At 43.8% G+C, this 288,358-nt stretch overlaps 1 protein-coding gene across 1 annotated transcript; it reads right to left on the reverse strand.

Annotated features, from left to right (window-relative positions):
• Positions 1 to 582: 582 nt before the first annotated feature.
• imp3 (IMP U3 small nucleolar ribonucleoprotein 3) lies at positions 583 to 223,433 on the reverse strand. The gene is made up of 7 exons (XM_063064874.1): positions 223,248 to 223,433; positions 197,107 to 197,214; positions 138,823 to 138,897; positions 134,206 to 134,285; positions 73,460 to 73,511; positions 4,481 to 4,553; positions 583 to 1,507 (listed from the first exon to the last, which is right to left on the reverse strand). The coding sequence occupies exons 1-7, from the start codon at positions 223,382 to 223,384 to the stop codon at positions 1,481 to 1,483; spliced, it is 552 nt and encodes a 183-aa protein (XP_062920944.1). The 5' UTR covers positions 223,385 to 223,433; the 3' UTR covers positions 583 to 1,480.
• Positions 223,434 to 288,358: the final 64,925 nt, after the last annotated feature.

Raw genomic sequence — 288,358 nt, forward strand, 5'->3', positions numbered from 1 at the left:
CGCTCTGTCCGCCAGAGAAAGCAGGATCTCCCAGTGGCCACACATTTTAATTCCACATCCCATTCCCATTCTGACATGTCTATCCACGGCCTCCTCTACTGTAAAGATGAAGCCACACTCAGGTTGGAGGAACAACACCTTATATTCCGTCTGGGTAGCCTCCAACCTGATGGCATGAACATCGACTTCTCTAACTTCCACTGAGGTCCCACCTCCCCCTCTTACCCCATCTGTTACTTATTTTTATACACACATACTTTCTCTCACTCTCCCTTTTCTCCCTCTGTCTCTCTGAATATACCCCTTGCCCATCCTCTGGGTCCCCCTCCCTTGTCTTTCTTCCCGGACCTCCTGTCCCATGATCCTCTCGTATCCCTTTTGCCTATCACCTGTCCAGCTCTTGGCTCCATCCCTCCCCCTCCTGTCTTCTCCTATCATTTTGCATCTCCCCCTCCCCCTCCAACTTTCAAATCCCTTACTCACTCTTCCTTCAGTTAGTCCTGACGAAGGGTCTCGGCCTGAAACGTCGACTGCAGCTCTTCCTAGAGATGCTGCCTGGCCTGCTGCGTTCACCAGCAACTTTTATGTGTGTTGCTTGAATTTCCAGCATCTGCAGAATTCCAGTTGTTTGCGTGACAATAACAGTGGCACCCACTTAGCCTTGTCTCATTAGCTGGGCATATGCACTTCAAACAGAATTTCCTGCCTCGAGGCAGGCTGGCCTAGCCTGATGACAATTGTTGATGATGATGTTTTATAAGGGAGTATATGAACTGATAATGGAAACAGAGTTTTAGAGAACATCTAGCCTTCACATGCCACTTATTTCAAGCTATCAGAACCATACCAGACTAATAAACAGAAGATAAAGCCCATGGGTTCTGAAGAGAGGCCTCAGCCTGAGAAGTCAAATGTTTATTCATTTCCATAGATGCTGCCTGACCTGCCGAACTCCTCCAGCATTTTGTGCGCGCTGCTGTGGGTTTCCAGAATCCGTAGACGTTCTCGTGTGGAAGATAAAAATGTACCTACTGTCACTGTCAAAAAACACAAGTACCTGCATGGGACCAGCATGTAGATAATGGTCAAATTATATTCAGACTCCATACCATTTCAATCAGGGAATGGTTATTTTAGGAACCGCTTACTCTTCCAGGATCCATTCCATGATCAGATGAATCTGTTCTGATGCAAATAATGTCACCACTATAAACTTGTTTAATGCAATTAATTCATTAATGAGAAGATAATTGTGAAGTCAGAATAGTTTAATAAAATATATTACAATGCCCAGAATATTTTAAAGATGAAACAAACACTTATTGTGGGAGGTGTACAACAGAATTAGCCAACAGTTCATGATACAAGCTCCTATCACTAGCTCTTGTCAATGGTAGCAACTGGATCTGGTTGTGTCACAAGGGCTGGATTCACTTCTCTTAAAGTAATGCAGAGGGAAGTCAGGGCAAAGGAAGTTCAGCTAGACAACCAGGTCAAAGTCATCTCTCTGGAGAGGAGAAACAAAAAGGAAAAGTAATGAACATCTTTCCATGCTGCATTGATCAACAATTTATAAATCATATGTAAAATATCAATTCAAAATATATTTTAGCTCAACTTAACCTTTAATATTTTAGAATAAGAGGAGTGCTTCAAGTTCAAAGGATGTCAGGCTACTGTTTTGAGTGTGACCAGATGGATTGGAGGGGGATACTGGCAGGGATGACGGCAGAACAGAGGTGCCTGAAGTTCCTAATGAAGTTCACAAGGTGCAGGATATGTCCCACAGAATTTGTTCTCAAATGACAGGGGTAAGCAACCATGACTGACAAGGGAAGTTTAAGGACTGCGTAAAAGCTAAGGAAAGGGCAAATAAGGTAGCAAAATTGAGTGGGAAGTTGGATGATTGGGAAGCTTTTAAAATCTAACAAAATGCAACTAAAAAAGCTACAAGAAGGGAAAAGATGAAATATGAGGGCAAACCAGCAGAATACCAAAAGTTTTTTTTTCAGTTATATAAAGAATAAAAGGGAAGTGAAAGTTCATATTGGACCACTGGAAAATGATGCTGGTGAGGAAGTAATGGAGGACAAAGAAATGGCAGATGAACTAAATAAGTACTTTGCATCAATCTTCACTGTGGAAGACACTAGCTGTATGCCAGAGCTCCTTGGGCGTCAGTGAGCAGGAGTGAGTGACATTGCTATTACAAAAGAAAAAGTGCTAGATAAACTGAAATGTCTTAAGGTGGATAAGTCACCTGGACCAGATGGACTACATCCCGGAGTCCTGAAGGAGGTGGCTGACAAGATTAAGGATACATCTTTCATGAATCACATGATTGTGGCATGGTCAAAAATTCCAGATGTCACTCTACTCTTTAAAAAGGGACGAAGGCAAAAGAGGGGAAATTATAACCTCAGAGATCGGAAAAGTGTTGGAGTCCATTAGTAAGGAAGAGGTTTTGGGGTACTTGGAGACTAATGATAAAATAAATTAAGTCAGCATGGTTTCTGTAAAGGGAAATCTTGCCTGACAAATCTGTTAGAATTCTTCGAGGAAGTAACAAGCAGGGTGGACAAAGGAGAGGCAGTTAATGTCATTAACTTAGATTGTCAGAAGGTATTTGATAAGGTGCCTCACATGTGGCTGCTTAACAAGATAAAATCCTATGGTGTTACAGGAAATATACAGGCATGGATGGAGGAATGGCTGACAGGCAGGAAGCAGCAATTGGGAATAAAGGGGGCCTGTTCTTGTTGGCTGCCAGTGGTGTTCCTCAGAGGTCAGTATTGGGACTGCTACCTTTCACATTGTTTATCAATGATTTAGATAATGGAATTGTTGGCAAAAAAGTGGCAGATGGAATACAGATTTGGGAAATACATGATAATGCATTTTGGTAAAAGGAAAAATAGTGCAGACTATTATCTAAATGGGAGAAAATTCAAACATCAGAGGTGCAAAGGAGTCCTCATGCAAGACTCCCAGAAGATTAATTTACAGATTGAGTCTGTGGTAAAGAAGGCAAATGCAATGTTGGAGAATAGAACATAAAAGCAAGGAGGAGATAATGCTGTGCCTTTATAAGACACTAGTCAAGCCACACTTGGAATATTGTAAACAGTTTTGGACCCATTATTTCAGAACTGTCATTGGAGAGAGTTCAGAATAGGTTCACGAGGATTATTCCAGGAATGAAGGGGTTAATGTATTAGGAGCATTTGGCAGCTTTGGGTCTGTACGCTCCGGAATTTAGAAGAATGCATGGGGATCTCACTGAAACCTACCGAATGTTGAAAGGACTAGATAAGGTTGATGTGGAGAGGATGTTTCCTCTGGTGGGGCTTTCCAGAACTAGAAGGCACAGCCTCAAAACTGAGGGACAACCTTTCAGAACAGAGGTAAGGAGGAACTTTTTTAGCCAGAGAGTAGTGAATCTGTAGAACGCTCTGCCACAGTCTGCAGTGGAGGCCACATTCATGGGTGCATTCAAAGTGGAAGTTGATAGATTGCTGATTGGTCGGGGCTTCAAATGATATAGTGAGAGGGCAGGTGTATGCAGTTGAATGGATCCAGGATCAGCCATGAAAAAGCAGAGTGGACTCGATGGGCTGAATGGCCTAATTCTGCTGTCTATGGTCTTCTATTATAAGAAAGATGTGAAGGCATCATAGAGAGGCTGCAGAAGAGGTTCAGCAGAATGTTGGATTATTGTTTCCTCTAGAGCAGGGGTTCCCAATATTTTTTATGCCATGGACTCCCTAACATTAACCGATGGGTCTGTGGACCCCAGGTTGGGAACCCCTGTCCTACAGCATCAGAGAATGAAGGGTGACCTGATGAAGGTATATAAAATTCTGAGGAATATGGATAAGGCAGACAGTCTTTTTAACCTGAATGGAAACGTCAAGTACAAGAGGGTATAAGTTTAGGATGAGAGGGGAAAGCATAAAGAAGATTAAATAGGCCAATAGCGTTTTAGACACAGTGAGCAAGTGGTATGTGCCTGGAGTGCAATGCCAAGAGAGATCATGGATAACATCCAAGCCGAATTTAGGTGGGGAATAGAGGCATATAGATCACATGTAGGAAAACGGGCAGTTTAAACTGGAGCCTATCCTGTGCTGTGCCGTTCTATGTCTTTTCCAGGAGTCCTCCCCATAACCCTATTGGGTCTTGTAAGCAAAAGTCGATCTCTGTTCACAATGTTATACCCTTGATCGATACAAAGCTCTTTTGCAGCCTCCTATCCAAATCACGTTCAGCTGGCCAGTTATTTATCCCAATGCTTCTGGTAATTAATAAAATTTAAAATAGCACTTAAAAGTAGAGTACACATCAGATGATGAAGTGTGCTCACTTCAAACAGAATACCAAAATCGATTAGAAGACTATGTTGGACATAACTTGCTGACTGATCGGTTCAATTCTATCAGAAAAGCAATAGATTTGAGGGAATTGTTACTGTAATTCTTACCTCTTCATTATATTCCATTACATGTCGTTTGATCTTTGAAGAGTCCACCCAAGTTATGAAGTCTTCCATATTTCTGAAAATTAAACATGAATATAATAAGCACATTAATGGATAGTTTAAAAAGTATTTGAATTATCATCTAATGTTGGTAATTCTCAGAATTTCCACATTTACCTTGTTGTGTATCTATGCAATGCACTTTCACAATAGCAGTACTGAATATCTCCTCACAAACCAACCCTTTACATGTCCAGATCTTAAAAGCACTGGCTTTACCAACTCAATGCTTCTTGTCTGTGACAGTTATGCCAACTGTGGTGCTCTCAGGCGAAGACAAATTATGTCCATGTCTGACTTTATTCTCAAGATATGGATGATCATCCAGGTTTTCTTTAGGATCTTGGAGTAGACTTTTACTCAACTTTGGGGGAAAACAAGCTGAAATAACTTGCCACTGACATCAATAATAAACCCATGTTCACCTTCAGTAGTTCTCCCAATGTGGACTTGGATAAAACAGATTTTCCCCCAAACCCTGAACTGTTTACAGTTCAATCACTCAAGGGGAAAACAATAGAACTTATAACAAATTCTAAAACTTTGGGGGGGGGTAAAACTTAGGCTACATCCACACGAGACCGGATAAATCCGTAACCGAAGCTTTTTCTCTTCGTTTTGACCCTCCGTCCACACTGAAACGGCATTTTCCTCCTCTGAAAACGGAGCTTTTCTAAAACACTCTCCAGACTGTTTAAATCTGAAAATGCCGGTTGGCTGTTGTGTCTACAGGGTTACTGGCTAACATTAAAACCGCTGTCATGACGTGCCGGAATAAATGATGGCGGCTGTGCGGCATTTCATTGTTTTCTTGAACGCAACCTCCAACACCACAACAATATCTGACAATAGATGTGTAACATCCTAATGTAACATTGTATGGAAATACAACACTGATGCAGACATGTTTTATACATTTAGCAAGGTGCTTTATTAATGTATTGCTTGTGCAAACATTCCATATAACCATATAACAATTACAGCACGGAAACAGGCCATAGAAAATAGAAACATAGAAAATAGGTGCAGGAGTAGGCCATTCGGCCCTTCGAGCCTGCACCGCCATTTATTATGATCATGGCTGATCATCCAACTCAGAACCCAGCCTTCCCTCCATACCCCCTGACCCCTGTAGCCACAAGGGCCATATCTAACTTCCTTTTAAACATAGCTAATGAACTGGCCTCAACAGTTTGCTGTGGCAGAGAATTCCACAGATTCACCACTCTCTGTGTGAAGTTGTTTTTCCTAACCTCGGTCCTAAAAGGCTTCCCCTCTATCCTCAAACTGTGACCCCTCGTTCTAGACCTCCCCAACATCGGGAACAATCTTCCCGCATCTAGCCTGTCCAATCCCTTTAGGATCTTATACGTTTCAATCAGATCCCCCCTCAATCTTCTAAATTCCAACGAGTACAAGCCCAGTTCATCCAGTCTTTCTTCATATGAAAGACCTGCCATCCCAGGAATCAATCTGGTGAACCTTCTCTGTACTCCCTCTATGGCAAAGATGTCTTTCCTCAGATTAGGGGACCAAAACTGCACACAATACTCCAGGTGTGGTCCCACCAAGGCCTTGTACAACTGCAGTAGTACCTCCCTGCTCCTGTACTCGAATCCTCTCGCTATAAATGCCAGCATACCGTTCGCCTTTTTCACCACCTGCTGTACCTGCATGCCCACTTTCAATGACTGGTGTATAATGACACCCAGGTCTCGTTGCACCTCCCCTTTTCCTAATCGGCCACCATTCAGATAATAATCTGTTTTCCTATTTTTGCCACCAAAGTGGATAACTTCACATTTATCCACATTAAATTGCATCTGCCATGAGTTTGCCCACTCACCCAACCTATCCAAGTCACCCTGCATCCTCTTAGCATCCTCCTCACTGCTAACACTGCCACCCAGCTTTGTGTCATCCGCAAACTTGGAGATGCTGCATTTAATTCCCTCATCCAAGTCATTAATATATATTGTAAACAACTGGGGTCCCAGCACTGAGCCTTGCGGTACCCCACTAGTCACCGCCTGCCATTCTGAAAAGGTCCCGTTTATTCCCACTCTTTGCTTCCTGTCTGCTAACCAATTCTCCACCCACACCAATACCTTACCCCCAATACCGTGTGCTTTAAGTTTGCACACTAATCTCCTATGTGGGACCTTGTCAAAAGCCTTTTGAAAATCCAAATATACCACATCCACTGGTTCTCCCCTATCCACTCTACTAGTTACTTGGCCCTTCTAGTCCGTACCAAACTGTTACTCTCACCTAGTCCCACCGACCTGCACTCGGCCCATAACTCTCCATTCCTTTCCTGTTCATATAGCTGTCCAATTAAACTTTAAACAGCAACATCAAACCTGCCTCAACCACTTCTGCTGGAAGCTCGTTCCACACAGCTACCACTCTCTGAGTAAAGAAGTTCCCCCTCATGTTACCCCTAAACTTTTGCCCTTTAAAAGGTGGGACCTGTACAGATTGGATGGGTTGCACTTGAACCCGATGGGGAGCAATCCTTGCAGGTAGGTTTGCTAGCATGGTTCGGGAGGGTTTAAACTAATTTGCAAGGGGGATGGGACCCTGAGCGATAGAGCAGTGAAAGAAGTGCATGGAGTAAAGCCAGATCTAACATATAGAGAGGTTTTGAGGAAAGAGAAGCAGAATAAACGGAGTAAAGACAGTAAGGCAGAAGGGCTGAAGTGCGTGTACCTCAATGCAAGAAACATCAGGAACAAAGGTGATGAACTGACAGCTTGGATACATACATGGAATTATGATGTAGTGGCCATTATAGAGACTTGGCTGGCACCAGGGCAGGAATGGATTCTCAATATTCCTGGATTTCAGTGCTTTAAAAGGGATAGAGAGGGCGGAAAAAGGGGAGGAGGGGTGGCATTACTGGTCAGGGATACTATTACAGCTACAGAAAGGGTGGGAAATGTAGCAGGATCCTTTTTTGAGTCAGTATGGGTGGAAGTCAGGAACGGGAAGGGAGCAGTTACTCTACTGGGGTATTCTATAGGCCCCCTGGTAGCAGCAGAGATACAGAGGAGCAGATTGGGAGGCAGATTTTGGAAAGGTGCAAAAATAACAGGGTTGTTATCATGGGTGACTTTAACTTCCCTAATATTGGATTGGCACCTGATTAGTTCCAAGGGTTCAGATGGGGCAGAGTTTGTTAAGTGTGTCCAGGAGGGATTCCTGTCACAGAATGTGGACAGGTCAACTAGGGGGAATGCCAGACTAGATCTAGTACTAGGTAATGAACCGGGTCAGGTCACAGATCTCTCAGTGGGTGAGCATCTGGGGGACAGTGACCACTGCTCCCTGGTCTTTAGCATTATCATGGAAAAGAATAGAATCAGAGAGGACAGGAAAATTTTTAACTCGGGAAGGGCAAATTATGAGGCTATAAGGCTAGAACTTGCGGGTGTGAATTGGGATGATGTTTTTGCAGGGAAATGTACTATGGACATGTGGTCGATGTTTAGAGATCTCTTGCAGGATGTTAGGGATAAATTTGTCCCGGTGAGGAAGATAAAGAATGGTAGGGTGAAGGAACCATGGGTGACAAGTGAGGTGGAAAATCTAGTCAGGTAGAAGGAAGCAGCATACATGAGGTTTAGGAAGCAAGGATCAGATGGGTCTTTTGAGAAATATAGGGAAGCAAGAAAGGAGCTTAAGAAGGGGCTGAGAAGAGCAAGAAGGGGGCATGAGAAGGCCTTGGCGAGTAGAATAAAGGAAAACCCCAAAGCATTGTTCAATTATGTGAAGAACAAAAGGATGACAGGAGTGAAGGTAGGAACGATTAGAGATAAAGGTGGGAAGATGTCCCTGGAGGCTGTGGAAGTGAGCGAGCTCCTCAGTGAATACTTCTCTTCGATATTCACCAATGAGAGGAAACTTGATGGTGAGGACAATATGAGCGAGGTTGATGTTCTGGAGCATGTTGATATTAAGGGAGAGGGGGTGTTGGGAGTTGTTAAAATATATTAGGACACGTAAGTCCCCTGGGCCTGACGGAATATTCCCCAGGCTGCTCCACGAGGTGAGGGAAGAGATTGCTGAGCCTCTGGCTAGGATCTTTATATCCTCATTGTCCACGGGAATGGTACCGGAGGATTAAAGGGAGGCAAATGTTGTCCCCTTGTTCAAAAAAGGTAGTAGGGATAGTCCAGGTAATTATAGACCAGTGAGCCTTATGTCTGTGGTGGGAAAGCTGTTGGAAAAGATTCTTAGAGATAGGATCTATGGGCATTTAGAGAATCATGGTCTGATCAGGGACAGTCAGCATGTCTTTGTGATGGGCAGATCATGTCTAACAAGCCTGATAGAGTTCTTTGAGGTGGTGACCAGGCATATAGATGAGAGTAGTGCAGTGGATGTGATCTATATGGATTTTAGTAAGGCATTTGACAAGGTTCCACCCGGGAGGCTTATTCAGAAAGTCAGAAGGCATGGGATCCAGGGAAATTTGGCCAGGTGGATTCAGAATTGGCTTGCCTGCAGAAGGCAGAGGGTCGTGGTGGAGGAAGTACATTCAGATTGGAGGATTGTGACTAGTGGTGTCCCACAAGGATCTGTTCTGGGACCTCTACTTTTCGTGATTTTTATTAATGACCTGGATGTGGGAGTAGAAGGGTGGGTTGGCAAGTTTGCAGATGACACAAAGGTTGGCGGTGTTGTAGATAGTGTAGAGGATTGTTGAAGATTGCAGAGAGACATTGATAGGATGCAGAAGTGGGCTGAGAAGTGGCAGATGGAGTTCAACCCGGAGAAGGGTGAGGTGATACACTTTGGAAGGACAAACTCCAAGGAAGAGTACAAAGTAATGGCAGGATACTTGGTAGCGTGGAGGAGCAGAGGGATCTGGGGGTACATGTCCACAGATCCCTGAAAGTTGCCTCACAGGTAGATAGGATAGTTAAGAAAGTTTATGGGATGTTAGCTTTCATAAGTCGAGGGATAGAGTTTAAGAGTCGCGAGGTAATGATGCAGCTCTATAAAACTCTGGTTAGGCCACACTTGGAGTACTGTGTCCAGTTCTGGTTGCCTCACTATAGGAAGGATGTGGAAGCACTGGAAAAGGTACAGAGGAGATTTACCAGGATGCTGCCTGGTTCAGAGAATATGCATTATGATAAGAGATTACGGGAGCTAGGGCTTTACTCATTGGAGAGGAGGAGGATGAGAGGAGACATGATAGAGGTGTACAGGATAATAAGAGGAAAAGATAGAGTGGATAGCCAGCGCCTCTTCCCCAGGGCACCACTGCTCAATACGAGAGGACATGGCTTTAAGGTAAGGGGTGGGAAGTTCAAGGGGGATATTAGAGGAAGGTTTTTTACTCAGAGAGTGGTTAGTGCATGGAATGCACTGACTGGGTCGATGGTGAGGCAGATACACTCGTGAAGTTTAAGAGACTATTAGAGAGGTATATGGAGGAATTTAAGGTGGGGGGTTATATGGGAGGCAGGGTTTGAGGGTCAGCACAACATTGTGGGCCGAAGGACCTGTAATGTGGTGTACTATTCTATGTTCTATGTTAACTCTCAACTCATGTCCTCTTGTTTGAATCTCCCCCACTCTCAATGGAAAAAGCCTATCCACGTCAACTCTATCTATCCCCCTCATAATTTTAAGTACCTCTATCAAGTCCCCCCTCAACCTTCTACACTCCAAGGAATAAAGACCTAACTTGTTCAACCTTTCTCTGTAACTTAGGAGATGAAACCCAGGCAACATTTTAGTAAATCTCCTCTGTACTCTCTCAATTTTATTGACATCTTTCCTATAATTCTGTGACCAGAACTGTACACAATACTCCAAATTTGGCCTCACCAATGCCTTATACAATTTCAACATTACGTCCCAACTCCTATACTCAATGCTCTGATTTATAAAGGCCAGCATACCAAAAGCTTTCTTCACCACCCTATCCACATGAGATTCCACCTTCAGGGAACTATGCACCATTATTCCTAGATCCCTCTGTTCTATTGCATTCTTCAATGCCCTGCCATTTATCATGTATGTCCTATTTTGATTAATCCTACCAAAATGTAGCACCTCACATTTATCAGCATTAAACTCCATCTGCCATCTTTCAGCCCACTCTTCTAAATGGTCTAAATCTCTTTGCAAGCTTTGAAAACCTCCTTCATTATCCATAACTCCACCTATCTTAGTATCATCTGCATACTTACTAATCCAATTTACCACCCCATCATCCAGATCATTCATATATATGCCAAACAACACTGGAGCCAGTACAGATCCCTGAGGCACACCACTAGACACCGTCCTCCAATCTGACACACAGTTATCCTCCACTACTCTCTGGCGTCTCCCATCCAGCCACTGCTGAATCCATTTTACTACTTCGATATTAATGCCTAACGATTGTACCTTCCTAACTAACCTTCCATGTGGAACCTTGTCAAAGGCCTTACTGAAGTCCATATAAATAACATCCACTGCTTTACCCTCGTCAACTTTCCTAGTAACCTCATCAAAAAATTCAAGAAGATTTGTCAAACATGACCTTCCACGCACAAATCCATGTTGACTGTTCCTAATCAGACCCTGTCTGTCCAGATAATTATATATACACCATCTCTAATAATACTTTCCATCAATTTACCCACCACAGACATCAAACTCACAGGCCGATAATTGCTCGGTTTACTCTTAGAACCCTTTTTAAACAATGGAACAACATGAGCAATATGCCAATCCTCCAGCACCATTCCCGTTTCTAATGACATTTGAAATATTTCTGTCAGAGTCCTTGCTGTTTCCACACTAACTTTCCTCAAGGTCCGAGGGAATATCCTGTCCGGACCCGGAGACTTATCCACTTTTATATTTCTTAAAAGTGCCAGTACTTCCTCTTCTTTAATCGCCATACTTTCCATAACTATTCTTCTTGTTTCCTTTACCTTACACAATTCAATATCCTTCTCCTTAGTGAATACCGAAGAAAAGAAATTGTTCAAAATCTCCCCCATCTCTTTTGGCTCCGCACATAGCCGTCCACTCTGATTCTCTAAGGGACCAATTTTATCCCTCACTATCCTTTTGCTATTAATATAACTGTAGAAACCCTTTGGATTTATTTTCACCTGCTTGCCAAAGCAGCCTCATATCTTCTTTTAGCTTTTCTAATTTCTTTTTTAAGATTTTTTTTTACATTCTTTATATTCCCCGAGCACCTAATTAACTCCAAGCTGCCTATATTTTTTGTAGATCCCTCTCTTTTTTCGAACCAAGCTTCCAATATCCCTTAAAAACCATGGCTCTCTCAAACTTATAACCTTTCCTTTCAACCTAACAGGAACATAAAGATCCTGTACACTCAAAATTTCACCTTTAAATGACCTCCATTTCTCTATTACATCCTTCCCATAAAAACAAATTGTCCCAATCCACTCCTTCTAAATCCTTTCGCATCTCCTCAAAGTTAGCCTTTCTCCAATCAAAAATCTCAACCCTGGGTCCAGTCCTATCCTTCTCTATAATTATATTGAAACTAATGGCATTGTGATCATTGGATCCGAAGTGCTCCCCAACAAATACCTCCGTCACCTGCCCTGTCTCATTCCCTAACAGGAGATCCAACACTGCCCCTTCTCTCGTTGGTACCTCTATGTATTGCTGCAAAAAACTATCTTGCACACATTTTACAAACTCCAAACCATCTAGCCCTTTTACAGAATGGGCTTCCTAGTCAATATGTGGAAAATTAAAATCTCCCACAATCATAACCTTGTGCTTACTACAAATATCTGCTATCTCCTTACAAATTTGCTCCTCCAATTCTCGCTCCCCATTAGGTGGTCTATAAAACACCCCTATAAGCATTACTACACCTTTCCTATTCCTCAATTCCACCCAAATAGCCTCCCTGGACGAGTCCACTAATCTATCCTGCCAGAGGACCGCTGTTATATTTTCTCTGACAAGCAATGCAACACTTCCCCCTCTTGCTCCTCCAATTCTATCACACCTCAAGTAATGAAATCCAGGAATATTTAGTTGCCAATCACACCCCTCCTGCAACCATGTTTCACTAAGAGCTATAACATCATATTCAACAGATGTAATTGTCACTTTTGCTCAGTAACTCGTTTTATTGCACATGTTAAATACAGCAAAATAATACACAAAGACATGGCAAAAGTAAAGGCAAACAAATGAGGTAACAGCAAATTTCACTTTTGCCCAGTAACAAGCCTTATTGCATTTAGTTGTAGCTGTCGTCCCTTTCATCGGTAAAGAGACTATGGCCGTAGGAAATGTTTCTGGACAAACGTGCACCAAGTCTTTAGTCTGGCAATTTCCTTTTAAGTTTTTCTAGTTTATAACTGGACAAATGCGCACCAAGTACACCATTTCCTCTTCGCTTGTTTTCTGTGTGTCCTGCGCATGCCCAGTAGGAGGAGATTCGCCCAAATATCTGTTTTAATGTAGACGAAGGTATTTTCAAAAACACCTGGTGTGGACGCCTATTGTTTTTACATGAAACCGGCATTTTCAAAATTATCCGGTCCAGTGTGGACGTAGCCTTTAATATGTGAGATCATTTAAACAAGTTTGGGATGATGTTCAAAAGACTTCAAATTAATAGTCAATCAATGAGGACGACATTAATCCTACTTAACGGTCAACTAACTCAGCCCAGAGAACAATTATTCACCTAATCGGATTTTAACAAATCAATCGCTGATTACATAATTGGTAACCAATAGAAATGGCAAATATACCCACACACAAACGGACTAATCACAGGACACATAAAAGGCTAACAATGTAGATCACCAACATTTCATTTGAGGATGCATTGATGATGTTGCCAAGCTAGGTAACGAAATGTCCGCAAGCTAACAAGCCAGCTCGGCGAGCCATTCGACAATAAAAAATTAATAGTGTATCTGGAAGTAATTTAACAAGCTACTTAAGACTGAAAGCTGCTCTTCCACTAAAATCTTTTCCTGCAACACGAACGTACTCTTTGTACCTTCTTGGATCTCATGCAGAATTGTTATATTTACTTCTAAATACTGGACAATTAGAATAAGTTTTCACTCCATTGCTGAGCTCTGTTGCAGCACAGCCTGCCCAATCAGGTCAAATCCATCATCAACCACTTCAGGAAACCCACAGGCAATAAGGGAGATCCTGAAGCTGCTGCCTGTCACACTGAGAAATAATTAATATTCATTGTTCTACCATTGTTCTTTCTGCAAAATGCAGTCCACAGAAATCTCTAAGAATTCCTTTTTAGAAAGTTGATCCTATTTCCTTCTGGACAGGGCTGAAACTGTCAAATGTTTAAATCACAGAGCAAGGGAAAAGAGCAACACGTGTCTAAAAAATGGCCTGACATATTCAAACAACAGGAATTCTGCAGATGCTGGAAATTCAAGCAACACACATCAAAGTTGCTGGTGAACGCAGCAGGCCAAGCAGCAACTGTAGGAAGAGGTGCAGTCGACGTTTCAGGCCGAGACCCTTCGTCAGGACTAACTGAAGGAAGAGTGAGTAAGGGATTTGAAAGTTGGAAAGGGAGGGGGAGATCCAAAATGATAGGAGAAGACAGGAGGGGGAGGGATAGAGCCGAGAGCTGGACAGATGATAGGCAAAAGGGGATACGAGAGGATCATGGGACAGGAGGCCTAGGGAGAAAGACAAGGGGGGGCGGGGACCCAGAGGATGGGCAAGAGGTATATTCAGAGGGACAGAGGGAGAAAAAAGAGAGTGAGAGAAAGAATCTGTGCATAAAAATAAGTAACAGATGGGGTACGAGGGGGAGGTGGGGCATTAGCGGAAGTTAGAGAAGTCGATGTTCATGCCATCAGGTTGGAGGCTACCCAGACGGAATATAAGGTGTTGTTCCTCCAACCTGAGTGTGGCTTCATCTTTACAGTAGAGGTGGCCGTGGATAAACATGTCAGAATGGGAATGGGATGTGGAATTAAAATGTGTGGCCACTGGGAGATCCTGCTTTCTCTGGCGGACAGAGTGTAGATGTTCAGCAAAGTGGTCTCCCAGTCTGCGTCGGGTATCGCCAATATATAAAAGGCTACATCGGGAGCACCGGACGCAGTATATCACCCCAGTCGACTCACAGGTGAAGTATTGCCTCACCTGGAAGGACTGTTTGGGGCCCTGAATGGTGGTAAGGGAGGAAGTGTAAGGGCATGTGTAGCACTTGTTCCGCTTACACGGATAAGTGTCAGGAGGGAGATCAGTGGGGAGGGATGGGGGGGACAAATGGACAAGGGAGTTGTGTAGGGAGCGATCCCTGCGGAATGCAGAGAGAGGGGTGTAGGCCCCGACGCTAGCAGGCATGAACTTCAGATTGCGGCCCCTGCCATCGATCTCGGTGGCTCCAACACCTCAGGGCATATTCAAAATCCGGACTCCAGCAACGACCATGGACACCTTCACAGCGATTGTGCAACCACCAACTGCGACTCCAGCCTTGAACTCCAGGCCTGGTCTTCAAGTGCTGCTGTTGTGACTCCTGTCTCCCCTTCCCCCACCAATACTCTGCAATCCCGTCTCCCTCAGATCTCACCATCAGCTCCTGGGCCCTCGGAGGCTCCACCTTCCTCTCACCCCAACCCTCCCCTCTCCACTGACACCCCCAGCCTCCCCCCTCCCCCCTCTGATCCCAGCTCTCATCCGTGCCGGGTCTTTACCATCCCCTCCGACCTTCAACTGTCGGAGGCAGAACGCTCTGTTCTCAGTAAGGGCCTCACGTTTGTCCCCCTTCGCCCACACCTCAGCGAGTTCCGTGTTCGCCACGATGCGGAACTTTTCTTCCGCCGTCTCCGAGCCTACTTCTTCGGCAAGTACGCTTCCACTCCCACCGATGACCCCTTCTCCCGTCTTCAACCCTCCTCTTCTTCATGGACACCCCGCTCTGGTCTTCTACCTGCTCTGGATCTCTTTATCGCTAACTGCTGACGGGACATCAACCGTCTCGACTTCACCGCACCTTGTCCCCATTCCAACCTCACTCCTTCGGAACGCTCTGCTCTCCACTCCCTCCGCACTAATCCTAACCTTATTATTAAACCTGCCGACAAGGGGGGTGCTGTTGTAGTCTGGCGTACTGACCTCTACCTTGCCGAGGCACAGCGACAACTCGCGGATACCTCCTCTTATTTACCCCTCGATCGTGACCCCACTAAGGAGAACCAGGCCATTGTCTCCCACACCATCACCGACTTTATTCGTTCAGGGGATCTCCCATCCACTGCTACCAACCTTATAGTTCCCACACCCCGCACTTCTCGTTTCTACCTCCTACCCAAGATCCACAAACCTGCCTGTCCTGGCCGACCTATTGTCTCAGCTTGCTCCTGCCCCACCGATCTCATTTCTGCATACCTCGACACTGTTTTATCACCCCTTGTTCAATCCCTTCCGACCTATGTTCGTGACACTTCTCACGCTCTTAAACTTTTCGATGATTTTAAGTTCCCTGGCCCCCACCGCTTTATTTTCACCATGGATGTCCAGTCCTTATATACTTCCATCCCCCATCAGGAAGGTCTCAAAGCTCGACTCTTCTTTTTGGATTCCAGACCTAATCAGTTCCCCTCTACCACCACTCTGCTCCCTCTAGCGGAATTAGTCCTTACTCTTAATAATTTCTCCTTTGGCTCCTCCCACTTCCTCCAAACTAAAGGTGTAGCTATGGGGACCCGTATGGGTCCTAGCTATGCCTGCCTTTTTGTTGGGTTTGTGGAACAATCTATATTCCATGCCTATTCTGGTATCTGTCGCCCACTTTTCCTTCACTACATCGACGACTGCATTGGCGCTGCTTCCTGCACGCATGCAGAACTCGCATTAACTTTATTAACTTTGCCTCCAACTTTCACCCTGCCCTCAAGTTTACCTGGTCCATTTCCGACACCTCCCTCCCCTTTCTAGATCTTTCTGTCTCTGTCTCTGGAGACAGCTTATCCACTGATGTCTACTATAAGCCTACTGACTCTCACAGCTATCTGGACTATTCCTCTTCTCACCCTGTCTCTTGCAAAAACGCCATCCCCTTCTCGCAATTCCTCCGTCTCCGCCGCATCTGCTCTCAGGATGAGGCTTTTCATTCTAGGACGAGGGAGATGTCTTCCTTTTTTTAAAGAAAGGGGCTTCCCTTCCTCCACTATCAACGCTGCTCTTAAACACATCTCCCCCATTTCACGTACATCTGCTCTCACTCCATCCTCCCGCCACCCCACTTGGAATAGGGTTCCCCTGGTCCTCACCTACCACCCCACCAGCCTCCGGGTCCAACATAGTATTCTCCGTAACTTCCGCCACCTCCAACGGGATCCCACCACTAAGCATATCTTTCCCTCCCCCCCCCCTGCATTCCGCAGGGATCGCTCCCTACACAACTCCCTTGTCCATTCGTCCCCCCCATCCCTCCCCACTGATCTCCCTCCTGGCACTTATCCGTGTAAGCGGAACAAGTGCTACACATGCCCTTACACTTCCTCCCTTACCACCATTCAGGGCCCCAAACAGTCCTTCCAGGTGAGGCAACACTTCACCTGTGAGTCGACTGGGGTGAGATACTGCGTCCGGTGCTCCCGATGTGGCCTTTTATATATTGGCGAGACCCGACGCAGACTGGGAGACCGCTTTGCTGAACATCTACGCTCTGTCCGCAAGAGAGAGCAGGATCTCCCAGTGGCCACACATTTTAATTCCACATCCCATTCCCATTCTGACATGTCTATCCACGGCCTCCTCTACTGTAAAGATGAAGCCACACTCAGGTTGGAGGAACAACACCTTATATTCCGTCTGGGTAGCCTCCAACCTGATGGCATGAACATCGACTTCTCTAACTTACGCTAAGGCCCCACCTCCCCCTCGTACCCCATCTGTTACTTATTTTTATGCACACATTCTTTCTCTCACTCTCTTTTTTCTCCCTCTGTCCCTCTGAATATACCTCTTGCCCATCCTCTGGGTCCCCCCCCCTTGTCTTTCTTCCCGGACCTCCTGTCCCATGATCCTCTCGTATCCCCTTTTGCCTATCACCTGTCCAGCTCTTGGCTCTAACCCTCCCCCTCCTGTTTTCTCCTATCATTTTGGATCTCCCCCTCCAACTTTCAAATCCCTTACTCACTCTTCCTTCGGTTAGTCCTGACGAAGGGTCTCGGCCTGAAACGTCGACTGCACCTCTTCCTACAGATGCTGCTTGGCCTGCTGCGTTCACCAGCAACTTTGATGTGTGTTGCCTGACATATGATGATGGGTGTTAGGACAATTAACATAATTTTCTTAGTTTGTATAATATTCAGTGGCAAACTATGGATAGCTGTTTCTAACAAGCAATATTAAGGGCAAAGTTCTTTGCCTAGCATTCATCTGGCTAGGTCTACCTGCACCAAGAAAATGTTGAAACAAGCCCATTTCACATCCAAAATTACAAACCGAAGTATGCACCACCTTCTCTACACAGAATGTAGTAAATAACCATAACAGAAAACGGTCTAGCACTACTAAAACTGACGATGGACTCATTCTCTGCCACTAGGAGGAAGCACATCTCTTAGAATAAAGCCCACTGCACTGCCATGCACTGCATATTCTGACATTCAAAATCATGGGTTGACTCTTGCAGAGAAGCACTGGAGACCTCTGGGTACTGCAACCACTTCTCTAGGCAAATCTGGGATTAATTATGCAATTGGTAGCCACTCTTTGTAGATTACTTCCCCAAGCACATTTATGTTGGACGATTAGAAGTTCGTTCATGGAGCACAGAGTGGCAGCAGCTCCCCGTGCACACAGTACGAGGAGTCTGCTGCTGAACGCGTCACTTTAGACTGGAGAAGGAACAACAAATCCATTCAACGAACAGGAACAGGTGCAAAGGACAAACTATTTGATAATTAACTTTTTTGAGCTGAACTTAGCAATTGAAAGCATTGACCCAAAAAGCATTTTTGCTTTGATTTTGAATTGTTCATTTAGATTTAAATGTCTGAGCTAATTGAATTTGTTCACCATTTTTTTAACTTTTTAGTTCACTGTCCAGTTTATTTCAGCTATTCCATGTAAACGGATTGTTCATAGAGATTGAGGAAGATGTATTACTGCTCTCCCAGAATGCAGCAATGTCACAAAACAAGATGATCCCCAATTGATCTTCCAAGCGCATTAACTACTGTCAGTTTAAGATGCAAAAATAACTTCTGTGTGATCAATGGAGATTCAAGAGACTGGGATCAGATGCTGGAATCTGGAGCAACCGCTGGAGGAACTCAGTGGGTCGAGCAACATCTGTGGAGTGGTGGTGGGGGTGTGGGAAGAAGAACTGACAACATTACAGGTCAAAACCTTGCATCAGGACTGTGAGTGAAGAGAGGGACTGGTGAAATCGAGGCCATGTCAGAGAGGATGAGAAACAGAGTTGGGAAAGAGTGAGAGATGGATAATAGATGGAAGCAGATTTTAAAAAGGATGGGGGCAGGAGGGAGGATGGGAAGATGAAGGGAGAGACAGCTGCTGGAAGTAGATAAGAAGAGTAACCAGTGCAGAACTCCGATATGTAAAGGAAGAGATAATGGGAACCACCTAGGCGAGAGAGGGGAAGACAGATAGAACACGAATCAGATGAGCAAACGGGGTAGAGTTGGTGAGTGAAATAAGTGCATAGATGGAACCGCAAGTCAAGCACACTCCATGAGCCCTGGCTCCCAACTGTTATTTCAAGGCCGCAGATAACTGCAGCCAAGAGGGCAGCTGAGCAGCATCTTCCAATGTTCTCCAAACTCACCTTCAAGCGGGAAATGCAGAAATATCCCACCCTCCAACACTTGCACTCTGCTGATTTCCAGTGCCCACTTGCCCAGTGGTGGGATGAGCAGTGGTCTACATAAGAATACAGGAAAACAGGCACAGGATATGCAGATCCTCAAACTTTCCTCATGATTCAACAGACCAATGATGATCTGGTTCGGGCCTCCGCTCCTCTTCTGTGCCAGTTCCTTCTCTTCATCGCTCTGTCAAAGAAATCATCTACCTCCTCTTTAAATTCTTCCAACAATCTAGCCTCCAAAACCTTCAAGAAGAATTGCAAAGATTCAACACCTCAGAGTAGAAGTTCCCTTGGTTTTAAATGACCACCCTCACCTATCCATACAGAACAAAGCAGGTGCCAAATAAAAGCAGCAGGAGACACATGCATCCTCTCTCCTCACACAATTTCTGATTGCTGAAAACTGAAAACCATTCCTGGAAATATCTATTTCTCTCCCTCACCACGTTGAGAGTCTCTGTCTTCATCACCTGAAGAGTGGAATTCCTCACTGCCCTCTGAACAAGCCGCCTACATCTCTTTACAAGCATTAGCACAACGCTATTACAGCTCGGAATGTCGAAGTTCAGAGTTCAGTTCTGGCACCCTCTGTAAGAAGTTTGTACATGAGCACATAGATTTCCTCCAGGTGCTCCAGTTAATAGGTTCATAGGTCATTGTAAACTGTCCTGTGATCTGACACCTCTTTTCAGTCCTACTGGTACCAGATGTCTCAACACATCCATTTCGAAAGTCTGGCCACTGTTTTCCATTTGCTCCGTGGTCCACTCTACCTCTGTACTCTTCATGTGTATGTTCCACCTCAATACCAGTTTTCTTTTCTCAGCTCTCTCCCTCCACCACCGTAAATCATTTTATCAAGAACTACAGACCAACAGCGAGGAGCTTTTTAATCCAGGCTCAATTACCTTTTCTACTTTGAACAAGCCCTGGTATTCTCTCCTCTTGGAAGCTGTCTTTTAAGTCCCATTTTGATCTAATGCTCTCGTGTACAGTATAAGCTGCTCATCATATGATCTTCCTCCTGACAGTAAAATTCTCCAAGGCAATTTCCGGTATTAAAGCATATGGTATAAACAGAGTCATCTTTAACAACTAAGTACCAGAAGACTGAATTACTCATTTAAAAGAGCAGCTTGGAGATAATGACGTATAACAGTGGAACAAAGACATCGTTCACACCCCTACTAATCAAACATCACAGGTGTTGAAAGTAACAAAAATAGCATAATGAAAAACATCCAACATATAAAAAAGACATTTAGTTAGTGTTCAAGTTAAAGCATCTTAGTTGAAAGATCAAAATTTCAGCTACATACACCAAATTCTACAAAATTCAGACTTAATCAAAAGCTACCGTTTTATTTTGGGCATAAAATTATTCAGATTTTATTCTAGGTGCACATGATTAATGAGTGCTTTATGGATTACAATATTATAAATTTGGCAACAGAAGAGATTAAAGCCTTAGCTCAATATTTTTCTCTGTGACATCTGATCTCACACATGGATTCTGGCTTTAAGCAGCTTCCTTCAGCTGGAAGTGGAAATTAGTGAACCACTGATTACTTCCCAGCTTCAACACAATAAGTCCTTCTGTACTCAAGAAGCCAGAGGGAGGTTTTGCTGTGGTAAACTGCAGTATGAACCAGGCATTGAAACACAACACAGATTGGTTCAAATGTCAAGGAATGCTGAGACTCAAGCCCATGGCCTACAGGCGCGTGTGTAAACCTGAAAGCTTTTGTTTCTAATCCCTGCGCCTTCCCAGATCTACAGGGGTAGGAATGCACAAAGCACATGCATTGTGGGTACCGAGGAAGAAGAGGCCAAATAACAGGTTAAACATTAACCCCCTTTATCTTGCTGAGCAGGGTTCAAACCCAGCAAACTTTCTAGATTTCTTCTACCCATCAGCGATAAGGATGCCAATTGAAAATCTCAACCCAAACTTCAATTACAGTGGGTTCACGGCTTCAAACCAGCAGTGGATGTTGTGGGACATGGAACATCACAGTTCGATCCAATGTGGCTGCACTCAGCAGATATTGAGTCATATTCTTGTTTCACTGTTCTCAAATCATCTGACAATTCAGCTGGCTACACACCAGATACCCAAGTGAAGCTCATTTCATTTTTTCAACTCAAACAACACTCAACTTCAATCACAGCATTTAAAACTAAAAGTTCACAAAACATTCAAGGCAAGGTAACATCAGCTGTGATATCCTGGAATGTATATAACCAGCTTGCAATGTCTTATTGAAGAGACTGAGATTAACCAGGGTGATACCTCAGCAAAGCTCCATATTTGAACAGTGTTGGTCAGATAGACTATAAATCCACATGGTAATTTTTACCAAGCATTTTAACACCATAACCATATTAGTTATTGGAAGTTAGCATGTTATGAGCATTACAAGCACCAGCAATTGAAATGTCATGGTAGAGTATTGCAAGATACCACAACTAATACCCAACACGTGCACTCACTCCACCAACATCACAAGTCCATTAACACACGCTTCCCATTTCACTGAACTATTTGGGAACATTCAACAAAAATAACTTCTGCGGGTGCATGACTGCTTTCTTCAGACTCCACTCCTTCCACCTCACGTTCACTGTTCCACCTTCCAAGACGAACATTGGACAGAGGTACCTGCACTCGTTGCAGAAAGCAGAGAAGGTCAAGCAGTACCTGAGAGGTCAGCCTTTGGCCGAAGTGGAAACTCTTCATTTACATTCTCAAGCTGCAGTTACTTTCCAAAATTTCTGTTCCAAGTTTTAAAAGCTGTTTTTAACAGCTTCCTCCACTTCTACGCTCCCAGCAGTAGAGTTTTCTCATGATTTTTTTTTAAATCAGAGAACATCTGCTCAACAGAATTCAATAGCCTACTTCCACAGCTGCTAATATTATAGGCACAGCTGAAGACACGACACAAAAAGGCACAGATGACAATAGTATCGGAGTCATGACTGAAGGAACTTGCTTCTTGGAATCTTCTGATCAAATATTTTGCTCAGTCCTACCAACCATCAACTTGCTTCTTGTGAATAACAGCAAAAGATTTAACCATATAACCATATAACAATTACAGCACAGAAACAGGCCATCTCGACTCTTCTAGTCCGTGCCGAACGCTACTCTGACCTAGTCCCACCGACCTGCACTCAGCCCATAACCCTCCGTTCCTTTCCTGTCCATATATCTATCCAATTTAACTTTAACGACAACATCGAACATGCCTCAACCACTTCTGCTGGAAGCTCGTTCCACACAGCCACCACTCTCTGAGTAAAGAAGTTCCCCCTCATGTTACACCTAAACTTTTGCCCTTTAACTCTCAACTCATGTCCTCTTGTTTGAATCTCCCCTATTCTCAATGGAAAAAGCCTATCCACGTCAACTCTATCTATCCCCCTCATAATTTTAAATACTTCTATTAAGTCCCCCCTCAACCTTCTATGCTCCAAAGAATGTTGTTTGCTGTTACCCTTGGATTCTTTTTTATCTCCTTCACGCTGCACATTGTGCTCTTGGTGTAATCTTTGCAAGACACACACTCCTTAAGGAGAGTAGCAATACTACTGAATTTCCTCTATTTGTAAACAACTTCTCTTACTGTGGACAGATGAACACCAAGTGTTCAGAAAAAATGCTTTTAGGAATGCTTTTTCCAGCTTCATTCATCTCTACAACTCTTCTTCTAAGATTTCCTGAAAGTTGTTTTGATAGAGGCATGGTGTACATAAACAGATCTCATCTCATTGCTTAAACACCTGACTCCAAATAACTTTTGTAGAATGCATTACCCCAGGGGTTCACATAATTTTTTGAACCTGGACAGTGATTGTTTAAAAGGTGTACTTAGTAGTGACAAAAAGTACAATTGTTTCTGTGTTATTAGTTTGAGCAGTTGTGTTGGTCCATTCTTGTGACTTAGATGAAGATCAGACCATATTATGAGTAATTAATGCAAAAAAAAACAGGTTATTGTAAAGGTTTCACAAGCTTTTTCTTGCAACTATACTTTCACTGAGATACTACAAACTGTAGCCTGACACAAACCTCCCTGACCAAACAATCCTTTCCTGTCAGGTCTGTAAATTACTGCATGGTCCAGACATACATTATTAGTCAGTGCCTCATGAGGTAACAAATACTCGTTATAATATTTATCTCTTACCAGGTAGTGACATAACAGAGTGAAGTGTATATTGCAAACTGGCATCAAGCATTTCCATAGACCTCTTATTTAAACAAAAGTAACTACAACACAGCTAGAGCCACAGAATGTTCCTGGGTGTCAAGATCTCTGAGGACCTGACCTGGTCCCAACGTATCGATGTAGTTATAAAGGCTCATACATAAGGTTCTTTTTCATCGACTACAGCTCTGCCTTTAATTCCATCATTCCAAATAAACTGATTCCTAAGCTCCGGAACCTGGGCCTTAGCACTCAGATCTGCAGCTGGATCTTCAACTTCCTCACAGACAGGACCCAGACTGTAAAAATAGGGGACAAGCTCTCCTCTACATTCACTCTGAGCACCGGTGCCCCACAAGGCTGTGTACTCAGCTCCCTGCTGTACTCACTGTACACCCATGATTGTGTAGCCAAGTTTCCATCAAACTCAATATATAAGTTTGCTCATGACACAACAATTGTAGGCCGAATCTCCGGTAATGATGAGTTTGAGTACAGAGAGAAAATTAAGAACCTGGTGGCATGGTGCGAAGACAATAACCTATCCCTCAACATCAGCAAGACGAAGGAATTAGTTGTTGACTTCAGAAGGAGTAGCGGACCGCACGACCCAATTTACATCGGTGGTGCGCAAGTGGAACAGGTCAAAAGCTTTAAATTCCTCAGGGTCAATATCACAAATGACCTGACTTGGTCCAACCAAGCAGAGTTCACTGCCAAGAAGGCCCACCAGCATCTTTACTTTCTGAGAAAACTAAAGAAATTTGGCCTGTCCCCTCAAACCCTCACTAATATTTATAGATGCACCGTAGAAAGCATTCTTCTAGGGTGCATCACAACCTGGTATGGAAGTTGTCCTGTCCAAGACCGAAAGAAGCTGCAGAAGATCGTGAACATGGCGCAGCACATCACACAAACCAATCTTCCGTCCGTGGGCTCACTTTACACCGCACGCTGTCGGAGCAGTGCTGCCAGGATAATCAAGGACACGACCCACCCAGCTAACAGACTTTTCGTCCCTATTCCCTCCGGGAGAAGGTTCAGGAGCTTGAAGACTCGTACGGCCAGATTTGGGAACAGCTTCTTTCCAACTGTGATAATACTGCTGAACGGATCCTGACCCGGATCTGGGCCGTACCCTCCAAATATCCGGACCTGCCTCTCGGTTTTTTTGCACTACCCTACTTCCCATTTTTCTATTTTCTACTTATGATTTATAATTTAAATTTTTAATATTTACTATTTTTAACTATTTTTAATATTTATAATATTTAATATTTGTAATCCAGGTGGTGTGAAGCGCAGAATCAAATATCACAAGACAAAGGAGCAGAAGTAGGCCATTCGGCCCATCGAGTCTGCTCCGCAGCTCCCCCATGAGCTAAACTATTCACCCATCTAGTTCGAATTTCCGGCTTTTTCCCCATATCCCTTGATACCCTGACTAATTAGATACCTGTCAATCTCCTCCTTAAACACCCTCAATGATCAGGCCTCCACAGCTGTATGTGGCAACGAATTCCACAAATCCACGACCCTCTGGCTAAAAAAATTTCTCCTCATCTCTGTTTTAACTGGGTACCCTCTAATTCTAAGACTATGGCCTCTTGTCCTGGACTCACCCACCAAGGGAAACAACCTTTTCATATCTACTCTGCCCAACCCTTTCAACATTTGAAATGTTTCTATGAGATCCCCTTTCATTCTTCTATACTCTAATGAATACAATCCAAGAGCTGACAAACGCTCTTCATATGTTAGCCCCTGCTTTCCAGGAATCATCCTCATAAATCTTCTCTGAACTCCCTCCAACATCAGTACATCCTTTCTAAGATAGGGGTCCCAAAACTGCACACAGTATTCCAAATGAAGTCTCACTAATGCCCCATAGAGCCTCATCAACACCTCCTTACTCTTATACACTATTCCTCATGAAATGAATGCCAACATAGCATTCGCTTTCCTTACCGCCGATCCAACTTGGTGGTTAACCTTTAGGGTATCCTGCATGAGGACCCCCAAGTCCCTTTGCACTTACAATTTTTGAATTTTCTCCCCATCTAAATAATAATCTGCCTGATTATTTCTTCTTCCGAAATGTACAACCATACATTTGTCAACATTGTATCTCATCTGCCATTTCTTTGCCCACTCTCCTAAACTAAGTCTCTCTGCAACCTTTCCGTTTCTTCAACTTTTCCTGCTCCTCCACCTATCTTGCTGTCATCCGCAAACTTAGCCACAAAACCATTTAATCCATAATCCAAATCATCGATATTGTGACGAAAGAGGGTTACAAAAGTACACATAGACTAAGATGCTAACTGTCCTGTGCTAGCACCAGTGGGATCTGCCACCTGTCTTCAGGAGAGAGAGATAAGTAAGACAATGGAGCAGCATTTGGAAATGTTAATGAAGAGACGAGAGAGTTTAACGGAAGGAGACACCGGTCTGAATATTGTCAAGACCGGCTCCTTTTGAACCCTGAACTGTTTGAAGTGTGATAGACAGGCGATACCCCAGCAAGGAGATAAAAAAGGGGCAGGTTCGCTAAGACAACACACACGACACCACGAGGTAATGAGACCCTGGAAGCGGTGTGCCCCCACAAGTCGGTGGGAGTTTTTGGAGGACTGCTAGCGGGACCAGCCATAGACGCACAAGGTGGAAAGGTACGATCGGCAGGAACCTGGTGTGTGTGTCCACCCTTGCCTGGGTGCCGGGTTCACCGCAGAGGAACGATCATATCTGAAACGGAGGAGTCACAGTCGGTGACCTCAGAAGACATTACAAAGGGCTCGCCCGAAAGCTAACTGCGAGGAATATCAAAGGTCTGTTGAATCCGATTTGAATATCAGTATTCGCTCTCTCTCTCTCTCTCCCAACAGCACGACGGCGATAACTACGAACTGAACTAAACTGAACTCTGTCACTTGTGATTGAACATTTTACCCCTAGACTGCGACAGAGCTGATGGACCCTATTATCCTAGTTCTGTGTATATGTGTGTTTATTCATTGCTAACCTGTTGCATTTATATCCTTACTATTAGAGTACTGTGTTACTTATTTCTTTAATAAAACTTTCTTAGTTCCAGAAATCCAGACTCCAACTGAGTGGTCCATTTCTGCTGGTTTGGCAACCCAGTTAAGGGGTACGTAACAATATACATCGTAAAAAGAAGTGGCCCCAACACCAACCCCTGCGGAACACCACTAGTAACCGGCAACCAATCAGAATATGATCCCTTTATTCCCAACCTTTGCTTTCTGCCTATCAGCCAATGCTCCACCCATTTCAATATCTTTCCTATAATTCCATGGGCTCTCATCTTATTAAGCAGCCTCATATGTGGCACCTTATCGAAGGCCTTTTGAAAATCCAAATACACAACATCCACAGCCTCTCCCTTGTCAATCTTATTCGAGATTACCTCAAAAAATTCCAATAGGTTGGTGAGGCAGGATCTTCCCTTCATGAAACCATGCTGGCTTCGGCCTATCTTGTCATGCACCTCGAGGTATTTCATAACCTCGTCCTTGAGGATTGACTCCAATATCTTTCCAACTACCGATGTCAGACTAATAGGTCTGTAATTTTCTTTTTGCTGCCTCCTTCCTTTCTTAAATAGCGGAACTACATTTGCAACCTTCCAGTCCTCCGGAACCATGCCAGAGTCTATTGATTCCTGGAAGATCATTTCCAATGCTTCCACAATCTCCAAAGCCACCTCCTTCAGAACCCTTGGGTGCACCTCATCCAGACCGGGAGACTTATCTATTCTTAGTCCATTTAGCTTCCCAAGCACTTTCTCTCTAGTAATCTTGACTGTACCTAATTCTATTCCCTGATACCTCTGGCTATCAGGTATATTGCTCATGTCTTCCACTGTGAAGACTGATGCAAAATATTCATTCAATTCCTCTGCCATCTCTTTGTTATCCATTATAATTTCTCCAGCATCATTTTCAATCGGTCCCGTATCTACCCTTGTCACTCTTTTACTCTTCATATATTTAAAAAAACTCTTAGTATCCTTTTTTATGTTAATCACCAACTTCCTTTAATAATTCATCTTTTCTTTCCTAATAACTTTCTTAGTTTCCTTCTGTAAGTTTTTAAAAGTCTTCCAGTCCTCATTTTTCCACTAATTTTTGCTTCCTTGTACGCCGTTTCTTTGCTTTTATTTTTGCCTTAACCTCTCTCGTTAGCCACATTTGTGCCATTTTTCCCATTCATGATTTTCTTTTTTCTTGGAATATATTTTTCCTGCATTTTCCTGTGATGAGTGTACGTTCTAGTACTAATTGTTTGGCGACAACAAAGTATAAAGTATAAAAAAGGCAAGACAGAGCCTATACTTCATTAGGATTTTGAAGAGATTTGGCATGTGAACAAATACACTCAAAAACTTCTACAGATGTACCATGGAGAGTATTCTGACAGGCTGCATCACTGTCTGGTATGGAGGGGGCTACTCCACAGGACTAAAGGAAGCTGCGGAAGGTTTTAAATCTAGTCAGCTCCATCTTGGGTACCAGCCTACAAAGTACCCAGGACATCTTTAGGGAGTGGTGTCTCAGAAAGGCAGTGTCCATTATTAAGGACCTCTAGCATCCTTTTCTCACTGTTACCATCAGGTAGGAGGTACAGAAGCCTGAAGAGAGACACTCAGTGATTCAGGAACAACTTCTTCCCCTCTGCCATCTGATTCCTAAATGGACATTGAATCTTTGGACATTACGTCACTTTTTAAAAAAATATCGTATTTCTGCTTTTGCACTTATTTTAATCTATTCAATATACATAATTGATTTACTTCTTTATTGGAAACATAGAAAGCTACCAGCATTGTACAGGCCTTTGGGCCCACAAAGCTGTGCCAAAGATGTCCTTACCTCAGAAATTACCTAGGGTTACCCATAGCCCTCTATTTTTATAAGCTCTATGTACCTATCCAAGAGTCTCTTAAAAGACCCTATCGTATCTGCCTCCACCACTGTCGCAGGCAGTCCATTCCATGCACTCACCACTCTCTGCGTAAAAAACTTACCCCTGACATCTCCTCTGTACCTACTTCCAAGCACCTTAAAACTTATGCTAGCCATCTCAGCCCTGGGAAAAAGCCTCTGACTATCCACACGATCAATGCCTCTCATCACTTTGGACACCTCTATCAGGTCACCTCTCATCCTCCTTCACCCCAAGGAGAAAAGGCCGAGTTCACTCAACCTATATTATAAGGCATGCTCCCCAATCCAGGTAACATCCTTGTAAATCTCCTCTGCACCCTTTCTATGATTTTCACATCCTTCCTGTAGTGAGGTGACCAGAACTGAGCACAGTACTCCAAGTGGCGTCTGACCAGGGTCCTATATAGCTGCAACATTACCTCACGGCTCCTAAACTCAATCCCACGATTGACGAAGGCCAATGCACCATATGCTTTCTTAACCACAGAGTCTACCTGTTTAGAAGCTTTGAGTTTCCTATGGACTTGGATTCCAAGATCCCTCTGATCCTCCACACTGTCAAGAGTCTTACCATTAATGCTATATTCTGCCATCATATTTGACCTATCAAAATGAACCACCTCACACTTATCTGGGTTGAACTACATGTGGCATTGTCAGCCCAGTTTTGCATCCTATCAATGTCCCGCAGTAACCTCTGACAGCCCTCCGCAGTATCCACAACACCACATTGATTATTATAATTACTTTTATTTTACTTGTTATTGTTTCTCTCTGCTAGATTATGTATTGCATCGAACTGCTGAGTTAACAAATTTCACGTCACATGCCAGTGATAATAAACCCGATTCTGATTCCCAACCTAACAGTTCTTGTCCTAACACTACAGTACCTCCTGCCTGATGGTAACAATTGAAAGAGAATGTTGGAAGGAAGGGATCATTGACAATGTCAAGGGCACTGCATACACAGCACTCTTGATAAATATCTCTGCCCCCTAAGTCCCCTCCATTACTCCCTGTATATCCATGACTGTGTCAACACCCACAGCTCTAACCTAAATAAATTTGCTGACGACAGGCCTAATCTCAAATAATAATCAGGTGGCCTACAGGGAAGAAGTCATCACCCTGACACAGTGGTGTCAAGAAAACCTCTCCCTCAAAGTCGCAAAAACAAAGAAGCTGTTTGTGGATTACAGGAGAAATGGACACAGGCTAACCCCTATTGACATCAATGGATCTGGAGTTGAGAGGGTAAACAGCTTTAAGTTCGTTGGCATCCCCATCACTGAGGATCTCGCTTGGTCTGTACGTACCAGCTGTGCGGTGAAAAAGGCACAACAGCGCCTCTTTCACCTCAGATGGTTCAGGAAGTTTGGTATGGGCCCCCAAATCCTCAGAACTTTCTACAGGGGCACAAAAGAGGGCATCCTGATTGGCTGCATCACTACTTGGTATGGGAACTGTACCTCCCTTAATCACAGGACTCTGCAGAGAGTGGTGCGGACAGCCAGCGCATCTGTAGTTGTGAACTTCCCATGATTCAGGACATTTACAAAGACAGGTGTGAGAAAAAAGGGCCTATAGGATCATTGGGGACCCAGTCACGCCAACCACAATCTATTCCAGCTGCTACCATCCGGAAACTGTACCACAGCATAAAAGCCAGAACCAGCAGGCTCCCGGACAGCTTCTTCCACCAGATCATCAGGCTGATTAACTCACGCTGATGTGAGAGTATTCTGTTACACTGACTGTTCTATTTATTATAAATTATTATAAATTACTATGACGGAGACATAACAAAGATTTTTACTCCTCCTGTATGTGAAGGATGTAAGAAATAAAGTCAATTCAGTTCAATGATGGGTGGAAGAGAGACCCAATGATCCTCTCAGCGGTCCTCATAATTCTTTGTGGTCAGATACCTTGCAATTCCCATTCCAGACGGTGATGCAGCTAGTCAGGACACTCACGATGGTGCTCCTATAAATATTGGTTGAAATGGTTGGAGCGGGAGCAGCAGGGAACCCTTGCTCACCTCAAACTCCTTAGGAAGTGGAAACACAGCAGTGCTTTCTTGACCAAAGAGGTGGTGTTGAGGGACCAGATTACATCATCTGTTAAGTGTTCTTAACTCTCTCCGTGGAGGAGCTGTTTATGTGCAGTGAAAAGTGGATAACCTGCATCTTCCTCAAGTCAACAATGATCTTCGCTCAAGTTGTTGTCAAGTTATAGCTTACAGAAGTTTGTTGCTGTTGTTGAGTGCCATCAGGTCAGTGACTCATGGCAACCTTATGAATAGTGTGGTTGTCCATAGGGTTTTTGTGGCAAGATACAGAAGTAGATTGCCTGGACTTTCCTCCGTGCAGATACCGCTGCTGCCCAGGTTGGAACCCGGAGGATTCGAACTCAGGACTATCTGCCTTGAAGTCCAGTGCTGAGGCCACAACACCACCAGCCAGCCCAATAGAAGTTAGGGTAATCAAAAGTGCCTGTAGATCTAACCAAATCTGAAAACAAGAGATTCTGCAGATGCTGGAAATCTTGAGCAACACATTAGCCATTCACCACCTTATTTTCCAATTAGATTAGACTAGACTCCATCATCCTCAGCCTATCACCTTCTAGCTTCTCACCTTCCCTGCCTCCCTGTCGCCACCACCCCTCCCCCCTTACCTAGATATTCCGATCAGCTGCCAGCCCCATCTTTCACCTCTTTACCTTCTGGCTATATCCCCTCTTTTTCTGTCCAGAGAAAAAGTCCCAGCCTGAAACTTCAACTGAGCATTTCCCTATGAAGATCATTGCACAGTTTCCCCAGGAAGTTTCCAGAACATCCTCAAAACATTTTTACCATCTTGCTGCAAAGCTCTTGTCATGGCAGCTCACAATGGAAGGACTGTTTCAGGACATGCAGGACATGCCATTAATCTGCCTGCCAAATGCAGCAGACTGAATGTAATCAGAATATTGATGTTAATGATATTGGTTTGGGAGAGAACACTTGGACTTGCTTATCCTAGTTGTGAACTTTGTTGGATTATCATTAGAGTGTTACATTGCTATAGTTGTCAGTTTAATTTTTCCTGTGCTTGCTGGTATTGTTTATATAACCACGTATCTACATGCAGCTGTTCAGTAATTGTAGTATAGGTGATTATGGTGATTCTGTATTTTTAGAAACATAGAAAACATACAGCACAATACAGGCCCTTCGGCCCACAAAGCTGTGCCGAACATGTCCCTACCTTAGAACTACCTAGGCTTTACCCATAGCATTCTATTTTATTCTAAGCTCCATGTAGCCATCCAGGAGTCCCTTAAGACAGTGGTTCCCAACCACCGTCTGTGGACGAGTACCGGGCCGCAAAGCATGTGCTACCGGGCCACGAGGGAACGATATGATTTGGCAATATGAGTCAGCTACATGTTTCCTCATTCCCTGTCACGCCCACTGTTGAGCTTGAACGCATGTCAGCGCGGGAAGGAAATCAACTCCTCGAGCTTGCAAATGACAGCGGGCTGAGAAGTATGTTTGACATAACATCTCTGCCAGCATTCTCGATCAAAGTCAAGGCTAAATATACTGAGATAGTCATGAAAACACTGAAAACGTTGCTTCTATTTCCAACATATCTCTGCAATGAATGCAACGAAAACTAAATTGTGGAATAGACTGGACATAAGGAACCCCCTTCGAGTATCGCTGTCTCCCATCACCCCTTGATGGCACCGTCTTGTTGCAGGAAAACAAGCCCAGGGCTCCCACTGATTCAGCGATATTGGTGTGTTGCAATGATTTTATATGTTCATACGGGGAAAATATGTGCTGTGTGTTTAATATCCAAACATTACTTAAAATGTTATGATGTTATTGACTTATAAGTGACTTATATAACCATAAAACAATTACAGCACAGAAACAGGCCATCTTGGCCCTTCTAGTCCGTGCCGAATGCTTACTCTCACCTCGTCCCACCGACCTGTACTCAGCCCATAACCCTCCATTCCTTTCCTGTCCATATACCTATCCAATTTTCCTTTAAATGATAATATCGAACCTGCCTCTACCACTTCTACTGGAAGTTCGTTCAACACTTACTTCAAGCTCCCGTCCTCCCCTGATAATTGACTTATCACTATTTTCATGTGAGGAAAATATGTGCTGTGTGTTTAATATTAAATTCGTTAGATAAACCCTTTTAGAAACGAAATTGAGTGTATTAGCCACTTATCACCTATATTCTGGTCGTGATTAACACCCCACCCCCAAACAGAATCGCCAAAAATGATTTGTAGAAAAAAATTGGCATGTACACGCATGCGCACACAGGTGCCCACGCAAGGCTTCATGGTCATGGTAGTCTTTCTCGGGGGGAACACAACGTATTTGACTGCTACCCTTGTCCGTTGCCAACCCTACCCCCCGTGTTGGCCGGTCCGCAAGAATATTGTCAATAATAAACCAGTCGCAGTAAAAGACCTTATCATTTCCACCTCCACCACCGCCGCTGTAAGCCCATTCCATACACTCACCACTCTCTGCATAAAAAACAACTAATAAACAGACATATCCAACATGTTCTGGATTCCAAAATCATTAGATCCAGATCTTGGAGGATTTTGAAGAGAAAATATCAGCACTCACTCTCCCCAGTGCTTTTAAAGTACATACTGCATCCACAAAGCAGTGCAGTTATCACTGCTATGTTATATTTGAGAAGCAGAGAGCCTAATCTTAGACTGTTGGTTTTCAAACACATTTCTTCAGATACGAGAAGGCTGACTGAGCACACCTGAGGCAGTGATCATGTTTTTTTAAAACTTAACTTTGATTTACTATGATTTCTACCTGCCCCAATAGTCTCTTTCCCTCTATTCTTTGGCAAGAGTCTTGTCATCTTCAGAAGTTTTCTGATAACTTGGCCATAGTTGGATGCATCAGCAAGGGAGATGAGGCTGAGTACAGGGCCTATGGTAGGAAACTTTGTCACATGGTGTGAGCAGAATTATCTGCAGCTTAATGTGAAAAAGACTAAGGAGCTGGTGGTAGACCTGAGGAGAACTAAGGTACCGGTGACCCCAGTTTCCATCCAGGGGGTCAGTGTGGACATGGTGGAGGATTACAAATACCTGGGGATACAAATTGACAATAAACTGGACTGGTCAAAGAACACTGAGGCTGTCTACAAGAAGGGTCAGAGCTGTCTCTATTTCCTGAGGAGACTGAGGTCCTTTAACATCTGACGGACGATGCTGAGGATGTTCTACGCGTCTGTGGTGGCCAGTGTGATCATGTTTGCTGTTGTGTGCTGGGGCAGCAGGCTGAGGGTAGCAGACACCAACGGAATCAACGAACTCATTCGTAAAGCCAGTGATGTTGTGGGGATGGAACTGGACTCTCTCACGGTGGTGTCTGAAAAGAGGATGCTGTCCAAGTTGCATGCCATCTTGGACAATGTCTCCCATCCATTACATAATGTACTGGTTGGGCACAGGAGTACATTCAACCAGAGACTCATTCCACTGAGATGCAACACAGAACGTCATAGGAAGTCATTCCTGCCTGTGGCCATCAAACTTTACAACTCCTCCCTTGGAGGGTCAGACACCCTGAGCCAACAGGCTGGTCCTGGACTTATTTCCTGGCATAATTTACATACTACTATTTAATTATTTATGGTGCAACTGTAACAAAAACCAATTTCCCCCAGGATCAATAAAGTATGACTATGACTAAGATGTTGACCAAGACAACTCCACAGACACATCTGTCCTGAACAAATGTCTCTCCATCTCAGCCCACATGACTTTCCACTCAAATTCCTCCCTTCACAATTTGCATCCACCAGGTACCTTCAAACTAGTGTTTCTTGAGCAAATGTCCCCATTGCATCCCGAGTGCCATGTGCCTGTACAAGCAAACTCGACCTTTCTCTGCAACACCAGCTTGTTCTATCTCAGAACAGCCCGTGGACCTTGGCTCCAACTCATACTCTGCTGTATTTGGTACTATACGAACAGCTTTCTAATCCCAATGATTGCAAATGTCAACAGTTCTTGGATTCCAATATCCTTTCTCTCCGTGCCCCACCTTCTCGCCACATCTCTTCCCCCTAGTTACAATACCTGTCGAGGTTTCACCATCCTTTATGATCCCTAACAATAAGTCTTCACCAGAGATCTCCACTTTGTCCCTGTGTCTCCTCCTTAATTCAGCTGCTGTGAGGGGTTCTCATCATGAGACACAGACTAGAAACATTGACTTTCTGTATCCACAATGCCTCCAGATTTTCCAGCATTTTCTGGTTTTTACTTATGTTATTTTTCTTTGTTTTTTTAAAGTGCAATTTCAGTTCCTTCCTGCCATCTAATGAAGGAAATACCCATTCAGTTCCGAGCAATATTGATGTCATCAATTTCCTTTTTTTTTTAAAAAAAGAGCAGAAATAGATGTATTACTGAAAAAAAATTACATAGACAATTAAAAAGGATATACAGGTTAAGCTAATTACTTGGAAATGCAGATTAATCATATCACACCAATAATCAGTCTGACTCCTGCTCTCATAAAAGGAAATTTTCTTTTCTAGGGATCTAGGATGACTTACTTTACAATTTCCCTGAGAAAAGAGGTATCTGATGAGGCTTATGTGGGTGCCACAGACGGCCATGAGAGCATCCTGGTCTTTGACAGGATGGATGATTGGGGAATACAAGGGCTGCGAGGTGCTTACACCACTTTTGCTTGGGTCATGTGTTTTGAGAGCATCCTCAAGCACTTCTTTCTGTTCTCTTCATACTATCTTGGAGTAGGATGCCTATTTAAAGAATCTGGTGCCAGGCCAGGTTTCCAAGTGATGTGGCCTACTGAGGCCTTGATGATGAAAATGGTTGGAATTAAGCCAAAACACTGACATTAGTTCACTTAACATTCTCTGGTGTGTTGAGGCACCCACTGGAGGTAAGAAGTATACAGCAGGGGGATATAAGCATCATTACTGCTTGATTTATAAATACACAAGAGATTCTGCAGATGCTGGAAATTCAGAACAACACTCAGATTGCTGGAGGTCAGGGAGTATCTATGGATACAGATAAACAATAAATGTTTCAGGCTGAGACCTGTCCATTCCAGGACTGAAATGGAAGGGAGTAGATGTCAGGGGGAGGGGAAGAAGTACAAGCTGGATGGTGACAGGCGAAACCAGGGGGAAGGTAGTGGGTGGGGCGGATGAAGCGAGAAGTTGGAGGTGATAGGTGGAAAAGGTAAAAGGCTGAAGGAGGAATCTGTTGGGAGAGAAGCGTGGACCATGGGATAAAGGGAAGGAAGAGAAGAACCAGAGGGAGGAGATAGGCAGATGAGGAAAAGAGAAGGGTTAAGCAGGGAACTAGAATGGAGAATGGAAAAAGGGAGAATGGTAGGAGAGAAATATATAAATGCTTGATTTATATAGTAGAAATGGCAATTAGAAAATCACCAGGGGGCAGTAAAGCACAGACAATGCTGCAGTTAACTTTGCCACAATGTTATCAAATTGACATTGGACGTGGAAGATAATTCCACAAGGAAGATTTGATGGCAGGGCAGAGGAAGGGTGGTGTGGAATTACAGCAAGCTGAAAAATATTTTGCTCTTGCTATTCTGACACAAACTCAAAATTTCAACACTATAATCATCAGCCCACTCAACATGAAAATTTCCATTCCAATGCTCAGTTTCCACTGAAAAACATCTTGAAGAGCAACTTGTAAAATGTCAATGGCAGTGAAGCAGAACACGAGATGTACTATCTCAACTGCTGATAGCAACCCAGCAAATTCCCTTCAACATCCAGAGCTTTTACGTGGAGGGAGGCTTCTCTGACAGTGCAGCTCTCAATTGTTGCAATCAGATAGCTTTGTGGAGCAGGTTCTGTAGCCAGATAGTTAAGATTAGCACTCAGGACCTGTAGTGCACAAGCACAGTGCATTGCATGAGAACATAACTGCAGTGATCTGTTCTTCCTACCGATACAGGCTGATGTTCAAGATCACCAACACCAGCTTAAGTGTAGAGATTTTCCAATAACCTCTCTCAACCAAAACTATCAAAGAAACTAATTAATGACAATCTTTTGATGATCTCAGCAAATTACTCTTGATGGAATTTACTAATATGATAACTCTCACCACACTTCATACACCTCAGTGGCCTGAGTTTGCACTTCTCTAACCTCAAAAAAAACAGTCACAGAAAGCTGCCTTTCTTGTGGTGTGGATTTTCCCTTTGCCGATTTCAAAACACTGTTAGGTGTCATTTCTGGAGAATCTCTGGCATCCAACAAAAACAAATTGCATGAATTCTCACAGAACGTTAAGACAGGATTTTTGATGAATATATGAAATATTTTACAGAATAATGAAATAACTCACATGATTAAGGAAGGAACTGAAATAGGAAATAGCAAAGGTAATAAACTATTTTAGTGAGATGATTCGAGAGAATTACAGTCTGGGGTTAAAATACTCTATCTCCCAATGCTCAAGGGTTGCATCAAATTTCCATCTTCATTAACTGTTTAGAGAAGTTTAAAGCTGCATCATTCTGAATTTTCATGTAAGTGGCGTGAAATATCAACAAATAAGGTAACATGCTAAAGACAGACTTTGCCAGATATAGGTTAAAAATGAGACCAATTGCCTGGACTTCAGGGCATTCATTTTTGGGAAATTGTCAAATGCTTCTGTTGCCCGGTGGCAAACAATAACAACTCTCAGATGAAGTTTACAGAATGCCCTCAGCTGTGTCTCCAACAACTGAGCTCAGACTCCACTCAAAGGAGATTCCCATGCCTGCTCGTTTAGTCTTTTTCTTAATTACCACTGTTGTCATCAAAAAGTCAACTAGCACCAGTATGTCAATTCAGAACAATTTTGCCCAGTAGCTCAGTGGTACCTGGTTCAAGAGTAGCATAATTTTATTTTCATCCATAATTATCCAAAAAGGTGATGGCAAGCTACTTTCTACATTCCTACTATCCTTTCTGGTGAAACTACCGTTGGGGAGGGAATTCAAGAATTTGGGCCAAGTAATGATAAAGGAGCAGTGATACATTTTAAAGTCAAGATGATGTATTACATGTATTCCTTTACTAGTGTTCCCAGATGCTTAAAAACCTTGGCCTTGTTGGTGGAGTCACAAGCTTGGGAGATGTCTCTGGGTGAGTATCAGTAGTTTTGTAGATGGTTCACACTGCAGCCACCATATGCCATGGTGAAGGGAATAAAGGTTTCAAATTGAATAGAGCACAACTTACTCTTGGCTGGTGTTGAACAATCTGAGTGCTGCTACAATGCACTTAACCAGGCAAGTGAATAGCACTAAATCGCACACCTGCTAAGCACTTTGGAGAGGTTGGAGATTCAGGAAGCTAGGTACTCACCACAGAATACCCAAATGCTCACCTACCCTTAGAGTCACAATGACTGGCCAGAGTGAATTATCGATAATTAGTCCTAGGTAGAAGATTCAGCAACAGCATTGCCATATACCCACCCAATGGAGATGGTCATTCCCAAGTATTTATGCGGTCGGTGTTACTTGTCGGTTATCAGCCAATATCTGAATGGTATCTGGATCTTGCTGAACGCAAGAACGGACAGCTTCATTTGCAGGGAGTCACAAATGGAATTCAATATTGTGACGCAAGGAAGTAATTGATTGAGCAGCAGAACATGATTGAGCTGAGAACCCTGTGGGAGGAACTTATGCAGTGATGTCTTCGGACTGGGATGAAAAACTTTATGTAATCACAATCAACATCGCTCATGTAAAGCATGACTCCAGTCTTCCAGTCAATGAAGAGGATTTCTCACACTCAGTTCTCAATGTCAAGGGCACTCACTCATTCAGCTCCATGTTTATGCCAAGGCTGTGATGAGGTGTTTCTATATTCGCCCATTGTTCTTGCAAAGTCCCACACTCAACAGTAGTGAGCAGACAATTGGAGAACAAGAGACATTTGATTCCAACATCACGGGAGGTTCGTGGGCCACTGTAAATTGCCCCAGAAGAAGACAAGTTGCAGAATCAGGAGAAGTTGTTAGGAAAATGCATAAAAATAGGATTAGTGTATAACAGTGAGACGATCAGTACAGTGGTGCAAATTTCCATTCTGCATAATTCCATGAAACAATTTCAGAGTCAGCATGAAAACAGAACCTTCAATTCACTGTTTAGGTCAACAATCAACCAAACACTGACACTATTTCATCTGAATCCCATTTTTTTCTCCCCACAGCTGAGGACACCAACCTTTGCTTTGCTGATGCTCAAGAGTAGATTAATTAGACAGACCAGTCGATCTAACCTGTCCTGCTTTTTGTGGAGAGGACACAAACGGAACATCTTCTACATTTTTGGTCAGTACTAGTGTTATCATTGAATTGCACAGTCGTTAGTTCTTGAGAGGCAGGACTTCGATACTGTAGCCAGGATGTTGTGTGGTCCCACAAACTTCATTGTATTTAGTGTTCGCAGGAGGAGAAAGCTGGAATGGATGATATATTTAGCACAGAGGCAAAAGTTTCAGCCCTGTCTTTAGCATTCACGTTGGGCTAGCCATCACTGAGGATGTAGCTGTTCTTGGAATCATCACATCTTTTCAGAAGTTAATCACCATCAATCACACTGGATGTGGCAGGACGGCAGAGTTTTGATTGTGCCTATGGTTGCAAGATCACTTGATTCTTCCCATGCATTGTATGCTGTCTAGTATAATTATCATCCAACATTGCCAATTTCATTAACTTAGTTAGCTCATTTTTAACCACACTTAGTGGTGCTCTCTTCTGCAGTTTCTGTATTCCTCATTGAACCAAAGCTGAGATTTTGGCTTGATGGTAACAGCTATTGCAAGCCACAAGATTATAAATTGTGGAGGTGGTATACATTTCTGTGTCCTTTGATGGTCTATAGCACTCACAGAGCCTTTGTTTTGATATCTTCCACATAATCCCATTTGACACAATTAGTGTGCCACATTATACAGTGGACATCAGCCATTGAAGAAAAGACCTGTTCTCCACAGTTCTGTCAAAGGTAAAATGGGGAGGATGAAATCAGGAAGGGTTTTTTAAAGACCCAGTTCATTCTCGACCTGATACATAAACAATCTCGCAGGTACGTCCTTTAGGATGCAGCCAACTCAGTCAGCGACAATGGACATAGATGAACAAAAAGAAAATCCCCCAAATCATCCAAACCCCAACCACTTCCACTGGTCCTTCTCACTCAGGGAAGGTTGTGGATGTCAATCAGAAAAAAAAAACTTTCTTGTCCAAGTTGGACATGCTGCTAGATCTAGCGTCAATATTCCCACCTGCATGGCACCTCTGGTAGAAGTCTTTGTGTGTCTGCAATGGAGGGGTGGACGAGTTGAGTCCAACGCTTTGTCTACACATACAATTTAAAGTATTCGGGTTGGGTCATGATTGCTCTGTGGGCCAGTCCTCTCAAAAGTTTCCAAAGAGGACTTTGCAAAGTTGACACGGTTGAGTGATTTTGTCGTATCTAAATTTAATGCCACAGTTTGGATCATTTTCAAAGTAGCAGTTTGGTACATCTACTAGGTCACTTCCAAAGGTACTTAAAAGTCAACCACAAACATTGCAAGTTTGGAGTCACAGACAGGCTAGACTGGGTAAGGAGAATAAACATACAAATGATAAGAGTGAATAAAATGTTTTTTTGAAAAGAGAATCCAAAAGTTTTGGGGCCACTGCTACTAATGAAAATTTTTTGTTATTCTTTAAGTCACCAGTGAAGACTTCCATCCAATAATCTGCAATGTACTTTGGCCTGAATTCCAAGAGAGCACATCAGTCACAAGTGAAGATTGTACACCATTAAATTCGGTCCACATCTCTCAAGCTATGTTTATCCAACAAAGAATCCAGCTAAGAATTAAGCTGCAAAGGCAATTTGAAAAAGAAACAATGAAGCACTGTTCTGTGTGGCTTATAATATGTTCGGGACATGTGCAATTCAACTGCTGTGAAAAGGGGATTACTTTCTAAAACCCTTACTAGATTATTTCCTACCGCATTTTTCATCATTGTCCTCATTTTTATTTCTAACTTATAAAGCTGTGTGGCATATATAGAACAGGCATCCATTTAGTTCCTGGTATATTACTTTATCACCTTTTCTACTCTGGCCATTCCACACAATTTGCTTTTAAGCTCCTCTTTTCATGTGTCCAGCTGCTCCAAATCTACATGGATTTCTGAGTTTAAGGGAAAAACAAAAGAAAGTCAATTAAAGATAATGGCATCAATTTCACTTTGATGTGGAGGAGAACTTTATGACTTACACAACTTTTATCACCTGCTGCTAAGTACTGAAGTGCAACAAAACTTTATTGCTACCAATGATAGCAACGATTAAAAATTCCAAGATTATGGAAGTGCAATCAATGTGGGTTGTAAGGTGCAGCATGTTTACGCTCAGTGGAGTATGAAGGACTATCAATCAATGGCAATTGTACAATCTTACAGGAGGAAGGCCAATTACTTGCTAGGAACAGAGTAACTCTTCAACTGAGAAGATAAACATCAACATGGGTAGGTGGAGCAGCCAAATGTAATGAATGTGGCACTTGTCCACTCACCACTAATTATCTCCATGAATTTACTTCTTCACTTTCCTTCACGTGTTCAGTGAAAGAACACTTTTTAGCCAGAGAGCTGTGAATCTGTGGAATGCTCTGCCACAGACTGCGGTGGAGGCCAAGTCCATGGGTATATTTAAGGCGGAAGTTGATCGTTTCCTGATCGGTCAGGGCAAAAGATATGGCAAGAAGACAGGTGTATGGGGTTAAGTGGAAACCAGAATCAGCCAGGATGGAATGGTGGGGCAGACCTGATGGGCTGAATGGCCTAATTCTGCTCCTGTGTCTCATGGTCTAAAGTAGAAGTCCAAAGACATGCTGAATTGTTATCTTCACTACAGGCTAGCATGTGAGTGTTAACAGGTTGACCATGGGGAAAATGTACTCAAGCTTGAACTCTTCTCAATCATATCGACATGGTTTTCAGCAATAAACCAGGCCAGATATTTACCACCCAGTGGTTTTGTCAAGTAAATATGGTTAGTTACTGTGAGTGGTCTTTTTCCAGCAGAAGAAAAGTTTCTGTCAGAAGAAAATGTACCAGAATCATGCCTGCACTAGGGCATCCCCCATCAGACTTCGAATAAAATGTACAACTATTTCTTTAGTAGTACAAATATGGCAACTCACCAGCAATATTATTTCTACAGACACATGAAATTTAGATACATTTTTTGACAAAATCGCCAGTGTTAGTGTGTTACATGATGAACATGGAGTAAAAATGTGGTTAATAAATAGCTCCTCTTATTATTCTTTCCACCATCTCAGTTTGATCTTAAAAATCACAAATTTTTACTAATTACAAAAAGCAATTACAGTACTTTTACAAACGTAATTTTTTCTTAAAATGGAATACAAAGTTGGACAAGTTACAAAGTCCTATTGTCCCACCAACACTCTATGCTGTCATCCCAGCCACTGCCACTTCATCATTCAATAAAATCACAGCTGATTTTATGCAATTCCTGAAGCTCATAGCCTTTGCCAAATATCCATCCATTTCAACAATTAACACAAGTCAGAGCATCTGCAACACCTTCCAAACATCTTAACCTTCTGCAGAAATTGCTCGTCTCAGTGCAGTGACCACCTTCCTATCCAGAGACTGGAGTTTAATACTCACAAAAATAAAGAAACTCAGCATCCACCTCAGAAAATCCTTTCCAGAATTTCATCAGGATTCAGTGAGATCATCTTCCATTCTTTCAATAACACAGTCTTTTAACACAGGAAGCAGTCTAACTGCTTCATCCCCATTATAATTATCAGCTTCTTTGGGTATAAAGATTAAATCAGCACAATGAGTTCAAGAGCAACATTCCCTCCAATTTCTTTTTCAGCTGCACAGATGAACCATTGTTCTGAGCAGGAAATATTTTACACAGCCTGAAACTGCACGGCACTTTATATTAACGTTATACAAATGAAAATTCCAACTGCACAGCAACGAAGGCGATGTGCAAGGGAACATTTCAGTTACTGCTAGGTCACGCACCAGTGCAGCACAGGAGAGCGATAGCATCAAAAACACAACCAGAAACTGGTGAAAATCGTTAGCACATCAGATGGTGTCTGTGAAGCAGAGTTAGAAATTCAGGTCAATAGCCAGCCAGAAGATGCTATTCCTTAAGTTTATGTTGGGCTCTGTTGGAACAATACAAGAAACAGAACGCAAGTTTGAAGCTCAACATGACATCACTAAAAACATCCTGTATCCCTGCACTCCAAATACTCTAAAGGGACAACTCCCCAATTCCGTCTCACTCTTCCATCTACCCTTCACATACAGTCACGGCAGATGCAACACCTACACCTTTCCTTCCAAATTCCAGGTAATTCCCTCCAAGTGAAGCAGTGATCCTCTCAGGATGCTCCCAATTTTATAAAGTGCTTTTAGAACAACTTAGGATGCAGTAATTCTCCATGTTTAAGCAAATATATCGACTGCATGAGCACTTTGAGGACCATCACTGATGGTTGACCCCCCCCCCATGTGCCTATCATTAAATCACTTTTATCCTTACCCCTGTACGGGTGTCAACTCCATTCCAACAAAATGTAATGTAATCTCATCTTCTGACAAAGTAAATTACAACTCTCAGCACTCAAAAATAAATTACACAAGTTCAGATACACAGTTTTACTTGTCTGAATCAGGAAAATCATAAATATGCAAAATTAATTCAATTTTTGTCTCCTGATGCCATCCAATCTCCTGAGAATTTCCAGCATCCTTAGATTTCTGATTTCTGAGATCTGAGATTTCTGAGATTCAGATTTCTGAGATCTGTGCAGTTTTGAGTAGCATATCTTTTCCTTTCTTCTTGTTTTTTGTTTCTCACCTTCTTCTTACATCATTTCCAGACAAGTCAACTGCAATCACCCTTCCTCAGCAAGGACCTCAAGCAAATTCCATTTGCTCTTCCTCGTATTTTTCTTTCACTTAAAATGTGGTTGATATTTAGTCCAAGTTTTTCTTAAATGTTAAAAGTGAGCCCGCATTTACCACTTCATCTGGCAGCTCATTCCACACTCCCACCACTCTCTGTGTGAAGAAGACCCCCTAATGTTCCCTTTAAACTTTTCCCCTTCATCCTTAACCCATGTCCTGTTTTTTTTCTTCCCCTAGCCTCAGTGGAAAAAGTCTACTTGTATTCACTGTATCTATACCCATCATAATTTTATATACCTCTATCAAATCTCCCCTCATTCTTCTACGCTCCAGAGAATAAATTCCTAACCTATTCAACCTTTCTCTGTAACTCAGTTTCTCAAGTCCCGGCAACATCCTTGCAAACCTTCTCTGCACTCTTTCAACCTTATTAATATCCTTCCTGTAATTTGGTGACCAAAACTGTACACAATACTCCAAATTTGGCCTCACCAATGCCTTATACAACCTCACCATAACATTCCAACTCTTATACTCAATACTTTGATTTATAAAGGCCAATGTACCAAAAGCTCTCTTTACGACCCTGTCTACCTGTGACGCCACTTTTAGGGAATTTTGCATCTGTATTCCCAGATCCCTCTGTTCTACTGCACTCCTCAGTGCCCTACCATTTACCTTGTATGTTCTACCTTGGTTTGTCCTTCCAAAGTGCAATAGTTCACACTTATCTGTATTAAACTCCATCTGCCATTTTTCAGCCCATTTTTCTTAGAATCTTGTACAATTGGAACATTACCCTTACAAACATCTTTGCAGGGTAAACATAATGCTTTCCCAGTTGCTTGCAGTGTTAGTTTTCAGCACAAACATCCAAGTATAGCAACAAATATCAGCCTAGCTCTTGCACAGAGGTTTCGCTTGCTTTCTCAGGTAATCTAACAGACTGGCCAATAATACTCATTTCTAATAAACAGATTTATAGATTCCACTTGTGCCCATCAATTCTTCACATTTGATTTGATTAAATAGCTATTCTTTGATTACGTTTAATTCTTTTCATTTTAATGAAATGATTCCCTTATTCATTCAGAACTTAGATCAGAGTTAACTAATCAGATCTTGAATTCAGCCAAATTTGCATCTTGCCTCAAATCAAACCCAAGATTAGAGTGTAGTAAGCTGAGTGACAGAAAAAACAACTGGAGTTCACATTTCAGAGGGGTTGGTCACTGTATCCCTCATATTTGGGATACCATTCACTAACTTCACTGCTAATCCTTGATCTCAGATCCACTTTCCTGCTCCAGCCACAAATCCATCAATTCCCCAAAATATCCAAAGGCTACTAAATGGTGCAATATTATAAAAACATTCAAGATCGTTCCCAACCATTTTTACGCCAGGGAGTCTTACCATTAACCGAAGGGTCCATGGGCCCGGGGTGGAAACCCCTGGCTGATACGTGTCTTCAAAATGCTGAAAGGCTGAAAGGTACTTATATTCAGAAGGATACGACATTTAGCAAATGCTGAAAATCCAAAGTAACACACACAAAATGCTGGAAGAACTCAGCAGATCAGGCTACATCTATAGAAATGAATAAACTGTTGACACTTCATATTCAGACAGACTTGGTTGTTCCTATACTAAAATCACTGAACGTTAATGAAGGCATAACAAGCAAATATAAAGACAAACAATATGAAGATGGCCAGCCATACTTTATCCCTCCTCCCCCCCCCCACCTGACTTCACCTATCTTCTAGCTTGTACTCCCTTCCCTTCCCTTCCCTCCCCCCCTTCTTCCACCTTCCCCATCTTCCATGTCCTGACCTAGTCACTTAATTTGACTATATCCTTCTTGAAGCCTCTGAGTCCTTCAATTAATTAATTTGTGGAAATTATATTGGGGAATTAGGAAATGCCAATCGAAAGACGCATATTAATGGTTTCCAGTTTTAGATATCTATACAAGTTTTTACAGTTTGTTTCATGTTTCTTGCTAGATTATTCATACATTCCATTATCATTTCCCTTATTGATTTCTTGGGCATCACCAGCCAAAGTCTGAAATTTCCCAGACTGGCTGCTCTTTTTGGCAACGGTACAAGCTTCTTCCTTTAATCTACTGCTATCTTTAGCTTGCCTTGTTCACTTTATCAAACTGCTACTGGACACTGGGTATAGCTTAAAGGTCATAATCAGTGCAATGGGAAATGAAATCACCCATCTATACTCTATCACACGAGGTCGGCTGGAGCCAGTGCACTCTGCTACTATTTTAAATGTGAAACCTAGCACAACTTGAGTTTACAGAGTGCCTTAAATGAAATCAAAGGTCTGGAGATACTTCACAGCACAATTTATGAAATGAGGCCACAAGGAAACTCTGCAACAGTTAGGTGAAGAAGCTTCTTCAAGAGATAAGTACAGTAGTAATGGAAGCAATGGAAAACCTTTGGGTACTAGCATGTTGCAGCATTATAAACCAAGAATATGCAAAAGGACCAAAGAGAAGAAATGCACAGATACCAAAGTTGTAAGACTGCAAATTACAGAACAGGTTACAGACCAATGGCTTAAAACCAAGAAACAAAGTTAAAGCCAGTGACAATATCCTAAATAAGCTGTACTTATTAACAAGTGTAGTGAATTGACTTTAAAAAAAATAGAATCTAATTGTTCAAGGATCAATATATTCTGTTTGAATAATATATTTCAACTATTTTCCACCATGGTAGAAAATCACAATACACAATTTGGCTACCTCCCAAGTAACATGTTATAGCAAGTACTGATTTAACAGTTACGAAAATAATATCATAGAATTGTTTAGGTTAGGGGTGGCCAACCTTTTACATTCCACGCATCAATTTTTTCACGCACGAGTTCAGGTGCGCCATACAACTCTTGTACCCCCATTCGATTCTTGTAAAAATATGTTAATATAGACATATTCAGCATTTTTACATGACATATTATTTAATATAAAAACTAGATAAACATTACTTACTTCCGTTTTTTGGCCAACGCTAAAGCAATTTCGTAGGACGCTTCTGTCATCACCAAGCTTACACAACTTCTTTTAACAAATATATTTTGTCTTCATTTGATTTCCTTTTTCTTAATCACATATTCTTTCCGTAACTCAGACCCAAGCACTAGCTTCAGTTTTCCTTCTATTTCAGTCTGATGTTGTGTTTTATAGTGTCTATTAAGATTATGTCTTCTATTATGTGAGAAAGTGTTTTCACAAACGATGCACAACGGTTTTCCTGACGGATCCGCTATAAATAAGAACTAATTTTCCCACTGCTCATTGAATTCACGCTTACTATCACTTTCTGATTTTCTTTTGCACTGTGATGGGTAACTGTAAAAACAAGGCTTAATTTTTGACAAAGTACAAAACTGCAGATGTTCACAAAGGACGAACAAAGCATAACTCCGTAGCGCACAAGCGTCAATTGTAAACTGACTGGCAAAAACCTGCGACACACTGCTGGTGCAGATGCCTGGTACCTCAGGATCAAACAAGTATCTCTCACGGTGGTGTCTGAAAAGAGGATGCTGTCTAAGTTGCATGCCATCTTGGTCAATGTCTCCCATCCACTACATAATGTACTGGGTGGGCACAGGAGTACATTCAGCCAGAGACTCATTCCACCGAGATGCAGTACAGAGCGTCATAGGAAGTCATAACTGCCTGTGGCCATCAAACTTTACAACTCCTCCCTTGGAGGGTCAGACACCCTGATCCAATAGGCTGGTCCTGGACTTATTTCATAACTTACTGGCATAATTTACATATTACTATTTAACTATTTATGGTTCTATTACTATTTATTATTTATGGTGCAACTGTAACAAAAACCAATTTCCCCCGGGATCAATAAAGTATGATGACTACTACTACTACTATCAAATGTGTATTGAACAGTTATGGAACAACTGCAGAACAAAAGCCCTTCTTTCCTAGTTTGACTCATTGAACATCTTTAATTGAAAACAGACTAATGTGAAAGAAGGTAACATTCGCCAAAAGATGTGCACGAAATAATAAAATCGCTAAAAATAATTGCTAAGTTTTAGATTTATTCTCAGTAAAACCCATTTCTAGCTCTAAGCTACTTGAATTCCTGTTATAGATTTTTTTTTCTACAAATAGGTTTTCGGTTAATACTTTTCGCATGAGTAGGCTTACTTTTTTATTATTATCACTGGGGTGCAATGCGCCACTTCTAATCATCCAATGCACCACTTTTGGCACATGTGCCATAGGTTGGACATCCCCGGTTTAGATAATCTTGATACAAAACATCAATCATCCATTCCGACAACACTGCAGCTGGAAGGATTTTCCATCATTGAATGCCGCAAACATTCTCTTGAAAAGGTAACAGTAATTCTTCAGATGGCCTCCAGAAATGACTTGCGAGAACAGAATAGGGAATGGATAGAAGAATTTCAGCTTTCCTTTCAATAGCCTCTGCATAATTAGTACAACTGACCAGAACACCAGTACACAGTACATAGAACAAATGTTCTACACAGCTTATGTATGCTCTCAAGAGTTCCTACTTCCAACAGATTCCAACGTATCCATCAACAATTCCCAATTATTCAGAACATGTAATATAGCAAAAACATGCCAAGATTTTCCCACAATCACTGTATTAAAATACTTCTCGTCAGCAAATCTTTAAATAATACTAGTATCAATAATAATAACAATTTAAATAATAATAATACTACTAGTTTACAGCAAAACAACTTTGCAAGTTCTCAAATGACTGGTATCAGAGCCAGGTTTAAGATCACTGGCATATGACCCAAAATTTGTTATGTGCCAGCAGTACACTGCAATACATAATAACTATAAACAATAAATATAAATAAAAATTAAATAATTTTTAAATAAGTAGTGATGACCATTAAACACTTGACATTGCAGTGTAACAGAGAAGCAGAGAATGCAGTATGAAATTGGTCAAGGTTGCATCACAGTTGGACCAGTACTTGAGCATCCTATAGCAAACCCCAGTCTAAGTTCTGTGCTGAGGCTACTGATCACACGAGATTGCACTCTTCTCCAGGACTGCCAAAAACCTGGGATAGTGTCTACAATAACTACTTTACCAAGAGAAAGCCTGCTAAAGCCTAACATGCAAAAGTGCCAAAGAAAGCCAATAAATGGCAGCCAAAAGACAATGAGGACCATGACAATAGAAGCACTAAATGTCTACGACTACAAAGGAACTGGAGATCTAGAAGTCTGAATACTACATCAGACTAACACCAGACAGAGAAGGCAGCGATATAGACTCATCACAACCCAGACTATACAAGGTCACAATATGTCAAGAATTCCATTTCAGTGGAACAGGTACAACAGGAGATAGTAAAACGATGCGGAACATGAACATAGTTCATCAATAGTCATCTGGAGAACCACACCCAATTATGACAGCTCTTACAGATCTGGTGCTTCAAGCGAGTAACTGGAAATAGTTAGACAGTGATTTGGATATTTGATTCTTGTTTTTGCCTTTCATTAAGTCAGGGATGTAACACAAGCACTAAACGTAATATGTCTGAGGGTCATAATTGAATTAGGGTTTCTGATTCTGTGTTGTGACCAACAGTTCGATAAAATAGCCAGGAAGATCCATTCTAGTGGAAGCAAGCTATTGTTAAGGATACTGTTTGACATGCAAGCCCTTTTCTTCTATGGATCCTTTGTATTACTAACTATTTTCCAAATGCTTCGATATTCAAATGAGATCAATTCTGAATGAACTTCACATCGAAGGTAGTAAATTTTGCTTGAGACTGTAGAGCTACATAAACATGATTGGAATATATTGAGGAACCAAAAGGTTTTGCTCAAGAATAAGTACAAAAAAATTCACTCCAACATTCACTTCTTCCTCCACTCTCCAGAATGCACCCCTCCTCTCTCCCGCCAGCGCCATGCAATTGAAAATGCATATTTTCTGGACTAGAATATCAATTTCACTCCAGAAATTCAACAGAAAATTTTCCTGTATGAATTGAACTTGCAAAGCTGGTTCAATTAATTCTCTTATTAGGAACTGGTATTAACTAAATGGGCCAAATGCCCTTCATGACCCAGAACCATTACCAGGAAAGGACAGTTGGCCTTTGGAGAAACCAGCAGATAACTAAGGATTATGTCTGCTGTTGATTGGTGTTTGATTAAAATGAGACAGTTCCTGAGGAATCTTGACAGGGTTGAGATGATGTTTCTTCTTGAGGGAGGATCAAATTAGAGTGGCTTTTAAAAATAGGGGTCATGAATTTTGCATAGAAACAATTTTTTTTTTGCACTAAATATTGCAAGTCACTGGAATGCTCTTCACCAAAGGCGGCAAAAGCAGACTGAATAATTTTTTTTTAAGAAGCTTGATGCTTTCTGGGTAATAAGCCACAGGAGCGCAAGGTTGATGTTATAGACAGATTCATTACAATCTTATCAAATGACTGTCAGGGGACAGACTGACACACTTCTGTTCTTAATCTGTAACGAACCTACATTTTTGGGCACTCTGAGAACGATGAAGTTTTAACAGAAATGCACCAAACTGGGAGCATACAAGGCAAGTCTCAATATTTAGTACAAATGGAGGATCTCTATCCAAAACATTGACTGTCTATCTGTCTGACCTGCTGTCCCTCCAGCATCTGCTGTGTCATGTCCCTCTCAATACTTTCCTCACCCCACCCCTCACACAATTAAGACATGCAACTCCAACCATCCAAGCTGTCCTGCCATCCTTCAAATCTTGACTGACGTTGAATGCTCCCAACCTCCCACAAACCAGATGGTAACAGGCCTCTGAATCAAAGTCCGTGCCCTTGCACACGTCTGTGACCTTCACCCCAGGCTCTAACTACTCATTAATGCTCAACTACCCCACATACGTGCTTCAGGGACAGTACTGCCAGGCAGCTGCTGCATCCCTCAGCTCCAGTGATCCAAGTTCAACCCGGACTTGAGATGTTGTTTGTAAAGAGTCTGCACCCTCTCCCTGTGATCACATGGTGGTGGAACAGGAGCTCTGGTTTCTTGCCACAAGACAAAAACAACAGTTAATTGACAACTGCAAATTGCCGATGAAGTTAGATGGAAATGACGGGAACGGGTTTAGCCTAAGTGGATGGTTAGTGCAGACACAGTAGCCTGAAGGCTTATTTCTGCCCTGTATGACTCCATGATTTCATAGCAGCCCTCCTTCTGTCACCACAATCACTTTCCACCTACCTGCCTCCGGACTGATAGAATAGCAGCAGCTCATCGTCAAAAAAGAGAAAGAATCTGAGGCAACCCAGAATGATAAAATAGGGCACTTTTATCAGCACACACTAACTTCACAGCCAGCCATTCGAAGTGGAATAAACAAAGAAAAGACCTGGTGTCAAGCACGAGACCATGAGGAATCTGCTTTGGTTGAACCACAGAGGGGGGACAATCTGGAAGGTGATGGAGCAGAGAAATACAATCACATGTCAACTTCCAACTACAGTTAAAGAAACTCTGAGATCCTTTTAAATTGAACACTCAGTTGTTGTTGTGCATTTGAGAGTACAGCACTGCAACTTGTACAGGATACCATGGAAAAAAGACTGGAAAATGGCTACTCCCTGAACAAGAGATACAATTTGAGTTCAAGTTCATGCTATACATCCAGTTGCCCCCCAATGCTATAAGGTGTTATGTAGTTCAACCATTTTTTCCAGTATGAATAAAATGGTTCCAATTTAAGATTAACAGATGCTGTTATCTTCTCCCTTTTGTAAATATATCCATTGTAATTTCCATCCATACATTTAAAGTTGGGCTCTCCTGTGATAACCATTTCCTGGTAAGGGTCTTTTTACCAGCCACCAGCAGTACATTCATTAAATATTTATCTCTTTTCAACCATTCTTGAGGTATATACCCAAAACATATGGTCATACTCTTTGAGGGTATTTCACATTTAAAGATGTCTAGCAGGGCATTATGTATCCCACTCCAATTGTCTTTGATAATGGGGCATTCCCAGAAAATATGATAGTGGTTTGCATTTTGATTTCCACAATTTCTCCAGCAAGCAGGGGGGTTACTATTATAATGGGATTTCTGAGAGGGTGTAATAAAATATCTTATCAAGCTTTTCCACCCGAACTCCCTCCATTTCTGTGAACTGGTACACTTCCATTGATACCTCCATGTTATTGTCCAGTCTTCCTCAGATATTATTATCCCTCCTTCCTTCTCCCATTTTGTTTTAATGTATGAAGTCCAATGTGTTGTAAGATTTGACAAACCCTTATAAACACTTGAAATTATTCTCCTATGAAATTATTCTCCTACCGTTGTTTGAATTATATGCTTTTCTAAATAGCTCTATCAGACATGTACTTGCCTTGATTACATTTTTAACCATCCTATTAACATACAGTCACATCTGTAAATACCGGTAAAAGTCTTGTTTTTCTAGTAAGTGTTTTGAGCATTTCAAAACTGAACAGTGTTCCTTCTTTCATCATATTGCAATAGCTGTTATTCCTTTAGCTGTCCAGTCCTTAAATCTAGCATCCAGTTTATTTGGCGTAAAATCCGAGTCATATGCACACCATTTAAGAATTGCAATGACTCTCTCTAGCTTATATTCTTTTATAATAGTTTTCCATATTTTAAGAGTCCATTTCACCCACGGGTTGACAATATTATTTACGTAACTTTGTAGGTTGTTATCAGCCAAAATTGCCTGTATGGGGATGGAAAGCATCCTCTCCTCAATGTTTTTCCATTGAGCATCATATAATGGGTTGCACCAGCATATCACAGCTCTCAACTGTGCTGAAAAATAATCTCTAAGAAAAGGTAGGCCCCATCCCTTTTCCTCGGCTAATTGCAAAGTTTTGAGACGAACCCTAGGCCTTTTACCTTGACACATATATCTTGATAGCATCTTGTTCCATTCATTGAATTGATTTTGGTTAATCTCTATTGGTAGGGTCTGAAAGCAATATAGTCGTCTGGGCAGTATATTCATTTTAATAGATTCAATCCTTGAACTGAGACCAAGAAAAGGAATTAGGTTCCATCTTGTTATATCTTCCTTAATTTTTTTATATATAGGCTGATAATTGCATTCTGATAATTTTGCCCAATCTTTTGGCATAATGATGCCCAAATATTTGATGAACTCTGTTGCCATACCCAAGGATATCTACTTTCAATTTCTCTTGGTGGGCAATAGTTATATGAAAGTAGTTGGGTCCTGACGAAGGGTCTCAGCCTGAAACGTCGACTGCGCCTCTTCCTATAGATGCTGCTTGGCCTGCTGCGTTCACCGCAACTTTGATGTATGTTGCCTGGGTTTTATTTATGTTGATCTTGTATCCTGATAATTGGCCATATTGTTCAAAGGATTGCATCAATTTAGGTAAAGAGTACGTTGGTTGCCCTAGATAGATCAAAATGTCATCCGCGTAAAAGGCCAATTTATGCTGTCCCTTTAATAGCAATTCCCCTGATATCTTCATTTTGTCTGATGTATTGAGCTAATGGTTCCAGATATAATGCGAAGAGTAGCAGTGACCATGCACAACCCTGTCTCGTGCCCCTTTCTAGGGTAAAACTACTAGATAAGTATCCATTGATTTTAATCCTGGCAGTAGGATTGTTGTATAGTGCCTGCATAGTTTTGATAATTGTGTCATGTAGACCAAATCTATGTAAAACTCTGTGAAGAAAATTCCAGTTAACCGAATCAAATGCCTTTTCAGCATCCACACTTATCACTATTGCTTCAATTTAATTTTTTTTAATATGATCCAAAATGTGAAGTGTCCTTTGTATATTGTCTTGTGTTTGGCATTGTTGTATAAAACCTGTCTGATCATTATGATTAGTGTGGGTAGAAACTCTTCTAATCGTTTGACCATGATGAAAGTCAATATTCTATAATCCACATTAAGAACAGATATTGGTCTAAATGACCTACATTCCATTTTATCCTTGCCTTCTTTCGGTATAGCTGAGATTATCGCCTCCTTCCAGCTGGGTGGCATTTGTGCCTTTCTTAGGGCCCAGTTCAGTGTGGGGAGTAAAACAGGAATTAACTCATTTCTAAATTCTTTATACCACTCTGCCGTATATCCATCTGATCCTGGTGACTTGCTTAATTTAAGCCTACTAATTGCAGTTTTTAGTTCAGCTTCAGTTATGTCAGCAGCTATCGTTCTATTTTGTTCTTTGCTTAAATTGGGTAACTCTAAAGAATTCAGGAAGGTGTCAATTTGGGTTATGCTTCCCCTTGGAATTTTGGAATATAGAGTTTTGTAGAACATTTCAAAAGCTTCTTGAATTTCACTGAGCTTATTTTTTTAAATCACTTTTGTTCTTGGATCCCTGATTCTATGAATTGTATTTTCTATCTTTTTTCCCCCCAGTTTCCATGCCAGTATTTTCATAGATTTAGATTCACTTTCATAGTGTCTCTGTTTCTGAAGCATTAAATTTTTTCTAATTTCTTGTGTAGCCAAAATATTAATTTCATTCCTGATTTTTAAAATTTCCTCTAGTGTATCCTGTGTCAAGCTCAATTTGTGTTTTTTTTCTAGTTTCTTCAGCTTATTTTGTACATTAGGGATTTTTAAAAGAATCTAGATCAGGCCATGAATGTGAGGAAAATGGAAGGATTATGGACATTGTGTAGGCAGAAGGGATTAGTTTAGTTGGCCATTTGTTACTAATTTAATTGGTTCAGCACAATATTGTGGGCCAAAAGGTCTGTTCCTGTACTGTGCTTTTCTATATTCTAATTTACCGATATGAGATTATGTGGAAATCTGTGGTATTTCCATTCAATTTCTTACGAGAAAAACATTGATTCACAGTAAGCCAGAAACATATGACGACTTGATGCATAAATAACCAAAGGTAATATGGTTAACTCATGAATTTTTAAAGGTACAAAACAACCTGTTTGATATATGCATCTTTTCTCCAACTGCATTTCAAAGAAGAATAAAAAAAATACAAACTCTCAGGAAAATTAATTACAGAATTTCCATTTTCTGGTCTGTTCAAGTTTATTTTGAGCAATCTCATCTGACAAAAATATTTTTTAAACCATTTCCCTTCAAGCCACAAATGAACTTCAAAGCAATCAGGTGCATCTCAATGGTAGCCTTCTCACACCCCACTCAGGAGATTATTCGTTCAAGCTTTTACAAAAGCATTAAAAAAAAATCTTGAAGTGGGAAATCAAAACAGAAAATGCTGAGAATACTCAGCAAGTCAGACAGACCTGTGGAGAGTGAAACAGGATTCTTGAATAAAAAAGGGCTGCAGCCTGAAATCTGGACTGTTTGTTCATTTCCACAGACACTGCCTGACCTACTGAGTTACTCCAGCATTAAGTTTGTGTTGTTTTGGATTTCCAGTATCTGCCAAATTTCTTGTGTTAACCAAGTTAATATTTCACGTTGATGACTTTTCATTAGAAGTATGAAAGGGTAGATAGCATGTTTAAGAAGAAAAGGAGAGATGGATAGAACAAACAAAATGTCCGTGAAGAATGAGAAACTTCATTGCAGAATGTCAGCTGCTTATTAAGGGGCAGCCACACAATCCAGAAATAATATGAATAGAGATTAAAGGGAGGAAATGAAGGGAAAAACTAATGCAGAAACTGTGAGATAGAGAGCAGTGTAGTTTTCTGGAAAGGGCAGTGAGATTGTGCAAGGAGAAAGTGAATGGTGGTAGAGGAATCTTTCTGATACTGCACTTGCATCCAGCCCCTCAAGCTTTACACCGTGGATGATGGCGTACAAATGATAACCTTATTTCAGCCATCTAATTTGATTTAATCTCACATTTCTACAGATACTTCCCTCTGCTTTACGTTTGGCATCAAAATCAAACTTCACAAATGAGGACCACCATCATGGTAACAGATAGAAATGGGGTCCACCAACCCCATGGCTGAATGGTCACAGCTCTGAAACATGAACAAGAGAAAATCTGCAGATGCTGGAAATCCAAGCAACACACACAAAAGGCTGGAGAAACACAGCAGGCAGACAGAATCTATGGAAAAGAGTAAACACTTGCCATTCCGGGCCAAGACCCTTCATCAGGACTGGAGGGGAAAAAAAAAGATGAGAAGTCAGAGCAAGAAGGTGGGGGAGGGTAAAAAGTAATACAAGGCAGTAAATAGGTGATAGGTGAAACCAGGAGAGAGGGAGGGTGAAGTAAAGAACTGGGAAGTTGATTGGTGAAAGAGATAAGGGGATTGAGAAGGGGGAATCTGATAGGAAGCTATGGAAAAAAGGGAAGGGGAGAAGCACCAGAGGGAGGAGATGGGCAAGGAAAGTGTGATAATGTGAGGGGGAATGGGAATGGGGAATGGTGAAGGAAAGGGGGGGGGGAGGAGACTGCTACCGAAATTTGCGAAATCGATGTTCATGCCATCAGATTGGAAGCTACCCAGATGGAAAACAAGGTGTTACCCCTCCAATCTGAGTGTGGCCTCATCACATCATTCGAGGAGACCATGGACTGACATGTCAGAATGGGAATGAGAAGAGACAAAGGACTGAAGAGGGAGAGGAACAGACAAATTAGGAAAGCGTTTAAGTGGAGTAAGGGGAAATATGAAGCTATCACGCAGGAACTTGGAAGCATAAATTGGGGACAGATGTTCTCAGGGAAACGCAAGGCAGAAATGTGGCAAATGCTCAGGGGATACTTGTGTGGCGTTCTGCAAAGGTATGTTCCAATGAGACAGGGAAAGGAGGGTAGGGTACAGGAACCGTGGTGTACTAAGGCTGTTGAAAATCTAGTCAAGAAGAAAAGCTTACAAAAGGTTCAAAAAACTAGGTAATGATAGAGATCCAGAAGATTATAAGGCTAGCAGGAAGGAACTTAAGAATGAAATTAGGAGAGCCAGAAGGGGCCATGAGAAGACCTTGGGGAGCAGGACTAAGGAAAACCCAAAGGCATTCTGCAAGTATGTGAAGAGCAAGAGGATAAGATGTGAGCGAATAAGACCAATCAAGTGTGACAGTGGAAAAGTGTGTATGGAACCAGAGAAGATAGCAGAGGTACTTAATGAATACTTTGCTTCAGTATTCACTATGGAAAAGGATTTTGGCGATTGTAGGGATGACTTACAGCAGATTGAAAAGCTTGAACATGTCCGTAGATATTAAGAAAGAGGATATGCTGGAGCTTTTGGAAAGCATCAAGTTGGATAAGTCTCCGGGACTGGACGAGATGTATCCCAGGCTACTATGGGAGGTGAGGGAGGAGATTGCTGAGCCTCTGGCAATGATCTTTGCATCATCAATGGGGACAGGAGAGTTTCCGGAGGATTGGAGGGTTGCAGATGTTGTTCCCTTATTTAAGAAAGGAAGTAGAGATAGCCCAGGAAATTATAGACCAGTGAGTCAAACTTCAGTGGTTGGTAAGTTGACGGGAAAGACCCTGAGAGGCAGGATTTATGAACAATTGGAGAGGCATAATATGATTAAGAAAAGTCAGCATAGCTTTGTCAAAGGCAGGTCCTCAATTTTCTGAGGATGTGACTAAACACGTTGATGAAGGTAGAGCAGTAGATGTAGTGTATATGGATTTCAGCAAGGCATTTGACAAGGTACCCCATGCAAGGCTTATTGAGAAAGTAAGGAGGCATGAGATCCAAGAGGACATTGCTTTGTAGATCCAGAATTGGTTTGCCCACAGAAAGCAAAGGGCGGTTGTAGATGGGTCATATTCTGCATGGAGGTCGGTCACCAGTGATGTGCCTCAGGGATCAGTTCTGGGATCCCTTCTCTTCATGAAGTTTATAAGTGACCTGGATGAGGAAGTGGAGGGATGGGTTAGTAAATTGGCTGATGACAAATGTTAGGGGTGTTGTGGATAGCATGGAGGGCTGTCAGAGGTTACAGCTAGACATCGATAGGATGCAAAACTAGGCTGAGAAGTGGCAGATGGAGCTCAACCCAGACAAGTGTGAGGTGGTCCAGTTTGGGAGGTCAAATATGATGGCAGAATATAGTATTAATGGTAAGACACTTGGCAGTGTGGAAGACCAGAGGGATCTTGAGGTTAGAGTCCATAGGACACACAAAGTTGCTGTGCAGGTTGACTCTGTGGTTAAGAAGGCATACGGTGCATTGGCCTTCATCAATCGTGGGACTGAGTTCAAGAGCCGCGAGGTAATGTTACAGCTATATAGGACCCTGGTCAGACCCCACTTGGAGTACTGTGCTCAGTTCTGGCCACCTCACTACAGGAAGGATGTGGAAACTATGGGAAGGGTGCAGAGGAGATTTACAAGGATGTTGCCTAGATTGGGGAGCATGCCTTATGAGAATAAGTTGAGTGAACTCAGCCATTTTTTCTTGGAGTGACGGAGGATGAGAGGTGACCTGACAGGTGTATAAGATGATGAGAGGCACTGATCGTGTGGATAATCAGAAGTTTTTTCCCAGGGATGAAATGGCTAACACAAGAGGGCACAGTTTTAAGGTGCTTGGAAGTAGGTACAGAGGAGATGTCGGGCTAAGTTTTTTTTTTAAAAAAAAGAGTGGTGAGTGCGTGGAATGGGCTGCCAGCAACGGTGGTGGAGGCGGATATGATAGGGTCGTTTAAGAGACTCTTGGAGAGGTACATGGAGCTTAGAAAAATAGAAGGCTATGGGTAAGCCGAGATAATTTCTAAAGTACATGTCGGCACAGCATTGTGGGCCAAAGAGCCTGTATTGTGCTGTAGGTTTTCTATGTTTCTAGACATTTAGATAGGCACATGAATGTGAGGAAGATGAAAATTGTGCAGTTATTAGGGATTAGTTTTTGTTTTCTTTATTTTTCAGCTGGTTCGGCACAACATTGTGGGTTGAAGGGCCTACTCCTGTGCTGTACTTATCCTTGTACTATAAATTAAAGCAAGTTGAGCTTGAGGGAGTTATTTTTCACCCGGAGAGAGGGGAGTACCTGCAATGCACTGCCAGTGCGATTGCTGTAAACAGAATCACTGATGGAATTAGAAAGTGCTCAGATTAACACTTAAATTGATGGCTACAAGCTGGATCTTGAAGATGGGATCAATACTTCAGGTACCCACTCGTCAGCTTAGATCTGGTGAGCCGATTGGCCTGTTTCCAGGCTGTGGTATGTTATGACTCTACGACTGTGAGCACCCTCTAAATTTGAAAATAAACTACAAGTACTGAAAACATGGACTAAAAACTGAAAATGCTGGACACACTCAGATCAAGCAGCATCGACAGGAAGAGAAATGGCTAGTGTTTCAGATCAACACACACAAAATGCTGGAGGAACTCAGCAGGCCAAGCAGCCTCTATGGAAAAGAGCAAGCAGTCAACATCTCCAGCCAAGACCCTTCATCAGCACTGGAGAAAAAAGTTGAGAAGTTAGAGCAAGGTGGTGGAGGGGATGGGAGGAAGAAACACAAAAAACAAATGGTGATAGGTGGAACTGGGAGAGGGGAAGGGGTGACGCTAAGAGCTTGGAAGTTGAGTGGTAAGTGAGGGAGGTGGTGTAGAAGGTGGGGGGGGGCATTACAAGAAGTTTATAGAAATCGATGTTCATGCCATCAGGTTGGAGGCCCAAAATATTGACAGTACTCTTTTGCTTAGATGCTGGCTGGACTACTGAGTTCCTCTAGCATTTTGTGCATGTTGCTTGGATTTCCAGCATCCTGCAAATTTATAATTTACCCCTCAAGCTTATGATATCCAAAAGGATTTTTCTTTCAAAATGCATCTTTTGAGCAACCAGGTTACTTTAGTAGTCGCACAACTCGTTTATTGTGCCTGAATCAGAGGTTCAAGTCAAACACCTCCATTCTCAGTTTCTTGGAAATTCTCTGCATCATTTGAGAAAAGGAGGTCAATTCACAAGTGAAGCTGATGAAAAGAACCATGCAGTGAAGAAATTTTCTCATTCAAGCACAGGAATATTCATGTTGCAGTGGAATCTGAATGTCATACTTTCACTGAAAAGTTAATACATTTCATTTCACAACTCTGTATGACAGTTTAATGTCAAAAGAATGAAAAACATGCAGGAACCCCCACTCCAAATCTAACCTAAATCCTACATCTGTTGGTAAAAATCATGCATCTTTCAGCACTCTCAGTGCAAGGCAGCAGCGATACAATGCCTATCCGATGACGAAGCCAATCTCACTGGCACCAATAAACTGTACTGTTGGATCACCATAGCCATCAGACAGAAGTCTCACAAGACCATTTCTCTCATACACATGGATCTTTTGGCTTCATCTACAAGATCAAAAAAGATTCCTTATAATGGCAAAACCACAAAATCTAGAATGCAAAGACTATTTTGAGGATATTTTGATGATTCAAAGAAAGTGATGAGAAAGGTTGCACAAATTGTACAATGGTTTAATAGTCGAACAGGAACAGACCTAATGAAATCATAGGAAACTCAACAAACCTAAACAAGCACTTAACACTTTGAAAATAGCATAAAACTGTCAATCATGAGAACAGACTATGGTCAAATTTAAAAGAGACTTTGATTTGGACCTTGCACAAGTTGAATGGTATGTTCTTTAAAGCTCTGCTATACAAACAGGAGTGGGGGTGGGGGGGGGAGGCACAGAAGCCAGAAAGGAAGGCAAGGATATGAGAGCAAGAGCACACATCTGCTGGGAAAGAATGCACATTTGGCAGAGTAATCCTCCAGAGGAAATCACTGTCAGGTCTAAATCAGAATCAAATGTGAATGATAATCTTTAATTTCCTTGCAGATTTTACTACTGATTTAACAGGGTTTTTTCAGATACAATATTAAAGGTCATACATGCCTCTGAACATGGAGTGCAGAACAAGTATGCCAAATGAATAACTCAAAATATTAAACGGCACAGGCAGCTTCTTCAGTATCAGAAATAGGATGTAAAACATGGGTGAATAAACTGCAAAATTTGATATTGTTGTTACCTGTCTGAGAGGACCGATAAAAAGCATCCTGAACTTGGGTAAAAGAAGTTTTACCTCTGTATCAAGTTGAACCGCTGCTTGTTGATTAGAACTGAGGGTATGATTGTGTTGAATGCTGAGCAGTAATCAATAAACAGCAGGCTGACATACGTATTGCTATTGTCCAAGTTATCCAAGTCCGACTGGAGCGACAATGAAACTGCAGCCACTGTCCTATTGTGGAGATGAGCAAATTGCACTAGGTCCAGGTCTTGCTCAGGCAGGAGTTCGTTCTAGCCAAGACCAACCTCTGAAAGCTCTTCATCACAATAAATGTGAGTGTAACTGGGTGATGGTCATTAAAGCAGCTCACCCTGCTCTTCTTGGGCACTGGTATGATGGTCGCCCTTTTGAAGCAGTTGGGAACCTCCAACTGCAGCATGGAGAGATTGAAGACATCCTGCCCTACCAAGTACACCATCAGGACCTGATTCCTTTCAAGGGTTTACCCTCTTGAAAGATATTCTGATGTCGGCCTCCAAAACCGAGATCACAGGGTCACTGGAGGCTACATGGAGTTTTATTCTCCCTTTCAAAGTGTGTATCAAAGGCATTGAGCTCTTCTGGAAGTGAAGCATCACTACCATTCATGATGTTAGTGCTTCTCTTTATTTGTAATGGCCTGCAAACCCCTACCAGAGCTGACCTTCGGTAGGTCACAGGTGGACTGGTATAGTTTTTGATTACCAGTCTTGAGTGCCACAGGTCAAGCCCTCAACAGACTACGAATCTCCTGGTTCATTCACAGCTTTTGATTTGGGTATGCCCCGTATGTTCTCGAAGGCATAAGTTCATCCACACAGGTTCTGATGAAGTTGGTGATGATATCATCCTGGAATATAGTCCAGTCCACTGATTCAAAGCGTCCTGAAAGTGCTCCTGTAGCTCCTTGACCATACCTTCTTGGTTCTCTACACTGGTGCTTCAGTCTTTAGTGTCGGCCTATACGCTGGGGCTAGAAGTTTACCAGGTGATAGGACTTAATTGTGCCCATCCCTTGCCCACACTTTGTAGGCATTCTTGATGGTGGCATAACAGTGGTCAAGTGTGTTGGCTCCTCTGGTTCCACATGTGATATGTCGGTGGTAGCTGTTCAGAGACCTCTTCACCCAGGTGACATCTTGTCAAATGCAGCTGCTGCAGTTAATACTCATTCTGTTTTCCATTTCATTTTGATAAAGAATGAGTAAAGACAATGAGCAACAAGACAGAACAGAGAAGAATTTGGTTGCTTCACTCTAAAGTGCTGAGGCCAGCTATGTTGCTCGCCAGCAGTAATTAGACAAATGAAATTCTAATGACCAGCATGACATGTACAGCACAAAGACCAAGAGATAATCGACATGTGCAATGTCCAAACTTGACTACGAAAGCTCTCTGCAATCGCGGGCGATGTACTATGATTATGGACAACACAATGCAAGTAAATGAATACCATGGCTAAGGCAACTTGCCTCTGAAGAGAGCTGATGAGTTAGCAGTCACGTACTGTGGAAAATATGAGGTAATCTTAAGCAACTTCTGACTCAAGCTCACAACAAGGAAAAGAAAAAAGTCTGTATATAAAGGCAGTGATAAATATATAAAAGAAAAACTACTGAATGAGAAGGCAATAGATGCAAATTAAGTCACAAAACATTATTTTTGGAGTTTTAAGTACTTCATTGTTGCTCCTTTCTGGGCGTTGTGGCACACTCAGCGGCAACCTTGCCACTTCTTAACATTGTCTTTTTTTTAAATATGGCTGAGATGCTAGCTTGACACTCAACCCATCATAGATGGAAAGCTTGTGGCACAAATCAGTAAAAGGGGAAATGATTTTGTAGCTATTACAGAGATATGGTTGCAGGGTAGACAGAATTGGGAATTAAATATCCAAGGATATCAGGTAATTTGGAAGGATAGGCAGGAAGGTAAGGGAGGTTGAGTAGTGCTCTTAACTAAAGATGAGATCAGGGCGATAGTGAGAGACGATACAAGATCTAAGGAGCAGAATGTTGAATCCATCTGGGTAGAGATTAGGAACAGTAAAGGGGAAAAAAAATATCACTGGTGGGAGTTGTCTATCAGCCACCGAATAATAACATTACAGTGGCACAGGCAATAAACAGAAAAATATCTGAGACATGTAAGAATGGAACAGCAGTTATCATGGGGGACTTCAACTTGCACATAGATTGGGTGAATCAAGTTAGTCGAGGCAGTCTTGAGGAGGACTTCATAGAATGCATCCGTGCTGGCTTTCTTGATCATGTTACTGAACCTACAAGGGAACGTGCTATCTTAGATCTGGTCCTGTGCAATGAGACAGGTAAAATTAGAGATCTTGCAGTTAGGGATCATCTTGGAAAGAGTGATCACAGTATGACTGAATTTCTCATACAAGTGGAGGGTGCAATAGTTCAATCTAAAACCAGTGTATTATGCCTAAACAATACACACTACAATGGAATGAGGAAGGATTTGGCTCGTGTAGACGGGGAACACAGGCTATATGGTGGGACTGTTGAGAAACAGTGGGAGACTTTCAAGAGATTTTTCATGGTCCTCAGCAGAAGTTTATTCCAGTTAAAAGCAAGGACAGTAAGGGTGGGAGAGCCAGTCTTGAACAACTAAGGAAATAAAGGAAGGCATCAAACTAAGTGATCATAACATGATTGAGTTCACTGTGAAATTTGAAAAAGAGAAGCTGAAATCTGATGTGTCGTTATTTCAGTGGAGTAATGGAAATTACAGTGGAATGAGAGAGGAACTGGCCAAAGTTGACTGGAAAGGGACACTGGCGGGAAAGACGGCAGAGCAGCAGTGGCTGGAGTTTATGCGAGAAGTGAGGAAGGTGCAAGACAGATATATTCCAAAAAAGAAGAAATTTTCGAATGGAAAAAGGATGCAACCGTGGTTGACAAGTCAAAGTCAAAGATAAAGCAAAGGAGAGGGCATACAAGGAAGCAAAAATTAGTGGGAAGACAGAGGATTGGGAAGTTTTTAAAACCTTACAAAAGGAAACTAAGAAGGTCATTAAGAGGGAAAAGATCAACTATGAAAGGAAGCTGGCAAATAATATCAAAGAGGATACTAAAAGCTTTTTCAAGCTATAAAGAGTAAACGACAGGTGAGAGTAGATATAGGACTGATAGAAAATGATGCTAGAGAAATTGTAATGGGAGATAAGGAGATGGCAGAGGAACTGAATGAGTATTTTGCATCGGTCTTCACTGAGCAAGACATCAGCAGTATACCGGACACTCAAGGGTGGCGGGGAAGAGAAGCGTGCACAGTCACAATTATAACAGAGAAAGTACTCAGGAAGCTGAATAGTCTAAGAATAGATAAGTCTCCTGGACCAGATGGAATGCACACGCATGTTCTGAAGGAAGTAGCTGTGGAGATTGCGGAGGCATTCGTGATGATCTTTCAAAAGTCGATAGATTCTGGAATGGTTCCATAGGACTGGAAGATTGCAAATGTCACTCCGCTATTTAAGAAGGGGGCAAGGAAGCAAAAAGGAAATTATAGACCTGCTGGCTTGACATTGGTGGTTGGGAAGTTGTTGGAGTCGATTGTCAAGGATGAGGTTACAGAGTACCTGGAGGTATATGACAAGATAGGCAGAACTCAGCATGGATTTCTTAAAGGAAAATCCTATTACAAACCTATTACAATTTTTTGAGGAAATTACCAGTAGGCTAGACAAGGGAGATGCAGTGGATGTTGTATATTTGGATTTTCAGAAGGCCTTTGACAAGGTGCCACACATGAGGCTACTTAACAAGATAAGAGCCCATGGAATTACGGGAAAGTTACATACATGAATAGAGCATTGGCTGATTGGCAGGAAACAGAGAGTGGGAATAAAGGGATCCTATTCTGGTTGGCTGCCGGTTACCAGTGGTGTTCCACAGAGGTCCGTGTTGGGGCCGCTTCTTTTTACATTGTACATCAACGATTTGGATTATGGAATAGATGGCTTTGTAGCTAAGTTTGCTGATGATACGAAGATAAGTGGAGGGGCCAGCAGTGCTGAGGAAATGGACAGTCTGCAGAGAGACTTGGATAGATTGGAAGAATGGGCAAAGAAGTGGCAAATGAAATACAATGTTGGAAAGTGTATGGTTATGCACTTTGGCAGAAGAAATAAAAGGGCAGACTATTATTTAAATGGAGAAAGAATTCAAAGTTCTGAGATGCAACGGGACTTGGGAGTCCTCGTACAGGATACCCTTAAGGTTAACCTCCAGGTTGAGTTGGTAGTGAAGAAGGCAAATGCAATGTTGGCATTCATTTCTAGAGGAATAGAGTATAGGAGCAGGGATGTGATGTTGAGGCTCTATAAGGCGCTGGTGAGACCTCACTTGGAGTACTGTAGGCAGTTTTGGTCTCCTTATATAAGAAAGGATGTGCTGACGTTGGAGAAGGTACAGAGAAGATTCACTAGAATGATTCCGGGAATGAGAGGGTTAACATATGAAGAACATTTGTTTGCTCTTGGACTGTATTCCTTGGCGTTTAGAAGAATGAGGGGAGACCTCATAGAAACATTTCGAATGTTGAAAGGCATGGACAGAGTGGATGTGGCAAAGTTGTTTCCCATGATGGGGGAGTCTAGTACGAGAAGGCATGACTTAAGGATTGAAGGGTGCCCATTCAGAACAGAAATGCGAAAAAATTTTTTTAGTCAGAGGGTGGTGAATCTATGGAATTTGTTGCCACGGGCAGCAGTGGAGGCCGAGTCATTGGGTGTATTTAAAGCAGAGATTGATAGGTATCTGAGTAGCCAGGGCATCAAAAGTTATGGTGAGAAGGCGGGGAAGTGGGACTAAATGGGAGAATGGATCAGCTCATGATAAAATGGCAGAGCAGACTCGATGGGCCGAATGGCCGACTTCTGCCCCTTTGTCTTATGGTCTTATGGTCTAAAAGCTCATGCATACAAAGTCGCCAAGAGTAGTGGGAGACAAAGATTGGGAAAACTTTATAAAAGCAACAAAGACCACTAAGCATGCAATAAAGAAAGGGAAGCCAGATTATGAAAATAAACTAGCACAAAATATAAAAATGGATAGTAAAAGTTTTTATAATTTTATAAAGCGGAAAAGGGTGGCCAAAGAGAACGTAGGTCCCTTGGAGGAAGAAGGTGGAATTGATATTGGGTAATGAGGAAATGGTTGAGGCTTTGAATGATGATTTTGTGTCAGTCTTCACGGCGGAGGCCACATCTAGCATGTCAAACAGAGATTATATGGATGCAATGGGAAGTGAGGACCTCGATACAACAGCTATCACTAAAGAGGTAGTGCTGAGTAAACTTGTGGGCCTGAAGATAGTCAAGTCTCCTGGTCCTGATGGAATGCATCCCAGGGTACTGAAAGAAATGGCAAAAGTTATAGTTGAGGCTTTGGTGATCATTTACCAAAATTCTCTCAACCCTTGGCAGGTCTCAGCTGATCGGAAGACAGGAAGTGTCACGCCACTGTTCAAAAAAGAATGTAGGCAAAAGCAGGTAACTATAGGCCAATTAATTTAACATCTGTAGTTGGGAAAATGCTTGAAGCTATCATTAAAGAAATAGCGAGGCTCCTGGAAAGAAATGGATCCATCGGGCAGACACAGCATAGATTCAACAAAGGCAGGTCCTGTTTGACAAACTTACTGGAGTTCTTTGAGGATATAACGAGCGCAGTGGATAGAGGGGAACAGATGGACTTAATTTACTTGAATTTCCAGAAGGCATTCGATAAAGTGTCACATAAAAGACTTACACAGTATCTGTAAGCTAAGGATGCATAGATTTGGGGATGATATATTAGGATGGATAGAGAATTGTTTAGTTAATAGAAAGCGAAGAGTTGGGATACATGGGTGCTACTCTAATTGGCATTCAGTATGCCACAGGGGTCAGTGCTGGGCCCACAACTGTTCACGGCATACATTATTGATCTGGAAGAAGGGACCGAATGTAGTGCATCCAAGTTTGTTGATGACACTAAATAAAGTGGAAAGGTAAATTGTGCAGAAGATACAGAGAGTTTGCAGAGAGATATAGATAGGTTAAGTGAGTGGGCAAGGGTCCGGCAGATAGCGTACTGTACAATATTGGTAAATGCGAGCTCTTCCACTTTGGAAGGAAAAATGAAAGAGCAGATGATTATTTATAGCAAAAAATAGCAGCATGCTGCTGTGCAAAAGGACTTGGGAGTGTTTGTTTATGAATCACAAAAGGTTGGTTTGCAGGTGCAGCAAGCTATCATGAAGGTAAATGGAATGTTGGCCTTCATTCCTAGAGGGATTGAATTTAAGAGCAGGGAGGTTATGCTGCAACTGTACAGTGTACTGGTGAGGCCACACCTGCGTGCAGTTCTGGTCTCCTTACTTGAGGAAGGATGTACTAGCTTTGGCGACAATGCAGAGGAAGTCCTCCAGGTTGATTTCATAGATAAGGGGGTTAGACTATGAGGAGAGATCGAGTTGCCTAGGACTGTACTCGCTGGAATTCAGAAGAATGAGGAGATCTGATAGAAACATATTAAAAGGATAGATAAGATACAGGTAGGAAAGTTGTTTCCACTGGTACGTGAGACTAGAACTAGGGGACATAGCCTCAAGATTAGGACAGAGATGAGGAGGAACTGCTTTTCCCAAAGAGTGGTTATCCTGTGGAATTTTCTGCCTAATGAAGCAGTGGAGGCTACCTCAGTAAAAATTTAATAATATTTTTCTTTTTTTTTCTTTTACAAAAAAGGTTTATACAGTGCAAAACAAACATATCAAATGTACAGTTCATAACAGTTAAGGAAAAGCACCCATAGTAGAATCGTATAAAGTTAGTTACCACCCCACCCTCCCACTACCCAACTCCAAGCCAACCTTACGATATATAGAAAAGTTAATCAGAACTTTTATCACCACAGAGCTGTATTTATAAAAAGGAGGTATATTGCCGACTACAGTAAATATATTTAAGACAAGGTTGGATAGATTTTTGCATAGTAAGGGAATTGAAGGTTGTAGGGAAACGCAGGTTGGTGGAGATGAGTCCATGGCCAGATCAGCCATAAACATAGAATGGCGCAGTGGGCTTGATGGGGCAGATGGCCTACTGCTGCTCTCATTTCTTACGCAAGGAATTGGCCACATTCAAACCCGTGACCACTCACCTTGAGTCTAGTGCAGACACCACTGCACCACTGGCCGGCTAGTTTTAAGTATATAACTCAAACCTAATGTCTTTGGGAAGATGGTGGTGAACTAGCTTTTTGAACTATTGCAGTGTTTCTGGTGAAACTACTCTAATAGATATGTGAAGGCACTCCAAGATGTTTGGCTTCGTGTCAATGGAACAATTCTGCAGATGGTGAAAACCTTGTGCAGCACACATAAAATGCTAGAAGAATTCAGCAAGTTAGGTAGCAACTATGGAGGGAAATAAACAGCTGATGTTTCAGGTCAAGAGCCTTCTTCAGGACTGCTCTCTCTTTTACCTGTTCCAACGAAGAAGTGTTTCAGTTCACTCCACATATCCTTCTAGGTAATAGCAGATAATTTAGATGGATCTCCAAAAATAAAAGGACACATTAGAACGCCTCAGAAATTCACCTCACCTCCTCTTCTCAGGCAAATGTCTCAAAAGAATCTCAAGTGCAAACAGTAGACTGTTGACAGATGGGCGGATTTGTAAATACTTAATCTCAAGCTCACAGCAAGCAAAGCGGCAATCTGTTTTCAACATATGAATCAAGGGAATTGGAGGTCCCTCACCAAAAACCAGAAGCACGGCGATTAAACAGATAATGATAACACATTAAAATACAGTTTTGAATTGCACCTTTGGAAAGAATGTTATTTTATTTGACTAGCACTCCAATTCTCTTTGTATCAACTCCAGGAGAATACAAGGATTAGACCTCCACCATTCAAGTTAGCTTGCACTTTGAATATGGGTGAATGCATGTTCTTGTACTTGTTCCATTATTGTCACTCACCAACCTACTGCATCCTACTACAGCACATTATGAATAAAATTTACCTACAAAGCTGATATTTTGTCCCTTCTCAGTTCAGGGAGTGCCACCAGGCAGCAGAAAACATTACATTTTAAAAAGAAAACTGAAAGCCATGTTAGAAAGCCCTTGCGCAAATATAATGATCCAATTACTTTGGCAAGTCCCAATCCAAACAAACTAATAACAAAATTTATGAAATATTAATTGTTCATGAACTGATAATGTTTTGATCCCATTCCAGTATTCGCTTGGCAAATCCCAGAGATCTATTATGTATATTCTTCAACCTAATTATGTCAGTCATATTTTCTTGCTATTCTGTGATTGCATTTTTGACTGCTTGTGGGTGAAGAGCAAGAGGATCAGGTAGTGCCTCAGCAAAATTAGCTACAATCAAGCTGAGCAACACACATAAAATGCTGGAGGAAGTCAGCAGGGCAGGCAGCATCTATGGGAAAGAGTATAGTCGATGTTTTGGGCCGAAACCCCTCAACAAGATTGTTTGTTTACAATCAAGCTGCCAGACTTTCATTATGAGGTCTTACATTAGGTGTCTATGATGACAAAATACCCAAGGTAGTTTACCATCATCAAGACTTAGGTCAAGCACAATGGCTTTGGAAAGAGTGAGGAAGTCCAAAAGCCAATCAAGATATTGCAAGCTTGTGATTTTGTCACAAGCCTCTTCACAAATATATTCCTCACTACCACCTGTTCTGAATTTGAAGTACAAACTGTGGAAAATGGATTGACCACATGTTAATTCATTTACTCGGTCTAAAGTACAAGCAATACATAGTTACCTACTCTGAAAATGCTATATTGAAATGGTAGCTTTAGTGGAAGAGTTTATGCTGCTGTAAATGCTTGAAAGAAAATGTATCTTAAGGTAGTATATGGTGACATATACATACTGCCATAATTAATTCGCTTTGACTTTTTAAAGATCTATTCAACAGGCCAAAGAGAAGGAATTGAGTTGTAACACACCTTAATTATTTAATGCAAAAAGCTGCACAAATTTGTCTGTTTTAAGAATGGAAACCCAATCTTCACACAGAGTATTAAATAGCACATGGCACCAAAAGTGTCCATGTAATCTCCACCATCAACTAGGTAGTCCAGAATAGCAGTTCAAAGTCAGGGTTGCTTCTGAGTGCAACACTGGTATCTTCAGCATGGGTCCTATGCCTGGAAAGCTGATTGCCCACCCAATCATTGCTGCTCCAGCCTCAAAGGAGCATGACCTTGACTGACTCTCTGACATTGTTTGCTAGTAGAGAAATTCAGCAGCTGTACACTATAGACATCTGTCAATTTAAGACAGAGATGGGGTGTTTAAACTCATTCCATACTCTTCCAGCTGTTAAGACAATAGAGATTTTCATTCCAAACAAATGGAGTTTAAATCCAAATCAGAAAGAAGATAAAGTTCCAACATATTAAGCTCTCTCTCATCTCCCTTTATTCAAGACTAAGTCATTTTTTCCAATTAATAGAGTCACAAATGTCTGTACTTCTTTACAAATCAGCACTTGCAATTCAAATGTCAGGGGTTTTAGCATTGGTGATGCGGATTTCAAATGTGTTTCTTAAATTATTTCAGTGAAGAATTCCATGAACTGTTTCTTTGTTAATGGTGCCAACCATGTGGGAATTTGGAGAGGTTGAATCAACTTCACCACAAAAAAATGTAAAAGACCAGAGGGAAAACAGTTTGTCGTGCTTGAGAAAGCCACACTGACCCAAAACCCCACCCACTCTTCTCAAACATTTTTTAAAACAGTGAACTGTACTTAATACGAAACAGACCACTTGTTGTTTATTGTTCTACTCAGTGGAGGATACTGACAACTAGTTAACGATGCACAAAAATAAACTGTCAAATCTTACCTACAATCATTGCATTGAAATTACAAGAATTTGTACTTATGTTTCACAAACATGAGAAAATCTGCAAATGCTAGAAATCCAAAGGAACATACACAAAGTGCTGGATGGATTCAGCAGGCCAGGCAGCATCTATGGAAAAGAGTAAACAGTCTTTCAGGTCAAGAGCCTTCACCAAGTCTCGGCCCGAAACCCGTTGACTGTTTACTCTTTTCCACAGATGCTGCCTGGCCTGCTGAGTTCCTCCAGCACTTTGTGTGGGTTGTACTTATGTTTGTTTGCTTCTCATCCACAAGCATCTTCATCATGCTCACTGAACCTTCAATATTCATATCTACCTTCATTTGTACTACTTAGGGGTAGAAGCTGGCTTGAATATTCCCCTGATTATAAAATGAACAACATCTCCCTCAGGTAGTCTATCAGAGTCAAGGGTGACAAGATCTTTGGTCCTTATGGGGACAATGTGGACATGGAAGGGGCTCCAAGACTGCCTACAGGTGAGGCAAGAGGTAATCTACAGAGTACTACTCCTACCATTTGCAGTAGAAGTTTATAAAATCATGAGGGGCATAGACAGCGGCTAGCATCACAGGATAGGAATCTAAAGTTAGACAGCATAGGTTTAAGGTGAGAGGGGAAAAGATTTAAAAGGGGACCTAAGAGGGCATCTTTCTCACCCCCTTCCAAAGATCTGGAAGTGGTAAAGATGGGTACAGTAACAATGTTTAACAGGCATTTCAAAATATACATAGGCAGGAACAATTTAGAATATGGACCAAATGCAGGCAAATGAGTTCAAGAAGCTAATTGGTCAACATGGATGAGACAGGCCGAAAGGCCTTTTCTTCCCCCCCCCCCCCCCGTGCAGTATAACTATGACATGAGAATTTCTTGTTCTTGACTGTTATATTTAAAGCAGTCAGGGCCAAATCCAACATTCAGTCTGTTTTGACATATCATGGGCCAGTATTCCTTTACATGTGTAGAAATGTATATTTTTCCAAAGAAAGTTTAAGAATAATTTTCATGGAGCCAAGGAACACTTTCTCCTCTGTCCACCTGAAATCTTAGACACAAGCTATATAGCCTGCCAATCAAGGGCCTCTGATTGTAAATACAATTTTATGCCGAGGATGATGGTTTGGGAGAGGACACTGATATTGGTTCAGTGTCTCACCAGTGGATTTCAAAGATTTTGCAGAGATAGCACTGGTCATTTCTCTCTAGTACTTGATATGCCTGCCTTAAATTCCTGTCTCAGGAGCACACCGGATCGGTAGAGTCTGGAGGCCAGGAGCAATGTGGCAGTTTGACATCTGATTGCAAGGAAAGTAGCAAGCAAATTAGACAACTGTTGTTACTTTATCTAATGTCATTAAAAACATTTAACATTTCTGACAGATTAGTTTTTTTTGATTCTGCAGTAGATTATGAGATGGAGATGTTTGTCCTGTCCCAGGATATCAATAATACTGACACAGTACTCCTGCTCCCATTCGCAAAATGGGTCCGATTAGGATCGTACAATAAGGACATTAAGGATGAGGTATCTTCCATACCGGGTGGGCGGAGGGGGGAAAGAGAGACATCAGCCCTCACCATCCAGGTTTGCACATGAAAATACCACCTTGCCAGGTAGCAACAAAGGACAGGAAACGGGTTTGTTTCAAGCAACACACATAAAAGTTGCTGGTGAACGCAGCAGGCCAGGCAGCATCTCTAGGAAGAGGTACAGTCGACGTTTCAGGCCGAGACCCTTCGCCAGGACTAACTGAAGGAAGAGCTAGTAAGAGATTTGAAAGTGGTGGGGGGGGGGGAGATCCGAAATGATAGGAGAAGACAGGAAGGGGAGGGATGGAGCCAAGAGCTGGACAGTTGATTGGCAAAAGGGATATGAGAGGATCATAGGACAGGAGGCCGAGGGAGAAAGAAAAGGGGGAGACAGAGAAACCCCAGAGGATGGGCAGGGGTATAGTGAGAGGGACAGAGGGAGAAAAAGGAGAGAGAAAATCTCTTACTAGTTCTTTCAGTTAGTCCTGATGAAGGGTCTCGGCCCGAAACATCGACTACACCTCTTCCTACAGATGCTGCCTGGCCTGCTGCGTTCACCAGCAACTTTCATGTGTGTTGCTTGAAATTCCAGCATCTGCAGATTTCCTCGTGTTTGCATTTTTAAAAACGGGTTTTTGTGGACGATCATTGTCTTTCCATGATCACGACTGTATCTGGCAAATTTTTCTACAGAAGTGGTTTGCCATTGCCTTATGCTGGGCAGTGTCTTTTCAAGACGGGTGATGTGAGCCATTTTCAATGCTCTTCAGAGATTGTCTGCCTGGCGCCAGTCGCATAACCAGGACTTGCAATGTGCACCAGCCACTCATACGACCATCCCATGGTTTTGCATGAGCCCTACTGGAGCCCTCTTTTGGAGTAAGTGTATCTCCACCTGACCACCATAGTTTACTGAATCATTAAAGATAAACATCCAGAAAAAGTGAAGAGAGCAAAACCATATAGTGCCAAATAATATTTAGTCCAAACTGTTGAAAGGTGGCACACTGGGCAGAATTCTCTTCCGTCTTTGGTGACCAGAAGGTCCCACTTTACTATCTGTTTACAGCTTTATATAACTACAGCATACTGAAACTTACAATGATAACAATGGCTTTGACTGAAATTATCAAACAAAAGGATTATAAAGAAAACAAACTGATTTCTACAATAATTTCTACAATTGATTTGTTTTTGAGGCCTGATTGCATGGGTACCCATTAAAATTTAAGGAAATAGCAGCATGCAATAATGGGAAAGGCTTTAAGACCAAAGAAATATTGTGTCTAGAAAGTCCAAGGCCAAATGAAAGATGACCACTTACCTTGTCACTAAGAAAGCTGGATCAGTTACAACTTCTGGTCCAATTCGTATATCTGATATGGCGAGTTATGGAAGCTTCATATTTGCATTTCAAAACTGTACAATAGTTGGTGTGTATTTAATATTCCAGTAATATTACAATTATATTCTTAGATTAAGCATTGTTTATTTAAATAATTTATTACAGGTTATATGCAAAAATAAGTGAACTGCATACATCATGACCACACCACATGGTATGTGCACGCCTCACTGAGTAAAACATGAAGTTAGACTCACATTCTAGACTCTCGTTTCCCCCCACCCCCAAAGTAGTTTTTAAATTTTGTTTTAGAGTTACAAAACAGAACAACAAACTATCATGTTGTCCTGACTTAGCTTGTGCAGCTTCGCATCTGGTACAGTTTTATTTAATTATTCCTCTGGTTCACGACTTCAGTATTTGTTTACTGAAAGGAAAACAATAACAATCCCTGAAACAGATCAAAATTCTAAAACATGATACAAAAGAAACAACTTTGATTTGACTAGGTAACAAATTATTATTTCGCAACTTAACCATACTATTCCACACATCTGAGCTAAATGATAAAGCACAGGAGCATCTCAAGACTGATTTTTTTACCCCTGAAAAAGGAGATGCATTGTGTGATTGATTGGTCCCACAAGTAACTTAGCAAATTAGGATTACAATTGCATCTCCAGTTCAAAGAATCTTATCTTCTATTTTGAACTGTACCCATTACTTATTAACTTCTCAGACAGTCTCTTGGGGTTGAGGATGCCTTTCTTCCATTCCCGCTTGGAGAGTGGAAGATGCCTCTGCACAAGAGTTCATCGTATACATGTGGACCACCACACAGTTCTGATAGTGAGATATTGCTCCATGGGCAACATCCATAACCAGGCTCTGGGTACAGACTTTACATGACCCACGTACTTAGTCACACATAATTGTATGGTTACGCACAGATAGACAGTGACACCCATCCACAATGACCCAGCATTGAAAAAGTTTAATCACAATGGATAAAACAGCATGTACCCAACAGTATTTATGTCTGGTAAATGGAATCTGAATTGTACTTTTTCTACTCACTTCTGTTACAAATAGGAGCAAAGACATGACTTCGGACCACAATTTTCAGTTTGGTGATAAAATGATAGATATTGCAAGTTGTTCATTAGAAAACACACAATTTCCTTTCAGACAGTCCTTTAGCTTAACAATGAATTAGATTCACTGCTGTATTCTGAGTTCTCAGATGGTAATAAGACTAATGTCAGAACTACATCACAATGGGGTAGGTCACATTGTAGGCAGTGCACTCCTTGTGCAGGGCAGCAGTGGCCTCACAATACACAGTCTTATGGTTCTTCAAGCCATGACAAAACCCTATCTTCAGTCAAGGGAGAGAAACTCCTGGGAGCCACCAGCAATGTCACATTCTCAGGATGGCTTCACCTCCTCTGACTATTTACTGTGTCCCATACCCATTCCAGAAGAAAATCCAGACTGCATCAAGAATTCAACAGCATTTTTGATTAAAAGTAACCCTCATTTTGACAAAGTTGTAAGATCGAAGACTGTTAATACTAACCAACAGTATTTAGTTAGTAGTATGCCAATTGCTTTGTTTTTACTGATTAAAAGCAAGCAGTATAAAGTCCTGTAGCAACAAAACTAGTCTTGGTTCAGTGAGAGGACGAGGAGTCAGTTTAACACTGTAACAGTACTGAATTGCTGAGAAACATTCTGGAGAAATTGTTGGTAATTGAACCCTTCAGACTCATCGCTCATCTCTTTACTTCAGCATTCCCACAGAAGTCAAAAACATGCCTACTGCTGGATTTAAATGTAGCATCATTCAAGCTTTTGGCATCAGCCTCCTCTTTAGCCTCTGAAATTCAGAAGCAGCAATTCAGATTATCCTCGTTTTAAAGTCAAGTTATCTGCACACCAACATCTGCCTAAACACTGTGGCAGAGTTGTGAAAGAGGACATTTATATAGGCATCTGTTAGTCTCGTGAGACCATGGATTTGCGCCTTGGAAGGTTTCCAGGGCGCAGGCCTGGGCAAGGTTGTATGGAAGACCAGCAGTTACCCACGCTGCAAGTCTCCCCTCTCCACGCCACCGATGTTGTCCAAGGGAAGGGCATTAGGACCCATACAACTTGGCACCAGTGTCATTGCAGAGCAATGTGTGGTTAAGTGCCTTGCTCAAGGACCCAACACGATACCTCAGCCAAGGCTCAAACTAGCGACCTTCAGATCACTAGATGAATGCCTTAACCACTTGGCCACACGCCAACACTAAGAGGAGATTACAGTCTGGTTAGGGGTAGAATCAACCACTGAAGCTGGCAGAGCATCACATCCCACCCAATGGCAGTGACTCTTGCCTGCTATCATATACTAAAAAAAAAGCAATAATACAAGTCTTTTAGAAGTTGGAAGAATATCTGCTAAATAGCAGTTCCAAAATTCTTAATATAATAATAATCCTGTGTATGCAACAGTGAGACACATTTCACAAGAACAAAAAGAAAATTAAACTCAGGCAATTCCATGAAAGGAGAAAATAAAACATTCCAAGAAACAAATACAGGAGTGGCTTGAATTCTCCGCAATAATCTCCACAATCAAAAACACATTATGGAAAAAGACACTTCGTCAAAATGTTGAAGGACAAAATGTGTTCGAATTGATGCAAAATTACAGAGAATCAGGATCCGGTGGATTTCAGTTAACTAGGGCAACCAATTATTTGGGACAACTTAAAAGGACAAAAACTAAATAAAGAAAACAGCTGGCATTCCCTCGTTTATTTGGGATACTATGCCCCTTAATAGGGACAGGAGGCTGCAGCCTAACAGTTTCTAACTTGTGTCAATAATGTGACCTTGCGTAGCCATTAGACACTACACTGTGCTCAGAGTGAACTTTTTAAATACCATTAGTTGCATGTGTTTCTGTTCAAAAAAGTGATTTTTGCCACTGATAGTTAGCGAGAAATAAACTGGAAGACAATTTTAAACTGCTTTGCTCACTGCGGTTTCAAGCATTCTGGCTTGGAGACGTCAGAAACAGCCATAAGTGAAAGCGAATCGATTTCACGACCTCAACAAATTAGGAACCACAATGAATTTGAAGGTATGAACAATCATCATCTTCAGTGTTACAATGGAAATGAAAATTTGGAGGATGCAATCATCGAAAGCAATCTATGGAGGCAGACCATTATCTGTAGATGGTGTCTGCACTGATTTTGTTCATTTACAGTCTATCAAAAGAACACGGCAGCGTGCACTGAGTGATTCCTCCACCAGTAACTATTGAGAACTATTATGCATTTTTAGTATCGCAGCAGTATTGATAGTTTTAACTTGTTCTGTACTTCATTTAAATCCATTATTTATTACTCAGTTAAATCATAGCTTTTCTTTTTTTTAAATATATTTTTAACTATTTCCACGAAACTTTGGCTAATTGATGCAGTTGGTGAGTTAAGCCAAAATGTAGTGATCCGAATGTGTCCCAATTAACCAGAAGCTACTGTATTTGGAAAAAAGCATTATCGTTTATCCTCCATTACCAGTACTTGTTATCCTACCCTTAAATTTTGGTTTGCGTGTACCAGCCCAACCACTTATTCTGGCAGTTTACATTCTCACCATCTTCTGCATGAAAATGTTGCCCTTCTCACCCTAAATCTAAGTCCACAAGCTTAGGTTCCTCTACCTCGGGAAAAAGATTTGTTTCTGCCTCTCACAATTTTAAAGACTTCTATGAAGCCACCCCTCAGTCACCTACGTTACAAGGAATTAACACCTAGCCTGGCCAACCTCTCCCCATAATACCCTCATTCTTTCAGCACTCTTTCCAGTTTAGCCTAGTCTTTTCTCTGACAGGGTGACCAAAACTATAGATAGAACTCCAAGTACAGCCTCAACAACAACTTGTACACTACAACAAACATCTGATCCCCTATAGTCAATGCTCTGACTGATGCCGAAGGCCATTATCCTAAACACCTTTGGCATCACCTTGCCTACCTGTGGCACCATTTTCAACAAAATATGCAGTTGTATTCCAGTTCTTCTGTTCCATTACGCTGCCTGGTCCCTGATGACACACACTATGAACCCACAAAATGCTGGAGGAACTCAGCAGGCCAGGCAGCACCTGTGGAAGAGTACAGTCGATGTTGTTTCGGGCCAAGACCCCTCAGAAGGACTGAAGAAAAAAAAAAGATGAGGAGCAGATTTCAAAGGTAGGGGGAGGAAAGGGAGAAACACAAGGTGACAGGTGAAACCAGGAGGAGGAGGGGTGAAGTGAAGAGCTGGTATGTTGATTGGTGAAAGAATCAGGGCTGGAGAAGGGGAAAATCTAATAGGAGAGGATAAAAGGTCATGGAAGAATGAAAAGGGGCGAGGAGCAGCAAAGAAGGCAATGGGCAATGAGATAAGATGAGAGAGGGAAAAGGGGATGGGAAATGGTGAGGGTGGGGGGGGGTGGGGGTAGAATTGCCAGAAGTTTGAGAAATCAATATTCATGCCATCAGGTTGGAGGCTACGCAAATGGAACATAAGGAATTGTCCCTCCAACCTAAGTGTGGCCTCATATGGCCTCTTCTACTGTCATGATGAGGCCACACTCAGGTTGGAAGAGCAACATTCCCACTTTCCATTCCACTTCCAATATGTCAATATATGGCCTCCTCCACTGTCATGATATTGACATATTGGAATGGGAATGGGAAGTGGAATTAAAATGGGAGGCCACGGAGAAATCCTGCTTTTTCTGGCAGATGGAGTGTAGGTGCTTGGTGAAGTGGTCTCCCAATCTACATCGGGTCTCACTGATATACAGGAGGGAACACTGGGAACACCAGTCACAGTTTATGACCCCAAAAGACTCACAGGTGAAGTGTCACCTCACCTGGAAGGACTGTTTAGGTCCCTGAATGGTAGTGGAGGAAGTGGTGTGGGCACTTGCTCCACTTTTGCAAGGATATGTGCAAGGAGGGAGATCAGTGGGGAGGGACAAAAGGACATGGGTCAAGTAGGGAGTGATCCCTGTGTAAAGTAGAAAGTGGTGGGGGGGGATGGTGGTGGGGGGGCAGGAAAGATCTGCTTGGTGGTGGGATCCGTTGGAGATGACAGAAGTTACGGAGAATTATGTGCTAGGCGTGGCTGGTGGGGTGCTAGATGAGGACAAGAGGAACCCTATCCCCAGTAGGGTAGCGGGAGGATGGGGTGAGAGCAGACATACATAAAATGGAAGAGATGCGGTTGAGGACAGTGTTGATGGTGGAGGAAAGGAAGCCCCTTTCTTTGAAGAAGGAAGACATCTCCTTCATTCGAGAATGAAAAGCCTTATCCTGAGAGCAGATGCGGCGGAGACAGAGGAATTGAGATAAGGGGATGGCATTTTTACAGGTAACAGGGTGGGAGGAGGTATAGTCCAGGTAACCGTGAGAGTCCGTGAGTTTATAATAGACATCAGCAGATAAGCTGTCTCCAGAGACAGAGACAGGGAGACCAAGAAAGTGGTGTTGGAAATGGATCAGGTAAATTTGAGGGCAGGCTGGAAGTAGAAGCCAAGTGGATGAAGTCGACGCACTCCACATGGGTGTAGGAAGCAGCACCAATGCAGACGATGTACAATAAAATGTACACTATTTGACTTTCCAAAATACATCTGTACCAAAATCCTTTTGCCACTCTTCTGCTCATTTCCCTAAATGATCAAGATCCTCCAAGTAATATATGATAAATTTCTGTGCTAACAATTTAGTGATCAAGTCTTGTGCATTCACATCCATGATCTATATAAATCACCAATACAAGGGTCCAAACACTGACTCCTGTGACACACCACTTGTTTCCAATTCCTTTCCAAGAAACAACCTGTAACCATCACCCTTTGCTTCCTCCCTCTGAGCTGATTTTAAATCCATCTAACCAAATCTCCCAAGATTCACTGGGACCCAATCTTCCAAACAAGCCCGCCATGCAGCAATCTGAAGGCCCTGGTCAACGACACCACTATTGTTGGTCAAATCAAAGGTGGTATAAAAACAACCTCTCACTCTGTATCAGCAAGACCAAGGAGATGACAATGACTTCAGGGGGAGGAGACCAGAGGTCCATGACCTTCTACATATCAGGAGATCTGAGATGGAGAAGGTCAGCAACTTTAAATTCCTCAGTGTTATCAATTCAGAGGACCTGCCCTGGTCCCAGCACACAAGTGCAACTACAAAGACAGTGCCTCTACTTTCTTAGGCTGTGAAGATTCTGCATACAACCTAAGACTTTGACAAACTTATATAGATGTGTGGTGGAGAGTATATTGACTATTGCATGATACAGAAACATCAATGCCCTTGTACAGAAAAGCCGACAAAAAGTAGTGGATATGACCCACTACTTTACATCACACGTAAAGCCCTCCCCACCGCTGAACACATCTACATGGAGCAATGCCCCAGGAAAGCAGCATCCATCATCGAAGACCCCCACCATCCAGGCCATGTTCACTTCTCAAAGTTGCTGGTGAATGCAGCTGGCCAGGCAGCATCTCTAGGAAGAGGTATAGTCGACGATTCAGGTCGAGACCCTTCTCAGCCTGAAACGTCGACTGTACCTCTTCCTAGAGATGCTGCCTGGCCTGCTGCGTTCACCAGCAACTTTGATGTCTGTTGCTTGAATTTCCAGCATCTGCAGAATTCCTGTTGTTTGCGTTATACCCACAATCAATGGACTCACTTTCAAGGACTCTTCATCTCATGTTCTCAAAATTATTGCTTATATATTTATTATTTCTTTTTCTTTCTTTTTGTATTTGCAGTTTGTTGGTGTTTTTTTTAAGTTTTTTTTGCACACTGGTTGTTTGCCCGTCCTGTTGGTCGTGGTCTTTCACTGATTCTGTTGCATTTCTTTCATTTACTATGATGGCGCACAAGAGAAAGAATCTCAGGGTTGTACATGGTGACATACGTACTTTAATAATATATTTACTTTGAACTTTGACGATCCAGTGCCCTACCCTCATCTACCCTTTTAATTTCTTCAAAGAACTAAAAGATTCGTCAAGCACAACTTTCCATATCAAGCAATTCCAGTTAAGAAATTTACAGCCTTACTAAAGAAAATTTTATTTTGGCCTAAACACGAACACATTGCATCACAGCACATCTATGGGGGAAAAAAAAAACATGGACTAATACAGGGGTCCCCAAGCTTCTTTGCACCGCGGACTGGTTTAATATTGACAATATTCTTGCGGACCGGCTGACCAAGGGGTGGTACTTAAGTTGGGTTAAACTCACCTCAACGTGTCTTTTACAGTTAGGGTTGCCAACTTTCTCACTCCCAAATAAGGGACAAAAGTAGCAGTCAAATCCCAGGACACTTTACCCCAGGGAAGACTACCATGACCATGAAGCCTTCCGCGGGCACCTGTGTGTGCATGTGTGATGTGCAGATGTGCCGATTTTTTCCCCCCACAAATTGGTTTTGCCTTCATCTTCCCAACTACACTGTACATACATTATTTCTACTTTATATTGGATGTGTATTTATCATATCCTTCCTGCTTTTACTATATGTTAGTGTTATTTATTTTCGGTGTTATGTGTTATTTGGTATGATTTGTTAGGTTATTTTTTGGGTCTGGGAACGCTCAAAAATTTTTCCTATATAAATTAATGGTAATTGCTTCTTCGCTTGACGCCATTTCGGCACGGAAGGTTTCATAGGAACGCTCTACCTTAGTGGGGGAAATACGAGACAAGGGCTGTCCCCTATGGGATAAACCAATTTAGCCCAATATACGGGATGTCCCGGCAAATACAAGACAGTTGGCAACCCTATGTTCAAGTTCAACAGTGCGTGACAGGGAAAGAGGAAAGATGCAGCTGACTCATATCGTTTCCTCACAGCCCGGTAGCACGCTTTGCGGCCCGGTACTGGTCCGCGGACCAGTGGCTGGGGACCGCTGGACTAATAGGATCATTCTGAGACCTGGCCCCGCCATGCACAGATCAAAATGGGGAACAAAATATATTTATTCACAACTGTGGCTCATCTCAACACATGTAAAATTCTAAAGCCAAAGCAATGTGCACAATGATAGGTTACCAACATCAAGTAATTTGAATCCATCATAAGGAGCAACCTCATCCTTTACAAAAACACATTTAGCCCAAAAGTACCAAGATGGAATAAATACGACACAGCAATTACTTTGCCCCATTGGAGAATCTGCTGAGCTTACTTAATGTTTGAATGGATTCATTTAGAAATCTACAGCTTGAAAGTATCATTATATTGATTAGATTGTTAAGAATGTGCTGGATGATTAATATTTGTAATGAGGAATAAAGACAGCTGAATATAAACATGCAATTAAAAACATATTCTGATAGGTTAATAAATATTAAACTACATTAGACAATGAAATTAAAACAGAAAAGCCAGAAAAGCAAAGAAATTTTTTCTGAACATTTGTAGAAGTCGCAGTGTTATCCCCTACTTTGTAAAGCTCAAGACAGCTGCAATCAATTAACAGTGACCGTGTTCATAAAGCAGTCCGCTTGGGCAATGAGTAACAATTGCTGCATTCCACTACCATTTATTGAATACTGTAGAGCCCATCTCAACTTCCTCATACATTTCACTTCCAGCACTACTTGTGACTGCTGTCAACACCATCAGGAGGGAACACTCCAAAGAAACAACTTACAATCAGCTTTCACAACATGACCTCTCTGTGCATTCATTCAGAAGCTCTGTACACAAGTCAAGCTTTCATGAAATACAGTTACAAAAGGATTTGAATTCAGATACAAATCTGACAAATTGTTCTCGTGCTGAAGGATCTCCATGTCACAATCTGCAATCAGCCCCAATCAACCTCATTGTTGCTGGTGACTTCAATCATAACTTTAAAATAGTCCTACCAGAGTTCTACTGGCATGTCAGCTTCACAACCAGAGGAGAGAGTAGACATAGACTATACTGACAATCATGCAGCCTACAAGGTTTGACGAATCAGACCACAGATCCATTTTGTTAACCCCTGCATATAGACCACTGATTAAGTGAGTTAGGCAAGTTCACAGGGAGATCAGAACCTGGCCACAAGGTGCCACCTCAGCACTGCGGGACTGATTTGAAAGTAGGGACCGGTGAATATTCAGGGAGGGGCCACCTATGAACATCATATCAACATTGATAATTACAAGGCATCAGTGAATGAGGAAAATGCACCAAGGACATTATTGTGATCAGCCGGCCAGTGGTGTAGTGGTATCCACGCTGAACTTCAAGATGAGTAGTTCCAGGTTGACATCCGGCTGGTTCCTTACATGCTTTTCATCCACACTGAATTGAATGTCGAGCCAGCAGCCCGGCCTCATAAAAAAAAACGACAAATGCTAAAGAAATGCAAGGTTGCTGCCTGATGCGCCACAAGGCAGGAAGATGATCAACCTTACTGTGATAAAATACCAGACTGCCACAGCAACCAGAAACAGGACCTAAACACTAAGTGCTTAAGCTGTTGGTAACGGATCTTATTAAATCTCACTTTCCAGCCAAATTCTCAAACCAGCCCAATGATGATGTCATTGCCTTGGCCCTCCCCTCCAACCAGTCCCACCTAGAAAACAATACCTCATAGACCAGCATGTAGTTTATCGATTTCAGCTTGGCATCTGATAGTGATCATCCTTCACAGGATACTGGGTAAACTGTCCTCATTGGGACTCAACACCCCTTTCTGTAACTGGATCTTGGACTTCTTGATGGAAAGACCTCAGTCAGTCAGAGTTGGTAGCTACATCCCAAGCTCCATCACACTAGGCACTGGTCCCCACTCCCCCCACGAAACGGTTATGTACTCAGCCTGCTGCTGACTCACGACTGCACTGCCAGATCCAGCTCAAACCGCATCATCAAGTTTGCTGATGATACAACAAAGGTTGGCCTCAGCAACAATGATGAGTCAGGATACAAGGAGGAAGCAGAGAGGCTTATCAAATGGTGCGAAAGCAACAACCCAAGTCTCAATTCGGGCAACAGAGATGATTACAGACTTGAGAAAAGCACAGATCGACTACTGTCCATTGCACATCAACAGCTCAGCCATGGAGAGTGAAGAGCACTAAGTTCCTTGCTGTGCACGTAACAGACGATCTAATCTGGACCAACAACACCTCATCAGTCAAGGCGGCAAAGCAGCATCTACACTTTGAGAAGACTGAGACGTGCGAGGCTCCCTGTGCCATTCTAACAACTTTCTACAGGAGTAGATATTCGAATATTCTATCTGGATGCATCATAGCATGGTGTGGAAGCTGCAAGGCATCAGACCACAAGATCTTACAGGCAAACACCACCAAGAGCACAACAGGGGGTCTCCCTCCTCCCCTTATTTGTGCATTTTACTAGGACAATTGTATAGCAAGGGCACAACGCACAATCCCACAATCTCTTTAACCCACTGACATCAGGAAGGAATTTCAGGAGCATCAGGACTAGGACTGCCCACCTTCGTAACAACTTCTTCCCTCAGGCTGAGACTTACAAATGAGGTCTCATCACAAGATCAGCAAGCTGTTAACCTTTGCTGTGCACTTCACATACATTTTGAATTATATTTTCATGATGTACGTGTAGTAATTTTACATGCTGTGTGTGAATTATGCATTGTAGGTGCACTGTGGTCCACAGAAACTTTGTGTCATTTAGTTGTATATATGTACAGTCAGATAACATTAAACTTGAACTTGAGATACTGCTAGAGCACATACTCAGAATATATTAAGTGATTACAAATACTTTTCTGTTTCTGTGTTTGAAAACAGGGCAGTTAACTTGCACACAGCAGCGCCTCTCAGAAATCAGGTGAAGATATGATGCCCAGTTTTAGACTCCGTGTTCTCATTGGTTGACCAGCTCATTTGCACTTTAAGTCCAACACTTTCAAAAAATGGCCATGATCCAAGTGACAGTTACTGCAGCCACCCTCTCCTCTGTCTTTGACTGCACATTTCATAGAGCTGGCGGAGGCAAACGGTGATAGATTGTTCACTGGCATGTCCACCTCTCCCCAGCCTAAACATTACATTACCAAAGTCTCTGACGCCCACAAGGCAGACACTAGGACTGGAATGAGCTACTTCCCGTTTCCCATCTCAGTTATCAGGGATTCCAAAGGGAGCACATCAGGCCTCTACTTTCTCAGCTTCCTGTGATCACACAGTCATGAACTTTCCAAACACCATGCCAAAACAGACTAAAAAAAGTATCGTTCTCACTTTCTGGGCCCACAAGAATATGCAGAGTATTCCAAAAATAGCCCATTTTCACTTGGGAACAGGACTTGCTGCATGGGAAGTTATAATTACACAGACTATAACCACTCAAGTTATGGTCTTTGTCAAAATCACATGGTTAACATTTTTTTTATATTAATTAAGCTCAGAAATGTAACCCTTCACATGCTGAACATTCCTCCATATTTTACACTACCCTTAATTCAGAAGGGATTGGTGCACACATCCTTCTCCACAATCAGACAGATCTACATGAGGCGTTGCCTCAGGAGAGCAACATCTATCAAAGATCCCCATTATCTTGGCCAGCTACCATCAGGAAGGAAATGCAGAAGCCTGAAGTCCCCCACCACCAGGTCCAAGAACTGCCATTTCTCTTCAACCGTTCAGTTCTTGAACCACCCAGCACAACCCCAATCACTGCAGTATAGCAATACTATAACCACTGATTATGGTATTCTGCAAATCTAATGCAGTGCCTTTTCACTGGCGACACACAGAAACTGAACTCCTTTTGGACTCAGGCTGAACTGCAGAGGACAGGCAGAAGTTCTGGCCCCTACACATGTAGCACACCCTGGTGCTCATGAACCAGATCCCCCAACTGTAGGTAAATAGCCCCACTGCCTTGTGGGTAGCCTCAGGAGAGACGAAGGCAATGGGAGTAAACCCTGACAGCAAATCTGGAGTGGAACCCCTGAGGCGGCTGGACGTCATTGAACATCCTTCCTGCAGCTCCTGCAGCCAAGCTGGTGCCAAATGTATTGCTTTGTAAGCTTTCCTTTGGTGAGGCAGAGAGGGGGATCTTGATAACTGGGCATCTCAGGATCTCCATACCTTCCGCCCAGGCTTGTGTTGATCATCACCACCACCACCCACTGTCCTTCAAGACAGACGGATGGCAATCACTGATTACATCACACTACTATTAACTTTAACAACAGGAATTCTGCAGATGCTGGAAATTCAAGCAACACACATCAAAGTTGCTGGTGAACGCAGCAGGCCAGGCAGCGTCTCTAGGAAGAGGTACAGTCGACGTTTCAGGCCGAGACCCTTCATCAAGTTCTGACAAAGGGTCTCAGCCTAAAACGTTGACTGTACCTCTTCCTAGAGATGCTGCCTGGCCTGCTGCATTCACCAGCAACTTTGATGTGTGTTACTATGAACTTTATCTTTTTTTGTTCTGATGATTCTGTTTCTTGTAAATATTTGTGCATAACTTATGTTTAATTTGTTTGTTCTTGTAAATGCTGCTTATCTGATGCTATTTCCCCATGATGCTGCTGTAATTTTTTCATTGCACCTGTGCATAAATGCACTTATGCAAAAGACAACTCCACTTTGAATTTGAGTACGTGTCTGTTTTGTGAGGGGGCGGGGGGGAGCAGAAGAAAGAGAAGACCCTTACAATTAATTTATTGACAACTATTCTTTGCAAAAGATTGTGTTGCTTCACATTGGCTGACATCACTTATCTTGGGAGTATGGTTAGCCTCACACGAGCAGATCTCCAGCGTTGTCTTCCAGCATACGATTTGCAGAGCTGGGTGCAATTTTATTCCATAAGAGTGCCAGTATCTCACTCAGCCACCATGGGTCTCCTTACATCTGGGATTCACAAACTTTTTCATGCCATGGACCCCAACCATCAACCCAAGGAACCCCTGCCTTACATTGCCGGAAAATTTTGTGTTTAGCTGTTCAAGGGATTCTAGTGATATTCCCTTTGCAAGTTGCATTACTGAGTTAGACTCACAATGCTTTCAGCAGGAGTTAAAAAGATGGAAATCTGAAGTAAAAACACCAAGTGTTGGTAACACTAGACAAAGTCAGTCAGCTTCTGAACAAAGAAACAGTTAAAATTTCATGTCAGATGTCAGATAACCCTTATCAAAACAGTTTGCCAGTTCAGTATTTCAGACCACAAACCACCATGAAAGGATAACCTTGCTCCATCTGAAAGTTTATGTAATAGACCACAACACCAGAAGATATAGGAGCAGAATTGGGCCATTTGGCCCATCGAGTCTATTCTGCCATTTAATCATGGCAGATCCATTTTTCCTTTCAGCCCCAATCTTCTGCCTTCTCCCCATGTCCCTTCATGCCCTGACCAATCAAGAATCCATCAACCCCTGCCTTAAATATACATAAAAACTTAGTCTCCACAGATGCCCGTAGCAACTAATTCCACAGATTCACCATTCTCTGGATAAAGAAATTCCTCCCCATCTCCATTCTACAAGGATGCCCCTCTATGCTGAGGCTGTCCCCTCTGGTCTTCAATTCTCCCACCAGAGGAAACATCCTCTCCACATCCACTCTATCAAGGCCTTTCACCATTCGATAGGTTTCAATGAGGTGTTACGTACCCCGTAACTGGGTTGCCAAACCAGCAGAAATGGATCACTCAGTTGGAGTCTGGATTACTGGAACTAAGAAAGTTTTATTAAAGAAATAAGCAACACAGTACTCTAATCAAAAGGATAATGAATACAACAGTTCAGCAATGATAAACACACATGTACACAGAAACTAGGATAATAGGATCAATCAAGCTCTATCGTCGTCTAGGGGTAAATGACCAGTTTCAAAGTGACGCAAAGTTCAGTTCAATTGAGTTCAGTTCAGTTCACAGTAATCACTGCCGTGGGAGAGAGAGAGAGAAAGCGAATGAATATTCAAAAACGGCTTCCACACAGACCTTCGATATTCCTCGCAGTCAGCTTTCGGGCGAGCCCTTTGTAATGTCTTCTGAGGTCACCGACTGTGACCCCTCCGTTCCTCTACAGTGAACCTAGCACCCAGGCAAGGGCGGACACACACCAGGTTCCCGCTGTTCGTTCCTTTCCACCCTGTGCGTCTATGGCTTGGTCCCCCGACCAGCCCTCCAAAAACTCCCACCGACTTGTGGGAGACGCACCGCTTCCAGGGTCTCGTTACCTCGGGGTGTCGTGTGTGCTGCCTTAGCGAACCTGTCCCTTTTTATCCCCCTGCTGAGGTATCGCCTGTCCATCACTTCAAACAGTTCAGGGTTCAAAGAGGAGCCGATCTTGACAGCTCTCAGACCGTGTCTCCTTCCGTTAAACTCTCCCGTCCCTTCATTAACATCTCCAAATGCTGCTCCATTGTTTTCCTTATCTCTCTTTCTCCTGAAGACAGGTGGCAGACCAACTGCTGATCCCACTGGTGCCAGCACAGGACAGTTAACATCTTAGTCTATGTGTACTTTCGTCACAGAGGTCACCCCTCATTCTTCTGAATTCTAGTGAATACAGGCCCAGAGCCATCAAACACTCTTCATATGACAAGCCGTTCAATTTTGGAATCATTGTGAATGAATTTTCATGAATAAATTAATAGCAGATGATCATACTTGCATAGTATCTCATATAATGAAAGTAAAATGTAATATTAATAAATTGATCACAGTTTATCGAGAACACAAATGCTAAATCATTATTCAATTTCTTCACTTTCACTGTATTTTTTAATAATAAGAAACTTTTTATAACTACTCACCTTACTTTTGTTCTTTCTTCTCCAGAAGTCCATTCAGAGCCTGATTCTACCCTAATAATATGAACTTGAAGTGTAACAAGGTCATGCTGTTTGTAGAAATCTGATAGAGATATACAAGAGATAGATTTTTTTATATAAAGGTTTCCTTTGTTTCAATATAGGATGGGAGTTGAGATATGACTAGTAGTGTGATTGCATTGTAGGTGGCAGAAATTGTGGAGGATCATTTGTTCAATGCAAAAAGGTATTGGGGCAAAAGAAGAGGACCAGGGGAACTATAATGCTGGTCTACTTGGGGAAAAAGGGGGCCAGATCTGACATGCAAGAACTGGAAGGGCTATTTGTGAGCACAGAATGCAAACATTTCTTTAGTTAGGGTTGAAGGAACAGGACACCTTATCCTGAATTACACATCAAATACACACCCACACTTTCCAAAATGCATGACAAAAATACTTAATGTGAATTCCCTTCTCTCCACCATAACTGCTGAGTCACAGCGTAATCCATCCCATACAATGTTCAATCTGAATCACCATACACTCAGGAAGGAGAGTCACGGTGGTAACATCCCAACCCACAGATCTGTGGGCTTTAAACCACTGAGTGGGGAAGCATACGTCTGATACTTGGATACTCACTTAGTATCGAGCCTGTTGTTCATCCAGGCACAATTAAAACATGCATGAAGACAAACTAACTGTTCAATAACAGTACAAGAAAAACAGATCACTTTTCCCTCAACAACAGGAATTCTGCAGATGCTGGAAATTCAAGCAACGCACATCAAAGTTGCTGGTGAACGGAACTTTCACCAGCAACTTTGATGTGTGTTGCTTGAATTTCCTTAAGTTTGTTTTGACACAGTGAGATCATAGCAGATCCATGTTCCAATTTTTCTACCCTCATCTTTTCCTTAAAACCCTTAATAATACTGATTGTGATTATGAAGACACGTAGTCCTCTTTTATTGTCATTTAGTGATGTATGCATTAAGAAATGATACATTATTTCCTCCGGTGTGACATCACAAAACACGGGACAAACCAAGACTGAAAAAACTGACAAAACCACATAATTATAACGTATAGTTACAAACAGTGTAATAATACCATAACTTGAAGAAGTCCGTGAGCACAGTAAAGTTCAAAGTTTCTCAAATGTCCCACATCTCATGCAGGCGGGAGAAGGAAGAAAAACTCTCCCTGCCATGCCCGACCACAGTCCGACTCTGAGTCATCCGAAAACTTCGAGCTCTGATCAGCTCTCCGACACTGAGTACTCAGCGCCATCTCTGTCCGAACGATTCAACCTCCTTCTCGGTCGCCAAAAGCAGGCAAGGCCGGGGACTTTGAGGCCTATCCTCAGAAAGACTCCCGTCCGCGCAGTAACGACAGCTGCAAACAGGCGTTTCAGAAATTTCTCCAGACGTTCCTCTGTGCTTTCACGTCCATTCTCCATCAAATCACAGTTGTCCACTGCCCCTATTTAACAGATACAATATCATTTTTCACCGGAGGGCTGCGCACGCGCGACGTGCTGCCATCTTCTCAGATTAAATGTCAACAATTCATTAATATTAATTGTTCTGTGAATAATTCCAACTTTTTCAAATACATACAATCGTCTGACACCCAATAAGCTGAAAATTTTCAAGGGGTTCTGTCACTATCTAAGTTAATGTCTGAGTTAATGTTCTGTCACTATCTCCATTAATCAAAGTCCAAGACACCTCCTGTTCATTCGCCCTCACTTAGTTAATCACCATTATAATTGCTCAGTAGGCTTGCAAAAATAAACAAGCATTCAAACCAACATTACATGAAGAATCGAACACTCAAACAGAACCATTGTTATCACTATAAATATATGAAGCTATTGTGTGATCCAATAGGGTCATTGTGCTATATAAGCATTGCTGAATTAAATCGTCAGGAAGGGCTACCAAATTTCCTCTGGATTCCTGCCAATCTCAAATTCGATCAAAATCACACCAAGATAAGCAAGTGTACAGAAATGCAGAAAGTTTGAAGAAAATTAAAAATATTTTTCTAGAGGATTTTCCATGAAATAAAAGCCTTGCCAAGATTTCTGTGCATCTGGTCTTTAACAGATTAAATACATCTTTTCTTTCCCCAATTAAAGAACAAAGGCATTCAATGAGTCATCAAGTTGTTGTGCAACAGCATAAATGCAAAAAAAGTCAGTTCTTTGCACCATCAACACTGTGTAAACATTGACTCAACAAAGCAGCTCCCAATTGATAACAGAAGTGTAAGAGACAGCAAGAACAGGCTTCAATGGAGAAGCAGATCAGATTGCCTTCAAGCTAAATTGCTCATTCCACCTTTGCCTTGCTCTTTAGGCACTAATTTGGAGATGATTCTGCTGTTCACAATTCTTTTATTCTTTAATTTAACCAAGATATTTTTGAATAATTTATCTGGAACATTTCACATTCCCAAAACTCCACTGTTGACTAAGATCTTTGGAAGCCAGTATATTTGGTTACAAAAATGTAAATAACTCGTTCTTTAGTCTTAGCATTGCTAATCATCAGTTTAGAATTTTGAACAGCCCTTTTAAAATTACCCTCACATGACCCAACTAATACCCTGTCAAAATATATTTAATATGATTCAGTAAAAATCCAACCTACCTTTAAAACTATCCTTACACATAACAATTTGTGCAACTGTTTATTTAAGACCTGTTGCACACTTCACTGGATTGAGAAATACCTTTTTAATACGTACTTCTGGTGCTCACATAAATTAACTAATATTTGTCCACATTAACTGTACTTTTCATTTTCCCCAGTCTGTGTTCATCCTCCTTGCCAAGCAAAGGTTACCATTAGCTACAAAAAACAGCTACTCTCAAAATGTCATTACAAGTTGAAAGAGAGAAAGAAAATCGATTCTGTACAGCCATGAATTAGGAGAGTAGACTATTCAGCCTCTCAGATCAGTCCTGCCATTTAACATCATGGCTAATCTGATTTTAGCATCAATTTTGCTCTCCTCTCCATGCTTTTTAATCCTTGCTTATCAAGTGACTATCTACCTCTACCATAAATGTATTCAAAGATTCTGCTTCCAATATTGAGAATTCCAAGATTCATAAAACTACACGAACAAAAATTACATCTCATCTCTGGCTCAAATAGGCAATGCCTTATTTTTAAATAGCAACCCTAAGCTCTAGATTCCCCAAGGAGGAAACAGGCACTCCAGGATTTTAAATATTTCAGTCAAGTTCCCTCTTAAACCAAGTCCATTCAACTCTCCTCAAAAACTACTCACACATTATTGGAATACAATTAGTCTGAACTTCCTTCCATGGATTAGTAGCTTTCCTTAAATAAGACCAGTACTATACACAATTGGCCAGGTGGAGTCTCAGCGATCCCCGAGCTCAAGCAAAACCACCCAAATTATGTCTGCAATTCTCCTCATAAATAACATTCAGTTAACTTTTCTTACAACTTCCTGTACTGCCCACCAATTTCATACAAGTCACAACAATTACTTTATAATTAAGGTATAAAAATTGTTTTTATTCTAAAATGGTAAGTTACAAGTTGAAGGAAACCAAAGAGTGATGATAGATAATTGTCTCAAGAAGGGCAGCACCTGTGACTAGTGGGGTACTGCAGGGGTCAGTGTTCGGCCATGGTAAACTGGATCAGCAAATTTGCAGATGACACCAGGACTGGGGGCATAAAGGACAACGAAGCTGGCTATCAAGGTTTGCAAACAGATCGAAACCAGCTGGAAATTTTACTGAAAAGTGGCAGATGGAACTTAATGCAGATGAATGTGAAGTGCTGCACTTCGGCAGGACAAACTAGGGTAGGACTTACACAGTAAATGGTAGGCACCTAGGTACATGGTACAATGGAGGGATTTGGTCCACAGATCCATACAGATTCAGATACCTTGAAACTGATGCCACAGTTAGAAAGGGTCGCAAAAGAGGTTTTGACATATTAGCCTTCACAAGTCAGAGCACTGAGTACTGGTGTTGGGATGTTATGCTGAAGTTGTATAAGATCTTGGTAAAGCCAAATTTGGAGTATTACGTGTAGTCTGGTCACGTACTTTCAGGGAAAGATATCAATAATCTTGAAAGAGTGCAGAGAAAATTTACAAGGATGTTGCTGGGATTTGAGGTCCTGAGTTAAAGGGCAAAGTTGAATAGGTTGAATGAGGTTGAAGTGTAGGAAAATGAGCGGCGATCTTATAGAGCGTTTAGAACCTTTACAAGGGGTATAAATAGGCTAAATGTAAGCAGGCTTTCTCCCCCCACGCTTAGCTGAGACAAGAACAAGAGGTCATGGTTGAAGAAGAAAAGTGAAAGGGGAACCTGGGGGAAACCTCTTCACTTAGAAGGCGGGGCAAATATGGCACAAGCTGCCAGTGGAAGTGGTGGATATATCCATCGGAACAAGTAGTTTGGATAGGTACATAGATGAGAGGGGTATGGAGGTCTCTGATCCCGATGCAGGTAGAAAAACGGGTCAGCACAAATTAGTGGGCTGAAGAGCCTGTTTATCTGCTAAAATACTCTATGACTTTGTATCTCTACACAAACTTCAGAATGCTCAGAGCCTGCCGAAAGCAAGCCTCAATCAGCAGAAATTTGTGGCTAATAAGTTACAAGACGCTAGAAAATAAAGCATACAAGTTTTCTGTTTTTAGTACATGGAGGGTTTCACCTGTGCCCCTAGCTCAGCACAATGGAGAGGAAGTGATGGAACAATGAGTATTTATGAAACTTGATTTGAAATGTCCTGCTCTCATTTTCACATCTTTCAAACCTGTTCTCGAACTGTCAGCCTTGTTAATTTTTGAAGAAGGCGGGATGAAAGGTTAGCACATAAGGGTTCTAAATGTAAAAGTGAATAACAGCATATAGTTTTCATGCAAATATATTGACAAATTAAAATCTCTGATAACCCCTTTATTTCTTAAAATTATTTAAAACAATTGCGTTCCACAGTCCAAGGTTCAAATCAATAAGAATATTATAAATCATCACAAAGAGCTGTTCAGGCCCTGGTGCCACCAGGATTATTGACTTCAATTAATAATACAGTGATTAAAGCAATAATTCTCACCAGCCAAGGTTACAGTCTTGACAAAACTGTGTACTTTCACCACACTATGGCCCAATACTTCAAAAAAAATGTGTTAACTCAGACATCCCACCAACCTGCACTTATCTGGTTGACAATATTAATTGGAGGTCCTCAATCTACTTGTACAGTTCAAGGTAGGAAACAGAGATAAGCTGAACAGTTTCCCACCACTCTAGCAATACCCTAGCCATCTGCCATCCACCAAACTGGTCCTGCTGTTGGGGAACTTCTGGAAGGAAAGGTCTCGGTATCATTTCCAAACCTCTCCAGCCACCCCAAATACAAAGCATCACAAAATAACACTGAGCTCCAAACACTGGAAGTTATCTTGGGAAAAGTGTTGTGAGAGTTTTCTCATGGAAGTCCATTTATCATATTTTATCCTGACAAAAGTATCATAAAGCTGCTCAATTTGAGATCTAAAGAGTAACAGCCACTTGGGTTAATTTCAAAGTATCTTCCTTGAAGATGGCACACACATCTTCCTTGAAGATGCAGCTCATCCAACTCACAAAAGTGGTGTTAGCTTTAAATTCTTAGATAGTGTTTCAAAGTTTTTAGTCAGGAATTTCAGTCATCCAAAGCTCCACAAATATAGTGCCACTGAACTCTTAAGAGAAAACTACATTTAATCTGATGGCAGCAGAGTTAATAGCAGTGCTCAATGGAAGCTGGATTCTACAGGCACCTGAACCAGCGAATGCGACCTGCGACCTGCCCCAAGTGACTCAGCCGAGGAAGCAGCTAACTTGGGCGGCATAAGAGAAAGCAGAAACTCGGCAAGGGAGCTGGGGTGCTAGTCAGGCTGAGAGCTAACCCAGCCAGACTGGCAGTACCATGACTTTTCCTGGCCAATGTCCGCTCGCTGGATAATAGATTGGACCCACTGATACTGAAAATTTACACGCAGAAAGATGTAAAACTGCTGTTTTCTGGTTTTCACTGAAATATGGTTAACTAACAATATGTCCCAACTCGATGTTTCAACCTGACGGGATGACTCCCTATTGGGGGAATCGAAGGAGGTAGAATCTGTGTATACATTAACCAAGACTGGTGCACAATCTCACTGTGACAGTTAGCAGTCACTGTACTGGGGAAAGAGAGCATCTTCCAATTAAGTGCCAATAAAATTATCTGCCCAGGGAGTTTACTGTTGTGTACATCCTCACAAATTCCAGTGCCAAGGTCGCTCTGGGAGAGCTTTACAGTATCATCGCTCTCCACAAAACAAACATCAGGACAGTCTCTCCATTATTGCAGGAGACTTCAATCAGGGTAACATTTGACCCATGGTCACCAGGGGAACAAAAAGACTCGACCATGTCTGTACAAACAGATGTGATACTTACAAAGCCATCCCCTGCCCTCATCTTGGCCTCTGATCACATCTCCATGATGTTAATCCCAGCATACAGACTGATGCTGAAAATGCAGAAACTAGTCAAGAGAACCATCACTGTATGGCCGAACAAGGCAATCTCTATGTTTTAGGACTGGCAGATGTTCAAGGAGGCCATCACAAGCAGAGGAACCTTGAGAAATATGCCTCATCTGTCATCGGCTACATTAGTAAATGTGCAGATGACATTGGTACTAGAAGCCCTGGCTGAACGTAGAGATGTGCTCCCTACTAAAAGCTGCCTTCAAGTCCAGTGACAGAACAGTTCTCAGAGCACCCTGGAGAAGCCTCATCTCAGGCATCAAGCGGGCAAAGACTGCCTACGCATGAAAAATTCAGGAATGCCAATCTGCTAACGATCCACAGTATGCATGGTTGGGCATCAAGGGCATTCATGAATATGCAAGCGAAAACAGTGCTGACTAGCAGTGATGCCTCCCTCCATGATGCTCTAAACAATTTTATGCACGCTTCTAGGTGGCATGCAACTCAACACCAGCCACGAAAGCTTCTACCTCGAACAGCAATAGATGTGAGAAAGACTTAGCGATCTTGTCGTGAGAGGCCCCTTGGGTAAGAGTGACCATAATATGGTGGAATTCTTCATTAACATGGAGAGTGACGTAGTTAATTCAGAAACAAAGGTTCTGAACTTAAAGAGGGGTAACTTTGAAGGTATGAGACGTGAATTAGCTAAGATAGACTGGCAAATGACACTTCAAGGATTGACGGTGGATATGCAATGGCAGGCATTTAAAGGTTGCATGGATGAACTACAACAATTGTTCATCCCAGTTTGGCAAAAGAATAAATCAAGGAAGGTAGTGCACCCATGGCTGACAAGAGAAATTAGGGATAGTATCAATTCCAAAGAAGTAGCATACAAATTAGCCAGAGAAAGTGGCTCACCTGAGGACTGGGAGAAATTCAGAGTTCAGCAGAGGAGGACAAAGGGCTTAATTAGGAAGGGGAAAAAAGATTATGAGAGAAAACTGGCAGAGAACATAAAAACGGACTGTAAAAGCTTTTATAGATATGTAAAAAGGAAAAGACTGATAAAGACAAATGTAGGTCCCCTGCAAACAGAAACAGGTGAATTGATTATGGGGAGCAAGGACATGGCAGACCAATTGAATAATTACTTTGGTTCTGTCTTCACTAAGGAGGACATAAATAATCTTCCAGAAATAGTAAGGGACAGAGGGTCCAGTGAGATGGAGGAACTGAGCGAAATACATGTTAGTAGGGAAGTGGTGTTAGGTAAATTGAAGGGATTGAAGGCAGATAAATCCCCAGGGCCAGATGGTCTGCATCCCAGAGTGCTTAAGGAAGTGGCCCAAGAAATAGTGGACGCATTAGTGATAATTTTTCAAAACTCGTTAGATTCTGGACTAGTTCCTGAGGATTGGAGGGTGGCTAATGTAACCCCACTTTTTAAAAAAGGAGGGAGAGAGAAACCGGGGAATTATAGGCCGGTTAGCCTAACGTCGGTGGTGGGGAAACTGCTGGAGCCAGTTATCAAAGATGTGATAACAGCACATTTGGAAAGCGGTGAAATGATCGGACAAAGTCAGCATGGATTTGTGAAAGGAAAATCATGTCTGACGAATCTCATAGAATTTTTTGAGTTGTAACTAGTAGAGTGGATAGGGGAGAACCAGTGGATGTGGTATATTTGGATTTTCAAAAGGCTTTTGACAAGGTCCCACACAGGAGATTAGTGTGCAAACTTAAAGCACACGGTATTGGGGGTAAGGTATTGGTGTGGGTGGAGAATTGGTTAGCAGACAGGAAGCAAAGAGTGGGAATAAACGGGACCTTTTCAGAATGGCAGGCGGTGACTAGTGGGGTACCGCAAGGCTCAGTGCTGGGACCCCAGTTGTTTACAATATATATTAATGACTTGGATGAGGGAATTAAATGCAGCATCTCCAAGTTTGCGGATGACACAAAGCTGGGTGGCAGTGTTAGCAGTGAGGAGGATGCTAAGAGGATGCAGGGTGACTTGGATAGGTTGGGTGAGTGGGCAAACTCATGGCAGATGCAATTTAATGTGGATAAATGTGAAGTTATCCACTTTGGTGGCAAAAATAGGAAAACAGATTATTATCTGAATGGTGGCCGATTAGGAAAAGGAGAGGTGCAACGAGACCTGGGTGTCATTATACACCAGTCATTGAAAGTGGGCATGCAGGTACAGCAGGCGGTGAAAAAGGCGAACGGTATGCTGGCATTTATAGCGAGAGGATTCGAGTACAGGAGCAGGGAGGTACTACTGCAGTTGTACAAGGCCTTGGTGAGACCACACCTGGAGTATTGTGTGCAGTTTTGGTCCCCTAATCTGAGGAAAGACATCTTTGCCATAGAGGGAGTACAAAGAAGGTTCACCAGATTGATTCCTGGGATGGCAGGTCTTTCATAAGAAGAAAGACTGGATGAACTGGGCTTGTACTCGTTGGAATTTAGAAGATTAAGGGGGGATCTGATTGAAACGTATAAGATCCTAAAGGGATTGGACAGGCTAGATGCGGGAAGATTGTTCCCGATGTTGGGGAGGTCCAGAACGAGGGGTCACAGTTTGAGGATAGAGGGGAAGCCTTTTAGGACCGAGATTAGGAAAAACTTCTTCACACAGAGAGTGGTGAATCTGTGGAATTCTCTGCCACAGCAAACTGTTGAGGCCAGTTCATTAGCTATGTTTAAAAGGAAGTTAGATATGACCCTTGTGGCTACAGGGGTCAGGGGGTATGGAGGGAAGGCTGGGTTCTGAGTTGGATGATCAGCCATGATCATAATAAATGGCGGTGCAGGCTCGAAGGGCCGAATGGCCTATTCCTGCACCTATTTTCTATGTTTCTATGAGTCAACCCTGCACCCCCACCCCCCAATGCTGCCAAGCCAGGCTGAGTACTCACAGTGTGCAGACCAGCTCAATGACATCTTCAACACATCGTTCATCCAGGCTGCAGTCCCCACGTGCTTCAAATCAGCCACCATAACCATGGTACCAACAAACTCTACACCTTCAGAACTAAAAGACTACCACCCAGTGGCAATGACGCTAATTATCATGAAGTGCTTTGAATGGCTCATGATGGCAAAACATCAAAAACCCCATTCCTGCCACACTGGTCACTCACCAACATGGTTACCAACAGAACCACTCTACAACCGATGCCTTGGTAACTATTATGCACTTGGCTCTGACACACCTGGAAAACGAAGACATTTATATGTCAGAATGGGTTTCAGTTCAGCATTCAACACTATTGTCCCACAGACCCTGGTGAACAAACACCTACTCTCGGCCTAAATACATCACTGTGCAATTGGATGGTGGATTTGCAAACGAACAGGCCTCACACAGTCAGGATGCACAACTGCTCCGCCCCATCATCCTCAACACAGGTGCACCCGAGGGCCATATGCTGAGCCCATTGCTGTACACTATTCACACGCGACTGCACAGCCAAACACTCGAGGGATCACGTGTGAAGTTCAGCGATGACACAGCAGTGGTGGGGCTCATCAACAACAATACTGAGAGGAGGACAATCTCGAGGTCTGGTAGCAGACAAATAACCTCTTCCTCAATATCAACAAGACAAAGGAGATAGCTGTCGACCTGGAGAACTCACGCCCTGCTTTACATCTGCAGCACAGCATTGGAAACTCCATTCTTGGGAGTGCACAACCCACACAAACATCCATGGTCCCAGAACACATCCTACACGGTCCAGAAAGCTCACCAATGCTTCTTTCTGAGGCTGAATAACGCTGGACTATGCACATCAAAGCTCACGTCAGATGTGCAGTTGAGCACATCCAAACATGCTGCATCACTGCTTGTGATGGAAACTGCACTGTGGCAGACAGGAAAGCTCTTCAAGGGGCAGTCAAAACTGGGCAATTCGTTACTGGCACCAGCCTACCAGCCATCAAGGACACGTATACAGAAAGGTGACTGAAAAGGCCAGGAACGATATGAAGGATCCCATATAGCCTGCTCAGGGATTATTTGTCCCACTTCCATCAGGGAGACAGTAACCATACATCCACAGCAGGACCACCTGACTCAAACTGTTACTTTGCCCAAGGAATAAGGCTGATCAACATGTCCACCACTAAACTCCACACTACTTTATTAGCTCCCATCAGTCACCTTATGTAGATACAGCCTAGCATCACTTCATGGACATACAATCAATCTATATAAGCTATCTGATGTATTTATAGTTTTTTTTATTATTACTGTTGTGTTCTTTTTATTTTTTTTTAAATGCTGGAGTAGCATTATTTCACTCTCCTTACACTTGTGTAGAGGAAATTACAGTAAACAATTTTGAATATACGATTAATTAGTTGTCAGTTAGATAATCTTAGCTATTTTCCAGAAGTTGATTGTTTCCCGATTAGTCAGGGTGTCAAAGAATATGGTGAGAAGGCAGGTGTATGGGTTGAGTGGGATCCGGGATCAATGATGGAATGGCGGAGCAGACTTGATGGGCTGAATGGCCAACAGCCAGATATCATATTTGACTAACGTCCGAGTATGTTAAAAAAAATTGATTTGATTAGCGGCATCTGAGCTTTTCCTTTTGTGTATATCATGGGAAATTTATCACCAATTATTCTCACTAATGACAGCCACTGAGCAGGGACTGATGTTCTGTCCCTCCTCATCCTCTTCAACCACTCTGCAGGAGAGTTGAGTAACTCAGCTACTTTCCACACTTCTTTTCTCCATGTCCAAATGAGCAGCCCACCTCCCCTAACTCACCTTAACTGCGTTGAGAGCATCCTGACAAGTTGCATCTCCATCGCGTATGAGAGCAGTGGCGTATCAGACTCAACGTCCCTACAAAGGACTGTGAGATCAGCTGAGAGGATCATAGGGCTCTCCCTACCATCCATCGGGGACATTTATCAGGAGCGTTGCACACACAGGGCTCTTAGTATTGTTAAGGATCCCACCCATCCATCCAGCATCCTTTGACTTTCTACCATCAGGCAGGAGACCACAATGCACAAAAACAAGAGTGGTCAGGATGAGAGACAGTTTCTTCCCCCAGGATATTAGGCTTTGAACTACCAGCTGCATTGTATTCAAAATGTCACTGATTAATCATTTCCATACCTTGCACAAACAACAGGAATTCTGCAAATGCTGGAAATTCAAGCAACACACATCAAAGTTGCTGGTGAACGCAGCAGGCCAGGCAGCATCTGTAGGAAGAGGCGCAGTCGACGTTTCAGGCCGAGACCCTTCGTCAGGACTAACTGAAGGAAGAGTGAGTAAGGGATTTGAAAGTTGGAGGGGGAGGGGGAGATGCAAAATGATAGGAGAAGACAGGAGGGGGAGGGATAGAGCCGAGAGCTGGACAGGTAATAGGCAAAAGGGTTACGAGAGGATCATGGGACAGGAGGTCCGGGAAGTAAGACGGGGGGGGGGGAACCCAGAGGATGGGCAAGGGGTATATTCAGAAGGACAGAGGAAGAAAAAGGAGAGTGAGAGAAAGAATGTGTGCATAAAAAAAAGTAACAGATGGGGGAAGAGGGGGAGGTGGGGCCTCAGCGGAAGTTAGAGAAGTCGATGTTCATGCCATCAGGTTGGAGACTACCCAGACAGAATATAAGGTGTTGTTCCTCCAACCTGAGTGTGGCTTCATCTTTACAGTAGAGGAGGCCGTGGACAGACATGTCAGAACAGGAATGGGACGTGGAATTAAAATGTGTGGCCACTGGGAGATCCTGCTTTCTCTGGCGGACAGAGCGTAGATGTTCAGCAAAGCAGTCTCCCAGTCTGCGTCAGGTCTCGCCAATATATAAAAGCCACATCAGGAGCACCGGACGCAGTATATCACCCCAGCCGACTCACAGGTGAAGTGTTGCCTCACCTGGAAGGACTGTTTGGGGCCCTGAATGGTGGTAAGGGAGGAAGTGTAAGGGCATGTGTAGCACTTGTTCCGCTTACATGGATAAGTGCCAGGAGGGAGATCAGTGGGGAGGGACGGGGGGGGGACGAATGGACAAGGGAGTTGCGTAGGGAGCGATCCCTGTGGAATGCAGGGGGGGGGGAGGGAAAGATGTGCTTAGTGGTGGGATTCCATTGGAGGTGGCGGAAGTTACGGAGAATAATATGTTGGACCCGGAGGCTGGTGGGGTGGCAGGTGAGGACCAGAGGAACCCTATTCCTCGTGGGGTGGTGGGAGGATGGAGTGAGAGCAGATGTACCTTGCACTTTAGTTTGTTTTTTATGTGTGATTCATCTGTTCATTTTATCCTTACCTTCATAAGTCATCTCGTGTTACATATGTTATGGGACTTTACACCCTGGTTTGAAGAAACTTCTCATTTCTATACACATGATATACTTTATATACATGTACTGTAGTTAAATGCTAATAAACCTCACTTGTCATAACTGTCTTGACTGGGCCAACTGTGACAAAGAATATCCTAAAATCTTTCCTCTTCTCATATCATTGCCACTGAAGTCCATCATCATGGGTCATCAAAATCAATGATGGTGCACTGACAAAATCCAAACCTTGGCTTGGCTTCCTCAACTCTCCACACTATCTAAATTAACAAAATTAATTTTCTTATATTCAATAGTGGATAAACAGAATTTTCCTCCAGCTAAGCTCCAGCTAAACAAAAAACATGTGCTCTAATCCCTGCCATCCGCTCCATTCTCATGCACTTGATACAGGATCCCTTCCTGGCCACCCAGGAAATCTCTGGATATGTTCCAACTTTGAAGGGATGGTATAAATGCAAGTTATTGTTGGTGGTGCTCTTCTGGTTCCAAACCCAAATGACGAGTCATCTGTTCTTCTGCCAACATGTTGATTGCAGTTCAGTTGGTTTGGCTCACTTCTCTGGATTCTAAATTACTCGAGTTCACCTCAATCACAACACAGAAGAGTGTAACATTGCATTAAAACCTAAAGCAATTCTCTGAGGATGCAAACACTTCCTTCTGCAACTGATTTACCTTTCTGAGATTGAACACAGGCTAGAATAGTAACAATAACCAAGCCAACACTTCAAAAACACCAACAAGCTTTTCCAAGAACAGTAATCCAAAGTGGCAGGGGAAAGGAAGAAAGGAAGAGTTGAAAACATCAAACCAATTTTACAAGTCTCGCTTCTGTCAAGAGACACCTTCAAAAATAACAGTGGAATAAGCCTTCAGGAGAAATTGTGGAATAAGTTGCTTTAAACTTGGGTAAGACCTACATACCTGCACTTGAAGTTATAAAACATCTGTGTCTATTTAATGTCTGTCACATTCCCTTCAGGGCATTTTCAAAGATTCTACAATAAATTAACAACTTCTGATATTTCGTCATTGGCTTATTGCAGAAAATAAACAGTCATATGGACAAATGTATGTCTGCCTGCAATGAAAGTCAGGCCTGCAGTAGCATCACAGGCACATGAAATACTCCTCACCAGTGCACAATCATCTGAGTCATGAAACAACCTGGTTGTCCTCTGGACCTCTGCTCTACAACTGAAGAACTGCATTGCAATATTCTATCAAAAGAGCACCAAGAAGCAATTATGTACAAATAGCAGCAGAGAATTAAATCAAAATTGAATTAATTTTGATTTAATTCTCTGCTGCCAGTTGTATAGCATTGGCTTTTTGATTTATAGCAGACCTGAGTGCTGATAATGGCTGGGATCACCCATCTTGTAAAGACACTGCCCAGAAGGAGGAAATAGCAAACCACTTCTGTAGAAAATTTGCCAAGAACAATCATGATCGTGGGAGGACAGAGGATGATGGACAATGATATTAATGATAATGATTACTTATGCCAAGGTACAGTGAAAAGCTTTAAATAATTTAAATAAAGCAATAAATAATTTCCCACTCGGGATCAATAAAGTACTTATTATTATAATACAGATCAATCCATTACAGTAGTGAAATGAGATAGTATAAGGTAAAAAAAATAACAGAATAAAGTGTTACAGTTATGGTAAATGTGCAGTGCAGGCAGGCAATAAGATGCAAGATCATAATGAGGTAGGCGGAGGTCAAAAATCTATCATACGAGGGCTAAAAACCATAATATTCTGATGGGACATTTGTGCCCAGTGTGTGATTCCCAGAAGGCTCATCTGCAGATAATTCATTAGGAAAATTAACAAAATGTTATTGTTTATTACTGGAGAGGCTTGCTTCAGTTTAATAGGGCACCAGTGAGTTCATAACTGGAACTAAGTGACCAGTATTTGTCTGCAGTTAAGAAAGCATCTTAATTCAAAGCAATTCAGAAGAAGATCGACCAGACAGATTTTCCAAATAGGAAAATTGCCTTATGAATAAAAGGTGAGCAGGCAAGGTTCACATACAAGAGAGGAAGGTGAGATGACTGAAATAACAAGTCGCAGAGTTGATGTTATAGATCAATGATAGCATGGTTCTTCTTTCGATTGGAGATCACTGTACAAGTCAGAGTTGAGGCAAAAAAAAGCTCTCTCCAAGCATGCTAATGTTTACAACTCTCTTCCTCAAAAGGTATTGAATCAAAGTTATTGAAAACATTTCAAGCAAAAGATAGACAGGTACTCGATAAAAGACACAAGGTTACCCATTGTTAGTGAGAACAGAGCTCAGGTAACAGCTGGATCACCTGAAACCTTACTGAGAAGCACAGCAGGCCAGCCTGCTCCTATTCCGAACCAATAAGGTGAACCTTCCCATTGCACCTATGCATACATGCATTTGTGTATACGAAAATAAACTTGCCATGACGTAAATCTATTCCAATCCTCAAACAGACAGACACATTTATTCAACACCAGTTCCACAAAATTACTTTAAATACTCTTTGTGCATTTGAATCATTTTCTGGTTAGATGAAGGCGCACTCAATTGCAGTAGCCACTCCAGATCTAAACAAAGGTGTAATTGCAGTCCTTAGAATTAGTCTGAAATTCTTTCCATGAGTTAATATCTTTCCTTAAATAAGACCAGTACTATACACAATATGCAAGCTAGAGTCTCATCGATTCTCTAACTGAAGGATAACCACCCAAATTATGTATGCAATTCTCCTCATAAATAACATAGTTAACTTGTTAGATAGTCCTTAGCACCTTTTGTGCAATTATAAGACACTGCTGGATATTGAAAACATCAATTGCCACAGGTCTGTCCCACTGGCTAGTTGCTTGATGGCGGTGGAGCTGAACTTGTTGTGCAGCATGTTGCTGGCAGCTACAGCCACCCAAGGAAGGCATCAGCAGCGGTGCACGGAGGCAGTAAGCAATTCAATCAACAGTACAAATGATTGTAATCGATGCTTTTCTTGCAATCATAAGACATTGGCTAATGCAGAATACTATTAGTCTCGTTCACTAGTTCATTGGAAAGAGCATCGGCAAGGGAGTTGTGTGGCCTCAGTTGTTGCACAGACTCAGCCCTCATGCCAGAGTGTCGCCAGTTTCAGTCACCCAGGGAAGGAGATTCCAGAGCTGGTGTTGGATAAAGCTAGAGTCTGTGCTGGGTTGGGGGCTGGCCCCTCTTGTCAGTGCTGCTCTCCGGAGTTCTCTTGCTGGTAGTCTATTTGGATTGCGTTCGTCTGTGGCTACACCAACAATCTACAGGCCATGACACTCAGGGACTTGGGCTACATCTAATCTTTTTGCGAACTGTTCTTCTGCTGTCATAACTACGTGCTGTATGTGACTGATGGTACTGTGTTTTTCACCGTGGCCCCAATGGAAAGCAGTTTCATTTGGCTGGATTCAAGGGCAATGACAATTAAACCTGAACTTTAAAATTGGACTTTCTCAAACTGCAGCTGCCAAGTAGGGAACAGCAGGTAACCACAAGAAAAAGGCTATTTGTGCAACCTCCCAGCTGATGAAAACTTGCCTCAACATAAATAAGGCAAAAAAAGTGGCTGGAATACAGATAGCAGTTTAGGAAACAGCTCTGTTATTCTATATTTAATTGGGTGATGTGGAAGTTGAAACAAGAGATCGGTAAGAATGCTGTATCAATGTTCATTTCATCGCAAATGCTTGCTAACGTTAAATCATGTCAATATCAAACACACTGGTTGCTACAGAAACTCTAATCCCACTGTGCCTTACTTTGTAAAAGTTATCAAAAAGATGTTCCTTCAGATTTCTGGAAAGCCATACAAGAACAGCTCTCAGTGCTTTCATTAGTATTAGTTCAGCCATTCAGAAGCAATAGCCACCTTTGGTGCTGCAGACCTCTGCCACGCTCAGAGTTGCACCAATCCCTCTCAAATCTGCTTTTCCTCAATACCTTAAAATTAAGAAAAGTTTCAAAGTAGTTATTAATTAAAATAGTCTCTTCAGTTGGGTTCTTTCTTTGTGCAGAGGGAAATGGAACGGCACTTTTCTGGAAAGCTCCTATTTGCTCTTTGTCAAGTGCAAAGAGACTAATTCATCACCTTGGGAACCAGCTGCCTGAGCTCCTTGTGAAAACAGTGTGGGGAATTAAAATACTTTTGCTGGTACACAATCCTGTCTAGTGCTTAGACAGTAATACATTAGGAATTCCACCAGAACTTTGGAAAAATATTAACATGCATAGTACGTTTTCTGAACAAAAAGGTAAGTTTGAGAAAGAATGGCTGAGGAACAAAATCCAATGGACACTGGGAGTGCCATGCATACTTGTGCAGCTTCCCTGCTGAGATTAAAACAACACAGTTAAAAACAATGCAAGATAAAATCCTGGCATATTTAAAATATTTCCCAGAGTAATTCACTTCAGAGGAACCCTAAATATCAAAGGACATTGGATTTTGGCAGCCGGTTGGCTAAGATTGTGATGTAATGATAATTCAATAAAATTCTATAAATCAAAAACTAAAATATATCCTGTTACATGCAGTTGCTGCCAAAATGTGTGGTGGACTTTAAGAAGCTTTCACTAATATTTCAGCGTGACAGTGGTGTCCAATAATAATCCAGCTGCTGATTTTATATTCTTGCCATTGCTGGTATTACTTCATTGCAAATACAATTACAACACAGCACAACAGACTAACGTTCACTCAGTATGCATTCTTCAGCTAAACTGATTCATACACCTCAGCTTACCATTGGTATCTTTACAGATCTTGTTCTTTTTCCAACATTATTTAGTTTGCGTTAAAATGTATAACTACTTCCATAGTTCACATTTCACATGAAGAATTTAAAGTTTCTAATTTGATGCTTTCCAGATCACATAGATAGCAATCGTACGTTTGTGGTAGACCAGCAACTCTGAGGCCAGACCTACTGTATTAATCCAGGGACACAAGTTCAGAACCTTCCAAGGCAAAGGAATTTAAATGTAGCTAATTAGTTCATAATTTGGAAATAAAAAGTAGCCGTAGTAAAGATCACAAAATTTTCAAATCATGAACATTTTTACATCATTCATTTCTTTCTCTATCAAATTTCACATGCCTTTGCAACCAAGTGTGAATAACCTCGATTAGCACATAAAAGCTAAATAGTATTTTCCCCCCTTACTTTGTGCTTCCACTCTCCTCCAACTTGTAAATCCCTCCAGTAATCAACTCACTTCTGCATCATCTTCTGTGGTCCTTCCTTCTTACTTTGCACTTCACTCCTTATTAACAAACAGCCAAAATCCAAGCAACCAGCAGCAATTCCTTCTGCCTCAGATAGTAGTAACTATTTGAAACCTTTCTGGGCAGGAACCATCATCTTAAAGACATCAAACGCTTTGTCCACATTTATTTTTATCAGCACTGCTCCAATGTCATATTTAACCTTGCTGATGACACTATTGACAAATCAACGGTGGTAACAAATCAGCATATAGGACGGAGATTGAAAATCTGGCTGAGTGTTACCTCTTCCTCGATGTCAGCAAGACCAAGGAGCTCATTATTGATTTCAGCAGGAGGAAAATGGAGGTCCATGAGCCAGCCTCATCGGGTGGATCAGAGGTGGAGAGGATCAGCAACTTCAAATTCCTCATTGCTATCATTTCAGAGGACCTGCCCAGGCCACAACACACAAGTGCAATTATGAGGAAGCATGGTAGCACTTCTACTTTCCCTTGGAGCTTGCAAAAATTCAGCATGACATCTACAGTGTAACGGACTACAGATGTGTGGTGAAATTTTATGGCACCAGGTCAGACAGAGGCAACTCTTCCTGCTCAAACAACAATAAGAAAAATATACTTTGGAGGGCAGATAAATTTACATCCTAAGTGACCTGGCACCATCATGGCTGAGTGGTTAGAGACAAGATAACAAGATAACAGGCAAGGAGCAATTCATTACCTAGTCCTCGCCCATTCACCTTTCTTGTCATCACTGTCCATGATGTTGGGGATGGCAATTTAAAGTCAGAGAGGAAAGATTCCAAACAGGTGTGGCAGTTCAGCTGGGCACCCAAGAGGCACTGTGAACCTTTTGCAACAACAGGAATTTACATCTATACAATATGTACCTTTTTTGAACTGACTAAACAATCTGGCGCTTTTGCAATGTCCTGGGGAATTCGGCAAACTAGGTTCTTGAGGATGCGGGTACACTCGGGGCAGTGATCGATTGGCGTGGTCTCTGTGGTGAGGCCTGATAGCAGAATAGTCATCACTCGTGACGACTAAAGCATCAAGCAAGATTAAAATCAGCGATAACGACAGCTGAAAGCAAAATGGTGTTCAAAGCCATCTGCTTCTGTTTGACCGATCTCCCTTGCTTCTCACTGCTACAGTTGGGCGACGGGTGCAGGAGTCTTGGGTCCACGCCGCCAGGTTCGGGAGCAGTCGTTGTCCTGCAGCCATCGGGCTCCTAGACAGGCTTCACATGCCTCTGCACTGAACGGGATCCACAGTTCCGGACTCGCTTTCGGAGACTCCACACTTCATGTTCCATGTGCATTTGTTTGTTTTTTACTATTCACATGATGTGTGCTCTTCTGTACTTTGGATATGTGGCGGTCTTGTGTGTATTTTTTAGTGAACTCTGTTGTGTTTCTTTGTTTTGTGAGTTCCTGCAAGAAGGTGAATCTCAGGTTGTACATGATATACACTGATAATAAATTTGAACTTTGATCAGGACCCACCAAACAACCAACTCTATCTATAACTATAAACAAGCCCAGGGTGGGAAGGGTTTTATCCAGGTGAGGAATACACAGGAGAGCCCCCCCCCCAGGACAATACGTTAAAAGTGAGGTCCAAACGTGGCTAGCTACAACATAAGACAACATGCAAGAAAGAAAGCTGAATGATCGCATAACCAAAAAAAAATCAGATGAGAGCTCTGCAGTCTCGCACACCCCTTTGTAGAGGGTGTTCAGTATGTGAATCACTAATGGGTGAAGGGAGAGCAAAAGACATGCCCAATGGTGATGAGGCATGAACTTACCCAACACATCAATGCTGAAGACAAGACTGAATAAATCACATTGAGCTGAAGTAAATGGCTCATTTGGTATCCTTCTGGCATCCACATTATCACACTTAATCTGCCAACCATTGCTCACTTTGGTGTCCAACAGGACCACTGATTCAGATCTTAGCTTATGGTTGAACATTATCACTCCAGACCAAAGAGCAGAATCCCCAAAAGATAAAAGTGACTGCCCTTGAAACAAATCAACATTTGACTTAGTGTGGCATCTAAAAGCCCTGATAAAACTGAGGTCAATGTGCAAAGAGAAAGTATTCCAATGTTTGGAATTATGCCAAGAATAAAGTAAATGATTCTAGCCTCAGGACACTACAGCAGGAGCACCTCGAGATCACATCGTTGAATACTGGACCCCAATACCTTCAGATGCTTCTCTATTCTTCACTGAGAATTGTTCAATTCTATTTGCTGATACCACAATAGAGAAAGCTGACTTGGAATTGTTTTTACAAATTTAAATTGCCAGGCTGCCAAATACTAAATACAGACTATATTCAAAGCTGGGGAAAATAGAGGTCAGGTGAAATTAAAAGATTTAGTGGACACTATAAACAAAGAAAAGTACAGTACATGAACAGGTCATTCAACCCAAAATATTGTACCCAACTAATTAATTAGTACTCAAATGCCCTCCAAAACGATTCCCTTCTGCCTGCACGTTGTCCATTCCTGCACATTCATGTTCCTTAACAGCCTTTTAAATGCCTCCACCACCACCCCAGGCAGCACATTCCATGCACCTATTACTCCGTGCCAAAAAAAACTTGCCCCCACATCTCTTTTGAACTTACCCCTTCTCACATTAAGCACATGCCCTTTGGTATTAGATATTTCAACCCTGATTGTCAGCTTTATTTATGCTCTCAATCTTATTTACCTTTACTCAGCCTCTGCCTCTCTAGTGAAAGCACCTCAACTTTGTCCAAACTATCCATATCGCACATGCCCTCTAACCCAGGCATCTTCGTAAACCACTTCTGCACCATCTCCAAAACCTCAATGTCCTTCCTATAACAGGGTGACCAGACCTGATTGCAACATTGCAGATGCACCCTAACTAGTGTATTATAAAGCTGCAACAGAGAAACAGCATCTGAGCACTGCTTTCATTTGGAATCGAGGACAGTCTTTCCAGTGTTTCTCTTTTATTGCAACACATGAAAAACCAGTAATTATATTTATGTCACGTCAGCAGAAATGTAATCATAGTTGTACATTATTTCACCATCACTGTTTCCTCTAAAGCTGCTTGGATGCGCAGTAACTGAAATGCTCCTGCGCACATTGCCTTTGTTGCCAGGCAGCTGGAATTGAACACAGTTAGAAATAGTTCAAGAAACATGAAAGATTTTCTTTGTTGTACTGTCTTTCATTATACCCTTCAATTAATAAAAAGTATGCAATTTTTCAATTTTCTTTCCAAACAGTCATAGTATGCATATTACAAAACAAAACCACATTCAAAGTAGCATGCAATTTCAGGCCATGTAAAAATTTCATGCTCAGAGCAATGGTATTCTGTTGCAGAAACACACTACTTTCTCAATTTAATGTACAAATTCAACTTGAGCGTACTTGTTCATATAGTAAATTCATAATTCAGGGCAAAGTGCTTCAATTGCCGAACAAATACAAAGAAGCCAACGAATTATACCAGGGTGCTTTTAAATTCAATTTTGTATGAATGCACCCCACAAGCACTGGTATTTGCTGGCCTTGATCTATCAGAACCAAGGTTTGTGGAGGTTTATACTGGCAGAAAAATGATTGGATTTGGTCCCACCGACAACTAACGAAGAAAGGACACTATTGTTCAGCAAAGCCCTTTCACAGATGTCACCAGCTGGGTCAAAAAACAGTGCAATAAAGCAGTGAAATATAATATCAAGTATTAAGGATCATCACTGGTAACAGAAAATGTAACAAGATACAGAATCACTGAAGTAGTAACAGGGGTTGTTATGATACACTGAACAATTTTGTTATACAAACAGTGTAAAATCATTCATACACAGTGATGGTCAACAGGGTGCTCATTTAATTACAAAGACATTAAATTTTGTTGCTCAAGTCTCTCCCCGTTTATTACCTACATCTTTCCCAACTGCTATACACCTCCTTTCTCTTACTTTGTGTATGCATATTAATCCTTCACTTACAACTTCAATGTATTTGCTTCAACCATTCTGTGTGACATGTTCTACATTCTGACTCGGAGTAAAAAATAGTATTAATGTTTCATTCTGGTTTATCATACTATCCTCTATTTATGCACACTTGACAGGACTCAAAAGTGGACATCCTCCCAGAACAACCTCTTCACTTTGTACACCTTTATCTGAGTCTATCCTTCATTCAACCAACAACAATGGAAAGTCGTGCAGGAGTGCCAAACCCAATCCAGGTTAAATAACAGCATGCTCCATGAGCATAGTGAAATAGCATTTAGTCAGTCATAACCTGCAACAGCCAGGACACTGCAGCCCTAGAGTTCATTCAAAGAACATTTATTATCAAAGTATGTATGCAGTATACAACCCTGAGATTCTACTTAGCTGTGACAGTCACGAAACAAAGAAAACCCTGGAACTTTTCCAAAGAAAAACATCAAACCCCACCTCCCCACGGGCCAAGAAAAAAATCCAAATCATGTAAACAGCAAAAAAAAACAAGATGCACAACATAAAACACAAAAATGAGAGTCCACAATATTCAGTTCAATCTAGCGCAGTGTTATTTGCAGAGCGCCCCAATTCAAATCGTCCAAAATACAACAAAAAAAAGGAGCAACCAGGAAGCAGAAACACATCGTAACATGAATTACAGAGTCCAGTCCACAAATTGTGTCGATTAAACATTGCCCAAGACTCCAGCACAACCAAGTGAGAGGGAGAAAGAAAAACCATTCAAACCAGAGCCCCTCATCCAGGAGCACTGAACATGGCAGACAGAGAGACCGTCATATGCAGATACCTTCCTCTGGCAACAGCAAGCAAGAGGCTGGTAGATGGTGCTTTACACCCACTTCCCTTCTGCTCACTCCTCGATGATTTCAATCCTACTCAGTGCTTTAATCGGTAAGATATGCAGTTGATCATGGGCTTGTGCCCCATCTCCAGGCTTATGAGCCCCAAGCGCACACATGTTGCCTGAAACCTCATGGAACCCTCCAAGAGAGCAAAGCACCAGATCACTCACTCAGTCCGAAAACACACCACCAAAATGTAGATTACAGGTTCTAACAGTAGCAGAAACACATTTGAAAGAAAAAATGTAAAAAAAAGTGAAAGTAGTAGTTTCGTGAACCATCTGGAGGATGTCACGTTGTTGTCTGGGCCATGCATGTAAACAAGATACACAAGAACATTGGTTCAAACTTGAACCCCAGAAAAACTCAAGGCAGGATAAAGTGACACAACGTCTACATATGACAGTTATTCAGCGAATCGACTTTGAGCCCCTCTCATATCCATAAACTCTAGTGCAGAGAAGTTCCAAGAGTAAGTGACATGGAAGCATCAGGACATGCATGTTTTGGTCTAGGGGTTCCCAACCTGGGGTTCACAGACCCCTCAGTTAATGGTAGGGGCCCCATGGCATTGGGACCACTGTTCTAGTCCAAGGTTACACAATTATCCTGAATTGAATACATTCCATAATTGTCACTAGGTTTAAATCATATCCCTTTAGGTATTGCCTTGAACAGGACAACTATCATAGTTTAAGTCAGTGCCTTGCAAGAGCAAAATGGAATGAATGATAAGTGACAGCAATTATAACAGAAAACTAAGAATATCTCAACACGAACAGCTCATTGCTGTTCCAGTATTTGTGGACACTTTGCTACACACCAAGTTAAATGAATAGAAACCAGCTGCACGATTTTACATGATTATTCTTCAAATCTAGAACGGCACCACAAGCGAGTGATGCAAATTCTTGAAATAAGCTGTATTGCATCTCTAAGCAGAATTTTAAACATTAGATGCACGCAGACATACATATGGCACAAGTTAGCCACAAGTGTCAGGCTGGAAGGTGGGCACTGAAGCACCTTCAATTACTCCAAAAGACTGAGGTTTGATAAGATACTGAAAGGCTTTTATTCGCTGTACAATACGACCTCCACAGTGAGTGTCTGCCCCCAGACTGAGGGGGAGGGGCAAGGCGAACACCTTTATACAGGATTCTGTGGGAGGAGCCACAGGGGCAGTCAACAGAGGAGTGTGTCCAGACAGGTAACTGAGTTACAACATATATACATGGTTTACCACATGCACTCCTCCTTTTTTTAAAAAGAGTCCTGCGGGGTGAAGTGACTGACAATATTTAAAATAAGTACATTTACAGGTTAAGTCTATCAGGCGGTCGAGTCCGTCGCTGTGATCTACGTAGCACTGGTGGTGATTGCACTGGTGATGGCGGTTGTGCTGGCTCCGGCCTGACATCAGGTGCCAGCACGTTAGGCATCGATAATCCCTCGTGTGTGTGCGTCGCGCCCGGTATGGGAGTGTCGTGTGGTGTCTGTATAGGGTTTGGGGTGCACGGTGTCTCGTAGGTACATACATTGGTGGGTACGGGGTCAATAGTCACCACAGAGTGTTCAGGGTAGGGGCCTGGAGCTCCTGCGGGCGCCAGGTCGCGGATGGAGACCGTGTCCTCCCGCCCATCAGGTAAAACCACGTAGGCATACTGGGGGTTCACATGAAGTAAGTGAACCCTCTCGACTATCGGGGAGTATTTATTGCTCCTCGCATGTTTCCGGAGCAGCACTGGCCCCAGGGACATCAGCCAAGATGGTAGGGTAGAGGGTACGCGTCGAGCTGCGTGAACCTATTGATGATCTGGCTATAGTCCACGACCATCCTATTCTTCTCCCCGTTCCGAACAACCACCACCTGCGCCCTCCAAGGACTTGTGCTTGCCTCAATGACCCCCTCCCTGAGCAGCCGCTGCACCTCCGACTTAATGAAAGCTCTGTCCCCCGCGCTGTACCTCCTGCTTTTAGTTGCCACAGGTTTACAGTCGGGGGTCAGGTTGGCGAACAGCGGTGGGGGAGGGATCCTGAGGGTGGAGAGGCCGCAAGTGGTGTCGGTAGTGTAGCAGTTGGCATGATGTTGGGTGGGATGCGTGGGTCGGTGTGTGTATGTGGTCAGTAGCGGGGTACGTGACATATCTCTACAAAACAGGATTTATGACAGTAATTGGCGGGAGGGGCCCATCATACTCCATTGTCACGCTTTTCAGGTGGCTCTGGAAGTCCAACCCCAACAGCACAGGGGCACACAGTTGAGGCAAGACCAGTAACGTAAAGTCCCGATATTCTGTGCCCTGCACCACTAGTGTCGCTACACAACTCCCCCGGATGTCTGCTGTATGCGACCTGGAGGCCATGGTGACCCTCCGATTTACCGGCCGTATCATGAGTCCACAATGCTACACCGTGGCCGGGTGGATAAAACTCTCCGTGCTGCCTGTGTCAAACAGGCAGCTTGTCCTGCGCCCCTCCACCAGGATGTCCATCATTGATCTTGCGAGCTGGTGGGGAGCGCTTTGGTCGAGGGTCACGGAAGCCAGGGTGGGGTCGCTGTCTTGGTCCGGCGTGGTGGGGTGCCCCGTGAGCACCCGTTGGTCGTAGGCGGTGGGAGGTGGCGCCGACCAAGATGGCCGCCCCATGTCTCGCACGTGGTGGTGGCGTGCAGGGAAGATGGCGGCAGGTAAGATGGCGACCCCCACGTCTCGCACACGGCGCTGCTCGATCCCGCTCGCGGTTTTGACTTACAGACCTTGGCGAAGTAGCCCTTCTTTCCGCAGCTGGAACAGGTAGCTTGTCGGGCCACGCAGCGTTTCCAGGGGTGCTTCTCCAGTCCGCAGAAGTAGCACTTCACGGACTCACGACTGGCTGCAGCCGAGGCCGATTCGCCGGCGGGTTGCGGGGTCTGCGGCGCTCACGAGGCCATCGGGGGATCGTGTGCCTGGAGAGCCTCGGAGTTATGCAGAGCAGCCTCCAACGTATCAGCCAGCTCCATCGCCGAACTTAGGGTAAGATCGGCTTTTTCCAGCAGCTGCTGGCGCACGTACACTGACCCGGTCCCCGTGACGAAGGCGTCTCTCACTAGGAATTCTGCATGCTGCGCCGCCGTCAGCTCCTGGCAATTGCAGGCTCGCACGAGTGTCTGTAGGGCCCGGACAAACTCAGCACTCGATTCCCCGAGGCGTTGTTGCCGTGTCGCTAAACGGTGCTGAGCATAGACGCTGTTTATCGGCCGCAGGTATTGTCTTTTGAGTGCGTTCATTGCGCCGTCGTAGTTCGGCTGGTCTCTGATCAGTGAATAAACCCGTGGACTGACCCTGGAGAGTAGAACTCTGCGCTTCACTACGGGGTCGGTCGCTTTAATCTCCTCTGGATACGCTTCGAAGCAGGCCAGCCAGAGTTCGAAAGCGTTTCCAGCGTCAGGCATTTGCGGATCAGGTCTAATTTTTCTGATCTCAGGGCCTGTTCCATGTTTTAAAACGTACATCGAATAAAATTGAAGCACCTTCAATTACTCCAAAAGACTGAGGTTTGGTAAGATACTGAAAGGCTTTTATTCGCTGTACAATACGACCTCCACAGTGAGTGTCTGCCCCCGGACTGAGGGGGAGGGGCAAGGCGAACACCTTTATACAGGACTCTGTGGGAGGAGCCACAGGGGCAGTCAGCAGAGGGGTGTGTCCAGACAGGTAACCCAGTTACAACAGATATACATGGCTTACCACAGGCACATCACTGGAGTTCTCCACCAGTCACCCAACCACCCCATCTCAGATGAAGTCACATGCATTGGTATTGGTCTTCTCCAGCACTTCAGACTCCACCGAGATTGTTAAGCTCACCACTGATTTGTGACATTACTGAGAAAGAGAGACTGTCCCAGTGAGGGCCTCGAGCAGTATGAAAAGGGCAAGGGGGAAGGATGCCATGCAGTGACTACACTGGAGAACAGGATCCAAAATAGATTCATGTGCTATCTAAAGTTCTTGTTCCAAAGATAGGTAAATCAGGAACGTTATTTAAAAAGCCTTTTGCTTTCTGTTTGCATGGCATGTCAAAATGAATAACGTGAAAGTGAAGTCACGTAGAATAGTACAAGGAAACAAATTCAACACATAATTGAGCCTGAGATTTTCCTCCTTTAGTCAATGGTGAAACAATTGTTCTCAATGCATGGAAAAGTACATGTATGGTATTGCAACGAGAACAGCAAACTACTTGATTCAATTATGACGCTGGATGGCAAAACTAACCATTTGCTGACAGCAGTACTTTGGCATTTTGCTCCAGTAGTTTCAGCAGATGCTAGTGGGGAGCAGGAAGCAGGAAGCTGAAGTGCAAGTTGGAAGGTGAGGAGATGACAAGTAAAGTGCATAAAGTGTCATGGTCCAGTCCGTGGACTCCGGACTCCAGGTCTTCCGGCTGTCTCTTGTTTCTGAGGTGTTATTAAAACAAACAAGGCCTATGAGGTGTTATGTAGTTAAACTGTTTTTTCCAGTATGAATAAAATTGTTCGAGCTTATGATTAGCAGATGCTGTTATCTTCTCCATCTTGTGAATGTCCATTGTAATTTCCATCCATACATTTAAAGTTGGGCTCTCCTGTGATAACCATTTCCTGGTAAGGGTCTTTTTACCAGTCACCAGCAGTATATTCATTAAATATTTATCTCTTTTCAACCATTCTTGAGGTATATACCCAAAATATATGGTCTTACTCCCTAAGGGTATTTCACATTTAAAGATGTCTTGTAGGGCATTATGTATCCCACTCCAACAGTCTTTGATAACAGGGCGATCCCAGAAAATATGATAATGGTTTGCATTTTGATTTCCACAATTTCTCCAGCCAACAGGGAGGTTACTAGCATAATGGGATTTCTGAGAGAGTGTAATAAAATATCTTATCAAGTTTTTCCACCCGAACTCCCTCCTTTTTTGTGAACTGGTACACTTCCATTGATACCTCCATATTATTGTCCATTCTTCCTCAGATATTATTATCCCTCCTTCTTTCTCCCATTTTGTTTTACTGTATGAAGTCAAATGTGTTTTAAGATTTGACAAACCCTTGAAATGCTTGAAATTATTCTACGACCGTTGTCTGAATTATATCCAGATCATTAATATATATGACAAATAACACTGGACCCAGTACAGATTCCTGAGGCACACCACTAGACACCGTCCTCCAATCTGACACACAGTTATCCACCACTACTCTCTGGCGTCTCCCATCCAGCCACTGCTGAATCCATTTTGTTACTTCGTTATTAATGCCTACCGATTGAATCTTCCATGTGGAACCTTGTCAAGGGCCTCACTTGAACAACCAATGTTATAGAGTTTTTCAAGGAAGTTACTAGGAAAGTGGATGAAGGCAAGGCAGTGGATATTGTTTACATGGACTCCAGCAAGGCATTTGACAAGGTTCTGCAAGAAGGTTCAGTTCCTTGGCCCTCAAGATGAGGTGGTAGATTCTAATGGATCAACACACATCAAAGTTGCTGGTGAACGCAGCAGGCCAGGCAGCATCTCTAGGAAGAAGTGCAGTCGACATTTCAGGCCGAGACCCTTCGTCAGGACTTCGTCTGCAACTTTGATGTGTGTTGCTTGAATTTCCAGCATCTGCAGAATTCCTGTTGTTTGCGTTTTTAGATTCTATTGGATGTTGGCTTCACAGGAGAAGCCAGAGGGTGGTGTATGGTTGTCTCTCCGACTGGAGGCATGTGACTTGCACTGTTCCGCTGGGATAGGTGCAGGGTCTGTTGTTTGTTATCTATATCAACGATCTGGATGAGAATGTGCTGGATCAATGAGTTTTCGGATGACACCAGGATTGGGCGTAGAGTGGACAATCAAGAAAAAACTATCCTTGCAGCGGGTTTTGGACCAGTTGGAAAAATGGCAGATGGAATTTAATGCAGACAGGTGCAAGGTGTTGCACTTCGGTAGGACTAACCAGGGTAGGTCTTACTCCATGAATGGTAGGGCACTAAGGAGTGCGGTAGAATAGTGGGATCTGGGAATACAGATCCATTATTCTTTGAAAGTGGTGTCACCAGTAGATCGTAAAGAAAGCTTCTGGAACATTGGCCTTCATAAATCAAGGAGATAGGGTATTATGTAGAAGTTGTATAAGACATTGTTGAGACCTAATTTGGAGTATTATGTACAGTTCAGGTCACCTACCTACAGGAAAAATATAAATAAGGTTAAAAGAGTGCAGAGAAAATTTAAAGGACGTTGCTGGGATTTAAAGATCTGAGTTTTCGGGAAAGGTTAAATAGGTCTTGACTTAATTCCTTGGAACACAGAAGATTGAGTGGAGGTTTGAGAGAGGTATACAAAATCGAGGGGTATAGATAGGGAAAATGCAAGTAAGCTTTTTCCACAGAGGTTGGGTGGAACTACAACTAGAGGACACGGGTTAAGAGTGAAAGTGAGAAGTTTAAGGGGAACATGAGGAGAAACTTCACTCAGAGGGTGGTGAGGGTGTGGAACGAGCTGCTCCTGCAAGTGGTAGGTTTGGGTTTGATTTTAACATGAACGGGAAGGGTATGGAGGGCTATGATCTGGGTGCAGGTGATGGGACAAGGCAGATTCATGGTTCAGCACAGAACAGATGGCACGAAGGATCTGTTTCTGCGCTGTCGTGATCTGTGACTCTTCTGTCCGGCAAAATGTTGAAGTTGCATTTCTACAACAAGAAAAGTTTCTTAACCTCTGTCAGTCTTGAAATTTAGTGGCCTAGATTTTGTTTTCTTTTTTTTTTTGCAAAAATGATTGCTATTCAGTGATAAAGGAAATTCTTGGGTCTTTTGAAGAAAACCTTGTTGGATTTCACTTTGATTATATTTGTATCAAAGTGGGTATATTAATACACCTGTCAGTCACCTTGCATAGACATTCCTGTACTGAGCATCTATGTAGAAAAGCTAACTTGTGTATTTGAATTTGCTTTTTTTTTTAAATTATTGTGTTCTTTATCTGTTTTTTTGCGCAACATTGGATCTGGAATAACTATTATTTTGTTCTCCTTTACACTTGTGTACTGGAAATGATATTAAACAATCTTCAATCGTTTGTTGACATCTCATGGACCTCGTTGGATAATTATTTGTTTTCATTTGTAAATAGCTATTTTCTCCTTTCACCTACAACTGAATTTTTGTTTTCATTTTGCCTCTTACTCAAGTACGAAATATTTCTCTGGATGTGAAATATATTTTTGTATCCTCATCATTTTCTGTTGTTAAGCTGGTATCTTGTATGTCAATTCTCTCATTTCCTCAAATTTGAATGTTTATTTTGTAATTGCTTTTAAAATATTTCCTAATTCTCCTATTAAAATTAGAAACTTGCTTCGTAGTTTTAACTATGCTGTTTCTTTTCCAGCTCAACGCAATGATATCAATGGAGTGTCCTTGTAGAGAAGTGTTCATAGATGGTTCAGACGGGTAGAAAGGGGATTAACAGGAGTATTTGATATGATGACCAAAAGTCTGTTGAACGTAGTGTTCAGGAAGAATAGAGGGAAAAGAATTTTGGAGTTCTGGACTAAGTTTAAAGTACCGATGGAAGAGAAGGGGTTAGTGATGTGCAGGCCAAAATCAGCAATAGGCACATTTTTAAAATTGAAATGACTGGTATTGGTATGACCCGTTAAATTTCTTTCTTTACAGTTAAACCTTTTTCAAAGATCTGGAACTCAACTCACAAAAAAAAATACATTTAAATATCTGTTTTATTTTAATTTTTATCTCTAAACTTAAAAATGAAAACACATCATAATCTTGAGTTTCTAATGAGGAAATTAATTTTAGAGTACTAAGGGAATCCATTGGTTAATATATCCTGTTATTGAGCATTTTGTTCCTTGAGCAGTTGAGTTTAAAATGGAATATTCTTTCAAATTTCTCCTAAAGACTCCCTTCACCCTTTTTGCCAAAACACAAGTTCAATAAATGGTTTGATATAGGCATTGGGAAAACTTTGAAGTAAATTTGCATTTTATGTTGTTTTCTTGAAAGACCACACATTTTGCTTGTTTGCTCTGCTTCTTCACCATGTTATTAAAATAGTTTGCTGATGAAATGGATAAGACCAAAGCTACAGATTAACCAAATGAATCCTGCATGTTTCCTGCAAAAAGAATAACCCAGCCCTTCGGCAGGGCTGGAGAAAAAAACTGAGTAGATTTGAAAGGTGGGAGGGAGGGGAGGGGAGAGAGAAACACCAGGTGATCGGTGAAACCTGGAGGGGGAGGAATGAAGCAGAGCTCGGAAGTTGGTGAACGAGACAGAAGGCCATGGAAGAAAGCAAAAAAGGGGAAGGAGCACCAGAGGGAGGTGATGGGAGGGCAAGGAGGAAACATGAGAAAATGATAAGGGGATGAAAATGGTGAGAAATTGATGTTCATGCCATCAGGTTGGAGCCTACCCAAATAGAAAGGTATTGGTCCTTCAACGCAAGTGTGGCCTTATCACAACAGTGGAGGAGGCCATGGATGGACATATCAGAATGGGAATGGAAAGTGGAATTAAAATGGGTGGCTACTGGGAGATCCTGCTTGTTCTGGTCGATGGAGCATAGATGCTCAACGAATTGAATTGAATTAAATAGGCTTTATTTCTTATGCAGGTTTCCCCCGCCATCCGAAGGTAGAGCGTTCCTATGAAACGGTTCGTAAGCCAAAATGTCGTAAAGCAAAGAAGCAATTACCATTTGTATGGGAAATTTTTGTGAGCTTTTGCAGACCCAAAAATAACCTACCAAATCATGCCAAATAACACATAAAACCGAAAATAACAGAAACATATAGTAAAAGCAGGAATGATATGATAAATAGACAGCCTATATAAAGTAGAGCAACACACATCAAAGTTGCTGGTGAACGCAGCAAGCCAGGCAGCATCTCCAGGAAAAGGTACAGTCAACATTTCAGGCCGAGAAAGTGGGAGAGGAAGGGGGAGATCCAAAATGATAGGAGAAGACAGGAGGGGGAGGGATGGAGCCAAGAGCTGCAAAATGATAGGAAAAGTACCCCACTTTCAAATCTCTTACTAACTCTTCCTTCAGTTAGTCCTGACGAAGGGTCTTGGCCTGAAACGTCGACTGTACCTCTTCCTAGAGATGCTATCTGGCCTGCTGCAACTTTGATGTGTGTTGCTTGAATTGCCAGCATCTGCAGAATTCCTGTTGTTTGCCTATATAAAGTAGAAATACTTTTCCACAATCATTGCCTGAACTGTTCCCCGTAGAGAAAATCTCACGCAAGCGCTGTTGGCAAAAACACGGCGCAAGCGCTCTACAGTAACCTTTAAGCTACGAAGCTGCCAAATCAAACCAAGTAACACGTAAAAGTACACAGCCTATATAAAGTAGAAATAATGTATGTACAGTGTAGAATCACTTACCGAAATCGGGACAGCACCGAGCATACTGATGATGGTGTGTTAGACTGAGTCGTCGCAGGTTGGGTGGTGCAGTGGCCCCCACCCTCCGGGCCACCAAGCGATACCGATCCGCGAAGCATGCAGGGATGCAGGGGTGCAGCGGTAGTCGGGAGGCAGACAGCACATCTTTAAGAAAAAAGCCGAAACAAACATGTTAATTAATTAGGTGCCGCCCGGCACATAAATGTCGGCCTAGATCAGTGCCGATTTCTGATTGCGTCGTCTCTGATCTGGGCTGACAATTACGTGTCGGGTGGCACCTAATTAATTAGCATGGTTGTTTGGGCTTTTTTCTTAAAAATGTGCTGTGTGCCTCCTGGCTACCGCGGCATTCTCCATGAATCGGTATCTGTCCGTGGTCTAGGGGTTGGGGTGGTGGAACACTGGGGTGTCACCTCGTCATCATGTTTCCATTAGGGCAGGCAGGTCATCTTCTATCTCTGCCCGCCTCGATGTCGAAGGTCGAGGTTCGTCATCTGCTGTGGAAGGCTTGCTTGACTGCTGAGCCTCGCACATTTTTCTATCACACAGTTCTTTGTAAGGACTCAAAACATCCTGCAAAATCCCCTAAACCTACGTACCTTTTCAAAATTAAAGTCGTACTTTATCATTACTCATTCGGTTTCAATTGTTATCCTTTTTTCTTCCAATTGCATCTGCTCTTCATCTATCAGATCTTGGTCATGGGATGCCAAAACCTCTTCAACATCATGTTCGTCAGCTTCCACAAGCCAAACTCACTTTGTCCTTACTTCGTTCACCACAATCGAAACGCTTAACTATGTCTAGTTTTACGCTAAGTGTAACACCCTTACGAGCTCTTTTGGGCTTTTCCAATGCCATAGAACTCATCTTGCAAACGGCTGCTCACAGGCATGTGTTTAAGCAATGCCGGCAAGAATGCCATTCTGAATCCGGGGGAGAGTGGCTGCTCGAGGTGCGCGCTGCCTTTTATCGTGCACTGATTTTTTTTCGTAACAGTGAAAACACCTTCTGAAAGCGAAAACAGGGAACTAATGTATGTCTTTCGTAACAGTGAGGTTTCGTAAAGCGAACGTTCAAAAAGCGGGGGACACCTGTATCCTTCACATACATCAGGAGTAAAAATCTTTACGTCACATCTCTGTCTAAATGTGCAATGTGCAATTTATAGTAATTCATAATGCATAGTATGTGCAACAGGACAGTCAATATAGCATAGAAATACAGCGTCACCTGCGCAGCTGCTTTGAGTGTCCTATGGACTCGGACCCCAAGATCCCTCTGATCCTCCACAAGAGGAGCATTGTAAGAAAGGTAGATGAACTCAGAGCATGGATTGATACCTGGAAATATGACGTTGTAGCTATTAGTGAAACGTGGTTGCAGGAGGGGTGTGATTGGCAACTAAATATTCCAGGATCTCGTTGCTTCAGCTGTGATAGAATAGGAGGGGCAAGAGGGGGAAGTGTTGCATTGCTTGACAGAGAAAATATACCAGCAGTCCTCTGGCAGGGTAGATTAGTGAACTCATCCAGGGAGGCTATTTGAGTGGAATTGAGGAATAGGAAAGGTGTTGTGACGCTTATAGGGGTGTATTATAGACCACCTAATGGGGACCGTGAACCAGAGGAGCAAATTTGTAAGGAGATAGCAGATATTTGTAGTAAGCACAAGGTTGTGATTGTGGGAGATTTTAATTTTCCACACTTTAATAGACTGGGAAGCCCATTCTGTTAAAGGGCTGGATGGTTTGGAGTTTGTCAAATATGTGCAAGATAGTTTTTTGCAGCAATACATAGAGGTACCAACTAGAGAAGAGGCAGTGTTGGATCTCCTGTTAGGGAATGAGATAGGTCAGGTGACGGAGGTTTGCGTTGGGGAGCACTTCGGGTCCAGTGATCACAATGCTATTAGTTTCAATATAATTATGGAGAAGGAAAGGACTGGACCCAGGGTTGAGATTTTTGATTGGAGAAAGGCTAACTTTGAGGAGATGCGAAAGGATTTAGAAGGAGTGGATTGGGACAATTTGTTTTTATGGGAAGGATGTAATAGAGAAATGGAGGTCATTTAAAGGTGAAATTTTGAGGGTACAGGATCTTTATGTTCCTGTTAGGTTGAAAGGAAAAGTTAAAAGTTTGAGAGAGCCATGGTTTTCAAGGGATATAGGAAACTTAGTTGGGAAAAAGAGAGGGATTTACAATAAATATAGGCAGCTTGGAGTTAATGAGGTGCTCGAGGAATATAAAGAATGTAAAAAGAATCTTAAGAAAGAAATTAGAAAAGCTAAAAAAAGATATGAGGCAGCTTTAGCAGGTAAGGTGAAAATAAATCCAAAGGGTTTCTACAGCGATATAAATAGCAAAAGGATAGTGAGGAATAAAATTGGTCCCTTAGAGAATCAGAGTGGACTGTTATGTGCGGAGCCAAAAGAGATGGGGGAGATTTTGAACAATTTCTTTTCTTCGATATTCACTAAGGAGAAAGATATTGAATTGTGCAAGGTAAAGGAAATAAGAAGGGTAGTTATGGAAAGTATGACGATCAAAGAAGAGGAAGTACTGGCACTTTTAAGGAATATAAAAGTGGATAAGTCTCCGGGTCCGGACAATATATTCCCTCGGACCTACAGGGAAGTTAGTGTGGAAATAGCAGGGGCTCTGACAGAAAGATTTCAAATGTCATTAGAAACGGGGATGGTGCCAGAGGATTGGCATATTGCTCATGTGGTTCCACTGTTTAAAAAGGGTTCTAAGAGTAAACCTAGCAATTATCGGCCTGTGAGTTTGATGTCAGTGGTGGGTAAATTGATGGAAGGTATTCTTAGAGATGGTATATATAATTATCTGGATAGACAAGGTCTGATTAGGAACAGTCAACATGGATTTGTGCGTAGAAGGTCATGTTTGACAAATCTTATTGAATTTTTTGATGAGGTTATTAGGAAGGTTGATGAGGGTAAAGCGGTGGATGTTGTCTATATGGACTTCAGTAAAGCCTTTGACAAGGTTCCACATGGAAGGTTAGTTAGGAAGGTTCAATCGTTACACATTAATATCGAAGTAGTAAAATGGATTCAGCAGTGGCTGGATGGGAGACGCCAGAGAGTAGTGGTGGATAACAGTGTGTCAGATTGGAGGACGGTGTGTAGCGGTGTGCCTCAGGGATCTGTACTGGGTCCAATGTTGTTTGTCATATATATTAATGATCTGGATGGTGGGGTGGTAAATTGGATTAGTAAGTATGCAGATGATACTAAGATAGGTGGAGTTATGGATAATGAAGGAGGTTTTCAAAGCTTGCAGAGAGATTTAGGCCAGTTAGAAGAGTGGGCTGAAAGATGGCAGATGGAGTTTAATGCTGATAAATATGAGGTGCTACATTTTGGTAGGACTAATCAAAATAGGACATACATAGTAAATGGTAGGGCATTGAAGAATGAAATAGAACAGAGGGATCTAGGAATAATGGTGCATAGTTCCCTGAAGGTGGAATCTCATGTGGATAGGGTGGTGAAGAAAGCTTTTGGTATGCTGGCCTTGATAAATCAGAGCATTGAGTATAGGAGTTGGGATGTAATGATGAAATTGTACAAGGCATTGGTAAGGCCAAATTTGGAGTATTGTGTACAGTTGTGGTCAGGGAATTATAGGAAAGATGTCGATAAAACTGAGAGAGTACAGAGGAGGTTTACTAAAATGTTGCCTGGGGTTCATCTCCTAAGTTACAGAGAAAGATTGAACAAGTTAGGTCTTTATTCTTTGGAGCGTAGAAGGTTGAGAGGGGACTTGATACAGGTATTTAAAATTATGAGGGGGATTGATAGAGTTGACGTGGATAGGCTTTTTCCATTGAGAGTGGGGGAGATTCAAACAAGAGGACATGAGTTGAGAGTTAAAGGACAAACATTTAGGGGTAACATGAGGGGGAACTTCTTTACTCAGGGAGTGGTAGTTGTGTGGAACGAGCTTCCAGCAGAAGCGGTTGAGGCAGGTTCGATGTTGTCGTTTAAAGTTAAATTGGACAGATATATGGACAGGAAAGGAATGGAGGGTTATGGACTGAGTGCAGGTCGGTGGGACTAGGTGAAAGTAGGAGTTCGGCACGGACTGGAAGGGCCGAGATGGCCTGTTTCCGTGCTGCAATTGTTATATGGTTATATGGTTATAAGAGTCTTACCATTAATACTATATTCTGCCATCATACCTGACCTACCAAAATGAACCACTTCACACTTATCTGGGTTGAACTCCATCTGTCACTTCTCAGCCCAGTTTTGCATCCTATCAATGACCCACTCTAACCTCTGACAGCCCTCCACACTATCCACAACACCTCCAATCTTTGAGTCATCAGTAAACTTACTAACCCATCCCTCCACTTCCTCATCCAGGTCATTTATAAAAATCACAAATAGTAAGAGTCCCAGAACAGATCCCTGAGGCACCCCACTGGTGACCGACCTCCATGCAGAATACGATCCATCTACAACCACTCTTTGCCTTCTGTGGGCAAGCCAGAAGCAATGTCCCCTTGGATCCCATGCCTCCTTACTTTCTCAATAAGCCTTGCATGGGGTACCTTATCAAATGCCTTGCTAAAATCCATATACACTACATCTACTTCATCAATGTGTTCAGTCACATCCTCAAAAAGTCCAATCGGGCTCGTAAGGCACAACCTGCCCTTGACAAAGCCATGCTGACTACCCCTAATCATATTTTACCTCTCCAAATATTCATAAACCCTGCCTCTCAGGATTTTCTCCATCAACTTACCAACCACTGAGGTAAGACTCACTGGTCTGTAATTTCCTGGGCTATCTCTACTCCCTTTCTTGAATGAAGGAACAACATTCACAACCCCCCAATCCTCCAGAACCTCTGATGCAAAGATCACAGCCAGAGGCTCAGCAATCTCTTCTCTCGCCTCCCACAGTTGGCTGAGGTACATCTCATCCAGTCCTGGCAACTTATCCAACTTGATGCTTTCCAAAAGCTCCAGTACATCCTCTTTCTTAATATCTACATGCTCAAGCTTTTTAGTCAGCTGAAAGTCATCACTGCAATCACCAAGATCCTTTTCCATAGTGAATACTGAAGTAAAGTATTCATTAAGTACCTCTGCTATTTTCTCCGGTTCCATACACATTTTCCCACTGTCACACTTGTTAGGTCCTATTCTTTCACGTCTTATCCTCTTACTCTTCAAATACCTGTAGAATGCCTTGGGGTTTTCCTTAATCCTGCCCGCCAAGGCCTTCTCATGGCCCCTTCTGGCTCTCCCAATTTCCTTCTTAAGCTCCTTCCTATTAGCCTTATAATCTTCCAGATCTCTAACATTACCTAGCTCTCTGAACCTTTTGTAAGCTTTTCTTTTCTTCTTGACTAGATTTATTACAGCCTTTGTACACCACGGTTCCTGTACCCTACCATAACTTCTGTCTCATTGGAACGCACCTATGCAGAACTCCACACAAATATCCCCTAAATATTTGCCACATTTCTTTCGTACTTTGTCCTGAGAACATCTGTTTCCAATTTAAGCCTCCAATTTCTTGCCGGATAGCCTCATAATTCCCCTTACTCCAATTAAACGCTTTTCTGATTTGTCTGTTCCTATCTTTCTCCAATGCTATTGTAAAGGAGACAGAAGTATGATCACTATCTCCAAAACTTTAGATTAGATTCAACTTTATTGCCATTGTGCCGAGTACAGATACAAAGCCAATGAAATGCAGTTAGCATCTCACCAGAAATGCAAAGAGTATTATTTACAAAATAAGTGTGAATAAAAGGTAAGTGCTACAGCACACAAATATAAAAGTACTGAGACAGTACAATATGGGTGCAGTATTACTTAGCGCTGTGATGTGAGGTTCAGCAGGGTCACAGCCTCAGGGAAGCTCTTCCTGTGCCTACTGGTGCGGGAGCGGAGGCCCCTGTAGCGCCTACCCCATGGGAGAAAAGTAAAAAGTCCATGGTTCGGGTGAGATGCATCCTTGATTGGTTTTTCACTCAGGATGGACGGCCCAGTCCTTTTTTTGCCCTGTTTAGAATAGTAGTGTTTTTTTTTCTTTTTTTTTAAATATATAAAAATTTCTAATACTCCTTGCTTTCTTCATAAATCGATAAGAGAAGAATGAATTACACTCTTTTTTTTCCTCTGTATTATACATTCTATATTATATTTATGCTTTGTAGATGAACACTGTGTGATTCTGATATTGTTTATTTTACCTTCTGTATGTACTGTTACTGACATATATACCAGAGATATTCTCCTCTGGTTTGTATACACTTTTTTTAAAAATCAATAAAAAGATTGAAAAAAGAAAGAGAAATATCCTTGATAATGCTTTTCGCCCTGCCAAGGCAGCGTTTATGGTAGATGTTCTCAATGGTGGGCAATTGGGTGCCGATAATCCACTGGGCAGTTTTCACGACACACTGGAGTGCTTTGCAGTCCAATACGGGACAATTGCCATACCACACTGAGATGCAGTTGGTGAGTCGGCTCTGAATGGTACAGTAGAAGAAGTCCGTCAGTATCCTGGGACAGAGGTGAGCTTTCTTGATACTCCGCAGGAAATAAAGGCGCTGTTGTGCCTTTTTGATCAGGATGGAGGAGTTCAGGGACTAGGTGAGATCCTCGGAAATGTGGACACCAAGGAATTTGAAGCTTGATACACGCTCCACCACAGCTCCATTGATATAGATGGGGACGTGAGCGTGGCTCCTAGCATGCCAGAAGTCCACAATAATCTCCTTGGTCTTCTGGGTGTTAAGGGCCAGGTTGTTGTCGGCATACCACGCGGCCAGGTGCTGGACCTCATCCCTGTAGGCCATCTCGTCATCCCCTCTGATCAGGACAAACACCGTAGTGTCGTCTGTGAACTTGATTATGGAGTTAGAACCATGTACAGGAATGCAGTCATAGGTGAAAAGGAATTACAGAAGAGGACTCAGCACACAGCCTTGAGGCATGCTGGTGTTCAGGGTGAGAGTGGAGGAGGACAGGATGTCTAATTTAACTGATTGGGGTCTGTTAGTCAGAAAGTCCAAGGTCCAATTGCAGAGGGATGAGCTGATACCAAGCTGGCAAAGTTTGGCTATCAGCTTGAAGGGGATCACAGTATTGATTGCCGAACTAAAGTCAATGAACAGCATTCTGATGTAAGAGTTGGGACTGTCCAGGTGGGTCAGGGCAGAGTGAAGTGTCGTGGAGATGGCGTCCTCTGTTGACCTGTTGGTGCGAAAGGCAAATTGATGGGGGTCCAGGGTAGTGGGCAGACAGGGTTTCAGATGTGATAGAACCAGTCTCTCAAAGCACTTTGCAATGATGGGGGTGAGTGCAACTGAGCGGGAGTCATTCAGGCCCGTGGCAGTGGAATGCTTTGGCACTGGCATGATGGTGGCGATCTTGAAGCTCTCCCGTTGAGAGATCTGACACCTGACCAGGTTCATTTCACAATACCAAATCAAGTACAGCTTCTCCTCTTGTAGGCTTATGGACACATTGTGTCAAGAAACCTTCCTGAACACACCTAACAAACTCCACCCCATCTAAACTCCTCGCTCTTGGGAGATGCCAATTGATATTTCCGAAATTAAAATCTCCCATGATAACTCTGTTATTATTACACTTTTCCAGGATCTGTTTCCCTATCTGCTCCTCGATATCCCTGTTACTATTGGGCGGCCTGTAAAAAACACCCAGTAAAGTTATTGGCCCCTTCCTGTTCCTCACCTCCACCCACAGAGACTCCATAGACAATCCCACCATGACATCCACCTTTTCTGCAGCCTTGACACTATCTCTGATCAACAGTGCCACACCCCCACTTCTTTTGCCTCCCTCCCTGTCCTTTCTGAAACATCTAAAACCCGGCACTTGAAGTAACCATTCCTGTCCCTGAGCCATCCAAGTCTCTGTAATGGCCACTACATCCTATCTCCAAGTACTGATCCACGCTCTAAGCTCATCCGCTTTGTTCACAACACTCCTTGCATTAAAATAGACACATCTCAAACCTTCAGTCTGAGCACATCCCTTCTCTATCACCTGCCTATCCTCCCTCTTGCACTGTCTACAAGCTTTCTCTATTTGGGAGCCAACCTCCTCTTCCCCAGTCTCTTCAGTTCAGTTCCCACCTCCCAACAATTCTAGTTTAAACTCTCCCCAGTAGCCTTAGTAACCTCCCCAGCAGGATATTGGTCCCCCTGGGATTCAAGTGCAACCCGTCCTTTTTGTACAGGTCACACCTGCCCCAAAAGAGGTCCCAATGATCCAGAATCTGAATCCCTGCCCCCGCTCCAATCCCTCAGCCACGCATTTATCCTCCACCTCATTCTATTCCTATACTCACTGTCACGTGACACAGGCAGTAATCCCAAGATTACTACCTTTGCAGTCCTGCCTCTCAACTTCCTTCCGAACTCCCTGTAGTCTTTTTTCAGGACCTCTTCCCTCTTCCTACTTACGTCATTGGTACAAATATGTACCACGATCTCTGGTTGTTCTCCCTCCCACTGCAGGAGCGATCCAAAACATCCCGGACCCTGTCACCTGGGAGGCAAACTACCATCCGAGTTTCTTTCTTGCATCTACAGAATCGTCCGTCTGACCCCCTAACTATAGAGTCCCCTATCACTACTGCCTTCCTCTTCCCTTCTCTACCCTTCTGAGCTACAGGGCCAGACTCTGTGCCAGAGGCACGGCCACTGCCGCTTTCCCCAGGTAGGCTGTTTTCCCCAACGGTACTCAAACAGGAGTACTTATTGTCAAAGGGGTACAGCCACAGGGGTACTCTCTCGTACCTGACTCTTTCCCTTCCCCCTCCTGACTGTGACCCACCTGTCTGTGTCTCGTGGCCCTGGTGTGACCACCTGCCTATAACTCCTCTCTGTCACCTCCTCACTTTCCCTGACCAGGCGAAGGTCATCGAGCTGCATCTCCAGTTTCCTAACTCGGTCCCTCAGGAGCTGCAGCTCGACACACCTGGTGCAGATATGGCCGTCTGGGAGGGTGGGAGACTCCAGGACCCCCCACATCTGACACTGAGCACAGAAAACTGGCCTCACACTCATACTACCTCCTTTCGGCAATTAACACAGTTCAACCTACCTCACCTCGTCCCATTACCGCCCAAGCCTGTTGAGCCAAAGCCCTACCACTCTGCCACCTCTCACTCCGCTGCCCGCTCCGACGCTGCCTGCTGGATATGGCGGTCTTCTTTTTAAACCTTTCACACGCTACAGGCTGATGTCATGCGCCTGCGCAGTCTCGCCTCTTTTACCCCCTGTAGTAAAAAACTCCCTTCACTCCGAAGAACATCAGCTGTTCACTCACAGCCTTCTTGCTCCAAATCAAAAACTGGTAAAGATTCCTTGCCTTTTTAAACCTTTTGCACACTACTGGCTGACGTCACGCGCCTGCACAGTCTCGTCTCTGTTTTACACGAGTAGCAAAAAACTCTCTTCGCTCCAAAAAATCAGCTGTTCACTCGCAGCCTTCTTCTTCCGATTGTATGCAGAAAAAGGCCCATGATATCACAGGCTTGATTGCCAGGTTTAAAAGTTGCTTGAAGCTAGAAAGCATACTATAATCATTTTACAAGTTCTACTGTTCCAGACAATAGCAAAAAAAAAAATCAGAAATATAATGCAGTTAATTATTGAGCAACACTCCGGGTTTCCACATGGAAGCTGTAACATAGCCAAATTGCATGCAGAAAACTTCTAAAGAAACGAGTGGAAATGCCAAAATACAATTCTAAAAGCAAATATTCAAACAAAGTGACTGGCATTATTCTCAAACAAAAAATAAACAAATTTCTTAGAAGTTTGCAACATATGAGCTCTTGGCTTCCAATGTTTGCATTGTTAGCCAAAGCTTATATACAATCAAATTAATTTTCTTAATAACTCTAAAGAGTTGCCACAAAAATCTTTTTTTAAGGCACCAGTCTTAACTTTCTCGTGTGCAATAGGCCGTAACAGAGTAGCAGTGATCTGTATAATGTGATCTGTTATCATGACCAGCTGTCCAAACTTCACAATACTTCACGATTAGACAATGTTAAATTTATTCAATCAAAATACAATAAGCTTGATTAATACAAACTGAGACACTCACAAGGACTTCCTAGGAATAGTACAATAAACATTTTTTAGATGAAGCTTCAATGATCAGTAAATTTATCAACATACTCTGTTAAAACAGATTAAAATAAAAGTTGCTTCTAAAAATACTCCATATTATTAAAACTTATTTTGCTGAGTAATTTTGAACTGATATTTCAGTGCTGCTTCAAGAAATACCATTATTAAAAGTTATCTTTTTCCAGGATTCTCGTACTCAACTTCTCTTGATACATGCATGCCCTCTCCACCATTGAGTACATCTACACAAAATGTAATCACAGGAAAGCAGCATCCATCATCAGAGACCCCCAGCACCCAGGACATGCTCTCTTCTTGCTGCTACCATCAGGAAGGTGGAAGGAAGCCTCAGGACTCCCACCACCAGGTTCAAGAACAATTATTACCCCTCAACCATCAGGCTTTTCAACTGAAGGGGCTATCTTCACTCAACTTCATTTGCCCCATCATTGAAACGTGCCACAACCTGTGGACTTAATTTCAAAGACTCTTCACCTCATGTTCTTGATATTCATTGCTTGTTTATTTATTTGTTTGTTTATTATTATTTCTTTCTTTTTGTATTTGCAGTTTCTGTCCTTTGCAGACTGGTTGAACACCCAAGCTGGTATGGTCTTTCATTGATTTGTTATGGTTATTATTCTATCATGGATTTATTCAGTACACCCTCAAGAAAAGGGTTGAACATGGTGACATATACTTCAAATAAATTTACTTTGAGCTATTGTGAAAATCTCTTAGTTTTCCTGCTCAGTTTCAACATCTACGTGTATCTGGCTTTCAAAGACTGAGATTCTCAAATGTGCTGCATTCCTCAAGTTCAATTTCACAGTTATGGAATAGTGTACAGAAGACGACAGTTCATTTTTTTAGATCTGGTGAAAAAGGGCATTACTCTGGTGTGGTTGAAGGAGGAACTGATGTGTGGAAATACGAACACCAGTGAATGGACTGAGGACAGTGAAGAAGAGAGATAAAAAGGGAACAAAATGATCTTGGGAGGCTGTGAAGATGTTGGATGTGATTTAAAAGATGGCAATAGGTGGGATGAAGGAATGCTAGTACTTGAATAGCAGGAACTAGTAATCACTGTTCATTGTGAGAAGTGATAGAGTATTAACGTCAAATACAATCGCTTCTCACTTAGACTTAACTGTATGATTTAACAATAACCAATTTACCAAATGCACAGTTCCCATAATCAATTATTTTCTGAAATAACACATGGTTAGAATTAATCATAATTAAAAAGTTGTCATTTTCTTTCCAGTTTATACATAACCTGATCGATTTCATCACAATGTTGAACTTCAGTCATTGGCATAGTTGTTCTTATAGATTTCATGTCATTTCAATTCAAAATATAAACGATATTCTTACATTAAAGTGAGATTACGTTTTACATTCTATGCCCATTTGCCCTTTGATACATCTTTATTGTTAACATACAAAATGTGGCCTTACACAACTGAATATTCTAAGATAATTAAGCAGCCCAGATCTCCTTGCTCACCAGAACTTTCAAGATCTTTTCACCAAGTGTCTATGTCCATCCATACAGCCACAAACAGCAGGTCCTCTTTATAAACTAAAATACCTGAAACAGATAATACCTTCCCTTAAATTCCATTGAGTGATCCACTACAGAACATAGAAATCTACAGCACATTACAGGCCCTTCAGCCCACAATGTTGTGTCGACCATGAATTACCTACTGAGAATTATCCTACTGCATAGCCCTCTATTTTTCTAAGTTCCATGTATCTATCTAAGAGGCTCTTAAAGGACCCTTTTGTATCCCCCTCCAGCAGTGCATTCCATACACCCACCACTCCGTGAAAAATTTACCTCTGACATCCCCCCACCCATACCTACTTCCAAGTACCTTAAAATTATGCCCCCTCATATTAGCCATTTCAGCCCTGGAAAAAAGCCTCTGGCTAGCCACACAATCAATGGATCTCATCATCTTATACACCTCTATCAGGTCAACTCTCATCTTCCTTCGATCCAAGGAGAAAAGACCATGTTCACTCAACCTATTCTCATAAGGCATGCTCTCCAATCCAGGCAACATCCTTGTAAATCTCCTCTGCACTCTCTCTACAGTATTCACATCCTTTCTGTAGCGAGGTGAACAGAACTGAGCACAGTATTACAAGTGGGATCTGACCAAGGTCTTACATTACATTAACATGTAATCTTACATTACAGGCAACATTACCTCACAGCTCTGGAACACAATCCCATGGTTGATGAAGGCCAACACACTATACGCTTTCTTTACAAGACTGTCCACCTGCGCAGCAGCTTTGAGTGTCCTATGGACATGGACCCCAAGATCTACGTTGCCAAGAATTAATATTATATTCTTTCAAATTTGACCTGTCAAACTAAAATATTTCAGAACCAGTTCAGAATTACGTTAAAATATTAACCAAATTACATTTTAAAAAATGGACTCTTCCATCAACTAACTTCATTCCTCTAACATTAACCATACTTCAAACAACAAGTAAACTGAAAATGATCACCACCCCAATTTCACATTTTCAGCACAAACTGCGCAGGCATAAGACAGATCAAATTAAAAATTGTGCAGGGGAAAAAGAGAAAGGAATCTTGGCCTGAGGTTGAAAAGATCTCTTTCAATTCGCTACCATTTTCACATTCCATGACAGTCAGACGGAATGAAATCAGCGAACAACAAGAAATAGAAGACTCATTAAAAAAGAACTATGATTTTGTCCCTACTGAAATAATTCCAGTTTCGGCTTGGGAACCTTAGTGCAAACCTACCAATTTTCATTTTCTATTGCTTGCTTTTCCAGAGCAATGACAAGATACAAAACAAAACGTTAATCACTGTGATGCAAATGGAGTACTGAGAAACAGCAATTAAAGTGTGATGAAACATTGCAAGCACTCAACAAACTGAAGGAAAACTGTGAAACAGCAAGGTGGCAAAAAACAGAAGAATCGAGTCCTGACAGCAGTAAATAACTCCAATGGATAGCAGTGACATGGAGAAATTAAACAAAATATGACTAAACTTCAACAAGGAACAAAACCAGAAGGAAAACAGTGAGGAAACAGACATTGCAAAGAATACACAGTTAACCTCTGCAGTTTTGTGACGATACTCGTCATTTTTGTCAGATTTTTAAGCGTTCTCGTCCCACTTCAGGTTTAAGTGGACTTAAACTGGTACTTCATCCCATGGGAATGTTTCAAAAGGATACGTCCTTGCTCAATGAAAGTAATTGCTGTTCTCAGGTTTTGAGCCATACGCAGCTTTACCATTATTGTGGGGAGACGTCTCCTGCAGAAAAGAGCACAATTTTGTTTTTATTTAACACAGAATCAAATGCTTATTGCACCTTGAAGCAAATATCACCCTTTTTCAACAATCAGTGACCAAGCACAAGAATTCAGCCCTCTATTTGTACAGCTGTGAAGTGCCAAAAGAAAATCTAGCACAAGCTGGTTTCCTCAAATACCTTGGCACTGAAAGTACACAATTCTTACCGGTAGCCATACCAACCAAAATAGATCAGTAATTGAGAATCTCATTCGAAATGAGTACTGAAGTACACCAATCAGCACTGCAGTTTCTAAAGAGACCAGAGACTTAACCACATCAGATTTAAACAGGTTGTGATTTACAACTACCACAATCAAAAGACACTTAAAGCTTTAATATATGCCAGGCAGTCTTTCCCAGTTGTGTTGAAAAGCTAGTATCTGCAAACACTCATCCAAGTTATTTAGAGATGACATCGTCAAGCTAATGACTTATATTGGATACCAAAAGTATTTATTGAATACATTACTGCCTTTATTCAGTATTCAACAAGCAACAACATCTGAGTCCTTTTCCAAAAATCCAGATTAATTTAACATACAAAGAAAATGCCCTTAAATTGCTTTTTGGTGAGATGGCAATGTACTTGGATGCAGCAGCCACTCTTGTCCAACCAAGGGTAAAAACATTCACCCTTTATGTCTTTTTCATGATCACAAGGCACGGCTGGTTGTCAGGAACATCAAGTACGGCTGGTCCATCCCACCAGTGAGTTGCTGGATAGCAATGGAGATGGACTTCATTTATTTATTGAGATACAGCACGGATTAGGCCCTTCAAACCCTGATGTAACCTTAGCCTAATCACAGGACAATTTAAATTATCAATTAACCTACTAACCGCTACATCTTTGGACTGTGGGAGAAAACCAGGGCACCAGGAGGAAACCCACACAGTCACAGGAAGAACATACAAATTTCTTACAGGCAGCAACAGGAATTGAACCCAGGTCACCTGTACTGTAAAGCATTGTGCTAACCACTACACTACCATGCCACCCCAGTTGTTGCATATCGTGTCGCAGCCTGCTTCAGCCACCCAAGGAAAGTGGTGTCAGAGGCGAAGCACAATCCAACAGATGATTGTCTTTTGGTGCCCTGTAGGACAATGGTAGTATCGAATACTGCAAACCTCATTTACTGTTCTGTTTTGGCAAGACCAATGGCAGGGGAACTGCACGGCCTCTGATGCGGGGAGTGGACAAGGCCCTCGCGCCTCAGGATTGCCTGTTGCAGCCCCTGGGATAAAAGGCTCCAGAGCTGGCTGTGTGGCACGAGAATTCATACTGGGTTGGGGGCCTGGCCCTTCCCATTAGTGCTGCTTTACAGTGTACAGTGGTGGAAGACGAACTGGATTGCGTTCATCTGCGGCTGCAGTTACTCAGTATGAGGAACGCCGTTGGCTTGTTCTTGTGGAAACATGGCTCAAGGACAATATCTGTGCACCATCAATCTACGGGCCATGATACCCTGGGACTTGGGCTTCTTTCTTGCTATCATAATTATATATGCTCCGTGTGACGGCCGGTACTGTGTTCAGCACCTTGGTACCAAAGGAATGCTGTTTTGCTTGGCTGTATTCAGAGACATGGTTGAGTGACAATTAAACTTGAACTTCCATTAAGAAATACAAAGTTCCTCAGGGAGAAATCAGGTATTATAGCTTCAACATAGCTGGGTAAATATCAACTAGGCCTCTGGTCAACTTGTGAGAAATGTTTCACATCTGACTGCAATTCCAGACATGAACCAAAGTTCCTGCCTTTGTTCAGAAATGTGGTCCACGAAGACAGAAAATGCCATCTATCACAGCAGCACTTGATTCAGAATACATGGAAAAAGTATGAGATACCTGTATTCAGCAGAATGTTGCTTCAATTTTGCAATATATTATCCACATGCCAAAGTAAACTTATATTGCATACACCTTGAAAATTCTGAAAATACAGTTCTTATGGTTATTTACTGCAAAATTCCTTTATCTGCATACACTGTCTGCACCACTCAGCTTCCTATATTTTATTCTTTGCATCCATGATTTCAACCACCTTCTTCCTCCATCCCAATTCATCATGGGTGTTATTTATATCAATTGGTCTGGTGAATATGCAACCCTATTGCTGGATTGCACAAAATCTCAAAACCCTCACAGGTTGGTCATAAGAACAACTTCCAATCCGAAGCAGAGTGGCATGGTAGCGTAGTGGTTGCACAGCGCTTTACAGAGCAGGCGATTCACACCACTGCCAATAAGGAGCTTGTACATTCTACCTGTGACTGCCTGGGTTTCTTCCAAGTGCTCCAGTTTTCTCCCACATTGCAAAGACCTACCGCTTGATCAGTTAATTGGTCTTTGTAAATTGTCCTGTGATTAGGCTAGGGTTAAATCAGAGGAACTGCTGGGCAGTGCAGCTCCAAGGACATACTCCATGCTGCATCTCAAATTTAAAAAAAGATTAAACAATATCACCAAATGATTTGCTTTATAAAGCACTAATACATTTATATATTAAATTATCTGTGGGCACATGGCCAAGTGGTTAAGGCATTGGACTAGCAACCTGAAGGTCGTGAGTTCGAGCCTCAGCCGAGGCAACGTGTGTTGTGTCCTTGAGCAAGGCACTTAATCACACATTGCTCTGCGATGACACTGGTGCCAAGCTGTATGGGTCCTAAAGCCCTTCCCTTGGACAACACTGGTGTCGTGGAGAGGGGAGACTTGCAGCATGGGCAACTGCTGGTCTTACATACGACCTTGCCCAGGCCTGCGCCCTGGAGAGTGAAGACTTTCCAGGCGCAGATCCATGGTCTCGCAAGACTAACGGATGCCATTAAATTATCTGTTACTTTTTGGAAGTCTTTCCTAAAGTTTATTTAAACTAAAACATTACAGCCTCATCAAAAAGTGATTTGATTGGACAGTGAAACTCTGACAACGCAGGGCAAGAACCTGCTGTGTACCTCATAACCAGAATTCAGTACCAAGGCACTGTACCTTGTGTAATTTTCCTTCAATGCTGTCGTATTGTTTTACATTCTCTTCAATCTTAGCAAATGGGTGAACAAATGATTACAAAAAGTGTACATATTTAAAAGAAGGCTGCATACAATTTCAAGTATCAACTTACTGACTAGAGCTTTTGCTCTCTCTACCTGATGATTAGAAAAGCATGAAGTAGAATCGGGACAAGAGTAGGTAAAGTAGGGAAAGTGAGCAGGGAGACAGAGCACACACATTGAGGGAGAATAAGAGGAGGAGGAAGAAAGGAAGCACCAGAGACGTACATGGCCAAGTTAAACCTGGTTAAGAGGAAGCTCGGAATCAGGAGATCTCAAATGGAGAGAATACAAGCACACAGTCAATGCTACAAATTAAGAAATTTATCATGGTGATTTGTTTAAAAATTAAAAACAAACTTGGAAAATTCAGAATGAAAACTGAATAAAAAGTTTGTTTTTCCTAGTTTACCAATTATTATCTTCCAAACACATTTCCCTTGGAGAACTATAGCATATTATCAAAGAAAATGTTTTACACAGTATAGAGCTATTTGGTTCATCATGAATATGGTGGTCAAAATAATCTTTAAATCTGTTTCTGTGAGCAATATTAACAGCGCTAAGCGCTACAAGACACTGATGACATTTAAATTAGTGAAGGACAAAGGGGCAGAATGGTAAATAAACAAGCCCGATGAGAGAAACCAGAAGCAGTGATAAACCACAGTAAGAGCAGGAAACAGAACACAAAGCATCAACAATAGTGACAGTTCAACATCAATCAGGCTGCATCACTATTCACATCTACAGGAATCAGACTTCTGCTGTCTGATTTACTTAGACTACTGACAGGAAAAAAAAGATGCAATCTAATCAGAAACAATTGCTAAATTGCCACATGCACTTTCATCAAATACTAATATAGCAGCCAAAAATCCAACAAGGTACTTCCAGTGAATAGTCCACAGCTTTTGCTAAGTCAGTTTAAACTGAAAGCTACTACCAAAAGAAGAGCACTGATTATTTTTCAAATCAAATGAAAATAACCAAACTGATACTATTGCCATTCAATAGAACAGGCAACTATACTATTAAATTGTGCTACAAAATTATAAATTATCTGCAGCAGCCCTGCTCCCAATTTTGCCAAGTGGCAATTTTTAATTGACCCTCTATCGTGATAACCTTTCCCAAATGTTTCTGGACCAAGTTATTTCAGGAATGTGTTTATGGCGGCATGCTTCAGTTGTGCAATACGTAATAAATAACGTTGTTATGTGATCCCTAAGTGAAGACAGACAACACCAGGACATTATATAAAGCAACTGAACTGACAGCAGGGTTAGAAGGAAAAAAAGAGACTGTGTGATTTCTCTGTCATGCAAATTTCTTTCCATTCAACGATTAACATGTATGATTTGTCCAATATTACCGGAAGCAAGGCATTCTGAAACATTTCTACTCCACCCTGGAGTCTGTCATTTCTTAATTCATACCTGCAGAATGATGATGCTGAAACTTTCTCACAGAGGTGTAGACCCTGCTTTGTGGGGATCAAGCCTAATGAATATCTGAGGGGAGAAAAAAAACAAAGTTCAGTTAAAATAGTTCGAAAAAAAGTATGAAGAAGTTCCCACAACCTTTCGACATATAACAGTTTTCAACACTTGAACGTATCATTACCACTCAACTTTATTGACGCAAAACAATCACATTACATATTATTGTTCAGTGTGAACACATTGTCCTGCCCTCAAAATAAGCAGGGATGTTTATTCCAGTTTGCATTTGTTTATCAAAAAAATTATCAACAATAGCACTGGTACCAGGACAAGAAAAAGAACGAATGCTCACACAGATCTCACTTCGTAGAATGTGCATCATTAGGGCTTCTTTCAAAATGCAAATCTCCAAAGGTGTCACACTGTGTGATGTGAAAAGACTGTGGGTGGTGTGGTGACCTTTAACTCTGGCATGCAGGTCTCACATTCCAGCCAAGACCTCAAGAATTCAAGTTTCTCCAAGAAATACAAGCATGATATACCAAGGGCACAAAACCACTCCCAAATATTTCCAAATTTTATGCAAAAGAGGAACTGGTAAAATGGCTCAACTAAATGCAATCTGCTGAAGAAGAATCAGGGATTTGGGGAAGGACAGTACAAGAGGGACAGTAGATGAAGTTTAGTTTATCATGAGGACATTCTTTACAAATGGGGCATTTACTTTTGGTTAGAATATGGTGGTGGACCTACTCAAACCACTGCAGTCAGCATGGATTAATGTCCATTTGGATGCTACAAAGAAAGAATGAGGTCTGAGATTCTGCTCAAGTTGATATTGTAGTCCTGGAATATCTGGCTGTCGTGTTGTCCCTTGTAAGTGTTGAGGGAGTTCACTGTCGTCATCCTGCTTGCAGTGTACACTCCACCAGAGCAAACTTCAGGCTGGCACTGGAGGAGCTGAGTACCATGACCAGCAGTCATGAGGCAGTGCATCCTGATGTCTTCCAAATCATCGCAGGGGTCTTCAACCAAGCTAGCTTGAAGCCTCTCACAAACTACCACCAACATGTTTCCTGGGGCCAACACACTTGATCACTGTTACACTACCATCAGGAATGTTTTACCAGGCCATTCCATACCCACACTTTGACAAGTCTAATCACTTGACTGTACTTCTATTCCCCGCACAGAGGCAGAGACCGAGAACCACAGCACCAGTGATAAGGACCACAACCGTCAAGGGAGGCAGAGGAGCACAGGCAGGGCTATATTGAATTGTTGGACTGGACCATATTCCGGATTCGTCTTCTGATCTGAATATGCCAAAGCCATCACCAACTTCATCAGGATCTGGATGGATGAGTGCGTGCCTTTGAAAAGATACAGAGTACTCAAACCAGCTTATATGAACCAGGAGATGTGCAGTCGGCTGAGGGCAAGGCCTGTGGTTTGCACACCATTACTTTCTACAAGGCAAAACCTGACAGCCTAATTGGTAGTGATGCTTCACTCGCTGATCCACACTTTTATGCACACTTTGAAAGAGGGAATAACATTACACCTGTGCCAAACCCCACTGCTTCCGGTGACCCTGTGATCAGTATCAGAGAACAACCTCAGAACTTCCTTCAAATGGGTGAACCCTCGCAAGGTATCAGCACCTGGCAGTGACTGAGAGTCTGTGTTGCCCAACTGGCCGGAGTTCATCAACATTGCACTTCTGCAGTCTGAGGTTCCACCTGCTTCAAATTATACCACTGCCTCAGAGGGGCAGAGTAAGCCGCCTCAAAAACTCTTGCCCTGTAGCACTCACTCCACAGTGAGGAAGTTGGTCATGGATAGAATTAACTCCTGCCTCAGTGAGGAAGAAAATTAAAAAGAAAATTAAATTTTGAATTAAATTTTGTTGTCAAGCTTAACTAGCTAAATATTGCTCAAGACTTGGGTCATGAGGGCAACAGGATAAGATGCAGACACTGCCTTGATCATGCAAGCTAATAGCAAGAAATAGATCATACCACTGATAAGGTATTGCCAACCTTTGTCTGAGATCACCCAGCTGATAGACGAACTGACTGTAGACGTGCAATTCTAATTTTGTATATCGCGTGGCAACCATTAGTAGACTTCTTGAAATCGCTGACCAAGTATGTTTAGCTGTTGGCTATTGCCCAAAATTTACTGTATAAATTTAAGATGTAACCTGACATTGGCAGAGTTGGAAGACAATGGTTCCCCGTGATCACGTATTAAAAGGTTAACTTTATATCGAGGTCTGTGTCTTTATTTCTGTTCCCTAACAGAGCAAAGTCTCTCACAGTAAATTGGCAACAAAATTCTTTTGCAGTAAAGTAGGATAAATCAGAGTAAATTCTTCAACTGAGCAAGGACCTGGATCTTACTCTTCTACCACAAATAGTCAAAGTTCCAAATTCTAAGTAAAATTATTATTAAAGTACATACGTCACCATGTACAACCCTGGGATTCATTTCTTGTGGGCATTCACAGTCATTACAAAAGAAACAATAGAATTAAAGACCACACACAAGATGGACAAACAACCAAAGTACAAAAGACAAACTGCAAATTTTAAGAAATATAAATAATGATAAAGAATTGAGCAATAAATATCAAGAACCTGGGATAAAGAGTCGGTGAAAATGAATCCAAAAGTTGTGAGAACAGTTCAGTGAGTAACGTTGTCCCCTCTGGTCAAGAGCCTGATGGTTGAGGGGAAAATAACTGATCTTGAACATGGTAGTGTGGGTCCTGAGGTTCCTGCACTTCCTTCTTGATGGCAGCAGTGAGAAGAGAGCACGGTTTAGATGCAGTCTACAACAGATGCAATCTCACTGGCTCTCCACTCAGCTTTGGAGCACCTCGACAGCAAAACAAACATCAGGCTGCTGTTTATTTTTATTTTATTTAGAGGTACAGCGTGGTTACAAGCCCTTCTGGCCCAACAGGCCTGCACAGCTCAATTAGACTCAGATGACCAATCAACCGACGAACCCATACATCTTTGAAATGTGGAAGAAAACCACAGAACCTGGATATAATCAATTACAGCTCGGTATTCACCATCACCTCCTCACTACTAAACAACAAGATTCAAAACCTGGTCCCTTTTTTTTTTAAACTCCCTTTGCAGTTGGATCCTCAACTTCTGTCAGTAATAACATGTCCTTGCTGACAATCAAGACAGGCACATCTCAATGATGTGTGTTCAGTCCACTGCTCCAATCTCTACACTCATGACCATGTGACTAGGCACAACTCAAATGCCATCTACAAGTTCACCAATGGCCCAACTGTTGGTGGCAGAGTCTCAGATTAAAACGAGATTGCACACAGAATGCAGAATAAAGAACTACAGTTATATAGAAAGTGCAGGGCAGGTACACAGTAATGTACAGGGCCATAATAAGACCAGCTTTATTTGTCAAATATACATTAAAACTGTGAAATGTGTTATTTTGTGTCAAAACAAATCAGCAAGGATTGTGCTAGTGTCATCACATTTCTGGCACTCATATAGCATGCCTACAACTCACTAACCCTAAGCATACGTCCCTGGAGTGAGCGAGGAAAGTAGAGATCCCAGAGGAAACCCATGCGGTAATGGGAGAATGCATAAACTTCATAAAGACAGCAGCAGGTATTGAACCCTGATCTTACAGCTGACACTGTTAAGCATCATGTTAGCCACTATGGTACCGTGCTGCCTCAGTTGAGGTAGATTGTGAGGTCAAAAGTCCATTTTAGCATATAACTCAGTCGTCTTTTATACTGCTGTTATAAGCTTCCCTTGAACCTAGCGCACACTCTTTTGCATCTTCTGCCCAATGGAGATGAAGAGAGAACATCCAATATGGGAGGTGTCTTTGACTTTGCTGTCTGCTCTTACCCAGGCAGTGAGAAGTGTTGACAGAGTCCATGGAGGGGAGGCTGGTTTCCACAGTGTGATAAGCTGTGTCTCACTCTTTGTGTCTCGAGATGAGAAGTTGTCACACCAAGCTGTGATGCATCCTGACAGGATACCTTCTCGGGACATCAGTAAAAACCGGTGAGGGTCAAATTTCTGTCGCCTCCTGTCCTGAGGAAACAGAAGTGCTGGGGAACTTTCTACATAGTTGGACCAGGACAGGCGATTGGTGATGTTCACTCCTCGGAACTTGAAACTCTCAAGTTGCTCAGCCTCAAGCACAACTGATGTGAATGGGCATGTATGCACTGCCTCCCTCCTTTGTGTTTACCGACACTGAGGCAACAGTTGCCATGACATCATGTCACACAGCGCACTGTGACATCGTAGTCACTTGCTATGAGGTCCTCATGATTATCCTGTTTCAAAGCTGTTAATCATGTTCATTATATGCAGGCTTCACATCTGCCTGGGGGGTGGGACGTGGACTGCTGCCAGGATAGATATTCCATGGCAGGTAAACAGGAAAACAGCTGGATCGTCACTTCCAAGTGCTATGAGGAGTTGATTTGGAAGCAGACCCCTCCGACTTCTGCACTACCTGATGGCACATTACAGTCCATCCGGTGAACTGAGAAGCCCTCAGGCTGGAAAGTACTGTCAGGTGAAGCAGGTTCAAGGCACATTTCAGTGCGATAGAGCAGACACCACTCCCTTGGTTCACTTTCACAGCTCGATCTCACTTCCAGCGAGCAAATGGGATTATGTCATCATTACAGTGGACCTTCCCTGGACCCAGCAAACAAATGCAATTTAGAAAAAAAGCACAGCACCACTTTTACTTCCTTTGAAATCTGCAAAGGTTCAACATGACATCTGAATATAGATGTGTGGTGGAGACTATATTGTCTAGCTGCATCAGAGCCTGATATGGAAACACCAATGCCCTTGAACAGAAAATCTGATGAAAGGTAGCAGATCTGAGCAAGTCCATCACTGCCAAAGCCCTCCCCACCACTGGGCACATCTACACAGAGTGTTGTTGCAGAAAAACAGCACTCCATCAAGGATACCCCACTAACCATCGTCTCTTCTTGCTGCTGCCTTCAGGAAGGTACAGGAACCTCAGGACTTGCACCACCAGGTTCAGCAACGTTTATTACCCCCGTCCTCTGGTGGGTGTGGCTTAATCCTTTCGAAAGCTGCTTCCGTCATGCTGATTGGTTTATTTAAAGTTTGTGATGCTCGTTTCCGATTGGTAGGGTAAAGGATGCAATGGAGCCCACTTCCAGTTCTGGGCACCTTGGCTTTTTCTTTCCAGTCATCCACAGGGCCCGACCTCACGAATGGTCCTGAAGGACCACTGGAAAAGTATGTTGTAAACACAGACAGGCCCCCCGCAGTTTCTTTAGTTAAATATCTTTTCGTAGCATGCTTACTTCTTCGATTTTATAAATCGGGGAGGTTTAGCAGAGTATCCATTCATTTAAAGGGTAACTGAATGTACGGTGTAGTGCTTTTGGGTACTTAGATGAACACTCACCTAGCTGGACACCCAACTTAGTGTTTCACTGTTCGTTTCTTAAAAAAATACCAAACATATCCATTTTAAAATTTGCGTGTCCTGTTTCATTCACTGGATCCTTGAACATGCTCTTCCATTTTACAACCCCTCAACTATCAGGCTCTTGAACCAGATGGGATAACTTCATTCAACTTTCACTTGCACCATCACTGAAATATTCCCACGACCTATGGACTCACTTTCAAGGACTCTTCATCTCATGTTCTCGATATTTACTGTATTCATTTATTATTATTATTTCTTCTGTCTTTTTGTATTTGCGCAGATTGTTGTCTTTTGCACACTGGTTGTTACCCCGATGGTGTGGTCTTTCATTGATTCTATTATGCCCACAAGAAAATGAATCTCAGTGTCGATTACATACTTTGACAGTAAATTTACTTTGAACTTTAACGCTGATGGGTACAAGGGTCAGCACAGACGTGGGAGGCAAAAGGGCCCATTTCCAGGACATATGCTAGGACTCAATGATGTCCACCATTCCATTACCTTTCAAATTGCACGTAATGTGACTGATATAGTTCAATCCGTTCCACAATCCAAAACCCAAAGCACTCCTCTTTAATCAATACCACCCTCTGTTTATGATGCAGCCACCTCTACCCTGGCAAAACAACTCAGCTCAAGTGATTGATCACTTTCCTCAACTCAAGGGACTGAATCTGAGTGTCTCAAACCTAACCACTTCAATTCTCCTTTTATGGATCCTCCTGTCTTCTGCCTAAACACTAGTCAACAAAATCATCTTGCTGTTCAGTTAGAATTCAATATGGAGTCAATTATTGGACCATTACAACTTCTCCCTTTAACTCTGCCCTATACAGTTTCTCTGAAACTACTCTCTTTCTACTTGCTTTCACTACTCTCTTTACGCACCTCATCATTATTTTCTTATTTAATAAGTCCTGCCTAAACACTCTGATATATACCTGGTTTGTTCTTTCCTCTCTCTGTTGTTGTTTTTTGCACAATTTTTAAACTATTTGATATAGTACACTGTAATTGATTTATTATTTTCTTCTACAATATGTATTATTGAACTGCTGCTGCTAAGTGAACAAATTTCACGACACATGCTGGTGATGATAAACCTGTGATAATAAGCCTTTGGAAATCGCTATTCCTCCACTCACTGCCAAATCCATAACCAACTTACAGCAACAAATGAAACATCAAAATTCACATATTTGAGATGGAAGGAAACTGGGAAATGGAATGAAATTCTTAGAGGAAGCAAGGTCGCAAAAGTTACAATGAGATCACAAGACCAAATATTACTTCCACCAGAAAAGCAAAAGGCAATCTTTCAGATATCTTCTTCTATCCATTCAATACTCATATTGCAGCAAGCAGAATACCAAACAAATGCACACTTAATTCCAGGTTTCTCTCCACACATCCTCCTGGGAGGTTAGTTCCATATATTTAACACTTACCGGATAATCTGACATCAAACTATTTCCTTATTTGAGGGGAGACTACTAAGCAATAAGGAATGAAATTTGCGGTCATGCAATCTGAAGTAAAAGATCTGTCATGTATACAGCTGCAAATCATATCAATACAAGTGGAAGCATAACTATTTAGGGATCAAAAAATGTTGCCAAGACAGAACAACAATCTGAAAACATTACTCAAGGAATTACAAGGGCATGTGAGTGAAAGAAAAACTGCTGGAGAGAGTACAGCCCAAACTGTTGAATCTTCGATTCCACAGATGCTCCCAAACTCAAGTGCTTATAGCTCATCTTATCTTGTTTTCCAGCAACAATGTTTATGCTTTTCTAGATCAAGACTTTGCCCTCACTCTATTGAGTCTTTCATCAGGCTTTGTACCAAATGTTGTTTTGATGCAGCCACAGTTCTGAGATAATAGGCTTTCCTGTGGAAATGCTGCCATCCAGTTCAACAGAGCAGTTGGCAAGCTACAAACATTGGCTCAACTATAAAGCCAGTTCTGCCTGGCACATCGTCACAAGTGAGAGGATACTGACAGACTTCATGCAAATACTGGAAGACTGTTCCAAGCACCCTGTAACTCCTGCTTTTTGACAGAATCATGATATTGGATCAATTGCTTTTCACGTGGAAGTCCATTAGTCCTTTTTTTTTAAAAGAAAGGTAGCAGACCTGTCTAGCTCCGTCACGATTTAACTGCCGAGTACCTCTCCATTTCTCTTTCGAAAGACGATGCAGAATTTCTGTGGAAGAATATTTATGGAATTTTTATTAAAGAAATTATGATGCATTCTCCTTGGGGGAAGTGGAAACTGTCAATATTTGACAGAAGCATTATGCAGGAATATGACAACTTTGAAGTAATATAAACTGCAAACTCAAAAATCCTTTGAAGATGCAGAATACTTCAGTTTAATTTAACTGCTTAGGTCAGTGGATCAAAATTTCAAGTTCAAACCTCATCCAGTCTATTGGAAAGACATTCACCTCCAAGTCCATTGCATTTGAGTCAAGTTTGTTCAGAACAAACAGCTCCCAGAGGACAATTAATAACTGACAATACTTCACCCTACAATACATGATCAAAGTTCCATACAACAGATCCCAAGAGATGTTCCTGATGTGGTGCAAAAGCCTGGCAAGAAATCTCGAGGAGGATGCAGCTAGCACTGACACATTAGCAACCAACATTAAAAATATGAAGCAGCTGAGTTTAATATCTACCCAGACATCAATTTTATTTGAATTAGTAGGTACGTTTCCTTTTTTTAGTTTAATAATTGAGGATAGAAACATAAGACCAGGACATTTTGTGTGAGAAGCGCTTCCAAGGTGGGAAGAAAATTAATAAAAGATTTGCAATCTGCCGAATTATGTAGAATAATAATTATATAAAATTCTAAAATGTGCTGTACAAAGAAACATTAAATATCCAGATGGATTTACCAAATGAAGACCATTAAAAAGCAATAAAATTAAATAAAGAAAACATTGTGCTCTTAAGCGCACTGCAAAAAGATTTTTGTATTTACTAATGTATCAACTATTTTTTAAAATCTAATTTCTTACCTTTGAAATATGTGACAGACCTCAAAAATTACTAGTTTCCATTTGTTGTAAAAACCTCTATTTAACATGGATCATCCCAAGTCTTCCCTCCTCCCACAAAAAGATTATCTGAAAAAGAAAACTTTATGCTACGTTAACCAAATATAGAAGCTTGGCCAGACTTTTTTTTGAAAAAGGAAAGAGGGACAGAGAAATTTTGTTTTGGAAAATTTCACAACTTTACACAATGGTGGAGTAATTGAGGATGCTTGGAATTAAGTGTTTCAATCGTGGTGAACGAAGTAAGGACAAAGTGAGTCTGGCTTGTAGAAGTAGATGAAGATGATGTTGAAGAGGTTTTGGCATCCCATGACCAAGAATTGATAGATGAAGAGCAGATGCAATTGGAAGAAGAAAGGATAACAATCGAAATCAAATGCAGTAGCGAACTCGTCGAAAGTGAAGTCGTCCAGGAACTGAACGTGAAGCAACCACATGAAATTTTCGCTGCAATGATTGCAGAAAAGTACAACTTGAATTTTGAAAGGGGAGCAACACACATAAAAGTTGCTGGCGAACGCAGCAGGCCAGGCAGCATCTATAGGAAGAGGTGCAGTCGATGTTTCAGGCCGAGACCCTTCATCAGGACTAACTGAAGGAAGAGTGAGCAAGGGATTTGAAAGTTGGAGGGGGAGGGGAGATCCAAAATGATAGGAGAAGACAGGAGGGGGAGGGATGGAGCCAAGAGCTGGACAGGTGATAGGCAAAAGGGATACGAGAGGATCATGGGACAGGAGGTCCGGGAAGAAAGACAAGGTGGGGGGGGGTGGGCAAGGGGTTTATTCAGAGGGACAGAGGGAGAAAAAGGAGATTGAGAGAAAGAATGTGTGTATAAAAATAAGTAACAGATGGGGTACGAGGGGGAGGTGGGGCATTAGCTGAAGTTAGAGAAGTCGATGTTCATGCCATCAGGTTGAAGGCTACCCAGACAGAATATAAGGTGATGTTCCTGCAACCTGAGTGTGGCTTCATCTTTACAGTAGAGGAGGCCGTGGATAGACATGTCAGAATGGGAATGGGATGTGGAATTAAAATGTGTGGCCACTGGGAGATCCTGCTTTCTCTGGCGGACAGAACGTAGGTGTTCAGCAAAGCGGTCTCCCAGTCTGCGTCAGGTCTCGCCAATATATAAAAGGCCACATCGGGAGCACCGGATGCAGTATATCACCCCAGCCGACTCACAGGTGAAGTGTTGCCTCACCTGGAAGGACTGTTTGGGGCCCTGAACGGTGGTAAGGGAGGAAGTGTAAGGGCATGTGTAGCACTTGTTCCGCTTACACGGATAAGTGCCAGGAGGGAGATCAGTGGGGAGGGATGGGGGGGACGAATGGACAAGGGAGTTGCGTAGGGAGAGATCCCTGCAGAATGCAGAGAGAGGGGGGGAGGGAAAGATGTGCTTAGTGGTGAGATTCCATTGGAAGTGGCGGAAGTTACGGAGAATAATATGTTGGACCCGGAGGCTGGTGGAGTGGTAGGTGAGGACCAGGGGAACCCTATTCCTAGTGGGGTGGCGGGAGGATGGAGTGAGAATAGATGTATGTGAAATGGGGGAGATGTGTTTAAGAGCAGAGTTGATAGTGGAGGAAGGGAAGCCCCTTTCTTTAAGAAAGGAAGACATCTCCCTCGTCCTAGAATGAAAAGCCTCATCCTGAGAGCAGATGCGGCGGAGACGGAGGAATTGCGAGAAGGGGATGGCGTTTTTGCAAGAGACAGGGTGAGAAGAGGAATAGTCCAGTTAGCTGTGAGAGTCAGTAGGGTTATAGTAGACATCAGTGGATAAGCTGTCTCCAGAGACAGAGACAGAGAAAGATCTAGAAAGGGGAGGGAGGTGTCGGAAATGGACCAGGTAAACTTGAGGGCAGGGTGAAAGTTGGAGGCAAAGTTAATAAAGTCAACGAGCTCTGCATGCGTGCAGGAAGCAGCACCAATGCAGTCGCCGATGTAGTGAAGGAAAAGTGGGGGACAGATACCAGAATAGACACGGAACATAGATTGTTCCACAAAGCCAACAAAAAGGCAGCATAGCTAGGACCCATACGGGTGCCCATAGCTGCACCTTTAGTTTGGAGGAAGTGGGAGGAGCCAAAGGAGAAATTATTAAGAGTAAGGACTAATTCCGCTAGACGGAGCAGAGTGGTGGTAGAGGGGAACTGATTAGATCTAGAATCCAAAAAGAAGCGTAGAGCTTTGAGACCTTCCTGATGGGGGATGGAAGTATATAGTGTGACGAGAATACACATAAATTAAGATGTTTGCTGGCCTGGGCTTGCACCAGTGGCATCAGCAGTGGTCTGCCACCTGTCCTCAGGGGAAGGAGAGATAAGGAACAATGAAGCAGCATCTGGAGATGTGTAATGAAGGGACGGGAGAGAGAGCTGTCTGGAGCGGCTCCCCCTTTGAACCCTGAACTATTTGAAGTGATGGACAGGCGATACCCCAGCAGGGGGATAAAAAGGGACAGGTTCACTAAGGCAGGACACACACACGACACCCGAGGTGACGAGACCCTGGAAGCGGTGCGCCTCTCACGAGTCGGTGGGAAGTACCGGACCTTAAACGCACAGGGTGGAAAGGTACGATCAGCGGGAACCCGGTGTGTGTCCACCCTCACTTGGGTGCCGGGTTCACTGCAGAAAATCGACCGCATCTGGAGGAGGGGTCACAGTCAGTGACCTCAGGTGACATCACCAAGGACCCACCCGAAAGCTGCTTGTGAGCAATATCGCCGGTCTGTGAGTGGAAGCCGTTTCTGAATGCTCAGTCGTTCTCGTTCTCTCTCTCCCCCCCCCCACGTTGTCCATCGCCATGGCAACGATTACTGCGAACTGAACTATTAAATCGAACTGGACTTTTGTGTCACTTTGAAATTGGTCATTTACATACATAAAGACATAAATTGGTCATAGACAACGATAGAGCTTGACTGATGCTGTTATCTTAATTCTGTGCACATGTGTGGTTATCATTGCTGAACTGTTGCATTTATTATCCTTTCGATTACCGTGTTGCTTGTTTCTTTAATAAAACTTTCTTAGTTCTGGTAATCCAGACTCCAACTGAGTGATCCATTTCTGCTGGTTTGGCAACCCAGTTACGGGGTACGTAACATAAGTGGGGTTCTCGTCCGCAATTTTGAACGCTAAATTTGGGATGGAGTAAATTGATTGGGTTAAAATTCCCGAAAGAAAGAAAAGACAAACAGTAGAAATGGAGGCTGAGGAATTTATAAAGGCGCCGACCTTGGAGGCATCAGAGGATGCCAGGAAATCGGAATTGGTAGCTGTGGCCAAACGGTTGAATCTTGCTAAGGTGAAGTCGACAATGAGGAGAGAGGAGATACACAGAGCTATTGTAGAGCACTATGTATCTAAAGGTGTGTTTCCCCAAGGCGAGCTGGGGGTGGTGTCTATTGAAAAACCTGCTGGAGACGCAGTACAGGTGCAGTTTGAAAAACTGAGACTCGAGCACGAGTTCCGGGTACGGCAGTTGGAGCGAGAAGAGAAGGAGAGGGACAGACAGTTACAGCAAGAAGAGCAGGAGAGAGAGTTAGAAAGGCAAGAGAGAGAGAGAGAGAGAGAGAGACAGTTGGAGAGAGAAGAGAAAGAGAGAAAGAGACAGCTGGAGAGAGAAGAGAAAGAGAGAGAGAGAGAGACAGTTGGAGAGAGAAGAGAGAGAGAGAGAGAGACAGTTGGAGAGAGAGGAGAAACAGAGGGAAAGGGAATTCGAATTGGAGAAGTTAAGGTTAAGGGCAGAGCAGGGACTCGTGCCGACCCAAGGTGGAGGGTTCCAGGCGACCCAGGAGGTTAGGCTGGTTCCCCATTTGACGATACCGACATGGATCGGTACTTCCTCCATTTCTAAAAAGTGGCCATAAGTCAGGACTGGCTGAGGGATAAGTGGGCTGTGTTACTTCAGAGTGTACTGAAAGGGAAAGCCCAAGAAGCTTACTCCGCTTTGTCCGCGGAAGATGCCCAGAGGTATGAGGTGGTGAAAGAGGCCATCCTCAGGATCTATGAGTTGGTCCCGGAGGCATACCGGCAGAGGTTCTGGAATGCGAGGAAGCAGTGGGACCGCACGTATTTAGAGTTTGCTCGTGAGATGCAGACATATTGTGAGCGTTGGTGCGCCTCGAAGGGGGTAGATGGGGATTATGACAGACTGCTACAGCTGATCCTGATTGAGCAGTTTAAAGGTTGTGTCCCTGAGGGTATGAGACCCTACCTCGATGAGAAAGAGGCAGCCACATTAGCCGCAACTGCTAAGTTAGCGGATGAGTATGCGTTGACGCATAAAATGAAGTTTGCCCCGAGTAAATGCTACCAGAAGGGTAGTCAGGACGGCGGGGAGAGTCCGCCGGAAAAGTCAGAAAGTAAGCCGGGGACTAGTGAAAAGGATAAGGTAGACCGGGAGCAGTCTGGTAGGAAGTCTCCTGGGATCGTCTGTTATAATTGCGGGAAAGTCGGACACTTTGTGTCCAGGTGCTTTGTCCCAAGGAAGGAGACGGGGAAAGGAAAAACGGGGGTTCTGAATGGCTGTATCGAGCTGTTAAGCGAACCGCTAGGGAAGGACAGGTCTGCCAAAGTTCAGGAAGGGCGCGAGAGGTTTATCTCGGCCGGATTGGTGTCAGTGAAGGAGGGGTTTAAACCAGTTCCAGTGCGGATCTGGAGAGACACGGGAGCGTGTCAGTCACTAATACTGAAGAGTGTATTAGTGTTTAGCTCAGAGACCCAGACTGGGGAGGTAGAGGTCAAACGTGTTGGGGAAGGGACAGAGTCAGTCCCTTTGCACCAGATACACTTAAAGCAACCTGGTCTCTGGACTAGTCACGATCGGGCTGAGGTCCGAATTACCGATGAAAGGCGTGGAAGTCTTGCTCGGTAATGACCTCGCCGGGGGAATCGTGTTCCCAATGGTGAGACTGACAGGTCAGCCTGCCAGCAGTGAGGCCCCGTCCACGGACTCACAGGTTCATCATGGGGCTGCGGTAGTGAATTTAGCTGTGGTGGTAAATTTAGCTGAAACGTTTCTGCCAGTCTTGTACGAGAAGGGGGTAGAAAGTGAAAAGAAGGAGTGTAGTGAAACAAGAGGTAGTGAGGGAGCTGGGACGGACGTAGCAGTAGCCAGGAGAGAATTTGTGCAGGCGCAGGAGCGAGACGAGGGGCTGATGGTTTTGGCAGAGACAGCTCTCTCTGACACAGCCTTGACAAGGGAACTAGTAGGCTATTGTGTGGAGGAGGAAGTGCTAAGGAAAAAAGGGAAATCAAGTACTGTGCCCGCAGATGAGGAATGGGGGGTGGTGCAAAAGAGTTATGGGGATGAGGTTTTTAACATGGCCCACAAGGTACCCCCCGGTGGACATTTTGCGGTGCTGGAGGAAACAGTTGGTGGAATCATGAAAGAAGTTTACCGGCTGCCCAGGGGGAAGAATGTTGTTGATCATGACCGACGCGAACTGAGACGGTCACCGGCTTTTGATATGCTAACAAACCTAGTCGGTGTTAGCGTGGAAATCAATGAAGCTAGGGGTCCCCTGGTAAGAGAAAAAAACCATTTTGAAAAGATTAGTATGGGATCGATCAGATGCGAGAAGGCTATTGTTTTGGCCAGGTCTACTGATAAGGTCTCTCCCTTAATCCCCGAACAAAGCGGCTCTTTAGAAGTAATTAAACAACTCGCACCCGCGTGTTTGATTGTCCCGAGGCGATGCAAAGAACTGGGACGTTGGGTGATGTCTGTTACAATAGGTCAGCCTAGCAAACAACATCCATATATAATGAGTAATTCAGTGACTATAGGGCTGATGAACACAGAGGTGTGTATTCGCAATTTAATACGGCTGTCTGAAGCCAGCTTGATAGTGAACCTTGAAAAAAATGAATTCGAGGGTCACTTACCTGGGAATCGTGGTGACACAGGGGCAGCTGGCAGCGATGCAAGCTACAGTGCAGGCTATCGCTGAACTCCCAACCCCGACAGACAAGAGGGCCCTCAGAAGGCTCTTGGAGATGGTGGGGTACTGTAGGAAGTTTTGCAATAACTCTGCGGTCACTACCCCTCCCCCTCCTACTACGCCCTTGCGAGAGAAAACTGAGTCGGAATGGGACGACCCTTGTTATTGTGGTCCGGGACGAAACCAAATGAAAGGTTACATTGATCGCAATTCATCAGTGTTTTTGGCCACTATGAAGTTTGCTGAGTTGGAGCCTGGTCTAAGGGATTATTAATAACACCTATAAAAGGAACAGAAAATGTGATGACTGTCTGTCAAGGTGTTGACAACTTCAAACTCACTGTGTTAGCCAAATAGCTGATAAAGATGTATATTTGTGTGTGTATCAACTAATGTATTCATGTTTGTAATTTTTACCTTCCGGTAAAAATCCTTAAAGGGGGGGAAGTGTGACGAGAATACACATAAATTAAGATGTTTGCTGGCCTGGGCTTGCACCAGTGGCATCAGCAGTGGTCTGCCACCTGTCCTCAGGGGAAGGAGAGATAAGGAACAATGAAGCAGCATCTGGAGATGTGTAATGAAGGGATGGGAGAGAGAGCTGTCTGGAGCAGCTCCCCCTTTGAACCCTGAACTGTTTGAAATGATGGACAGGCGATCTGGAGATGTGTAATGAAGGGACGGGAGAGAGAGCTGTCTGGAGCGGCTCCCCCTTTGAACCCTGAACTGTTTGAAGTGATGGACAGGTGACACCCCAGCAGGGGGATAAAAAGGGACAGGTTCGCTAAGGCAGGACACACACACGACACCCGAGGTAACGAGACCCTGGAAGCGGTGCGCCTCTCACGAGTCGGTGGGAAGTACTGGACCTTAAACGCACAGGGTGGAAAGGTACGATCAGCAGGAACCCGGTGTGTATCCACCCTCGCCTGGGTGCCGGGTTCACTGCAGAGGATCGACCGCATCTGGAGGAGGGGTCACAGTCGGTGACCTCAGGTGACATCACAAAGGACCCACCCGAAAGCTGCTTGTGAGCAATATCGCAGGTCTGTGAGTGGAAGCCGTTCCAAATGATCAGTCGTTCTCGTTCTCTCTCTCCCTCCCCCCACGTTGTCCATCGCCATGGCAACGATTACTGCGAACTGAACTATTAAATCGAACTGGACTTTTGTGTCACTTTGAAATTGGTCATTTACATACATAAAGACATAAATTGGTCATAGACAACGATAGAGCTTGATTGATGCTGTTATCTTAATTCTGTGCACATGTGTGTTTATCATTGCTGAACTGTTGCATTTATTATCCTTTCGATTACCGTGTTGCTTGTTTCTTTAATAAAACTTTCTTAGTTCTAGTAATCCAGACTCCAACTGAGTGATCCATTTCTGCTGGTTTGGCAACCCAGTTACGGGGTACGTAACAATAGGGACTGGACATCCATGGTGAAAATAAAGCGGTGGGGGCCAGGGAACTTAAAATCATCGAAAAGTTTAAGAGCATGAGAAGTGTCACGAACATAGGTAGGAAGGGATTGAACAAGGGGGGATAAAACCGTGTCGAGGTATGCAGAAACAAGTTCGGTGGGGCAGGAGCAAGCTGAGACAATAGGTCGGCCAGGACAGGCAGGTTTGTGGATCTTGGGTAGGAGGTAGAAACGGGAAGTGCGAGGTATGGGAACTATAAGGTTAGTAGCAGTGGATGGGAGATCCCCTGAGCGGATAAAGTCGGTGATGGTGTGGGAGACAATGGCCTGGTGCTCCTTAGTGGGGTCACGATCGAGGGGTAAATAAGAGGAGGTATCCGCGAGTTGTCGCTGTGCCTCGGCAAGGTAGAGGTCAGTACGCTAGACTACAACAGTACCCCCCTTATCGGCGGGTTTAATAATAAGGTTAGGATTAGTGCGGAGGGAGTGGAGAGCAGAGCGTTCCGAAGGAGTGAGGTTGGAATGGGAACAAGGTGCGGTAAAGTCGAGACGGTTGATGTCCCGTCGGCAGTTAGCAATAAAGAGATCCAGAGCAGGCAGAAGACCAGAGCGGGGTGTCCATGAAGAAGAGGAGGGTTGAAGACGGGAGAAGGGGTCATCGGTGGGGGTGGAAGAGTCCTTGCCGAAGAAGTAGGCTTGGAGACGGAGACGGCGGAAGAAAAGTTCCGCATCGTGGCGAACACGGAACTCGCTGAGGTGTGGGCGAAGGAGGACAAAGGTGAGGCCCTTACTGAGAACAGAGCGTTCTGCCTCCGACAGTTGAAGGTCGGAGGGGATGGTAAAGACCCGGCACGGATGAGAGCTGGGATCAGAGGGGGGAGGGGGGAGGCTGGGTGTGTCAATGGAGAGGGGAGGGTTGGGGTGAGAGGAAGATGGAGCCTCTGAGGGCCCAGGAGCTGACGGTGGGATCTGAGGGAGACGGGATTGCAGAGTATTGGTGGGGGAAGGGGAGACGGGAGTCACAACAGCAGCACATAAAGACCCGGCCTGGAGTTCAAGGCTGGAGTCGCAGTTGGTGGTTGCGCAATTCAAGGCTGGAGTCGCAGTTGCGTTGTTATTGCGTTTTGAAAGGGTACGTAGGTTTAGGGCATATTTGCAGGATGGTTTGAGTGCTTACAAAGAACTGTATGATAGAAAAATGCACGAGGCTAAGCAGTCTAGCATACTGTTGTTTTTCAAGGCTTCCACATCAGCCAAAGCAGACGACCGATCTCGACCTTCAACATCGAGGCAGGCAGATATAGAAGAAGATGACCTACCTGCCCTAATGGAAACAGACGACGATGAGATGACACCCCAGTGTCCCACCACCCCAACCCCCGAGCTGCAGACCAATACATTGCCGCAGAGAATGCAGCGGTAGCTGGGACGCACCCAACACATCTTTAAGAAAAAAGCCGAAATAAACATGCTAATTAATTAGGTGCCGCCCGGCACGTAAATATCAGCCCAGATCAGAAGTGATTGCCGATTGCGTCACCTCTGATCTGGGCCAACATTTACATGCCAGGCAGCACCTAATTAGTTAGCTTGTTTATTTTGGATTTTTTTCTTAAAGATGTGCTGGGTGCATCCCGGCTACCACCGCATTCTCCGCGAATCGGTATCGGTGCGCTGCCTGGAGGTTGGGGACCACTGCTCCACCCCAACCTCCGACAACTCAGCCTAACACACCATCATCAGTGTGCTCAGCGCTGACTTCTTGATGCCAGTAAGTGATACTACACTGTACATACATTATTTCTACTTTATATAGGCTGTGTATTTATCATATCATTCCTGCTTTTACTATATGTTACTGTTATTTTAGGTTTTATGTGTTATATGGCATGATTTGGTAAGTTATTTTTTGGGTCTGCGAACGCTCACAAATTTTTCCCATATAAATAAATGGTAATTGCTTCTTCACTTTACAACATTCCGGCTTATGAACCATTTCATAGGAACGCTCTACCTTCGGATGGCGGGGGAAACAGAACAATTGAGAGGGGAGACAGTAAAATGACGCAGGAGGTAAAACTGGAAGTCACCAGCAAACATGAGCACTTCTCAGATGTGAATTGGGACAGCATGCAGAACAAAACCAGGAAGAGTCTTGGGCAGATTCTCAGGAGACATTGGGGTCAGCATGCATGAGCTGAAAGAGAATTGATCCTTTGCTACAACAGTCAATAAAGAGAGTTAGACAAGTGCAGCTAGAGAAGGCAGAAGAATGGAATGGTAAATTGTGTAAAGTGGTGGTACAGGCAAGTTGAGAAACATAAAATGATCTTTCTCACTATCATATATTCAATCAGAGTCATTTTAGTACCATAGCAGAGTGAAACATCTGAGTAGAGTAAGAAAACGAAAATGTAACTAATTGGTATGAATTGCAGAGGTGACACCTGATGAAAGGAAAGGAGAAGCTATAATTTACAAGGTCATAATACTCAAGGAATAACTTTGGAGGATAGGAATAACAATAGCAAATTTGAAGAAAAACAGGAGTGTCCTATAAGGCAGGACCTTTAACAATATCAGATAACTGGGGGGACACCGGAAGCTGGCTGGCCACTGATGTTAAGAGCACGGGAGACAAGGTGATGATTTCAGAAAGGCCATTGGGAGATGAGAGAAGGAAGCAGAAGCAAGAAAAATGCAAGCTTCATGACTGGGCAAGCCAACAAAGATTAACCCAGCAGAGATTATTGACAAGGGTGGAAAAATTTAGGAAGAAAGGCATTATTAGCTATTAAGATAGATAGATAGATAGATAGATAGATATACTTTATTAATCCCGAGGAAAATTTGGTTTCGTTACAGCCGCACCAACCAAGAATAGAGCGTAAGTATAGCAATACAAAAAACCCCAACAGTCAAACAACAAAATGCAAAACTATGCCAGATGGAAAATAAGTCCAGGACCAGTCTATTGGCTCAGGGTGTCTGACCCTCCACGGGAGGAGCTGCACGTTCGATGGCCACAGGCAGGAACGACCTCCCGTGCCGCCAAGTGTTGTATCACGGTGGAATGCGGCCGAAGTCCAACAGTAAAAAGGTCAATATCCAGTTTGCAAACACGTTCCTCGATCGTAATATACCCCGGATTGCACCATCCGTTGTTAGCCAGATCAGTAAGCACCCCAATCCTTCACGCTCTCGGTGCACTTCCGGTCAGCCAGAACGGTATTACCCACCGAACTCCTCTTCTCCAAAAGTCTCTGTTGTCTCGACCCGGTCCTCTTTCCTCGGCTTTGTGATCCCCCTCTACATCCTCTGTGTGTTTTCCTCCTGATTTCAGCAGGGGTGTCTGCCGCTCTGTTCGTTAAGCCGGCCTGAATTTGCTGGTCCGTGGAATACACAATGCGACCTTGCTTCTGTCCCGCGTGTCGGGATGTAACCATCTCCAGCGCTAAAGAAAACCCAAACCCATAAGCAGGTTTATGGATGCAAGTGCGCTGGAAGCACTTGTGATGACACTGGAAAATGTCATTCAGCTCAATTCAAGCCCATTCTAGCTCCAAGCAAAAGTGTCTCATTGTCTCTCTCCCCTTGTGTTGCTATAGTCCTACCATTTATTCTGCACTGCCTATTGCCTATTCCGTCATTCTTTTGTCACAAGCCCACTTGAGTGGCAATTCAAAGCAGCTAATTAACCCATCTGCACCTCTTGGAGGAAGCTGGATTCAGAGGATACCGCAGTAACAGGGCAGAAAATCCAAATGTCACACAGAGTGCAGCCAAGATTGACACTGAAACCAGGTCACTGGGGCTGAGGCAGCAACACTTTAACTGGTGCACTACCATACCAAAAGAGAGTGGTAGTAGCTGACAAAACAAGTCCACAGGATGAGGTGAAGTGGACAGGAAGGAAACATCATCTGCCGGTCCCTAACTTCATTTCCTCCCTTCATGTCACACTAACTTGCAGCAACTTCCCACAAGCATTATCTATTCACCCCAACACGAAGTAATTTTAAAAATTATTCCACCAATTAAATTTCATCAAGGATTAAAATTCTGAATCACAAAGGAGGTGGCATGTTTCTCACAGAAAACACAAAAAAAAACAGGTCAGACACCAACGCAGTTTTGCTGTTGCTGACTGACTCGTGCAACTTGCCGATCAACTTCACCTGCTTTAATAATCTTTTTGTCATGAAAATCAAAGCAAAACTAAAATGGAAAAAAATCCAAAGAATTAAATAATCACTCATTAAGTGGCACATCAGGATTTTCAGAAGGTCTTCAATGAAGTCGCAAATAAAAGCTGATTGCTTGAAATTAAATCACATGCTATTGGGGTTAATCTGGCAAAGAGAATCAAAATGGGTCAACAGACAGGAAGCAAGGAGTAGGAATAATTCCAACTTCTCTGGGGTGACTGCCAGTAACTGATGGGATAATGATCAGTGCTAGAGCAGCAGTTTACAGTCCATGTTAATGAGTTCAATGAGAAAACCGAACTTAATATTTTTACATTTGACGATGATCCAGCTTCAATGCAACTCAGGCAAATTGATGGGGAAATGTAGGACAGATACAATACAATGTGGATAAACGTGAAGGAATCCATTTTGGTCAGAAAAATGAAAAGGCAGAACAATATTCACGTGGGAACAAATTTAGGAATATTGATGTTGATAGAATATGGGTTTCCTGATACACCAGTCACTGGTGTACAAGGAACCATCCAAATAGTTAACAAGGCACATGACATGCTGGCCTTCACTGTGTGAAGTTCTGAACACAGGAACGAGGACAACTGAAGTCAGTTGTACACAGCCATGGTGAGAGCACAGCTGGGGTACCGTGTGCAGATGTGGTCTCTTTCCCGAGGAAAGGATACAATTGAACATGTGTAGTAGCAGTAATCATGTCATCATTGTTCTTTCTCTTCAACCTCAACATCAAAAATGGTTTGTTTCCACTTGTGCTCTATGTTTAGGCAGTTTATGTGAACAACAGGAGCTACCCAATTGGGCTGAAGGAGTGTCAATAGAACTTTATTGCTCAGGATGTCAGTCTGGCAGAAGACACCAGTTCAAAAGCAAGTACAACACTACACCGATTCCTGTTTAGCCATGTGAGACAACATTGGGCAAATCAGGCCTGTATTTATTTAAGTTTGGAAGACAGATTAGATTGGATTGAAAAATACAAATTACTGACAAAGCTCAGTAGGCTGAAGATCAAGGAAATATTTTCCTTGGCTTGGTCTTGAACCAGGAATCATGGTATCAGGAAATGGAGCAAGACAAGTAAAACTGCCTGAAGGAGAATGTTTTGTCCCTTGCAAAGGGTAATAAATTGAAAATTGATACCACAGAAAGCTAAGTCACTGAATAAATTTAAGATGGAAATACATTTCTGGACATAGAAGGCATCAGGTAATGGGGAGGGGGAGACTGGATTATGATTTAGAGGAGATTAACATCAATTACAGTAAAAAAAATAAGTAGAATGTAAAATGTCAGAAGAAAAGCTGGTCTTTGACTTCGGGGAGGGGGCACATGTGCATATCTACATCAGCATTGTGGAGGTAAGGAGGGATAAGACCTTCAAGTCCCTGGGAATGAACTTCATTAACAGCCTGACCTAGTCCCATGGTCAAGAATGTTCACCAATACCTATTACTTCTTCAGGAGGCCAAAGAAATTTGGAATGTCCCCGTCAACCTTTACCAGTTTTCAGTCTATGCATCAGAGAAAGCATTTTACCTGCATGCATAATGACTTGGTACAGCAAGTATTCTGCATGCAACACGGCAAGAAACAGCAGAGAGTTGAGGACACAGCTCAGCACAGCACCGAAACCAGCCTCCACTCTATGGACTCTGTCTGTACTTCTCACTGCCTCAGTAAATGATCAAGGACCACACGCATCCTGGACATAGTCTTCTCTCCTCTTCCATCGGGCAAAACATAGAAAAGCCAGAGAGCCAGCAGGTTCAAGCACAGCTTCTATCCAGCTGATCTCTATTAAATAGTTCCCTTCTACAATAAGATGAACTCTTAACCTCACAGTCTGTCTTACACTATTTTTTACCTGAATTTTTCTGTACCTGATAACACTATACAGGTTTCCCCCGCTATCCAAAGGTAGAGCGTTCCTATGAAACGGTTCGTAAGCCGGAATGTCGTAAAATGAATAAGCAATTACCATTTATTAATATGGAAAAAATATTTGAGTGTTCTCAGACCCAAAAAAACCTACAAAATCATGCCAAATAACACATAAGACCTAAAATAACAGTAACATATAGTAAAAGCAGGAATGATATGATAAATACACAGTCTAAATAAAGTAGAAAACTTTTCTGCAGCACTATCTAGTGCAGCAAAAATCTTGCAGAAGCGCTCTCAGCAGAACCACTCTCTCCAGTAACCTTTAAGCTATGAAGCTGCCAAATCGTACCAGATAACACATAAAAATACACAGCCTATATAAAGTAGAAATAATGTGTGTACAGTGTAGTTTCACTTACCGGAATCTGGAAGACGCCAATAAATTGCAGTTTCGTCACAGTTAAACACTTGCTTATATGAATACGCACCTGACGCAATCGACAATCGTCTCTGATCTGGGCCGACATTTACGTGCCAGGCGGCACCTAATTAATTAGCTTGTTTATTTCGGCTTTTTTCTTAAAAATGTGCTATGTGCCTTCCGACCACAGCTGCACCACTGCATTCTGCACGGCAATGTATTGGTCCGTGGCCGGGAGGTTGAGGACCACTACTTAAACTACGAAGCTGCCCTCGCCTCAGAAACCGATCAAACCATCCATGACTACCTTTAAATTCCACTTTCGCAACACTTTCATCACCATCATCCAGTGCTTTCTGTTTCAGCTTATTAAAAAGATTGCCTGATTTCTCCTTAAGTATAAAAAAACTTAACGGAACACCATGCTTTATACACCTACCAATCCACTCAAGCAGTAGACTTTCCATTTTATCCGTTATTGGATGCCGACTAAGACCACTTTGCTACGAGCAGAACCAAAAGTAACATTGGCAGCTTTCAAAATTCTTTCTCTCTGCGTATAAATAGTGCGAATGGTGGACGCAAGCAAGTTCAAAGCGCGGACGATGTCCTTACTTTGTTCACCAAGATCGAAACGCTTAACTATGTCTAGCTTTACGCTAAGTGTAACACCCTTACGAGCTCTTTTAGGCTTTTCCGATACCTTAGAACTCATCTTGCTAATGGATGCACAAAATAAATCGAGATAAAGCAACATACATCAAAGTTGCTGGTGAACGCAGCAGGCCAGGCAGCATCTATAGGAAGAGGCGCAGTCGACGTTTCAGGCCGAGACCCTTCGTCAGGACTAACTGAAGGAAGAGTGAGTAAGGGATTTGAAAGCTGGAGGGGGAGGGGGAGATGCAAAATGATAGGAGAAGACAGGAGGGGGAGGGATGGAGCCGAGAGCTGGACAGGTGATAGGCAGAAGGGGATACGAGAGGATCATGGGACAGGAGGTCCGGGAAGAAAGACGGGGGGGGGGTGACCGAGAGGATGGGCAAGAGGTATATTCAGAGGGACATAGGGAGAAAAAGGAGAGTGAGAGAAAGAATGTGTGCATAAAAATGAGTAACAGCTGGGGTACGAGGGGGAGGTGGGGCCTAGCGGAAGTTAGAGAAGTCAATGTTCATGCCATGCTACCCAGACGGAATATAAGGTGTTGTTCCTCCAACCTGAGTGTGGCTTCATCTTTACAGTAGAGGAGGCCGTGGATAGACATGTCAGAATGGGAATGGGATGTGGAATTAAAATGTGTGGCCACTGGGAGATCCTGCTTTCTCTGGCGGACAGAGCGTAGATGTTCAGCAAAGCGGTCTCCCAGTCTGCGTCGGGTCTCACCAATATATAAAAGGCCACATCGGGAGCACCGGACGCAGTATATCACCCCAGTCGACTCACAGGTGAAGTGATGCCTCACCTGGAAGGACTGTTTGGGGCCCTGAATGGTGGTAAGGGAGGAAGTGTAAGGGCATGTGTAGCACTTGTTCCGCTTACACGGATAAGTGCCAGCAGGGAGATCAGTGGGGAGGGATGGGGGGGACAAATGGACAAGGGAGTTGTGTAGGGAGCGATCCCTGCGGAATGCAGAGAGAGGGGGGGAGGGACAGATATGCTTAGTGGTGGGATCCCGTTGGAGGTGGCGGAAGTTACGGAGAATAATATGTTGGACCCGGAGGCTGGTGGGGTGGTAGGTGAGGACCAGGGGAACCCTATTCCTAGTGGGGTGGTGGGAGGATGGAGTGAGAGCAGATGTACGTGAAATGGGGGAGATGCGTTTAAGAGCAGAGTTGATAGTGGAGGAAGGGAAGCCCCTTTCTTTAAAAAATGAAGACATCTCCCTCGTCCTAGAATGAAAAGCCTCATCCTGAGAGCAGATGCGGCGGAGACGGAGGAATTGCGAGAAGGGGATGGCGTTTTTGCAAGAGACAGGGTGAGAAGAGGAATAGTCCAGATAGTTGTGAGAGTCAGTAGGCTTATAGTAGACATCAGTGGATAAGCTGTCTCCAGAGACAGAAAGATCTAGAAAGGGGAGGGAGGTGTCAGAAATGGACCAGGTAAACTTGAGGGCAGGGTGAAAGTTGGAGGCAAAGTTAATAAAGTCAACGAGTTCTGCATGCGTGCAGGAAGCAGCGCCAATGCAGTCGTCGATGTAGCGAAGGAAAAGTGGGGGACAGATACCAGAATAGGCACGGAACATAGATTGTTCCACAAACCCAACAAAAAGGCAGGCATAGCTAGGACCCATACGGGTGCCCATAGCTACACCTTTAGTTTGGAGGAAATGGGAGGAGCAAAAGGAGAAATTATTAAGAGTAAGGACTAATTCTGCTAGACGGAGCAGAGTGGTGGTAGAGGGGAACTGATTAGGTCTGGAATCCAAAAAGAAGCGTAGAGCTTTGAGACCTTCCTGATGGGGGATGGAAGTATATAGGGACTGGACATCCAAGGTGAAAATAAAGTGGTGGGGGCCAGGGAACTTAAAATCATCGAAAAGTTTAAGAGCGTGAGAAGTGTCACGAACATAGGTCGGAAGGGATTGAACAAAGGGGTGATAAAACAGTGTCGAGGTATGCAGAAACGAGTTCGGTGGGGCAGGAGCAAGCTGAGACAATAGGTCAGCCAGGACAGGCAGGTTTGTGGATCTTGGGTAGGAGGTAGAAATGGGAAGTGCGGGGTGTGGGAACTATAAGGTTGGTAGCAGTGGATGGGAGATCCCCTGAGCGGATAAAGTCGTTGATAGTGTGGGAGACAATGGCCTGGTGCTCCTTAGTGGGGTCACGATCGAGGGGTAAATAAGAGGAGGTATCCGCAAGTTGTCGCTGTGCCTCGGCAAGGTAGAGGTCAGTACGCCAGACTACAACAGCACCCCCCTTATCAGCGGGTTTAATAATAATGTTAGGATTAGTGCGGAGGGAGTGGAGAGCAGAGCGTTCCGAAGGAGTGAGGTTGGAATGGGGACAAGGTGCGGTGAAGTCGAGACGGTTGATGTCCCGTCGGCAGTTGGCAATAAAGAGATCCAGAGCAGGCAGAAGACCAGAGCGGGGTGTCCATGAAGAAGAGGAGGGATGAAGACGGGAGAAGGGGTCATCGGTGGGGGTGGAAGAGTCCTTGCCGAAGAAGTAGGCTCGGAGAAAGCAATGGCAGCTAGAGTGCAGTTCCGAGGGAGGAGCCTGGCTGTTCGGGTGTGCGCTGCCTTTTTTCGTAACAGTGAAAACACCTTCTGTTAGCAAAAACAGGTAACTAATGTAGGTCTTTCGTAACAGTGAGGTGTTGTAAGGCGAACGTTCGGAAAACAGGGGCCACCTATTCTAAAATATTGTTTGGCCTGGTTCTACCTCAAAGCACTGTACGAACAGTATAGTATTTCATCTGTACGAACAGTATACAAGCAAGCTTTTCATGGTATCTTGGCGCATTTGACAACAATAAATTCCAAGAGGTTCAAAAGGCTGAATGGCTTACAATTTCTGCATTTTTCGATTTTCTTCTAAATTGAAAACATGTTAATTTTGCCTTGTTCATCAGAAGCACCTTTGGGAACTTTTAATTCAAGCCTTTCCAACACTGAAAGAAAAATTAGAATTTTGCTCCCAATTTCACATCTGCCTTCCACCTTGGTAAATGTGTATAAATTCATTTAGATCACATGAGGGCAGTCTCAAACCTCGAGTAAAGTGTCCAGAAGAAAGAATTTGACAAACAAGGCATGACCACAAGGTTCTCGAGCAGCTGGAAGCCATAAACAATATGCTGCTGAGAATCAATACTTTGAGGATTTAATGGCAGGTTGGGAGCAAGATTTGATGAACAGATTTTACAACAACAATGGATAAAATAGGCTCTAAGCTCTGACTTACTTGATTTCAAGTGATTTTTCACTTGTCTGTTGTCGGAAAACACATGGAAAGAACCATAAAATCCTAAGTTTAATTTCCATTCCCACTCTACCCTCTCTCCAGAGTTAACCAAACTGATCCTGGGAAGCAGTAAAGCTATCCAATAAACTTGGGTGTCTAATGAGAGAGCTTGGGAAAAAGAGGGAATAACTCAAAGATTTGAGCTCCTGATAACTGTACAATGACTCATCATGGAAGTACAGTACACACAAATGAACTGATAAACAACCCATCCAAAAATCACCTCCCCAAAACCACCCTTTGGCAAATCACTGAATGCCAGCTAACACCAAGAAATCAAGACCAGGTTGAAACAGCACCTCTGGGAATGGACAAAGCTTAAAAATGAGTGCGCAAGAGAACCTCAGCATTTGTATGTGATTCAAGCTTCAATTTAATTTACGCAACATACTATGTACTCCAGGAGTTCCACTCCCACTCCAAAATATTTCCAAGTACAGGACTTTGTACAAAATAAAAACTTCCATCTTAATGAGAAATAGTAAAGTAGACAAGTAAATATGACAACTGATTTTCACATTATATTAAAACAATATTTTGCAATTATTGGTAATATACTGAGGTGAAGATCTAAATGTGCAGATGTCAGGAACTTAAAGAAAGAGTAGGAAACACTGGAAAACTCAGGTCAGGCTGCATCTGCAGGAACAAAAACACAACATTACATTTTGGATCAAAGATCTTTTTGCAGAACTGGAAAGATGAAGATTACATTTGGAGTACTGAGAGCAGTGTTGAGCCCTGTATCTATAAGTTTGCTGGCACTGGAGAGGGTCCAGAGGTAGTTTACAAGAATGAACATGAGAATGAAAGCATTTGGTGACTCTGGGCCTGGTCTCGATAGAGTTTAGAAGAATGAGCTAAGATCCTACTGAATACTGCAAGGCCCAGATTGAGTGGAAATGCAGAAGATTTTTGCTATAGCAAGTGAGTCGAGGACCAGAGAGGGCAAAGCCTCAGAATAGAATGATGTCCCTTCAGAACAAAGATCAGGAAGAATTCCTGTAACGAGAGAATGGAATTTATGGTCACAGATGGCTGTGGAGGCCAAGTCATTGGGTATATTTAGAGTGGAGGCTGCTCGGTTCTTGATTAGTAATGATATCAAAGGTTTCAGAGTGAAGGCGGTGAGACAGATAATAAATTAGCCAAGATCGAATGGCAAAATTGTTGGGTGAATCACCTAATTCGGACCCTATTTATGATTTCTTATCAGGCAAGTTTGCAGCTGCCATGGGGTTAAGCTCTAAATAAGTTTAGCTTGTCTGTGAATGGGAGCAGAAAGAGTGACAACATAGATACAGGAAAATAGGAGCTGCAAAGTGCAGATCAGGATGATAATACCTTGCAGACTGGGGAAGAAAACAACAAATAAACTGAGCCAATATCACACACAGGCAACTAATACCATCACATATCAGGTTAACTGAAGTTAAAGTATTCAGTATTAAATCCTGAAGGCTGCAACTTAACCAGATGAATAAGTTGTTCTACCCCCTCAGGTTTACATTGGACCTCATTGCAACAGTACAGGAAGCAAGGACCAATAGATCAGAATGGGAGTGGATGGGGAATTTAAGTGATAAGCAAAGGGAAGCTCAAGTTTACCCCAGCAGACTGAATGGAGTTGTTCTGCAAAGCAATCACCCATTCTGCATTTGGCTTCGAACACAGAACAGTTCAGCACTGGACAAGTCAATCAGCCCACAATGTTGTAGCAATATTGATGCCAATATATATTGAATGTCCTCCTCTTATGGATAATATTTCCATGTACCTCTCATATCAGTCTCTGGATAAACACCTCAAACTCCACCAGACTGCCTCCTTCCCCTACTACCCCATTAACCCATTCCAGGGACCCGTGGAAGAAAACTGCCTCCAACATAAACAAGAGAAAATCTGCAGATGCTGGAAATCCAAGCACACATACAAATGCTGGAGGAACTCAGCAAACCAGGCAGCATCTATGGAAAAAGAGGACAGTCACCATTTCGGGCTTAAACTATTCGGCAGGACTGGAGAAAAAAAGCTGAGGAGTAGATTTAAAAGGGCGGGTGTGGGGGGTGGGGGAAGAGGAGAGAGAAGCACTGGGTGATAGGTGAAACCTGAAGGGGGAGGGATAAAGAGCTGGGAGGTTTGATTGGTGAAAGAGATACAGGGCGAGAGAAAGGAGAGTCTGATAGGAGAGGACAGAAGGCCATGGAAGAAAGAAAAGGGGAGAGGAGGAGCACCAGAGGGAGGTGATGGGCCAGCAAGAAGATAGAGCGAGAGAGGGAAAGGAGTATAGGGAATGGTGTATAGGGAATGGTGAGGGACGGGGGAGGGGAGCATTCCTGGAAGTTCAAGAACTCAATGTTCATGCCATCAAGTTGGAAGCTACCCAGACAGAAAATAAGGTGTTGTTCCTCCAACCCAAGTGTGGCCTCATCACGACAGTGGAGGAGGCCATGGATGGACATAACAGAATGGGAATGGGAAGTGGAATTAAAATGGGTTGCCACTGGGAGATCCTGCTTTTTCTGGCAGACGGAGCACAGGTGCTTGGTGAAGTGGTCTCATAATCTACATCGAATCTCACTGATATACAGGAGGCACTGAACATTGTATATGACCCCAAAAGACTCACAGGTGAAGTGTCGCCTCACCTGGAAGGACTGTTTCTGGTCTTGAATGGTAGTGAGGGAGGTGGTGTACGGACAGGTGTAGCACTTGTTCCGCTTATCGTGATCAGGCCACACTCAGGTTGGAGGAACAACACCTTGTATTCTCTCTGAGTAGCCTCCAACCTGATGGCGCGAACATCGATTTCTCAAACTTCTGATAATGTCCCCCCTTCACCATTCTCCATCCCCTTTTCCCTCTCATACCTTGTATTTACCTGCCCATCACCTCCCTCTCCCCTTTTCTTTCTTCCATGTCCTTCTGTCCTCTCCTATCAGACCATCCCTTCTCCAGCCCTGTATCTCTTTCACCAATCAACTTCCCAGCTCTTTACTTCATCCTTCCCCCTCCCAGTTTCATCTATCACCTGGTGTTTCCCTCTCCCCTCCCCAACCTTTTAAATCTACTCCTCAGTTTTTTTTTCCATCCCTGTCAAATGGTCTTGGCCCGAAACATCAACAGTACTCATTTCCATGGATGCTGCCTGACCTGCTGAGTTCCTCCAGTATTTTGTGCAACTTGCCTCTAATGTGGTCTTTAAACTTCCCCTCTCTAACCTTAACAGTGTGTCCTCTGGTGTTAGACATTTTTATACTGGAGAAAAGATTCTGACCACCTATTTTCTTTGCTTCTCATACTGTAAACAACTGTACCCATTCTGACACGTCTATCCACGGCCTCCTCTACTGTAAAGATGAAGCCACACTCAGGTTGGAGGAACAACACCTTATATTCCGTCTGGGTAGCCTCCAACCTGATGGCATGAACATCGACTTCTCTAACTTCCGCTAAGGCCCCACCTCCCCCTCGTACCCCATCTGTTACTTATTTTTATACACTCATTCTTTCTCTCACTCTCCTTTTTCTCCCTCTGTCCCTCTGAATATACCCCTTTTCCATCCTCTGGGTCCACCCCCCCCCTTGTCTTTCTTTCCGGACCTCCTGTCCCATGATCCTCTCATATCCCTTTTGCCTATCATCTGTCCAGCTCTTGGCTCCATTCCTCCCCCTCCTGTCTTCTCCTATCATTTTGGATCTCCCCCTCCCCCTCCAACTTTCAAATCCTTTACTCACTCTTTCTTCAGTTAGTCCTGACGAAGGGTCTCGGCCTGAAACGTCGACTGCACCTCTTCCTAGAGATGCTGCCTGGCCTGCTGCGTTCACCAGCAACTTTTATGTGTGTTGCTCATGATATGCACCAGCTGCTCATATGACCATCCACCACCTGCTCCCATGGCTTCACATGACTGCGGCCGGGGGCTAAACTGATGCTACACCTTGCCCAAGGTTGATCTACAGGCTAGTGGAGGGAAAGAGCATCTTACAACTCCTTCAGTAAAGATGTACATCCACCCCATCACCCAAGATAACAGTTCCGAGCTGTTTAAATTTTAAATAGAATAGTAGTCAGTCCAACACTTCACAGTACCAGCGACCCAGGTTCATTTCCCATCGCTGCCTGTAAGGAGTCTGTACGTTCTTCCCATGACCATGTGGGTTTCCTCCAGTTGCTCTGGCTTCCTCCCACAGTCCAAAGACGTACCAACTGGTAGCTTAATTAGTCATTGTAAATTGTCCTGTAATTTGGCTAAGGTTAAACCAGCGTTGCTAAGCGGTGTGCCTATTCTACACTGTATCTCAATAATTTGTTTTTAAATCTTCATTTCTGGGGTCTGGACATTGCCAACTTGATCAGTGTTTATTGCCCAACCCCAAATGCCCTTGAATAATCATCTTAAACAGCCCTGCTATACTTGCCACCAGAGTATAATTGCCAAAGTTGTTCTGCAATTTAAACCCAGCAGCAATGACAGACTGGGAATTCAAATGCCACACTGACCATGCACAAAGCTTGATTGAGCTTTTAAATTAGTAACACAACTTCACAGTATCATACAGACTGTAATTGTTTCAATAAGTTTAAATAAAGAATGTGGTCAGTGAGCACTGGGGACGAACAGAAGCAGCATCTTCCTCAGACTGGGGAATTCTGTCCAATGTCATGGTCAAAAACCAATGAAATGAAGTTTGAGTGGCTGGAGATGTTGGTATGCAAATTGTCAGTATGGTCCCTTTCCCAGCATCAAGGAATCAACTGCACATCCCTTCTGATGAGCTCCATGCACTCTCTGCGCATTTTGAGTAGAAGTGAGTGGAAGGTCACCACCTGCTCCAGCAGGTTCCAATGCAGCTGAACACAGTGTTACAGGAAACAGATCAAACTCCCAGAGAGCGAGCCCACAGAAACCATCCAGCTTGGATGCTGCATGTCCTCAGATCCTGTGCAGATTAAGTGGTAAGGGTATTTGCAGACATTTATAAACTCTCCCTACTTCCATCTGAGATTCTCACCTGCTTTAAGACAACCACTATAATGATGGTACTCAAGACAAGCCTTCATGACTGCCACCGAGGGGCTCAAAAATCCATCAGAAAATGCTTTGAGAGGCTCGTCATGGCATGCATCAACTCCAGCCTCCCAGAAAATGCTTGAACCACTACAATTTACATAATGCCAAACAAGGCACACAAAAGACTCCACTTAGCTCACCCTACACTCATCTCTCGAGCATCTGGACAGTAAAGACACCCAATTTATGTGATTGCTTATTGACTACAGCTATGCCTTCAACACTACAATTTCAAGCAAATTCATCCCCAAATATGAAGAACCAAGTCTCAACACACTCATTGGAACTGCATCCTTGACTTCCTGACCAACAGACTACTAACAGTAAGGACAGGCAGCAATGCTCCCATTGTGAATAACCTCAACAGTAGCACCCCACAAGGCTGTATCCTCAGCCCCCACTACTCTACTCCCTCTACACTCATGAAGGTTTGGCCAGATTCTGATCTGACTTCATTTGCAAATGATAATGGAAAGAATCTCAAACAACGATGAGTCAGAGTGCAGGAAAGAAACAGTCTAGGGACATGGCTTCACGACAATAACCTTTGCCTCAACATCAGCAACTCAAGAGATAGTTATTAACTTCCTGTGGGGAGGGGGGTGGGGGGGGGAGGGTGTTGAGGGCATAAAGTTTGAGAGCTTCAAGTTCCTGGAAATGAACTTCACCAATAACCAGCACTGATCCAATCACATGGATACCGGGGTCAAGAGAGCTCAGCAGTGCCTCTACTTCCTCAGGAGGCTGAAGAAATTTAGCATATCCCATTTTACCTTCACCAACTGACTTGGTATGGCATCGGTTTTGTCCAAAACTAGAAGAAATCGCAAAGACGAGGAAATCTGCAGATGCTGAAATTTCAAGCAACACACATAAAAGTTGCTGGTGAACACAGCAGGCTAGGCAGCATCTATTGGAAGAGGTACAGTTGACGTTTCAGGCCGAGCCCCTTCGTCAGGACTAACTGAAAGAAGAGCTGGTAAGAGATTTGTAAGTGGGAGGGGGAGGGGGGAGATCCAAAATGATAGGAGAAGACAGGAGGGGGAGGGATGGAGCTAAGAGCTGGACAGGTGATTGGCAAAGGGAATATGAGAGGATCATGGGACAGGATGCCTAGGGAGAAAGGAGGAGGGGGGGAAGCCCAGAGGATGGGCAAGGGGTATAGTGAGAGGGACAGAGGGAGCAAAAAAAGAGAGAGAAAAAGAATGTGTGTATATAAATAAATAACGGATGGGGTACGAGGGGGAGGTGGGGCATTAGTGGAAGTTAGAGAAGTCATGTTCATGCCATCAGGTTGGAGGCTACCCAGACGGAATACAAGGTGTTGTTCCTGCAACCTGAGTGTGGCTTCATCTTTACAGTAGAGGAGGCCGTGGATAGACATATCAGAATGGGAATGGTACGTGGAATTAAAATGTGCGGCCACCGGGAGATCCTGCTTTCTCTGGCGGACCGAGTGTAGGTGTTCAGCAAAACGATCTCCCAGTCTGCGTCGGGTCTCGCCAATATATAGAAGGCCGCATCAGGAGCACCAGACGCAGTATATCACCCCAGTCGACTCACAGGTGAAGTGTCGCCTCACCTGGAAGGATTGTCTGGGGCCCTGAATGGTGGTGAGGAAACCGCAAAGAGTTGTGGGCACAGCTCAGCACATCATGCAAATCAGCCTCCCTTCCATGGACACAGCTCAATGCCTCAATAAAAGCAAGCAGCATAATCAAAGACCCTACCCACCCTGGCCATTGGGCAGAAGACTGAAAACAAGGACCAAGCTGAAGGACATCGTCATCTGATATCAGCCTATTGAGCAGTCCCCCTAGTATGACAAGATGAAATATGGAATCGTAACCTCACAATTTCATCAAATATGACCTTGCACCTTATTGTTTGCCTGCACTAAAGTTTCATTGTAACATTTAATTCTGCATTGTAATAATTTTCCCTTTCCCTATTGCTATGGATTACAGGTGGTCCCCGTTTTCCGAACGTTCGCTTTACGACACGTCGCTGTTATGAAAGACCTACATTAGTTACCTGTTTTCACTAACAGAAGGTGTTTTCACTGTTACGAAGAAAGGCAGCGCGCACCCAAACAGCCAAGCTCCTCCCCCGGAACTGCATTCTAGCCGCCATTGCTTAAACCCGTGCTTTATCTCGATTTATTTTGTGCATCCATTAGCAAGATGAGTTCTAAGGTATCGGAAAAGCCTAAAACAGCTCGTAAGGGTGTTACACTTAGCATAAAACTAGACATAATTAAGTGTTTTGATCGTGGTGAACGAAGTAAGGACATTGCCCGCGCGTTGAACCTGCCTGCATCCACCATTCGCACTATTTATACACAGACAGAAAGAATTTTGAAAGTTGCTGATGTTACTGTTGGTTCTGCTCGTAGCAAAGTGGTCTCTCTCAGTCGGCATCCAATAATGGATAAAAATGGAAAGTCTATTGCTTGAGTGGATTGATGGATGTACAAAGCGTGATGTTCCATTAAGTTTTTTTATACTTAAGGAGAAATCAGTCTTTTTAATAAGCTGAAACAGAAAGCACTGGACGATGGTGATGAAAGTGTTGCGAAAGTGGAATTTAAAGGTAGTCATGGGTGGTTTGATCGGTTTCTGAGGCGAGGGCAGCTTCATTGTTTAAGCAGTGGTCCCCAACCTCCTGGCCGTGGACCGATACATTGCTGCGAAGAATGCAGTGGTGCAGCGGTAGTCAGAAACGGCTTAAAGCACATCATTAAGAAAAAAAGCCGAAATAAACAAGCCAATTAATTAGGTGCCACCCGGCACGTAAATGTCGGCCTAGATCAGAGGCTATTGCCGATTGCGTCATGTGGTTATTCGTATAAGCAAGTGTTTAACTGTGACGAAACTGCAATTTATTGCAGTCTTCCCGATTCCGGTAAGTGAAACTACACTGTACATACATTATTTCTACTTTATATAGGCTGTGTATTTTTATGTATTATTTGGTATGATTTGGCAGCTTCATAGATTAAAGGTTACTGGAGAGAGTGTTTCTGCCGAGAGTGCTTGCATGAGATTTTCACTACAGAGAACAGAGTGAATGGTTGTAGAAAAGTATTTCTGCTTTATATAGGCTGCGTATTTATCATATCATTCCTGCTTTTACTATATGTTACTATTATTTTAGGTTTTGTGTGTTATTTGGCATGATTTTGTAGGTTGTTTTTTGGGTCTGGGAACGCTCAAAAATGATTCCCATATCAATAAATAGTAATTGCTTATTCACTTTATGACATTCCGGCTTATGAACCGTTTCATAGGTACGCTCTACCTTTGGATAGCGGGGGAAACCTTAATTGTACTGAAATGATCTGTACTGATGGCATGCCAAACAGTTTTTCACTGCTCCTCAGTAATAAACTAATTTATCCAGAGACCTCAGTTGGACACGGGTACCAAGCAGAACCAAGTTGAAATAAACTATACAAGCTCCTGCTGCCTCATCCCTCCATCACGAATCAGCAGAAACCAACATATCAACATTACTTGACCCTATAGCATACATTCTTTTTTCTACCTATTACATCCCTACACTTTCTTGCTACCAAGACCAACCTTGTTGTCTCTTTCTCAGTTCTGGAACATTAACAGTTTCTCTTTCTACAGATACAGCCTATCTACAGTATTCCTCACACATTTCTTTCTTTATTAATTTCAGATTTTCAGCATCTACAGTTTTTTTTATTCTCTAAATTTTACAAATGTTGCTTCAGAATCACTTATTTTAAATAGCTGTAACTTCTGCATTTAATCAATCCAGAATCAATATTACTAATGAAAAATTCAGTGGTCCAGTCAAAGGTTCATTTCTTGTACTAAATTATATACTAGCATTTTGGGCATGTTTACTGTAATTAGAATACTTTTCCAAAACTCTACCAGAAAAATTAAGATATCTACAGAAGAGCACGTTGTTGGAACGCAGCTCAGTCATAAAGCCAAATTCCCTCATGCTGTTCTTTGACATTGTGTTGAACTCATTTTTACATTTATGTATTTTAACAGCTGATTACCATAAACAGCATTTGTATTTCATAAACCAAGTATGCCCCACTTCCCATCAGTACCAGTCAAACAAAGAAGCACTTATTAGATTCATGTTTCACAATGACTATTCACAAAGGATGAATCCAAAATTATGTCAAATCATTTACTAGAGAATAGCCAGTTGTGATTACCTTAGAGATTGTTTTATTGCCTTGCATCAGGACAGCTCTGCAAGCTCAGTCATTGATGTTTTCCTCAGGGAACTATGAATCCATAATTTCTTGCTCAAAGAACAAAGCAAACAAAAAATAAAATACTTGGTTTTATTTAATATGGTTAGTATTGCCTATTAAGGAAAGGAAATACAGACCCAGAAACCCAGTGTATGAAAATCAGTGCTAAAATGTGGACAATTGTGAAATACAAGGGAATTGGATTGTTATAAATTGAATTAAGATTTGCCTCCACGATCACCCAACCACAAAGTCAGCATTTTCAGCATTCTCCTCCAAGTCCTTCCCACACACAATACAATCAATGCCATTCTGGTCTAGGGGTCCGGGCCATCAATGAGATCTAGCTTGCTATTCTTGTCCACCATGTATGATTATCACTCCAGTGACCATGCTTTACTGCAGAATCCCACCCGTCCAAGTGTACATACTGAAACATCTCTCCTCATGCTTGCAGTCACTGGCTTAGCTATCCCATGCAAGTGTCATGGGCAAATCTAGGTCAACAAGATTGAGATTTACATCAGATGTGTTAACCGTGTGACAGAACACAGTCGTGTGCCTCATTTACAATTTCTCCGTCAATCTAATTCAGTCTCTCACACCTGCTGCATTTTTCAATTCAAACCTTTAGCCTGAGCACTGTTTTCCTACATTGAGTCCACACCCATCGATTCTCTTCACATCCAAACATTCCCCCGCCCAGCATCTCTGTTCAGCAACTTGGGTGGAGAATTCCAAAATCAGCAATCCACTGGTTGAAGAGATCTCAAGTGAATTCAAACATGGAGTTAAAGTTAAACTGAGCCAAGACACTGAGTTGGGTTCAGAGACTTTAATCCATGCTTCTAGACACTCTAGCTGGAGGAAACCCCTTCCCTGCATCTACTGTCACATCTCACACTCTCAATGTGATCACCTCTCGTTTTTCTACACAATACAGTCAGTTTAGTCTCTCCTCAAACAGCAATCACCTCTTCCCAGGAATCAGTGGTGAACTCGTATTGTACTCCCTTCGACTGCAAGTATATACTTTCTTCGAAAAACTGGACCAAAGCACAATATTCCAGGTGCGATCTCTCGAGGTCTTACGTAATTGGTACAACACCTCGCTACCTGAGCTCAAAGCCTCTTGCAATAAGAGCCACTGTATTTTTGATTTTGCTTGCTGCATTCACAGACACCAAAATCCCTTTCAATTTACTGCCACCTCAAGATATTTTGCCTTCTTTCCACTGAAAACAATAATCTCACATTCCACATATACTACAACAACCAGGTCTTGTTGCAGCTATATAGGACCCTGGTCAGACCCCACTTGGAGTACTGTGCTCAATTCTGGTCGCCTCACTACAGGAAGGACGTAGAAACCATAGAAAGCGTTTACAAGGATGTTGCCTGGATTGGGGAGCATGCCTTATGAGAATAGGTTCAGTGAACTTGTACTTTTCTCCTTGGAGCATCGGTGGATGAGAGGCGACCTGATAGAGGTGTACAAGATAATAAGAGGCATTGATCCTGTGGATAGTCAGAGGCTTTTTCCCAGGGCTGAAATGACTAGCACAAGAGGACATAGTTTTAAGGTGCTTGGAAGTAGGTACAGAGGAGATGTCAGGGGTAAGGTTTTTCTTGTTTTTTTTTTAAAAACACAGTGAGTGCTGAGTGCATGGAATGGGCTGCCGGCGGCGGTGGTGGAGGCAGAAACGATAGGGTCTTTTAAGAGGCTCCTGGATAGGTACATGGAGCTTAGAAAAATAGAGGGCTAGGGATAAGCCTAGTTAATTCTAAGGTAAGGACATGTTCGGCACAGCTTTGTGGGGTGAAGGGCCTTTATGTCTTCTTCCCACCCCATCATCAAGCCTATCAAAATCATCTGAAATGAAACTTCTCAAAATCCTGTTCACAATGAACACTGCCCACAAATTTTGCATTACCAGCCAACTTAGATACACAACATTTGGTTATCCATAAAGATCATTATCAGTCAGAGCCTCACCATTAATCCTTTTGCTGGTTTCCTACCACAGCCTTCTAAACTGAAAGTGGTTTGTTTTTTGCTCTTTAAACAATCCAAAAAGCAATTTTTGCCCCACTATCCATGTGATCTAAAATTTGCTCATTAATATCTTCTGCAGTACTTTGTTGAAGGAATTCTGGAAGACCAAATGTGCTACATCTACTGGTTACCTCTCAGATATTCAGCTTGTTACAACATCCAAAAAAAAAACTGTCAAACAATTAATTGATATTGACTCCACTTTTATGAAAACAACAGTTGAAAATGCTGGAAATACTAAGCAGATCAGGCAGCATCCATAGAGATAGAAACAAAGCTAACATGGCAGATTAATCACGTTTCTTCAGAACTAGCAGATCCTGCCCAACCATCTTCCCAGTGTAGTTACCACTTGGTTTATAATAGATTCTGGTATTTTATTTATTTGTTGAGACACAAAGCAGAACTGGCCCTTCCGGCCCTTTGAGCTATGCTGCCCAGCAATCCCCCAATTTAACCCCAGCTTAATCACTGGACAATTTACAATGACTGATTAACCTACTAACCGTTACATCTTTAGACTGTGAGAAGAAACCAGAGCACTCAGAGAAAACTCATGCAGTCACGGGAAGAACGTACAGACCCCTTACAGGCTGCAACGAGAATTGAACCCAGGTCACCTGTAAAGCACTGTGCTAACCACTACGCTACGGTGCCACCCTGATGCCGTCATCCCCATTTTTCCCCTCTTTTCTTCAATAACAGAATTCTATTTCTGGCCTTGCATTCCATGGGAACTCCTCTGGAATTCATGGAATCTTGGAATCTCGCAATCAGAATATCTTCAGTCTTCATCATCACTGCTGTTAAAACATTGAAATGCAGGTCATCAAGTTCTGGAGATTTATCCACTTTATTTTTTCTATTTTTAGACTTCTGCAAAGCACCTCTGAATTAATGGTTGCAACAAGAACTCAATACCTGCAGAATTGCAGCAGCTTTATTCTGGACTCGCTATCTGAGAAAGGCCTCAAAAACAACCAGAAACTAAATGTATCCACCTCAATCCCATACAACATCCTTCTTGGACTCCGATGGAAAATGCATAGCAACAAGAATTAATTTATCTTTTACTCTCAATTTCGTCTGAACAATTCACTTTACTGGAATTCAGTACATCACAAATGTACTTCACGTGCCCCATGAAACAGAGCTTTAAGGTTCCTATCCATAGTTTTAAATGCCTCCAAAGCACCAAACGCTTACCAGTCATCGAAATTTTGCCACAACTGTGTGCAATGGTCTCCATTCAACACACCAATCCAGTAACTATCCATGCCTCTGCTTATTTAGCATACTTGCTGGCATTGTATCTTTTATTTAGGGATCTAACAACAAAGACATGGTGTTACAAATAAGCAATCATATTTGTATATCCTGACTGGAAAACTTGGCCCTTCTCCTCCTGACTTCACATTACTATTCTTTTACAATATCATCAGAAGCTGGTCCTTCTGTCTCTGAAAGTTACTCCCTGCTCCAGAATAATGAATTCCTTATGGAACACCATCAGTGCCACTAATTTTGTCATTTTCTGCATCTGTCAATCCTGCAGATCATCTCAGATGCATGTACAATATGGTATTTATTCCCCTTTAATATTGTGTTGGTTGCCGATTTTTGATGAACTTTCATAGATTATCATCATCATGTCCCATGTCCAGTTTGAGCTTTGACTGCCATGGCCCACTGTTTTGAGTCAAGTGGATCAATTCATTGGTAATAATTTCGAGTTCTCTGGCTGCTGTCTCCATCATTTGCCTTTGCCTTCCTCTTGCTTTCTTCCCTTCAATCTTTCCCATAATTACTGTGCATTCTAACTCCTCTTTCCTAATCACATGTCCAATGAAGTCACATTGCCCTTTCATGATCTCAGACATTATTTCTCTTTTTGTGCTTGCTCTGCTCATGATATCCTCGTTAGATATTCGTTTCGTCCATGATATTCTTTGGCATAGTTTATACTTTGGAAATATTCTAAAATCTCTCTCCAAATGCTTAAAAAATGTAGATGCATTATCAAAGTATACCCTGTACCACTGCTAGCTTTAGTGTTGGCTCAATTCTTCACCGTTTATTGCACAGGACAGCATAGTAAGATACAGGCCCATCAGTCCATGTACTGAAGTAATTACATAATTAAATGCTTATGCTTTACTAAACCAAACCCGCTGCCAACACATGATCCCTATCCTTCCATTCTCTGCACATCTAAGTGCCCAGCGAAGAACATCGTCGACACCTTTATCACATTTGCCTCCACGAACACACCTGAAGTGCATTCTCTGCACCCCATTTCCAACATCAATATCTCCACCACACTTACAGTTCTCACCTTAAATGCATGCTGTTTAGGATGAGAACACTTCAACCCTGGGGGAAAGAAGATACTAACTAACTGCTGAATCTATGCCTCTCAATCTTATAAACATCTGGCAGGTCTTATTCATAATAATGACTCCCTTGATGATCTGTTAAAATCCTGGTATTTCTACTGAAATAATACTCTCAATATCACCGCACTGATCAAGCTCTAATTTGACCAAACTGCAAGATTGCATTCATCTGCATAAGGTGGAAGAGAAACATACACAATTGTACAAGGAGGTGGCTGTACATCAGGAACTGAACAAAATGTTTTTAAGCATCTATGACTTTCTGGTAGGATAAAAAGAGCAAAGTATTAAGAGTACAAATACAAGAAATCTCCTCATATACAATAGCCTTATGGAAATTACAACAAAAAGTTTTATAAACTTCAATACACTCAGAGGACCAGAGTACATCATATTGTGAGACCCAAAGGATACAGATAAAACTGTCAAAAGACGCAAAATCAATTGATGATGCTCTGAAGTTAATTCTTTCGGAAATATCTTAGTGAAGCTCAAATTTCTCAGTTGTCCAAATTTAAAAGGATTATGTACGCCACACTAAAGTTCCTTTCTCTTCAAAAGAGAAATCAATAAACGCGTGTATTTTCTGTACAATTTAAACTAAAACTCATTAGAACCACACACCCCGACACAAATACACGCACACCTCTTCCAGTACCCCCAAAGGAAAATGAAGGCTTTGAACAATTTGCTCAGAGCTATGCACCCAAAGAGCCAGAGGAAACAAAGGGTCCTTGAGGCTGCAAAGTTTGCCAATTTGAAGATACTGCATGGAATAAGGAATCACTTCCTATTCAAAATGAAGTAATTGAGGAAAATTTAACCAAACTTTTACGAGAAAAAAATACTACATGCAACAAGTAGCTCACATGTAAACAGACATGACATAATCCTCTCATCACATGTATAATGAGTTACAAGTGATTTATTGCATTACTTTTGTGAAACACTAACGTTATTGTACTCATTTGGAGAATGAACTGTTAATTACAGAATGCGGCAAGCATTACTTCAGGCAACAAGCAGAACTGTAGTAGCCTTTGTAAGAAGTCTACTCAAAACCCTGCAGCAGGGTTCGTCCCTTTTGATCACCACCGCACAGAGCACTGGTCCTCCCTTTGCTCCCTAATTAGTGTTAACTGAAGCCAGTTAGGTAAGTAAAGCACTCCTGTCCAAAAAAAGGGAGCAATGACCTCAAAAACAAAGGTTCTCTTATTCCTGCTGTTAATTACTGGCCACCATTCGACTGACACAATATTTCCCTCCTGACTTCACTGTACACCACTCTCAAATCCAGAAAGATGAACATGCCACCACTTTGCAATTGTGGGTCACCAGCATACTCGAAAAGTTAGTTCTCCTGAAAAGACAGGAATTTGTGCCAAACTGTCATTAGTGTGTTAAATTTGTACCCCCCCAAAAAAAATTCTGTTTCCTACAACTTTATTTAAACCAGAAATACATTCAAGAGTCCCTAAAAATTGTCAGTCTATTTATTTTCATATAACACAGCTTACTCACGTCTTTTCCTCGACTTTGAAAAAACAACCCAGCCAAATTTGAAATGAGACTCTACTGCACGCAGATACAGTTGGTTGTGAATGCTAGGAACGCAAACCTGGAACTTCATATCCATGTCACACTCACGTTTGTAAATGGAGCCCACTACAGGTCTCCTGCAGAGCCATTGGGCATGGGTGTAACTGAGGACTTATGTAAACAGATATGATGCATTTTCTTCTTCAGCAGTTGCTTGGAATCTTCATTCTATTCTTCTAGGCTCCAAGACACAGAATGAGACCAGTTAACCATGGTCTCTTCAGATAGATGGGGGCAAGTAGTGCCTGGCACAGTGATAATTTGCTGGGACATGATATGGACAGCTTCCAATGCTCTAATGCATCATTCTCAATACCCCTGCAGATGCACGGTCTCCATTTTGAGCAATATTGGATGAGAACCCAGGGAAGGTCAGAGTCCCAGTAGAATGTCACATTTTTCCCCCCATTCCAGCCAGCCAAGTATAATTAGGACATCAGTGCAAGGGCTGCTAGCATGGAAAAGGACATGGATATCTATTCAAGTAAATAGGAAGGAAGAGAGTACTCATAACATATTGCCAGTGCCTCGAGGTGCCAGCTGCAAAGATGGTGCCAGTGCCTCGAGGTGCCAGTGCCTCGAGGTGCCAGCTGCAAAGATGGTGCCAGTGCCTCGAGGTGCCAGTGCCTCGAGGTGCCAGCTGCAAAGATGGTGCCAGTGCCTCGAGGTGCCAGCTGCAAAGATGGTCCCAGCAGCTTTTTGCTCCACCAAGAATTTTGAGCCAAGTCAGCAGACCACACATTGAAGACAAAGGTAAATCATAGAACAGGTGACTGCATTCACAAAAAAATGGCTCCCAAAAATGGGTAGTGGTTCACACTTCACTGAACCTCGCAGGTTGGCTGAACACCTTAACCTTGAAAGGCCTTGCAGTCAACATCACATGATTGTAAAGGCCCTCTGCCAGCCCGCCCCATGTAACAAGGTGTAATAAAAGTTTGCTTTATAGTCTGGCACAGTGAGGCCACTCTCAAGTTGGAGGAACAACATCTCATAATCCGTCGAGGTAGCCTCCAATCAGGTGTGAACATAGATTTCTCTTTGCAGTAATTTTTGCCCATCCCCCCTTCTAGTCCTCACTCTGGCCTCTTACCTCTTCTCTTCACCTGCCTACCACCTCCTCCTAGTGCCCCTCCTCCTCCCCTTTATCTCATAGTCCAATCTCCTCTCTTTATCAGATCCTTTCTTCTCCAGCCCTTTACCTTTTCCAAGCATCACCTACCAGCTTGTAACTTCACCTCCCCTCCCGTACCCACATGGCTTTACCCCTCACCAATCAGCTTGTAACTTTCTCTCCGCACTCCCCGCCCCCACACCTTCTTATTCTGGCATCTTCCTCCTTCCTGTCCAGGCCTATTGAAGGGTCTCGGCCCAAAACAACAACTATTGATTAATTCCGTAGATGCCGCTGACCTGCTTAGTTCGCCCAGCATTTTGTGTGTGTTGATCTGGGAATGGAAGTTTTAATACAAAATGTACTTGGAAATATTCTTGGTGCCATCTTTACATTAATTTGAAAACCTCAGAAATACTCAATTCAGGCTGCTTAGCCTTTTTTTAAAAAATTGGCAATAAAGGTCAAACTAGCAGCTGCTGAGACTTGTGAAGAAAAATTATTTTTGGCCGGAGCAAAAATAATCATTGTACACCAAATATTGAAGGCATTTTGAATTGGGGTTGTACATCACCTCTTCAAACAACTTTACTCTGCCAAATTAAGGGCATGGATCCAATTAACAACACAGGAAATTGTTTTTACAGGCTTGATTACTGTGTGAATTTAAGCATTTGATCTAAACAAAATTAAGAATTAAAGTGGACCTCAGGAAATGACTAAAGGTATTCGCTTGAATTTAATCAGCATATTTCATAAAATGATCCAAGCAACCATTGCTCAATTTTTTTTAAATTTATAATTGATCATCTTCATTGCTTGTTCCTCCTTGTCCATAAATTCTAATTTAAAATTGGGATTTAATACATTTTCTTTTTAAGCTGAAATTTAAGCCCGGGTGTTTTAAGAACTTTGTTTAGTTGTACAAAGAGGCCATTCTGGGTATGTGGAGTAGGGGTGAAAAGTGAGAGAAAAGTCCAACAAACTTTTCCTTCTGTAAATTTAATTTTGCACAAATGACTCATAGCCCTGCATTGATGAATGTGTAAACATATCTAAATATAATGTTAATTCCAGTCTATATATTGTATTTCATCAGGAGAAAATAATTACGCTTTACTAGTTTTATGATAAGCAACTTATATCGACACAACTCACATTAGAAGCGTAAGTGGGTAATCTTAAAGAGCCTTCAACTTGCCTTCAACACCCACCTGTAAGGTGGAACACAGATAGCTGCAAATCACAGCTGAGTTTTGATTCTAAATCTGATGAACAATACAGGAGTTAGAAACTATAACCAGCAGTTCCTAATGTTTATGAATGGCCTAACTGATTCACACTCCATGATATTTCACAACCCCACCCCCACCCCCGCTCCACAATGTCATCTTTATTCCGCTGATTCTGCTGGGCAGCCACAACCCCAGCTAATTCATAAGCCCTTTTCAAGGGCTTCTCATGTCAGACACATACTTCAAATAAGTCTTCGGTGGTAAGTCACCCTCGTCAGTCCCAAGGCAAAGGTCAATGGGCAATCTTGCCTCGCGCCCAAACATCAGATAATATGGCAAATACCCAGTAGCTTCATTTCATGTACAATAATAACTGTGAACCAGATGCCCAATAATGCTGACTCCACCTGCTCTTCTTGCTGATCTTCAGGGTCCCGAGCATGTCCAGCAAGGTCCGATTAAACCTCTCTGGCTGGGGATTACCCTGCGGGTGATAGGACGTGGTCCTCGACTTCTTGACTCCAAGCATGCCCAGTAACTCATGGATGAGTCTGCTCTCGAAATACCATCCCTGATCACTATGTATTCTCCTGGGAAGGCCATAATAAATTAAATACTTCTCCCAAAACACTTTTGCTACCATAAACACCCTCTGGCCCTTCGTAGGAAAAGCCTGAGCATATCTGGTATCATGGTCCGTGATGACTAAGACAGCTGCCACGTTGTTGGCATCGGGTTCTATTGACGGGAAATCCATACACACCAGGTCCAGAGGCTCCACGCTCTGCAAGTGGGACAAGGGAGCTGCCCGCGCAGGCGGTGTCTTCTGCCGTATGCATCAAATGCATGACTTGCAGTAGTCTTCGACCCGACTTCATTCAGGGCCAGAAAAAAAACAGTCTCTGAGCAATCCATAAACCCCCGAATGTCCAGAATCATCATGAAGTGATATCAATGCCATCCTCCAATACTTCTCGGGCAGAACCAGCTGGCAGCTCCGGGGTCTGGGGGTGATGTGACTCAATATAAGATCTGGTTCTTCAACTCCAACCAAGGCCATTCTCGTAGTAATGGAGGAACCAACACATGTTTCGTCCTCTCCACCTGAGCCATGTCTCCCTTTTCGACCGCCGCCCAAATGGTACCAATGCCCACTTCATACAGCAACAGCAACTTCCCTAGAACTCAATTCCGGCAGCTCATTTGTCTTCAGAGCAGTCACGTTAAAATAAACTTGGGGGATGGTGTCATCAGAAGGCCCCAATTGATCCACCGCTTGCTTCTGCCGCTCCTTTTCCCTCTGCCTTCACGGTGATGGCAAACTGACACAGGGCATTCACCCCTGTGGCAGGAACACCCTCCTACTCCTCATCCCTGACCAGTCCTTCATACGGCCCTCAGGACAAAGCATCAGCATCAATGTTCCTGCTTCCCAGCCAGCAGTTCAGGCTGAAATCATAGGCAGACAATGCTGCCAACCATGCATTAGTGATAATTTTTCAAAACTCGTTAGATTCTGGACTAGTTCCTGAGGATTGGAGGGTGGCTAATGTAACCCCACTTTTTAAAAAAGGAGGGAGAGAGAAACCGGGGAATTATAGACCGGTTAGCCTAACGTCGATGGTGGAGAAACTGCTGGAGTCAGTTATCAAAGATGTGATAACAGCACATTTGGAAAGCGGTGAAATCATCAGACAAAGTCAGCATGGATTTGTGAAAGGAAAATCATGTCTGACGAATCTCATAGAATTTTTTGAGGATGTAACTAGTAGAGTGGATAGGGGAGAACCAGTGGATGTGGTATATTTGGATTTTCAAAAGGCTTTTGACAAGGTCCCACACAGGAGATTAGTGTGCAAACTTAAAGCACACGGTATTGGGGGTAAGGTATTGATGTGGATAGAGAATTGGTTAGCAGACAGGAAGCAAAGAGTGGGAATAAACGGGACCTTTTCAGAATGGCAGGCAGTGACTAGTGGGGTACCGCAAGGCTCAGTGCTGGGACCCCAGTTGTTTACAATATATATTAATAACTTGGATAAGGGAATTAAACGCAGCATCTCCAAGTTTGCGGATGACACGAAGCTGGGCGGCAGTGTTAGCTGTGAGGAGGATGCAGGGTGACTTGGATAGGTTGGGTGAGTGGGCAAATTCATGGCAGATGCAATTTAATGTGGATAAATGTGAAGTTATCCACTTTGGTGGCAAAAATAGGAAAACAGATTATTATCTGAATGGTGGCCGATTAGGAAAACGGGAGGTGCAACAAGACCTGGGTGTCATTATACACCAGTCATTGAAAGTGGGCATGCAGGTACAGTAGGCGGTGAAAAAGGCGAATGGTATGCTGGTATTCATAGCAAGAGGATTCAAGTACAGGAGCAGGGAGGTACTACTGCAGTTGTACAAGGCCTTGGTGAGACCACACCTGGAGTTTTGTGTGCAGTTTTGGTCCCCTAATCTGAGGAAAGACATCCTTGCCATAGAGGGAGTACAAAGAAGGTTCACCAGATTGATTCCTGGGATGCCAGGACTTTCATATGAAGAAAGACTGGATGAACTGGGCTTGTACTCGTTGGAATTTAGAAGATTGAGGGGGGATCTGATTGAAACGTATAAAATCCTAAAGGGATTGGACAGACTAGGTGCAGGAAGATTGTCCCCGATGTTGGGGAAGTCCAGAACGAGGGGTCACAGTTTGAGGATAAAGGGGAAGCCTTTTAAGACCAAGATTAGGAAAAACTTCTTCACACAGGGAGTGGTGAATCTGTGGAATTCTCTGCCACAGGAAACAGTTGAGGCCAGTTCATTGGCTATATTTAAGAGGGAGTTAGATATGGCCCTTGTGGCTACGGGGATCAGGGGGTATGGAGGGAAGGCTGGTGCAGGGTTCTGAGTTGGATGATCAGCCATGATCATAATAAATGGCGGTGCAGGCTCGAAGGGCCGAATGGCCTACTCCTGCACCTATTTTCTGTGTTTCTATGTTAACCACCGATGGCCTGTGGCATCCAGTTTCACTGAGGTCAGGATATAAGTTAGGGGGTTGTTCTCCGTCCTCACCTCAAACTTGGCCCCATAGAGGTTGTCACTCAGCTTGTCCACCACCGCCCATTTCAACACCAGAAATTCCACCTTGTGCGTGGGATAGTTTTTCCTCAGAGGGCAACAGACTCCAGCTGACAAATGCAACGGGCCTCAACACGGAGCCCTGATCCCGATACAGGACGCCCCCTAAATCCTCTCAGCTTGCATCCGTGTGCAGTACATACGGCAATCGGGGGTCCACAAAAGCCAGCACCGGCACCAGCAGCTCCTTCAGCGACTGAAAGGCCTCCTCACATTTTGCATCCCACCTCAGTCCAAAGGGCTCCGACAGGCTAAGATACTCTCCACCTCCTGTCCTTTTTCCCCCCGTACCTTTCTTCCCCAAGGGAGGGCAATCGCACAGAAGCTGAGTCAATGGGTGACTCACTTTCGCGTTGCCTTTCACAAACCTCCAATAGTAACCACAGAACCTGAGGAACGAGCGCAGAGCACTCACAGTCTGGGGTCCTGGCCAAGTAGTAACTACCTCGATATCAGCTGGGTCTATAGCTACACCATCCCATGAGACAATGTGCCCAATATAGCTAACAGACGTTTGGCAGAACTAGCACTTGTCCAGGGAAAGTTTTAACCCTTCAGCTTTCAGGCGGCCCAGCACCTTCAGCAGCCTCGCTTCATGTTCTTCCAAGGTGGATCCAAATACTATGAGGTCATCCAGATATACCAATACTCCAAACAAGGCCATATCCCCCACTGTCTTCTCAATTTATTTTCAATAAATATTTATTTTCAATATTTTTAATGTTTATAAGCAAAAAAAATCAAAAATATTGAAGGCAGAATAATACTGGAAAATAATTTATTACAACTAAACTTTCAAAGGAAATTGGATGAACACTTAAAATATATATAATTTTTTGAAGTTTAGGAAAGTGGTGGTGCTGTTGCCAAAAGTCCTTTCAATAGTTGCACAAATGCAGCCTCCTTTTATGCTGCACGGTCTTCTCAATAGTTCAAAGTAAATTTATTATCAAAGTACTTTTACGTTACCTTATAATGTTACCTTGAGATTCATTTTTCTTGCAGGTATTTATAGGAATAAATATAGAATAGGATTTACTAAAAACGAACCATGAACGAAGATTGAATGTGCAAAAGAAGTTTTGTAAATAAGAACTAAATGATACATGAACACAAGTTGTGGAGTCCTTGAAAATGAGTCTGTAGAATTGGACAGAAAGCAACAACCAAAGGCAAATCACCAGAGCAGTGTTAAAGCACAACGCAAATCTCCAACAAGAATGCTGCCAGGTTTGTGCTTCCACAGCGAAGCACAGAGATTAATTTTGGGGCATGTATCCCATTCAGATATGTGCTGATATCAGTGAGGTATTTTACAATTACCAAAGAGCTCAGTTATTTCTGAGCTTCTCTGCACTGCAAATATTAAAAGGATATAAATATATTAAAGGGATAGACAGAACTCAAATCAATTACATTAGAACCAAATTGCATATGGCTCTTTGCAGTGACCCAGGTTTCATGAAGCTCACAGTTAACATCTCACTTCATCTCCATTTTCCTCAACTTCAAATTCCTTAAGAGAAAAATAAGGAAAGAAACAAAAAAAGGGAGAAAAATTCTTTGAATTTTTTTTTCAGCTATCTGGCATTTTGGTTTTCATCGATGTATCAAAATAAACAAGGCCGCGTCGCTCTCGAAACTATGCCTTCAAATGAGAAGAGATTCTTGCTCAGAAAACAAGTTTTGTTCCAAATGCAGTCTCTGTGAAGAAGTGATTCCAGGTGAAAGCACCTCTGCACTGAAGGATATTTCTTACGAAGCCTGCGGACTGTTCGGCCAGCAGGAGTACTCATGCCCCATTTGGTGTGTATAAACCATCGCTGCTGTACGAGTGAAACCAGCCTTGTGAGGAGGTTGTTTATAACAGCAGAGCAGCTGGGCCAGGGCTGTCTTTTCTCCAAGTATGAAATGACTACACTCCACCAGTTTCCTATTAATTCACAGTTTATATTTCCGCATTACAGAACCACATCCAGTTTTCAAATCATAACAAATTAAAATTTTCTTAAGTGCACTAAAATAAATACCCCTGCATTTAAACATTCTGCATTTGTTTTATGTTTACATTAAGACATGCTTCTGAGAAATTACCGCAACAACATACATTTTATAGCACACAAGATAAACATGCAATAAAACTCGCAGTAACTATCGTTTCAGTGACACATTAGTGTAAGATTGGACAAAAGATCCATCTGCACTATTAGTATACATATTTTTAATACAAGGGCATCCAAGACCAGAGTCCAGTATTGGGTATGTCAGGGAAAAAAAAAGCTGTGGCTGCATTGGGAAACATAAGCAGGTGATTAACTGCTAAGGATTTTTTTTGCTTGAAGTACAACTGAGGAACTATCAAGTACTTGGTTAAATTTATAGCTCGAGCAATAGAACTCAAAATATAACTGAGTTAAACTAAGTTTAAAAATTAAATAAGACCAATTAAAAGTGGGGCTGGATGGGTTAAGTGCCTGACTGCAGTTTTGCGTGGGCTTCTAAACAATCTTAACAAATAAACATTTCAGGGCATGTCATCTGCAGCTTGAATCAGTCTAGCCCAGAATCACTGAGAAAAGTGAAGGCAATCTGAAACAAGAGCTGGAGGAGGAACTTCTGCATGTTTTATCCAGAATATAATCACACTCCACAGGAAAACGCAGGTTTGGGGGGAGTGGGGGCAGATAGCTATGAATTTTGGGGATCATGCTGTGGGGACTTGCAACATACTGAGAAACACCTACAGAAGCTGACCAACAGATACAACGTGCCCAATACCAGCAAGGACAAGGAAGACAGATGTTCGACTCTGTTGCACCAATTAGAGCGAGGAGGGAGATTGGAACATCGAGGCGATAGCGAAAGGTGTGCACTGGCTGCCTGCCTTTTTAGATCACTGGAGGATCGCTCTGTTGCCAGAGAGGGAAAGGCCTGCTGCCGTGCCCAGAGAATGTTACCCAGGTTTGGATATGGACTTGTACTGCACACCTTTCTTTTCCAGTCACGGTTTTCTATATTCATCCGATCTTTCTCAGTTTTTTGTGTGCAGGGGAGGGGGATTTGTGGGTTGATGATTATGCTGCCATTCTTTCTTGGTTACGTGGCTATCTGGAGAAGAAGAATTTCAGAGTTGCATACTTAGATGATAAATGAACCTTTGGGGGGAAAAAAAAACACTGGATCACATTCAGATTTGAATAGCTGTGATCCATGGAATGCTGCAGTGATTGACTTCACAATCCGTCGCTCACAACCTATACTAATGACTTGGACACGAGCATATGTCCAAGCCTCCAAACGTTAAGCTGAGTGGGAAGAAGAGTGGATAGGGATCATTTGGTATTTTAAAATATCATTGAGGGCCGGATGGAAAATAGCAGTGAACGCCAAGGAAAACTACAGAAAACTATACAAGAACATTAATAGAGCAGAACTAGAAAATAACAGATGGCTAGCTCATAGATAATAGTCATAGTCAAACTTCACTGATCCCAGGGGAAATTGGTTTTCGTTACAGTTGCACCATAAATAATAAATAGTAATAGAACCATAAATAGTTAAATAGTAATATGTAAAATATGCCAGTAAATTATTAAATAAGTCCAGGACCAACCTATCGGCTCAGGGTGTCTGACCCTCCAAGGGAGGAGTTGTAAAGTTTGATGGCCACAGGCAGGAATGACTTCCTATGACGCTCTGTCTTGCATCTCGGAGGAATGAGTCTCTGGCTGAATGTACTCCTGTGCCCAACCAGTACATTATGTAGTGGATGCGAGACATTGACCAAGATGGCATGCAACTTAGACAGCATCCTCTTTTCAGACACCACCATGAGAGAGTCCAGTTCCATCCCTACAACATCACTGGCCTTACGAATGAGTTTGTTGATTCTGTTGGTGTCTGCTACCCTCAGCCTGCTGCTCCAGCACACAACAGCAAACATGATAGCACTGGCCACCACAGACTCGTAGAACATCCTCAGCATCGTCCGGGAGATGTTAAAGGATCTCAGTCTCCTCAGGAAATAGAAACGGCTCTGACTCTTCTTGTAGACAGCCTCAGGGTTCTTTGACCAATCCAGTTTATTGTCAATTCGTATCCCCAGGTATTTGTAATCCTCCACCACGTCCACACTGACCCCCTGGATGGAAACAGGGGTCACCGGTACCTTAGCTCTCCTCAGGTCTACCACCAGCTCCTTAGTGTTTTTCACATTAAGCTGCAGATAATTCTGCTCACACCATGTGACAAAGTTTCCTACCATAGCCCTGTACTCAATCTCATCTCCCTTGCTGATGCATCCAACTATGGCAGAGTCATCCGAAAACTTCTGAAGATGACAAGACTCTGTGCAGTAGTTGAAGTCCGAGGTGTAAATGGTGAAGAGAAAGGGAGACAAGACAGGATAAATACCAAATAATAGGGTTGTTTGGAAGAGGGAAATCACTTATTACTTATAAAATACATGTTCCTGCCTCCAGAGGCACTGTTCATTCAGTACAAACATCACTTCCTGTACATGAACTTTTTTTTAAATCATCTCCTGCACGGGCTAATTCAGATTTAGCTTGAAGCACAGATGATAGAAAGGCACTGTCCACTCTTCAATTGTCCTTGAAACAGCAAAATCTGAGAGTCTTAAGCTTTCTTGGTCTTGATAAATATTATGTAACTATAATTTGAAGGAAGTATAATATTTACCATTCACCGCTGTCATTGTGCCAGGAGTCCACTCCAGTCCACGGCATAGCTACAGGATGTTGCATGTGTGCATTATCTCGCTTAATGCTGATAGTGAGAATAAATCAGTAATATTAGTATATTCAGGTGCACAATGATCCTGGAAAATATGTAGTTCGGGTGGTTGATGATTGGGTTGAGTTATTCTCTGATCTTAGCAGTCCATTTGCAAATCTTGTCACCATATGAGATGTCATCAGTGCTCTGCTCACTGTGTTTTACAGAATCCTCTTCCAGTAAGATAGCTCTGTGTTGGATTGTAGCAGCTTCTATGGGGTCAAAGGTGCTACTGTCCTATTTAAACACATTTTTAATGATGGCAAGATTCTGCAATAGATGAAGAACTGAAAGTACTGCAGGTCTACCCCATCAGCGAGCTGCACATCATGCCGCAGCATGAGTCAAAGGAGGCATAGACCAATGACCGTCTTGGTCGCTTTTCTTATGATCACAAGACTCTTTTGGACATTATCAATGTGGCACACTGCATGTCTGATTCACTGATTTAATGGTGGGCGAGCAGCACAGACTCGGACATCGCGAGGATCAGGCCTCAAGCCACAGTGTTGCCTGCTTTGGGTCTGGGTGATTTCTGAGAAGGTGTTGAACTCCCTGCCTTGCTTGGTATTCAACGCACCATGAGGGCACTGGAATGTGAATTGAGGCACGAATGAGATCACGAAGTACAAATACACCAATCAAGTTGTACCAAGTGCCAGTGAAACATTAAAATCACAAACATTGGGGAGCTGATCAGAACGTAGATCTCAAGTTACTGTGACATGCTGTAAGGTTCCACTGCTAAAATAATGGTTTCTCTGTAGCAGCGATGTTTGGGTTATGACGAGAGATGACGGGGTTTGGAATGCTGGGGCTATCCAATGAGAGAAATGTTCTTTCTTGTGAGTCTGGAAAAGAGATTTTCGCGGTCTTTTGCCGGGGAGAGATGAGGAGAGAAGACGCGAATGGAGAGAGTTGGCAGACCACCGGACAGAGTGGACTTGGAGCAAGGATGCGAAGGTCAGCGACAATTGGGGGTCGGTAGTGGACGACTGGTTTATCAGTGAGCTCCAACATTGCGCAATAGAATGTTTCGTGAGAATGGGCCCTTTTTTTGTTTTCTTTACTAACGATATAGTCGAAGTAAGAATTATAAACCTTAATCGTTTAATCGCCTACTGTGTACTGTTTGTTATTTCGGGGTACTGATTTGTAACAGGGGACACATCACGCAGCATCCACCCAAACAAGATCTCTTAAGTTTGGCCAGGCCGGGGAACTATCACCCCCTATATTAAGCCACTAGCCAAAGCAAGAGTTATATTTTGAAGGACACAAATACATGAATGCAAACATAAGAAGTGGACTGAGTAGAAAGGAAGTTTTGAACCAGTAGCCAAAACGTAGTCTAATATTCATTTTCGTATCTTCATTTCCCTCCAAAGAGGGTAGCCACTTTTATCCCCAAAAACACACCCATTCTGCACTTTCAGAAACGTGCAAAATTCCAAATTTACATCAAAGATTCAAAGTACATTTATTACCAAAGTATGCATGCAGTATACAACCCTGACATTTGTCTTCCCCACAGACAGCCAGAAAATGAAAACCATGGAACCAGTTCAAAAAAAAATCAAATCCACTCCCAAGCACCATATAAAACACAAATCGTGCAAATAGCAAAGAAAATCACACACAGAATATTAAACCCAGAATCGAAAAAGTGCAGGCATATTCAGTTCTGCTCAGTGTTCGTTATCTGCAGGACACACTAATCAAAAATCGCCCAAAATAGTAACAATAAAAATAAAGGAGCAACCATAACCACATCATAACGAGTCCGATCCACAAAACACGTCAATTAAACCTCGCCCGGAACTCCGGCACCATCCTCCGGCAGCAGAGAGGGAGATCATTCGAACGTAGGGACCTTCCTCCGACAGCATAAAGAGGGATCATTCGAACACTAGAACCCTCCTCCAACAGCAGTAAGAAAGAGAGAGACAAGTAGTCGGTGCTGAACACATGCTCACCTTCTGCACTCACCTTGATGATTTCAATCCTCCTCTGAGCTTTCATCAGGGAGATTGGCGAGGAACAGTTTATCATGGGCTCACAACCCATCTCGAGGATTCTTGGCACGAGGATGCATGCTTCACCCAAAACCTCATTGAACCCTTTCAGAGACAGCAAAGCACCACATCGCTCAATCGGCCCAGAAAAACACATCACTGAAACGCAGATCACAGACTCCAATAGCAGCAGAGCCGCATTTTAAAAGAAAAAGATGGAACAGAAGTGAAAGATGTAGTTTTGTGAACCATCTGGAGGACGTCACCCTCAGTCACATTGTTCACTGATGCCATCTTCTTCCTGATTCGGTCGCACAAGATTAGGCCAAGTCAGAATTTCAAAGAGTTAGGCAAGCACAATATTTGCAAGATCTGAAGAATTCACTTCAATCAATATTATCTTGTACATCAACAGGAAATGATGACAGTTGATCCATGGGGGTACATTAAAAGTTATGTCACCTACTGCTATAGAGATTTCTTTTCTTAACTGTAAAAGGATCATGTCATTGTTAGGTATTCCAATCAGGTTCTTTTCTACCAAAGTCAAAGTGTTTCTTAGGAGGAAGAAAATGCATATTGGGAACTCTTGCAAACTGTCACAGCCTTTATAGCAACCACAAAGTGATAAAACCTCGAAATTTTCAATACATACTCTCAAGCTGGTTAAAGGTTTAACATTTCTCAAGCCACAGTCTAACTGGCAACGGAAATGAGCTACATCCTTTTGGCAATTATTAATGCAGCAATTTTGAACTAATTAGATTTATGGCAGAGAAAACTCAGCTTTAACACTTTGAGTACTGACATTCATTCCAGTCCTAATAACAACAATACTGCTAAACATGAAATACAACTTAGATTGCTGCAGTTAAGATATATCTTGCTTCCCCATTTCCAAAGCTTGTTTCCAGCTCTCTGTCGCTGTGAAGAATAAATAGCCCTGAGAAGAAGGCAAGCCCTGGTGTACCATGCGCATGGTCAGCTTTGGAAGTCATGCAACAAAGGAAATGCATGCAAACCTGTACCACTTTACCCAAAGCTGATTGTTCTGAAAATTTCTCATTAAGGCTTGGATTTCAACTTACGTGAGCAGTTTAACAAGATAAGAGCCCATGGTTTTGCAGGAAAGATACTAGCCTGAACACAAGATGGGCTGAATGGCAAAAGGCAAAGAGTGGGAATAAAGAAGGCCTTTTCCTGTTGGCTGCCAGTGACTAGTGGTGTTCCACAAGGATCGGTGTTAGGACTGCTTCTTTTCATATTATATGTCTATCATTGCAGACAATGCAAAGACAGGCAGAGGGCAAGTAGTGTTTAGGAAGCAGGGAGCCTGCAGAAGGCCAGATAGATGGGAGAATGGGCAACAAAGTGGCAGATGGAATTATAGTATAGGCAAGTGTATGGTAATGCACTTCGGTAGAAAGAATGAAGGTGTATACTTTTTTGTAAGCAGGGAGAAAATTCAAAAATCAGAGGTGCAAGGAGACTTGGGAGTCCCACAGCAGGATTCCCTAAAGGTTAACTTGCAGGATGAGTCAGTTGTGAGGAGATTAATGCAAAATTCACATTCACTTCGAGAGGACTAGAATATAAATGCAGGGATGTTCTGCTGAGACTTTATCAGACTAAACTTGCAGTACTGAGAGCAGTTTTGGGCCCCTTATCCAAGAGATGATGTATTTGCATTGGAGAGGGTCCAGAGGAGGTTCACAAGAAGGATTCTGGGAATGAATGGGTTAGCGCCTGAGGAGAGATTGCTGGCTCTGGACCTGTACTCGCAGGAGTTTAGAAGAATGAGGGGAAATCTCATTGAAACTTATTGAACACAGGAAGGCCTAATTAGAGTGGATGTGGAGAGGATGGCACCTATAATGGAGGAGTCCAGGACCAGGGTAGTGAATCTGTAGAATTCATTGCCACGGATGGCTATTGAGACCAAGGCATTTGGTATACTTAAGGTTCTTGATTAATCAGGGCATCAAAGGTTACGGGGAGAAGACAGGATAATGGGATTGTGACGGATCTTAAATCAGCCATGACAGAATGGCAGACCTGATGGGCCAAAAGGCCTAATCCTGCTCCTGTGGTCTATGGTCCTACACTAGTTTACTAAAAGTTATTTCAAGATTACTAAGATAGGGTTCTTATAAAATAATGATTTTAACTTACAAACCTTGTCTCCAGTGGAAACTGTTCAATGGTACAACAATGTAGTTTGATAGGAGAATAACTGGACTGATTTGCCTCATTCAGGTAAAAAATGGAAATCTAAGTTACAGGAGGCATCTGCCATTTGGCCCATTGCCTGAGAGAGATGGAAGGTAAAGGGTGATGAAAAATAAAGTCCAGCAGACACTCGCAAGATAACAAACTTCATCCATTTTAGTCAAAAACAAATAGATTTTTGTCCCCAAGTCAGAAAATTTAAAAAAATCACTCAACATGGAACACATACCTCCACAATACTGTAATAAGTAACATCAAAAGCATCACTAATCCGAACAATTAGCTGAAGTCAGAGAGAGGCAGCTAGTTCCATCAATCACAGGAAAAAATGTTTGCACACACATCAGACTGTAATATCTAATACTAGGAACTGGTTACATAACGTGTCTTTAAGACATGCTGTAATCTTCCTTTCACGCTTTTGCTTTGAATAAATAAGTATTTTTGAGTTAGATGTGATTACCTTTACCTACTTAAGGTATGTTTGAGTCTATGTACGTGCAGGGCTGGGTTTCAGAAGTGATGCATTTAGTATGCGTCCTTGCCCCTTTTCCAGACCTAGAACAAACAAATCCCATGCACATAGGACTTGCCAATTCTGATGAATTTACCCCAGTTCATTTTGGAAAATTAAAAAAAAACTGCAGGGGGAAGAAATCCAAAATAAAAGCAGAAAATACAGGAAATACTCAGCACATCAAGCTGCATCTGTGGGAAGAGAAAGAGTCATGCAGACCTCTTAAAGGTCTTTGGCCTGAGATATTAACTGTCTTTTAGTTCACCTTTGATCCAGACATGCCCTCTGTTCCAGTGACATCTTCAACAGTAACAGACATCCCATTCCAATGAGAGGAATCACAATTTCAAGTGACAGAATTCATTCATGACCTGGTTACAGAATTCATTCATGTTGTTGGTACAACAGAGCTCATGGTTAAATGTCAAATTAAGAACTACAACCAACTTAACAGCATTTCTACTTGAGTGCATTTTAGAATGCAATTGTCACATTCCTTCAACACAACATTGCCATATGCTGCTCATTATCAAAAGATAAGAAAGTTAAAAAAAATTTTGCCTGCATTTCAGAGGACATGTAAGGAAACTACTTCAGCAACAGCTTGACTAATGACTACCTGATACACTGGTTATTGAATGGTTTTTCTGTTACACAAACAGCAGAGGTTTATCTCAAATGCAAAATGGAACAGTGATACATTCCCACCAGAGCCAGATATTTCCTGTCAAAAAGCCAGAAATCTGTCAACTCTACAGAAGTTTGCACCTTTCCTGGCGGCTGTGGTTCAGCAGCATGAGCTCATACGGCACAATTAGATTTTAAAACAAACTCTTGAGAAACGGACAAATGAGATCCAGGTTTAGCATTTCATTCGAAGTACGATCAAGGAGCATCTATCATGCAACGGAATGGCATCCACTCTTCCGTACAAAGCTCCAGAGTGAAATCGACTTCCAATAGCAAACGAACTTCAACTTATTTCATACGTGTTGAAGGACTTGAAATTCTCAATTCCAAATCCCAAGTCATTAGTGAAGAAACGTCAGGATTGGCACCTGGGTAACAGAGAAATAAGCTCAAGGCAACTTGAAAGTTGAAACACACAATTTGTAGTTGTGCCTTATTTGAACTGACTCAGTGATTCATTGGCAAATGTGCTACACAACTCCAGAAACAGCAGACCCTTCAAGAAAACGCCTGAGTTGATCCCAACTGCTGATCCCAGCAGTTCCAGACTTCAATTGGGAATCAATAACAAAGAAAGAAATTGGCGTTAATTGTTACAATGTAAAATGAAACACTAAAATTCACTTTCTATCTACAAGCATATTTGGGCCCTTAAAACTGCATCTTCCTATACAATACAAACTCATCTCTTACTTTCAGTTCTTTATTTAAGTTAAGATGGAAGCACTCACAGCTTTTCCAGCAACTGTCCAGTGCTTTTGGCTCGGAAGGCGTCTTTCGCATCCAGGTCTCGGATCTTGCGTGCCAATTCACGAACTTCTCTGCTCAGTTTATTGTACCTGTTAAAAATAGAAGGATCACAGCCTTCATTTTTTACCAAAGTAATTACTCCTTCATTTCTACTAGAATATAAAATCAAAAGTAATCACTGAGCTTGTTGAACATGACAGTGAAATGATGCTCAAAAGGCAAGCCACATTTTTAGAAAACTCTTCAACCCATATTGATGAGCCCTCAAAAGGTCCATCATGGAGAACCTGCAGCCTAACATAACCAGGCTCCCACCTTCAAACCTCTCATGTTGGAACCTCAAATGGAAATTTAACAAGATTTTCCACACAGTTACTCAGTTATTCAACTGCAAATCATTTTACTTACAAGAAAGTAAAGATATCATGAGAAGAAAAATTGTTGTGCTAGTTGGTCAAACTGGTAACTGTCATGTCAGATGACATGAAACTTCCTGTGGAAATGCTCATTTATCAGAATTAGGATGAATCTGACAGTGTATAAGAAAACATTTTCCCTCATGTTTGAGGACTGCAGGACGAGATTAAGTATTCAGCAACAGCTCACTGGTCAATTCTTAGCAAGCACAAAACAAAAAAAAAAATTAGTTTCAAGTGTAAATTTTACAATTTCCTCCCCCCACCACCCCCAACCCATTGTTTGGCAGAGCCATCATTGCACAGTCATGATTATACCACAAGGTAACAAAGGGAGAGCACTGTTTTTAAATAGAGTTGCAAATTGTGCGAACACAGTGGACAAGATTAGCGCCTGGTACGGAAATACTGTTATGGCCTTGCATTACACAATTTTTTGTTAGAAATGATAAGTATGCACCAAGTACATAACACAAATTTATCCTTAAACTAGGTTTTACAAATAATGTCTCCTCAATAATAAATATACCGCTCGGATACTGCTGGAGAGGTGGTGACAGGGCAACCTACCGGGGAAGCCACAGTGACCCGATCTCTAGCACTGAGTCAGGCTCTGTGGCTCAGAAGGGAAAGGGGGAAGAAGGCTGCAGTAGTGATAGGGGATTCCATAATTAGAGGAGTAGAAAGCAGATTCTGTGTACATGAAAGAGACACCCAGGTGTTATGTTTCCTCCCAGGTACGTGGGTCAGGGATGTCTCGGATCAGGTCCACAGCATTCCTAAAGGAAGAGGGCGAACAGCTGAAAATCTGGTACATATTGGTACCAACTACATAGGTAGGAAAAGGGAGCAGGTCCTGAAGAGGGAATATATGGTGTTTGGCAGAAAGCTGAAAGGCTGGACCTGCAGGGTAGTAATCTCTGGATTGCTACCATTGCCACATGCTAGTAAGGGCAAGAATAGGATGATTTGGCAGATGTATGCCAATCGGTGTTGGAGGCAGGTTTTCCGATTAATGGATCATTGGGATCTCCTCTGGGAAAGGTATGACCTGTACAAAAAGGATGCGTTACACCTGAACCTGAGAGGACCAATATGCTTGCAACCTATCAGTGGACGTGGAGAGGATGTCTGCTATAACACGGGAGTCTAGGACCAGACAGCACAGCCTCAGAATGGAGGGTCATCTACTTAGAATGAAAATTAGGAAAAATTTGTTCAGCCAGAAGGTGGCAAGTCTGTTGAATTCATTGCCAGACAGCCGTGCATGCCAAGTCATTGGGTACATTTAAGGCAGAAGCTGACAGGCTCTTGACTTATCAGGGAGGAGCCAGGAGAATTGGGTTGAGGGGGATAACAAATCAACCATGATGGAATGGCCTAATTTGCTTCCATGTCTTATGGCAGGAGTCCCCAACCTTTTGCGCACCGAGGACCGGTTTAATATTGACAATATTCTCGCGGGCCTCGCGTGCATTCAAGTTGAACAGTGGGTGTGACAGGGAATGAGGAAAGGTGCAGCTGACTCATATCGTTTCATATCGCCAAATCATATCGTTTCCTCGCGGCCCAGTAGCACATGCTCAAGGGAGAAGCCAGGAGAATTGGGTTGAGGGGGATAACAAATCAACCATGATGGAATGGCCTAATTTGCTCCCATGTCTTACAGTGCAAATTAAAACTGCCTTTGAATGGCTCATTGAAAACAGTCACCAGTCCTGCTGCCTCGATATTCAGTGAAACTCAGCACTGGACCAAACACTAACTAATCTTACCTGCCAACATGATGGCACTGCAAGCACGATCCCTCAAAAACACTGGGCAATAAAAGCCCAGGACATAGGAGGGAGAGGGGAAAACACCTGCAGAATCACAATCAGGTTTAATAATACTGGCACACGTTGTGAAATGGGTTGCACCGCAACAGCAGTACAATGCAATACATAACACATTTTGCAGAACTTAAAACAAATTTACTTCGTCTTCTATGTGATATTCTGCAACACTTCATACTTAAATAACTAATTGTCAATTGTGGTGTTGGATTTCTATTTTGATTAGGGTTGGTATCTAGGTTCATGAGTCAGGAAAAGTATCATCTGGAAACCTACCCTTTCACCACCAACTCCATCTTCTCAACAACTCCTCCCATAATCTGACACCCACTTACACATTAGAAACAATTTACAATAACTAATTAACCGACCAACCCACACATCAAGACACTGATGGAACCTCTTGCAGAAACAGGGTGAATATGTAAACTTCAGGTGGTCAGGATTGAACCTGGATATCCAATGCTGAAAGGCAGTAGGTCTATCTGATGTGCCACTGTACCACGTCCTCATAAGGCTCAAGATGGTGGGACTAAAATAGTTAAGTGGAACTCTTGGTTTCTGCTGAAAAGCTGAAGGACTTGCTAAGCGTTTGCCTTTCTGTCCTCCCTCCTGCTATACATAACAGTCCCATTGTCCTGATTCATAAGGACTGAAATAGAGGGGTCTCGGCCCGAAACATTTACTGTTTACTCATTTCGTAGATGCTGCCTGGCCAGAGCTCTTCCAGCGGGGTGGGGGGACGGGGGGGAGGGTGTTGCGTGTTGCTCTGGATTTCCAGCACCTGCAGACTTTGTGTTCATGATTCAAGCATTTTAATTAAAGTTAAATTCTGTGCCCAAGATAGAAATATTCAGAGCCAGCCTCAAATTTCTCACACTTCAATCTAATGTGTCAAGAAATATTCAAGGCATTCACAAACTAGTTATATTGGACCAGGCTACTTTAAAAACTTAATATACAACAACCAGACCCGCACCCCTTTAAATACTGGCATTTGATTGCTCAGATTACCCATTCCCAGCAGCACTGGAAAGGAATTGAAACACTCAAAGCAAACACACAAACTTTTATGAAAAGAAATGTCAAATCAAATTCCAGTCAGCAGAAATCTCAAACCTTGAACTCTTCTTGTAGTAAATGAAAGGTTTAAAGCCCAACTAAAACAACCTAAGAATCTCACAAGTCAAACACCCTTTTTCCAAAGCTCTACAAACATGTCAAAACAATGTTTTAAAGCTTCAACGGCAGCAGCAGAAGAGAAAATAACTATTTTAACAGCAGACAATGAAGCAAAACAAAGGCAAGTCTGCTAATGCATGCCTAAAACATCACTACCATTTTTAAATGCATACTGATTGCAACTCTCCCTGGGGCAAGGCAGGCAGTGAAAGATGCTTTCTACTGTCATGAATGCTATAAACCCCCAGCAAATGACAGACAGAATGTTTTGAAAGCTTGGTCAATGGTTGCAATAAATTTGGTTCAGCTTGGACTGACAAGCATTGAATTACAAGGACAATTACATTTTATTAATGTGCTGGAATTGTGCCACATTTTCCGCAGTTAATATTGATCTTGATGATTAGCTCCATTTGATAGGAAGCTCGTTAAAAGCACAGTTCTCAATGAGAAAGATGAGGAGGAATAAAAGAGGGGTTGATGATAGGCACCATGTACTCAATAAGCATCACGCAGAAAATATTGCAATGGCATGTTATGGAATGTTGTGATGAGGTTGTATAAGGCATTGGTGAGGCCGAATCTGGAGTACTGTGTTCAGTTTTGGTCACCAAATTACAGGAAGGATATAAATAAGGTTGAAAGACTGCAGAGAAGGTTTACAAGGATGTTGCCGGGACTTGAGAAAGGTTGAATAGGTTAGGACTTTATTCCTGGAGCGTAGAAGAATGAGGGGAGATTTGATAGAGGTATATAAAATTATGATGGGTATAGATAGAGTGAATGCAAGCAGGCTTTTTCCACTGAGGCAAGGGGAGAAAAAAACCAGAGGACATGGGTTAAGGGTGAGGGGGGGAAAGTTTAAAGGGAACATTAGGGGGGGGCTTCTTCACACAGAGAGTGGTGGGAGTATGGAATGAGCTGCCAGATGAGGTGGTAAATGTGGGTTCTTTTTTAACATTTAAGAATAAATTGGACAGATACATGGATGGGAGGTGTATGGAGGGATATGGTCCGTGTGCAGGTCAGTGGGACTAGGCAGAAAATGGTTCGGCACAGCCAAGAAGGGCCAAAAGGCCTATTTCTGTGCTGTAGTTTCTATGGTTTCTATGGCTGTAGACAATTTACTTTCCCAGCCCCAGACCAGACCACCTTTGGCAATCATCCTCTTTCCATGACTACAGACATCGACCAACAATTGCAGTATACCAATGGCACAATACTGAATTTCATTTACAACTCTTGAATAAAACAGTTCACAACTGCACACAGCAAGACCAAGAACGAAGCATAATCTGGTAAATGGCAATGAACTCCAGATCATTCTGCAGGCTGAGGGGGTGATAGATAGGACATAGAGAGGTAGTTAGACCATAAGACATAGGAACTGGCTCATCGAGTCTGCTCCACGATTCAATCATGGCTGATCCTTTTATATCTCCTCCTCAACCTCATTTCCCAGCCGTCTCCCCGTAACCTTTGATGCCATGTCCAATCATGAACCCATCAATCTCTGTCTTAAGTACACTCAGCAACCTGGTCTCCACAGCTGCATGTGGCAACAAATTCCACAAATTCAACAAGAAGAGATAGTAAGAGATTTGAAAGTGGGAGGGGGAGGGGGAGATCCGAAATGATAGGAGAAGACAGGAGAGGGAGAGATGGAGCTAAGAGCTGGACAGTTGATTGGCAAAAGGAATATGAGAGGATCATGGGACGGGAGGCCTAGGGAGAAAGAAAGGGGGAGGGGGGGGGAAAACCCAGAGGATGGGCAAGGAGTATAGTGAGAGGGACAGAGGGAGAAAAAGGAGAGAGAGGAAAAAAATTTATAACAATAATAAGTAAATAAATAACAGATGGGGTACGATGGGGAGGTAGAGCATTAACAGAAGTTAGAGAAATCAATGTTCATGCCATCAGGTTGGAGGCCACCCAGACGGAATATTGTTGTTCCTCCAACCTGAGTGTGGCCACACATTTTAATTCCACGTCCCATTCTGATATGTCTATCCACGGCCTCCTCTACTATCAAGATGAAGCCACACTCAGGTTGCAGAAACAACACCTTATATTCCGTCTGGGTAGCCTCCAACCTGATGGCATGAACTTCCGTTAATGCCCCACCTCCCCCTCTTACCCCATCCATTATTTACTTATTATAAATTATTTTTCCCCTCGCGCTCTCCTTTTTTGCCCTCTGTCCCTCTCACTATACTCCTTGCCCATCCTCTGGGCTTCCCCTCTCCCCCTTTCTTTCTCCCTAGGCCTCCCGTCCCATGATCTTCTCATATCCCTTTTGCCAATCAACTTTGCAGCTCTTGGCTCCATCCCTCCCCCTCCTGTCCTCTCCTACCACTTCTGATCTCCCCCTCCGACTTTCAAATCTCTTACTATCTCTTCTTTCAGTTAGTCCTGACGAAGGGTCTCGGCCCAAAACGTCGACTGTACCTCTTCCTATAGATGCTGCCTGGCCTGCTGCGCTCACCAGCATTTTTTATGTGTGTTGCTTGAAACCAGCATCTGCAGATTTCCTTGTGGTTGCGTCCACAAATTCACCACTCTTTGGCTGAAGAAGTTTCTCCATATCTCTGTTTTGAAAGGGCATCCCTCTATCCTGAGGCTGTGACCATGGGGACATCCTTTCCACATCTCCTCTGTCTGGACCTTTCAACATTTGAAAGGATTCAGTGAGATCCCACCGCCCCCCCCCCCCACCATCCTTCTGAACTCCAGCAAGTACAGAGCCAGAGCCATCAAAACATTCCTCGTATGATAACAATTTCATTCCTGGAATCATCCTTGTGAACTTGCTTTGGACCATCTCCAATGCTAGCACATCCTTTCTAAGATGAGGGGCCCAAAACTGTTCACAATACTCAAGGTGAGGCTTCACCAGTACCTTATAAAGCCTCAGCATCATATCCTTGCTCTTGTATTTTAGACCTCTTGAAATGAATGCCAACATGGCATTTGCCTTCCTCACCTCCGACTTGACCTGCAAGTTAACCTTTCAGGGGCTCTGCACAAGGACTCCCAAGTCCCTTTGCATCGCAGATGTTTGTATTTTCTCCCCATTGAGAAAATAGTCCATACATTTATTTCTACTACCAAAATGTACACCCAACCAGGAAATTGGGTGGCAGTCAGAAAGGGGAAAGGGGTTCATCAGCCAGTGCAGAGTACCCCTGTGGCACCCCCCACCTCAAACAACAGGTATATCACTTTGGATACTGGGGGCGGGGGGGGAAATGACCGAACAGAGGGAAGTCACAGTGGTCCTGTCTCTGGCACGGAGTCTGCCTCTGCAGCTCAGAAGGGAAGTAGGGAGAAGAGATACGCTGTGAGGACAGGGGATTTGTGAGGGAAACGAACAGGAGGTTCCATGGTGAGAATGAGATTTCTGGGTGGTATGTTGCCTCCCAAGTGCGAGGGTCCAAAATATCTCAGATGAAATCCTCAGCATTCTTACGTGGGAGGATGAACAGCCAGAGGTCGTGATCCATGTAGGTACCAATGACATAGGTAGGATGAGTGACAAGGTTCTGCAGAGGGAGTTCATGGAGTTAGGTGGCAACTTAAAGGGCAGGACCTCAAAGGTTGTGTTCTCAGGATTGCTACACTCTGTGCTGGTGAGGCCAGAACTAGGAAGATTATACAGTTTAATACGTGGCTAATGAGTTGGTGGAGGAGGGAGGACAGGCATAAGATTTTTGGATCATTGCACTCTCTTCCAGGGAAGGCAGGACCTGTACAGAATGGACAGTTTGCACCTGAACTTTGAGGGGGACTAATACCCTAGCTGCACATAGGGGGATGGGAACTAGATTGCCAGCACAGTTAGTGGAGAGGATGTGGAGGTAAGATCTCAGACAAAGTTAGGAACCAAAAGGTTGAGCATGGTGTGAATAGAGTCCTGAGCTGCACATATTTCAATGCAAGAAGTATTGTCGGAAAGGTAGGTAATAGTGCTAAAGATGAGATAGCTGGTAAAACCGGTTTACAGAGGCAACATGCAGTGAGGAGAGACTGTTGACAGGGCAAAATTACAGTCAACAGGATGAGTTGCAACACAAAAGGCAGACAAAATCTAAAAAGGTGAATACAAGACTGAAGATGTTACATTTGAATTGCAGAGTATAAGTAATACGGAAGATGAACTTATAGCACAGTTACAGATTGCCATGAATGATGTTACAAACATCACTGAATCATGGCTGAAAGAAGATTATTGTTGAGAGCTTCATGTCCAAGGATACACATTGTATCAAAAGAACAGGCAGAAAAGCAGAGGGGGCAGCATTACTCTGTTGGTAAAAAATGAAATCACATCATTAGGAAGAGCTGACACAAGGTCGGAAGGTGCTGAATCATTGGGAATCGAGCTAAGGAACTGCAAGGATAAAAAGACCCTGATGGGAATTGTATACAGACCCCTAACAGTGCTAAGGACGTGGTCTACAAATTACAACAGGATATAGAAACTGTATCCCAAAAGGGCAATATTCCAATAATCACGAGGGATTTCAATATGCAGGTTGATTAAGAAAATCAGGCGGGTGCTGGATTCCAGGAAGGGGGTTTTCTAGAGTGCCGACTAAATGGCTTTTTAGAGCAGCTCATGGCTGAGCACACCAGGGGATCAGTTATTCTGAATTGGGAACAAGAGGAAATCTTCAGATGCTGGAAATCCAAGCCACACACACAAAATGCTGGAGGAACTCAGCAGGCCAGGCAGCATCTATGGAAAAAAAATTTACGTTGATGTTTTGGACTGAAACCCTTCCGCAGGACTGGAAAGGAAAAGCTGAGGAGTAGATTTGAAAGGCAGGTGGGCGGGGGGGGGGAGGAGAGAGAGAAGTGCCAGGTGATAAATGATACTTGGAGGGGGAGAGATGAAGCAAAGAACTAGGAAGTTGATTGGTGAAAGAGATAAAAAGCCATGGAAGAAAGTTCCAGAGGGAGGCAATGGGTGGGCAAGAAGAGAGTAACAAAGGGATGGGAAATGGTGAAGGGAGGGGTGGAGGCATAACTGGAAGTTTGAGAAATCAAGGTTCAGGCCACGAGGTTGGAGGCTACTCAAACGGAATATATTCCGAATTGGGTGTTGTGCAATGAATCCGAATTGATTAGAGACCTTAAGGTAAAGGAATCTTTGGGCAAGTGATCATAATATGATTCAATTCATCTTGAAATTTGACACTGGAATAAAGGGAATTACAGAGGCATGTGAGGAGTTGTCCATAATTGATTGGAAAAGAACACAGGCAGGGATGACAGCAGAGCAGCAATGGCTGGAATTTCTCAAAGCAATTCGGAAGGCGCAGAATGTGTGTGTGTGTGTGTGTGTGTGTGTGTGTGTGTGTGTGTGTGTGTGTGTGTGTGTCTCTCTCTCTCTCTCAAAGAGGAGGAAGTATTCTAAAGGAAAGATGACACAACAGTGGCTAGCAAGAGAAGTCCAAGCCAACATAAAAGCCAAAGAGAGAACATATAATAGAGCAAAAATTAGTGGGAAGTCAGAGGATAGGGAAGCTTTTAAAAAAACCAGACAGGAACTAAAAAGTCATTAAGGTAAAGATGGAATACGAAAGTAATATTAAAGAGGATACCAAAAGTTTCTTCAGATACATAAAGTGTAAAAGAGAGGTGAGAGTGGATATCAGACCACTGAAAAACAATATTGGAGAGGTGGTAATGGGGGCAAAGAAATGATGGATGAACTGAAAAAGTATTTTCACTATGGAAGATACTAGCAATGTGGTGGAAATTCAGAGGGTTGAGGTTCGGGTGCGAGTATGCGGGCAGTGGGCAAAATATCCCTCTATTGTTTGGGGATCTCATACTGGAGATGCAGTATCACTTTATCCTGCCACTTTGTTTTTGCCCCACTTTGTCATCATCTCAGTCCCCAACTTTCCTTTTCTCGGATCTTCCTCCTCTTTAACCTCCATTCTGGAGTTTCAGTTACAATGGTGGAGTTATTGCCTATGGATAGTGTTTTGGATCTGGTGTCTTTTTTATGCGGACTGTGTGCTGTGATCTGGGGGTTGTGCGATAGCTAATTGAGGGGTGTCGTTGGGAGGGACATGCCCAGGGGTAGAGTTAGGTAATGGGGGTTGAGGATTCACGGCGAAGGGAGCTGGGGTGGCAAATGGCATTGCGGGGGGGGGGGGTCCCCTGCAGTAGGGGGGGGAGGGCTGAAATATGAGCCTAACTGCTGGTGCTATTGGGTGAATTTGGCCCCTTGACGGGGTAAGGCTTGGGTTTATGGGGGTGGTTAGGGTTAGGGTTAGGGTTAGGATGCGAGTATGCGGGCAGTGGGCAAAATATCCCTCTCGTGTTTGTGGATCTCGTACTGGAGATGCAGTATCACTTTACCCTGCCACTTTGTTTTTGGCCCACGTCATCATCATCTCGGTCCCCAACTTTCCTTTACAGGGATCTTCCTCCTCTTCAACCTCCATTCTGGAGTTTAAGTTACAATAGTGGAATTATTGCCTATGGATAGTGTTTTGGATTTGGGGTCTTTTTTATAGGGACTGTGTGCTGTGATCTGGGGGTTGTGCAGTAGCTAATTGAGGGGTGTTGTGGGGAGGGATATGCCCAGGGGTAGAGTTAGGTAATGGGGGTTGAGGATTCACGGCGAAGGGAGGTGGGGTGGCAATTGGCATTGCGGGGGTGGGGGTGTCCCCTGCAGTAGGGGGGAGGGCTGAAATAGGAGCCTAGCTGCTGGTGATATTGGGCGAATTTGGCCCCTTGATGGGGTAAGGGCTTGGGTTTATGGAGGTGTGTAGCAGGGTTGGAGATGTTAGGTTTAGGGGCTGTTATATAAGCCCTTTAGTGTGGTGTAGTTTGGGTTATTTGGGGTGCTGTCCCGTTTAGTTAGGGTGCACGGTCCATTGGAAATTAGGGTTAGGGTTAGGGTCAGGGCTGGGGTTAGGATGCGAGTATGCGGGCAGTGGGAATTTGGCCCCTTGCTGGGGTGAGGGTTTGGGTTTATGGGGGTGTGTAGCAGGGTTGGAGGTATTAGGTTTAGTGGTAGGGCAAAGGACTATTATATAAGCCCTTTAGTGCGGTGTGGTTTGGGTTATTTGGGGTGCTGTCCGGTTTAGTTGGGGTGCCCGGTCCATTGGAAATTAGGGTTAGGGTTTAGTTGGGGTGTGTGGTCCTCCGGATGTTAGGATTAGGTTGGGGGGGGTTAGGATTGAGGGGGGCCCGCTGGGCGGCAGGAGGTATAACTGGTGATGTGGGGTGAGTTTGCCCCTCCGGCGAGAAGAGGATCTGTGTTTATGGGGTGTGAAGATGTTAGGTTTCAGGGCAGGGTCATGTGCTGGGGATGTATTCTTCCCCATCGGGGAAGCTGGGAAGTTGGGGCAAGTGCTGTGTCTGGATTAAACCGGTCGTTACGCGTCTGTTCTTCCTTGTGGTTATCTCCTGTAGCGTCATAATTTCTAATTTTACTCCTCTCTACTTGGGGAATTAGGTTCTGTTCTGGGGCCTAGTTGTTAGGCTCTATTTCCAAAGTAAGACAAACCTTTCCTATTTAGTGGTCCCCTGTCTTAATTTGTTTCAGGGTGAGTGACTGAAGGGGATCTTCCCCTTCTTCCCTACTCTAATTTTCTCAATTTTTAAAAAAATTACGGGGTGCAGTGTTGGCCCTTCGGTGATTACATTTTATGTTGTTGGCCTGGTTTTTTAGGCCTCGTTTAGGCCGTTTGGGGAATGCATCTGTAGTCTTTCAATCCATCTCCTCTGCTCTTTTTCTTTGGAGGTTTGACCAGTTTATGCTGGTTTCCAGGCCCAGGATTGCTAAGGAGTACATTCCATGCTCCAGGAAGTGTCCCGAAGGATATCCCTTACTGCCTCTATACCCCTATCCGTTTCTATATTGGTGTACAGGCTTTCAATGTCCATGGTGAAGAGTATGGCCTCAGGGGGCACTGACATGGAATTGACTATCCGGACAAAGTGGTACGCGTCTTTGATGTAGCTGGAGTGTTTCTGCGATAGTGGGTTAAGGAAGGAATCAATGTATTCTGCTATCCTGTATAACTCACTGCTGCAGTCCGACACGATAGGCCTGCCGGGTGGTATTTCTCCCGGAACAGTCCACGAGTCTGGGTTCTTGTCTATTTTGGGGAGGACATAGAACTTTCTTGCTCGTGGCTGTATCCCTATCAGGTACTCCACCTGCTTCTTCCCGAGGTATCTAGTCCTTTCTAGTTCTCGTAAAATGTTCCTAATTTCTGTGTGTGTTTCCCAGTATATGGGTTCCTTTAGTTTAGTGTAGTGTTCCGTGTTGTTTAATTGTCTGTCTGCCTCAAATAGATACTGCTGTTTGTCCATGATAACTATGCTGCTCCCTTTATCTGCTGGTTTGATAACAATATCCATATTTTCCTTCAGCTCTTTCAGGGCTGTTCTCTCCTTCCTAGTTAAATTGGGCTTATCCTGTACTTCTCTCTCCCTCTCCATTATCTCATCCAGTGTGCTCTCAAATTGTGGGGGTTGGGGTTGGGGTCAGGGTTTAGGGTTCATGAAATGTGTGAAGTTACCATAACTAGAGAGGTGGTTCTTAGGAAACTGAAAGGTCTGAAGGTAGATAGGTGTCTGGACCAGATGGTGTACACCCCAAAGACGTGGCTGAAGAGATTGTGGAGGCATTAGTAATGATCTTTCAAGAATCACTAGATTTTAGAATGGTTCCAGAAGACTAGTATTTGCAAATGTCACTCCACTCTTTAAGAGGGGAGAGAGGCAGAAGAAAGGAAATTACAGGCCAGTTAGACCGAACTCAGTATTGGGAAAACGTTGGAGTCAATTATTAAGTACGAGGTACTGGAGGGCAAATGTTTATAAATAGGCTGTAGTCAGCAAGGTTTTCTCAAGGGAAAATCTTGCCTGATAAATCTGTTGAAGAAATGACAAGCAGGATAGACAAAGGAGAACCAACTGATGTCCTGTACTTGGATTTTTAAGAAGGCTTTTGACATGGTGCCACATATGAGGCTGTTTAACAAACTATGAGCCCATGGTATTACAGGACAGATTCCAGCATGGACAGAGAAATGGCTGATTGGCAGGAGGCAGAGTGGGAATAAAGGAAGCTCTTTCTGGTAGGCTGCCGGTGCATGGGGGTCTGTGTTAGGGCCAATTCTTTTTACATTATATATCAATGATTTGGATAATTGATGGCTTTGTTGCAAAGTTTGCAGACAACATGAACATAGGTGGAGGGACAGGTAATTTTAAGTAGAGAGTCTACAAAAGGACTTAGATTAGAAGAATGGGCAAAGAAATGGCAGAAGAAATGAAAGGGTTGACTATTTTCAAAATGGAGACAAAATACAAAAAACAGAGGCATAAAGGAACTTGGGAGTCCTTGTGCAGGATTTCCGAAAGGTTAATTTACAGGTTGAGTTTGTGGTGAGGAAGACATATGCAATGTTAGCATTCATTCCAAGAGGACAAGACTATAAAAGCAAGGATGTAATGTTGAGACTTCATAAAGCACTGGTGAGGCCTCACTTAAGAGAATTGTGAGCAGTTTTGGGCCCCTTATCTTAAAAATGATGTGTTGAAACTAGAAAGGGTTCAAAGGAGACTCGCAAAAATGATTCCAGAATTGAATGGCTTGTCACATGAAGAGTGTTTAATGGCTCTGGGACTGCATTCACAAGAATTCAGAAGAAACCTCTCAAGGCCTTTCGCCATTCGATAGAGTGGATGTGGAATTCTTTGCCACAGGCAGCTGTGGAGGCCACGTTTTTATGTATATTTACATTATTATTTTATTTATTTGAGATTCAGCACAGAGTAGGAATCCCCCAGTGTAATCTGAGCCTCATCACAGGACAATTTACAATGACCAATCAGCCTACCACCCAGCAAGTCTTTGGACTGTGGGAGGAAACCAGAATACCCAGAGGAAACCCGTGTGGTTAGGGGAGAACATACAAACTCCTTACAGGCTACAGCGGGAATTGAACCCAGGTTACCTGAACTGCAAAGCATTGTCCTAACTGGGCCGCCTCCAAAGGCAGAGGCAAATAAATTTTTGATTGCTCAGGCCATGAAGAGATACGGGAAGAAAGGAAGAGATTGAGCAGAGAGGAAATCTGGATCAGTATCAGAATAAGGTTTATTATAGAAACATAGAAAACCTACAGCACAAAGCTGTGCTGAACATGTCCCAACCTTAGAACTACCTAGGCTTTACCCATAGCCCTCTATTCTTCTAAGCACCACATAGCCATCCAGGAGTCTCCTAAAAGACCCTATCGTTGCCGCCAGCAGCCCATTCCATGCACTCACCACTCTCTGCGTAAAAAACTTACCCTGACACCTCCTCTGTACCTACTTCCAAGCACCTTAAAATTATGCCCTCTCATCCTAGCCATTTCAGCCCTGGGGAAAAGCCTCTGACTATCCACACGATCAATGCCTCATTATCTTGAACACCTCCATCATGTCACCTCTCTTCCTCCATCACTCCAAGAAGAAAAAACCGAGTTCTCTCAACCCATTCTCATAAGGCATGCTCCCCAATCCAGGCAACATCCTCGTAAATCTCCTCTGCACCCTTTCTATGGTTTCCACATCCTTCCTGCAGTAAGGGAACCAGAATTGAACACAGTACTCCACGTGGGGTCTGACCAGGGTCCTATATAACTGCAACATTACCTCTCGGCTCTTAAACTCAATCACACGATTGATGAAGGCCAATGAACCATATGCTTTCTTAAACACAGAGTCAACCTGCGTAGCAGCCTTAAGTGTCCTGTGGACTCGGACCCCAAGATCCCTCTGATCCTCCACACTGCTATGAGTCTTATCATTAATGCTATATTTTGCCATCATTTTTGACCTACCAAAATGAACTACCTCACACTTATCTGGGTTGAACTCCATCTGCCACTTCTCAGCCCAGTTTTGCACCTCTGACAGCCCTCCACACTATCCACAACACCCCAACCTTTGTGTCATCAGCAAACTTACTAACCCATCCCTCCACTTCCTCATCCAGGTCATTTATAAAAATCACAAAGAGAAGGGGTCCCAGAACAGAGCCCTGAGGCACACCACTGGTCACCGGCGTCCATGCAAAATATGACCCGTCTACAACCACTCATTGTCTTCTGTGGGCAAGCCAGTTCTGGATCTACAAAGCAATGTCCCCTTGGATCCCATGCCTCCTTATTTTCTCAATAAGCCTTGCATGGGGTACCTTATCAAATGTCTTGCTAAAATCCATATACACTGCATCTATGGCTCTACCTTCATGAATGTGTTTAGTCACATCCTCAAAAAATTCAATCAGGCTTGTAAGACACGACCTGCCTTTGACAAAGCCATGCTGACTAATCCTAATCATATTATGCCTCTCCAAATATTCATAAATCCTGCCTCTCAGGATCTTCTCCATCAACTTACCAACCACTGAAGTAAGACTCACTGGCCTATAATTTCCTGGGCTACCCCTACTCCCTTTCTTGAATAAGGGAACAACATCCGCAACCCTCCAATCCTCCAGAACCACTCCCGTCTTCACTGATGATGCAAAGATCATTGCCAGAGGCTCAGCGATCTCCTCCCTCGCTTCCCACAGTAGCCTGGGGTACATCCCGTCTGGTCCCGGTGACTTATCCAACTTGATGCTTTCCACATCCTCTTCCTTAATATCTACATTCTCAAGCTTTTCAGTCCACGGCAAGTCATCCCTATAATCGCCAAGGTCCTTTTCCATAGTGAATACTGAAGCAAAGTATTCATTAAGTCCTATTCTCTCACGTCTTATTCTCTTGCTCTTCACATACTGTAGAAAGTCTTGGGATTTTCCTTAATCCTGTCCGCCAAGGCCTTCTCATGGCCCCTTCTGGCTCTCCTAATTTCATTCTTAAGCTCCTTCCTGCTGGCCTTATAATCTTCTAGATTTCTATCATTACCTAGCTTTTTTTAACCTTTCGTAAGCTCTTTTCTTCTTGACTAGATTTTTACAACAGCCTTTGTACACCACAGATCGTGTACCCTACCATCCTTTATGTCTCATTGGAACGTACCTACTCAGAACCCCACACAAATATCCCCTGAACGTTTGCCACATTTCTTCTGTACGTTTCCCTGAGAACATCTGTTCCCAATTTATGCTTCCAAGTTCCTGCCTGATAGCCTTATATATCCCCTTACTCCAATTAAACGTTTCCCTAACTTGTATGCTCCTATCCCTCTCCAATGCTATGGTGAGGGAGATAGAATTGTGATCACTATCTCCAAAATGCTCTCCCACTGAGACCTGACACCTGACCAGGTTCATTTCCCCATACCAGATCAAGTGCAGCCTCTCCTCTTGTAGGCTTATCTACATATTGTGTCCAGAAAGGTTCCTGAACACACCCAATAAACTCTACCCAGTAGATGTAGTGTATATGGATTTCAGCAAGGCATTTGATGGTACCCCATGCAAGGCTTATTGAGAAAGTAAGGAGGCATGGCTTTGTGGATCCAGAACTGGCTTGCCCACAGAAGGCAAAGAGTGGTTGTAGACGGGTCATATTCTGCATGGAGGGCAGTCACCAGTGGAGTGCCTCAGGGATCGGTTCTGGGACCCTTACTCTTCATGATTTTTATAATTGACCTGGATGAGGAAGTGGAGGGATGGGTTAGTAAGTTTGCTGATGACACAAAGGTTGGAGGTGTTGTGGATAGTGTGGAGGGCTGTCGGAGGTTACAGCGGGACATAGATAGGATGCAAAACTGGGCTGAGATGTGGCAGATGAAGTTCAACCCAGATAATTGTGAGATGGTTCATTTTAGTAGGTCAAATATGATGGCAGAATATAGTATTAATGGTAAGACTCTTGGCAGTGTGGAGGATCAGAGGGATCTTGGGGTCTGAGTCCATAGGACGCTCAAAGCAGCTGCGCGGATTGACTCTGTGGTTAAGAAGGCGTACTGTGTATTGGCCTTCATCAATCGTGGAATTGAATTTAGGAGCCAAGAGGTAATGTTGCAGCTATATAGGACCCTAGTCAGACCCCACTTGGAGTACTGTGCTCAGTTCTGATCGCCTCACTACAGGAAGGACGTGGAAGCCATAGAAAGTGTGCAGAGGAGATTTACAAGGATGTTGCCTGGATTGGGGAGCATGCCTTATGAGAATGGAGGGAGGAGAAGATGGCAGCGCGCGCAGCTGTTCCGAATGAATATCGTATGTGTTAACTAGGAGGCCGTGCACAATCTGGATTTGATGGAGACAGCCGTGAGAAGCACGGAGGAACACCTGGAGTAACTTCTGAAATGCCCGCTTCACTGCCACTGCTACTGTGCGATCGAGAATCTCCAGAGGGGAAGGACCCAAATCCTTGGTTTTGCCTATTGCCGGGGTTGAAGCGCTCAGCAGAGATGGTGCTCGGTGTCGGACAGCTAGTCGGAGGCTCAGAGTTTTCAAACAGACTCGGAGTCAGACTGTGGTCGGATGCTTCCAGCATGCTGCATCGGGAAGTTTGCGGCGCTGGAGGTTCACCATCTGCATGAAATGATGGGACTTCTGAGAGACTTTGAGACTTTCACTGTGCCCATGGCCTGCTCTTATCAAATTACGGTATTGCTTTGCACTGTTGTAACTATATGTTATAATTATGTGGTTTTTGTTAGTTTTTAAAGTCGGTTTGTCATGTGTTTCTGTGATATCATTCTGGAAAAACATTGTATCATTTCTTAATGTATGCATTACTAAATGACAATAAAAGAGGACTGCGTGTCCTCATAATCTAAAAGTTTGAATTAACTTGGCCTTTTCTCCTTGGAGTAGCGGAGGATGAGAGGTGACCTGATAGAGGTGTACAAGATGATGAGAGGCATTGATTGTGTGGATAGTCAGAGGCTTTATCCCAGGGCTGAAATGGTTGCCACAAGAGGACACAGGTTTAAAGTACTGGGGAGTAGGTACAGAGGAGATGTTTGTTTTTTTTTTAAACACGCAGAGAGTGGTGAATGTGTGGAATGGGCTGCCGGCAACGGTGGTGGAGGCAGATACGATAGAGTCTTTTAAGACAGTGGTCCCCAACCACCAGGCCGTGAAGAAACGATATGATTTGACGATATGAGTCAGCTGCACCTTTCCTCATTCTCTGTCACGCACTATTGAACTTGAACATAGGGTTGCCAACTGTCCCGTATTAGCCGGGACATCACGTATATTGGGCTAAATTGGATTGTCCCATACGGGACCGCCCTTGTCCCGTATTTCCCCCGCTAAGGTAGAGTGTTCCTATGAAACGGTTCATAAGCCGAAATGGCGTAAAGTGAAGCAGCAATTACCATTAATTTATATGGGAAAAATTCTTGAGCATTCCCAGACCCAAAAAATAACCTACCAAATCAAACCAAATAATACATAAAACCTATAATACTAACATATAATAAAAGCAGGAATGATATGATAAATACACAGCCTACATAACGTAGAAATAATGTATGTACAGTGTAGTTTCACTTAACAGAATCGGGAAGATTAAGCCAAAACCAATTTGTAGGAAAAAGATCGGCACGTACACACATGCGCACACAGGTGCCCGCGCAAGGCTTCATGGTCATGGTAGTCTTTCCCAGGGTAAACACAAATGTCCCTTATTTGGGAGTGAGAAAGTTGGCAACCCTTCTTGAACACTCCCCCTGCCCCCATTTTTTTTTTAAACCGGTCTGCAGTGCAAAAACGGTTGGGGACCCCTGTTTTAAGAGACTTTTGGATAGGTACATGGAGCTTAGGAAAATAGAGGGCTGTAGGTAAGCCTATTAATTTCTAAGGTAGGGACATGTTTGGCACAATTTTGTGGGCCGAAGGGCCTGTATTGTGCTGTAGGTTTTCTGTGTGTCTATGTAAACCCCTCACTCTAGGGAGATGCCAATCAATATTTGGGAAATTAAAACCTCCCACCACAACAACCCTGTTATTACTCCTTTCCAGAATCTGTCTCCCTGTCTGCTCCTCAAAGTCCCTGTTACTATTGGATGGTCTATATAAAAAAAAACACGTAGTTATTGACCCCTTCCTGTTCTTAACCTCCACCCACAGAGACTCAGTGGACAACCCCTCCATGACTTCCTCCTTTTCTGCAGCCGTGACACTATCTCTCATCAACAGTGCCATGCCCCACCTCTTTTGCCTCCCTCCCTATCCTTTCTGAAACATTTAAAGCCTGGCACTTGAAGTAACCATTCCTGCCCCTGCACCATCCAAGTCTCTGTAATGGCCACAACATCATAGCTCCAAGTGCTGATCCACACTCCAAGCTCATCCGCTTTATTCATAATACTCCTCGCATTAAAATAGACACAACTCAAACCATCGGTCTGAGCACGTCCCTTCTCTATCACCTGCCTATCCTCCCTTTCGCACTGTCTCCAAGCTTTCTCTATTTGTGAGCCAACCTCCCTTTCCTCCGTCACTTCAGTTCGGTTCCCACCCCCCAGCAATTCTAGTCTAAACTCTCCACAGTAGCCTTAGCAAACCTCCCCACCAGGATATTGGTCCCCCGCGGATTCAAGTGCAACCCGTCTTTTTTGTACAGGTCACACCTACCCCAAAAGAGGTTCCAATGATCCAGAAATCTGAATCCCTGCTCCAATCCCTCAGCCACACATTTATCCTCCACCTCATTCTGTCCTCTGCTCACCATCATGTGGCACAGGCAGTATTCCCAAGATTACTACCTTTGAGATCCTGACATGTCACCGACATAGGTTTTAAAATTTAACTTAGCAGCAGCAGTTCAATGCAATACATAATCTAGAATAATAATAAATCAATTACAGTATACATATTGAATAGATGAAAAATCATGCAAAAATAGAAATATATATTTTAAAAAAGAGGTAGTGTTCAGGATTTCGAATTGGATGGCAGAGGGGAAGAAGCTGTTACTGTTCCTAAGCAGACTCAATGAGCCAAATGGCCTAATTCTGCTCCTATATCTTATGGTCTAAAACTAGCTGCCTCTCCGCCTATCAAAGTATTGTCTGCAAATTTCGCAAAAAAGCCTTCAATTCTGTCATCCACATCATTGACATAGAACGTAAAAATAACTTCTACCATTCTACAAATCAAAGCTGATCTTTTAACTCAAAACCAATGCTAGTAAATGAGATTTGTGCAAATAGCACTCAATTGCGCAACTCTCCCTCACTTAAATCCAAATCATGCGCTAGTCTCGACACCATCATAATGGTGTCGAGGTCCTCATCGACGTTGACAATGGACGAACATAACTCAATTGTTGCCATGTGCACAATGGGGCAAAGTTTGTTTCTGTACAGCATGACTATGACTACTTTTCCACACTAACCCTATACTTGATTTGCTTTATTTAGAAATCTATTGTTTTGTCTTGAATATACATCAAGACTGAGGCACCACAGTATTCAGTCAGAGAATTTCAAAACCACTACCCAGAGGGTGTAGAAATTCCTCCTTCTGTCAACACACACAAAATGCAGGAGGAACTCAGCAAGTTAGGCAGCACCTATGGAGGGAAATAAACAGAAGAGATTTTGGATGGAGACCCTCTTTTCTGTATCTTCTTTTGAGAACATGATGCCTGATTGCAGCACAGCTCACCAATTAGAACAGCTCCGCATCCTCTGTGTGGAGCCTTATAAAAATTTTGCACATTTCATCAAGACCTTTCATTCTTCTAGACTTCATGGAATAGAGGAACAATCTGTTTCAGCTTCCCTCATAAGAAAATAAACTCCATTCCAGGAATCAATTCAGTTAACCTTCATTGCACACCCACAAATAACCCAGTGGCCTTGAGCCTTTGATGGTGCTGTACTGATGATTTCTAGAATCACATTAATAACCAAATGTATATATTGAAAAATATGAAGATGCTATGAAGTTTACCACAGCACCTGGTAAGTTTACAAGGAGGAAACACGGAAACACAGCTCATGCAACAAACCAACCCAGATTTCTGATCCATGGTATGCCAGATCCTAAACCTGGCTCCAGTTATGCATGCAGACTGCAGCCTGGACTCCAGTTCTGGATGGTGGCTTACAGTCCGGACAAGCGTGCCAGACAACAACAAAGCTGGATTTCCAGAGTATCAGGTGCCGGATTATTGGCATTTGACATTAGTGGAAAGACATGAGACTGAACAGCCTTGACTCAATATCAACAGCTCATTTCCCTCCACTGATGCTGCTCGACCCACTGAGTTACTCCAGCAGACACACAAGAGATTCTGCAGATGCTGGAAATCTTGAGGAATCCACACAAAGTGTTAGAGGAACTCAGCAAGTCAGGCAACATTTAAGGAGGGGAATAAACAGTCAGCATTTCAGGCCAAGACCATTCATCAGAACTGGAAAGGAAGGGGGCAGAAGCCAAAATAAGGTGGGGGTTTGGGGAAGAGTCCCACCAAGCTGGCAGATGATAGGGGGAAGGGTGTGGGTGGAGAAAGGAGGAATAAAAGGGAACGATATGAAAAGCTGAATGGTGATTACATGAAAGAGGTAAAGTGCTGAAGGAGGAGGACGGTGTACCATGGAATAAAGGGAACTGGGGGAGGTGATGGGCAAGTCATGATAGGGGAGAGGAATAGTTGGGGGAGCTACCAGAATGAAACAAAAAAAAAGTGGAGGTGAGAAAAACTAGAAGTTAGAGAAAAAAAGATGTTCATGCCATCAAGTCGAGCACTACCAGACAGAATATGAGGTGTTTAGCCTCACTGCCCTCAAACTTACTTGATTCGTCTCTGACACCCCTCTCTCCTTTCTTAATCTCTCTGTCTCCATCTCCAAAACCAGATTACACTGGACAACAAAGACGTTGCTTCCTGAATACTTTTGGGTTTATCTTATGGTTTTTAGGCTACAGATCACAAAAACCGCCATGAAGTTTTTCTATCACACACAATTTTTTAAAAAATCACCTGTATTTGTTATTTCAATTCATAATTCACATCACAATAACTAATCCCAAGATTAAAGGTGGTGTTTTTGTTGGTCCACAAATCAAACAGGTCATCAATGACAGGCAATTTGAAGAACTTCCAGTGGGACCAGAGAAAATTGCATGGAAGGGATTCAAGGACGTTGTTGAAAATTTTACTTTAAAATTACTATTTATTGAGATACAACGTGGAGCAGGCTCTTCCAGCCCTTTGAGGCACACCATCCAGCAATCCCCCGATTTAATCATGGGACAACTTACAAGGGCCAGTTAACCTACCAACCAGTAGGTCTTTGGATTATCAGGGGAAATTAGACCAGCCAGAGGAAACCCACGCGGTCACAAGGAGAATGTACAGACAGCAGTGGGAAATGAACCCAGGTCGCCCGTACTGCAAAGCATTGTGTTAACAATTGCACTACCATGCTACCCCAAAATTTTCTTGGCAACTACATGACACCAAACTACATGCAGCTGGTCGACAGCATGTTTCAAGCATACAAAACCATGAAGTGCAACATGTCAATAAAGATTCATTTTCTACATTCCTATTTTGACTTCTTCCCTAAAAATCTTGGCGCTGTCAGTGATGAGCATGGTGAAAGGTTTCACCAGGACATTGCGATCATGGAGAAACAGTATCAGGGCAACCGAAATCCATCAACGTTGGCTGACTATTGTTGGACACTTACGAGAGAGGCCTCAGACACTGAGTACAAACAGAAATCAACGAAATATTTTTAGCTTAGCTGAACTATTGCAAAGTGTCAGCACATTGTGCAATAACAATGATAAGTATCCTAACACAAACAAGAGAAAGCCTGCAGATGCTGCACATCCAAGCAACACACACAAAATGCTGGAAGAACTTGGCAGACTAGGCAGCATCCATAGAAGGGTACAGTTGACATTTCAGCCTAAAACGTCGACTGTACTCTTCTCCACAGATGCTGCCTGGCCTGGTGAGCTCCTCCAGCATTGTGTGAGTGCTGATAGGTATCCTATCCTCACCTACCTCGGTATCCAACACATCACTCTCCGTAACCCCTGTGATCTCCAATGAGATCTCACCATCAGGTACACTTTCTGCAGTGTCTCTCCCTTCTTCACTCATCGCTCTCCACAGATCTCCCTGCTGGAAATTATCACTCCAAGCAGGACAAGTGGAATACCTCTGCCTACACCTCACCACCATTCGTGACCCTAAACAGGGGAGGCAGCACTTCACCCGAGAGCCTTTTCAGGTAATTTATAGCATCCATTGAAGCCCTCTCTACACAAGACACGAACACAGACTGAGGAACCACTTCACTGAGCAGCTTCACTGTCTGCCACAATAGTCAGGGTCTCCAAGTGACCACCCATTTCAATCTGAATTGCCATTCCCACAGTGCCACGTCAGCTTATGGCCTCCTCTACTGCCGTGATGAGGCAAAGCACAGGTTGGAGGAGCAACACATCATATTCTATCCAGGTAGACTCAAATCTAAAGGCATGAATATAAACTGCTCTAACTTCAGATAACATTTAGAGTTCAAAATAATTTTATTATCAAAGTATATATATGTCACAATATACAAACCTGAGATTCATTTTCTTATGGACAATTACAGTAAATACAAGAAACACAAGAGAGCCAGTGAAAGACTGCACCCAACAAGATAAGCAAACACCAATGTGCAAAACAACTCCACAAATATAACAAGGGAAAATTATAGTAATAATAAATAAGTAAACACTAAATATCCAGAACATGAGATGAAGAGTCTTTGGAAGTGAGTCCAGTCAGTGAGAACATTTCAGTGATGGATTATAGACAATAGACAAAAGGTGCAGGAGTAGGCCATTCAAGCCAGCACCACCATTCACTGTGATCATGGCTGATCATCCATTATCAGTATCCAGTTCCTGGAACCTTTGATTCCACTATCTTTAAGAGCTCTATCCATCTCTTTTCTGAAAGCATCCAGAGACTTGGCCTCCACAGTCTTCTGGGGCAGAGCATTCCATATATCCACCACTCTCTGGGTGAAAAAGTTTTTCCTCAACTCCGTTCTAAATGGCCTACCCCTTATTCTTAAACTGTGGCCTCTGGTTCTGGACTTACCCATCAGCAGGAACATGCTTCCTGCCTGCCGCGTGTCCAATCCCTTAATAATCTTACATGTTTCAATAAGACCCCCTCTCAGCCTCTAAATTCCAGAGTATACAAGCCCAGTCACTCCAATCTTTCGACCTATGTCAGTCCCGCCATCCCGGAAATTAACCTTGTGAACCTACGCTGCACTCCCTCAATAGCAAGAATGTCCTTCCTCAAATTTGGAGACCAAAACTGCACACAGTACTCCAGATGGGGTCTCACCAGGGCCCTGTACAGCTGCAGAAGGACCTCTTTGCTCTTATACTCAATTCCCCTTGTTATGAGGGCCAGCATGCCATTAGCTTTCTTCACTGCCTGCTGTACCTGCATGCTTGCTTTCAGTGACTGATGTACAAGAAAACCTAGATCTCTTTGCACTTCCCCTTTTCCTAACTTGACTCCATTTAGATAATAATCTGCCTTCCCGTTCTTACCACCAAAGTGGATAACCTCACATTTATCCACATTAAACTGCATCTGCCATGCATCTGCCCACTCACCCAACCTGTCCAAGTCACCCTGCATTCTCATAACATCCTCCTCACATTTCACACTGCCACCCAGCTTTGTGTCATCGGCAAATTTGCTAATGTTACTTTTAATTCCCTCATCTAAATCGTTAATATATATTGTAAACAGCTGCGGTCCCAGCACTGAAACCTGCGGTACCCCACTGATCACCGCCTGCCATTCCAAAAGGGACCCATTAATCACTACTCTTTGTTTTCTGTCAGCCAGCCAATTTTTAATCCATGTTAGTACCCTGCCCCCAATACCATGTGCCCTAATTTTGCCCACTAATCTCCTATGTGGGACTTTATCAAAGGCTTTCTGAAAGTCCAGGTACACTACATCCACTGGCTCTTGCCCATTGGACATCCTTGTCCATTTTCATAGTTACATCCTCAAAAAATTCCAGAAGATTAGTCAAGCAAGATTTCCCCTTCGTAAATCCATGCTGACTCGGACCAATCCTGTTACTGCTATCCAGATGTGTCATAATTTCATCTTTTATAATGGACTCCAGCATCTTTCCCACCACCGACGTCAGGTTAACTGGTCTATAATTCCTTGTTTTCTCTCTTCCTCCCTTCTTGAAGAGAGGGTCAACATTAGCCACCCTCCAATCCACAGGAACTGATCCTGAATCTATAGAACATTGGAAAATGATTACCAATGCGTCCAAGATTTCTAAAGCCACCTCCTTAAGTGTCCTGGGATGCAGACCATCAGGTCCCGGGGACTTATCAGCCTTCAGACCCAACAGCTTATCCAACACCATTTCCTGCCTAATATAAATTTCCTTCAATTCATCCATTACCCTAGGTCCTTTGGCCACTGTTACATCTGGGAGACTGTTTGTGTCTTCCCTAGTGAAGACAGATCCAAAGTACCTGTTCAACTCAGGACTGTTCAATTGTGTGATATGATCCCCTGGTTCAAGAGCCTGATGGTTGAGGGGTAATAACTGTTCTTGAACCTGGTGCTGAGAGTCCTGAGGCCACTTTACAACCTTGTTGATGGCAAAAGCAAGACCTGGGTGTTGGGGGGGTCCCTGGTGAGGGATGCTGCTCTCCTGCAACAGCATTCCATGTAGATCTGCTCCATGATGAGGAAGGCTTTACCTGTGATGGACTGGGCCACATCCACTAGTTTTTCACACAAGGCCAAGATGCAACCAGTCAATGTGTTCGCCACCAAACATCTAGAGGTTTGTCAAAATCTTAGATGACATACCAAATCTTCACAAACTTATAAGTAGAGGTGCTGCCCCCTAAACCCCTATTTCCTCCCCACCCCACCTGTTTTCCCTTATTCTGGTGACCCCCCCACCCCTTCTCTTCTCCTCCCCTCATGATCTGCCTTTCACCTCTCTCTGGTTTTCCACTTCCTCTTTTTTATTCTATAGTCCACTGTCATCTACTATCTTATGACTTCTTCAGGCCTTCACCTCTTCCACCTATCACCTTCCAACTTCGCAGAATACTCCTTTTCATCCCCCCTCACCTACTCTCCCATGCCACCCACCAGCTTGCACTCCTCCCCTTCCCCCACCTCCTTATTGTCCCCTTCCTTCCCAGTCCTGTTGAAAGGTCTCAGTCTGAAACGTTGACTGTTTATTTCCCTTCGTAGTTGTTGCCTGAATGCTCAGGTTGTGTGTGTATAAACGAAGTTACTGAAGCATTTTTAATCCAGATTCCAGTATCTGCAATTTCCTATGTCTGCAATAGATGTTAGAATATAAAGGAAAACAGAACAAACTAACGTTTTAATTAAGGATATCCAACCAAGCCAGGAGACCAGACCGAGGAACAATATTCATGTGGTCCCATCAGGGCCCCGTATAATCGGAAAAACAACTCCATACTGAAAACCCCTTTCAGCTTATCAGGGAGGTGAAGGGTAGTTTGAAGTGGAATGTGGGCTGGGGGGGTGGGGGCTGGGGGCTGGGGGGTGGGGGGGGGAGAGGAGACCGCCCCTCCCCCACGAAAACAGAACCTGCATTTAGAACCTCCACCGTCCCACGATGGCAGCGCCCAGCCTCCAGACCCGCCATGCCGCAGCCGGCCCTCCCTCCCAGAGACCACGGACTCACATGGTGTAGTCCTCCCTCCGCTGGATGCGATATTGCCGGAGCACCTTCAGCTCTTTCAGATTCCCGTCCACCTCCCAGGAGATGAAGTCCACCTTCTTCAGCAGCTTCTGCTCGTGGAACTTCAACTTGCGCACCATGATTGCGGTCCTTAGCACCTCACCCGGAACGGCCTCCGCACTGCCTGTTCAAACCTTAACCAGAACGGATAGGGCGGTTTCTAAGGTTGTCCGCGCTGTGCCTGATTCCATAGGGGAAATAAATGAGAATCAAATTCAGGTTCATTATCACCGGCATGTGTAGTGAAATGTGTTAACAATTTTGCAGCAGTTCAGTGCAATATATGATAATATAGAAAGAAAGTAAATAAATAACAGTAAGTAAGCATATATGTATATTGAATCGATTAAAATAGTCCAAAAAAAATATTTTAGAGGTGAGGTAGTGTTCATAGTTTCAATATCCATTTAGGAATTGTATGGCAGAGGGGAAGAAGCTGTTCCTGAATCACAGAGTGTGTGCCTTCAGACTTCTGTACCTCCTTCCTGGCGGCAGCAATGAGAAGAGGGCATGATGGGGGTCCTTAATAATGGACGTCGCCTTCCTGAGGCACCACTGCATGACAATGTCTTGGATACTGTGCTTTGTGGTGAATTAAATGCAACACAAGCCGCGTGGTGCCTCTCATTCGTCAAAACTAAAACAGTTAAGTGAATGTTTTTATAAAACAGACAAAACTAGCTTTAAGAATCGAAAATCAAAGGAAACTGCTGTGACGAATGCATTGGAGCTGCTTTCTGCATATATGCAGAGCTCATTATTGTATCAATTTCGACACTAGCTTTCACTCCATCCTCAAATTCACCTGGTCGGTCTCCGACACCTCTCTCCCTTTTCTTGATCTCGGCGTCTCCATCTCCGGAATATATTATCTATCGACATCTTTCACAAACTGACTGACCCCCCAGGTGACCATGACAACACTTCTGAAACACGAGAAATTCTGCAGATGCTGGAAATCTTAAGCAACACACATAAAATGCTGGAGGAACTCAGCAAGTCGGTCGACCTCCATGGACTGGGATAGACAGTCGACGTTTCACGTCAAGGCCTTTCATCAGGGCTGGAAAGAAAAGATCCTGTTCATGTTGTTTCTTCCCCTCCACGGACGCTGCCTGATTTGCTGAGTTTCTCCAGCATTTTGTGTAGATTGACTACACTTCTACCCATCTGTAACAGCAACTGCAAGGATGCTATTCCCTTCTCTTAGATGCGCTGTCTCACCTTCATTCAGAATTAGAACTGGGTTTCTTATCACTGACATACGCGGTGAAATTGCACCAGCAGCAGTATGGTACAACACATGTAACAACCATTGGGTACGATAGGAAAAGAGAGCAAAATAGTGGATTCATCAGTTGATGGACCATACAGAAATGTAACGACAGAGAGGAAGAAGCTGTTTCTAAAACATTGAGTACATGCTCCTGTATCTCCCACCTGATGGTAGTCATGAGAAGAGGGCATGTCTTGGTTGGTGAGAGTCTTTAACGGTATATCCAGCCTTCTTGAGGCACTATCTTTGGAATATCTCCTTGATTGTGGTGAGGCTCATGCCATTAATGGAGCCTGCTAAGTCGACAATCCTCTACAGCCCTTTTTGGTTGTGTTCATTACAGTCACAAACCAGGCAGTGATGCAGCCAATCAGAATGATTTCCACAGTACCTCTGCAGAAATTTGCCAGAGTCTTCAGTGACATACCAAATATCCCAAAATCCTTATGAAGTATAGCTAGTGGTGTGCTTCCTTCACTTCTTCATTAAGAAATAATTTCTTAATTCACAATCACCAACATTGAGTTGCCGTTTCGCTTTAAGAGGCTGGTCTGATGTGACGATGTCGTTACATAAAGATTTTTGTGCATTTTGTGTTTTGATTTGCAGTTCAACAAAAATTGTGTTATGAGTTTCATTAAACATCTCACTTTGTTTTACATGTGAAAACCCACATTGCTGATGCCAATGCTCTAGGACAATTCCAGACTTGTTGAACATGTCAACCAATGCAGTTGCTTTGAAACTGCTAGAGTTTTGGGGGCAAAATGTCATTCTTTGGTTTGTACAAGCTGAGTCCCAGTTCACTTGAGAGAAATCTCCACGGACAGCACCAAATTCTACCACATGGTTGTATTGCTCAGCAATTCACAGCCGTGAGAGAGCCGAAAGTTCACCTTTTACAGACTTTTGGACTATCAGAGACTGAGCGCATTAAACAGTTGCTCTCCTTAACTAGAACTGGTCCTTCAGAGCTAGTGGACCATATTCTATCTCTCCTAGGAAATCAGCATCGTTGTTTTATTTTTAAAGAACTCTTCCTTCTTCAAATGCCTGATCATGTTTGCATAGTCTTCGCTAATGCACCTGTGAAGTACTAGAAACACAGAAGCATAGAAAACCTACAGTGTAGTACAGGCCCTTCAGCCCACAAAGCTGTGCCAAATATGTCCTTACCTTAGAAATTACCTTAGGTTATCCATAGCCGTCTATTTTTCTGAGCTCCATGTACCTGTCCAGGAGTATCTTCAAAGACCGTATCATATCTGCCTCCACCACCGTCGCCGGCAGCCCATTCTACGCACTCACGACTCTCTGCGTAAAAAAACTTACCCCTGACATCCCTGTACCTACTTCGAAGCACTTTAAAACTGTGCCCTCTCGTGCTAGCCATTTCAGCCCTGGGGAAAAGTCTCTGACTATCCACATGATAAATGCTTCTCATCATCTTATACACCTCTATCAGGTCACCTCTCATCCTCCGTCGCTCCAAGGAGAAAAGGCCAAGTTCACTCAACCTATGCTTCCCAATCCAGGCAACATCCTTGTAAATCTCCTCTGTACCCTTTCTATAGCACAATACTCCAAGTGGGGTCTGACCAGGGTCCTATATAGCTGCAACATTACCTCTCTGCTCCTAAACTCAATCCCACGGTTGATGAAGGCCAATGAACCATATGCTTTCTTAACCACAGAGTCAACCTGCGCAGCAGCTGTGAGGAGCTTGCTGAATTGGCTGGTAGTCTACACTCATCTAAGCAGCAGTGCATCATTACTCCTCCTTTCCCTGCTCAATAAGCTCGATCAGCAAGGCCCCCAACATAAGGATGCCCACGGCAGTGAACAGACAACGCTGGGTCTGTGTTTTTACCACGCTTGCTTTGGTACTAAAGCTTGGAAGTGCCGACCACCTTGCAGCTCCGACAGTGCCAGCGCAGCAAGACATGAAAGGCCTGTGAACACCATGAGCTCCAGCTGCCAGGGTTGTCTACTGTTCATTACAGACACCCTTTCAGGGCGACATTTCCAGCATGACACGGGTGCTCAAGTGAGCGTCTGCCAGCATCACCTATTGAGAAGGCAAAGAGCGACTTTATCGAGCTGGGAGCCACCAAGGGTAGCAGTATCCAGACGTACAGGACACAACAGGTGACAATCCGGTTCAGTGGGCAATGTTACAAATGGGATTTCATCCTGACTAAAGTGTTAGAACAGGTGCGGATTTCCTGTCCGTCAGTCTTAAGAACTCCTGGCTTGTTGATGTCAAGGACTTTGGGTCATTTCCCTGCAAGTTCCCCACAACGACTCTGTCTAGCGCATGCACCTCCGCATGTGAGTTTACTCGACTGCTGGGTGAATTCCCAAACCTCACCAAGCCCACATTCTGAACGACATGCACAAAACATTGGGTCGAGCACCACATTCCCACAACTGGCGCACCAGTCCATGCCCACGTGCATAGACTGGACCCAGACAAGCTGGCAACTGTGAAGGTTGAGTTTGTCAACATGGAAAGAGTTGGCATTGTATGCTGGTTGAAGAGCCCCTGGGCTTCACGCCTCCACATGGTGATTACCGACACCTCAGCGAGGACACCACCCCTCATCATTACCCGACCCCATGCATTAAAGACTTTATGGAATGTTCTACCAGGAAACTTATTTTCTCTGAAGTTGATCCAGTTCAGGGCAAAAATCAGGTGGCTGTGTGCTTGGAGGACATTCCCAAAATAGCTGTGATAACCCCATATGGCCACTTAGAGTTTCTGCTGTTTGGGCTGGAAAAAAAACAGCACTGGTTTTCCGGTGGCTGATGGACTCGGTATGAAAAGACTTTGTATTTAACTGGATGACATATTTGTAACCAGTGCATCCAAATTCCAGCACGTTTGTCATCTTTACACACTTTTCGTGTGCTTAAGCCAACACTGATTGATTACTAACCCTGTCAATCCCATTTTGGGTTGTCAACCACTGATTTTCTCAGCTATTGCATCTCCACAGAAAGTGCAAAAAACCTCCCATCAAAAGTAGCTGCTATTATGGATCTCCCACCACCCTGCACTCCTGAAAAACTACAGGAATTTTTAGGTGGTAAACTTCTTCACTGCTTCATTCCACGAGCCGCTGAAATTATGCCACCCTCCAGTATAGCGTGCTTAAAGGCAATACTGTACCCCTTATCAAGTGCTTGACTGGTCAGTGGACATGACCAGGGATTGATGATACCAAACAAGCTCTTTCTAACCTGACCCTAGAGCACAGCTGCTCCACATCCACAGCCATTACTGCTGACGCCTCAGACTGTGCTGTGGGTGCTGTGCACAAACAGTTGGCTGGGGGTGTGTGCAGCTGCTCAGCTTCTTGAGCCGGCAGCTCCGACCCCCCGAAAGGAAGTACAACGCGTTTGCCCATGAGCTTCTCAGTCTTTATCTGGCTGTCCCCATTTTCGTTCTCACAGCATTCATTGACCACAAAACCCTCATGAACACGATGGCTAAAATATCAAATGCTTATTCTGCACGGCAGCAACACCAGCAAGACTACATATCAGAGTTCACAGCTGACATACAACATATCAAAGGGAAAAGTTGCCTCTCACGGCCGGTCACTGAAGTCATACTCAGGGGTTGACAATGCCAACATGGCAGCCAACCAAGCTACTAACCCAGAGGTACAGGCTTACTGAACAGCAGTTGGCTGACATTATGATCAGGTAAGTTGGGGTTTCTCTGCTGTGCAATGTCTCAATCAGTCACCCTCGCCCCATCGTGCCGACAAACAGGAGATGGGCTGTTTTCGACTCCATACACGGCATCTGCGTTCCAGGCCAGAAGGACTCCCGGAAACTGGTTGCACTAAAGTTTCTGTGGCATGGCATCAGAAAGGATGTGCATGATTGGACTACAGTTTGTGTGGAGTGCCAGTGGACAAAAATTAACCATCATGTTCAGGCGCCAGTAGTACCTTTTGTAGACCCTGAGCAATGGTTTGACAATGTCAATGTGGACCTTGATCCTCTCCACCCCACCCCTCCCCTCCCCTGCAGTTTCATGCACCTTCTTACCCTAGTGGTCTGTACAGCTAGGTGGCCAGAGGCTGTCCCTCTAGCAACAACAACAGCCGCAGGTGAGGCTCAGGTGTTCATCAGCACCTGGGTTGCTTGGTTTGGCACCCCATCTGATATTTCCTCTGACCACAGTCCCAAGTTCATTTCAGATGACTGGGTTGCAATGTTCCAGAACCTCTGCGTTAGTCTACATCACACCACAGTGTATCACCCACAGTCCAATGGCCTATGTGAGTGGTTTCACCACTCCTTATAGGCTTCTCTGAGGGCTTTCCTCATCTCCCATGGGTCCTGCTGGGGCTCATAACAGCTCCAAAAGAGGATCTACAGTCATCTGTGGCATAGTGTACAGGCAGCTGTTATGAGTGCCAGGTGATTTCAGTCCTGACTCCATGTATGCCTGGTCATCCTCTCAACAGCGTTCCACCCTCCTCAATACATTCAATTCCTTTTCACCTATTCCTATTCCCCATTATGGCGTACAGCACTCTTGGGTTCCTGTTGACCATCTTGTTAGTTTTCGTCCGCCATGACGCACACCAACATTCCCTTGGGCCTCCTTATGATGGCCATTCCGCATTTGAAATGGGGAGGAAAGACCTTTGTCACAGATAAAATGGGTAAATCTGAAAGTATTTCTGTAGATCACCTTAAAGTGGCCCACCAAGATTTGAAGGATTCTGCTACCATGCCCCTGATGTCACAACGTGACCATGAGCAAATCAACACACCTCTGGGAGAGCCAGAGGCAGGTCTTCCATTCATGGAACACAAGACATGAGCCAGGCATTGCGTTCCAGACAGGCTCACAATGCTGGGGGGGTGGGGGGGGGAGCCTCGATAGGGGAATGTAATTGGGAGAAATAGATATAATTCACAACCACCAACATTGAGCTAGGGTTTCCTTTAAGATGTTGGTCTGATGTGATGATGTTATTACGTAAAGATCTTTTGTGTTCAGGTTTTGCAGTTCAATAAAATATATTGCAGGTTTCATTAAACATAAAACACCTCACTTTGTTTTATTTGCGAAAACCTACATGTTGACGCCCTGGTGCTTGAAGCTACTCACCCTTCCCACTGCTGATCCCTCTATGAACACTGGTGGGCTTTTTCCTGACTTTGCCTTCCTGAAGTCTACAGTCAATTCTTCGGTCTTACTGATGCTGAGTGCAAGGTTGTTGTTGCAACACCACTCAACCAGCTGATCTACTGTACGCCTCCTCGTCACCATCTGAGATTTAGCCAACGACATCTGTGTCATTAGCAAATTTATAGATGGCGTTTGAACTGTGCATAGCCACATAGTCATGAATGTAAAGAGAGTGGAGCAGTGGGCAAAGCACACGTCCTAGAGGTGCACTTGTGTGGACTGTCAGCTGGGAGAAGATATTATTTCCAATCCAGACCGAATGTGGTCTCTTGATAGGGAAGTCAAGGATCCTGTTGCAGAGGGAGGTACAGAGAACCAGGTTTTGAAACTTGTTGATCGGTACTGAGGGGATGATGGTGATAAATGCAGAGCTGTAATCAATAAGAGCAACCTGACACCGGTATAGCTGTTGTCCAGGTGGTCCAACGCGAGTGGAGAGCCAGTGAGATTGCATCCACTGTTGACCTATTGTGATGTTAGGCAAATTGGAGTAGGTAAGGGGCCCTTGCTCAGGTGGGAGTTAATTCTACCTATGGCCAAGATCTCAAAGCAGCTCATCACAGTAGAGGTGAGGGCTTCCATGAGATAGTCATTGAGGCAGCTCACCTTGCTCTTCTTGGTCACCTGGATGATTGATACCCTTTTGAACTTCCAACTACAGCAGTCTTGGTTAAAGGTTCCTGGCCAGATGGTTGCAAGAAGTTTTCAGTGCCCTGAAGTGTGATGCCTTGCAAGGATTCTTCCCTTGAAAGATGTTCTGACATTGGCCTCCAAGGCAGAATTCACAGAGTCACCAGATGTGTTAGGGAGCATCAATTCTCATGATGAAGCTTTCCATTCCAGGACATCTGAGATAATGCCCTTTTTCTGAAAATTGGGTTGTTTGTTGTATCTGATGCTCATTGTGTGGTCTCTTCAACATTTGGTGAGACCTGACACTCACTGGGGGAAATCTCTTCATCATGCACCTTCGCTGTACTTAACAGCCAGGACTTCCCGGTGGCCAGCGATTTCAATTCAAACTTCCATTTCCCAAGGACATGTCTGTCCTTAGCCTCCTCTACTGCCACATAGAGGCCAGATACAGGCTGGGGAGGCAACTCTGAATATTTTATCTTGGTAGCCTCCAACCTGACATTAATTTCTCGAACTTCCAGTAACCGCTTTCCTCTGTTCCTCCCACCACCCCCTTGCAGCATTTCACAACACCAATGTCCAACAGGGTCTTGCGATCGCAAGAAAAATGACTAAAATGCTCACTCGCTGTTAGACTACACACCTCCTTCATGCACCTTCGCCTCTCTGTCGCAAACTGCAAACACAGTCCACAACAAGTCCAGCTACTTAAGATTGTCTGCCAATGAGCAATTTGTTGAATGGGCAGATCTGCTGTAGTTTACATTTTTAATGTCCAGCAGGGTCTTACGATTGAAAGAACTACATTTACAAAAAGAGAATAAAACCATTGGTTGATCCCATGAAAGCCGTTGCCTGCAATCACAGTTCCATCTTACCGGAAGCTCATCCTGCCAGCTCATGCTCCTACCCCTCATCTTACCATATCATTCTGGCTTCTGCCCTCTTCCTTTCCGGTCCTGATGAAGGTTCTCAGCCTGAAACATTGACTGTTCATTTCCCACCAGAGATGCTGCCTGACACATTGAATTCACCAGCATTTTGTGTGTGTTGCAAAAGAACAATCTGTGTGATAGTGCTGATGCAGGGTCTTGACATGAAACATCAACAATTTCTTCCCTCCCGCCCCACACTCCCTCAGATGCTGCTCGACCCATTGAGTTCCTCCAGCAGATTGTTCATTTGCTTGAGATCCCAGCACCTTCAGTCCGGGCATGCTTCCAGATAAAACTATTGATTTGATTTTTTATTTTGCAAGAGAGGCAGCAGGATGTGAGATGTCTGCCAAAGCAATGGCCATTATATTTCAAAAGGTTAATTTGCCTTTCATTCCCATTTAACAAAGAGATGCAGTTTTCTTTTCACATTCTACCCCCATCCCTCCAACCACCATTGTCCTTTGTTCAAAAGCGGACTGGACTGTACAATCTTCCCAGTTTAAGTAAGATGGCAGCTTTTTCAAAGCACGTCTTGATGCAGGATTTCAACCCGAAACATCATCATTACCTTCCTGCTCTGCACAAGATGCTGTGTGACCTGCTATATCCTTCCAGCAGATTGTATAAGTTCTAGTATCTTCATATTTCCCTCAGAAGTGGAAGGCCATTCAGCCCACTGTCTATACCATCTCATGAAGCAATCCCATTGCCCCCATTCCCATCAACTGCCCACGGATCATCCTACTCACCTGCCTACATATTACACTTCATGTCAATTAACCTATCATCATGAGCATCTTTGAGATGTGGAAAGAAACTGGACAAAACGCATGCAGTTGCAGGGAAAGTGTGTAAGTTCCACACAGTGTCAGAGTTGCGAGGGCTGCAAACTCTGGGATTCTGCCAACTCAAGTTGCAAATGTGTTTCCATATTGCCTCTAAACAAAGTTTCTTGCATTGTCATGATTTCAAAGAATGCAGAAACGGGCCCCCTAGCCTACCAGGTCCATGCCAATCTACTGGTTCATCTGCACATCCCACTTGCCTGCATTATGTCGATGACTTTCTGCACTTGCTTAATGTGTCTTAATTATAGGAATTATATCTGATTTCACCACCCCTCCCGGCAGCACATTACAGATATCAGTCACTCTTTTTATTAAAAAAACCCCTTCCTCTCGATCTAAACTTCACTGTCCTGATCAAAGGCCTTGGCCTGATATACTGTCTATCCTTCTCCATAGTTGTTGCATGACCAGCTGAATTTCTCCAGCACTTTGTGTCTGTACTGTAAACTCTTGCTTTTGGAGGAACATTTTGATTAACTCTCTCATGCCTCTTGTAATTTTATGTACCTCTCAGGATAAGTCCAGGGAAAAACAAGCCCAGCCTATGCAATCTCTTCCCAGAACTAAAGACCTTGAAGCCAGGCAGCATCCTGGTGAATCATTTCTGTTAAATTTCCTTTAGCTTTGATCAATTCCAGGAAATCAGCAGAAACTGCAGGGTATGGACATAGAAACCAACCTTCTCTCAATAGTCCATGTCAATATTTCTCACTGCCTCAGTAAAGCAGTCTACATTATCAAAGACCCTCACACCCTGGACGTCCTTTCTTATTCCCTCTCACAGAAGAAACAAAAGCTTGAAAGTCCTTACTGCCAGGCTCAAGCATAGTTACAATCCAGTTGTGATGAGAATATTAAACAATTTCCTTGTACAATAAAATGGACGGTTGACCTCACAACCTAACTCATTATGATCTTGCACTTTTATCATTTATCTGCACTGGAGTTTCTCTGTAGTTGTTACACCGTATTCTGCATTGTTATTGTTTTACCTTGTTCTACCTCAGTGCATTGTGTAATTATCCGATCTGTATGAACAATATGCAAGACAGGATTCTCACTGTATCTTGGTACATGTGACAATAATAAACCAATACCAGTTGGTTCCCAAATTCTCTATCCATCTCATTTCTTACAGGATGTCTTCAGCCAGAGAGCATCATCTGACAATAAACTGGACTGGTCAAAGAACACTGAGGCTGTCTACAAGAAGGGTCAGAGCTGTCTCTATTCCTGAGGAGACTGAGGTCCTTTAACATCTGTCGGATGATGCTGAGGATGTTCTACGACTCTGTGGTGGCCAGTGCGATCATGTTTGTTGTTGTGTGCTGGGGCAGCAGGCTGAGGGTAGCAGACACCAACAGAATCAACAAACTCATTCGTAAGGCCAGTGATGTTGTGGGGATGGAACTGGACTCTCTGACGGTGGTGTCTGAAAAGACGATGCTGTCCAAGTTGCATGCCATCTTAGACAATGTCTCCCATCCACTACATAATGTAGTGGTTGGGCACAGGAGTACATTTAGCCAGAGACTCATTCCACCGAGATGCAACACAGAGAGTCATAGGAAGTCATTCCTGCCTGTGGCCATCAAACTTTACAACTCCTCACTTGGAGGGTCAGACACCCTGAGCCAATAGGCTGGTACTGGACTTATTTCCTGGCATAATTTACAAATTACTATTTAATTATTTATGGAGCAACTGTAACAAAAACCAATTTCCCCTGGGATCAATAAAGTATGACTATGACTATGACTAGCTTGTTCTAGCTCTTCAGGCACCTCTCTTAAACAAGTAAGAGGAGTAAGAAAAAGCTAGATGGTTGGTTGGTAAGTTGATGGAGAAGATCCTGAGAGGCAGGACTTATGAACATTTGGAGAGGCATAATATGATTAGGAATAGTCAGCATGGCTTTATCAAAGCAGGTCGTGCCTTACGAGCCTGATTTAATTTTTTGAGGATGTGACTAAACACATTGATGAAGGTAGAGCAACAGATGTAGTGTATATGAATTTCAGCAAGGCATTTAACAAGGTACCCCATGAAAGGCTTATTGAGAAAGTAAGGAGGCATGGGATCCAAGGGGACATTGCCTTGTGGATCCAGAACTAGCTTGCCCACGGAAGGTAAAGAGTGGTTGTAGATGGGTCATATTCTGCATGGAGGTCGGAGACCAGTGGTGTGCCTCAGGGATCTGGTCTGGGACCCCACTCTTTGTGATTTTTTATAAATGAACTGGATGAGGAAGTGGAGGGATGGGTTACTAAATTTGCTGATGACACAAAGGTTAGAGGTGTTGTGGATAGTGTGGAGGGCTGTCAGAGGTTACAGCAGGACATTGATAGGAAGCAAAACTGGGCTGAGAAGTGGCAGATGGAGTTCAACCCAGATATGTGTGAGGTGGTTCATTTTGGTAGGTCAAATATGATGGCAGAATATAGTATTAATGGTAAGACACTTGGCAGTGTGGAGGACCAGAGGGATCTTGGGTCTGAGTCCATAGGACACTCAAAGCTGCTGTTGACTCTGGGGTTAAGAAGGCCTACAGAGCATTGGCCTTCATCAATCATGGGATTGAGTTTAAGAGCCAAGAGGTAATGTTGCAGCTATATGGGACCCTGGTCAGACCCCACTTGGAGTATTGTGCTCAATTCTGGTCGCCTCACTACAGGAAGGACGTGGAAACCATAGAAAGGGTGCAGAGGAGATTTACAAGGATGTTGCCTGGATTAGGGAGCATGCCTTATGAGAATAGGTTGAGTGAACTCGGCCTTTTCTCCTTGGAGCGACAGAGGATGAGAGGTGACCTGATAGATGTGTACATGATAATGAGAGGCATTGATCATGAGGATAGTCAGAGTTTTTCCCAAGGCTGAAATGGCTAGCACGAGAGGGCATAGTTTTAAGGTGCTTGGAAGTAGGTACAGAGGAGATGTCAGGGGTAAGTTTTTTACACAGAGAGTGATGAGTACGTGGAATATGGGCTGCCAACGGTGGTGGTGGATGCAGGAGCAATAGGGTCTTTTAAGAGACCCCTGGATGGATACATGGAGCTTAGAAAAACTGAGGGCTATGGGTAACCCTAGGTAGTTCTTAGGTAAGGACATGTTTGGCACTGCTTTGTGGGCCGAAGGGCCTGTATTGTGCTGTAGGTTTTCTATGTTTCTAAGTGAAGCGTTTTGATTTCTCCTTAGCTTCAGTAGCTTCTGAAAATGATGGTGTTGGAAATGAATGTTTTACAAATTGTTGTGAAATGTGTTGTTTTGTGGCAACAGTACATTGCAATACATTGTAAAAACATACACATAAGAATAAGATATATACTATATAAAATAAGTCGTGCAAAAAGAGAGCAAAAATACTTTAAATTTAGTGAGATAGTGAGGTAGAATTCATTGTCCATTTAGAAATTTCATGGTGGAAGGGAATAATCTGTTCTTAAAGTGTTGAGTGTGTGTCTTCAGGCTCTTGTATGTCCTCCTTAACAGCAGCAAATGACAAAAGGGGATGGCCTGGGCGATAGGGGTCCTTAATGACAGATGCCGCCTTTTGAAGATGTCCTCAATGTTGGGGAGGCAAATGGCCATGATGGAGCTGGCTGAGTTTACAACTCTCTGCAGCTTGTTTCAATCCTGTGCATTGCACCCCCCCCCCACTCCCACACATGATGGTGATGCAACCAGTTGGAATGCTGTCCAAGGTATAGATGTAGAAATTTGCATGAGTCTTTGGTGACACACCAAATCTGCTCAAGTTCCTGATGTAATTTAGCCACTGTTGTAATTGCAATTCCTTGTAATTGCATCAATAGGTTGAGCCTGAGATAGATCCAGGATAGATCTCCAGAGATGCTGACACCCAGGAACTTGAAGCTGTCCACACTTTTCATTGCTGATCCCTTGATGAGGACTGGTGTGCGTTCCCTCGACATTCCACAATCGATCCCTTGGTCTTACTGCCATTGATTTCAAGGTTTTTTGAACACCACTCAAATAGCTGATCTATTTCACTGTTGTATGCCTCCTCGATACCATCCGAAATTCTGCCAACAGGTGCTGCCGGAACTGCTGTTCCCTATATTCCAGATTTCCAACATCTATCATATTTTTTAAAAATTTCTTTCTGCTGTTCCTAATGTTCTTGCAACAGAAGTCTGACAAAAAGCCTTTTATCTGTCAATGAAACCTGCCCAGCCACTTTCTAATACAAATCAGCCTCCAGCTCATTCCCAGTATTTTCTGCTATAGTTGCAGATTTTTGGCATTCAGTTGTCTGTTCTGCTGCACTCCTCTGGCTGCTGCCTTCGCTGTAGTCAGCAAGACTGGAAACGACATGGCACAGCCCTGACCCTTGTGGCTTACTGCCACACTGCGTGGCGCATTCACCCATGCTACAGATTGTTTTAATCCTCTTTGTTCATGGGTTCAGAGGCACAGTACAAAGGTTGGCCACAGTTGGCACAAACTGCTGCTGAACTGCTGAGAGGAAAAGGGACGATTGTGTATTGATCCGTGTGGGTGGGCTTTAAGGGATCAGATTACAGTGCTTGAAATACAGTGCTTCGAAAGAGAAACTTGGAAAACTACAGAAAGCAACACAGCTGTATCTTCCATGTGTAACAGATCTATAGTGTGACTCTGCTTCGAGAGAATCATGTAAACTGAGATACAGAAGGAGATTGTTCAGCCCTTCTATTTGAGCTGATTGGCTCTCAGTCAAGGCATCAAAGTCAAAGACTCTGAATTCTCCTGTGAATGAGCATTAACTGGCAGCTCCACGGCTGTGCTGTTTGCACAACGGTCCTGATTTTTGAAGGTCCAAACTTCGTGGAGAGAAGTGGCAGAACAGCTGCACATGGTTTCTTTTAGTATGAGGTAACTATCACACAAAGTTGACAGGGTGAGGTCTTGGCCCAATGATGAGGTGGTTCTAAACAGCTGACTTGGCTGCATGGATATTAGCATCAGAATATAGAGGGTGCACAAGTAACCTATTCTGATGAACACAGTTGGGCACAGATGATCCATGCCTTATTAACCTTTCCCACATACCTATCTTTTCCTCCTTCTTCTCACTTCATGCCTCTTCTTTTCCCTCTGATTGCATTTCTCTCTCTTCACCACAAATTCCCGTCCTTTCTTTCCCTCCCCATCTATCCATTTTCATCCATCCCTCTCTCTACAACTCTCTGTCTCAATCCTCAGCTTCCTTGCTCTCTCAATGACTTTCTTTCCCTTCCCTGGATTTCACCATTTCATCCTTCTTTGATCTGTCTCATCAACCCACCTCTCCCCATCCCTCCCTCTCTCTCCTCAGATCTGCCTCTCAACTTTTCCACAACTCTTTATTTCATCCTTCCTCCCTTCCTCTTGCCTTTTTTCCCTTTCCTCCTCCCTCTCTCCAGACTCTTCCTCACTCACCTCCCCTGACTCTCTCTCCTCATTCCTTCTTCTGTCTTTTTTGCATCTCCTCCAAACTTCTCCGGAAGTTGCACAGAAGATTCAATCCACCAAGAGGTACGATGGACACAGACTTCAACATGCAATAAATCTGTGAAAAATGTCATGAGTAGTACAAGCCACTGTACAATCATTCATCAACCTTACAAAATCCATCTGCTCTATCAACCAGAGAGGGATAATGAAGAATCCTTCCCAAATTTGACTGTACTTCTCAAATTTACTCAGAAGTGGAGAGAGTGAGCAGTTTCAAGTTCCTGGGTGTCAAGATCTCTGAGGACCTAACCTGGTCCTGACATATCAATGTAGTTATAAAGAAGGCAAAACAGTGACTATACTTCATTAGGTTTGAAGCAATTTGGTAAGTCAACAAAAACACTCAAAAACTTCAATAGCTGTACCATGGAGAGCATTCTGACAGGCTGCATCACTGTTTGGTATGGGGGAGGGGGCTACTGCACAGGACCGAAAGGGTCGTAAATTTAGTCAGCTCCATTCTGGGTACTAGCCGACAAAGCACCCAGGACATCTTCAAGGACCGGTGTCTCAGAAAGGCAACGTCCATTATTAAGGACCTCCAGCACCCAGGGCATGCTCTTTTCTCAGTGTTACCATCAGGTAGGAGGTACAGAAGCCTGAAGGCACACACTCAGCGATTCAGGAATAGCTTCTTCCCTTCTGCCATCTGATTCCTAAATGGACATTAAACCCATAAACACTACCTCACTTTTTAAATGTACATTATTTCTGTTTTTGCATGATTTTTAATTTATTCAATATGTGTATACTGAAATTTTTTCATTTATTTATTTTCCTTCTACTTTACAAAAGCAGTTGTACAAATGGTGTACAAAGGCTGTTGAAAATCTTGTCAAGAAGAAAAGAAAAGCTTATGAAAGGTTCAAAAAACTAGGTATGATAGAGATCTAGAAGATTATAAGGCTAGCAGGAAGGAGCTGAAGAAAGAAATTAGGAGAGCCAGAAAGAGCCATGAGAGGGCTTTGGCTGTCATGGTCCAGTCCGTGAAATCTGCATTCAGGTTCATGGTCCGGTCCGTGAAAGCTGCATTCAGGTTCACAGTCCGGTCCATGCTCCTTATTCCAGGTTTTCCAGTTTTCCCCAGTTTCTGTTGAGGCAGCTGATTCTCATTTGGGCTGGCTTCATAAATACCTTCAGGATTCAGCCTCTGGCTGCTGGATTGTTCCTGTTCTCACCCCGTCTGAATCCCTTCTTTGCCCCTTCCTCCTGAAGTCCTGCCATGCCCCTGCAACCTGCATCTGAAGCCTTGCCTTGCCTCGTCTGAAGCCAAGCCAAGCCTTGCCTTGCCCGTAACCCTCGCCTGTGCCGCTGTCAATTTCAATTGCCAGAGCAAGATAAGGAACTGTCTATCGTTGTTTTGAACTGTCTCTGTGTCCATGCCTTCACTAGGTAGGTCCGGCTGTTTGCCACTACCAAGTGTTGGGAACTGTCTGTATCCACGCCTTCGCTTCGTAGGTCCGGCCGTTTGCCGCTACCTAGTGTTGGGAACCATCTGTGTCCATGCCTTCGCTAGGTAGGTCTGGCCATCCGCTGCTACCTTGTGTTGGGAACTGTCTTGTCTGTGTAATGAGTTCCGGCCCTACGTCCTGTACTCAAGGAGGGGTCCTGACACTGTGTTCTGTGTCTGAATCCTGACCCTATGTCCTGTTTCCAAGGAGGGGTCCTGACACTGTTCTGTGGCTGAATCCTGACCCTATGTCCTGTTTCCAAGGAGGGGTCCTGGCTCTGTGTTCCATATTCCTGTCTCTCCCTCGACCAAGGCTCTGCGTTCCTGTCTCTGCCTTGACCTAGTCAAGGCTTCGGGGTCTCGTCCAGTCCTAGCCACAAACCAAGAACCTTGTCCTGTCCAAGCCATGCTTTGTGTTCTCATCTTGTCCATGTGTCTCGCCCAGCCCAGGAGTACCTTGCACAGCCCGGTGCTGGGGTTCCCTCGTCCTGTCCAGGAGTCTCACTTCCTGTCCTGCAGCCACGTCTTGTCCTCGCCTAGTTCTGGAGATCGAGCCCGAGTCAAGTCCCAGGTTTTGGGTCCTTGCCCAGTCTCTGGCTCGGAATCCATACCCAAGCCTCGTCACGTCTTCACCTGGTCTCCAGGAACCCAAGCCTCGTCACGTCTTCGCCTGGTCTCCAAGAACCCAAGCCTCGTCACGTCTTCGCCTGGTTTCCAGGAACCCAAGCTTCGTCACGTCTTCGCCTGGTCTCCAGGAACCCAAGCCTCGTCACGTCTTTGCCTGGTTTTGGGGTCCGAGCCTGAATCAAGACCCACGTTCTGGGTCCTTGTCCAGTCTCTGGCTCGAAGTCCATGCCCAGGCTCCTTGTTTCCAGTCCCTTGTCCTGGTCCTGCTCCCCTAGCCTAGTCTGTGTTCCTGTCCCAACTCCTAGTCTGCGTCCTGTCCTGTCATTTAGTTTTGTCCGTTCCTGTTCCTAGTACTTCAGTGTCTGTGTCTTGCAATTGTGTCCACCGCTCCCAGCGCCCCACATTATGACATTGGCGGACAGGATTAAGGAAACTCCCAAGGCATTCTACAAGTATGTGCAAAGCAAGAGGATAAGATGTGAAAGAACAGAACCAACCAAGTGTGACAGTGGAAAAGTGTGTATGGAACTGGAGGACATAGCAGAGATACTTAATGAACACTTTGCTTCAGTATTCACTACGAAAAGGATCTTGGCGATTGTAGAGATGATTTATAGCGGATTGAAAAGCTTGAGCATATAGACATTAAGAAAGAGGATGTGCTGGAGCTTCTGGAAAGCATCAAGTTGGATAAGTCTCTGGGACCAGACGAGATGTACCCAAGGCTACTGTGGGAGGCGAGGGAGGAGATTGCTGTGCCTCTGGCAATGATCTTTGCATCATCAATGGGAATGGAGAGGTTCCGGAGGATTGGAGGGTTGTTCCTTTATTCAAGAAAGGGAGTCGAGATAGCCCAAGAAATTATAGACCAGTGAGTCTCACTTCAGTGGTTGGTAATATGATGGAAAAGATTCTGAGAGACACAATTTATGAACATTTGGAGAGGTATAATATGATTAGGGGTAGTCAGCATAGCTTTGTCAAAGCAGGTCGTGCCTTACGAGCCTAATTGAATTTTTTGAGGATGTGACTAAATGCATTGATGAAGGTAGAACAGTTGATGTAGTGTATATGAATTTCAGCAAGGCATTTGATAAGGTACCCCATACAAGGCTTATTGAGAAAGTAAGGAGGCATGGGATCCAAGGGGACCTTGCTTTGTGGATCCAGAACTGGCTTACCTACAGAAGGCAAAGAGTAGTTGTAGATGGGTCATATTCTGCATGCAGGTCGGTGATCATGGTGTGCCTCAGGGATCCGTTCTGGGACCCCTCTCTTTGTGATTTTTATAAATAACCTGGATGATGAAGTGGAGGAATGGGTTAGTAAATTTGCTGATGACACAAAGGTTGGGGGTGTTGTGGATAGTGTGGAGGGTTGTCAGAGGTTACAGTGGCTCATCGATAGGATGCAAAACTGGGCTGAGAAGTGGCAGATGGAGTTCAACCCAGATAAGTGTGAGGTAGTTCATTTTGGTAGGTCAAATATGATGGCAGATTATAGAATTAATGGTAAGACTCTTGGCAGTGTGGAGGATCAGAAGGATCTTGGGGTCTGAGTCCATAGGACACTCAAAGATTGTTAAGGATCCAGCCTGAACACTGGGTCGAAGGGCCTCTGCTGGTAGCTCTGGATCACAACAGTCTTTAATTTCTGTTTTCTTTCACCAAGCCATGGGGGTTCTGGACCAGCCCCTTTTCCTTTTTGGACTTCCTCCAATTACCTGCTTGTCTCCTCAATTGCACCCATCTGTTTCTAATTTTCACTCATTACCCTGTCCATTTAAACCCTGCCTTGACTAGCATTCTCTGCCAGTTCATCCCCGTTCTGACCTGTGTCATTCTAGCCTGTCACTGTGACTTCTGTCAACCGATTTTGCCTGATTCTGTGTTTTGGATTTTGCCCGTTCTTGGACCTGATTTTTGCCTGTGCGCTCTGGATTGTCTGCCCTCGCTTGACTGCCTTTCCTGGTAAGACCTCTGCCTGCCATTTCGGAGTCGTGCGTGCCTTCTGTCTTTGAAAGACTGCTGCCTTTGTGCTCCCTAATGAATCCTGGTGGAAAAAGTATTCATTGGTCTGCACTTGAGTCCCCACCGTAACCCGACAAAGATGTTGCGCAGGTTGACTCTATGGTTGAGAAGGCATACGGTGCATTGGCCTTCATCAACCACGGGATTGAGTTTAAGAGCCGAGAGGCAGTGTTACAGCTTCATAGGACCCTGATCAGATCCCACTTGTTGTACTGTGCTCAGTTCTGGTCATCTAACTACAGGAAGGAGGTGGAAACTATAGAAAGGGTGCAGAGGAGATTTACAATGATGTTGCCTGGATTGGGGGGCATTCCTTTTGAGAATAGGTTGAGTGAACTTGGCCTTTTCTCCTTGGAGTGGCAGAGGATGAGAGGTGACCTGACAGAGGTATATAAGATGATGAGTGGCATTAATTGTGTGGATAGTCACAGGGCTGAAATGGCTAACACGAGTGGGCACAGTTTTAAGGTGCTTGGAAGTAGGTACAGAGGAGATGTCAGGGGTAAGTTTTTTTACACAGAGTGGTGAGTGTGTGGAATAGGCTACCAGCAATGGTGGTGGAGGCAGATATGATGGGGTCTTTTAAGAGACTCCTGGATAGGTACATGGTGCTTTGAAAAATAGAGGGCTATGGGTAACCCTAGGTAATATTTAAACTAAGTACATGTTTGGGACATCATTGTGGGCCAAAGGGCCTGTACTGTGCTGTAGGTTTTCTATGTTTCTATTATGTATTGCATTGAACTGCTGCTGCTGTTAACAAATTTCACGACGCATGCTGGTGTTAATAAACCTGATTCTGATTTATTAACATAAAGCTATTATCCATCGAGAAGACTAAATGCAAAGCAGACTGATGTCAACCAAAACTGTGTCAGAGACAGCCCTCTTCTCAATCTTCTTTGCTGCAATACTGCACCTGTCATCTAAAAACGTTCCTGCTGAAATGAATTGAATTTGGAAGATGCATATGTCGCGTACCTCCAGAAATTTAGTATCACTCAATATGGCTCTGCTACATTGTTTAGCAGATAATGCTGTTTCATTAAACTGCTCATTGGCAATATCCCTCCATTCCCTGTCTGTTCATGTGTCCCAAGTACCTCTTAAACGTTGCTATCACATCTGCTTCCACCACTTCCCCACAGCACATTCGACTAATCTCTGTGTAAAAGAAATGTCCTATGTGTCCCCTTCAATCTTTTCTCCTCTCGCCTTAAAGCTATGTTCTCAAGAATGTGACACTTCTACCTCGGAAGAGATATCTACCCTTTTTGTGCCTTTCATAATTTTACATATTTCACCCTCGGCCTCTTACACTCAAAGGAAAACAATTGAAATTTTCCAACCTTTCCTTGTAGCTAATACTCACCTAGCCTTGTAAGTCCTGCCAAACCTCTCCTGCACCATCTTCAAAACCTCCACATCTTCCCTGCAGTGGCGTGACCAGAATTGCAAACAGTGCTCCAAACGTGGCCTACCTAATGTTCTATACAGCTGCAACGTGACTTCCCAACTTTTATGCTCAGTTCCCAAAAAATGAAGGCAAGAAGACCATACGCCTTCTTTACCATCAAACTTTCTTGAGTTGCTTCTTCTGGGAACAATCAATTTGCCCTCCAAGATTCCTTTGTGCATCAACATTCCTGTAGGTCCCTCCATTTATTGTGTACTTTCCTTTTGCACTTGCACATCCACCACCCCCCCCCCCCAACGTGCAGCAGCTCACACTTTGCATTGCAGGTATTGAGTGTAAATCCCATTCTGTTATATGCTTAATGGATTGCAAAGATCAAAAACAGAACAGGGCTGCACAGGAACAGGCCCTTTGCCCCATGATATCTGTGTCGAACATAGTATAGACTCTCTTGTGTTTAGGCAACCACTCCTTTTCCTTGTTTTTCCCCCGCTCTTCCCTCCTCTTACTCACTTCTCATGCTCCAGTCCTCCCATTTTCTATCCTCTCCCAACCCCCCCCACAGCTATCTTTGTCCACACCCTCTTCCGCCATCCACCCACTTCACACAGAGATTTCCCCCCCCCAACCCCCCACCTCCCATCTGGTTCCAACTTTTGTTCATCTCTCCATTCTCCTCTAATGGTTCTCATTCACACCTCCTTTTCATATCAGAATCCAGCACAATCTTCCTCCTGCAACTGTGTCCCATCTTCACAATTCCCCCCCCCCACCTTGCTCCATCTGTTATGTTGCTGTCTTCCTCCACCCTACCCCCCTCTTTGTCTGCATCCATCTATCATTCGCCAACTGCAGTCTTTGAACTCACCTTCCCTACCTGGCACCACTTCTCATCTTACACCCCTCCTCGGTCCACAAACCCCTCGGGGTTCTTTCCTGCCACTCCCCTTCTCCCCTCTATACTGGCCATCTTGCCTCTCCACTCTCAGTCCTAATGCAGGCTTTTGACCCAAGAGGTCAACAGTTTATTTCCTTCTACAGATGCTGCCTGACCCATTGAGTTCTTCCAGCAGATTCTCTGTTGATCCTGGTATACCTTTACCTTTTCCAAAGCGTCCACATCTTTTCTGTATAACACGTACTAAATTCTGGATGAACTCAACAAGCCAGGCAACATCCATTGAGGGGAACAGACAATCAATGTTTTCGGCTGTGGCGCTTCATCAGGACTGATGAAGCCTAGATCCCGCCTGATACTCCTGATGAAGGATCTCGGCCCGAAACATCGACTGTACCTCTTCCTAGAGATGCTGCCTGGCCTGCTGTGTTCACCAGCAACTTTGATGTGTGTTGCTTGAATTTCCAGCATCTGCAGAATTCCTTGTGTTTACTGCCTGATTTACTGATTTCCTCCAGTGTTTTGTGTGTGTTACTCAAGATTTCCAGCATCTGCAGAATCTTTTGTTTTTATCATATTGTTCCAGTAATGGGACCAGAAACTCATCCAAAGAGCTGAGAGCCAAGTCCCTGATCTTTCACAAACTCAAGCATTAGTTGTGCATTACATCTCAAATACTGGACTTCGAGCAACCTTGGTTCTGGGCTGCAGGCGCTATTGATTGAAGAGTTTCTTATTAATTCTGTGAATGAACTCGACTCCAGCATGAAGTCTGATAAAGGTGAGGTGAATGATTGCAGACAAAAACATGGGAAATGTATTGGGGCTGTGTTATAACCTGGTATGAAATTGGCCTTCATTGAGATTAGCCTTGTTGGAGACTTGCTGGTTCATATGCTAGTTTAAGCAAGCCTAAAACAGAAACATTTTTTGGGATCATTTTGTGAGGTCTGTTCCACTCCTTCCAAGTTGATGCAGTCAAGGAGTCCAAAGATAATAGTTCGTACTGCTCCCCCTGTATTTCTCTGGGTGTTGTGTCCACTGTGTCCCTAATTGGACGGTATGCACACTTCTCCAAAGCAGACTTGTAACACTGGTCCCTGAGACTCAGTAAAGAAACTCATACATTTATACACACACACACACACACACACACACACACACACACACACACACACACACACACACACACACACAAACCAACCTCCCTGGGGAGTTTTGTGACCCAAAGCATCAAAAACAATACAGAAAAATCAGAATCATAGATATGTGTACAAACTGTAATTATAATGTTCTGACTCAGCTTGCCTTGATTTATTGACAATGGACAGTGCACTTACAAAGGACAAATGTACATACAGATGTTCAGGAAACATCTGCCAAGGTGAAAAAGGATCTAGTGTTTTCCCTGCGTATGTGATGAATAAACTCTTCTCTGGCTTCCAGCCAGGTACGGGTATTGATTATAACTGATAATTGATATCTGTACCTGACTGGAAATCCGAGGAGAGTTTATTCATCTACCAAACGTGCAGATGAGAAAACACATATCGTCACTACTTGTGGGATGATGTGCTTGCACTTGAGAAAAGGGAGAGAAGGAGGAAGGGATCAGTGATAGGAATTTACAAAAAGGCTTCATGGGAAATTTAAGGCTGGTGAGATTCTTTAGAAGCAGCCATTTGGGGGAAGAAATATTTGGAATACACAGGTATGGTAGAGCAGTGGGGCTAGCATGGTTCAGGAAAGAACCCAAAAGAGTAGCCAGTGATGACACATCCTTAGCATGGTTGTGTAGAGAGGCTCCTGGATGAGCAATGGCACCATTGACCAAAATGCACGCATGAGGCCCTGCATTGGTTGAATTATTGCATCCTTGCCATCCATAATATACGCAAACCAGTGGAGTACAATATGGAGAGCAAGCTGTTGCCCCATGCAGCAGGCTCCCCCCCCCCCCTCTGTGCAGCTGATGAATCCAAAGGATTGGCAGAGACCAATATAGTTTGTATTAAAAGCACTTAATTAAAAACATTACTCAGGTGAGGAATGTCTGAACAATAAGGTCAAAGACGGAGGGTTCTGGCCGGATGTGGTGAAATGTAATGGTAGAAACATGTATCAAGCTTTTTCCAATATGCTTTGATTCAGTTTGCTTGGTTTCACCCTGCTTTTAACCTTTTGCATCACTGCTGCTCCCCAGTTTCAATTCTTGTATCTGATGTTTGAGCAGTTCCCTGGTTGAATTCATCGATTGTGCACTGCTGTCCAAGGAATTCCACAATGTTAATCCTGGTTTTATTCAATGAGAATGCTGTTCTCTGGCTTCATTCAATATTTGTCTTGTTCCCTGGTTTGAAACACAATCTTTGATGTTCCCAGGCTGAAATCAGTCTGTGTGCAGATACCAAGTTGAACTGGGTGTCTAATTCCCAGAACTGTTTCAGTGTGCTCTGCTGCTGCTTTGTTTGCGCTGTTGGCTGTTCCCTGTTTTGATTCCGGGGTGCCTGGGGGCAACTCGTGTAGCAGCAGAACTCTCAATGGATATGATTAAATATTCCCATCTCAGCCTGATGCAACTAAAAAGCACAACTGCTTCCAAGGTCAGTACTGTCAACAAAGATGACTTAATGCATTTAAACGAACTATTGCTGCTTAAAACTGACAGAAACAATGCTGATTGGGGAGAGATTTGTCCTCTTAGGATTCCACAGAGGAAACATGGCTACAGGTCAGGGATACAAGTGCAATTAAGGAAACGGGGTTTTAAACTCCCAATACCGACTCTGTTGCTGGCAAATGTGCAGCCTCTGGTAAATAAAATCAATGATCTCAGAGCTAGGGTGCTGAATCAGAGGGACTTGAGGACCGTGTGTGTCCTTTGTTTCATGGAATCCTGCTAAACGTCTTCTGTACCGGATGCAGCGATTCAGATCGATGGGTCAGGTTAGATCTATAGCATCTCTCAAAAGCAGAGGTGGAGGAGTATGCCTCATGATCAACTCTTCTTGATGCACAAACATATCAATGCTGTCCCAATTTTGCTCACCAAACCTGGAATATCTGAGTTAAGTGCTGCCCTTTTTACCTACTGCGGGAGATTTCCATGATCATTTTGGTAGCAGTATATAATCCACCTCAGGCCAATGTCGGTCAGGCTTTAGATGATCTGAACAATGGGATCAACATGCACGAAACAGCACACCCTAATGCCTTCACTATCGTTTTGGGGGATTTTAATCAGGCCAGTCTGGAAAAAATCACTAAGCAATCAGAATCAACAGATCACTTGCAATACCAGAGGAAGCAACACACTGGACCATTGCTACACCATCAAGAATGCCTTCCCCCGGGATCAATAAAGTATGACTATGACTATGACTACCACACTATTCCATGCCCTCACTTCGAGAAGTCTGATCACCTGGCTGTACTTCTACTCCCTGAGTATAGGCAGAGACTGAAGACTGCAGCACCAGCAGTGAGGACCAAGAAGGTATGAACAAGGGATGCACAGGACCGCTTACAGGACTGCTTTGAATTGGTGGACTGGACTGTATTCAGGGATTCATCTTCAAATCTGGATGAATATGCTGCAGATGTTACCAACTTCATTAAAACCTGTGTGGATGAGAGTGTGCCTACAAAGACTTATTATACATTCCTAAACCAAAAGCCGTGGATGAACCAGGAGGTATGTCGTCTGCTGAAGGCCAGATCTGTGGCATTCAAGTCTGGCGACCCAGGTCTGTACCAGAAAACCAGGTATGGTTTGTGGAGGGCTATTTCAAGGGCGAAGAAACAATTTCAAATGAAGTTGGAGGCAACATCGGATGTACGACAACTCTGGCAGGGTTTGCAGGACATTATTTCCAACAAAGTGAAACCCAATAGCATGAATGGCAGAGATGCTTCACTACCAGATGAACTCAATGTCTTCTATGCCCACTTTGAAAGGGAGAACACAACTACAACTGTGAAGATCCCTGCTGCATCTGATGACCCTGTGATCTCTGTCTCAGAGGCTGATGTTAGGCTGCCTTTAAAGAGAGTGAACGCTTACAAGGCCGAAGGTCCTGATGGAGTACCTGGTAAGGCCCTGTAAACCTGTGCCAACCAACTAGCAGGAGTTTTCAAGGATATTCTCAACCTCTCTCTGCTACAGGCAGAAGTTCCCACTTGCTTCAAAAAGGCAATTATACCGGTGCCTAAGAAGAATAATGTGGTCTGCCTCAATGACTATTGCCCGGTAGCACTCACATCTACAGTGATGAAATGCTTTGAGAGGTTGGTCATGACTGGGCTGAACTCCTGCCTCAGCAAGGACCTGGACCCATTGCAATTTGCCTATCGCTACGATAGGTCAATAGCAGGTGCGATGTCAATGGCTCTTCACACGGCTTTAGACCACCTGGACAACACAAACACCTATGTCAGGATGCTGTTCATCGACTGTAGCTCAGCACTTAATACCATCATTCCCACAATCCTGATTGAGAAGTTATAGAACCTGGGCCTCTGTACCTCCCTCTGCAGTTGGATCCTCAACTTCCAAACCAGGAGACCACAATCTGTGTGAATTGGTGATAACATCTCCTCCTCACTGATGGTCAACACTAGTGCACCTCAGTGGTGTGTGTTTAGCCCACTGCTCTACTCTCTCTATACCCATGACTGGCTAGGCATAAATTTGCTGATGATGCAACCATTGTTGGTAGAATCTCAGATGGAGACAAGAGGGCATACAGAAGCAAGATATTGCCAACTAGTGGTGTGGTGTCACAGTAACAACCTGGCACTCAACGTCAGTAAGATGAAAGAGCTGATTGTGGATTTCTGGAAGGATAAAACAAACTACTTCTTACCAATCCTCATAGAGGGTTCAGAAGTGGAGAAGGTGAGCAGTTTCAAGATCTCTGAGGACCTAACCTGGTCCCAACATATTGATGCAGTTATAAAGAAGGCATGACATCGGGGGTGGGAAAAATGCTAGAGTCAGTTATCAAAGATGTGATAACAGCGCATTTGGAAAGCAGTGAAATCATTGGACAAAGTCAGCATGGATTTGTGAAAGAAAAATCATGTCTGAGGAATCTCATAAAATTTTTTGAGGATGTAACCAGTAGAGTGGATAGGGGAGAACCAGTGGATGTGGTATATTTGGATTTTCAAAAGGCTTTTGACGAGGTCCCACACAGGTGATTGGTGTGCAAACTTAAAGCACACGGTATTGGGGGTAAGGTATTGATGTGGATAGAGAATTGGTTAGCAGACAGGAAGCAAAGAGTGGGAATAAACGGGACCTTTTCAGAATGGCAGGCAGTGACTAGTGGGGTACCGCAAGGCTCAGTGCTGGGACCCCAGTTGTTTACAATATATATTAATGACTTAGACGAGGGAATTAAATGCAGCATCTCCAAGTTTGCGGATGACACAAAGCTGGGCGGCAGTGTTAGCTGTGAGGAGGATGCTAAGAGGATGTAGGGTGACTTGGATAGGTTAGTTGAGTGGGCAAATTCATGGCAGATGCAATTTAATGTGGAAAAATGTGAGGTTATCCACTTCGGTGGCAAGAACAGGAAAACAGATTATTATCTGAATGGTGGCCAATTAGGAAAAGGGGAGGTGCAACGAGACCTGGGTGTCATTATACACCAGTCATTGAAAGTGGGCATGCAGGTACAGCAGGCGGTGAAAAAGGCGAATGGTATGCTGGCATTCATAGCAAGAGGATTCAAGTACAGGAGCAGGGAGGTACTACTGCAGTTGTACAAGGCCTTGGTGAGACCACACCTGCAGTATTGTGTGCAGTTTTAGTCCCCTAATCTGAGGAAAGATGTTCTTGCCATAGAGGGAGTACAAAGAAGGTTCACCAGATTGATTCCTGGGATGGTAGGACTTTCATATGATGAAAGACTGGATTGACTAGGCTTATACTCACTGGAATTTAGAAGATTGAGGGGGGATCTTATTGAAATGTATAAAATCCTAAAGGATTGGACAGGCTAGATGCAGGAAGATTGTTCCCGATGTTGGGGAAGTCCAGAACGAGGGGTCACAGTTTGAGGATAAAGGGGAAGCCTTTTAGGACTGAGATTAGGAAAAACTTCTTCACACAGAGAGTGGTGAATCTGTGGAATTCTCTGCCACAGGAAACAGTTGAGGCCAGTTCATTGGCTATATTTAAGAGGGAGTTAGATATGGCCCTTATGGCTAAAGGGATTGAGGGTATGGAGAGAAGGCAGGTACAGGGTTCTGAGTTGGATGATCAGCCATGATCATACTGAATGGTGGTGCAGGCTTGAAGGGCTGAATGGCCTACTCCTGCACCTATTTTCTATGTTTCTAAGACAGTGACTATACTTCATTAGGAGTCTGAAGAGATTTGGTATGTCAACAAATACACAAAAACTTCTATAGTTGTATCGTGAAGAGGGTTCTGATAGACTGCATCACTGTCTGGTATGGGGGGTGGGGGGGGGGGCTACTGCACAGGACCGAAAGAAGCTGCAGAGGGTTGTAAATTTAGTTGCCTCCATCTTGGGTACTAGCCTACAAAATACCCAGGACATCTTCAAGGAGTGGTGTCTTTAAGGACCTCCAGCACCCAGGCATGTCCTTTTCTCACTGGTACCATCAGGTAGGAGTTACAGAAGCCTGAAGGCACACACTCAGCGATTCAGGAACAGCTTCTTCCCCTCTGCCATCCAATTCCTAAATGGACATTGAACCTGTGAATACTACCTCAGTTTTTTAATAGATATTATATCAGTATTTGCAAGATTTTTAATCTATTCAATATACGTATACTATAATTGATTTACTTATTTTGTTTTTCGCTACTATGTATTGCATTGAACTGCTGCCGCTAAGTCAACAAATTTCACGTCGTGTGTGTGTGTGTGTGTGTGTGTGTGTGTCCCCATGAATTAAGTGAGTCTGCAATTTCCTGGAATGTTTCAGTGTGCCTGCTGTTCCTCTGATTTCTTTTGGTGTGTTGCCTGACTAGTTGGTTTGCTTCTGTGTGCTCTGTGGTTCCCTGATTTGACACACAGCGTGTGATGGTTGCTGGCTTGAAATAGTGTGAGTATGTAGCTCCCAGGCTTAACACAGTGTGCTTGGCTGCTCATTTGTTGAGTTCAGGTGTTCTCTGGTTTGATTCAGTGTCTATATTGTTTTTGGTTTGATTCAGTGTCTGATTTTTTTTTTCTCTCTGGTTTGATTCAGTGCCTGTGACATTTCCTGGTTTGATTCAGTGTTTGTGATTTTTTTTTTTCTAATTTGATTTGGATTTCACTCTTTCGATTCAGTGTGCAGTACTGCTCACTGCTTGACTCAATGCTGTGCTGTTCCCTTGTTCGAATCCTAAAGGCTGATTTTATATTTGTGCATCAAATGTAGGCCACAGGTACGGCGTAGCCGCATACCCTATGCTGTACTCTACGTTGAGCCCCACACCGTAGCCGAATGCGCACCTCTCCCAAAATGTAACTACGCGTCACGGTGATGCAGACCGAAACAACTGTGATTGGTCCGCTTGGTAGCATCACATTTCCTCCTATGCTGCAATAGCTTCCCATTGGGCGACTGAAGGGCAGGGAAGGAACTCTGGCTGCAATGCTTTCCATAAAGCTTTACAGACCTCCAAAATTATGGAGGACCCTGTGCTAACAATTATTGGCCTGTGAGTTTGATGTCAGTGGTGGGTAAATTGATGGAAAGTATTCTTAGAGATGGTATATATGATTATCTGGATAGACAGGGTCAGATTAGGAACAGTCAACATGGATTTGTGCGTGGAAGGTCATGTTTGACAAATCTTATTGAATTTTTTGAAGAGGTTACTAGGAAAGTTGACGAGGGTAAAGCGGTGGATGTTGTCTATATGGACTTCAGTAAGGCCTTTGACAAGGTTCCACACAGAAGGTTAGTTAGGAAGGTTCAATCGTTAGGTATTAATATCGAAGTAGTAAAATGGATTCAGCAGTGGCTGGATGGGAGACGCCAGAGAGTAGTGGTGGATAACAGTTTGTCAGATTGGAGGCCGGTGACTAGTGGTGTGCCTCAGGGATCTGTACTGGGTCCAATGTTGTTTGTCATATACATTAATGATCTGAATGATGGGTTGGTAAATTGGATTAGTAAGTATGCAGATGATACTAAGATAGGTGGCGTTGTGGATAATGAAGTATGTTTTCAAAGCTTGCAGAGAGATTTAGGCCAGTTAGAAGAGTGGGCTGAAAGATAATAGATGGAGTTTAATGCTGATAAATGTGAGGTGCTACATTTTGGTAGGACTAATCAAAATAGGACATACATAGTAAATGGTAGGGCATTGAAGAATGAAATAGAACAGAGGGATCTAGGAATAATGGTGCATAGTTCCCTGAAGGTGGAATCTCATGTGGATAGGGTAGTGAAGAAAGCTTTTGGTATGCTGGCCTTTATTAATCAGAGCATTGAATATAGGAGTTGGGATGTAATGTTGAAATTGTATAGGGCATTGGTAAGGCTAAACTTGGAGTATTGTGTACAGTTCTGGTCACCAAATTTTAGGAAAGATGTCAACAAAATTGAGAAAGTACAGAGAAGGTTTACTGAAATGTTACCTGGGTTTCATCTCCTAAGTTACAGAGAAAGGTTGAATAAGTTGGGCCTTTATTCTTTGGAGCGTAGAAGGTTGAGGGGGGACTTGACAGAGGTGTTTAAAATTGAGGAGGATAGATAGAGTTGACGTGGATAGGCTTCTTCCATTGAGAGTGGGGGAGATTTAAACGAGGACATGAGTTGAGAGTTAAAGGGCAAAAGCTTAGGGGTAACATGAGGGGGAACTTCTTTACTCAGAGTGGTAACTGTGTGGAACGAGCTTCCAGCAGAAGTGGTTGAGGCAGGTTCGATGTTGTCATTTAAAGTTAAATTGGATAGATATATGGACAGGAAAGGAATGCTGAGTGCAGGTCGGTGGGACTAGGTGAGAGTAAGAGTTCGGCACGGATTAGAAGGGCCGAGTTTCAACACGAAGAAGCTCAGCACAGTGGCATAGAAACCCCACTGCCAACTGGTGTTTTGGCAGTGAATTGCAGAGCGACGCAGACACACCAACGCACAAGTATAAATGCTCACAATGGTGTAGCCCACTTGCGTAGGCTACGGCGCCAAGCTAGTACGCATAAGTACAAATCGGCCTTAATGTCTGAATGCACATGGTTTCCCTGATGAAGTTCAGTGGGTGTACATTTCTGAGCATCGTTTGTATAAATCGGCCTTAATGTCTGAATGCACATGGTTTCCCTGATGAAGTTCAGTGGGTGTACATTTCTGAGCATCGTTTGTATAAATCGGCCTTAATGTCTGAATGCACATGGTTTCCCTGATGAAGTTCAGTGGGTGTACATTTCTGAGCATCGTTTGAGTTCTGTGCCACTGCTACTATGTGTGTGCCTGTACTTTCACTGGATTGAGTCAGTCTACTCTGATACTCCCTGGTTTGATAAAGTGCATCTGCAATTCCCTGCTTTAATTTAGTGTGTGTGCTGTTCCCCGGTTTGTTTAAATTTGCTTTGCTTTTCCCTGGTTTCCCTGAACATTGAACATTGTGGGCATGCTTTGCTTTCGCTGGACTGTGCGGTGACACTTGAATGAATTGACTATTTCTTACATCCTTCACATACATGAGTAAAAATCTTTGTCTCCGTCATAGTAATTTATAATAATTTATAATAAATAGAACAGTCAATGTAACAGATAACACTCAAATCAGCATGAGTTAATCAGTCTGAGGGCCTGGTGGAAGAAGCTGTTTCGGAGCCTGTTGGTCCTGGCTTTTATGCTGTGGTACCATTTTCCAGATGATAGCATCTGGAACAGTTTGTGGTTGGGGTGACTCAGGTCCCTAATGATCCTACGGGCCCTTTTTACACACATGTCTTTGTAAATGTCCTGAATAATGGGAAGTTCACATACACAGATGCGGCTGCCCCCAGCACATCTTTGGGTTATGTTCATTTTTGACACAAATGACACTTCACTGGCAGCTTCAATGTATGTGTGATAAATAAATAAATATGAATCTAGTTTCATTTCACTTTTGTGCACTTTACTCTTCTCATTCATTGTGCTGTGCTCTTGTCTTTAATTATTGTGTCTCGTGCTCCCTTGTTGAAATCAGTGTGTGAGTGTTTTCCTGGTTGAATTTAATGGGTGTCGATCCCTTTGACACTGTACACTCAGTTTCTCCTTGGTCTTATTCAGTTGTGTGCTGTTCAAAGATTTGATTCAGTGAGCTTTGTTTTTTTCCTGGCTTCATGCAATGTCTGTGCTGTTTGCTCATTTGAATCACTGTATTTGACGTTTCCTGGTTGAAATCAGCGTATGTGCAGATCCCCTGGAACTTATTGGCTGTGTAATTCCCAGGATTGTTTCTGTATGCTCATCTGCTGGCTTGTTTGAGAGTGTCTGCAGTTCCCCAGTCTGTTTCAGTGTGTATGTTGTTCCCTGGTTTGATTCAATCTTCTGTGCACTGACTTGAATCAAAGTTTGTGCAGTTCACCGGTTTTAATTAATCACTGCCTTTGATGGTCCTTGGTTGAATTCTGTGTGTGTGTGTTGTTCCCTGCTTTGATTGAAGCTGTTCAGGAAAATTGCATTTCTTGTGCTTTTTGTAGAATATATTTTGATTTGACTGTCTTTAACGATTGAAGTGGAATTATTTTCTTTAATTCTCTTGGTTGTTAATGTGACACTGCAGTCATTCCCAGTCTCCACAAATTAACCCTGGTCATAGAATTCACATTTCCATCTCACTTTCTCCTGTGTAATTCATCAGTTTCCTACCTCCTGCCAAATCAATATGACAATTCTGTTCTCTGTTTTCAGCTTATTTTGCCACATCATTTTCATTGTTTTAATTATGTTCTTAATATGTAATGTTCATTCCCAACATTGTTTCCTGTTATTGCTCCCCACTGAAATCTTAAAGACTTATTAGAGAAACGTGATCTGGATCCTTCCTGTGATATTGTACTCCCATAGACTGTTCAGTTGGTCAGCTGCCAACTTACAAAAAAAAGCACAAAAATCCTTTGCATCTTGTGCAAAAATGGATTGATTCAGTACAATTTTCCTCCCTGGTAAATTTTCACTTTATACTAATTATTTGTTTTTTTTTAATTTGGTGCTTAACTTTACAGAGTTTTGCCTTTTAAAAAGTACAGGCCTTTCCCGGGAAACAGATTCCTTTTTTTACAGATGTCCATCAGTCGATTTTGTCCATAAGTTGGAAAATACACAAAAATCTCTTGAAATGGTAACTGTTGCTCCACAGTGTTATAATAAATGGCATTGAGAGTACATAAGACAGTTAAGAACAATTAATAAAAGTGGAGAGGGAGAGGAAACCAGTTCTGACATTTGTTGGAATAAAAATATGTCTGCAAGTCAGAAGTTTGAATTTAGTAATGGGAGTATGGGAGCTTGATCATTTGTCTGCAAGTTAGGCATTTGTAACCCAGAGATGGCCCATGGTTTTTTTTCCCCCATCTGATGTATTCTAAACAAATTAGCTCTTTGAATTTGTTTTCACTCATGCTACTGGCATTCCGTTGTTATTTATTAATCTCTGTTCATGAGGTGCTGGTTGTGTACACTGTGAAAATACAACCACAGTTTGGGAAGCAGTTCCAAGAACTATATCCACTGAGGTCATTTATTTATTTATTCATTGAGCTAGAGTGTGGAATAGGCCTTTCTGGCCCTCCAAGCCACGCTGCTCAGCAATCCCCCGACATAATCCTAGCCTAATCATGGGACAATTTACAATGACCAATTAACCTCCCAACCGGTACGTCTTTGGACTGTGGGAGGAAACCAAAGCACCCAGTGGAAACCCACAGGGTCACAGGGAGAATGTACAAACTCCTTACAGGCAGTGGTGGGAATTGAACCCAGGTCACCTGTACTGTAAGGCGTTGTGCCAGCCACTACATTGCCATGCCACCCCTAAGGTTGACTGAACCAAGCTAAAGTGCCTTATGTCTTGGAGTAAACTCATTGATTGTTCATTTGCACTTGATTAGGAAGTTCTGTTGAAGAATTCGGTACTTTTTCAGATGGTGCTATCTATGATCATGATGAGCTATGGTCTAAGGGGGGTGAACATTTAGTGTGATGGGTGTATTGCCAATCAGAGATGCTGTTTTACTCTGAATGGTGCTAAGTCTATTAAGTACAATAAGAGCTGCACTTGTGCAGACATGGAAACTCTGGTATCATGCTCCTGGCTTCCACCTATCAGTATCTTCAGGATTCAGAAAGTAACTTACTCAGTACAGAATACCAGACCTCTTACCAGCTACTGAACTCAGTACTTCTACATCATTTCTGCTCAATAGTAACCACCAGAAAGCTGAAGGATGATCCTCCGTGAAAGCCAGTGGCAGTAAATGCCATTGATTAGATTCTCTCCCATTGGAGATGGACATGGTACCAGTTATAAATGAATGTTCTTCCACCATCTTCAGCCCAGTCATCAATCTGGGTCAGGTCAAGGAGCACCAAAGTATGGAGGGGTGTGGACAAAACTGAACATTGTGCATCGGAACGTCACTCACTCTGAACTACTGACGGGGGGGAAGGAGGGACGATTGGCTTTCAGGAACTTGGGTACAAAAATCTTTGTACAGCAGGAGATGCTTTAGATCATTTCTCTGCTGTGCAAAGAGTGGCAATTCCACCATCCATCCCTCTGTTCCCAATGGTCTTCGGAATATCAATCCTCTCCAGCAGTGAGTTCCAGTTACTGTACCATCCACCATACCACCAAATATATTTGCCTCAAATGCCTTCTCATCCTCCTACCCCTTCCGTAAACTTACCTGTTGCTTCTCACCCAGACTGGGCTTTAAATATTCCCTCTGCTGTGAAGGAAACAAACCCTGCTCAGCTAATCTTTCCTCGTGCTCTGCCAAAATCATTGCTGTTCTCCTCTGCGCACTCTCTAGTACTTCCTAATGCATACTGACCCGACCTGTACACCATGTTCCTGTTGTGAATAAACTATAACACTCCAGTGTGAACACCACCACCCCTATGCCCTCTCCATTTCTATTCTACACCTTGATCAGTAGAGAAAGGTAACCTGTCCAACTACTTTTATCTCTCCAACTATCTTTACAGACCTGTGAATATGCATCCCATGATCCTTCAATTCCTGTGCACATCTCAGTATCCGGCTGGCAATGATAAGCTGCTGACAACAGCTGGGTACTTTTTGGTGCTCAGGCTGACAGAGTTTGACCCAATCCACTGCAATTGTTTTTAATTCTCCAAAGCAGGGGTTCCCACCCTGGGGTCCCCAAACCCTTGGTGAACGGTAAGGCTCCGTGGCATAAACAAGTTTGGTAACTCATATTCCTTTCTGCTACTGGCCTGATGCGGAGAGTCACTCCTAATCATGATTCCATACAGTCAAACATGACTGAGCATTTTCCTATTTTCGTGTTTTATAACGATTGGAAGTATGTCAAGGACTGGAGCACCAACATACAGGACTGCTGCCAGGATATTACTTAACATAAACTTTTTGCTGTATCCAGAACTTGCAGACACAAGGAGTGAGTCAAACTAACTGAAGATGGCTTATGTGTTGGTGGGAAACCCAAGAGAATTTCACAATGACTCACCTTCTGGATGAAAATAGCTGCAAATGTTCCAAACATCAAATATTGAGGAAAGTGGAATCTGAAGCAACAAATAATTTGCTTGAATGACTCAGTGGGTTGAGAAAAATCTGTGGGAGGAAAAGCACTGTCAATGTTTTGGTTTGAAATGGACTGAGAGGAAAGAGGGCAAAGGGAATGGTGACAAGGATTCTGAGGTGATTGGGGGCACTGAGGCAGAGTACAAGATGATAGGCTGGGGTGCCAGGTAGGGGAGATGAGTGGCTGTGGATTTGGGAGATAGTGGCAGGTGAATGAGATGGGGAGCGGGGAGGAGGATGATCATCCCCCAGGGTTGGGCGAAGGGAGTGGGCAGATGGGTGACGGTTTCTAGAGGGCAAAAAGCAGGAAAACAAAGCCCCATAGTGTTAGGTACTGTAATTAAATGAGCTGAAAATGGGGGCCATTAGGGAAGAGATAAACTGCAATTGGAACCAGACAGTGGGTTAGGTCTACAGTGGAGGTGGCTCTCTACCACGAGGCATGAAGGATGGCGAAAGGAGCCTCCAATTTTTGCTGAGTATTGGAACACTTATTTAAAACTATAAGGCACGCACTTAAGGTGAAAAGGAGAAAGCTGGAAGGAGATGCACTGGGCATCTCTCAGTGATGGGTACCAGCAATGATCTTAGATAGACACATGAATGTGCAGAGAATGGAGGGATATGGACCATGTTCAGGCAGAAGGTATTAGGTGTCGCAAACAACAGGAATTCTGCAGATGCTGGAAATTCAAGCAACACACACAAAAGTTGCTGGTGAACGCAGCAGGCCAGGCAGCATCTCCAGGAAGAGGTGCAGTCGACGTTTCAGGCCGAGACCCTTCGTCAGGACTAACTGAAGGAAGAGTGGGTAAGGGATTTGAAAGTTGGAGGGGTAGGGGGAGATCCAAAATGATAGGAGAAGACAGGAGGGGAAGGGATGGAGCCAAGAGCTGGACAGGTGATAGGCAAAAGGGATACGAGAGGATCATGGGACAGGAGGTCTGGGAAGAAAGAAAAGGGGGATATACCCCTTGCCCATCCTCTGGGTCCTCCACCCCCCCCCGCTTGTCTTTCTTCCCAGACCTCCTGTCCCATGACCCTCTCGTATCCCTTTTGCCTATCACCTGTCCAGCTCTTGGCTCCATCCCTCCCCCTCCTGTCTTCTCCTATCATTTTGGATCTCCCCCTCCCCCTCCAACTTTCAAATCCCTTACTCACTCTTCCTTCAGTTATTCCTGACGAAGGGTCTAGGCCTGAAACGTCGACTGCACCTCTTCCTAGAAATGCTGCCTGGCCTGCTGCATTCACCAGCAACTTTTATGTGTGTTGCAGGGATTAGGTGTCATTCACTCAATTAGCTCAGCATAACGGCGTATAAGACATCTCAATAAGACATCTCAATGGTCAGCAAGAGCTATGTTTTCCAGTGCCATCGGGACAGCAAAACAGGACTATTCACAGGGAATATACAGCCACTTTTGTGTAGCAGAGTATTCAGATCATAACAGACTACAAGACAACCCTGCAGGTCAGTGACATTGATGCTTCTTTTCCGGGTTGGTTGAATGTGTTTTAAGTTCGGTTTGATGCCTGGAATAATCAGTTGATGAGTGCTGAGGGATCGTGCAGCCCAGTTGACAGAGGTTCTAACAGACATCTTCAAATCACTCTGGAACAGTCCACTGTCTCCACAGGCTTCAAGGAGGCCACCATCATCCCAGTGCCCAAGAGGGTGATAGTAACCTCCCTCAATGACTACTGGCCAGTGGCACTGACCTCAACAGTAACGAAGAGCTTTGAATGGCTGCTTATGGATCATAGTAAATCCCATCTTCCTGCTACGTTGGACACTTTCCATCTTGTTTATTGCTCCAGTAAGTCCACTGATAATGCCAAGCACTCTGCACTGTGCTCATCCTATCCCATGTGGAAAATGATGCCTCATATGCCAGGCTGCTGGTTATCAATTTTACCTTGGTGTTTAATACAATCATCCCTTAAAAGCTGAGGAGTAAGCTGACCTCGTTGGATCTCAACTGGATCTTTTGGAGTTCTTGAGAGAGAGACCACAGTCAGTCCATGTTGGCAGTAACATCTTCAGCTCTGTCACGCTGAGCACCGGCACCCCTGGGGTTGTGTGCTCAACCTGCTGCTGTTCACACTGCTGACACGTGATTGTACTGCTCGATCCAGTTCAAACCCAATCATCAAGTTTGCTGATGACACAACAATGGCTGGTCTCATCAACAGACAAAGGGGGAGGTAGAGGAGCTGGTATAATGGTGCAAGCACAACAACTTGAGTCTCAGCAAGGACAAGACCAAAGAAATGGTTGTTAACTTTAGGAAGATGCAGGCTGACCACTTTTCACTGTACAAAATGGCTCCTCTGTGGAGAGAGTTAGGAACACCAAGTTTTTGGGAGTACACAACATGGACAATCTCATTTGGTTCTTCAACACCACCGCTTTGGTCAAGAAAGCACAGCAGTGTCTTCACTTCCAGAGGAGACTGAGGTGAGTGAGGCTCCACCCCCCTCCCCCCCACTAACCAATTTTTACAGGAGTACCATGGTGAATGACTGGCCACATTGCCTTCCCAAATGGGAATTGCAAGGTATCTAGCTGCAAGTCCCTACAAAGGATTGTAAGGATTGCTGAGAGGATCATTGAGATCTCTGGGTGGAAGAGACATTTATTGGGATTGTCAATGATCGCACCCATCTTTCCAACAATCTTTGACTCCCTACCATCAGGCAGGAAGTTCCATAGCATTAGACCATAAGACATAGGAGAAGAATTAGGCTATTTGGCTCATTGAGTCTGCTCTGCCATTCAATCATAGCTGATCCTTTTTCTCCTCCTTAGCTCCACTCCTGGCATCTCCTCATAACCTTTCATGCCATGTCCAATCAAGAACCTTTCAAGCTCTGCCTGAAGTACACTCAACAACCTGGTCTCCACAGCTGCCTGCGGTAACAAATTCCACAAATTCACCACCCTCTGGTTAAAGAAATTTCTCCGCATTTGCTTCAGATTCCGAATTCATTCCCATTCACCCACCCACCTCACCCTCACCTGTCTTCACTTAACACCTGCCAGCTTGTATTCCTTTCCCTTCCCTACCTTCTTATTCGGGTACCTTCCCCCTTTTTTTCCAGTCCTGTTGAAGGATCTCAACCTGAAACATTCTCTCTGCAGATGATGCCCGACCTGCAGAGTTCCAGTGGCATTTTGTAAGTGTTAGTCTGAATTTTCAGCATCTGCAGGATCCCTTGTGTTTCTTTTGAACCTGTTTCTCCACACCCTCCTCCTGAGGCCTGGAAATTTCTTACTTAGGCCTAAGGTAGGCTTGTGTCAGCTCTGGATGGCTTAGGTAGTATAGAAGTGGAATTTAAGCAGCAGAGGTGTCTCTGCCCAAAATCATATGGGAACCCACAAATCAAAATAGTTGAAGTTGGCACTGGTGGCTTAAGTGAGCATCATTGCCACTCCAGGATTTCTATATGGATGTACGTAGAGTTGGACAAGGACTGTTGGGATGGAAAACAGCTTCTTCTCCCAGGCTGTAAGACTACTGAACTCCCTGCCACCACCCAGGTCTCATCATGCCTGAAGTGCTCATAGCAAGATACTGCTTACTGTTGAACTTGTGTCATAAATGCTCCTTATTAGTTGTTAATTTACTAATGGTAACATATGTGAGTTATATGTTAAAAATGTGTTGTGAACCTTCTTCTGGAGGAACATTGTTTCATTTAGTGATGCATCTGAATGACAATAAACTGAATTTGAACTTGATAATATTGTAGGCCGAAGGATCTGCTCCTGTCTGTATTGTTCTGTGTTCCATTTTCTATATTCTTTTATCTGTGTTCTGATCCCAGTAGAAGAGGCCTGCATGCAACCTGTGTTGGCATCTCATTTTTAAATATAAGTGTCTTATGCAATTCCTGGCAATCCATTTTGCACATCTTTGCTGAACTTCAATCAGTCCTCTGGCAATAAATAGGTTTACAGAATAAGAATCAGTTTGACTTGGAGTTATTGTTGTGTGGATTCACTGTTTTATGCAGCGAGATCCAAGAAACATTTTGATTCACATTCACCGGAGTTCAAAAGAATGTGAGATAATCTCTTTGAGACAGAGAGGACAACTGTCAGAGAAGATCTAATATCTGGAAACACTCTCTTCTCCCCCTCCCCCCTCCTCTCTATTCTCTCCCCCTCCCCCCTCCTCTCTATTCTCTCCCCCTCCCCCCTCCTCTCTATTCTCTCCCCCTCCCCCCTCCTCTCTCTTCTCTCCCCCTCCCCCCTCCTCTCTCTTCTCTCCCCCTCCCCCCCTCCTCTCTCTTCTCTCCCCCTCCCCCCCTCCTCTCTCTTCTCTCCCCCTCCCCCCTCCTCTCTCTTCTCTCCCCCTCCCCCCTCCTCTCTCTTCTCTCCCCCTCCCCCCTCCTCTCTCTTCTCTCCCCCTCCCCCCCTCTCTCTTCTCTCCCCCCCCCCCTCTCTCTCTCTCTCCCCCTCCCCCCTCCTCTCTCTTCTCTCCCCCTCCCCCCTCCTCTCTCTTCTCTCCCCCTCCCCCCCCTCTCTCTTCTCTCCCCCTCCCCCCCTCTCTCTCTCTCTCCCCCTCCCCCCCTCCTCTCTCTTCTCTCCCCCTCCCCCCTCTCTTCTCTCCCCCTCCCCCCCCCTCTCTTCTCTCCCCCTCCCCCCTCTCTCTTCTCTCCCCCTCCCCCCTCTCTCTTCTCTCCCCCTCCCCCCTCCTCTCTCTTCTCTCCCCCTCCCCCCTCCTCTCTCTTCTCTCCCCCTCCCCCCCTCTCTCTTCTCTCCCCCTCCCCCCCTCTCTCTTCTCTCCCCCTCCCCCCCTCTCTCTTCTCTCCCCCTCCCCCCCTCTCTCTTCTCTCCCCCTCCCCCCCTCTCTCTTCTCTCCCCCTCCCCCCTCCTCTCTCTTCTCTCCCCCTCCCCCCTCCTCTCTCTTCTCTCCCCCTCCCCCCCTCTCTCTCTCTCTCCCCCTCCCCCCTCCTCTCTCTTCTCTCCCCCTCCCCCCCTCCTCTCTCTTCTCTCCCCCTCCCCCCTCCTCTCTCTTCTCTCCCCCCCCCCCCCTCTCTCTCTCTCCCCCCCCCCCTCCTCTCTCTTCTCTCCCCCTCCCCCCTCCTCTCTCTTCTCTCCCCCTCCCCCCTCCTCTCTCTTCTCTCCCCCTCCCCCCCTCCTCTCTCTTCTCTCCCCCTCCCCCCCTCCTCTCTCTTCTCTCCCCCTCCCCCCCCCTCTCTCTCTCTCTCCCCCTCCCCCCCTCCTCTCTCTTCTCTCCCCCTCCCCCCCTCCTCTCTCTTCTCTCCCCCTCCCCCCTCCTCTCTCTTCTCTCCCCCTCCCCCCCACTCCTCTCTCTTCTCTCCCCCTCCCCCCCACTCCTCTCTCTTCTCCCCCCCACTCCTCTCTCTCTCCTCCCCCCCCTCTCTCCCCCTGTTGGGGTCATCTATTGCATCCAGTGACCCTCGTGCGGCCTCCTCTACATTTGTGAAACCCAACGCAGATTGGAGGACCGCTTTGCGGAGCACCTCCACTCCATCCGCCACAACAGACAGGATCTCCTGGTAGCCACCCACTTCAACTCTGCTTCACATTCCCGTTCGGATATGTCCATACATGGCCTCCTCTACTGCCATGATGAGGCTAAACTCAGGTTGGAGGAGCAACACCTCATATACCATCTCCAGCCCCTTGGTATGAACATAGAATTTTCCAACTTCCAGTAATTCCCTCCCCTTCCCTTCCTCTATCCGTATTTCACTCTACCCCTGTGGTAAACCGTGTATATCTGTTGTAACTCGGTTACCTGTCTGGACACACCCCTCTGCTGACTGCCTCTGTGGCTCCTCCCACAGCTCCTGTATAAAGGTGTTTCGTCTTGCCCCTCCCCCTCAGTCCGGGGGCAGACACTCACTGTGGAGGTTGTATTGTACAGTGAATAAAAACTTTTCGGTATTTTAACTAACCTCAGTCTTTTGGAGTTATTGAAGGTGCTTCAATTTTATTTGCTGTGTTGTTGTTCGTCGTTTGTAGTCGAAGATGACCATGGCTTCAAAGTCAATTGAGAGATTGGTGGCTGTGGGTCCGGAGGTCACTGATGAGGCCAATTCGGGCCCTGAAGGCTCGCCCACATGTGGGACACAAGTGGGTGGGTGCTGTCGTGGCAGTGGATGCTGCTCGGGCCTTGCGCACAGCACGCTTTCGTTGCGCCTCGATGATGCGCCTGACTTCAGCTGCATGGGCTCCTGTGGTGATCTTGCTGCGCCAAGCTGGACGGTCGAGGGCAAGCGTCTCCCACGTGTTGATGTCGACACCCAGGCCTTTTATGGGCTGCTGCTCCACACCCTCCACTTCCTAGCCTTTGTCCACCGTCCCGACACGCCATGGCGGTCGGTCTTTCCACCTGGAGGTGAGGGGGGTCCCCAATGGAAGTCCCTTTACAAGGGAGTCCTCCCCATGCACCTTGGGGATCTCGGCTGGAGGGTGCTGCATAAAGCGGTGCCCTGCAATAAGTTCTTTAGTCTGTACACGGATCTCCCAGCCGCGTGTCACTTCTGCGGGCTGGAGGAGACCGTGTACCATATGTACGTGGAGTGTGTGAGGCTGCAGCCCTTTTCGCGTTTTTGCGTGGGCTGCTTCTCGCCTTCTGGTTGCATTTCAGTCCCACCCTATTTATATATGGTCATCCAGTAAGGAGGGGGGCACAGAGGGATGAGGATGTCCTTGTCAACTTGCTCCTGGGGCTGGCGAAAATTGCCATCCGTGGCTCCTGGAAAAGGGTGGCAGGAGGTTCTCCCCGGGCGGACTGCCTGGCTATGTTTAGGGGTATGTTCGTGCCCGGGTGAACATTGAAAAGGAATACGCACAGTCCACGGCGACCGTAGAGGTGTTCCGGGACCGTTGGGCTCCGCGGAGTGTAAATGCCATCATTGATGAGGATGGCAATATATTGGTTTAAGATGTATTGTCTGTTTGTAGTGTAGTAAATATGTTAGTCACTGGGTTTGTAAATATTGTATAGCACCGACATTTGTAATAAAGAATTTTGTAAAAAAAAGGCCTTTGAGGGACGCTTTCAGGCAGACTTTGTAACATTTCTTCTGCCCCCCGACTGAGCGCTTGCCCTGACACAGTTCTCCGTACAGCAGCTGCTTAGGCAATCGGCTGTCAGGTATTCTGACCACATGTCCAGCCCACCTGGCTTGGGCTTTCAGCAGGAGGGTGTAGACGCTGCGGAGCCCAGCTCATTCCAGGATTTCCGTGTCAGGGACTTTGTCCTGCCACCTGACGTGGAGGAGCCTGTGGAGACAGCTCAGGTGAAAGTGGTTGAGCTGTTTGGCGTGTCTGCTGTAGACAGTCCAGGTCTCGCTGGCGTAAAGGAGGGTGGTAAGGACCACCGCACAGTAGACCTTCAGCTTGGTGGTAAGGCTGAGTCCTCTCTGCTCCCAGATGTTCTCACAGAGTCTCCCAAGGTGGCGCTGGCTTTGGCAATCCTGTTGTTGACCTTAGCGTCTATGTTCACTGCGCGAGAGAGTATGCTGCCCAGGCAGGTGAAGTTGTCGACTGCCTGGAGGTTCTGGCCCTTCACCGTGATGCGCGGCTCCTGGTATGGCTTTCCTGGGGCAGGCTGGTACATAACTTCAGTCTTTTTGGTGCTGATAGTGAGACTGAAGTTGTCGCAGGCTTGTGAGAAGCAGTCCATTTCACGCTGAATCTCCTGCTCTGTGCTGGCGTTGAGTGCGAAATCATCAGCAACAAGAAGTCTCTGATGACAGTCTCTCGCACCTTTGTAACTACCTGCAGGCGCCTAAGGTTGAACAACCTGCAGTCAGTCCTGTACCTGATGTGGATTCCTTCTTCGTAGTTACGGGAGGTATCTGTCAGCATGGCAGAGAATACCATACTGAACAGAGTCAGGGCAAGAACACAGCCTTGTTTGATGCCATTTGTCACTGGGAAGGCCTCCGACTCGTCGCTGTCATCCAGAACTTTCACCATCATACCGTCGTGGAACTGCCGGACGATTGTGATGAACTTGCTGGGGCAGCCAAACTTCTCCGTGATCTTCCACAAGCCTTCTCTGCTGACCGTATCGAAATCCTTGGTTAGATCGACAAAGTTCACAAAGAGGTCGCTGTGTTGCTCCTGGAATTTTTCCTGGAGTTGGTGCGCAGCAAAAATCATGTCCGTGGTCCCACGTTCAGCACGGAAGCCGCACTGGCTTTCTGGGAGCAGACCTTGCTCAAGATGTTGGAGAAGGCGGTTGAGCAGGACACGGGCCAGAATCTTCCCCGCAATGGACAAGAGGGAGATGCCTCGGTGGTTGTCGCAAGACTGGCAGTTGCCTTTCCTCTTGTAGATGTGGACTATGCTGGCATCTTTCAACTGTTGCGGGACCTGTCCCTTTTTCCACATGGACTGGAAGAGTACAGTCAGCTTTTGCATCATGACAGGGCCTCCTGCTTTGTATACCTCAGCAGGGATTGCATCGGGTCCTGGCGCTTTGCCACAGGAGAGTTGCTTCACTGCCTTCCTGACTTCATCTACTGTGGGGAGGGTGTCAAGGTTCTTGTTAATCTCTACCTGGGGCAGGCAGGCAATGGCCTCGTCGTTGATGTCGGCAGAGCGGTTAAGGACGTTGTTAAAGTGCTCAGCCCACCGATCCAGAATCTGCTTCTTCTCTGTCAGCAGCTGCGTCTCATCTGCGTTGAGGAGGGGCGAGGAACCGGAGGACTGGGGTCCGTATACAGCCTTGGGCACATCATAGAAGCGCCATGTCATGGCTGTCTGCATAGCCCTGGATTTCATCGGCCTCCTTGCTGAACCAGCTGTCCTGCATCTCGCGAAGTTTTTTCTGCACCTTTCTTCTTGCGTTGGTAAAGGCATCTTTCTTGGCTAGCGACGTGGGGTCGTTCTGATGCGCTCTGTAATGTTGATGTTTCTCCGTTAGTAGTGCCTGTATTTCTTCATCATTCTCATCGAACCAGTCTTGGTTTCTTCGGGCTGCTGGTCCGAGATGTTCGAGGGCGGTAGTGTAGACAGTGTCTCTGAAGACCGTCCACTGTTCCTCAACGCTGGTCCCATCTTCCTGTGGTGTGTTTGGCAGTCTGCCTTCAAGGTCATCGATGAATTCTTCTGCAACCCTGCTGCTTTTCAGCTTGGAGACATTCAGCCTCTTTGCAGTCTTCTGCCCTTGGGGTCTTCTCATGGGCAGAATGCGAAGCCTGAACTCGGACACAATGAGGCGGTGGTCTGTCCAGCAGTCGGCACCACACATGGCTCTGGTCACTCTGACATCCATCCCGTCCCTCTTCCTGGTGATGATGCAGTCAATCAGATGCCAGTGCTTCGAGCGTGGGTGCATCCATGATGTCTTCTTACGGGTGGGTAGGCGGAACAGGGCGTTGGTGATGACAAAGTCGTGTGTAGCACATGTCTTGAGGAGCAGAAGGCCGTTGCTGTTACACTTGCCAGTGCCGTGTCTTCCAATGATCCCTTCCCAGGTTTGGTAGTCTGTCCCTACTCTGGCATTGAAGTCCCTGAGAATGATGAGCTTCTCTGACTGTGGGATTGCTGAGATGAGGGCGTCGAGTTCTTCATAGAACTTGTCTTTAATGTCATCTGGGTTGGTCATGGTGGGAGCGTCGCCACTAATCAGCGTAGCACTCTTCTTGTTTGCAAGTGGGAGCTGAAGTGTCATCAGACGGTCGTTGATGCTCTCTGGGTGCTTGGTGAGTTTACGGGCGAGGTTAGAATTGATGGCAAATCCCACGCCTGCTTCTTGTCGTTCAGCGCTGCTGCGACCACTCCAGAAGAACGTGTATCCACCACTACGTTCTGTCAGCTGGCCCTTGTCTGCTCGGCGCGTTTTGCTGAGAGCTGTTATGTCCACATTGTAGTGAGCTAGCTCTTTTGCAACCAGTGCAGTTCTTTTCTCTGGTCTGTCTGCCTTGATGTGATCTCGCAGAGTTCTCACGTTCCATGTGCCAAGGTTGAGCACCATCACTTTCTTCTTCACTGTTGTAGGTCGACCGCTATGAGGGATCCCCACCAGCCGCGGTAAGCTGGCCAGGGTGAAGTGAAGCAGACTATGTTTGAGGCACCTTTTCCAGCCCCTTCCTCCATGGAGGTGAGCAGAGTGATCCGAAAGAGGGCTGCTCAGACACCCAGGGGGCTGCCGAACTCAACTGCTGCTTCGGTCCAGTAGAGAGCGACCCTACGCCCTGGGCCGCCTGTGTGCAGGTTTGTGACTACAGCTTCCAGTGTATCCGTACCTGCTGCTTCGCCACTCCCCCATCGCCACAGGACTTCAGGTTGCGCGTTCGGTTTGAAGTCATGACTTGCGCTTGACTTGGATTACAGTGAGGGAGAGTTGCGCAGGTCGTCAACCTCACTCTCTCGTCCCGGCCTATCTGGACCCAGTGGCAAGACATAGTCGAGAAGGCTGGAGATAGGTCAGGATGCAGTGGATGGCCAGCAGTGTTCTGTGTCTCACTGTGCCCTCTTAGCGCTCCACGACGCATTGCTGAGAATCGGCTTTCTGCCCGTTGAACCAGTGATGGTTTCTTCCGCGCAGTCCGCCGAATTCAGGCTTCACACGCTAGGTAGACAAGCCCTGAGCGTTGTGGGTCTTCGGCGGTTCTTGCGGCATGCTCGCAAGCCTCCCTACCCATTGTTGGACATCCTCATCCGCCTTTGCAGCCGTTGGGAGATGTCTCCTCTTCCGCCTTCGAGCGGGGCCTCGGGCGGGTGAACGAGAGCGTGGGCACCGTGTCGGTGCGGGTGCTGCGCACCTACGGCTCCCACGGCACCATGCTGCTGCCCTACCGGATGGCCAAGGCGGGCGAGAACTTCGTCGGCCTCAGCGGACAGCTGCTCTTCCAGAACGACGAGACCGTTTTTAACAGGCAGCAGGGGCAGGCGGCGGCGGTCGCGACGAGCGGCAGGCCAGCTCCAGGCCTCGGGCCTCGTCCCCTCCGCCCGCCGCTGCCTCGCCACCTCTCACACAAAATGTATGGAGATAATTATTGTCTTTTCTAGTATATATTTTTTGTAAAAGATTGGCTATTTCACTATTTTCACTATTTTAGCAAGTTTGATTTTTGATGCACTTAATAAGCATCCTTGTACGAAAGTCCCAAGCAACTCCAGACATTTTTCCCGTTGGTCGTTATCCACATATCGCAACACGTGGTAATGGCCCTTCCAGCTGTACATTTTAAAGCATGGAACACGCTTTGAGACCCGACAAATTAGATCTCGATCCGCAAACGCCAGAAGCTGGAAGCGCTTTCGAACTCTGCCTGGCCTGCTTCAAATCGTAGCTAGAGGAGATTAAAGTGACCAACCCCGTAGTGATGTGTAGAGTTCTACTGTCCAGGGTCAGTTCACGGGTCTATTCGCTGATCAGAGACCAGCCGAGCTACGATGGCACAATGAGCGCCCTCAAAAGACCAATACCTGCGGCCAATAAACAGCGTCTATGCTCAGCACCGCTTAGCGACACGGCAACAACGGCCTGGGGAATCAAGTGCTGAGTTCGTCCAGGCCCTACGGATGCTCGTGCGGGCCTGCAATTGCCAGGAGCTGACGGCGGCGCAGCATGCAGAACTCCTAGTGAGAGACGCCTTCGTCACGGGGCCCAGGTCAGTGTATGTGCACCAGCGGCTGTTGAAAACAGCCGATCTTACCTTAAGTTCGGCGATCGAACTGGCCGACACACTGGAGGCCGCTCTGCATAACTCCAAGGCTCTGCAGGCATGCGATTCCCCCGATGGCCTCATGGGCGCCGCAGACCCCGCAACCTGCCGGCGAGTCAACTTCAGCTGCCGTCAGTCGCAAGTTCCCGCAACCCGCCGGCGAATCGACCTCGGCTGCTGCCAGTCACGAGTCCACCAAGTGCTACTTCTGCGGACTCGAGAAGCACCCCTGGAAACGCTGCCCGGCTTGACAAGCTACCTGCTCCAGCTGTGGAAAGAAGGGCCACTTCACGAAGGTGTGTAAGTCCAAACCGCAAGCGGGATCGAGCAGCGCCGTGTGCAACACATGGGGGTTGCCATCTTCCCTGCACACCACCACCACATGCGAGACATGGGGGTGGCCATCTTGGCGCCATCTCCCACTGTCTATGACCAACGGGTGCTCACGGGGCATCCCACCGCGCCGGACCAAGACAGTGACTCAACCCTGGCTTCCATGACCCTCGACCAAAGCGCTCCCCACCAGCTCGCAAGGTCAATGATGGACATCCTAGTGGAGGGGCGCAGGACAAGCTGCCTGTTTGACATAGGCAGCACGGAGAGTTTTATCCACCCGGCCACGGTGCAGCATTGCAGACTCATGATACAGCTGGTAAGTCAGAGGGTCACCATGGCCTCCAGGTCGCATACAACAGACATCCAGGGGTGTTGTGTAGCAACACTAGTGGTGCAGGGCACAGAATATCGAGACTTTGTTACTGGTCTTGCCTCAACTGTGTGCCCCTGTGCTATTGGGGTTGGACTTCCAGAGCCACCTGAAAAGTGTGACAATGGAGTACGATGGGCCCCTCCCGCCAATTACTGTCGTAAATCCTCAGTTTTGTAGAGATGCATCACATACCCCGCTGCTGACCACACACACACACAAACACACACCGACTCGCGCATCCCACCCAACATCATGCCAACTGCCGCACTACCGACACCACTTGCGGCCTCTCCACCCTCAAGATCCCTCCCCCACTACTGTTCGCCAACCTGACCCCCGACTGTAAACCTGTGGCAACTAAAAGCAGGAGGTACAGCACGGGGGACAGAGCTTTCATTAAGTCGGAGGTGCAGCGGCTGCTCAGGGAGGGGGTCATTGAGGCAAGCACAAGTCCTTGGAGGGTGCAGGTGGTGGTTGTTCGGAACGGGGAGAAGAATAGGATGGTCGTGGACTATAGCCAGACCATCAATAGGTTCACGCAGCTTGACGCGTACCCTCTACCCCGCATCGCGGATATGGTCAATCAGATAGCACAGTACAAGGTGTACTCAACCATAGACCTAAAATCCGCTTACCATCAGCTCCCCATCCGCCGGGAGGACCACCCTTACATCGCCTTCGAGGCGGACGGCAGGCTTTATCAATTCCTGTGTGTCCCCTTCCGTGTCACGAATGGTGTATCGGGTTTCCAGAGGGAAATGGACCGGATGGTGGACCAGTGCCAACTGAAGGCCACGTTCCCATATCTGGATAACATCACCATCTGCGGTCACGACCGGCAGGATCACGACAACAACCTCCAAAAATTTCTCCAAGCGGCCAAAGCTTTCAATCTCACCTATAACAAGGACAAGTGTGTATTTGGGACCACCCGACTTGCTATCCTTGGGTGTGTCCTGGAGAACGGAGTCATTGGGCCTGACCCCGACCATATGCGCCCCCTGTTGGAACTCCCTCTTTCCAATACCCTCAGAGCCCTCAAAAGGTGCCTGGGCTTCTTTTCATATTACGCCCAATGAGTCTCTAACTACGCAGACAAGGCCCGCCTCCTGGTCAAGTCCACCATATTCCCCCTCTCAGTCAAGGCCCGCGTGGCCTTCAGCTGTATAAAAGGGGACATTGCCAAAGCAGCAATGCATGCGGTGTATGAGGCCATTCCCTTCCAAGTAGAGAGTGACGCCTCCGACTTTGCGCTGGCTGCTACCCTCAACCAGGCGGGAAGACCGGTGGCGTTCTTCTCCCGTACCCTTCAAGGCCCTGAAATTCGGCACTCTGTGGTAGAGAAAGAGGCCCAGGCCATAGTGGAAGCTATTAGGCACTGGAGGCACTATCTCGCCGGCAAAAGGTTCACCCTACTAATTGACCAGCGCTCAGTCACATTCATGTTTAATAACCAACAACGGGGCAAAATCAAAAACAATAAAATTCTGAGGTGGAGAATCGAACTCTCCACCTGCAACTATGACATCATGTACAGGCCTGGGAAGCTCAACAAGCCCTCCGATGCCCTATCCCGGGGAATGTGCGCCAGCGCGCAGGTCGACCGGCTATACGCCCTACATGTAGAACTTTGCCACCTGGGGGTCACCGGGCTTTTCCACTTTGTGAAAGCCAGGAACCTGCCTTACTCCCTTGAGGAAATCAGGACGATGACCAGGGACTGCCAAGTCTGCGCAGAGTGCAAACTGCACTTCTACCGATCCGAAAAGGCACAACTAATCAAGGCCACCTGCCCCTTTGAGCGACTGAGTGTTGACTTTAAGGGCCCCCTTCCCTCCTCCGACCGCAATGTGTACTTTCTTAATGTTATCGACGAGTACTCGCAGTTCCCCTTTGCCATCCCCTGCCCCGATACCACTACCACGTCAGTTATAAAAGCCCTGCACAAGCTCTTCACTCTGTTCGGATCCCCATGCTATATCCACAGTGACAGAGGGTCCTCGTTTATGAGTGACGAGCTGTGCCAATACCTGCTGGCTAGGGGTATTGCAACCAGTAGGACCACGAGCTATAAGCACCAGGGGAATGGACAGGTAGAGAAGGAGAATGGCACAGTGTGGAAAGCCACACTCTTAGCCCTCAGGTCAAAGGGACTGCCGATCTCCCGCTGGCAGGAGGTCCTTCCCGAGGCACTCCACTCCATCCGCTCCCTGTTATGCACAGCCACCAATGCCACCCCTCATGAGCGGCTCTTTTCATTTCCCAGAAAGTCAACCACTGGGACCACCCTACCAACTTGGCTGACATCCCTGGGGCCAGTGCTGCTCCGGAAACATGCGAGGAGCAATAAATACTCCCCGATGGTCGTGAGGGTTCACTTACTTCATGCGAACCCCCAGTATGCCTACGTGGTTTTACCTGATGGGCGGGAGGACACGGTCTCCATGCGCTACCTAGTGCCCACAGGAGCACCGGGCCCCTATCCTGAACACTCCATGGTGACTATTAACCCCGTACCCACCGATGTATGTACCCACGAGACACCGTACACTCCAAACCCTACACAGACACCACACGACACTCACATACTGGGTGCAACGCACACGCACGAGGGATTAACAACACCTAACGTGCTGGCACCTCAAGTCAGGCCGGAGCCAGCACAATCACTGTCGTCGATGCAATCACCACTGGCGCTACGTAGATAGTGGCAATGGACTCGACCGCCTGATAGACTTGACCTGTAAATATACTTGTTTTAAATATTGTCAGTCACTTCACCCCACGGGACTCTTTTTTAAAAATGGAGGGGTGAATGTGGTAAACCATGTATATCTGTTGTAACTGGGTTAACTGTCTGGACACACCCCTCTGTTGACTGCCCCTGTGGCTCCTCCCACAGATTCCTGTACAAAGGTGTTTCGCCTTGCGCCTCCCCCTCAGTCTGGGGGCAGACACTCACCGTGCAGGTTGTATTGTACAGTGAATAAAAGCCTTTTGGTATTTTACCTAACCTCAGTCTTTTGGAGTTATTGAAGGTGCTTCAACCCCCTCCCCCAGCTGCCTATCACCTCCCTCATGGTTCCACCTCCTTCTACTACCCATTGTGTTTTCCCCTATTCTTCCTTCACCTTTCCTGCCTATCCTCTCTCTGCTTCCCCCACCCCCCACCCCTTTATCTTTCCCCTTACTGGTTTTTCACCTGGAACCTACCAGCCTTCTCCTTCCCACCCTCCCCCAACCTTTTTAGGGCCTCTGCCCCTTTCCTCTTCAGTCCTGACTAAGGGTTCCAGCCCAAAACGTTGACTGATAGTTTCCATGGATGCTGCCCGACCTGCTGAGTTCCTCCAGCATATTGTGAGTGTTGCTGAAGAGTACATCTCTTTACCAGGAGAGTTGTGAATCTTCAGAACTCACAACCAGAGGACTGTAGATGATCAAATGTTGACCATATTCAAGGCTGAAGTTGACAGATTTTTGGATAAAACGACAGATATGTGAATTGCTCAGAAAGCTAATCCTTTTGAATAGTGCAATCATCCTGAGGGGCCTTTAGGGCTTGTACTCTGAACAACTAATTGCTCTTCCTGCATTACAATAGTGACCACATTTTAAAACACGTCCAGTTGTAAAGCAGTATGGGATAGTTCAAAACCTTCACAGCTTCTTCCTTACATGCACAATACTGGAGGAACGAGGAGGCCAAGACCCTTCATCAGGACTAACTGAAAGAAGAGCTGGTAAGAGATTTGAAAGTGGGAGGGGGAAATCTCTTACTAGCTCTTCTTTCAGTTAGTCCTGCCGAAGGGTCTCAGCCCGAAATGTTGACTGTACCTCTTCCTGGAGATGCTGCCTGGCCTGCTGCGTTCACCAGCAACTTTGATGTGTGTTGCCTAAGTTGAATGAAGTTATTTGCTTTGGTTCAAGAGCCTGATGGTTGAGGGGTAATAATTGTCCTTAGTGGTGAGAGAAGACAAATCTCGGAGTTGTATACTACATACGTACCTCAATTTAGTAAAAAAAAATGAACCTTTGTGTGAGCACGGAGGCTATTGTACCTTCTTCCTGATGGCAACAGTGAGGAGACAGCATTTCCTGTAGGCTGGGATCCACAATGATGGATGCTGCTTTCCTGGGACAATTTTTTTTAATGCAGATGTGCTCAATGGTGGGGAGGGCTTTACCCATGATGGACTGGCCATATCTACTACTTTTTGTAGGATTTTCCATTCTAGGGCATTGATGGGCAATTTCCATTGATGTAGCCAGTCAATGTACTCTCCACTACACATCTTGTCCAAAGTTTTAGAGTCACACTAAATCTTTGCAAACATCTAAGGATGCAGAGTCGATGCTGTGCTTCCTTCATAATTGTACTTAAGTGCTGGGCTCAGGACGGGTTCTCCAAAATAATAACACCAAGGAACTTAAAGTAGCTGACCCTCCATGAAGACTGGCTCACAGACCTCTGGTTTCCTCCTCTTGAAATCAATAATCAGCTCCTTGGTCTTGCTGACATTAAGTAAAAGGTTGTTGTTATGGCATCACTCAGTCAGAGTTTCAATCTCCCTCCTACATGCTGATTCATCACCACCTTTGATTCAGCCTATGACAGTGGTGTCATCAGCAAACTTGAATATGGCTTTGCAGCTGTGCTGAGCTACAGTCATAAAGTGAGTAAAGCAGGAGGCCAAGCACATAGCCTTGTGGGCACCTGTACTGACAGAGATCATAGAGGAGATATTGTTATTAATCTGAATGGCTGGGGTCTGCGTGAGGAAATCAAAGATCCAACTGCACAAAGAGGTATGAAGGCCAAGGTCTTGAAACTTATTGATAGCTTTGAGGGGATGATGGTATTGAATGTAGAGCTGTAGTCAATAAAGGGCATCCTGACATTCTTTATCTTTGCTCCCAGAACTTTCCATCCCAGCTCCTGCCAGCATTCAGGCCCACTTACCCTTACTCCAGCAGCCCTCCTGTTACGCATCCCTCCTACTCTGGGATTCAGCATCCCTTCCTAACTCCTCTGCTGGAATAGGGAAGCAGTACTGGAAATGCACTGCATGTCTCGTGACTCAAATCATCACACAACTATTCCGGGAAAGCAAATGATCATGGTATAATTTTGGAACTGTCCGCACGGTGGTATAGCTGATATAGCCTCCCAGCACCAGTGAGCTGTATTCAGTCCAGTACTTTCTGTGTGGAGTTTGCACATTCTTGCTGTCACCACATGGAATTTCTCCAGATGCTCCCATGTCACAAAGACATATGGGATGTTTGGTTAATTTTCCATTGTAAATTGCCCCTAGTTGGCAAGTAAGTGGTAGAATCTGGGAGGAGATAATGAGAATGTGGGGAGAATTTAACAAAGGATTAGTGTAACACCTTGTGACACCCTGACACAGTGGTGCCAAGATAACAACCTCTCCCTTAATGTCCAAAAAACAGAAGAGCTGATTGTGAATTACAGGAGGAATAGAGACAGCTCGCCCAATCAACATCAATGGGATTAGTTGAGAGGGTGAGTAGTTTTAGGTTCCTCAGTATATACATCACCGAAGATTTCACCTATTGTGTGGCAAAAAATAAGTACAACAGCATATCTTCCACATCAGGCAATTGGAGAAGTTCGACATGAGCCCCCAGATCTTCAAGACCTTCTACAGAGGCACCACTGAGAGCATACTGACTGGCTGTATCACCACCTGGTCCAGGAACTGCACCAACCTTGATCACTGGGCACTGCAGAGAGTGGTACGGACAACCCAGCGCATCTGTGGGTGTGAACTTCACTCCCTTGAGGACATTACAGCAGCAAGTACAGAAAGAAGGTCTGGGAGATTATCTGGGACACCAGTCACCCCAGCCATAAACTGTTTCAGCTGCTTCCATCTGGCAAATGGTACTGCAGCATTAATGCCAGGACCAACAGGCTACAGGACAGCTTCTTTCTGCAAGGCATTATGCTTTTAAATTCATATATCTCTCCATTGCAACTCCCTCACATTATGGGGTGGATACAAGATTTAAATAAATTCAATAAGCTTGATTTGTGTATGCTTGATGGTCATTTTGGACTCAATAGGCTGAAGGGTCTGTTTGCATGCTCTCTCTATGTACCTATGACTTCACTCCTGGCTTGCACTGAATTTGGCAACCTGAGCTAAGATATTAGCATGTTAAGGGCAAACCTTCTGTGGGTAGAACAGCATAAAGTAAACTGAAGTAACACACAAAGCAAAGGTCAAAGGTTCTTTAATTATCAAAGTTTGTTTCCCTAAACAAATCTGAGCTTTGCCTTCTCCAGATAGCCACAACACAAAGAAAGAACATGAAAGTCACTCAGAGGGAAACATCAAACCCACCCCCACACAAAAAGTGAACAGCATCCTGATCATCAAACCCCCCAACCCACCCACACAAAACAGAACAAGAACATCGACTCCCAAACCCCCTCCCCCACACAGCAAAATGGAAAAGGAATGATTGAATAAAAACACAGAATTTAAAAACTGTAAGTCTGAAAAAGTCCACAGTCAATAAACACAATAGTCCAATCCACAGAGGCTGTGTACAAGAAGAGCCCGAGTCTTTCGGAGTATACAGGCTTCTCCTTCACATGTTTTACCCGTGTGTTGATGCCAGTAGAATCTTCTATGTGGTGGTGTGCTGGGGCAATGGCATCAACACGGGTGATACCAACTGGCTCAATAAACTGATTAGAAAAGCTGGCTCTGTTAATATGAGTTGAACTGGACACAGTGGAGGCTGTGGTAGAATAAAGGACCCAACAGAAAATCCTGGTAATTCTGGACAATGTTTCTCACTGCATGCCCCCTTGGTTGAACAGAGGAACATTTTTAGTGATAGACTAAGACAACTGCACTGCTCCAAAGACTGCTATATGAGGTCATTCTTACCCTCGGCCATTAGGCTCTATAATGAGTCAACATACAGCCAGGAAAGTGATGACCCACTTCTGTTAGACTATTTGAGGTAACTTAATTTTTATTCTTTCTTACTTCTCTTCAGATATTTGTATATCTGTGCACTTGTAATGCTACTGTGACACTGTAATTTCCTTTAGAATCAGAGAAGTATCTGTCTATCTATAAACACAGAATCCATGATACCATCCTCTGACATCACCTACATTCATCCAAAGAGAGGGACACCACACGAGGCAGAGGCCGACATCGGTGTTGCTGGGTCTGGACGACCTGAGTTATAAGGAAAGGTTGAATAGGTTTGGACTTTATTCCTTGGAAAATAGAAGATTGAGGGGAGATTTGATAGAGGTATACAAAATTATGAGAGTAGAGGTAGATCAGGCTTTTTCCACTGAGGTTGGGTGGGACGACAACTAGAGGTCATGGGTGAAGGGTGAAAGGTGAAAAATTTAAGGGGAACATCAGGGGAAACTACTTCATTCAGAGGGCCATGAAAGTGTGGAATGAGCTGCCAGCGCAAATGGTGCACGTGAGCTCAATTTTCAACATTTAAGAGAAGTTTGGATAGGCACGTTGTTGAGAGGGACATGGAGGGCTATGGTCTGGGTGCAGGTGATGGGACGAGGCAGTTTAAATGGTTTGGCACAGACTAGATGGGCTGAAGGGCCTGATTCTGTGCTGTACTTTTCTATGACTCTATAGAGTGAAGATAGCTTGTACCTGAAGGATCTTGACCAGAAATGTCAACTGTCCACTTCCCTCCAGAGATGTTGCCTGAACCGTTGAGTTCCTCCAGCATTTTGTATGTTGCTCCTATCCCAGTGTCTGCATTCTCTTGTGTCTCTGGAACAACCAGGTGTTTCACTGCTTCTAAATTGGTAGAACAAAAGCAGACATCCCACCTCTCCCGGAAGTTCTGGGAGTCTCCCGCATATTAATAGCAGCTCCCTGATGCCCGCAAGTTATATACAATATCCCGGAAATGAGAGGGACAGCGGGATCGAGAGCAGGAGCAAGAGCGAGCATCCTGATTGGTCTCTTTGTGCTAAGTAGACCTATAAGTTTTCTCTGTGGGCGGGCTTTACAGTCGACCTCTGTCTCTCCATCGGTTCAGTTTCATGTCCTGCACTGCTATGGCAAAGTGTTTCAAGAAAAGAAAATATAAAACGCACTTCACCCCAGTGTACCCCTGCCTAATAGGGGTCAAAAATAATGACAGTGTTGCTCACTGCACTGTTTGCAACAGTGACTTTTCCATTGCCCATGATGGGTTAGGACTGTAAAAGACATGTTGAGGTGAGTTTAACAGGTGTTATTTGTTCATTAGCATAGCTAATGTTATTTAAACTAGCTGGCCAGCTGCTGAGGAGCTACTCTATTGATGTCCTACGCGATGGGGCCAAACTCCCTGTAGATGTGCTTAAAGTTGTAATAGAATTAAAAAATGACTCCATGATAATATATAAGTACTGTACATACTGTGTTTTAATATCACATTTTCTGCATATACCCAGTTTACAGATTACAGATTGGTTTACAGATTAGACAAAATTACTAAACAAAGTATTACATAAGACAATATAATAAGGATACACCTTATGCTTTTATTTCTTTTAGGGACCACAACATATTAGGGAGGCTAATCGCAGGGAAGACTGCTCAAGTATTTCACAGTTCTTTTCAGCAGAGCCACATCACAGTACAAGGAAAGTTTGCAAAAGAAATAGTAAAGCTATTTGCATTAGCGTTGAGATTGCCAACAAAATACTCGACAAGGAATATATATGTATGTATATATGTGTGTGTGTAAATAGTTTCAATATGTGTCAAATAAACTGTTGTGTTCTTTCATAATCAGATGTCCCATATACATGCGCCCTTGGAGGTCGACGGTGGGGGGGGGGGTGCTATCTCCCTGAAATGAGTTTTTGCAGGGTGGGATGTCTGCAAAAGCAACACGTGTCGACTCCAGGAAAGAATCAGTGACAGCAAGAGGTAGTTGAAGGGGAGAGATGTCCCTGCACTTGTGAAACATTGCTTTATTTACTTAAAGTCTTGACAGAAATACAGCACAGAAAGAGTCCTGAGTTCCTGCTGACTGTGAAGCAGCTTCGAGCACAGTAATCCTACTTTAACTTAATTTGTTCTCTCTTTCTTGTCTCACCTACACAGCAGGGACAATTTACAGCGACCAATTAACTGCACTTCTTTGGGATGTGGGAGGGAACCAGAGCATCGAGATGAAAGCCAGGCATTCCCAGAATGTGCAGATTCCACACAGACAGGGTTGGACCCAGCTTACTGGAACGGTCAGGCAGCAGCTCCACTAGCTGTGTCGATCTGCTGCCTTTTTGTTCCCTTTATTTCTGCTATGTATTTTTTTTTATCTTTGTGGTAGCTGCAGAGAGGTATTCCACAAGGAAGTAAACTTAATGAATTTAAGAAGTAACAGTGCTAAGCGTCTGATGCAAAAAGTTTGCAAGTTCAGAGTGTATACAATAATCATGTCTCTCACTAACCTTGCTTTCAATATCACTGGGTCTTATTCCCACTGACAGTGAATCCCTTTCTTCAGACTTTGACTGTGGCGCCTGGGGTTCCTCACGATTTTGCAGCATTCTGAGCAATCAGGCTGTGCTCCCCTTATATTCAGCAAGGAAAGTATTAACAACATATGTCTCACTGAAATACTGAGAAGATGTTTCAGTCTGCAGGCATCTGAATGATTGTTCTGTGGTGTTCTTTTCAGAATCAGAATCAGGTTGTCGTTTGTTGTGATATTTGTTAATTTAGCAGCAGCAGTTCAAAGCAATACATAAAATAGAAGAAAAAAATAAACAAATCAATTACAGTATACATATATTAAATAGATTAAAAATAGAGCAAAAAACAAATAATACATATTGAATTGACTTTATTTTTTTACATCCTTCACATATATGAGGAGTAAAAATCTTTACGTTACGTCTCTGTCTAAATTGCAATGTGCAATCATAGTAATTTATAATAAATATAGCAGTCAATGTAACATAGAAATACACTCAAATCAGCGTGAGTTAATCAGTCTGATGGTCTGGTGGAAGAAGCTGTCCTGGATCCTGTTGGTCCTGGCTTCTATGCTACAATACTGTTTCCTGGATGGTAGCAGCTGGAATACATTGTGGTTGGAGTGACTCAGGGTCCCCAATGATCCTTCGGGCCCTTTTCTCACACCTGTCTTTGTAAATGTCCTGAATCATGGGAAGTTCACAACTACAGATGTGCTGGGCTGTCCGCACCACTCTCTGCAGAGTCCTGTGATTAAGGGTGGTACAGGTCCCATACCAGGCAGTGATGCAGCCAGTCAGGATGCTCTCAATTGTGCCCCTGTAGAAAGTTCTGAGGATTTGGGGGCCCATACCAAACTTCCTCAACCGTCTGAGGTGTAATAGGCGCTGTTGTGCCTTTTTCACCGCACAGCTGGTGTGTACAGACCATTTGAGGTCCTTGGTGATGTGCATGCCGAGGAATTTAAAGCTGTTTACCCTCTCAACCCCAGATCCATTGATGTCAATAGGGATTAGCCCGTCTCCATTCCTCCTGTAACCAGCTCCTTTGTTTTTGCAACATTGAGGGAGAGGTTGTTTTCTTGACACCACTGTGTCAGAGAGATGTCTTCTTCCCTGTAGGCCACCTCATTATTATTTGAGATTAGGCCAATCAATGTAGTGTCGTCAGCAAATTTAATGAGCAGATTGGAGCTGTGGGTGGCGACACAGTCATGGGTATATAGAAAGTAAAGGAGGGGGCTTAAGACACAGCCTTTGAGGGGCTCCTGTGTTGAGGGTCAGAGGGGCAGAGGTGAGGAAGCCCACTCTTACCAGCTGCCGTGGATCTGACAGCAAGTCCAGGATCCAGATGCATAAGGCAAGGTGAAGGTCAAGGTCTCTGAGCTTCTTGTCAAACCTGGATGGAACTATGGTGTTGAATGCTGAACTGTAGTCCAAGAACAGCATTCTCACATAAGCATCTTCTTCTCCAGATGTATAAGGACGGTATGTAGAGCAGTGGCTATTGCATCATCTGTTGATCGGTTGTGTCGGTAGGTGAACTGTAGGGGGTCTAGTTTGGGTGGTCGCATGCTGCAGATGTAGTCCTTGACCAGCCTCTCAAAGCATTGAGGAAATTAACCCACATGGGTGTTTCTCTTATTTCCATCTCCTACTCTGCCAATAGTTCCCTGGAAATGGTACTTTTATATATTGGTGAGACCCGACGCAGACTGGGAGATCGCTTTGCTGAACATCTACGCTCTGTCTGCCAGAGAAAGCAGGATCTCCCAGTGGCCACACATTTTAATTCCACATCCCATTCCCATTCTGACATGTCTATCCACGGCCTCCTCTACTGTAAAGATGAAGCCACACTCAGGTTGGAGGAACAACACCTTATATTCCGTCTGGGCAGCCTCCAACCTGATGGCATGAACATCGACTTCTCTAACTTCCGCTAAGGCCCCACCTCCCCCTCGTACCCCATCTGTTACTTATTTTTATGCACACATTCTTTCTCTCACTCTCCTTTTTCTCCCTCTGTCCCTCTGAATATACCCCTTGCCCATCCTCTGGGTCCCCCTCCCTGTCTTTCTTTCCGGACCTCCTGTCCCATGATCCTCTCGTATCCCTTTTGCCTATCACCTGTCCAGCTCTCGGCTCTATCCCTCCCCCTCCTGTCTTCTCCTATCATTTTGGATCTCCCCCTCCCCCTCCAACTTTCAAATCCCTTACTCACTCTTCCTTCAGTTAGTCCTGACGAAGGGTCTCGGCCTGAAACGTCGACTGCACCTCTTCCTACAGATGCTGCCTGGCCTGCTGCGTTCACCAGCAACTTTGATGTGTGTTGCTAGAATTTTAATGATTGAAGTACTTAATTGTCGTATTCCAGTGCAAGGAGTGGCAGCTGCAGAGAAACTCTTGGTAAAACTTCCAAAATAATTCAAGTTCGTTGTCATAGTCAAGCAGACCAAGGGCATAAATGTCATGAAAATTAGTCGTTTGCAGCAGCAGTAGCACAGTACACTGACAATGAGATGTGGCTGTGCCTTCTTCATGATTGTATCACGCACTGACCCGAGGATTAATCCTCAAGGTGTTGACATTCAGGAACTTGAGCTTGAAATATGAGCAGACATAAGAAAAAAAATCATTTGGCCCCTCTACCTGTCGCACCATTCACTAAGACCATGGTTCACTGCCAGCTTGCTGCTTAAATCCCCACACCTCTTGATTCCTTTATCACCTCTTAGGTAGGCATATGGATGAAAGAAATATGGAGGGTTGAGCAGGAGGGAAGTGTTAGATTGATCTTGGAGTAGGTTCCAGAGCCCAATCAGCAGAGCACCATGACAAGGTTACTCACAGGTCGACGAAGCTTCTATAAAAGGAGAGCTTTGTGGGCGTTCAGGCATTCCAGAGCGGCAGGAATAGAGCAGTCCGAAGTAAATAAAAATACAAGGGGACAAGCAGGGGGGGCCATTGTTGGCAGTGGTGAGAGTAGGAGCATCAGGCTTTGACTCAAGAGGCTTCGATGAAAAGAAACCAGGAAGAAGGGTAGGTTTTTCCTTTCATTATTGCTGATTTGGTCTCGGTTGCCCATAGTACAGTGCAGGCAGGATGACAGATATGGCAGTGGAATGCTCCTCCTGTAGGATGTGGGAATTCATGGAACCTGATGGTCTCGCTGATGACTACACATGGGGGATGTGCAGCCAACTCCAGCTCATGAAAGACCACATTAAGGAGTTGGAGCTGGAGCTGGATGAACTAAGGGTCATCTGGGAGGCAGAGCAATTGATAGATAAGACATCTGAGCAGATGGTTACACCCAGAGTGCAGAATTCAGGGTGTAGATTGGTGAACACCGATACAGGTAAAGGGAGGAGGAAGTCAGTGCAGGATCCCCCTGTGGCCATTCCCCTCAGCTACAGGTATACCCCTTTCAACACTGATGAGGGGTTGAACTACCTGGACAAGGCAGCAGCAGCCAGACCAATAACACTATGGTCAGCTCTGAGCCTCAGAAGGGTAGGGTGAAGTCAGATGGAGCAATAGTCAGAGGGGACTCGAAAGTTAGGGGACAAGTAGGAGATTCTGCGACAGCAAAAGACACGCCAAGATAGTGTGCTGTCTCCCAGTTCTAGGGTCCAGGACGTCTCTGAGCGGTTGCAGAATATTCTTGAAGTGGAGGTGAGCAGCCAGAGGCTGTGGTACCAGTGACATAGGCAGGAGAGGGGTAGAAGTCCTGTGCAGTAAATTTAGGGAGTTAGGAAGGATGCTGAAGAGCAGGACCTCCAAGGAGGTGATCTCCAGATTACTCCCAGTGTAACGAGCTAGGGAAGGTCAGAACAGGAAGGTAGCACAAATAAATGAGTCGCGGAGGAGATGGTGCAGGGAGCAGTGTTTCAAGTTATTGCATCATTGGAACCTTTTCTGGGGAAGGGGTGGCATGTACAAGTGGGACTGGTTACACCTGGACTGGAGGGGGACCAATATCCTGGGAGGGAGGTTTGCTAATGCTGTCGGGGAGGGTTAAACCAGATTTGCAGGGGCGTGGGAACTGAAGTGAAGAGGCAGAGGATGGAGTGGTTGGCACACAAGAAGGGACAGCTTGTAGGGAGTTTGTAAGGAAGGATAAACAGATGATAGAACAAAGCACTCAGCCAGATAGTTGAGATAAATCTATTTTAATGCAAGGAGCATCATAAACAAGGCATATGAACTTAGAGTGTGGATCAATACATGGAACTATGACGTTATGGCCATTACAGAGACTTGGATATCTCATGGGCAGGAATGGCTGCTGAGTGTGCTGGGCTTTTGATGTTTTTGAAAGGACAGGGAGGGAGGCAAAAGAGGTGGGGGTGTGTCATTGCTAATCAGGGGTAGTATCACGGCTGGAGAAAAGGAGGAAGTCATGGAGGGACTGTCTACTAAGTCAGTGCAGGTGGAAGTCAGACACAGGAAGGGGGCAATAATTCTACTGGGTGTTTTTTATAGACCCCCAATAGTAACAGGGACATCGAGGAGCAGATAGGGATGCAGATTCTGGGACACTGCAATAATAATAGGGTTATTGTGACAGGTGATTTTAACTTACCTAATAATGACTGGCATCTCCTTAGAACAAGGGGTCTTGGATGAGGTGGAGTTTGTTAGCTGTGTTGAGGAAGGTTTCGTGACGCGATATGTAGATAAGCCAACGAGAGGAGAGGCTGTACTTGATCTGATATTGGGAAATGGACCTGGACAAGTGTCAGATCTCTCAGTGGGAGAGCATTTTGGAGGTAGTGATCACAACTCTATCCCCTTTACCACAGCGCTGGGGAGGGATAGGAGCAGACAATTTGGGAAAATGTTTAATTAGGCTAGGAAGAAATATGATGCTATTAGGCAAGAACTTGGGAGCATGAACTGGGAGCAGATGTTCTCAGGGAAATGCATGGCAGAAATGTGGCAAATGTTCAGGGAACGTTTGCATGGTGTTCTGCATAGATATGTTCCATTGAGGCAGGGAAAGGATGGTAGGGTAAAAGAACCATGGTGTACAAACTATGTAGAAAATCTAGTTAAGAAGAAAAGAAAAGCTTAGGAAAGGTTCAAGAAACTAGGTACTGTTAGAGCTCTAGAAAATTACAAGGGTGCCAGGAAGGAGCTCAAGAATGAAATTAGGAGAGCTAGAAAGGGCTACGAGAAGGCATTCTACAAGTATATGAAGAACAACAGGATGAGCCATGTGAGAATAGGACCAATCAGGTGTGATAGTGGAAATGTGTGCATGGAGTTGGAGGAGGTAGCAGAGGTACTTAATGAGTACTTTACTTCAGTATTCACCAGTGAAAAGGACCTTTGCAATTGTGGGGATGACTGACAGTGGACTAAAATGCTTGAGCATATAGACATTAAAAAAGAGAATGTGATGGAGCTTTTGAAGGTATTAAGTTAGATAAGATGCTGAGACCAGACAAAATATACCCCAGGCTACTGTGGAAACAAGAGAGGAAATTGCTAAGCCTCTGGCAATGATCTTTACATCATCAATAGGGATGGGAGAAGTACCAGAGGATTGGAGGGTTGCAAATGTTGCTCCCCTGTTCAAGAAAGGGAACAGAGATAACCCAGGAAACTATAGATCAGTGAGTCCGACTTCAGTGGTGGGCAAGTTGTTGGAAAAGATCCTGAGAGGCAGGATTTATGAGCATTTAGAGAGACATAATCTGATTAGGGATAGTTAGCATAGCTTTGTCAAGGATAGGTCATGCCTTATGAGCCTGTTTGGATTCTTTGAGGATGTAACAAAACACATTGATGAAGGTAGAGCAGTGGATGTAGTATATATGGAACATACATCAAAGTTGCTGGTGAACGCAGCAGGCCAAGCAGCATCTGTAGGAAGAGGTGCAGTCGACGTTTCAGGCCGAGACCCTTCGTCAGGACTAACTGAAGGAAGAGTGAGTAAGAGATTTGAAAGCTGGAGGGGGAGGGGGAGATCCAAAATGATAGGAGAAGACAGGAGGGGGAGGGATAGAGCCGAGAGCTGGACAGGTGATAGGCAAAAGGGGATACGAGAGGATCATGGGACAGGAGGTCCGGAAAGAAAGACGGGGGGGCGGGTGACCCAGAGGATGGGCAAGAGGTATATTAAGAGGGACAGAGGGAGAAAAAGGAGATTGAAAGAAAGAATGTGTGCATAAAAATGAGTAACAGATGGGGTACGAGGGGGAGGTGGGGCCTTAGCGGAAGTTAGAGAAGTCGATGTTCATGCCATCAGGTTGGAAGCTACCCAGACGGAATATAAGGTGTTGTTCCTCCAACCTGAGTGTGGCTTCATCTTTACAGTAGAGGAGGCCATGGATAGACATGTCAGAATGGGAATGGGATGTGGAATTAAAATGTGTGGCCACTGGGAGATCCTGCTTTCTCTGGCAGACAGAGCGTAGATGTTCAGCAAAGCGGTCTCCCAGTCTGCGTCGGGTCTCGCCAATATATAAAAGGCCTTCTTTCTCTCACTCTCCTTTTTCTCTTAATATCTGTCCCTCTTAATATACCTTTTGCCCATCCTTTGGGTCACCCCCCCCTTGTCTTTCTTCCCGGACCTCCTGTCCCGTGATCCTCTCGTATCCCCTTTGCCTATCACCTGTCCAGTTCTCGGCTCTATCCCTCCCCCTCCTGTCTTCTCCTGTCATTTTGGATCTCCCCCTCCCCCTCCAACTTTCAAATCCCTTACTCACTCTTCCTTCAGTTAGTCCTGACGAAGGGTCTCGGCCTGAAACATCGACTGTACCTCTTCCTACAGATGCTGCTTGGCCTGCTGCGTTCACCAGCAACTTTGATGTATGTTGCTTGAATTTCCAGCATCTGCAGAATTCCTGTTGTAGTATATATGGATTTCAGTAAGGCATTGGATAGGGTTCCCCATGCCAGTCTCATTCAGAAAGTAAGGAGGCATGGGATCGAAAGAGACCTTGCTTTGTGGATTCAGAATTGACTTGCCCACAGAAGGCAAAGGGTGGTTGTAGATGGTTCATATTCTGCATGGAGGACAGTGACCAGTGGTGTTCCACAGGGCTCTGTTCTGGAATCCCTCCTCTCCGTGATTTTTATAAATGACCTGGATGAGGAAGTGGAAGGATGGGTTAGTAAGTTTGCTGATGACACAAAAGTTGAGGGTGTTGTGGATAGTCTGGAGGGTTTGTCAAAGATTACAGCGGGACATTGATAGGATGCAGAACTGGGCTGAGAAGGGCAGATGGAGTTCAACCCAGATAAATGTGAAGTGGTTCGTTTCAGTCAGTCAAATTTGAAGACACAATATAATATTAATGGTAAGACTCTTGGCAGTGTGGAGGATCAGCGAGATCTTGGGGTCCATGTCCATAGGACACTCAAAGCTGCTGTGCAGTTGACAGTGTTATTTAGAAGGTGTATGTTGTGTTGGCCTTTATCAACTGCAGGGATTGAGTTCAAGAGCTGTGAGGTAATGTTACAGCTGTAGAAGACCTTGGTCAGACCCCACTTGGAGTATGTACTGTGTTCAGTTCTGGTAATCTCACAACAGGAAGGATGTGGATACTATCGACAGAGGGCAGAGGAAATTTACAAGGATGTTGCCTGGATTGGAGAGGGTGCCTTATGAGAATAGGTTGAGTGAACTTGGCCATTTCTCCTTGGAGCAACGGAGGATAAGAGGTGACCTGATAGAGGTGTATAAGATGATGAGAGGCATTGATGGTGCGGATAGCCAGAGGCTTCTTCCCTGGGGCTAAAATGGCTAACACGAGGGGACATCGTTTTAAGGTGCTTGGAAGTAGGTACAGGGGTGATGTCAGAGGTAAGTTTTTCACACAGAGTGGTGGGTACGTGGAATACACTGCCAATGACAATGGTAGAGGCAGATACAATGGGGTCTTTTAAGAGACTCTTAGATAAGTACATGGAGCTTAGAACAAATAGAGGGCTATGTGGTAGGGAAATTCCAGGCAGTTCCTCGAGTAGGTTACATGGCCGGCACAACATTGTGGGCCGAAGGGCCTGTAATGTGCTGTAGATTTCTATGATCTATATTCTAGAAGTTTGGCACAATATCATGGGCTGAAGGGCCTGTACTGCTCTATGTTTTATGTTCTATATCAAAATATATACCGGGGAGTCTGTAGAAGCATCTAGACAGATTAGGAGAATAGGCAAAGAAGTGTCAGATGGAAAACAGTGTCGGGAAGTGTATGGTCATGCACTTTGGTAGAAGAAATAAAGGTGTAAATTAATTTTTAAATGGGGAGAAAATTCAAAAATCAGAGGTGCAAAGGGATTTGGGAATCCTCTTAAAATTCCCCAAAGGTTACTTACAGGTTAAGTCAGTGGTAAGGGTGGCATATGCAATGTTAGACACACAAAATGCTTGAGGAACTCAGCATGTCAGACAGCATCTACGGGAATGTATAGATGCTGCCTGACCTGCTGAGTTCCTCCAGCATTTTGTGTGTGTTGCTTTGGATTTCCAGCTTTTGCAGACTTTCTCAAGTTTATGAAGTGCAATGTTAGCATTCATTTTGAGAGGCCAAGAGGAATGATTCCAGGAGTGGAAGGGTTAATGTAT

This window comes from Mobula hypostoma, chromosome 12, assembly GCF_963921235.1.
Source record: "Mobula hypostoma chromosome 12, sMobHyp1.1, whole genome shotgun sequence".
Classification (NCBI taxonomy): domain Eukaryota; kingdom Metazoa; phylum Chordata; class Chondrichthyes; order Myliobatiformes; family Myliobatidae; genus Mobula; species Mobula hypostoma.

Coding starts and splice junctions, on each gene's coding strand:
- imp3 (XM_063064874.1), bottom strand. CDS start 223,384: ATGGTGCGCAAGTTGAAGTTCCACGAGCAGAAGCTGCTGAAGAAGGTG. Junction 134,286..138,822: donor TCAGCATCATCATTCTGCAG/GTATGAATTAAG, acceptor TCTTTTCTGCAG/GAGACGTCTCCCCACAATAA. Junction 4,554..73,459: donor CCAGCTTTCTTAGTGACAAG/GTAAGTGGTCAT, acceptor TTTAATTTTCAG/AAATATGGAAGACTTCATAA.